Source organism: Macaca nemestrina, chromosome 19 (assembly GCF_043159975.1).
Source record: "Macaca nemestrina isolate mMacNem1 chromosome 19, mMacNem.hap1, whole genome shotgun sequence".
NCBI classification, from domain to species: domain Eukaryota; kingdom Metazoa; phylum Chordata; class Mammalia; order Primates; family Cercopithecidae; genus Macaca; species Macaca nemestrina.
Window position 1 is genome coordinate 6964020 of NC_092143.1, and position 288358 is coordinate 7252377.

At 35.8% G+C, this 288358-nt stretch overlaps 3 long non-coding RNA genes across 5 annotated transcripts; all 3 read left to right on the forward strand.

The window, feature by feature from the left end:
• The first annotated feature begins 43104 nt into the window (after window positions 1-43104).
• On the forward strand, window positions 43105-49753 carry LOC105489342 (uncharacterized). The gene is made up of 3 exons (XR_011617253.1): window positions 43105-43177; window positions 47226-47387; window positions 49130-49753. It is a non-coding gene; the product is annotated as an uncharacterized lncRNA (long non-coding RNA).
• Window positions 49754-56664: 6911 nt separating this feature from the next.
• Window positions 56665-220248, forward strand: LOC105489344 (uncharacterized). 3 transcript variants are annotated; one of them, XR_011617197.1, is made up of 5 exons: window positions 56665-56953; window positions 130057-130122; window positions 151532-151727; window positions 181463-181704; window positions 218608-220066. It is a non-coding gene; the product is annotated as an uncharacterized lncRNA (long non-coding RNA). The 3 variants fall into 3 exon arrangements; XR_011617196.1 differs by lacking the exon at window positions 181463-181704 and adding an exon at window positions 220090-220248 and having other exon boundaries at window positions 56669-56953; window positions 218608-219005; XR_011617195.1 differs by lacking the exon at window positions 181463-181704 and having other exon boundaries at window positions 56671-56953.
• A 25265-nt stretch (window positions 220249-245513) lies between these two features.
• Window positions 245514-255653, forward strand: LOC139360092 (uncharacterized). Its single transcript, XR_011617198.1, has 3 exons — window positions 245514-245800; window positions 247176-247382; window positions 254837-255653. It is a non-coding gene; the product is annotated as an uncharacterized lncRNA (long non-coding RNA).
• The last annotated feature ends 32705 nt before the right edge of the window (window positions 255654-288358 follow it).

Consider the following 288358-nt stretch of genomic DNA (forward strand, 5'->3'; position numbering starts at 1 on the left):
TATATAATTTCCAACTGAAGTCAATTATGCTTATGCTGATCTAAAAAAATTAACTAGATATCAGTAAAAATATGATAGCATTGAAAATACAATTACACGAACCAATTCTAAGTTCTTATGATCTACAGAGGCTTTCATATATTCATGCATACTGGGCAATGCTTTGATCTACAAAATATGTAAAACATTACACTGCACTATAGTACTTAACTTAACCATGGCGAATAATACCATGAAAACCATTTTTACCCTGTAGCATAGGGTTAACTTTATGTGGCTCTTTGCATTTGATCCCAGAGCACAGACTATAATAAAATAGTACTGAATAATGAAATCGTACTAAATAGTACCGAAATCACCCTGTAAGCTGCTAATGATACCCAGAGCTAACTATACATCTCTATAGTAATAAATGCTTGTGACGTTTAAAGAATCTTTGCTTTTAAATACCTTCAGTGATAAAAGTTAGAATTGTATTTGTCTGCATGTCACAGAAAACAAGCTCAGTTTTGCTGAAACTAATAGGGGTTTGTTTTTCTTATGTAAGTGAAGATTCAGATAGTCTGGAAATGGCGTGGAGCACCAACAATGCCATCAGGAATTAATGATTTTAGTGGAAAGGTATATTAGTCAATGTTCTCCAGAGAAACAGAACAAGTAGCAGATGATATATGAGTTAGTCCATTCCTGCATTGCTATAAAGAAATACCTGAGACTGGGTAATTTATAAAGGAAAGAGGTATAATTGGCTCACGGTTCTGCAGGCTGTACAGGAAGCATGGTGGTACCAGTTTCTGCGAAGGCCTCAGGGAACTTCGAATCATGCCAGAAAGCAATGCAGGAGCGGACCTTTCAGGTGGCTGGAGCAGGGAGAAGAGAGAGAGAGGAGAAGGTGTCATACACTTTTAAAAGACCAGATCTCATGAGAACTCTATCAAGAGAATGGCACCAAAGAGATGGTGCAAAACCATTCATGAAGGATCCACCTTCATAATCCAATCACTTCCTAACAGACACGTCTTCCAACACTGGGGGTTACAATTCGACATGAGATTAGGGTGGGAACACAAACCAAAACCATATCAATATATATGTCTTATGAAGAATTGGTTCACATTATTGTGGAGACTGGCAACTCTGGACGTTCACTGTGGGACAGCAGGCTGAAGACCCAGGATGGCCAAGAGTGCAGATGAAGTTTGAAATCAGACTGTTGTAGAATTATTTTATTACTCAGGGAAAAGTCAACCTTTTGTTGTTGTTGTTGTTGTTGTTTGTGGCATAAAATCTATTCACTTTTTATTTAAGTATAATATTTCTTATTACTGTGATATATTTTTTGCCAAAGATATAAGAATTTGTGTAGCATCCCAAGGAGAGACAATTCTTCATCCTTTCTCTTTAACATATGTAGTTTTTTTTTTTTAATACTTTCAGTTCTGGGCTACATGTACAGAACATGCAGGTTTGTTACATAGGTATACATTTGCCATGGTGGTTTACTGCACCCATCAATCCGCCATCTACATTAGGTATTTCTTCTAATGCTATCCCTTCCCTTGCCTCCCACCCCCTAACAGGCCGCAGTGTGAGATGTTCCCCTCCCTGTGTCCATATGCTCTCATTGTTCAGTTCCCACTTATGAGCAAGAACATGCAGTGTTTGGTTTTCTGTTCCTGTGCTAGTGTGCTGAGAATGATAGTTTCCAGTTTCATCCATGTCCCTGCAAAGGACATGAACTCATCTTTTTATGGCTGCATAGTATTCCATGGTTTATATGTGCCACATTTTCTTTATACAGTCTATTATTGATGGGCATTTGGGTTGGTTCCAAGTCTTTGCTCTTGTAAATATTGCTGCAGTAAACATACGTGTGCATGTCTCTTTATGGTAGAATGATTTATAATCCTTTGGGTATATACCCGGAAATGGGATTGTGGGGTCAAATGGTATTTCTTCTTGTCAATCCTGGAGGAATCGCCACACTGTCCTCCACAATGGTTGAACTAATTAGTGATTAGATGAGGCTCACCCACGTTATGGAGGCAATCTGTATTACTCTACTGATTAAAATGCTAATCTCATCCAACAACATCCTTGCAGAGAAAAACAAGAATAATGTTTGACCAGATGTCTGGACACCCTGTGGCCCAATTCATGTAAATCAATAATAACATTAAATATCACAGAAGGAAAAAAGGCAAAGTTGCATGCCTGCTGGTTTTCGAGTATTCATAGATATCTTGAGACAGAAGAGTATGCTCTGTATTTTTATTTTTGGAGACAAGGTCTCAGTCTGTCACTCAGGCTAGAGTGCAGTGGCATGATCTAGGCTCACTGCAACCTCTGCCTCCTGGTCTCGAGCAATCCTCCCACCTCAGCCTTGTAAGTAGCTGGGATTACAGGCACATGCCATCATGTCCTGCTAATCTTTATCTTTTTTATAAAGATAGGGTTTTGCCATATTGCCCAGGATGGTCTTGAACTCCTGGACTCAAGCTATCCGCCTGCCTCAGCCTCCCAAAGTGCTGGGATTACAGGCATGACCCACTGCACCCTGCCTGAAATACACTCTTTAAGTCTTATTAGCCAAAACTCTGTCACAAGGCTACACCTAACTGTATGGGAGCTAAGGAAATTGAGTATTTTAGCTGAACTTACTGCAATCTTGAATAAAATATTGGGTGGGTAAATTAGCAGGATCTGATCCACTAAATAATTTCCAGAGCGTCGTTAGTCCATAAAGTATACATCAATATATTCTATAAGTCAGATACATTGAAAAAAAATATTCCCCTGATTTTTCCAAGTAATGGCTCACAGAGTCGCGATTTAAGAGAATGTGATTAAAATTTTAACATAAGGAAGAGAAACGGTCAGATAGGATGCAAATGTATTGAGCCAGACAGACTTTTAATTCCATATAAATTTGTTTCATTGTAGGATAACCACCAGCTATTATGTAGGCAGGACAGGGGGCACCTGAAAGAGTAATTGCAATGTTGTAATTACCATTGTCTGACAAATGTATGATGTGTACAATTAATTCCATTTTGACTTGTCTTCCTTCACATCATCTAGAATGGGTTATACAATCATCTTTCCGATGTACATACAATTGAAAATTCATATATATATCATATCAATGTAGAAGTGTATCTTCTCATTTTAATTAAAGGTTAGCTACTAAGGATGACTTCCCAGTAGGTAAATTAAACTTCCATTGTCCATATAAAATATTCCACAATATCTCATACTGAATAATTATTTTCCAATTTCATCACTTCAATTCTAGTTATTAAAATTTATTTTTATTTTACACTAATAGAAGAATCCAAAGTTTTGAGGTCCTTGCTGAAATGTCACTAAATAATAACCAACATTTGTTATTGAAATATAGCAAATGGGGCAAGGAAGTTTGAAAGTGGAACTCTAAGTGTGAATTGACTGAAATTTACCAAAAGGATATTCAGGTGCTCTTATGACAAAGACAAATAGTACAGATTGTCTGTTAAACATAGACAGTTTATTGACTATCAAATCTATAAATATTTAAATATATGATATATTTTTACAAATATTAACTTGTTTAAATTTCTACTATGCACAAAAACACAGTCAAAAATATAGTTCCACATGTCACGGGTGCAACTGGCGGGGGCCAGTGTCTGCAGGTTGTAAAGGAATTTACCAAAATAAATGTGGGGAAATAAAGGCAGCTGTATTAGAGAAAGTACACAGATTCCTTGTAAGGGTGCAACGGGACGCACAAAAGAGAAGGGGCTTTCTGCAAAGAGGCAGCGGCGCGGGGAAATTTTATGGAGACAGACAGTAGAATGAAAGGGGATTTCCAGAGGCAGGAGAGAGGCGGTAGTAGGGAGGTGTTTAATGGGTATAGAGTCTGAGTTTTGCAAGATGCAGAAGAGTTCTTGAGATTGCTCACTTGACAATATGAATGCAGTCAACACTAGCAAACTAGATGTTTAAAAATAGTTAAGATGCTACATGTCAAGTTATGTGTACTTTAATCACATTAAAAGTTAAAAAAAGCCAATTGAAAGTATGAAATATTCAAACCATAAGAAAAAGTTTAGGAAATAATACCATTCTCTAAATTTTTAAAAGTTTGACAGATTTCCATATTTGCATATGTATTTTTGACATTTTAAAAATGAAATATAATAATAACTGAAGCCCATATGCACCATGGTCTAATCTAATTAATATCTTTAATATTCTAAGAAGTAACTGCTTTCATAAATTTGACATTTACGATTTTGGCACAAACTGTACCCATTTACTTTATAAATATGCATTCAGAAATGTAATAGTGTTTTTCTTATTGTTAAACCATATACAAATATTATTATTCTTTAAATAAATACATGTGACTTGATTTAGGATTTCAATGTTATATTTTTGAAGTTAATCTACATTGACATAAGTAGTTGAATATTATCCATTTTATGTATTTTGTGTGTTATCATGTATTTATTCAAATACCTTTATGGTAGACATTTAGATGGTTTCCAATATTTCATTATAAAAGTATGCCAAAAATTATATCCTTGTTATAACTTCTTATATACAGTACATGATTAAAATATAATTATGATATACATGTAGATTGCATTACAAGTCAATAGGTTGTTATATTCTTTACTTAATGTTGAAAATTTGTGTTATTAATTTGAAATCTCATTAAACATATGCTAATTTCCTGGGTTTTATTCTCAAGAACAGTGATAATGTAAGGTGTTATAATTTTGTCATTTTCAAGAGCCCAAAATGGTATTTCAATGCAATTTCAATTATCAATTAGAGAATGACACTTTGTATTTAATTAGCTTTTTGGTTTTTATCCTGCAAATGGTTTTTAAAAATGTTTTTTCTATTTGTGCTATTATGTTTTTTCTTGTGATGTTTAGGAATTCTTAGTGTAGTCTGACTACTAAGCCTCGCAATTTTCCATTTCATAACACTTTTTCTCCCAGGTCTTGGCTTTCTTTTTTCTTTTTCTTTTTTTTTTTTTTTTTTTGAGACGGAGTCTCGCTCTGTCGCCCAGACTGGAGTGCAGTGGCGCGATCCTGGCTCCCTGCAAGCTCCACAGCCTCCCGAGTTCAAGCCATTCTCCTGCCTCAGCCTCCCTAGAAGCTGGGACTACAGGCGCCACCACCGCGCCCGGCTAATTTTTTTGTATTTTTAGTAGAGACGGGGTTTCACCGTGTTTGCCAGGATGGTCTTGATCTCCTGACCTCGTGATCCACCCGCCTCGGCCTCCCAAAGTGCTGGGATTACAGGCGTGAGCCACCGCGCCCGGCCTCTTTTTTCATTTCTTATGTTGTCTTTGATGTTAAACAAAAACTGAAATATAATGTAGTTGAAATCATCAACGTTTCCTTTATAGTTTGTGGTTCTTGAAGCTTGTTTAGAATATAATTCCATAAGTTGAAGTTATTAAATTCACTCTTTAAAATAATCTTTAATAAAATAAAGATAATAAATAAAATAATCTTTAAACTCTCTGATATATCTTTTTTACATTTATGCTATATTGTTTGTATTTTTTCTGAATATAATGTGAGATAAATGTCCAATTTTGTTTTATCTTATTTTTATTATGGATAATTATCTGATTATTATTTATTGAACAATATATTATTTCTCAAGTGATATATAACAATGTGTTTTCATATATTAAATTTCTATTTAAGTATGAATTTGATTCTGGATTATTTTTGCTCTGTTACTTTATTTTTCTATCTCAGCACCACTGATGCAGAGATGGATTACTGGAGTAGTATTTTGCTGGTAATGTTTTATAGTAAGTTTTGACATTTGGCAGGGCAACCCCTCTCACACATACACATATACATTATGCTGTTTCTCAAAATAGTCCTGCCAATGCTTGGCCCTTTGCTCACCTATGTACATTTTATCATTCACTTTTTAAGCTCTATTAAAAACTCTGTTGGAAAATTTTGAGAATTGTATTAACTATAAATATTAAATTGGGTCAATATTTTAAATTTATGAACTAGTTATTCAGATGGTATATATTTGTATGCATATATTTATTTTGTGTATACCCATGATTTTTCCTAAAATCCTTTATCACATCTTCGTAGAGTCATGTCTAGTATTTTAAATATTTCACTGTTAACAATAAGGTATTTTATTACATTTAATTTTTTGTTTTATATAGTTTTGTATAATTGATACTGTATATTTATTTTCTATTCAGAAGACTTAACTATTTCCTTGTTTATTCTAATAATATGACCATAGTTTCTTAGGGAGATTCTTGGAAGAAATTTAATTAACTTCAAATTAATAATAGGATTATTATCAAATTAACATTAATAAATATTAATTCAATGTATAATTAAATTAATAGTTTAGTTAACATAAAAATACTTTTTACTTTTAAATCTCAATCCTTGAATATGATCCTTTCCATGTCTTACTACATTAGCTAGGACTTCTAGTTCAATTTCAGATGAAGGCAGTGGTCGTTTTTCCTGGAAGGAAATGATTCACAAATGGTGATAGTTTTTCCTAGAAAAGGATTCATAAAGGTCTATCCTTTTCTCTAGCTTCAGATATGCTGGATAATTTGACCACTTGACTTTGATTCAATTTTTCTTGCAACACTAACTCAAGAAATTTATAGGTCAGTAATTGAGCCAAGAGTAAAGATAATCTATTTAATATTACTATGTACCAACCACGTACATAACCTCATTTTTAAAGCTTTTGTTTATAGAGTAATAATCAGTAGCTGGTGTTGAAAAGATGCAGCTGAACCAGAGATTCAGTTACCTCCCAATGAATCTTCCCTATCTTGGATTATTCAATTAATAAATTAGGGTTAATAATTTAATGCAAAATATAATTCATTGGCAGGGATAAGTACCTGTCCTTACTTGCTGGAGGTAGTCAGCACCCAACTACCCAGAATTTACGGGTAATTGAGTTGCTATTTTCAGAAATTAGTGAAGGTACACTATGATCGCTTTAAGCTGAGAAAGACTATTGCTAACCCCATGCCTCTGGAAAAATGGAACACTCTTCTAAAGTGGTTGACTGTTTAGCCACCTCAAATAATATTCTTCAGACCAAAATGGTAGAAACTTTGAAATGGGAGGCTCTTGCGTGGGCCCATACTGGAAATCACCTGTTAGTATGACAAGAGACCATACACGGGACTGGACCAACTTGTTATGTAGCTATCAAGCATGGGCTTTAATGATGGGAAAAAAAATAATGTTGAAGACACTCAAAAGAAGGCGAATGTCTAACAGGAAAGAAAAGATAATAAGAGAAAAATATGCACAAACAGCTAAGCCAGAAGGAATTGTTCAGGTGGTTGAAAATGGAAGAAAAAAAAGAAAGAAAAATAGAAGCAATTAGCAACATTTCAGAAAATGATTTGGTGGCACACCATTGCTGATTGGAAGGAAATAAATATCCATTATTATTTGGGAAACCACCTCACTGAAGAAAATTCTATTTATCTCAGTTTTGATGAATGTAAACCCATCCTGCTGAAGGAAATTGAGGCAAACTGTTACAGTGGGGTGCTGAATTTTCTCATCTATTAAAGTGGTAGAAGAAAAGATGCAGATATGAGAGCTAGGATGCCATATTTGGCCTTCAGAAGGAATCCAAGTTCAACTGCTACAACTAAAGTTGAGTGAACTGAGGGTAGTGAAAAAACATTTGGGCAAATACTTGATTGTGGTTTCCAATGAACTGAAAGCAAGAGATTGGTATGTGTGCACCTATGTGCACGGTAGCATTATTCACAGTGACCAAATGGTGGAAACGAGTCAGATATCCACTGACAGATAAACGGATAAAATGTTGTGGCCAGGTGTCGTGGCTCATGACTGTAATCCTAGCCCTGCTTAAAAACAGGAGGGCAGTATCAGATGGCTGCAATATGAAAGGTGGAGTGAGTCTGTGGTAGACGTTATTAGGGTTTTGCTGAGACTAATTAGAAAGCGGGAAGGTTTTTTTTTTAAATGCTTTATAGTTTTATTAACTACAGCTGAAGGCATAATTGAAATTAATGGATGTGATAAACAGGCTCTAATGTCAGGCAAATTTATTCTCTACACAATTTCAATTGGTATTTAAATGGAAACCTTTAGAATTGTCGAAAATAATTCCAATAGTAAATATTAAGCAGTACCAAATTAATGGAGGTCAACAAGAAATTTTGGCTTTATTGAAAAAATAAACAATACAAGTACTCTTATGCACCAGTTTGCGGTGGATTCTGGAGACTAAATGTTGACTAATGGCTTGAACAAAGTACTTTCATTGATGACTCTACCAAGGTAGATGTGGCTTTCACTACTCAAGAAATTCAGTAGCTCAAAAATGACTTGGATACTTTGAGATACTTGGCCACTAAACCGCACCAACAAGAAATAAGCACAATGCCTTATGAAACTATTTGCATTTTGAGGGACATATATACTTCACCTGGGTATTTCCTTATCCATTATATAGCAATTGACCAAAAACAAATATAAATTTAAATAAGGTCCAAAATAAAAATTATTACAGAATGCTGGCTGCAGCTCAAGCACTGCTATTAAAAACATAAAATTTTCATAATGACAGACAATGTGAAACATGTTTTGCTATCCTTATTTGGCATTTGCATGTCTTTTGGCTCATTTATTAATTGGGTTGCTTGTTTTCTTATTGCTGAATTTTGAGATTTATTTATATATTCCTTATTTAACTCTTTTATCAGATAAATAGTTTACAAATATTTTCTTTCACCAATGGATTCCTATTTTCAAACTCCTACTAGTTTTTTGAAGACCAGAATGTTTTATTTTGATAAAGCCCAATTTATCAACTTGATTTTTATGGTTCATAATTTTGGTTTCATTTATAAAAATTAATTGCCAAGCCCAAGGACAGACAGATTTTTCTCACATACTTCCAAAAAGTTTTATATTTTTGCATCTTGCATTCAGGTATCTGATTAATTTTAATTTAATTTTCGAATTGGGTCTGAAATATGTATTTAGGTTATTAATTATAAACGGAAGTTCAATTTTTTTCAGTATCATTTGGTAAAAAGTCCTTTTTTTGGAATCAATTGCCTTTGCCAATTTGTCAATAACAGCTGAATATATTTTTGGAGGTCTATTTCTGGAATTTCGATTCTGTTCCATTTACCTATATGTGCCTATTATTTTGTCAATATCATTCTGTCTTGATTACTGTAGCTTGATATTAATTCTTGAAACTGAACATTGTGAGCCTGTCAATTGTTTAAAGATATATTTTGTCAATTCTATTTCATTTGCCTTTTGAACACGTTTTAGAATCAGCTCATCAACATGTACAAAAATACTTGAGATTTTTTACTGGGATGGTGATATCACTAGATCAAATTGGGTAGAGTAGACCTCTTAACAATATAGGGTCTTCCAATCCATGAAAGTGGTACACCTCTACATTTATTTAGGTATTCATTTATTTCTTTCACCAGTATTTTGTAGTTTTCAGTGTAGAGATCTGGACATATCTTTGTTAGACTTAAACTTCTCTTTCTCTCCCATGATGATGTGCACATATGTACATTTAAATTTCAAAATTTGACTGTTCATATTGGCATATAAAAGCATTATTGACTGTGTATATTGATATTTTATTGATGACCTTGTTAAATTCACTTATTCTAGAAGTTTTCACTGGATTTTTGAGTACTTTCTATATAAACATACCAAAGATTTCTGTGTTCTTTCTTGCAATCTGCATTCATTTTAGTTATTTTCTTGCCTTATTATCTTGTCTAGATATCTTGTCTATCTTTTCTTGCCCTGTTATCTTGTCTTTTCCATCAAGATACTGAAAAGAAATGGTGAAGTGGAGCATCTGATCTCCAATCATAGGAAGATAACATTTAGCCTATTACCAGTAGGTTAATATCATCTGTAGATTTTTTGTAGGCATAATATATTAAGTTAATACTTTTCTGCCTATTTTTTCTAAATTAATGAGAAGGCTGTATTGAAGCGTCTCTTTATAATTGTAAAGTTTTCTATTCCTCTTTTCAGATCTATCAGTTTCTTCTACTTGTATTTGAAGTTCTATTTTGTGTACATTTCCATTTAGTATTTTCTTTAAAAGTTGATTCTTTAACATTGTGTATTAACACTCTTTATTCATGAATATATTCCTTGTTAAAAAGTCTACTTTTTATGATATTAAGATAGCTACTGCAGCACTTGTGTGTGTATGCATAGGTATGCCTGTATGATAGATTTCTCTTCACTCTTATTTTTTTAATCTACCTAGGATTTTAGAGATGGCATCTTGTAGGTTTCTTCTGGATGATACAGTTGGCTTAAAAATCTACAATCTACTTAGTTGTTTTCTATTTGTTGCATTTGCCTTTTGTTTGCATTTTTCTTTTTCTTTGTGTTTATTGAACATTTTTAAGTTGTTAACATAATCTATTTCCTTTTTTTACCTTTTCAAAACATTTTTATTGTTTTCTGTAGACTTTACAATATGTATATTTCGTTTGTCAGAGTCTACAGTGAAATAATTTACCATTTTACATGTTGTCATGGAAAAGCTCCAAGTTGGTGCCTGTGATAACCAGTCTCCTGGTATGCACACAACTTCTACCAGTTATTCAAATACGAATCTAGGGGCTTGCTGTGAAGGGACTTTGCAGATATAATTAAAATTAAACTCCCAAATCAGTTGACCTTAAGAAAAGGAAATTGTCTTTACAGGTCCTAACAATCAAGTGAGACTTTAAAAAGACGGGGCTTTTATTTTTGAAAGAGATTCAAAGTGTGGAATGGATTTGATGCAAGGGAAATTTTCTGTTGCTCACTTGGAAGATAGAGGGGTCCATTTTGCAAGGAACATTAGTGGCATTTAGGAGCAGAAAACAGTGGCCAGTTGTCAGCAAGCTGGGAATGAGGATCTCAACCCTACAACCACAAAGACTTAAGTGTTTCCAACAACTTGAATGAGCCTAGAAAAGAACCCCAAGCTTGAGTTGAGATTTCAGCCTGACAGATATTTTAACCTTATCTTGTAAGCAGAGAATTCAGTAATGTCATGTGTAAACATCTGTCCTATAGAACTGTGAGACAATAAATGGGGGTTGTTATAAGCTGCTGAATTTGTAGTAATATTGTTATGCAGAAATAGAAAACTAATGAAAACAAAGAGTAAACATATTACAACTCTAGAGATAAGAAATAAAAACAACTCTGAGATTAGAAACGAGGTAAACCCTATACTTTTCCCCACTTTTCCCTGTACTCATAAGTTCTCCCACTCATCCTTCATGTTAATTTTGTCATGTTTTATCTTTACGAATGTATACACACAGAATGTATTTCTATTATTTTTCCTATAACAATACCAGTATTTATAAAACAATTAAAATCAGAAGAAATACATTTATTACTTTCATTTTTTTTCCATTTCCAGTGCTATTTATCTTTTGTGTAGATCCAAGTTTCTTTTTCTTCACCTTTATTGAGGTTAATTGGTATTCAAAAAAATAAAGATAATTAATGGATACAATTTTGTGAGTCTGAACATATGTACACACTCATGTTATCATTATCATCATCACAATTCGGGTAATAATCGTATTCATCGAGTTCAAAAATTTGGCAGTGTTTCTGACTGATATTCCTTCTACTAGAAGAATACTCTTCAACATGTTTTGTAGTCTTCTAGATATGATTTCCCAGTTTGTGTTGTTTGTTTCTTATCGAGAAAGTCATTCTTTTTTTCTAATGCTAGATCTTTGAATAGGCGATTATGTTAATCAACTTAGAAATCAGTCTGCATTGGAGAATTCTTATTGTAGTTACTTTCAATGTTTTGCATGTTTCAAGTTCATCCAGTGATGTGTTTAGCATATGGGCTGGGTTGGCTGAGGTCATTTTATCAGTGTATGCTCAGAGCTTGACTTTGGGTTTTCTCTTTGTGTTGTACCTTGAAAAGAATCTGTCTGTGATGATTCTCCCAGCTCCATGTACTCTATTCTTGTTAGCCTCGTGGAGGTGGAATAGAAGGAGAGAGGCATTCTCTGATATCCTGATTAATACTTAATCTTGGTTCAATACTGTGTCCCTGCATCTAACACATTTGGGCTTCACGGGCATTTACACCACTCTCTCACCATTCAGGTAGTGCTAATTAGAATGTACAGCCTTTTCTTCCTGCTTCCTTCGCAGAGTTGCAATGGGTTTCCATAAATGACTCAAGGTGACAGTTTTTTGTCACTATTTCCCTTCGAGATTAAGGCTTTCTCCATAGAAAAGACAAGGGAGATGGATCCAGGTTCAGTTTCAGGAGTGGCGTTGCTCTTCTGCTGGGAACCCCGTGAGGGGAACCTTTTCAATTTTCTGCCTATCTTTCATGTGAGTGCCTAGAGAGACTCAGGGAGAGAAATCTTTGGGAACCCATTTAGATATCTGTGACCTCCAGTGCCCTCACATTCTCATGCTAGGCGACCCTTGGCTTTTAGCACTTTTTTTAAAGTAAATGAATATTTTTAATGAGCTTTATGGCATTGGGCAGAATCTATCTCAGAAAACGCAATGCTCAGATCCTGTTTCTTTCAGTAGTATGGTTGCCACATAAACACAAGAATCCAAGTAAAATTTGAATTATATATATTTGGAAGATTCTTAGACTAAAAATCTGTTTTTTAACCTGAAATTCAAACTTAACTTGGTATCTTGCTCCCGTTTGCTAAATCTGGCAGCCTTAAACAGAAGCCTCCTGATTCCCTGCAGATTTCAGGATATAGGGTTGCCCTGCACTCTCAGTTTTATGATTAGTTTGATTTAAGGAATGTTGTAATTTTGCTAATTATTTAGCTTTTTTCTTGTAAATGTAGGAGGAATGCTCTTTCCATCGCTCTACATCAGGAAAGGAGGAGAAACTATAATTGTTATTCTTTTACTTTTAATTAACTTATCCCTTCATATACAGAGAGTATTTCTTATGGGCAAAGTATAGATTGGTCTTACTTTTTAATTCCTTCTTTGGTCTCTGCCTTTTAACTGGTTACATAAACCATTTAAAACTAATGTTTTATTGACAAGGTTAGGATTACATGTATCATCTTCACCATGTATTTTCCAATTTGTTTCCATTTTCCTTTTTCGCTGCTTCCTTTCTTATTTGGCACTCTGTTATTGTGAATTCTAGGTGCCCTGGGCTCTCCAGACATTTACTCAGAGAGTCCGCTGAGCAGTGACTAGAGCCCCCTCCCTGAATCATGGATGGTACTCTTTTAGGGTGGGAAAAGTATAGAGTTCACCTTGTTTTCCATCTTTCAGAGTTATTTTTTATTGTTTTTATATCTAGTCTCTTAAAAATTGTTTTTTCTTGTCATCTTTTTGTTGTTGAAATTCAATCCTTTTTATAACATCTTGGCTATATGCAGAACTATCTACCTTGGTTCTAAGAACTTAGTCACCTGTCAATTTTAGAATGACAAATGACAAAATCCTTTCTCCAGCAGTCAGACTCATGTCTACCTGCCTACTTAACACCTCCAGTTGAATGCCCAAAAGATTTTCAAACTCAACAGGTCTAAGTTTGATTCCCATTCTCCTTTCCTTTAGTTCAACCCTTCCACATCTTAGTCGATGACAGTTTCATTCTTATAGATGCTCCAGTCAAAACCTAAACATTATTCTTGACATCTTTCTTTCCCTTATATATCACCCCAGCTGTTAGAAAACCATGCTGCTTTGCCTTCAGAATATAACAAGAATGTAAGTACTTTCCTACTTCTCTTGTATTTGTGCCACTACCAACTCATCTGGATTACACTGAGGGTTTCTTACCTGGTCTCCCTGCTTAAGTTCTTGCACTCCAAAAATAGATTCTCAACACAACAGCCAAATAACCCTTTACACTAAACTCAGTAGAATAGTAAATTAATGACTCAGAATGATATCTCTTGAGAAATTATCCATGGTTCTAGAGTTGTGCATAAAATAATACGATCTAATATTCATGGATTTGAATTTCAGAGGAAGTGAACAGATAATATGGATGTTAGGCAATATTAAAATAATATTGGGGTATTTTCTACAATTGATAAAAGTCATATGATTAGCTGCATGAATAAAATCACTAGGTAAAAAAAAGTATTCTAAAAGCATTATATTTAAATAGTAGAAAGGCAATGACAGATGTAAAAATCTTAAAATAAATAAATTTAAAATCAATGGCCTCAAAGGAAATTGGTAGGTGAATTCTCTCTAGTTAATAGGAATCTGTAGAAACAGAATACTATTTTCAAAACGCCAAGAGAAAAATATATCACTCATTCATTTGCTTGAACACATATATAATAAGCACAATATATTCTTTGTAATTTTTTTCTTGCCAGTACTAGAAACATTTAATTTGGAAGAGCTAAGTATGAAAATCAGTGAAAGAGAGAGAGTGAGAAAGGGCCCGAGAACTGTGGACTTGCAGAGAATCTCTCTGTCTTCTGCATTTATGCGGGCTACCAACGGCAGAGGACCCAATGGCTTCATACCCGACCATCTACCATGTGGATATTGAACATGGAAAGACATTTTACTCTCTGTATGCGACTTATTAGTGCAGGCTGCCAAGTTTGTAGGAGTTTCCATTATTTCTACAGGTTATGTCCAAGTGCAGAGTATCAGAGCTTGTGATAATCACTGTTCCCTGTTGAGTTTCACCACAAACCTACAAAACCAGGGCTTCTATTCACCAGGTTCTAGGATTGCTACTGGTTGATAAATAGCTCATTGATGTACCATTTATTTTCACCACCACAATTTTTTTTTTTTTTTTTTTTTTTTTGGAGACAGAGTCTCGCTCTATCGCCCAGGCTGGATTGCAGTGGTGCGATCTTGGTTCGCTGCAAACTCCGCCTCCTGGGTTCGCGCCATTCTCCTGCCTCAGCCTCCTGAGCAGCTGGGATTACAGGCGCCGCCACCACGCCAGGCTAAATTTTTGTGTTTTCAGTAGAGACGGGGTTTCAACGTGTTAGCTAGGATGGTCTGGATCTCATGACCTCGTGATCCACCCGCCTCGGCCTCCCAAAGTGCTGGGATTACAGGTGTGAGCCACCGCGCCCAGCCCACCACCACCATTTTTATGGAAATTGCTGAAGCTTAGTATTTATGAGTGAGACATCTTTATAATTTATTCACTAAAAAATGAAAATCCTGCTTACATTGTTTGAGCCATTTTGGTGAAAAATTGAAAATGGAAAATCACACACATCCTGGCTTAGCTCAACAACATGCTGTTGGGATATTGTCATAGCTAATGCTAACAAGGTTCATAAGTTATTTTGTTCTGCATTAAATCCATGGATCTCTTTTGTTCGTCAAAGCTAAAGTGTAATTAATGTATTGCCCTTTCATAATTATATCTGATATCATATTTTGGCAAGTATTTTAAATTCATTATATAGTATATATAATTATAAATACATATAATTTTATAAATAAATAATGTATTATGCAATTATATACATAAATTATTAAAATAATTATATAATTTACCATTGTTGTCATGAGGCCAGGTGATATGCTCTGCCATTTCTATTTGAATTTTAGGACTGAAGTGGTAAGAGAGTTTATTTATTTGGGCTGGTGAGTGAGATAGTGGTGATGATTGATTTTCAAAAAATTCCTTCTGGCTATCTATCACATTTTTTACTGACAGACTGAACTAAGTCCCTGAGGGGTGAGGCTTCTTGGTAATTAAAACATTTTTTCAAGTCTGTTAAGGTCCTACTCTTTCCCCATCCCATTCCTGTATTCTTAACTATATACCATCCTGCCTCCAAAATGGTTTTAAACAATGAAGAATCTGAAAGTGTATAGGGAATTTCTTCTAATATGCATTTAAAAAGGAGCCTAAGGGTCTTGTGGCTTTCCCGAATAACCAATCACTCTCACAGCATAAATAAACATTATCCCTTCCTATTATTTTAAACACGCCACGGTTCTGATACACAAAACCTTCCATGCTTGTCTGAAAATTACCTATTGCAGTTGAGACCTGGGAGAGCCCATTCCCTTCTGATTCAATCCACTTAGGTAGTGCAATAAATGAGACTGGACAGTCCATATTTCAGCACTGATTGTTGTAGTGTATTTCCATGGATGAAATGGAATTGGTTTGTTCCCACTAGGGCTTTTTCATTCGACAACATAATAAAAAGTTACCTTAGCTGACAAGGTGGTATGGACTTTCAGAGTTTGATGGACCAATTATTTGTTGAGTTCAATCATGTTTGATTTCCAAGCAATTCTAAGACAATTCGATTACATTTTATTTTACTCTTTAAAGATATAGATATAAATGATATAATATAGATACAGATGTAGATATACATATACATATATAATATTATAAATTATATTATGTGCATACATGTAGACTTCTAAATATATTAAATAATAAGTCTATTTAAGGCCACATACTGGTAGTATGTTTGTCTCTTCTTGTTTTTTAAAATTATTTTTCCTAGAGGCTGTCTGATATAAACCCTAGAAAAATTCGAATTATTTCAAAAATGTAGGAAACATCTCTGTCTACCAAAATACACACATTCTGCAGAGTTTTGCACCAACTATTAAGTTCATCTTTTTCCCATAGAGTATCAATTCAACAGTATACAATAAGTGTACAGTGAACATTTTATATATAAAGACTTACATTGGATGCCTTAAGAAATTTTTTAAATGACTAAGCTATAATCACACCTTTTACAGAGTAGTTATGAAAGAGTTCATAGAGGAAGTGTAGTGTAGATGAACTTTTAGATGTGATCGATGCTGGCTATTATTATTACTTTTATTATTATTGCTATTACAAGAGAGACCCACAACAGTACAGGATTTGTCATGAGACTGGAGAACAGATTGAGCAGAAACATTTTAGGAGGGTCGAGGGAATTTATTGAGTCCCTAGGCCATTTGGACTGTATGTGACATATACATAAATATGTATGGGGAAAGAGGCAGAAGAAGCTGGAAGTATGGTATAGGAAATACTTAATATTTTATAGGTTTAAGCATTATGAACTCTTAAAGATGTATCAACAGAAGAGCTAAGGTATCAAAGTAGTGCATTAGGGAGTGTTAACAGTGATGTGTAAGGCAGACTCCAGTAGAAAAGTTAAAAATGGAGAGACCAGTAAAGAAGTCACTCTTAACAGTTCAAAGTCGATGATCTCCATAGTAAGAAGACACAAGCTGCCTCCTGCCCATTCTTCCAGCCTAATTTCTTTCTCCTGTCCCTCCATTCCCCATAATGAAGGCAAACCTTCATTCAGTCCTCATGCTGTTTGTGCTGTCTCACGTATCCAGGCATCTGCATGTTCACACCTGAGACCGGACACAGCTGAACTCACCTGTCTCTTTCCAGAAGACTCTGCTAATTCCTGGAAGCTCATCAAGAGCTGAGCCCGAAGCCAGGTGCAGTGGCTCACACCTGCACTGCCAGCACTTTTGGGTACTGAGGTGGGAGGATTGCTTGAGCCCAGGAGTTCGAGACCAGTCTGGACAACAAAGAGAAATCGCGTCTCTACAAAAAATTCAAAACTTAGCAGCATATGGTGGTTTGCATCTGTAGTTCAGGGACTTGAGAGGCTGAAGTGGGAGCATCACTAGAGCCCAGGAGGTCAAAGTTGCAACGAGGTGTGACTGTGCCACTGCATTTCAGCCTGGGAAACAAAGCGAGACTCTGTCTCAAAAATAAAAACAACAACAATAACAACAAAAATAAATACATAAAATAAAAAACGCTATTTATACTAACCTAGACTCAGCTGCATTAGCATTGAAGCAAGAGGGTAGTATTTTAATGGTATGTGGGTCCTCGAGAGCCTACCACTGATCACAAATTCAACATTTCAATTTAAATGAATGAAAGGCCTTGAATGAATGAGATTTGGGAGATATCCTGGTGTTGACATCTCAGGAGAACACAAGAGGAGACACCCGTTAAGCAGGTAGAAATGCAGCCCTCGATTTCAAATAAAACTGGAGATAAAATGAAGGCAATGGCTTCACAAAGAGTGATTCAAAGCTGTGTGAGGGGATGGGCTAGGCAAGAGAAATGGTGTACACACTGAGGAATTGTGCCATGCTTTAATGGTTTATTATCCTGAATTTTCAATCATCAAGTTTATATCTATAATTTATTCAAAATTTGTTTTTTAACTTCTTTTCATCCATCTTAAATTACACGTTTTCTCAAATGTGTGTGAAATGTACGTGTGAAGCAGATAATATGGTGCGAACACGTAAGAGCTCCTTCCCTGAGGAGAATGTCACCCTGTTGTTGCTCTGTCATTGAAAGCCTGTTTGATCAACTCCAAAACAGTCATACCTGTGGTTACTTGTGAAGTAAAAAAGTCAATGAATTTGGCACAGTTAATCCATCTTTTGCTTTCTTTTTCATTAGTCAGCATTAGAAAAATTAACTCTGGTTGCTAAAAACCCTCGTTCAGAATTGGTATCTTGATCAAATTCATCCCACCAGCAGCAGCATCAGAGCTATCAGTCATTGGTACTTCTGCAACAATGTGCCCGTTGGAAATATGTTACAAGCAGAATTTAAAAGATTATGCTCCAGAGTAGTACTGCTATGCCCTAGAGACAGAGAATAGCTGCCATTTTAAATTAAGAAAGATCATAGGAAATGAAAAATGAAAACGAAGACAGTGCAATTCCTATAAAAGGTTTGTTACAGACGGTTTGATCACTTAATCACATTTTTGTGTGAAACCTAAGTACCGTTTTTGTAAATCGTGTAAAGACAACCTTCAGGATTAACTTTAGTTTCCACAAGGAAATTTAATAAAGGTTTGCAGAAGCATCCACAACATGGGAATCACACTTAAATTTTTGAAAAGTTTCAGAAATTATATTTGAATGTTGGAAGATATTTTATAAAAATGCCTAAGAATTATCAAAGCATCAAAACCTCCATTTCAGAGATTTCAATGTAACTACACAATCTTCAGTACAATGTTTTCATCAAGTGGGCGTATATTTTGAAGCATCATGTTAAATCGACCTTATTGCCCTGCAATCTGTCAGCTCTCACTGGTGTAGCAAATTAAGATAATTTTCCAGTGCTTCAGTTTAACAGATTTCAGATTCCTGTAGTGCCTGTAAACAGGACAGTGACTCGGGGAGGCAGCTGGTACTAGGGAAGGAGATAGCTTTACCATTTGGTGAGAAACAAAGCCATGTGGCTTATAAATTCATTACAATCCGTTTAAAAAGTAACAATGGAAGGAAATTACCCTCCTGAGTGAAAAATAAGGTAGTATGTAATTATATGCACACAAAACATCTTGTGTTCTTTCATTCATTCTTTCTACAAGTATTGAGTGCCAGAATTCCAAGTTAGTACCAGTGTAAATAGACAAGAGAAACATTGAAAGCATTGAGAGGACAGTGATTAAAAAAGTAATAAAATTTAGAGTAAATAGCAAAATATTTTGTTCTGTTTTTGTAAATGGGGTGTTTGAGTATGGTTATGAAGAAAGAAAATGAAAATTGAATTAAAGGAAAAGGCATTTCATTTGGGAATAATTGCATATGCAAAATATTGAGAGTGGAAATGACCCAGTTTTGCATAAAATCAACATAAGTTTTTAGTATTTAGAAAAGCAGGTTTTATGTTATTCAAATGAGGTTATATTCTTAAATATTTCAGTGATTATTCTCATTGGATTTTTTCTTCTTGGCAAAGAACAATAAATTACATAAGGAGATATTGGTTTGTGCATTTCTGCATAAATCTCTATTGAAACATGAATGTCACATTGTGACTATTATAGGAAAATCTCAACTAGATGCTAATGATCTTCCACAAATATTCTGTGAAGCCCTAGGATGTAGATCACTTAGGAGGAATTTCTAATGGAAATTAAGAGTAAGAGCATGGTGAGAGAAGAGAAATTTAGAATGGGGAAAAAATAAACTGATGAAAAGAAAGTAAAAGGAAGCAGATGACTTTGTACTTGTACGTCACAGCTGACCCATGCAGCATAACTACAGATTAATTCTTGATTTCTTATGAATAGAAAATAAAATCCTCCCTACTTCATTCCCATGGTATCAATATGGACAGATGACTACCGACATAATAGTGGTCATTATTATTAACATTGATTTAGTGGTCTAATTATTATTAACATTGATTTAAACAACTTAGTTATTGACAATCTTTCAGTAATAAATGGTTCAGTAATAAGTGAAAACATTTAAATTAATTAAATTTTGTATTAAATCTTGTGTTTAAAAAAATTAAATACAAGATCAATTTTTAAAAATTAAATACAAGATACAAAATTAAATACAAATTAGCCAAATTATCTAAAATATGAAGTGCTATAAAATTAGTTATATTTAATTTAACCCCAGTGATCATCTCAAAGACAAAAATATAATATCACCTGCTTTCAAGTTTTCATAAATTTCACTGTGGTCAAACAATCTCTATTTAGGGATACAAACACACACATGCACGTATATATATATAGGGTTAGATATACATTGATTTTAAAGATTTATATTTATTATATTTAGTAGCTGCTAAGTCTGTAGCTATTTTGGTAAACATTTCTATAACAAGAGATAGCTGGTTTACAGTACATAGACTTTGGGGCTAACCTAAGCAAAAATTAGAAAAAAAAAATTTATCTGTAATGTAAGCTTGGCAAATAGTTCCATAAACACAAAATACAGCCTATACAGAGGTTAAAAGATATTGACTTCCAAAGCATACATTTTATTTTATTTGTCCTACAGCTGTGGCTGATGCTTTACTGGCCTGCACATTAGTTTTTGCTTTTTCATTTAAGTACCTTTCACATGGGGTACATAATTTCTAATTCCTAAGCCTGATCACTCCATGTTATTTTATATTTTTCATCACGCATAGAAATACGTTCCTGTCAGTCGAGTGCGGTGGCTCATGCCTGTAATCCCAACACTGTGGGAGGCTAAGGCGGGCGGATCCCCTCAGGTCAGGAGTTTGAGACCAGCCTGACCAACATGGTGAAACCCCGTCTCTACTAAAAATACAAAAGTTAGCTGAGGGTGGTGGTGTGTGCCTGTAATCCTCAGCTACTTGGGAGGCTGAGGCAGGAGAATCTCTTGAACCCAGGAGGCGGAGGTTGCAGTGAGTCAAGATCACACCACTGCACTCCAGCCTGGCCACAGAGTCAGATTCCGTATTAAAATAAATAAATAAATAAATAAAATTAAAAAAAAAATTCATTCCTGTCAGCTGTTGGCATTTTAGTTTAGACCCTTTTACCAACCTATCATTTTTTGATTAGGCAGCAAAGTTCCAGACATGTCATGACCTTGTGTGGTGAGAGCTGAGGGTGGAGCCAGGCCTGGGACCAGGCCCCTTCCCCCTGTGTCCCGAACCTCTCCCTTCTGTGTTGCACGGGCCCTTGCTTCATAGCTTTGTAAAGAAGGTCACATTTTTCTGTTTTCTTTTCCTAGATTATCTTGGTCTTGTTACTACTGCTCTAGGCATGAGGCTGCTTTGTTCACCATATGGTCCCTTGAGAAATAAAAATTGTCTACAGAGGGCCTGCCCTATCCCCCATCATTTTTCTTTTTTCTCCTTAAGAGGAAAACATCTCCTGGTTCTCAAAATAAAAGAAAAACAGAAGAGTGTTCCCACTAAATGTCCTAGAGCATCTTACTCCCCAAAATGGAAAGAAAAACAAACACGAAAAATCAAATCTGAGAAAATATTATCTCATTCTAGAAATGTAAGAGAAGTAGTCACCAGCTTCAGATTTAAAGTTGGGAAAATTGAAGCATCTGAAAAGAAATGATAGAATGCTTCCATTGCTTCAGCAATCAGGGCCACTGGATCATAAGCTCAGCTTACATAGGCCATTTGCTATGATAGTTGCAATGTCTATTTCTGAGAATTCCACATTGTGTATTACCTTGGGAACAAACTAGAAAAGATGACAGCCACCAAGTCACTTACATGTGTAGAGAGCTCACAGGAGTTACTCTTCTGTAAGTGGGTCTTCAAAATGATTGTATGATGGTAATGTGGGGAGGAAGAAGAGGAGGCAGGAGAAAAGAGAAGAAGAAAAGAAGGAGAGGTCATGCCTGTGTTCCCAGCATGTTGGGAGCCCAAGGAAGGAAGATCAGTTGAAGCCAGGAGTTCGATACCAGCCTGGGAAACACAGCAAGATCCTGTCTCTACAAAATATATATATATATATATATATGTGTGTGTGTGTATATATATATATATATGTGTGTGTGTGTGTGTATATATATATATATATATGTGTGTGTGTGTATATATATATATATATGTGTATATATATATATATAATATTAAATTAACCAGGCATGGTAGTGCATGACTGTAGTACCAGCTACTGGAGAGCCTGAGGTGGGAGAATTGCTTGTGCCAGGAGGTCAAGGCTTTGTGAGCTAGGATTGCACCACTGCACTCCAGCCTGGGTGACAGAGTGAGACCCTGTAAAAAAACAAAAAAAAAAAAAAAAAAAAAAAAAGAGAGAGAGAGAGAATGGAGGAGAGGGAGACAGAGTAGAACAAAGAAGAAGAGTGGCAGGATGAGGAGGAGGATGGGGAGGAGAAGAATGAGGAGGGAGTCAAAGGAAGAGGACTGGGCATAGGGAAAGGGGGAGGAAGGGAAAATGTATGTTAGTGCTGGCTCTGTGTCCAGCTTCAGCTACAGCAACTCCACTACTCCTGACTGCGATACTTGAAGTGAGAAGTCATTACTGCAAAAATCTTAGACATAAACTAGATGCATGCTGGGATTTCCAGTTCAATATGAATGCCAGACTGAATAATTCTACAAGATAGCCTCTGCCCATTTTACTTCATACTCAAATCTGCTAAATGTACAGAATCCAAAATAAATTGCTAGTTGCCTTGAGTTTCCTCCATGTCTGTAACTAATTTATTTAATAGTTTGACAAACATCCTGGCTGATCTTTATGTTGACGAATAATGATTCAAGGCATCATTAACATCTCTTGCAGATGCTTTGAAAATCCATGTTACCTTGAGAGTTTTCAAAATCATTTTACTATAGCTAATGGCAAGGTCAAACAAGAAATTAAGCATAATTCGTTAAAACAATCTCAGGATATAGTTAAGGTTTAATTCTTTTTTTTTAATCTATTCCAGCTGGATTTTTTTTCAGAATATTTTTAATTTGTATGTATCAAAAAACATCAGTTATCCCCTCAAAATTAGGATATTCTAAATCCTAAATATACTTTAGTCAAAATTGTCTTTGATGAGGCATCAGTGCTTTTCAATAACAACACATACTTGGTGATTAAAAAAGATGTTATAATTTATTCTAGCTTAATTTAGGCTGGAGATATGAAAAATAAGCCAATAGTTGTATTTCAATTGCCACCTTCTTTATGAAGTCTTGTCAGACTGCCTTATTTATTGATTTACAAAAGAAACACACTATTCAGCACTGATTGACATACAGAAAGCTGTACATATTTAATGTGTACAACTTAATGAGTTTGGAGGTAAGTATATAACCATAAAACAATCATCAAAATCAATGCCATAAATGTATCTCTTATCTCCAAAAGTTTCTTCCCTCCCTCTTTACTTACTATTTATTATTATTACTTTGTGATAAGAACAGTTAACACAAGATCTTCCCTTGTAGCGCTTTTGTTAACTGTACCAGTATTTATACTGGCATAAATATACAGTGAACTGTATAGTATTTCTAACTATAGGCACCATGCTCTACCATGGATCCCCAGGATTTATCCATCTTTATAACTTTGTAATCTTTGACAGATATTTATTTTCCCTTTCACCCAGCACCTGGCAACCACTGTTCCACTTCCACATTCTGAGTTTGACTATTTTAGATTCCTCATCTATGTAGTATCATTTAGTATTTACCTTGTGTCTCACTTATTTCATTTAATAAAACATCTTCCAGGTTTATCAATGTTGTTGCAAATAGCAAGATTTCTATCTTTTTAGAGCCCGAAGAATATTCCACTCTATGTATATACTACATTTTCTTTATCAGTTTTTTATTGATGGATATTTACATTGTTTCTATATCTTGCTCTTGTGAATAATGCTGCCATGAGCATTGAAGTGTACATCTCTTCGAAATCCTGGTTTCAATTCCTTTGGAAATATATCCAAGATTAAAATTGCTGCATCTTATGATAGTTCTATTTGTAATTTTTTGAGAAATATCCAGACTGTTTTCCATAGTGGCTGCATCATTTTACATCAACTGCGAACAAGGGTTGAAGATAAATACATAATTTTTTCTTTAGACAGTAATAACGTCAGTTACATAAAGAGATCTTCTGATGTTAAACTACCCTGAATTTTCATTTCATTCTAATGCATGTCTTTGGATAAATGATGGTTGAATTCAATTTAAATTATATTATATAATATTTTATTAATGCTTTTAAATACATCTTTGGTTGTATTCTGCCATCTGATTTTGAAAAGTATATATTATCTTCCTAAAATTCACTGGGCAACTATGTCTGATTTTTTTCTGGAACAACTTGTAAAAAATAGATATTGGCTGTCTCCTTGAAGTTTGATAGAACATACTTGTAAAATTATCCAGAGTTGGGTTATTTTGAGGAAAGTTCTTCTATTATCATTTTTTGATTGTTAATCTCTCCAAACTTATATTTATAAAAATATTTTATTATATAAATTTTGAATTCATTAATATTTATTGATGTATAAATTGCTTTAAAATATTCTCATGATTTTATTAGTTGCCATTGTGTCTGAATTCATTTTAATCTATTCTATATCATACTTACATGTGATTTGTCTTTTTCTAATTAGTCTTGGCACAGATCATTCTGTTTCATTATCTTTTTCATTTTGCCTTTGTTAATCTTCTCTCTGTTGTCTGTTGTTTGTCTCCCATTCACTGATTATGGTCTTTATCTGTATTATTTATCCTGGTCTCTCTCTCTCTCTTTTTTTTTTTCCTTGAGACAGAGTCTTACTCTGTCGCCCAGGCTGGAGTGCAGCGGCATGATCTCAGCTCAATACAACCTCCGCCTCCTGGGTTCAAGCAATTCTCTGGTCTCAGCCTCCTGAGTAGCTGGGACTACAGGCGCCCACCACCACGCCTGGCTATTTCTTTTTGTATTTTTAGTAGAGACGGGGTTTCACTCTATTAGACATGCTTGTCTCGAAATCCTGACCTCAGGTGATCTGTCCTCCTCGGCCTCCCCAAGTGCTAGGATTACAGATGTGAGCCACTGCGCCCAGCCTATCCTGGTCTCTTAAAGCAGTGTCCAGCACATGGTAGGTACTCAATGTACTTTAGCTAATATTGTTATTGATTAATACTCTTTTCTTCAGTCTCAGACTTTCAAATAATCAATGTTAACAGTGTAGCATGCATTGTCACATGATTTTACTTATGCTCATGCACAGAGTACAAATATATATGCACAGATAATGTTTTGTTTTCTGTAAGAATAGATTATATTCAATATTACTTTTTAGCATCTGGTTTGCTTTTTGGGGGGGCCTTGATCATATGCTATTAATGACCTCTTGGGATACACATTTATATCAAACCTGCTTTATTTTAATAGACCCATGGGTCTTTTTGAGTGGATATAATTTATTTAAACTTTACCTGTTCTAAACAGTCTGCCTATTTCTGAGGTGGGGTGTGTGTGTGTGTGTGTGTGTGTGTGTGTGTGTGTGTGTATTTTTATTTTTATTTTTATTTTTTTTTGCCACTCGTTCAAAAGATGTGCACTATAAATGTTAATATACACTGTTATATTCCTTTTTAAAAGTTGTAACAATTTATGCTTCTAAGAGCAACTAGTCAGAGGCAACTTTTCCTCCAAGTATAGTGTTGTGGTTAAAAATACACTAAAGTGGCCAGGCACGGTACCTCACGCCTGTAATCCCAGCACTTTGGGAGGCCGAGACAGGAAGGTCACCTGACGTCAGGAGTTTGAGACCAGCTTGGCCAACATGGTGAAATCTTGTCTCTACTAAAAGCACAAAAACCAGCCAGGTGTGGTGGTGGGCACCTGTAATCCCAGCTACTCAGGAGGCGAAAGCAGGAGAATCACTTGAACCTGGGAGGCAGAAGTTGCAGTGAGCTGAGATCCTGCCATTGCACTCCAGCCTGGGCAACAAGAGTGAAACTCCATCTCAAAAAAAAAAAAAAAAAAAATACACTAAAGCTAAACTACCTGGATTCTAATCTCAGCTCCATCATTCACTAGAGGTGTGTTCTGGTCAAGTTTTTCAAACTGTATCTAAATTGTCTCATCTGCAAAGTGGGAGTGTAAAATACCGCATCCTCAGAATGTTATGAGACTTAATGTAGTAATATTGGTGAAGTGTTTAAGTAATGTCTGGCATTTTTAAACACAGCCACAGCTGAGATTGTTGAATAAATTTAAAACCATAAATTCATAAATTTCATCATCTAATTGCTGTTTTACTATGTATTGCTTAATAACTAGGGGATTGAGCCATTTACTCTATTGATAGAGTGTCAGTATTGCTTCTTCTTTTTTTATCCTTAAACTCATTAACAGGTAGCAGCTGTTCTGACTCATTAACATCGTGTGATGGTTCCATTTCTAATCATCTAAGACTTGTATCATTACACTTGTTTTATCAGTTGCGGTTTATGCCTTTTAAGCTGTATTAATTCTTTGTTGTATATAATATCTGTGTAGTTAATAATCGTGAGTGTATGTTTATGATAAATCCAGTAAAGACACAATAATTTGACTTTAACAATTTGACTCTATATTCAAATAATCTGAGGACAGCCATAGTTCTTGCTAATTCATTATTGAGACAGGATCTTTGCCTGTTTTCTTCACTGAGATATTCTAAGAACCTGAAAGAGTGCTTACATATGTATATATTAAATGACTGTTTACTAAATGAACAAAAATTTGTACATTGGGATTTTCTCTCTTATTCCAAAGTAACTATTCCAATTAATTAAAAAAATGAGGAATTAAATGACAAGTTCTAAAACAAATCATGCTTCTAAATTCATTGGCTTAGACCATTTTTCTAATTGTTCATATTTTTGCATGCAGACCTGCTGGTCTTTGAGGTCTGAGTGCTGGTCCTGGCCCAGGCTACACTTGGCAAAGGATCCTCCCAACCCCTGCAGGTATCTTGGTCTCAGCTGCTGCTTCTGTTTGCTTCTTTCTGTTTGTTTTAATTACCTTGGCTTCTTCTGCATTTGCCAGTAAAAGAATATAAGAAAGACAACACATAGGATATTATGCAATGTGACGAGGTCAAATATGAGTTGGATATATGAAGATCACTGAACAAGGAAAATCAGTATGAAAAGCTGGTTTTGTGTTCTGACTCAAATCAGTTAAAACTCTTGAAAATTTTTAAACTGCATTATGCTTTTGATAAAATGTTTAAGTTTCAAAGTTAGAAAGCAGTAGATACTATCACAAGACAAAAACGAAGAAGAATATACAGAGGACAATATGTTTTGTAAAGTGACTAATGCCTTTATTTTTATCAAAATATATTATGCACATGAAGAAAACTTTTGTACATTATGGAATATTTTGATGTAAATGATACGTTTTTGTAAAAAGCAATGGTCTCCTGCTCACTTGTGCCCACTCCATTTTCATTCACATAGGCTACACTTTTCCACTTTCCTCTTTCTTACTTCTCATGGTTGCTGCTTCAGTAACTGTAAATAATACAAGCATGCATCAATTTTTCAATGTAATAATTCTTAACAGTACCTGTCCCTTTCCAGTTTTGAAATATAATTCTTTTCTTTTTACATAGTCCCCCTCGACTTTATCTCTTCCTTCTCATTTTGGCCAGTTATATTATTTTTAGTTCTACGGCTTACCTTTTAGCTTTAAGCTTTTACTTAACCCTCTATTTGTTGGCAAATTAATAGTAGAAAGTATCTCTTGGTTTTCCTTTGCACAAAATAAAGGTGTTTATGCCTCACTTGTAACAACTATCGATCCTTTCTGACTGTCCAACCCTAGCCAACTGTGGATTTGTTTTGACATTTTCAAGACTGAGAATATTTCAATCGTGATCGAAAGCTCAAAATGTGGCATCTTCATTTTGTGCCTGTGTTCATCCTGAATGCTTTGGGATGATGCGCAGTGGGTAAAGATGGTTTTTGTGGATAGACCTTCACTTAGTGCCCCTGTTTCAGCCATGCTTCACTCTTCCTCTCTCGCTGGAGCCTTAGAAATTCGAAGTGTTGTCCTGCGGTCCCACCATGAAGCTTGGCAGACATCACCATTGCTGATGGATTCTCCAGTGTTGTCTTCACTATAAACCATTAATTCCAAATTTCCATGGAATTTTGTGTTCCATAAATGCTTTGATATCTCTCTCCTCCGTGTGGCTCATTTCTAATTTTTTTTTGCTATCATAGATGTATTTCCCATTTTAGTTCCTTGCCATAATTTTCCCAGAGTTTTCAGAAGACAATATTTTGAATCAAAAGTCCTACTACCAAATAAACACGTTAATACTTTAAAGGTTCACTCAGGTAGAAAAAGAGAATAGAATATATGACCTAAATACTGAGACTAAAGTGATGTCCTGACTCTGCATATTAGCCGATGGATTTTGGATAGAAAAAATTATAAGATAAAATCTTAGAAAGTCGGTTTCCTCACTTATAAACTGGTTGTAACACTACGTTTCTCAAAAGCTTATTTTAAGCATTAACTAAGAAAATGTGAACATGCTTTATAAAAACTTAAACTCTGTGTAATGTTTAATATTGTAGCTTATAAAAACCAACACATTTATTTTATTTAAAAATTCTCAAAACAAAAATTAGTTTTTAACTGCTTGTGTCTTTTACTCCAAAACAGATGTGAAAATACTTACTAGCGTTTTAATCAGCTCCAAAATTACTTTGTAAAGACATAAGGAATTCTGAGACCTGGGCCATAATCACAAGGGGTCAAAATGCTTAAAAGTAATCGCAATACAAAGTCCATGACACTGGTATAGAGGCAATTATTTAACACAAATTGATTAATTATTTTTACTTCCAATGATTGAAATGACTTTAATCACTTGATATTTAACCAATTATTTTTTCACCGCTTTTGTCTGAATTAACCAGTGCTTTGGCATTTTGCACACACTCCAACCAGATTAAGACACAATTCCGGGATATATTCATCCAAGTTTCTCAGGGCAGAATGACAGCTGGAGAGCAGGTGACATCCTCCCTTTCCCCCACATTTCCCAACCATCTCTTCTTCCTTCTGAATCCTAAACATTCTTGACGAAAACCCTACGCATCCCCTTCGCATGACAGAAATCTGAATTCTCTTCCTCCCTCTTTCCTATAATCTCATACTGGCCCCAAGACCTAACAAATTGACATCTCCAATCCCCAACATCTGTTTACACTTTCACTTCCATTTCCCCTGTCACTACTTGAATATCTTACACTTGGATTTTTCACAATTTGTCATTTTTCTGTCTTTATTGTTGCCCTCTCTGATCCATTCTGATGCACAGTATGTTGTTCTTCCTAAAATCCAAATGTGGCGTCCTTTCTCTTTTGCTTGAACCTGACACCCCTGAAGTGACATTGGCATTTCCCTGGCCCATTAGTGGCCAGGTCCCTGCCTGTGTCCAGTCCAGCCCCTCCTAACCCCACTCAGAAGGCATTCCTCTCCTTTGACTGGCTTGCAGTCAGTGGAGCTGCTGTTTTCACTTGAACCTGCCAAATCCATCCTTACTTTTAAGCCTTCACACACATTCTGTCACTGGGCTGAAATGCCCCTCTGCCAGCTTGACTCCCATTTTTATCATTTGGCTAAAAATGGTCTAATTGTTTTGCAGGAAGCTGGATGAGTTCACTCCTCTTTTCTGACAAAGCTTCCCTGACTCTTTTATTAATGTTAAATAAACTAACTTTTATTTATTATGTTTCCTCTTCCCTCTGTGTTTAGTTCCGTTATAACAATTGGCATCATAGTTGCCCATCAACATACTTTTAAAGTTTTATTTATTTATTTAACTTTTGTGGGTACATAGTAGGTGTCTATATTTATGGGGTGCAGGAGATGTTTTGATACAGGCCTGTGTTGTGAAACAAACACATGATGGGGAATGGATGTTCATCCCCTCAAGCATTTATTCTTTCAGTTACTAACAATCCAATTACACCGTTTAATTATTTTCAAATGTACAAGTAAGTTGTTATTGATTATAGTCACCCTCTTGTGCTATCAAATAGTAGGTCTGATTCATTCTGTTTTTTTATACCTATTAACCATCCTCACCTCCCTCCAAGCCCCCAACTACCCTTCCCAGCCTCTGGTAATCATCTTTCTACTCTCTATACCCCGAGTTCAATTGTTTCGATTTTTAGATCTCACAAATAAGTGAGACCATACCATGTTTGTCTTTCTGTGCTTGGCTTTGAAGATCAGGATAAAGTACTGTTTAAAAGTGGAGATTCTGTGATCCCATCATCAGGATGGAAAGCCAGGCTTCGCTGCCTACGACCAGCATCATCTAAGGCATGTTACATGCGCTGTGCCTCAATTTTCTTACTTGTAAAATAAGAATAACAATAATATTCATCTCATTTTGTTATTGAGGGGTTTAAAAAATAATGCACGTACAATATCAAAAGGCTGTGTGTATGGTAAGCACTAAAGAATTGTTAGCAATTTTTTCTAGTTTTTATTTTATTTTATTTTTTGTCTAGCCCAGTGATTAGCACAAAGTGGGTGTTCATGACGGTAAGTCATGAATGATGATAAGCAAATGAATGTGAGGGTTAGGTACTTTTTAAAGCTCTCCTGACCACTTTCACATTAATTTTATTATTGCATGCATTTATTCGCTAAGCTGCTTGTTGGAAATTAACTGGATTTACAGCTAGGTGCTTTGCTTTCAATATTGCACATTTTGAAATAGTTGAATTATGCATGAATCTAGGCAAACGTAAAATACTCTAGGAATTTAATTTTCTGGTGGCTTCTGGAATCATAGATGATTTCTGACTTGCGGAGCTCAGTTACTGAAAATACCCTAAGAAGTCAAAGTGCTTGTATTAATGATGATAAACAGTTTTATCCTCTATATCATTAGGCATTGATTAATAAATCTCATTTCCACATACGATTTTCACTTTATGGTTTATTTATTTACTGCTTCAGTTTTCAGTAATATCCATATGTTCTGAGTCTTTTAACATATGTGCCTCCACTGGCTGGCTCCCAGGTTGGCTTCTGTCCTTACAGAGCAACTCTGGGGCATACATCATGATCACGTGAATCTTCAAAGGAGGTATGAAATACGATTTTTCATCTTGCACCTCTGTTCCTAAAAAAAAAATACATGAATGAAAGTCTTTGCATTATCTTCTATGCATACGTGTTTAAATCTCAGATGTCTTTGTCAATTTCATACATCACTGTATTATAGCCTGTTCTTATAGTGCATGAATGACAGATGTCTGATTATAAAGACTTTGCTTTAAATTGTATGACAAGGATGAAAACCATTTTTATACTCAATCATGATGCATGCCCTGTTTAAATGATATCTAATGTTCATATCACACTCAATAATTAGACTTGTTAAGCTATAAGCCATATAGCCTTGTGGGCCTCTTTCATTATCTCTATTGAGATTAACTAAAAGGGAGTCATTCATTCACTTCTTTAACAACTAAGTATCCGCTGAGGGCTGTCAGGTAGTCTCTGGAAATAAAGATAATTAAAAAAAAATCGCTAAGCTAAAGGAAGTTGGAATGTATAAAGGAAAGAAAAAATATAATTTAAGATTTGATATTACAAAACAATGGAGAGATTATTGTTAGATAAAAAGATAATGAACATATCAGTTTTCCATCATCAATTCAATGTTGCTACCTTACCTTATGAAAACTATGAGGTTGGTGCAATTACTTTTGCACCAAACTAATAGTTTAAAGTTAATAAACTATTAAAGTTTAATAGCTTAAGTAATTACTTTTGTATTTTGTAATTTTTAATGGCAGAAATGCTCTTCATTTTTATTATAATTTTAAACTTTACTTTCTTGATCATGTAGTACATTAATACACTTACCCTATTTACTGTTGTAGAGGTAAAATATTACAATTTGTTATCATTTCTTTAACCATATTATATATCCCTGCTTTCTGAATTTTGCAATTTTTGAAAAAGTGCCCTGTCAGAAATATAGACATGTGTACTCCTCCATGACCATACGTTCCTTTCATGCTCAGATAATGTTCACTCTTCCACTGGTCCTTCAGATTCCCTTGTTAAGGTCTCTTCATATTGGCTTCTTTCTTGATACATTTAGGTTAAGTCTGATGACTCTGAGGTAAAATTGTACTTTGTCCTTTACTGCTAGGCTATGGTACTTCATACTCTGAATTATAATTTCTGATTTGGTTGTCTGTCCTTCCGATCTTACTGTGAGCTTTGTGACAACATCAGGGTTTTGTATCTTATGCAGCATTGTATTCTCATGCCCTACAAAGTGCTTGGAACATAACAGGTCTATATAAATAATAAAATCAGATGCACAGTGGGTTAGTGTGTAAGCAACAGTTTAATATCAAGTGAGTGTCTACTGTGTACAAAATGTAGTGCTGAGTGACATATAAGCGTTAGTGTTATTTAATATTTCAAAACTGCCATCATCATTCTCCGTCTAAGGATTGTGCTATCATCCTTTTATAGGTATGGCAACTTGCTCAAGGTCACAAAGCCCAAAAGTAGCACAGCCAGAAGTGAAACCCTGTGTGCTGACAACAAATTTAACACACTTCTGTGTAATGAATGTGTTAAGCTCCGATGTTCAAGAGAATAATTAGGACTAAGTTCAAATATGCATGTTATTTAATGTTCGAATGATGAACATATTCAAATCACTCCATCTCTGTCCTGATCTTGTGTTGCTGTTGAGCCTGCAAAAGACGCATGCAGCACAATTCACAACTGCAAAGATGTGGAACCAACCTACATGCCCATTGGCCAGTGAGTGCATAAAGACACCACGGTATATATACACCGTGGAATACTGCTCAGACATACAAAGGAACAAAATCATGTCTTTTGCAGCAACTTGGATGGCTGGAGGCCATTGTTCTAAGTGAAGTAACCAAATACTGTGTGTTCTTGTAAGTGAGAGCTAAGCTATGAGGATGCAAAGCCGTAAGAGTTGCGTAGTGGACTTTAGGCACTCAGCAGGGGGAGGTTGGGAATGAGGTGAGGTGAGGTGAGGGAAAAAGACTATGTATTGGGTAAAGTGTACACTGCTGGGTGACTGGTGCACTAAAATATCGGAAATCACCATTAAATAACTTACCATGTAACCAAAAACCACCTGTACCCCCATAACTACTGAAATTAAAAAGATAAAAAAAATTTAAAAGCCACACCCCAAGTAACTGATAAAGAGGCTTGAGCCAGAGGTTTAACTAACACAAAAAGAGTTTAAAATATATATATTAGCAAAAGCCCAGGACAGGAGTTTTTGTTGTTGTTGTTGTTGTTGTCGAAATATGTATCATTAATTTGTGGGGTTTTTCGGGGGCGTGCTGGGAGTGTGCAGTAGAGATATTCACTGCACACCCAAAATGTTTATCTGTCAAAATATTTGTCACCAATTTGTGGGTTTTTTTGTGGGGGGATGCTGGGAGTGTGCAGTGGAGATATACTTGTAAGTTTCAAAAGCTGATAGTAGCAAAAAGAAAAAACCTGCAAATAAAGCTGATATTTATTCAGCTAAAAGAAGGAACTTTCAGATATTCCAGCACTGAACACCTTAATAAAGTTTTGCCTAAGAATGAGAACATTTTCTTAAGTAACAATACCTTTATAATATCCAAGATACAAAATATTAATTTAATTATATTATCTAATATGTTGTCCTTATTTAAATTTATTTTTCCTCAAAAATAACTGTATCTGCTAATTTTCAAAGCAAATCAAATCAATGTTCAAAAATAGCATTTGATCATCATCCTTTCAGTTTTTCTTAATCTGGAAGCATCCTGCAATGTTTTTTGGTCTTTCATGACTGACTTTTAAAAATATTCCAAGGCAGTATTTTCAGAATGTTTTTCTTAGTGTTTCCACATGATTATTAGATTTAGTTAAACTTTTTTGTTGTTGCTTTTGGCAAGGATACTTCACAGGTAATAGTAATTACTCTCATTATAAAGCACTTTTTTTTTTTTTTTTTTTTGAGATGTAGTCTTCCTCTGTCACCCAGGCTGGAGTGCAGTGGTGCAATCTCAGCTCACTGCAACCTCCACCTCACGAGTTCAAGCAATTCTCCTGCCTCAGCTTCTCGAGTAGCTGTGACTACAGCCATCAAGCCCAGCTAAGTTTTGTATTTTTAGTAGAGATGGAGTTTCACCATGTTGGCCAGGCTGGTCTTGAACTCCTGATCTCAGGTGACCCACCCACCTCAGCCTCCCAAAATGCTGGGATAACAGGCATGAGTCACTGCACCTGACCTACAAAGTAAATAATATCAGGTTGTCTTGCTATTGCTAAGCTCGATCACTTGCTTAATCACCAGATATATTTTAAAGGTAAATTTATTATTTCATAATTATAAGTGATACTGTGCGTGATACTTTGAGATGATACAAATACATTGTATGGATGGGTCTGGCATTCGGTGATGATTCTGAATGGATTCAGTTATTAATCTGGGGGTGCCATGGTCTGAATGTTTGTGCCCTCCCACCCAAATTGATGTGTTAAAATCCTGTTCCCCATGGTGACAGTATGAGGAGTAAGGCCTTGGGGAGGTGATTAGTTCTTGAGGGTGGAGCCCTTATAAATGGGATTAGTGACCTCATAAAATAAGCCCAAGGGATCCCATTTATTTCTTGCACTACATGAGGACACAGAGAGAGTCAGAAAATGGGGCCTCACCAGACTCCAAATCTACTGACACTTTGATCTCAAATGTCCCAGCCTCCAGAACAGTAAGGAACAAATTTCTATCATTTATAAGCCACTGAGTTTATGGTGTTTTGTTACAGCAGATCTAATGAACTCAGTAAGACAGGGGATTGGCACTGTGGCTTTCCAGGTGAATAAATATTTCCATATTATTAACTGGCATTCTCCTATAAAGAAGAGTTGTTCACTCTTTCTTTTGCTTTTATTTCATTGACCTCTTACTTTCTAGCTCTATCATATTCTTGTGGACTCATAGAACCTTATATTTCATCTTTTTTTTTTTCCAGTTCATAGAATAGTAAACTAACACCCACAAGCCAAAGAAGCCCACCAACTGTTTCAATGCGGGCCGAGAGCTAAAAATGTTACTTATATATTTAATGGTTGAAAAATACACAGAAAACTAATACTTTATGACACATAAAATCATATGAAATACAAAGAGTCAAAGCAGGGAAGTTGTGGAATCTAAATGCAGTGCTGGAATAGAGGAGAAGAGGAGTCCCTGGAGGAAGACACAGCTCCTGACTCAGCAGCATGACAGGACTGAGAGAGAGCCATGGAGAAAGACCTCATCCTCTGTCTTCTCGTGCCACCCCGTCCAACCAGGAGCCAGCTGTGGAGGGGGACAGCCTCCAGGGCCCAGAGCGACACTGTGCAGGTGAAACGAGGACTGTGTATTTGTACAAATGGAGAAATATCTGCCTTCTAAAATACAGTGATTTCAATAGAAAAAAAAAGTGGCATAAATGATGGTCTTGATCAAGTGTAGTTTTCATACTGAAAGCTGTGTTACCTGATAGTATATTTATAGTTTCCAACTTCTAATATGAAATGAAACAATTAAAATGGCAACAAAAAGTATTTAGTACATTATTCACTTATATATTATTTCAAGAAGTATTAATAAGCTTGAGAAATATCACAGTGTTATCAAGCGTTTGGAGACATTAATACATCAAAAGCTGGAAAAACTGAAAAATTTCTATCCTAAATAGTGAAATATTAATGAATGAACATCCATAATGTGTCCCCAGTGATTTATAGGCATTGTCCGTACCACTGAGAGATCCAATCTGGATAATGGATAATCCAAATTATCCATTTTGTGGCAGAAGAAGCTGAGAGGGACGATAAGTCCAAGATGTCATGTCTCATCAATGCCAGAGTTTCTATGAAAACAAGTTTGCTAATTTCCAACAATAACACTTTGGAGTCCCTTTCTTTTTAAACTGTGATTTTGAGTGATTGAAGCTTATGTAATGATGAATGCCTAGGTGGTTGGGAAATGTGGTATAGCAAAATGATTCCCTGGATTTCAGCTTCAACCACATCTGTGGCGGCACCCGCATGAACATGGATTTAATTTCTTTTTCTTACTTAAAGAGATTGTTAAAAGTCATGTTCCACTGCAAAAATATATCTCCCAGGGATTTCACAAATGAACCTAGCTAGCTAATTTTACACTCTTCAAAAATGTGAAAGGATTCGTAAGAGAAATAAATAATAGAGGGGAGTGCATGTGGGAGACAGAGTCAATCCACTTTGGTCGGCTACCTCATTACAAGAAAAATGTTCAGTAATTATAAAACTTGAATCTACAATGACTGGGTGTCACAGGCCTTGCGGCTGTTCACAGGCCCTTTTCAGAGGTAAATACAGTGCCATGTATCTCCACACACAAAGAGGCTTGTCACCTGCCATTGGAAATGACGAACATAATACACCCTGCCGTGTATTGAGGAACAAAGGACCTGCTACTCCTTTCAGTATGGTATCAGGAAATGTCTCAGTGGAAGTTGCATAACATGACTCCTCTAAAATCTCTCTTAGGTTTGGTTTCTACTCCCGTGCTCTTGAAATGTCAGCCAACACTGCAAAAGGCAGTCACCTATTCTGGTCACCACCTGTTGCTTCGGTGCAAAGATGGCTTGCTTGACTAAAGAATCAATTCTTAGGCTTGGACTAAGTAATGTAAGTGGCCAGGGATCATTTTAAAGGAAAGTGGCTACTTCTGCATAAATAATAAAGATGTGCTAGTGGAAGGAGTTCTGACCACTGGAGATTTATTTCTCTATTTCAGTGCATGATGCCATTAGCTTTGAATTTCCTTTCTGAATTTCTTCCATGGCTAGATTCTGTAGCCAGCAAAGAAGACAAAAAGGAAAAATATATGTCAGATGTGTTTAATCCAGCTGCCAAATGCAGGTGTCAAATTCTATTGAAGCATAGATTATTTTTGCTTGTTGAAGCAGAATTATTAATCTTGCTTTTTTTTTTTTTTTTTTTTTTTTTGCCAAAATGAACTGGCATCGTTGCTTGTATTTTTCAGGAAACCTCTGTGGTAGCTTGTCTTCAGAGTGTGCTTATATTATTCCCACAATGATAGGTGAAGCCTGTTCCTCCAGACCCTGAATCTAAGCTGGCTTGTTGACCAAGAGAGTGGGACATTTTGTTGTGCTATCAATATAAGAATGTAGTGCAAATTGTGTCATTATTCACGTTAAAAACACCCTGGGAGATGACTTTGCTTTTTAATAAAGAGGGAGTTCCGTTGGTGGTCAGCAGACTTACCAAACTGAAACTCTGTTGGGACTCACCACTGAAGTATATGCTTGATGCAAAAAATAATTTTCATAAAGCATTGTAAAAATATTCTTTTTTCTTTTTTTTATTGGAGTCAGAGTCTCACTCTGTCATCCAGGCTGGAGTGCAGTGGCACTCCACAGTGCAGTGGCATTCATGACTCACTGCAGCTTTGACCTCTTGGGCTCAAATAATCCCACCACTTAGGCCGCCTGAATAATTGGGACTACAGGCATGCACCACCATGCCCAGCTAATTTTTTTTTAATTTTACTTTTTGTAGAGACGGGCTCTCACTAGGTTGCCCTGGCTGCTCTGGAACTCCTGGCCTCAAGGAATCCTTCCACCTCTGCCTCCCAAAGTGCTGGGATTACAGACATGAGCCACTGCACTCAACCAAAATACCTGTGTTTTCCATCAGAGTCAGGTATTTCCAAATTATTTCCAAATTTCTTTAAACATTTGTAAAATTTATATAAAAGATTTACAAAGTAAATTAATACTCAGGAATAAACAAAATTTATTTTATTACCTATTATTTTAACATTTATTTATACTATTTCCTACTTCTAGTTATGCTATTTCTCAACACATTTTTATTGCACTATTAGTTACAATGCCATTAAAACAAAGGATGTTGATTAAACATTAAAATGAAAAATGAATAAAACATGTCCTACATAAACCTTGTTCCTGAAGTAGTATATATCAATTTCAACTACTGTGTAGCATTAATAGCAGTGCACATTATGATCATGCCCCCAAATTTGAAGAGTTGAATAAATCAATTCTGAAAAGCTAGTATTTACAAATTGCAATCAATTGTTTCTGATTCCCAATTGTATTATTAACTTAAAATTTTTATAATTTTGTCCTATATAACTTCATTAAGCAACCAATTTTCCATTTTATGCCTGTAAGAAAATTTCCACATGAATGTATTTGACAACTCAGAATTAGGTGCACATTTGAGATACTGCCATGAACACACCTCAGCTGGGTGCTCTTCAGTGACCCCCCCCCCCCTTAGCCCTCCCAAGCAACAAGGGAAATGCAGGACTTGTTTGACAACTTACTATGTGCCAGGGGAAATTATGCATGGTTTTTCTTTTTTTTTTTTTTTTTGAGACGGAGTCTCGTTCTGTCGCCCAGGCTGGAGTGCAGTGGCCGGATCTCAGCTCACTGCAAGCTCCGCCTCCCGGGTTCACACCATTCTCCTGCCTCAGCCTCCCGAGTAGCTGGGACTACAGGCGCCCGCCACCTCGCCCGGCTAGTTTTTTTGTATTTTGTAGTAGAGACGGGGTTTCACCGTGTTAGCCAGGATGGTCTCGATCTCCTGACCTCGTGATCCGCCCGTCTCGGCCTCCCAAAGTGCTGGGATTACAGGCTTGAGCCACCGCGCCCGGCCTATGCATGGTTTTTCTTCCTTCAGTTTTTAAAAGATTGGTGCAAGATCATTTATTTTGTTTTAAGTGAGAAACCCTATTACATATATTGATTTTGAAGAAAAAAGAATTCCCACTTGACTACTTTAATTTTTTTAACTTCAAGACAAAATACACTCTTGGTTTCTAATTAATAGTGTTGCGTTCTGTAATCGAAAATGAGTTAATGAATGAACCCATGAACTTCTTGATAGCTTGGTGTCTCAGCAATACATATTATCTTCCCTAGGGCGGATGGAGCATGTATGATAAGGCCATGATTGCCTGAGCACAATTCAACCAGTAAATTGTTTACTAATGGCAGATAGCAGCAGGAGCTAACTTTCTCTATTAATCATAAGGTTTTCTTTCTACCACAGTACTGTTGCAACATCAGAGTCACTGTATAGTTCAGTATAAATGCAGTTTCCAAAACCAAGTTTGCTTACCTTAGATGACTGACCTTTTTGTTAGACCCATGGATATGTAGACAAAGCCTCAGCTTTAGAATAATTCAAATAAAAAATTTAATGGTTTAAGCAGAAATCACCGTAATTTAGGGGAGAATTAGACTGCATGTTAAAAACCTAGAACAACGAGTAATCACTTTTTACTGCATAAAACATGCCACTGCAAGGTGAGTGGGAACAACCACATTTCACCTTCTGCTGTTAATTTCTATATTCAGATTTCCCCTTTGCAAAGAATGAGAAAACAGAGTAGTTAAAATCTTCTACTTAAAACTGATATTTCCTCATGGAGTCTGTATCAATTTTAGAGTGAGAAATGGAAATATTCTTCCCTAAAACGCAGCCATATAACTACATCTACATTTCCTAGAATTCAACGAAAGTCATATCTGATGTAAAAATCCTTCCTTCATCCTTGTCTACATCCATGCTGGAATTATAAGAATTTCTCAAGACAGATTAAATTTAAAAAATGCTATTTTGGAAAGTCAGGCTGAAAGTATGACACTTTCGTTTGTTTAATTTCTTCAAATTTCTCCATTGAGGTTTTGGATCATTTTAATTTCCTTCTCCACATTTTTTATTGTCTCTTGTATGTTTCCTTTTTTTCCCTTAAAAGGATAATTGTTTTATTTTCATGTCTTTCTATACAACATCTGCCAGTAGTTCTCTTATCAAACTTCATTAGACTAACTATAAGGTATTTTAATGTTGCATAATCTCTCCTTTGCTTTGCAATAATATAAATATTCCATAATTTCTGTTTGCATTACAGTCAGCTCTTCTTAGGCTCTCATTATGTGTGGTCACTAGCAAACATTGCATGACATCTAGACTGCTGAATGGGTGCCGCTTAAAGCCATGGTGTACTAGATTCAGATCCTGAGCCACCTTACGGCTGTGACTGTGTCCATGTCCAACTTTCCCATCACCCAAACTTTGGCAGTTTGCTCTGTTTGCAGCAGGAAAGACTCCAGCAGTCATGCACACTGCTACCACAGCTATAGAGCCAGGTGACTGCTCATGCCAATCAGAGACAGAGGAACTGCAAGCGCAGCATGCCGGACGGGAACCAGCCGCCTCACCTGTACTCTGTCCAGACAGCTCGGCCAAGAGACAAGCCTCTGTGGTCCCACCTTGCCAGAAGCTGCTGGGAGGTGCCAGAAAATACAGTCTGGGTGCCTACACGAGTGAAATTCCTGGGATCAGATTCTGTCCAATGGAAGTCAGGAAACTAAACGAGCCAGGTGGGTGAATTCTCCTTCTTTCAGTCCCCCTAGGAATTGTTCTGAGATGTAGTCACTTATATTTCACAGAACAATTTTTTTTTTTTTTTGAGACAAGGTCTCACTCTGTACCCCAGGCTGGAGTGCAGTGGTGTGATTACAGCTCACTGAAGCCTCGACCTTCTGGACTCAAGAGATCCTCCCACCTCAGCCTTCCCTGTAGCCAGGACCACAAGTGTGCACTACCACACTAGGCTAATTTTTATATTTTCTGTACAGACTGGGTCCGGCTATGTTGCCCAGGCTTGTCTTGAACTCCTGAACTCAAGTGATCCACCCACCATGGCCTCCCTAACTGCTGGGATTTACAAATGTGAGCCACCATGCCCAGCCAGAGCAAATAATTCTTGAACAAGCCAGGGCACTTTGTCAGAATTGGCAGGAACACCGTTAACAATTACACTGTGACAGTGATATAAGTGAACTATCCCAGGCAAGCAAAAATACATGCTAAGCCTATTCTTAACTTTCTCTGAGGAACTTCTATGAGACCACAGTGCCCTGTGTTTGCTCTGCCTTCCTCTTTGACTTCGCCCTCACCCCTCCTTCCCTGGCATTGCACTTCTCCATGTGGGTGAGGATGGATTTTCCTCAGACTCTTGGGCTCAGGCAGTTGGTACCAGGAGAGTGGATGGTCCTTCAGATTTGGTTTGGAGTTGATTATTGCTCATCAGTCTAAAGACAATAAAACCCCCATAGCTGGTAGAAAGTGGGGTGATGGTATCCCTGGAATGTGAAACAAGCACTTGCTTCCAGAAGTTGGGAGAAGACCTCATGGAGACCCCGAGCCTGCCCCCTAGCAGTTCCTTTTTGAGTTCAGTTGTCCAATGCACGTAGGACACACCTGGTAAGGCACTTGGCTTCTTGCTGCTCTTCACACCTCCTGCCAGTGAGGAAGACTGGCAGTGTTTGGTCACCTGTTGGAATCTCCCAGTCATATCTCAAACTTGGGAATCCGATTCTGCTCTGAGATGGTTGTCATCATTGAGTGGGGCCTCCCATGGGATTCAGAGTGTCACGAGTTATCCCTAAATTCAAGCCATTTGCCCTAACTGATCTTATGGCACTATAAATATTAGCACTATAGATGTTCATGTGAAGATGGACTCCATATGAGGCTTCTGATGGGTCCCAGTAGGTGACCCCACAAAGCAGATTCTCACTGCAAAATATTTTTCACCATTTAAAAAATCATTCCTGCCTCTCCTAGAGGCTGAGTGCCAGACCATGATTCCAAGTGACTGTGTGACTGGAGATACTGATTGTGAGGTGAGTTTTATCAGATTCTCCTGTTGATTCCTTTGAACAGTAGCAGCTGTCCAAACAAGAATAAAACATGTAAGATTAGACCTGAAAAGGTCCAGAAATTAAATTAAATGGACAAATGACCCAGGCTGCATGGCCTCTCCCTCTGCTCTCTGAATGCCTCGCTCTATTCTGGACCACAAGGGGTTCTTCATGAGCAATTTACACCAGGTTCAAAGCCAATGACACAATGGTTTGAGCCAATTTCACGTATTTGTTGGTGTGATACCTTGACACTATCTAGAAATGAACTACTGTATATTATAACCCCACTGAAAGATTATCTCAAAGAACAGTCTTGAAAAATAAATTCTATTATTCGGTAGAATTCTAAGCAGTACTCTTCCTTTGTTCAAAGGGGGTGAGTAAGCACCCTTAGATAAGGACCCATATGGGATCTGGGAAGTGGCAAATGGCTCGGCTGTCTGTCCAGCAGCCTCTAGGGAACAGAACTGGAATACAAGCGATAAAGAACCTTAGAAAATACATATGTGGGTGGATTTGTGGGAGTAGGAACAAATCTTAGAGCTTCTGTGTCTCATGTTATAATCCATCAGAGAACACCCATCACGGAGATGCTGAACAAACATGTATAAGGAGGACTTTTGCAGTTGAGGTCAGCCAGATCCTGTCTGACTCTGAATGCTATGAATCCACAACAGAGTGGCACTGGAGGCAGAAATGAAGGTTGTAGACCTGTGCAACAGCATGGGGCCCTCTCACCTAGGCTCATATACTCAACTAACCACAGCAGAGTGCTCAGTAGGCCAGTGGCATTGACTGACACTTAGCTGTTGATGTGACGATATATTTTGGAGAGATCTGTCAATAACCTGGTGGCAAGTTGATTATACCTCAGAAGAAATTGTTGTTTATCCTTATTGAAATCAGTTCATACCCTGGATATAAGCTTGCCTTTTCTACCACAGTGCCTTTGCAATTCCTGATCTGTTTGGCATGATATTTGATACATTTGCCTCAGAACCAGAAACCTATTTTGTGGCAAAGGGAGGAGAGAGAAAAATAAAGAGAAAAACAGGTAATTAATGCAAATTTACTGGTATTTACTTACTGATACTTATCAATAATGTCTTAGAAAGACACGATTGAAACTGTATCAATATCTTATATAGGATATTCAATATTCAAAACATCAATAATTGCACAGGATATTCAATCCATATTTGTTGAATCTGTAGCAGAAACCTACAAAAAGTTTACAGAGTAAAATAACAAGAGTTCTTAAAAATCACAATTTGATAGCAAGAATGCAAAGCTCCAGGGAAGGACTGAAAACTAAATTTGCAAAACTCCTGAAGAATGAAATCAAAGCACAGAGATGTCAAATAAAGGTGGACTTTTTCAGGTCAGTGCAGGAGGTTTAGCATATGACTAATAGAATTTCCAAAAAAAGGAAAAAGAGAGAGAGAATAAAAAAATAACCCAAAGGGAAAAAATATATTTAAAAAACAAAATTTTGAGTACTAAAAGGCATATATATTAAGAAATTGCCTGTCGATATATCTTACTAGATATATCTACAAAACTAGATCCATAGCAAGTTAATTGTAAAGTCTCAAAACCTTGGTGTGGGCAAGCAACTCCTACAAGCTTCCAGAAAGAGGATTGCTCAAAGATTCAACTGTGAAGAGATTTTACATATTGATCATAATATTGAATATTGAATACTGAATATTGATCCAATCAAAATCATACTGTAGCATGATTGGAAAATTGAAGATGCCAGAAGTGTGTGTATGTGTGTGCGTGAGGCAATGGGGGTTGGAGAGAGAGAGACCTAAACTCAAAATATCCTTAATGTGAAGTCAATAAAGAGTAGTAGTTTTTCTTTATAGTTTTTGAGATTATTATCCAGTAACACTTTCCTGAGGAATTTTTATCTTTCTATTACTTTTCCTCAATGGTGTGGTGTCTTTGTTTATCTCTTGACCTCATTCTTCCACTTCTGTCTCATGTATCCTTCATATACTACCTGGAAGACAACTTTAAAAGATAACACATAATAGTGAAAGTTGGACATTTGTAATTAAAAAGATCAAAAACGTGTCTTGGTGCTGTCACTCACTCCTGTAATCCCAGCGTTTTGCGAGGCCAAGATAGGTGGATTGCTTGAGGCCAGCAGCTCAAGACCAGCCTGGGAAAGATCCAGTCTCTCTAAAACAGCAACAGCAACAGCAACAGCAACAAACAAACAAAAAGAAAAAACAATATATTCTGAGCAAAGATAAATAACCTTAGAAATAAGGTGGAATCTTTAACAGTGCACTCAAAAATTAAATAATTAAATCCTTAAATATGATAAAATGGAATTGGCATCATAGCTTATTTCCATAAATATTATTGGAAGTAATATTTTTAAGTTTGTAACAAGATTTATAGTTATTGAAGATGAATGTATTAGGACCTTTGACATGTGAATAGCATATGAAATTTGCAGGTACTGATATTACAGATAAAATGAGTTTAAAACCAAGTAAAATCCTAAGCAAAAAAAAAAAAAGAAAAAGTCAGTGAATTTATCATAGGCGATAGGAAAACTCACTGAAAAGATAATTGTATTAGTCTGTTTTGTGTTGCTATAACAGAATATCCAAGAATACTCAGACTGGGTAATTTACAAGGAAAAGGGGTCTGTTTAACTTAAGGTTTTGCAGGCTGGGACTTTCGAGGGCATGTCCTGGTTTCTAACAAGGGCTTTTGCGCTGCCTCAAAACATGGCAGAGAAGGTCAAAAGGGAAGTGGACACATACGTGGAAGCAAGATCTGGAGTGTCCCAGCTGTACAATAATCCACTTGCTTGGGAAATATCCATTCCCACAAGAACTAATGCTGTTTCACCACAGTGAGACTGGCACCAAGTCACCCATTCATGAGGTCAGAGCCCTCATGACTCAAAATCCTCTCATTGGACCTGGCACAGTGGCTCACGCCTGTAACCCCAGCACTTTGGGAGGCCGAGGTGGGGAGAGCACGAGGTCAGGAGTTCGAGACCAGCCTAAACATGGTGAAAGTTCGTCTCTACTAAAAATACAAAAAATAGCTGGGCATGGTGCTGCACACCTGTAATCCTAGCTACTCAGGAGGCTGAGTCAGGAGAATTGCTTGAACCTGGGAGGTGGATGTTGCAGTGAGCGGAGATCACGCCACTGCACCCCAGCCTGGGCGACAGAGTGAAGCTCCGTTAAAAAAAAAAAAAAAAAGAATCCTCTCATTGGGCTGCATTTCCCAGCATTCCCCATATCAAATTTCAAAATGAGTTGAGGTAGGGACACACAAATCATATCTAAACTGTGATGATAGTTAACGGTGATTCTCAGATGACATAAACAACGTTTGGGCTGACCACAATCTTGAGAAGGTTGCTTAAAATTCTCTGGCAGTACTAATTTTAGGTATGCTTTGTGGGTAGAGTATGTGATGATAAATTAGACACACTACCTTGTTACTTTAATCCTTATGTCTCAACAAGAAAATGCTAAGAGTTTACTCTGGCCAATTCATGAGTATCAGTCTACATGAATGCCTGTTCCTGGATGTGGGCGATGTGGCTGTGCCTACCATGTGTTCATAGTTCACTTTATGAGCCGCTAAACACATTCTATTAATTTCATTAAAGCAGTTAACGTTTTTGTATTGTAGTTTCACGGCTCTTGTGAACATTTCATTTTCTCTTTTGATGTAACAAAATGAAAATTAGAAACATCTTAGAAATGATACAGAACCTCAATTGATTTTGAATTTTTAACTCCATTTTAATTCTCATGTACTTTAAATATCTGTTAAAGTTCACAATTTAAAAATCAGTTAATGATTCATTATTTTTGCCTCGTATTATAATCCATTGTATCTGCATTCACATTTTTGTAGACTACTCTCATATTTTGACAGTGACATTTACTTTTCTCAATTTCCTTTAATTTGCATTTTTAATTTTTTCTTTCACTGAGTCATTCTAGGTTTTTTTTCTCAATTTTTAATGGCTTCAATTCTCTTCTAATATTAAAAGTATTATTGTCTCAATAATATGATCATCTAAATGTAAATAATGAAGATATTTCTCCTTTAAATCTGTGTGATTTTTTTAAAGCTATCCTACTACTGCAGTTCTTTAGCTTGTCAGAAATTAGAATCAATTTGAGGCCTCTTAAAAAATACCAGTTGCTGAGCCTGACACCCAAAGATTGATTTAATTGATTAGAGGTAGGGCCAGACCTCCTTGGGAGAGTCTAAGGTGCATTCAAGGCTGAGCACCACTAAATATCCTTGTCTTTGCACATTATTTTCTACAATTGTGTAATGAATCACTCACAGACTTGTACAGGGTGGAGCTGATTTGTACGGGAAACCCCCCATCTGGCGTGTTGCCTGCTATTGTCTGGGGTATTGGCATGCCTTCTTTCCTCTTTTCTTTCTGCCTTTCTTCCTTTCACTCTCTTTTTCTCTGCTTTCTTCCTCCCTTTCTTCCCTTTCTCTTTATTTTTCCTTCGTGCTTATTGAGGACTTTGATATTCAGCAGTTAGTTCATTTGTCCACCAATTCTACACTCTGAAACTTTCATTTTATTTAAGAAATATCTGCAGGCCAAACATAGTGGCTGACATCTGTAATCCCAACAACTTTGGGAGTCCAAGGCAAGAGGATCATTTAAGGGTAAGAGTTCAAGACCTCGCTGAACAATATAGCGAGACTCCCATCTCCACAAAAAAGTTAAAAATTAATCAGATGCTGTGGCACACACCTGTAGTCCCAGCTGCTCAGGAAGCAAAGCTAGGAGGATTGTTTGAACCCAGGAGTTTGAAGTTGCAGTGAGCTATGATCGCACCGCTGCATTCCAGCCTGGGTGACAGAATGAGACCTTGTCGTTAAGAAAAAGAAAGAAGAAAGAAAGCACAAAATGAACAAACAAATAAGCATATATAGTAATCACACATCATTCATAGACAAGTGCTGTCTGTAATTCAAGTAAAGAAAACAGACATAAGAAGTAAAGTAATACCTCCTTGAGACTGCTAGGCTTTATTTCTAACTTCCTTTACAAATCGTAGTCTCCACTTTTCACTTAGCAGGTTGCCACACTACTGTATGACTGATGTTAAAGAATAATACAATGATGCAACTCTGATGTAAAAGAGGGATGTGCCATTCCTACTCTCTCTGCTTTGACATCCATGGGTCATTATATACCTATGTGCTGGTAACGGACCTCAGATTCAATTGATTTTATTTGGGTAAGAGTTTCCTACATTCTTCCTCTTTTTATTATTTTTAAAGGTAATCTGAAATCTCAATAAGATAGGCAAATAAAATATTTGAAAAGCATATGCATATCTTTATCAAGTTCAATGAATAAGTAAAACTTTATTTTTAACATATAAAGATGCACAGATTTTGCTCCCACACATTTCTTGATATTAAATAAAGAACAGAGGAGACAAGGGATTCAAGAAAAACTGACCCATCTAAGTGGAATTAGGAATAAGTAAAAGAAAAAACAAAAAAGGAACACTAATACCCCTAACTTATAAAGGGGTCATAAAGAAGCAGCACTTACAGCTGATGAATGCTGTATCATTTAGCTTAAAATGAAACTGATGGAGAGAATAAATCTGGTGATGACAATGACAAGTAGAGTGGTGGAGGTGAAGGGACAGTGAGTCGAATCTGTCAACAGATCATGGGCTGGTGGTGATGAAAAACACGGAGAAAAAAACTCAGGAAATAGAGTTGGAGACATTTATAACATGTTCAAAACAAAAATAGTTAGAAAAATAATGTGCAACTGGTACGAGCAGAGCAAGTGTTAAATATTAGGACTGGAGATCTTTGCTTTTTATCAAAAATAATCTTTATTATTTTACTTTTAAAACCATGTGTGTATCAGTACATCTACTGATACATATGCTTTAAGTATATGGGACAATTTTATTACTTTTTCTTTCTCTTACTGGTATAATTCTCAATGTTTCTGTGTGCATATTGGAATCAAGTTCTAATATTTTGTTGTTTTTGTTTTGGGTTTGGTTTCATGCCATGGAATTTTGAATGTTAGGTGGCAAGTTGCATACTTACTAGTTTATATGAAATATAGCATTAATGAAATTAAACTTCCCACATAAAATGCTTTTCTAAATAAAGTTTCTCTCCCTGACTTTTAAAAGTATTTTTTACTGTGAAATATATTATATTTTTAGAAGAATGTGTAGAATATGTATTGGTGCTTATTTATCAATATTTTAAAAATAAAGTGGTGGTGTAACCAGCAACCAAATTAAGCAGTAAAGCATAACGAGGGATTTGAATAAGCAATTCTATTTTATGGGCGTGTATTTGATTAGTAACAAGGTTGAGCACATTGTTCTATTACATAATTATTGACCATTTGGACCTCCTCGTCTGTGAAAGGTCTGATAAAGTCCTTGCACTTTATTCTACTCACGTGAATGCCTTTTTCTTATAAATCCTTGATTTATGTGTACATTCTATAATAGTTGATCAGTTATTTAAGTATAGATAAATAATAATTTCTTTTCTTTTCTTTTTCTTTCTTCTCTTTTTTTTTTGAGGCAGAGTCTCTCTCTGTCGCCCAGGCTGGAGTGCAGTGGCACGATCTCAGCTCGCTGCAAGCTCCGCCTCCCGGGTTCAAGCGATTCTCCTGCCTCAACCTCCCAGGTAGCTGGGACTACAGGCGCCCGCCACCATGCCCGGTTGATTTTTTAATTTTAGTAGAGACGGGGTTTCATCATGTTGGCCAAGATGTTCTCGATCTCCTGACCTTGTGATCCGCCCGCCTTGGCTTCCCAAAATGCTGGGATTACAGGCGTGAGCCACTTTGCCCGGGCAATAATAAATACTGTAAAGCATATATGTGTTTGATTCTTTAACACTGAAATAACAGGCAGCCCTTCTATATAACTCATGCCAGTAGCAAACTGATGGAGCACAGGTATTTTTTCCCTCCGGCACATTGCAGCGTAAGAACTCTGGACAACACTTCAGCACTGTGCTTGGGAGTCCTGCTAAACTGTGAAATCACCAACCAAAAGTACCAAGTTGTGGAGATCCCGGGACTAAATATGCTGTGAAGAGGATATCTGTTGGGCAGCAGGCTGAGAGCTCAAACAGGAAGGCAGAGGATTCTCCAACTCAACCTCCGCTCGGGTCGTGGCATCAGACCCTCAAATCCTCCACCGTCCTGCACATGTCCGGAATGACTGTGGAAGTGACACGGCTATTGTTTGGACTACAGATAAATTTTTGTAAGTAGGTTAAATTCACAGACACTGAGTCCACAAATGCTGAGGATCACCTGCACTTTCATAAATGTAAAAGCGCAAATTTGCCCTTCTGTGTGAGATCTGCAACTGAGTAGGAACCGTCTTCTGACTGCTGACATACATAGGTGAGAGAAAGTGAAAAATGTTATGTAGTAAATACAGTGATATTAATAGGAGACTGTTGTAATGAATGCAGGAGAAGAGAAGAACACATTCTAAAATACGTTGTTGTTGTTGTTTAATGGGATGAAATTATTATTATTAGTCTTAAATTTCAGAGCATGTTATTCTTATTTCCAGACTCAGGTGCACTTATTGTGTGAGGGGTTTTTTTTTTTCCCCCAAATATTCTTTAGTCAAAGAACAGATCTACTTTGATTTTCATTTTACTTTACGTTAATCTTCCATATGAATCTCTGTTGTTAAATTACAGTCACCAATGTCCTACTTAAAAATAAAAGAAACCTACTGAATAAAAGTATGCAAACCCACATCATTAGGACTTGTCCCTAACTTCTTCCTGAGAGAAGTGATCAAGGCACAGAATTGCTTTATATCACAGTAGAAATGGGAGAACTAGACAATTATTTTGGTTACCACACAGTCCAAAGTTGAGTCTGCACCTTTCCTTCAAGATTTAGGAGCAAAGATGAGCCAAAGGGAAGCACAATGTGGAAACATGGGACTTCCCCACAACAATATATTTAAATAAATGGTAATTAGGGAAGTCATCTTTTTATTTCCATTAGCATAAATAATGAGTTAAAATTGGACAGAAAAGTTAATCTCAGAATATGTGTATATGTCTTTTTGTTTTTATTATAAAATTAAGATTGGCAATCAAGGGTGAGAAAATTGTCCCCTAGTCTAGACTGTTGTTTGCTAGAGGATTTCTTTGTTTTCACTATTGATTTATGGATTCAACAAGGACGTATTAAGTCCCAACCACTTGGTGGTGTGTGTATGCATAAAACAGAAAAATATCAGTGCCATTATATAGTTCATATTCTGTGTTGTGGAAGATAACTTGCTGATTGGCTGTAGGGTGAACCTGTGTTTGTTTTTACTGTTTAATTACTCTCCCCAGTCTCTTAAGTCACCAATCCACACGCAAGGCTGTGATGCTCACTCTGTGATGTTGACAAGTTTTTTTCAAGTAATGGCAGTTACAGATATGACAAGGTATGCGTTATTTCCTGTGATGTTTTTAAAATTAACTGTGCTTGCAGATTATGTACAGAGTAAAATTCAGTATTATACATTGTTTCAGAGATGGTGTTTAGTAATTTAAAAAATAGTGTTTGCTTATTGTCAAGCTATCAGGAACATGACATATATTGAGAAATATAAAGCCTTGTAGCCCTGTCGTAAGACCAGCTGGCAACATTGCTGCCACAGAAATGAGCGCTGAGATATCGCAGCTTTACTATCAAATGGTAGGGTAGACCTCGGGGAGAAAAGAGTTTTTGTTTGTACAAGAAAATTGCTTGGTAGTGACAGAGATTCATTTCAAACCTTTCAGGAAGCTTTGCATGATTTCCCAAGAGATCTCTCCAGGGGTCACAAAAGAATGGGGAAAACAAACCTGGCCCTTCTATTCTTGCTGGAAGGGAGGAAAATTAATATTGGGGAGTTTGAGCTCTATCCATTTCACTTGTAAAAAAGCTCTTGTATTAGGAGGCGTTCATTTTGAGACTCTTTCGTCTCCACCCTCTTCTATTGCACAGTTTCACTGTTGTCATCGGACAATGAATAATAACTGGGGTCAATCACAATACAAACACATCCCTTTCTATTAGTCTTCATATAACAGCAATATAACAGCAATGTTTGGTTAACCAAGGGAATCAGTACTGTTTGCAGTACCTACCAGAGTGCCTAGCACCAAATAAATAGTCAAATAACTTCTGGTATGATTTTAATAACCTTTGACGAAAGCTAATTAATATGAATGTAGTAATTTTAACAGTTGTTTGAAGAAAAAACATAATATATAAAAAACTGTTGGCAAGGAGATTTACATTCTTCTGGTGAGAAGATACTATAATAACGCTTCTATGGAAAGGCAATGTGGAAAGTTTTGCTACCGTTAAAAATGCAAATGCTAAGAATTTGTTCTCAGGGTATTTCTTGCAGCTCTTTTTAAAGTATTAAAAGGTTAGGAATTACATAAATATTTAAATACTTAGTAAAAAGCATTGGGCAAATTAACTGTAATACTTCCATAAAATGGAATACCATGCAGCTGTGAAAAATTATAAGGTAGCTCTGTGCATATAGTCCCATAGAAATTCCAAGACATACTGACAATTGAACAAGTAAGAAAACAAATAATTACAGTTGGCTTTGCTATAATTTGTGGAAAAAATGATAAGTGTGGGTGTGTACATATTCACACAAATATGTTTAGATTTGTGTACACATAGAATACGAAGAAACCCAAGAGGGGTTGCCACTGAAAAGATAATTGGTCAAAAGCCACAGAAGAATGTGAGATTTTTGTATAAATTTTGTACCATTGGACTGCATTATTTGTTCAAAAATCATTAAACTTTAATTTAAACATTACTGCAAGAACAAAGATGTAAATTGACAGTTCTAATTAATGACATTTGTTTGTGTTTTGTTGTATACATTTTGTTGTTAAATACATATGAATCACTTTAGTGTCCACAATTTACATTCTATTTGATACATTTCAGAAGCATTCAGAACTTATGTATCATTAATTTGGAAAACTCAAATTTAGAAATTGTATTGCCGAAAATAATGGAAACAATCCAGTGGGTGAGATGTTCCCATAAAGACAGTTAAACAGGATGAGCTATTAAATTAACATTTTGAACTGTTGCAGTATTTTTGTTTCTATTTTAACAGTTCATGATTCACAACCATTTTAAAAGATTCATTTCTCTGGGTTTGTTTAAAAATTTCCCTTAAATTACTATATACAACCAGTAATTTGTAGTCTTTTTATTTACTCCTTTGAGTCATACTGCCAAGTGCCACATAGTCCCTTCCCTGAGGTCATTTCAAGTGTTGGAAAATCTTGCTCTTCATTGTGGAACAATAAAAAGTGCTAAAGTTACTTTTTATTTATTTTTATAGGAGATGCATGCTAAAGTTCATATAGGTTAACTATGATTAGGTCTGCAACTTACTTTCAAACACTTATACCCTGTATTGAGTTATGTACATCCATACCCACACATATGCACACACACAGGTACATACATACTCTTCTGCTGATTATTTATGTTTATGGTTATAAACCCACATAATAAATTTGAGCATTAGCATACATTCATCTATCTATATACCACTACCCCCTCTCTATACATATATATATATATAAACTTCAGATAATAGACTAACCAGTTGATCAATTGATCAAAATATAGATAGATGTACATATCTGTAACTTTTGGATCCCAAGACTGATTTTTTCCTACTGCATTTCTGTGTGTACAAACTCTATGATTGATTACTTTATGGGTTGAAAAATCATCCAACATTTATGGAAAAAGTGGAGAAAAGATGGCCAATATGATGGCTGTTGTCCATTTCATCTTACCCTAGCCTAGATGTATTATCTAAATTTTTCTGCCTCGATTTATGCTTCAGGATGCTTACCTCTAGAGACTGTATCATTGAAATCCCTTGCCTGAAAACTTTTAAAAGCTGATCTTTAGTATAACATGTAGCATAATTACCTCGCCTTTTCTGAACGTCAGAGTCTTGATTATAATTATAATTGTGTCGGCATTATTATAGAATCTGTGCAGAACAGTGAGTGGGTCATGCGTTTTGCTCATATTCAGCTCATGTGCTTCCCTAGTAGCAGGTGTGGATCTATAACAAACACTAGATGTGTTCTGTAGTCGTAAGTTTTCTAGAGACCACTGAAGGGTCTGTTAAGAATGAATAAATCTCCACAATAAAATAAAAAGCATATCCAGGCAGGACATGGTGACTCACCTCTGTAATCCCAGCACTTTGAAAGGCCAATGCAAGAGGATCCCTTGTGCCCAGGAGCTCAAGTCCAGCATAGACAACATGGAGAAACCCCATCTCTATATAAAAAAAAAAACAACCCACAAACATTAGCCTGGTGCAGTGATGCATGTCTGTATCCCTAGTTACCCAGGAGCCTGAGGTGGGAGGATCCTCTGAGCCCAGGAAGTTGGAGGCTACAGTGAGCCGAGATCATGCTGCTGCATTCCATTCTGGGCCACAAAGCGAGACCCTGCCCCCAAAAGAAGACAAAAAAAAAGGCATTTGCATTTTGCTTTACATTAACTGTGACATAAATATATGTCTGTTATAAAAGATGTAGATTAAGATTCTGAAGTAGTGCTAGCTCTCTCTTAAGAGGGGTCTAGTCAGAACTGTGATCCTATATGACCAAGTCTCTGCATTCATTAGCTTCAGATTCCTCTTCTCTCTGCTATGCCTGTGCACATTCTGTAACCACACTCCCATGCTGTTGCCCAATTCCATCTCTGCTTGGATTGACTCTGTTCTTCAATGTACAGTCCTAAAGCTAACTTTATGCTTAGGCTTGCTCAAGGCTCTCTACAAATTCTCATCATGATTGGATTCTGTGAAGCTTTGCTTCTTTGAAAACATTCTTTATCATGTTGGCTGTCTGTTTGGCATAATTCAGGGATGATCAACAAAGTGGATGTTGATAAGAAAATAATATAGTGCAGCTCTGAATAATATATTGTTGGCCCTGATTGGAATTCCATAGGCTTTTGATGTGGGTGAGATATTCACATACTGTGTGAATATCTACTTTCTTCTTCTATAAAGTGGGGAAAAATAATACTTACCTGATAGTCTTATTGAGAAGATTAAATGAAAAGAAGGTAGAATAGTAAATGGTACATAGGAATCACTTAATCAATGTTACCATTATTATTACTAATAGTATATTATGTTTATTATCATTATTAGACAAGTTGATTTCTGAATAATTTTCAAGATAAAAAAATCAATTTTATTGTAGAAGAAATTTATCGGGACAATGACATTGCCACTTCATTAAAACTCCTTCATCTACACCTAACTAAAACTATTTAGGATGCTTCCCTACTTAAACATTTCTTGCTTAATGTTGCAATGCCTATATTAATTGCCACAGAGTGAATGTTGCCTCACTAAAAGCTGAAGCCTTCTTCTGTAAATATTCAATTATTTAATCATTCAGTCCCGTAAAACTGACATGACTCTACTAAATACATTAAAAGGTTGTTCATTGGTATTGAGGTAATTTTAAGATAAAAATATTTTAATGACTGCTTCATTAGACATCCTGATACTTGTATTTGAAGGAATCTAGTGGAATAGTAATTGCCATGCAAATACATTTTGAAAATGATTCTCAAATGTTTGTTTTAAACAATTAATATATTATAAGCAATCTACTGTATTATTGTACAAAATAACATACACCCTTGAGTTCATTAGCTACAAGAAGTGAAACCATTTAAGCTACTAATTAACAAACAGGTAAATGCACAAAGAATAAATCAATTTCCATCACTGAAAGATGTTTCTCAGTCCATCTGTTGATATTAAAACCTTTTGGGCTTTCGAAACATTCAAGCTGTTTCTTTCTAATCCAAGTGAAAAATTTTATTAATTTCTAGAATGTGATACTTAAAGGTTACATCGGAATATCAAATAACTTTCTAATTCCTAACAACTAAAAGTTGTAAGGCCAATCATGCTTGGCAAAAATAAAATCACTAGATGATAGTATGTCTGATTTTGAATCACGACAATAGCAAACTTAGTCTTCTTAGTATCTGAAGCAGATTATTTGACTATCTTTTGCCCTATATGATAAAAGTGTTTCAGTAATAATTATAAAATGTGTAACATATTTCAAAAGACAGGCATTGCTTTAATTTTCTCCACTTTTGCCTTATTTATTACTTAATCTATTTATTGGTTGAGCTTCACAAGGTCAGTGCTTTGTCACATTGGCAAGGGCAACTCCTTTAAAATTATTATAGAATTCAGAATAACTAAATGCTAGTGGCTGGTTTTGTAAATATATTTAAATTATTAGAAATTCCTCCAAATTCCTGCAGGATACAAAAAAATGTAAATGTTTATGCAATAGTTTCTACATCTACCAAAAAATTTGAACATTCATCACTGTAACCAAAGGCTATATTAGTTTACATAAATAATTATCAAGAAAGTAATAATTTTATTTAATGAATTTAATGAAACCAAAATCTCTGCTCAAGTGATAACTTGGAACTTGCACCAGATTGGCCATACTGGGAATTTAATTTTTATGCTCTTGAATCATTCTTTTGTTTTAAAACTAGCAACTCAGAATTAAAAAACAAATGTCAAAATTGAAAACATTAATTAAGTCAAATTTTCATATGAATTGTACCAATTACAAATTATCATACTTCATATACAGTTTGAAATTTTAAACACAAAAAGAGGGCACACACATTTTGAACTCTACAATGCACCCTTTTTTGATCTTTACCTGGTGTCAGTTCCACTCACTGCCACACATTTGGCCTGAAAAGGAAACAGATACTTATGATCTTGTGGTTTTGGAGAAGAAGGGAAACATTTTGAATTAGTTACTTTTATTTCAGTATGGAGCTGGCTTAGGGCAGCCTCTTCCAATTTGTTCCTGTACTACATACAAACATATTTTAAAAAGACATTATATTATAATGTCAAACATTATTCCAATAATCAGATGTTAGAATTTCTAAGGAATTCATCCTAATTTAAGGTGAATGAACTAACATGAGAATATCTACAGTTTTCATCACCCAGTATATTAAGATGTCTTCATAAAATAGTAACTGAAAATCAGAGGAATGAGGTTTTCTACCTCTTTCTCCCACGTATTCCCTCACCTGAAACATAACAATTGTCCCCTGAGCGCTTCCTTTACTAGCCTTCCCTACAGCGCCCCAGAAAGCCTGTCCATCAAGCAGACGAGTTAATTGGCCTTTCTGCAGGAACTGAGACCACCACCTGTGAGGCTCATGGTTTTAGGGTTTGGGGGTACGGATTCAAATAATTGACAGTGGGTCTTTCAAATGAGGGGCATGAGCTTGAAAACATGTTCCAGAATAGTATAGGATTTGTGGACACAGCAATACGAAGTTCTTTTTTTGTTTTTTGAGACGGAGTCTCCCTCCACCACCCTGACTGGAGTGAGTGGCGCCATCTTGGCTCACTGTAAGCTCCGCCTCCCGGGTTCCCGCCATTCTCTTGCCTCAGCCTCCCGAGTAGCTGGGACTACAGGGGCCGCCGCCACGCCCGGCTAATTTTTTGTACTTTTAGTAGAGACGGGGTTTCACCGTGTTAGCCAGGTTGGTCTCGATTTCCCGACCTCGTGATCCACCCGCCTCGGCCTCCCAAAGTGCTGGGATGACAGGCGTGAGCCACCGCGCCCGGCAGCGATACGAAGTTCTTAAAGCAAGTCTTCATCAGGAAGGGTCCTTGATCAGCAACTGCTTGCGCAGGTGAGTGAGCTTTTTTCAGGAAAGCCGTTTTCTCAAAGACTGTTTGGTGGAGACTTCCTGGAGTAAAAGGCAAAGTTAATCATTGGTTTATAGGATTTCTTTCTTGACAAGTGCTGCTTAGAACAAAAACTGTGGACACAGTGGTCTCACTTCTGGGATCTGTGGGTTCTGCTGTGTTCTGCTGTGTGGACATGGGCCCACTCAGGTCTCACTGAGCTGCCTGTGGAAAAGGCCCTCCACTGGGCTGCCCGTTTGGCTCCCTCACCTCCATTCCACGCATCAATAGTCATGCATTTAAGCTGAAATTCTCAACCCTCGTAAATGACAGGAGTAGAAGTTGGTAATGCCTTCTTCTCTCCTGATGAAACATTATAGGTGGGGCGAATGAGGGTAAAGAGTAGATGCAGGTTGAGTTATTTTAGAACTAAATTATCAGTATCACGAAATCAGGCAGTGAGATTTAAGAAAACGTGTTTCTTCGAAAGAAGAAATGGATTGCTACGGAGGAAACAGTGACAGTTACGGAATAGTGGGAACATTAATGGGATCTGCTTAAAGGGATTTGCCTGCAGTTGTACCTCAGAGGGCTGCGTTATACCACAACCCACTGTGCAGGATTCAGGGAAACTTTCCCGCTCACACTGAAGATTAACATCTAGTTTGGTCTATTCAATTGATTATGGATGACTTAGAGGAAATGTAATAGAACAAATTGAGACTTGTGTCTTTAATATTGCAGAGTAAGAGGGAAATAAGGGAAAAGGATATTGATATAAATTAGAACACATTTCCAGCCATTAGTCTATCGATAAGTAGGAAAAAATGATTTAGAAATGTGAAACTCTACAATTCATAGGGTTTATTTAATGTATGCATACATATGAAACTTTTCCCATATATATGGAATATGAAATTCAAAGTAAAAGGCAATGCTTTGAGTAAGCATTTTTGAATAATGAACATGAGTCATAGATTTATTATGAGAGAAAAAAGTAGAATAAAACTTTATTCAATTTCTAGAAGATGAAAGTATACACTTATGGCTACTGGAAAATAAGAAACGTGCATATAAATGCATTTATATACATCAAACTCTTGAATATTAAAAAAACATTCCTCCAAGAATCTCTTACTTAGAAAATAATGACAATGCAAAAACTATTGAAATAAGTGGGATTGAAAAAAAGAAACAGTGGATAAATGATGCTTTATATTTCAATTGAACAAAACATTACAAATATATTCCACTTTAGTTAAAAGAAGGAATTTGGAGGCACTGCTGCCCCCAGGCAAAAAACCAATACAATGTTTGACATTTTGGGGATAGTGAACAAAGGCGGCGATAAATGTAGTGAAAGCAATACATATTTTTTCTGCCATAAACATTAATATCTATGCCTAATTTGTGAAGCTGCAACAATAATAATACAAAATGCATTTGGAGAAATTATAATAAGGTAATTTTAATACTCTTGTATTATATTAAAAGGGAGTATTAATAATGATTAATTTTAGCCTTCAATAATTTAATTATGCATAGTAAAATTTCAAAGGTAACCACTTTAAGAATCAAGGTAGAGTTTATAAGTAACAACATGAAAATAAAATGAAAGAGCGGAAAATATGACATTTTAAACTTAATTGAAAAAGGCCAGATAGAAAACAAAAAACAAGAAAATTGTATAGATGTTAGAAATATATCAGTAATGAAAATACCTTGATTTATGAATTCTACAAAAGGAGATTGACAAATTTTTCATTAAAGCTTTTTAAAGTTGAGAACACATATCTAAGTTCAAAAGTGATTTAAACAACACACAAATATTGAATTGAACAAACATAAATAGAAATACATACTGCCAAACTCAAGAAGTTGAATTTCTATGAAACATTACAAAAATTCATATACGATAGGCCCCAAGTAATGTCTTATAAATTTCAAAAAATGAGTGCCATACAAATAAGTTCTTTGATCAGAATGCAAAGAGCCAGAAATCAATAAACAAAAGATAAAGTTACAATTGAACACTGAAAGAAAACCCTAATTTAAAGTATTCCATGGATCCAATAAAAAATAAAATAGAAATTACAGGATATTGCATAAAGTCTGCCCAAACTCAGACACCAGGCTTGAGAGACCTACCTTAAACTCATCCAGTCTGAATTCTAAATCCTTATAAATTTTCTTTTCTTTCTTTTTTTTTTTTTTTTTAATTTCCCCAATTTGAAACACTATTAAGATTCTGTCAAGGTAGTGTTCTCTCTTACTGCACTAAATCTAATAACCTTAGTTTTGTTTGATTAATGTGTTTTTCTGAAACCTTCTGGGGACTCAGCATTTGACAGAAGGCATTTAATGTGAAATTACATTAAGGCATCTTAATAGATAAGCATTACCTGAACCCTGGCTTTCTGTGTTTTCAGTGAATCGGGATGAATGATTGTTGCATGGTTAATATTTTTTACTGATGTGCAAGACAAAGAGCTAAAGTCTTTCTTCCAGGAAACAGAACCAAAAAGCAGTAACAATGTTACATGACAAAACTTCAGTGATGCAGTAAAATATCATATTATGGAAATTTAAAACTTCAAGTGCATACATTTAAATAATAATTCAGGGTGTCGAAAGAAAAACTTAGGCAAATTACAATTAACAGAGTTTAAGCAAGCAAAGAAGAATTTGTGAATTGGGCAGGTCACAGGACCAGAACAGGTGCAGTGTGACTTGGGCTGCCACGTGGTCAGTAACATGTATCAACAGAAAAAGGATAGTGAAGTTTGGAAAATGGAAATGAGGGACAGAAACAGCTAGGCTGGTTACAGCTTGGCTTTTGCCTTATTTGAACAAGGTATGAACAGTTGGTCACCTGTGATTGGTCAAAGCTCAGCTGCTGTGATTGGCTGAGACTTCACTACTTCTTAAAAGTTAAAATGTGTTCACACATCTAGTGGATTAAAGTTCACTATGTATGGAGACACCTTTAGGTGGAACTTAAAATATGTAAGGAGGCAGCTTTTTGGCCAGACTTAATTTGACAAGACTTAAAGGTGATTACACAAACATCCACATAAAGAAATAAGAAACAGATGTAAAAAATAAAAAATAAACAATACAACCAGTAGAAAAAGAAAAAAAAAGAAATAATAAATGAATAAGATATCAAAAGCTAAGTTCGAGGGCATCAGAAATGATCTTTTGTAACCACATTTTAAAATGTGCTTACAGAAAATGTTTGTTTTTTTTCCAAAACTGATAAGCAAGTTATAAATTAAAACTATGATGAGTAAAAAGGAGTTAACGCCAGTAAGCCTGAATTTGGAGTCTTTCAGATAGCTTTATTCATCCTTTGGTGGAGGGCTTTGTAAGACATTTTTAAAGTCACAATTGAACTTCTTTTCTTAGAGAATAGCATCAGTCTCTACTGGTAGAAATTAGAGGACAGAAAAGAATATTTCTCTTCCTTTTACAGTTTTTCTTATTTTATACTAACATGTAACGCCACATTAATAATGGCAAAGATTCTATAATGCCTTGTTTATTATGACGTATTTTTCTGATTTCGTTAAAACTTTTCCTGGTTTCAGCTATTAATTCTCTCTTACTAACATGAAAAACGGAAACAAGCTGGCTATTTGCCACAATGATCGTAGATTCCAGGTTTAATTTTTTCGCCGTCGGGATGTGTGTGTGTAAAGTGCATGTCCACCTCTCTCTCATTATCTATCGATTTTTGCTGTTAAGCCCAAGGGTGTAAATATCATAGAGATGAATAACAAAACACACTTTAGTAGGAGATATTCTGAGTATCAATAAAGCAAATGCTTTTAACCCCGACTGACAAGGAATCTGCTCTTACCGTTAATCTACATTCGCTATTGAAATCAGAGCATTTTATTCTCTTCAGCAAAGTCCACTTTATTCTTGTATTTTTCACTTATTACCACAGGGAGCAGAACCTTGTTCTGGCCTCTAGAGTCCTGCTGTTTGGAATAGGCTTAATTTTTTATCAGTCTGAACATTTTCAATCCAGGTACAGAAATGTGATCTTCAGATTATGCATACTATAAATATTAATCATCTCCTCTTTTTCAAGTATTTAAATAAGCATTACATTTGTATATCAATGCTGCAGGAAAAGTCAGTCTTACATTGTTGTGGCATAAAATTTCATCTAGGCAAAAGGACATAAAAGAAAAGTATTTGTTTCATAGATATATGTACAAAAAATATACAATCACCTTAAAATCATTTCTGATCTTTAAGCAATATGAGAATACATACAAAAACATCTTCCTAGCCCAATATATTCTTTGATTTTGAGATGCACTTCTTAAGTTATAAATGGTTTTAAGCACTTTCCTTATACTTTCTGAGAGTTTCTATTTTATTTCTATTTTCTGTAATCATTAATTTCCTTTACTAATGTCTGTATTGAATATATTTTCTTTTTAAAAAATATTTTCTCTGAACTTTTTCCAAATTAAAGTTATAAATCCCATTACCTTATATTTTTCAAACTTTTCAGTGTCTTATTTCATTTCATATCAGTTTTAATTTTCTTTTCATGAGATTTAATTTCTATGGAGAATTTTATTCGTTCCTTTATAAATTCCATGTCTTCCTGAGAAAGCCTTTAACAGTTCAGAATTAGAAATAAATTTATCCAAGTTACTTCTTGTGTTTTGAAGGTTTTATTTCATTTAATTCATTTAATATTTGATTGGTATTAGCATTATTCCACTGTAAAATGAACTTGTCTAATTTATGATTATTTATATAAAAAAAGCTTTAATAGTTTTTCTGTTGTTATATAAAAGTATTATTTTTTCTGTTGTTATATTTAAAAAATCAAGCTAAAGCAGCCATTCCTACCATCATAAACACACATACACACACAGACACACACACATACAAATGAGCATGATTCTATACACACATACACACACACAAATTAGGACCTTTTTCTCCTTAAATCCCAGCAATCATTGTCACTACAGATATCATAAACAGCAGGAACATATGCTCAAATAGTGCCCTTAAGGTGGCCTTGCATGCTGTGAAAGGCATAGCCTTATGGTAGATCTAATTCCAATGCTTTTTAAAAGTGACAATTAAAAAAAAAAATTGGTTATTTTTACCAAGGTAGCATAATTGATAAGGAAAACACAAAATACTTTATTATTTTATATGTCTCAATTTTAAAACCAGAAACCCAAAGAACATCCGTTATTAAATACCCACTTTTCTGCGCTAATGTGAAATGCCACCTGTAGTCTGGAACACATTTCTGTTCTCAATTATCTTTTCCAATGGCGACCACACCGATGTCCTCCCTACTCACTGCCCTTCTTTCTTCCGCAACTTTGACACTGCCCCAGTGAAAGACAGGTCTGTTCCCTTCCCTTGAACTGGAGCAGACCTTTGTATCCAGCTGGACTGACAGACTATAATGAGAGTGATGCTATGTGACTTCCAAGGCTGGTCTGTAAGAGTCTTCTCCCTTGTCACCGTCTTTCTTGGGAAATGCACATTGGGAGTCCTGAACCTGTAAATTAAGTCCAGTTATCCCAAAACCGCCAATGAGAAAAGAGATCATAAATAAACTGAAAGAGATACCTGATGGGAGCCAGGAGTCTTAGGCCTCAGCAGTTTGAGTCTTCCCAATCTGGGGTTCAGATAGGCAATGGTGCCTTCAGACGCCTCCAGGGCCCTAGTTGTTGGAGCTGACACCAAAGAGGATCCCGGACAAGCTGCCTCTTTGGAGCGCTGCCCAAACTGCAGATTTGTTATCTGAAATTTGAAAGTGGTGTGTCCTATAACAATTAATAATGGAAACTATTTCCATATATCTTTCATTACTTTACTATAACACATTGTTCTACATTTGTATTCCCCTGTAGATACCCCTGTAGATACCAGCTTTTAAAATTTTCTCTACCTTTAAAAGATCAAATGTAGCCAGGAAAACAAAAAAGTATTCCTATTACTCAAAATGTTGTATTTTTTGGTCGTTTCTTTTTTGTTTTTTTTCCCCAGAAAACCAAATTAATTTAATATCTCCTAGCAAAACAAATCAAACAAACACTATTTAGTTAAATTGTTATCCCACTGAATGTTAAGAAGAATTAAGAAATAATTGTTAGGATCATTCCATAAGCTCGAAGAGCAAGTTATGCTTTAAAATTTTACGACATATATTTTGATTTAAAGACGTTTTGTTTTACAGTTGTATTTGTATAAGTTAATGTAACACAGACTATTTCCTTGCAATAAGAATGCTCAATAAATTTAGCTATTATTATAGGCTTGTGAGCTTTTAAAAATTTTTGTCCTTTGATAATTTAATTCCATGATATTTTAAATGGTTATTTTATTTTTACTATTGATTTTGTCTATTAATTTTATAACTAGTCACCTTTTAACCTTCTTTTTCCATTTATAAAGTTTTAGATGATTTTATTTGGGTTTCTAGTTATAAAATCGAGACATAAAATAATAAAGTATTTTGCGTTTTCCCTATCAATTTTGCTAGCTTGGTAAAAACAACTAATTTTTTGTTTTAATTCCTAACTTTTAAAAAGCATTGGAATTAGATCTACCATAAGACTATGCCTTTCAGAGCATGCAAGGTCGCCTTAAGGGCACTATTTGAGCATATGTTCTTGCTGTTTATGGTATCTGTAGTGACAATCATTGCTGGGATTTAAGGAGAAAAAGGTCCTAATTTGTGTGTGTGTGTGTGTGTGTGTATAGAATCATGCTTGTTTGTGTGTGTGTGTGTGTGTGTGTGTGTGTGTGTGTGAGAGAGAGAGAGAGAGAGAGAGAGAGAGAGAGAGAGAGAGAGATGGTAGGAGTGGCTACTTTAGTTTGATTTTTACATCTCAATTTCCTGCACTCTAGCTATGGAATTTGCTTGTCTGATGAATATATTGAGAGGAGATAAGATTTTTAGCACAGCGCCTGACAAGTAATAAGCACTTATTATATGTTCTCTCTAATATAATTATCACTAAGTGTGTACATTTTAGCTGTATGTTTTTGGAAAAGGATTGATATCTACCTAAATATTGAGCTCTTTTTTGTATTTGTTTTGTTTTCTGATTGATCTTGTAACCATGATGGAGTAAATTCAAATAGGATTATTTAGATAATGAAAATATTTTTGTTTTAAGTGCTCTTACATTCAAAAATTATTTTTTAGGGATTTATAAGACCCTAGATGGTTTCACACTTCAAAATATTGAGAAAAATTCCTCCTTAATAAAGTAGAAGAACGCTTCTCTTGTATCATTTGTAAAAGGATGTTACTTTAAATTTGTGTTACTTCTGTAACATGATTTGTAGATCTTTATTTTTCTTTCATTTTTTGAGATGGGATCTCGCTCTGTTGTACAGGTTGGAGTGCAGTGGCATGATCACAGCTTACAGCAGCTTGGCCCTCCAGGGCTCCAGTGGTCATTCCACCTCTGCTTCCTGCGGGAGCTGGGACTACAGGCACAACCCCACTGTGCCTAGCTAATTTGATTTGTGGATCTGATCTTTTCATATCAGGATATAAAGTATGTTGTATATTCTGCAGAGTCCTGATATATATCTTACAATTTTGATCAATAAATACTTGCTTGATAGAATAATTCAACTTAACTGTATTGTGCATGTTTTCATTTTTGTGAAATAAACGCCAAGGAGGACAATTTCCAGGTTGTATTGTAGTTTATTTTAGAATAATGATGGTTGCATGCTTGTTTATTTTAGAAACTGCCAAAATGTTTTCCATAGTAGCTGTAGCATTTAACACTCCCATCAGCAGTGTTATGAGTCGTTCAGTTCCCCCATATCATCACCAGCATTTGGTGCTTCACTGTATTTTATTTTGGCCATTCTGATAGGTGTGTAGCGATAACTCATTGCAGTTTGTGTGTGTGTGTGTGTGTGTGTGTGTGTGAGAGAGAGAGAGAGAGAGATTGAGAGAGAGAGAGAGAGATGGTAGGGATGGCTACTTTAGTTTGATTTTTAAATCTCAATCTCCTGCACTCTAGCTATGGAATTAGCTTCTCTAATGAATATATTGTGTTGTGTGATCTCTGCACATGCAAACTCCCATTTACCTTCTGTCATGAGTGGAAGCAGCCTAAAGTCCTCACCAGAAGCAGATGCTACACCCATGCTTCTTATACAGCCTGTAGAATTGTGAGCCAAATAAACTTCCTTTCTTATAAATTATCCAGCCTCAGGTATTCCTTTATAGCAACACCAAATGGACTAAGACATGTGAATAATTTTTGCATGCTGATCTTGCTTATCCTACTCATTTTTGGGCTTTTTAAAAAGATTCCTTGAAATTTTCTACATAGACAAACATGTCATCTGCAATTAGGGACATTTTATTTCTTACTTTTTCCTCAGTATTTTTTAAACTTTCTTTTCAGGTATTTTTTTTTTTTTTCTGGCTGTAACCTCCAGTATTAAGTTGAATTAGAGTATTAAATAAAAGCAGTAAGAAAAGACATTCATTTTTACTTTTTTCTGCTCTTAACAGAAAACATTTAGTCTTTCCTGATGAAGTGTGAAGTTAGCTGCAAGTTTGTTTTTTTTTTTTTTTTTTTTGCGGATATCCTTTACAATTAAAACTTTACTATTTGTAGATGACATTTATCAATATTCCTTAATTCCTAGAATTGCCAAGAGTTTTTGTCTTCAATGAATGTTGAATTTTGTCAACTAATTTTTCTGCATCAATTGATATGATCTTGTAATTTTTCTTTTCTCAACTGTTAAAGGTAAATCACATTGACTTTCAATTTTTGAGCCAGCCTTGCAATGCTGAAATAAACTACAGTGGCTGATGTGTAAAATTATTTTATGTATATATTGATAGGTGCTATTTGTTAATATTTTATAGTAATTTTTACTTTTCTGTTCACAAGGGATATTGTTTTGTGGTTTCTTTTTTTTTCATTTTATGTACTTTCTTTGGTTTTGGTATCAGGGTAATACTGACTTAAATTCAGTCATGATAAAATGAAATAGGAAGTATTCCCTCCTCTGATATTTTTTTTAGAGGAAATTGTGTAGAAGTGATGTTAATTTTTGTTTAAATGTTTGGTAAAATTTTCCAGTAAAATTATCATCATCTGTATATTTTATTTTCAGAAAATTTTAAGATCATGAATTATACTTCCTGAATAGTTAGAGGATATATTTCATATTGAGTGAGATGTGGTAGAGGGTGTTTTTTGAGAAATTTTTCAATTTTAAAGAACTTTTTCAATTTTTATCTATTTGTCAAATGTATGTGTGTAGACTTTTTCATAGATTTTCCTTATAATCATCTTGATATCTGCAAGGTCTGTAATGATTCCCCTGTTCCATTCTTATTATTGGTGACGTCTCTTCCTTTTGTTTTCTTTTTTGTTAATCCTGATGTAAGTTTGTCAATTTTATTGATATTTTCGGGGAAATTGTTCTTTGGACCATTGATTTTATCTTTTGTTTTTCTGTCTTCATTTTAATTGATTTCTGATGTTTTATGATTTTCTTTTTTCTCTGCTTTAGGTTTATATTGCTCTTTCTTTTCTAGGTTTCTGAAACAGGATTTTAGATTATTAATTTATGTCTACATATTTTAAACTTTTTAATGAATTGTTTTAAAATATTTTAATAATCATGACAACTTCCAGAGATTAGGAAAGTATCCCTATGAATGTGTTTTAGAAGGTTCCGAGTTGGGGTCTCTCTTATGTTATTCTCATGATTAAACTGTATTAATGTGTTTTTGAGAGGAAGACAGAAGTGAATGCCATTCTGTTCACATCATATGAAGGGTGTTTGTTATAAAATGACTTAACCCTGTCAACACTAAACTTATTTACTTGGCCTGAGGTAGTGTTTCTCAGGTTTCTGCACAGTAAAGTTTCTCTTCTCTTCTCCCTTTTTACAGTGCACTCGTTGGAAGGAAGTCACTGTAGATATCCCACGTATATGGAGAGGGGAGCTATGATCCACCTCATTAAGGGCGAAATAGCTGTATGAATTTGGATTTATTTTGCACAGAAGATTTGCCTATTCTTCCATATCTATTTACTTTATTCGATTATTTTTATATCTTCATGGATTCATGTTAATTCACTTTATACTTTTGGTTATAATCCAAAGCTATTTTATTTATTTTGTTGCTCAGATTGTTCTACCTTTGGCTATAGGATGCTTTCTTAGTTAACTCTTGTATTCCTTGACATAATTCCCATAGTGTGTGTGTGTGTGTGTGTGTGTGTGTGTGTGTGTGTATGTGTGTTGAGCACTTTCTTACTTTCTATTATAGCAAAATGGGCCAGGTTCCTCTTGTATATTTTCTTAACAAGTTTTAAAATCATTCACTTCTCCAACATGCTATGGCTCTTTTTATTGGTAAAGATCTGAGTTTTACGTTTATTTCCTGCTGCTAGGATGTCATTCACTGCTATTCCCAGGGCTTCTCAGTTTAAAGATCAAGGGGATATATATGTGTACACTAACTCATGTTAATATCTACACATGTCTGTAAATATTTCTGTCAGCATCTGTATCTCTATTAAGCTAAATATGTGTTTATTATGATGTATACAATTTTAGTCCATTTCTATTTGCTCTGTGTCCTTGCCAGTAATTGGTAATGGCAGTTATTAGATTTTAGCCATCCTAGTAGGTGCAGATGGGTACCTCATGGCTTTATTTTGCAATTCCATAGTGAAAAGGACAGGGAATCTCTTTTCATATGCTCATTTTCTCTCTGTATATCTTATTTGGTGAAAAGTCTGTGCATAGAGTTGGCCAGTTTTATAATTGGCTTGTTTGATGTCTTATTGTTGAGACAGCAATGAGATGTCTTGTTTGATGTCTTTAGATACAAGTTTTTTACATATATGTGTTGTGAAAACATTTTCTCTAAGCTTGTAGTTTATCTTTAAATTCAGTTAACAGTATCTTTTTCAAAGCAGAAATTATATCATAATTAGCTCAAAATTATAACAAAGTTATAATTTAGTTTATAAGATTAGCTTATTCTTTCTTTCTTGGCTTGAGCTATTGTTTTCGTATTTAAAAATCATTACTGAACCCAAGATATGGTATATTTGTCCTGTTTTCTTTAAGAAAGTTTGCACTTTTGTACTTTACATTTAGACCTATATTTTATTTTTTATCCATTCTGACAATCTCTGTCTTTTCACTTTTAAAGTAATTATGAATATATTTGGGCTACTATTACCCATATTTGTTTCTGCTTTCTACCTTTAACAGAGGCTTATTATCTGCCTCCTCGGGATTTGACAGAATATTTTATTATTTCCTCTGGTCTTCCATCTTCACACATCAATTATACTTCTTTTGCACATTTTTGTAGTCATTTCCCTATAGTCCATATTCTACATTTTGACCAGATCTATGTCCACCTTTAAATAGACGATTCCTCTTTATATGCAGTGCAGTGCCTTTTTTTTTTTTTTTTTTTTTTTTTTTTTTTTTGAGACGGAGTCTGCTCTGTCGCCCAGGCTGGAGTGCTGTGGCCGGATCTCAGCTCACTGCAAGCAAGCTCCGCCTCCCAGGTTCCCGCCATTCTCCTGCCTCAGCCTCCCGAGTAGCTGGGGACTACAGGCGCCGCCACCTCACCCGGCTAGTTTTTTGTATTTTTAGTAGAGACAGGGTTTCACGGGGTTAGCCAGGATGGTCTCGATCTCCTGAACTTGTGATCCGCCCGTCTCGGCCTCCCAAAGTGCTGGGATTACAGGCTTGAGCCACCGCGCCCGGCCCGGGCAGTGCCTTCTAAGAGAGTATTCCCTATTTCTCCTTCCCACAACCCCAGTGGCATTACTGTCATTCATTTCACTTAACCATACACTATATAGATTCATTTAGTGGATTTGTGTTATTATCACTTTAAACAGTTTTTTTTTAGACCAGTTAAGAATAACAAAAATAAAAAATTACCTTTTTTATTCATTCTCCAACATCCTTCCTTTAGGTAAATTCCCACTTCTGACCTACATCATTTTTCTTTCCTCAAAAAATATAATTTATCATTTTTTGAAGGACAGGTCTGCTGGTATTGCATTCCTATGTTTTGTCTATTCAAGCAAGCTTTTGGTTTTGTTTTTTACTTTTGAATGATAATTTCATTGGATATAGAGTTTTGATTGGTGCTTTTCTTCTTTTAACATTTTAAACATTTCATTCCATTATCCTCTTGTGTTCCTTGTTTCTATGAGAACTCCACTGTCATTCTTATTCTTGTTCCTCTAAATGTAAGGTGTTTTTTTTAGCCTTGGGCTTCTTTCAAGATTTTTCTCGTTGACTCTGGTTCGTTTATGACATACCTAGGTGTAGTCCGTTTTGAGTATTATACGCCAGATCTTATTTCCACCTTCTGTTTTGTCTGGATTTCCTCTGAAACTGCTCTGGCAGCAAAGGAGGAGGAGTTACTCCCAGTTAGGGTTGTAATTCCAGGTCCCTCCTGGCCACTGGGGAAGAGGCTCTGCGTTACTGCATGACAGAGATGCAGGTTCTGGATCACCTCTAGGCTTCCACTGAGACCACTCCATCTGGGATGACTGGGAATTTTTGGGTTCTGCTCACCACCTGGCCTCCCTGGACACGCCCAGCGGGGAGGCCGCGTGGGCTCCTCATTACTCCTAAGTGGGGGTAGAAGTTGAGGCTTTCGCCCTGTGGCAGTGGAAACGTGTCTCCTTACATGGCCCTCTCTAACACCAACCCATGGGGGTGAGACATGCCCTGTAAGGGGCTCTGGTGGCTGTGGAGGCGAGGAACAGTCTCTCTCACCATATTTGGCTGGAGTAGCATGGTTATTGCCCAAAGTCTTCTGTCTGCCGAGGCTGTACCCTTGGCCCTTTGGAAAGAGAGAGCAGTCTTTGGTTAGGATTTCCAGGTTGCTGGTTTCTTTATCTCCGTTTCTGGGATATATGAGCCAAATAAAACAAAATGAAACAAAAACAGGGAACACACAGTCATATAGTTCTTTTTTTTATTTTTATTTATTTTTATTTTTTATTTTTATTTTTGAGATGGAATCTCACTCTGTCGCCTAGGCTGGAGTGCAGTGGTGCAATCTTGGCTCACTGCAAGCTCCCCCTCCCGGGTTCACGCCATTCTCCTGCCTCAGCCTCCAGAGTAGCTGGGATTACAGGCGCCCGCCACCTCGCCCGGCTAATTTTGTTTTGTATTTTTTAGTAGAGACGGGGTTTCACCGTGTTGGCCAGGATGGTCTCGATCTCCTGACCTCGTGATCCACCCGCCTCGGCCTCCCAAAGTGCTGGGATTACAGGCGTGAGCCACCGCGCCCGGCCATATAGTTCTTTTAAAGCACTACATGGCCAAGGTTTTCAGCCAGTGTGCTTTCTTCTTTTCATATTTTCGAGTCTCCTTATGTTTGTTTTGTATACAATATCCTAGGTTTTACTAAATGGGAAGAATAAGGAGAAGTGTATCTGTTATCTTTCTATTTTAGCAATATTTTGTTATTATATAATAAAGTCCATTTTAATATTATTGAGAGGTATTTATTTAGAAAATACTTTTAATGATTTTAGGTCATGTTCACCTATTTCTATGTCTTTTTATTCTTCTGCATGCTAACATTTCTCGTTTACGTGTGTTCTATCCATTTCCATGTGCTAGGGTATTTCCTAAACTGGCATTTTGTTATTAGAGCTAACATAATCAATTTAGAGTCGTGAGAGAAAAGATCTTTCTTTCTCTCTCAGTAGATCTTTTTATGGTCTGATAGGAGGATCAGGAGTTCAGAGGGCCTTCATTCAATTATGAATCCTGCTGTTTATTCTCTAATCTTATTCAACGATTTTTAAAACGGCAGAGTGGAATGTTTATTCTGATAACGTCTGTTTTACGAGCCACACTGTAGCTTGGAAGCGTCTGTATCCCCTATATTCTGTGACATGTTACATGGGTATCACACGAGCAATCCAAGTATTAAGAGCAACCCAACCAAGATATTCCTGTTGATGGCATGCCACTGAATTTGAATGCAAACAATAAAAACACAGGTGATGGGCTGTCCAAAGTTATGCATTTTTGATCGATTACTGCATTAAAACACTATTGTATCCGACATAGCTCCGGACAGATAATCGCCTTGTGAGATTAATCTAGATTCACAGGTGAGTACTACTTTTTAAAAGTCGGCATTTTTACGTGCCAGAGTTGTCAGTCTTACAGTTTATTCAAGGATTTTTGGCTACTCCACAGTCTGTTGCGTGTATCCTGAAAAGCATATTGACATCCACTTATGACTCCCTCTCATGTTAAAATGGAGTAGCTGCACTTTTGAAAATGGTGCATTGATTACCTAATTTTCCTCTTCCCCCTAAAGCATCCAACATTTGTGTTTCGTTTGTAGTGCTACTTTCCTTGCTCAGAAGTATGGACTTAATTTCATCCATTTCCTAAAGCCAGTTGATGGGCTGAGTGATTGGCAGTGGATCCGATTGCCAGGTTTCATTCACCCATGAGCTGCACAGACCTGTTTCTCTGCCGGTTCAATAATATTCTCAACACATACAATGCGACCCTGATGACAAAAGCTCCATAGCTTCATTCAATTCCTTGGTGCCTCTTTTCTATGCTATTTTCTGAGATTTCCACTCTTATTAACATCCCCCTTCAGTTGTATACTTCTTGAAGTATACAATTCTTCAAGAATTTCTTCCCTACATTTCTTCTTTAATGATTATTTATTTGTACATGTTTAGAAAATTTGCATTGTAAGACTAATATTTTACTATTTCCTTACATTTTGAATTCCCAACAAAACTCACTCAGTTGTCCCCCTGACATGTAATTCTTAGCAGACCAAAAATGCAAATAATTTTCATTCTAATGGCATATCTCATACGCTTTGTAAGGAATCTCTCTGTTTCTTTCAACCAGTCATTCTCAACACTTCACATTGTACAGTGCTCTCTGTTTAATGATTCAAAGCACTGAAAATGTTTTAATGATTTGTTTTCATATTTTCCACATTATCTTTAATTCCATAAATACCAAACTTGCCTGGGCCTTTGACAAACAAGCTAGGAATTTTAAAACTCTAGATACACAATTTTACCTTGGGTTTAGTTACATCGTGATTTAAAAGTTCAAAATCTCAGTGGTTAAAACAGTAAGGCCTATTTCTTGCTCAAGCTGCAAGTTCATAGTAGGTTGGCTGAAGTTCTCCATCTTTTTCATTCTGGGGCCTTCATTGTCTACTTGTTTGTTCACTGATAAACTTTTATTTTTCTCTCTTCTCTATAGAAAAATACTCTCTCACTTTTTCTTCCCAAACCATGTAGCCATTTTTAGCTATTCCATCGATTAGTTTCTAGCTAATATTCTCTGACCAAATCTAGTGACTTCCTTCCTCTTATTGTTTTAGCTACTTTTTATGTACAATCCTCCCTGATAAAGTTCACATTATATTCTCTAGTTGTAATGGGTTTAAAAGCGTGTGTGTGTGTGTGCATATATGTGCATATTCTCTAGATGCTAACAGAGGAGGAATTAATACAGAAACTTGGTTTGCTTTCTCTCAGAATCAAATACGGACTTTTGAATGAATTATCTACATATGTCCTTTTGGAATCATTGATAGGAAAGCATTTGATCTCTTAGAGAAAGTGAATAAGATGCAGTACTATATAGTTACCATTGTCAATGAGGTTCAGAAAAGTAAAATAAAATAAATACAGATGCTTTGAAATAATATAGGTACTACAGTACAACATGTTTACAAATTACTGACTACAACTATTGAAAGTGTTTTAAGAGTATTTTTGTTCTTAATGTCTTGGTTGTGGCATCGAATATTTGTATTTTGAAAGTTTTATGTTCACAAAGAGCATGTTGCTCTGTTTCATTGTTGAGCTGGGTCATAATTATGTTACCTCTTACGTTTACCCATTGGTTTTTAGCACTTCCTAACTTCAGGGATTAAATTCTCCTATCCTAAACATTGTTATAGTTTTTCATTTATATGAGTGATTATTTTATCATAGTTATCCCTTCTACTAAACTATGGCGGCTGTAAGGGTAAAAGGCATATGAATATGTCATTGTATTCCCAGAGCCTAGCATACAGTACCTTGTTGAAAAATATTTTTGATTTAATGAACCAATACAAAATATTTTTGTAGGTACTATTTTGTAGCTATCTATTTTGTAAGGAGCAGATGATATATCTGTATGATCTAGATATATTTACCCTCTAAGTGAAAGAACATTTCAAACAATTTGAACATTTAATGATATTTTATTTAAACTTTTCTCATTGTGTTCTTCTTGTGAGATTAAATTTGACTCCAATTAGTTTTGACATTAATAAAAGGACTGGCACATATGTTTATACATATAGTCACTGTGATAAAAGCTAAGACCTTTGAATTGCAAATGGTAACAAATCAAGTTCAAACAGAACAGAATTTACTGACGCATGACACCAGGAAGTACAGGGATAAGGTTGACTTAGTTAACAAATACACATAAAGGTACAAACAATGTGAATGTGAATATGATTAGAAATTTAATCTCTCTCTCTAATCTCTATCATTTATTCACTGTCTCTGTCTGTCCTAGAACTGGCTTCATTTTCAGATGGTGTCCTTTTAAAAGATGGCCCGGGCAACTGCCATCTTAAATCTTTCTTATCCAGCAATGAAAGGTCACTAAAGCATCTTGTTCTAAATAGCAGCTGCAAAAATCTCTGGTAAAATTCTCTTTGATCCGTGATGTTGTGCCACATCCAGATCCCTGATTCCATCGCTGAAGTGACTGGGCTCAGCCTTGCGACCACAGGGTGAGCACAGCCCCATGTGAACAAGGACTCAGATGGGAGAAAAGTGATTTCTGAAATGGTTGCTAAGGAAGCAAAACTGTGATTGCTGCAGTAGATAACATAAGCGGGGGAGGGGTCATTCCTGACCCCCAAGTGGGACATAACAACTTGTCTTTCATACCCTTAGTGAGAGAACCATGCGCCTTGACTCATTTTACTTTCCTCAGAAGGTTTTTATTTCAAAGTATCTTTGTTTCTCTCTCAGCAGCAGAACTAAGATTCAGCTACAACTTTTACTTAAAATTCTCTGAATCCAAATACAAAGATGTGGAGAGTAGTTTTCTGTTAGGCACACAACTGATTTACAGCTTTTCTCTCTGGTTTTCTATGTACATATCCCTGAAGTATTTACTATGTGTACATCCTTTTCTTACCTGGAGTTTAAATTGATATCATCTTAAACTATTGACTGGCTTTTATATCAAAAACCCATGTTATACTCCCTCCTTTGTATAAAAACTACAGCATAACTTGAAACAAATTATAATGTGTTTAAAGCTATTGCACTCATTACTCATTGATTTACCTTTGTTAATCAAGTTATATATGTATTTTAAAAATCAAACTTATTATGACAACAAGTGTTGTGTTCTGGGGAAATACAAAGACATATATAAAGTCATCTTTATCTTTCTAGGAACAGGTGGTTTACTTGAGAGCATAGTCATTGGAGCATTTTCAATACATAGTACTGCAAGTCTAAGCCAGCATGTGATGAGAAACACACAGATCACAAATCCCACAGGAGTTTTCAGAATTATGAAGGAGGACTTTCTGGGATGTTTAGATGAGGTATAATTCTTAAATGAATTATATTTTAGAAGGTAGTGGGAAGCAGGAGAGTTGTAAAACTTCTTCCTATGATGATGGTAACGATGTTCATTTTTAAAAAATCTGCATTAGTGAAGCGGCATTGTTGTCTGCGGTAAATACTTGAGATTTGTTGTCCCAAGGCCGTGAAAAACTAGGATGCGGACACACAGGGTGAGGTTCAGAGCGAAAGTTTAATAGGTGAAAGAAAGGAAAGAGGTCTCTGCTGCCGGGGGAAGGGTCCCTGAGAAATGGGCTGCCACTTTCTGGGTGAAATGCAGTGGGTTTTATAGATGAGCTTGAGGAGATGGTGTCTGATTTACACAGGGCATGAAAGATTGGTTGGACTAGGTGTGCCATTTGCATAGGGTGTGAAAAACTGGTTAGAGCTAGGTGTGCCATTTACACAGGATTTGAAAACCTGGCTGCCCCAAGCTAAACTTTTATTTCTTTATTTTTATTTTTATTTTATTTTTTTGGGATGGAGTTTTGCTCTTGTTGCCCAGACTGGAGTGCAATGGCACAATCTCAGCTCACTGCAACCTCCACCTCCTGGGTTCAAGCAATTCTCCTGCCTCCGCCTCCTGAGTAGCTGGGATTATAGGCATGTACCACCACGCCAGGCTAATTTTTTGTATTTTCAATAGAGACAGGGTTTCTCCATGTTGGTCAGGCTGGTCTTGAACTCCCAACCTGAGGTGATCTGCCTGCCTCGTCTTCCCAAAGTGCTGGGTTTACAGGCCTAATCTTTTATTATGCAGATGGGTCGTCTGCCTGGCTGGCGCCATGTTGCTTGGTTCTTTATTGCACACGTGGTAACAAAGAAAATGGGAGATGGAGTCTCCATGTTGAACATGCCTGTTTTACAGGTAGCCCTTTTCTGTTGGCACAGCTGTCAGCATTCCCCTGGGCAAGCTTTCCACTTCCTTATCTATATCTGAAGCTCAATTTTTCAGGCTGCTCTTTGTTAGAAAAGAAATTATTTGGGAGCCACTTTTTATTAAAAAGGAAATTCTTCCAAGGACTGTTTTACCCTTCAACTCTGTGCCTAAGTAATTTCTTTCTCTCTCCTGTATCAGTAGTATGTGTAGTAATGATGTTTACTTTCACATACTTGTTTGACAGAGATTGTGGTTGGACTACAAACGATTTTCATAAAGACTTGTGTTTTCAGGTAATGAAAACAAGTCATAACTTATTTATATGTCCATAGTTAGTGCTTTGATGTGTAAACTAACTAATGATACCATATTAACTTTGAAAACCAGGATTTTCTTTCAAAATTTACTGTAGAAATATTGGATAAACCTCATACCATATAGGATGTTAGAACCAGTGAGTCATAGCTAAAATTAAAATAATATATCTTATCCATTTAAGTGATTTGTATTTTATTTATTTATTGGATAATACATATTTTTTTCCTACAAATTGTTTTTAAAGACATTTGTAAAGTACTACCTCATAAATTTTATGTAACTTAACCCATTAATACTAAGGAATAAAATATTTAACTACATTGTTTTGGGACACAATTACTGAATTTTCCTTTAAGAAGGTAAATTCAGGAAACATGACTATAAATTAAGACAAAATATAAAAACTGTCATCAATGCTGACAAATTATTCTCTTAAAATGCTGAAATATTTCCAGAGCTATCTGTAGCACGGACAGAACTTGAGAAGTAGGTTAGTGTGATCCTCACTTTTCCCTATAATAAGGGTATTTTTATTCTCCCCATTAACTTCCCATCTTGCCATAAAAGTCACCATCTTTAGATACCATGAGGACCTTAACATTCTGCTTGACTTGACTTCTTAGACATACTTTTTCTTAACTCTATAGCTCTGACATCCTTTTACTTAGAGGATTTATTTTAGAATATTTGTAAGTTTAAAGTATTTTTCTGCCCCTTTGAAATGTAAGCATTTTTTAAAACCTCCTCCCAGTTTTCAGAGCCAGGCAATGTCTTTCTCAGTGACCTTTGAGGTGTCTCTTAGAAATGCAATCATTGGCCAGGTGCAGTGGCTCACGCCTGTAATCCCAGCACTTTGGGAAGCTGAGGCAGGCAGATCACTTCAGGTTGGGAGTTCAAGACCAGCCTGGCCAACATGGAGAAATCCTGTCTCTACTGAAACACAAAAAATTAGCCTGGTGGGGTGGTACATGCCTGTAATCCCAGCTACTCAGGAGGCTGAGGCAGGAGAATTGCTTGAACCCAGGAGGTGGAGGTTGCGGTGAGCCAAGATCGTGCCACTGCACTCTAGCCTGGGCAACATAGTGAGACTCCATCTCAAAAACAAACACACAAAAAAGAAATGCAATCATCAGGGAAGATGGTGCCTGTGTCTTCCAGCCCCTATGGGAGGGTAGGTGCCTGACTTCTGTGGGCATCTTTCTTCAAGTTCAAAAATTTCCTCCTATGATGGAGGTAAGGAAAATGTTACTTTTACTTTGGTGAGAGGCCAATTAGGAAACACAGATGACCTAAGATTTTCCCCACACCAGCTCTTAAAACTTATCCCTCTTTTTCAAGAAGCTGAGCTCAGACTCAGTTCTGATTCCTCTTTCTTAGTGCAAGAGTCTAGAGTAAAGTTTTCCTTGCCTGTTTAAATTTTCCTGGTGCAACTTCTACATTGATAGTATTCACTCATTATATAGCTCTTTTCTGTCTCTTACCTCCTGCTTCTCGGTAGCCATCAACACATCTATTTGCATTGATACCTACCTTTGGGCATATAGAATGGCAGTAATGAAAATAGTTGCCGTCTATTAAAATATTTGGTCAATTGGGTCATGTTAAAAGTCAGAGTGTGGCCTATAATTTACATGTCCAAAGGGAATTTTTTTTTTCTTGTTAGTGTTATCAAATAGTCTTTTTACAGATGACAAAATAATCAGATTCTTCTTTAAAAGCTAATTTTAAGAGTATAAACTTTATTTTACATGCAGTCAATGCATACATCATTAGGTATCCATGTGGGTCCTAAGACTGCTTTATTTACCTCCACATATGCCATGTTGATGTGATATTGTGAAAGGAGAATACATCTCAGGACCTCAAACTCACTAAGCCAAAGGGAAAAGTCAAGCTGGGAACTGGGCCCCACAAACGTGCCTTCCATTTGATTCCTAAATCAGATAGGTACAAAGATAAAAAGCTACATACCTCCTTCACAATTTTCCCTCACACACACACACAAATTCCTCATGGGACCCAAGGGCTCTCCCCTAAAACAGTTCTGTTGAATCTCACCCTGGCAATGTAAATTAATAGCCTGTCTTTTTGAGTACAGGACAAAGGAGAAAACTCAAAGTCATCCCTCTGCTCCCCTGAGACAAATGCATATCTGTTAGCTTCCTGTGCCCTATTGTCTGTGTTATCTTATGTAAAAATGCAGATCCACTGAGCCTGAGGAAGGTATAAGTAACTATTCCTCTTATCCCCCTCACATGTAAATTGTATATTCAGTGAAAGGCTGATCAAATACTCAAAAGAATGCAACCATTTTGTTTTTCTATTTACTAACACATTTTATGAATATTTCTCATATTCCAATGTCTGCCCTTTCTCATTTAAATATCGAAGCCCTCAACGTCATCTTTGGAGAAAGGCATAGACCTGTCTCTTGAGTGCACGTTCTTAGCTTTGACAAATAAACCTCATGAAATGATTGAGACTTTCCTCAATCATTATTTTTAATTTAAAATATAAACTGAACATTCATATAATTAAAATGTTTTCTTTATTAACTTTTAGCTCAAATTTTAGAAATAATTTTAAACCAACAGTGAAGTACAATAGTAGTACAGGAAACAACACCTGTATATCTTTTATCCAGATTCACATTTCATTACCATTTTGTTCCATCCTTTTATCATATACTCTTTTTATACATATCGTTTCTTCCAGTTTGTCATTTGTCTTTCAACTTTGTTTTTGTATTTTTATTTATTAGCCAGGCTATTACCTTTAATGTAAAAATATATTAGTCTGTTTTATATTATATTTTGGTTTTGTATCATGTTTAGAATACTTTTCCACTTTAACCTCTCTATAGAAAAATTTACTTACGCTTTCTCTTAATGCTTGTGTCATGTTTTACATTTATCTTGTTGGTGAATTTCAAGTTCATCTGTGAGTATAGTGTAAAGAATGAATCTTATTACATCTTTTCCCAGGTGACTATCTGGTTGTCCCAGGACATTTGATAAAAAGTTCATCTTTGCCCCAGTATTTTGAGATACAACATTTATTATTTACTATGTTACTGTGTCTATTTCTGGAATTTTTAATCTCTTTGACTGGTCTGGTTTCTGCATACCTGTGCCAAGCTCCTTTTTTTAAAGAGGCTTTCAAGTACACTTTAATATCTGATAGGGTTCATCGCTTCACAACCTCTTCCTTTTGCGATTTTCCCTGTTTTTTCTCTGTATTTCTTTTTCCATTTGAATTTTTGTACACTTTAGACTTGTACTGCCTCTCAAATTGTTGGTCTATTTACACCAAGACAGGATGGGTCTAAATCCTATCTCATTGAATTTATACATTAACTTAGTGTGATACGACGTATCAAGCTTAAGACACATTTTTATTTTTTGAAGGGTAAATTTCATATTAGTTTAAAAATAAAGAAAAAGATTCTGAGCACGGGTTCCAGGATGACAGACAGAAATGAAGATGAAATCAACTTGTGGAATAGACCCCTAACAACACATGCTCTTTGTTAATTGTGAAATGGTTGTTAAGGGAAGCACTTGAGTAGCTTTTCTTAATATAGCATGAAAGGGAGTAGCTTCTATTGTTGTATAACCTGATTATGAAGGAAAATTAACTACAAATACTTTCATCTTTTAGTATGTCTCTATCTTGGAAAAAGGAAACCTAGACCATATATTCATTTACGGGTACGCGTGTGTGTGTGTGTGTGTGTGTGTGTGTGTGTGTGTGTGTGTGCCTAGTCAGTGCATTAATCACTATGCATAGAGGATAAATGATGTATAAAATCAGAAAAGGTATCTGGGCGTGGTGGCTCACTCCAGTAATCCCAGCACTTTGGGAGGCCGAGGCGGGCAGATCACAAGGTCAGGAGTTCGAGACAAGCCTTACCGACATGGTGAAACCCCATCTCTACTAAAAAATACAAAAATTAGCCAGGTGTGGTGATGCATGCCTGTAATTCCAGGTACTCAGGAGGCTGAGGCAGGAGAATGGGTTGAACCCGGGAGGCGGAGGTTGCGGTGAGCAGAAATCGTACCACTGCACTCCAGCCTAGGCAACAGAGGGAGACTCTGTCTCAAAAAAAAGAAAAAAAAACAGAAAAGGTAACTCCGTTCAGAAGACCCTGTTCTAGAAGGTGAGGTAGTATGTATTTGCCAAATAGGTGTAAACTTGTGACTTTCTTGAGGAAGTGACTTTTGAGCTAATATTTGAAAGTAGAGAAGGAGATGAAGTGGTAGGCAAAAGCTAGGAAGAGAGTTGTGGCCAGTGTGGCGATCTGGAAACAGGAAGAATGGGGTCAATGAGGAAAAAACGGAAGGCCAGGGTGTTTGGAGTGCAGAGCCCTACCAAGATCATAGTTTGAGGTGTGGTGAAAACATTCACAGTAGCCAGACCCTACAGATGTGTGCATGGCTTGTTGAAGTCCTTTCTGAAAACCATGAAGCCACTGATTGGACTTGGTTCATGTGAGGAGAGGAAAACAAAACCCGGGCTTGAATATTAAAATAATCACTTTGGCTTGTTTTTAAAGAACTGGTTTTAAGACAGTTTTTAAAAGAAGAGGGCAAGTTTGTATATGGAAGGTGTCCCCGGGGAGCTGCTGCAGATGTCCTGAGGGAGGTGATAACTTTACATGGAATTATGGGTAAGGAAATGGTGTGTATTTAAAATGGAAATAGCTACGGTGATTTAGAAATGCTAACGGCTGGGCCTAAGTTTAATCATAGGAAATGAAAGGATTGTCTTACCCATTACTGACACAGAGAACTCTGGGGGAGAGCCTGCTTTGGGGTTGAGGAAGAAAAGGTCAAAGTTGGCAACATTGAAGAGAGAGAGATTTCAAGTAGGAAGTTGCATATGTAAGTCTGGAACTCAGAGGTGATGTCTAAGTTGTTTTGTAAATAGACATATCTCACAATCATGCAATTTGTAAGCCTTTTATTTTAATGATTAATGGAGTTTCTGAAGGAACAGTGATTCTATCCACATGACTTGATCCTAAATGATCTGTAAGTTGTGTTTTAGGTCAACTGTGCAAATATGGGAAAAGCACATGGCAATTCACAGGAGGATGATTTTCAGTTAGATTCATCCTATGGCCTGAAGGTTTGAGAAGAGCAGAATTAGAAGCACAAGATGAGTCTGTTTAGAAATAAAACAAAACAACAACAAAATTTTGTTTTAGAAAAAAAAAAAAAAGTGGTATCTGACTGGTTCAGGAGGATTAGGTGGTTCTCAAATGTCAGGAAGAACTAGATTCTAGACCTTTGACAAACCAATTCACCTTATGGAAACAGAGGGCTATTAAATAGAATTTGGGAGATAAGGGTTTGATGAGATAGTGTTTGAGACTTGTTCACATTTTAATATGCCACAAATACATTATTTCTGGTTTTCTTTAAATGTCCCCCCCCCACCCTGACACACACACACACACACACACACACACACACGCACATGCGCACCCTTATGCCCCTACTTTTCAACTTAGTTTATGGCAGAGTTTGCCATAGCGATTTATAGAGCAATCTTCCTTACAAGATTCTGTTATCAATTCACATAAGATGAAAATTATTGCGATTGCTTCAGAGTACCAGTTTCGTTTATTTTTTTTTTCTCCAAGGGTCTATGAGAAAGTCTAACGTTCTCAAAGGTAAAAATTTCTTCAAGAGGACACTGTCTCATTACCATTCCTTAAAAGCTGTTGGGGTTTCTTGGACCTTGAAATGTGGTTTAAAAAAAAAAAGAGAAGGCATCCTTGTTTTTCTTTGTAGGTGATCATTAGCTTTATGTCACATACACTTACTACTCATATTATTTATTGTCATTCACACTGGGTAACCTAAGTAAATTAATAAAACATTTAATAAATTTAGATATGATATTTTATATGTGTATAAGATTGGGAGCAAAACTCATATAACTATGATGCAAAACCATTACAAAGCAATATCTCAAACAAATATATGTATGAAAAATCTGATTTGAATAAATTTTTATCAATTAGAAATCAATTTAGTGTTTCCTAAGTATTTTGTAGATTATTTTGTTTGTAGTAAAGTATTAAATTATGTCTTGCATCAAGTCTCATGAATGTTTTGCTACTATCCTTAAATAAATTTGTAAGTAGCATTTGCGTTAATGTGTCAGAAATAAAACACCATAGTATTTAGTTTATACACCATGTTTAGTATGTACTATAAGATATCAAGGACTGCCATTATTTCTATTCATCTATCATGTTTTCCAGATTGTCAACTCATTACTAAATGTGTTTTGGTTAACTCTGTATCGCAGCATGTCTAGTATAAGTAATAGTGGCACTGGGCGTGGTAGCTTACAGCTGCAATCCCAGTACTTTGGATGACCTGAGGTCAGGAGTTCAAGACCAGCCTAGCCAACATGGTGAAATCCCATCTCTACTAAAAATACAAAAATTAACTAGGCCTGGTGGCACGTGCCTATAGTCACAGCTACTCAGAAGGCTGAGGTAGGAGAATCGCTTGAACCTGTGAGTTGGAGGTTGCAGTGAGCCGAGGTCGTGTCACTGCACTCCCCCCTGGGCCACAGAATGAGACTCCATCTCAAATAAATAAATAAATAAGTAAATAAAAATACAAATAAGTAGTAGTGGCACAATGGACACTTATTGATACAATAAACAATCTAGGGACCAGTTACATTTTCCAGTCCCTCTTAAACACTCCTAGGCCAGGGTAAAACACTTAGCTGCCTGCTTAAGAAATACTTTCTCCTGAAAGTTACGGATGTGAGAATGTGAATGAATTGACACAGTTTGCTCTCAAGACCTTATGCAAAAAATTTGCCTTCCTGTGCCTACCAATCCAAAGCTATTATATCATAAGTTGTTCCTACCCAAAACTGCTTTAAAATCATCTGGATGAGAAATGAAACCTTATAAATACCCTCCCTGAATGTTTTCTCTTTTGAGATACTATGTTCTAGCAAAGTGGTATTCTTCTTCCCTACAGTAAATCTGGTAAAATTTACTCATCGTGAGGTTTTTCTGTTGATCTGGAAAATGGTATCCAATGTACAACTATGACAATCTGGATGTTCCAACAAGATCAGATAGAAATAGCCTCAGCATCACATCTCAGGCCCTTTTATCAGAAACAGCTCACTTCCCTGAGGCCCGCAAAGCCTGTGACTACAATGGTAATAAGTACGCCCTGTGTTTTGACTAAACTGAAATGTCCTTTCTTGAAACTCTCAATCACGAATTTCTTTTTTATGAATCTTGTGATTATCTGAATGGGGGGGAAAACTCTTACCCATGGGGAACCGTTGGTTGGTAACCAACCTCGCCACACAATCAGTCCCATTTTTTTTTTGTTTGTTTGTTTTCTGTGCATTATTTGTGAACCTATGAAAGGAATTTCAAAGGGAAAAGGGTGTTTATCGATCCTGCAAGTTCCCTCTTCAGACTGTCTAAATTGCTGGTCACTTCAGAGGGCTGCATTCAATCAGCCTCTTGATAGAACACACTTAGCTTGAGTTACCTTTTCCACGTAGCAAAAGGGCTTTCATCAGACTTAATGTTACTGAGAACAGCTTTGTTTTGTTTTGACTGTCTAGAGAACGTGTCATAGCTCCAGCTGGCAGTGACTGGTCTTTGGTCATGTTCTGGAGCTACGTGGTTTGCACACGTGTCGTTTTCACCAGCAAATGCTATTTTTGTGGCTGTTCACCGTTTGGCTCTACCATTCAAACCCTTGCCTGCTTCGTCTTTTAACATACGTGCATAACGCCCCAGTGGGATTCAGGCCTGTAAGGACAATAAGAATTGCACTGGCCATGTAAGGAAGCTCAACATGAATTACGTAGTTCATTTAAAAAGCACATCAAAGAGAGATCACTTTGTTTAACGTAAGTGAACTTTCCTTCCAGTTAGCTACAACAGTTACTGAACCAGTAATATGTATACAAGAAAATTAATGTGGTTGGATTCTTAAGGAAAGTATTACAGTGTATTAAAGGTATAAATTCAAAGAGATTCATAGTTACTGAATACACTAAAATAGTTAATATGTTAGGCTAAAATTTAAACTTATCATCTAATTTAATAATTATGTTATACTAAAGGTACACACAAAAGTATGTTAAGATTAAATTAAAAGAATTTGCTGCTTGCCTCAACAAATATTTGCTTCTGGAAGCTAATACTATGAACTAACTATTTACTTATATAAATCAAGTGCATTCTTCAATATTTCTTTCAAGACATTGTTCTGTGCCTCCCAATCCAAGCTAGGATGAGATAAACTAAACTCCACCCATAGATAAACTTCACCCTACAATTTTCACCCCAGAACCACTCAGCCGAGCCTGCCAACCCTCATAAATACCTTTCTCAAATGTCCTCATATTGAGAAACTACTAAGACTCTATGAAGGTAGCATTCTCCTACATTTTAGTAATTCTAATAAATTTAATTTCTTTTGCTCGACAATTTTGAATGGTAGTCTTTTATGGATTCAAAAGGTAGCAGCATTGATAACAATGAAAACAAAAGTATATGACACAAATGGATGATTTTTATGGATATTATGTTAATTAGACTTCCTTAAAAGATAATAGTATTTTCATCTTTTAATCTTTATCAGCTTTAATTTAAGCTTTATCAGATTTTTAACATCAATATATAATATATGTAATATATTATTATAGTAATTTTTAACTTCATAATATACTTAAAGTGTTTTTAGTTTACCATAGGATTAAGCAATGAATTTACTTCAAAATAATACTTCAATGAAATGAGAACACACAAGTTAGAGTTCCTCCTGAAAATATAACTTTAAAATATAATTTGACTTCTCTGTTATTGAGAGATAGATTAGCTGTGAATGTAAGAATTTCTACTTTTTCTTCTTAAAAACACTGAACTGAAAGTTAGGTCCTTCAGCAGTGCGTCTGCCATATGTCGAGGGTGTGACAGAATGGGAACACTTATAGCCCAAATTAAAATGTCTCATGGTAGTCTCCCAAGTGATTCTGAAATAGAAAAAAAATATAAGCCAAGGTCAGAAAAATGTCACCATGTGAACAAGCTGTCAAGTAGCCGCCAAGGAAACATGTCCGGTTGACTTCTCTATAAGTAAAATAAGTCATGTAAGTGAAAGAGTGCAATTTAAATACACCTTCATTAAGCTTATTAGGGATTAAAGGAAAGACAGCAATTTTTACTTCCTCTCAAAAGAAAGAATATACTTTATTTTTTCTCTAATTCTTGCTGCCTCCCCAAAATTCTGAGATGGGGCTCAGTAAATTGCCTAAATATTATGATTTCCAAAGGAATTCATAATTTGGCCTGAGGTGTTAGGGAAAGAGGGTTATCATAACGATCATAACCTGGTGGTGAACATAATGGGTCCTCTCCAGAGGTAACTGTGAAATCAACAAGTCCGGAGAGTTCTCATCAAAACCGGGTTCCCTTTCCGATAGACTTGATCATCCCACCTGTTTCTCATATGTATGTTTCATAGGTCTAACCGTCTATGTAGATTTGTTATATTAACATGTTAATCTGTTAAACTGTGAATCACCCAAAATTGCAAGAATTGTGGTCATGCATTTTAAATATTTGTTTCAAATTTGGGATTCAATCATCTTGAAGAGTTGAAAGTTTACAAGTGAATGAAGAAAATAAAGTATTTACAGTAATGGAGGGAATGGGTAATGTAAATGAATTATTTGCTTATAGCTGATGCACAAATAATGTATGCCACATTTCCTGCTCCAGTCACTGACACAGAAACTGATAAGGAAGTGAACTGCTGTAGTTAGTAACAGACACAGAGAGACACAGACAGACCTTAGAGCATATTCACTCCCGAGCTATAGAGACACTGAGATTTATTCCTACAGGCGGTTAAACCTCATGCACAGGCTCGACTGGCTTAGTGCCTCCATAGAAGTGCCTTAATTGAATTGCCATGTAAGGCTGTGCCATTGTCTTTTATCAAAGGTTATTCTAAGAAACAGCCACATGAAGAAAATTTCTCTATCTTTAGCGAAATTTCAGATAAAAACACTGCCTATTATGCTAGTTAATGTCCCTTTTAAGATTTTACACAATACACTTTTTAACATCTAATGCCATATATATCTATGTATTGACCTATTGAAGGTATAGTTTAATGTCATATATATATTTATTTTATACACAAACTCACACACACACACGCTCCCAGACACACACACACACACAGTCTGCTTTCCTTTTTTTCTCTTTCTTTTTGAGTGAAAACCACATAAGCCATTATATCTTGGTTTTTCCTTGTTTTGATATGCAAAATTAAACTGAATTTGTTCTCTGTGGCTCCTGATGCTATTATCTTCTTCATATATATATATATATATATATATATATATATATAAAACGTCACAGATTTACTTGTAGATGAAGAAACTGAGCATCAAAGATGTTAATTAACTTGTCCCTATTCCAGTCTCACAGGCGATAGATGGCACAGGGAAGCTTTTGCCATTTTTCAATCTGAGCAGAGTTGTCATTCTTTATTTTATGCCACACCTATGGAAGTGCACAAACCAGGCACCCTGCCTAAATTACATCCCTGCTGCCTGTCATGGAGCCTAAAACTCAACTTTGTTTCATTATATTCATTAAGTTTTAGAGGCTTTCTCTATCTTAAATGTAAAATCCACAATGCACGGATCACATTCAACTTTGTATATCAAGGAGGTGAGGTAATAGAAGCTTCTGCTTTCAGAGAGGCACACAAGGAGGAAACAAGTTATTAAAAGATACACAAATACAAGGCTGGGCGTGGTGGTGTGCGCTTGTAATCCTAACACTTTGGGAGGCCGAGGTGGGTGGATTTTCTGAGGTCAGGAGTTCGAGACTAGCCTGGCCAACATGGTGAAACACCATATCTACTAATACAAAAATTAGCTGGGCATGGTGGCACACACCTGTAGTACCAGCTACTCAGGTGGCTGAGGCAGGAGAATTGGTTGAACTTGGGAGGCAGAGGTTGCACTGAGCTGAGGTCATGCCACTGTACTCCAGCCTGGGCAACAGAGCAAGATTCCATCTTAAACAAAAAATATATACAAATATAAAAAGGCAAATCCACTAAAAAGACAGTTTTTCTAGTATTTGTCACTCCATGTTTTTCAGGCCACAAAAGATTAAGATATTCTGAAAATTATTTTTGATGTCTACTTTACTATTACCATCTAATGATTTATTTTAAAACAACACGCCTTCAAAATGAGAATAAAATAGAAACAGTCCAAGCAGAGTAATCAATCTAAAAGAAGATCAAATGCAAATGAACAAGAAACATTTAAAGACTAAAATGCTAATGATGATGAAGTAATTCTGAGGTAACATCTAGTAATGAGATTCACGAGATTCGCCCCACATTGAGTGCTGTTCTGCAGGTTTAGAGAAATTTGAAAGATTCCACTCTGGTCTAATCTACACAAAACAAAATTGTTTAAAAAGATGCACTCCCTTACAGGGGAGACATAAAGAAAAATTAAAAAGAGACCACTGCCTTTTGGTTGTAGGATTTCATGAAATTCTGCAATATTTGCACCATTAGCAAGGAAAATAATACATGACAGGATTCCTGATGGAGGATTGTTGAGCTAACTGCCTAGAAAGTGGGAGACAACTGACATATATTATCACCAAAAAGAGTAAAGTTTCCATTATGATGGCAGTCACCAAAACGATGACAGTATTTACAAATGCATAAAATTTGAGAAGGTAAAAAATATGAACAGTATGGGCAATGGAGGTGTAACAGCGTAAGTACCGAAAGAAGTAGTGTTCAGATCATCCAAGCGGAAATGAAAACATGTTACCCAGTTTAATTATCAATGAACTGAGAGTTATCTGCTATTATATCAAGTAAAGATTATTTTCTGCCTGATGCACAGAACGCACTACTAGATTTAGAGTTGTGCATGCAGAAGGGATGATGCTGCAAAATTTAAGGGCATCTGCTCTTAGGGAGAAATAAGCATGGCTGTTGAAAAAAGCCCAAATTTGAATAGTATATTTTTGATGTAGAAGATACCTTCTACATATACAGATATTAAAAACACATTTACATAGGTGGAACTATTTATGAGAATCTATTGCTTCTTGTACTGTCATATTACTAAAATACACTATGTGAGAAAATCAGTGAATTAAAATGGAAAGCACGTTGTAATTTCAAGGTGGGAAAATGGAGTTTAAAAAGTCAGTTTTCAATAACAATTTGCATATGACTGTGTGTATTAGTTTTCTATTGCTGCACAACAGATTAAAACAAATTTAGTCACTTAACACAAAATCTCACAGTTTATGTGGATTAATAATCTGGGAGTTGCTCTGCTGGGTCTACATCTCAGGATCTCACAAGGATGCAGGGCAGGAAGAAGCTGGGGTATGCTCTCATCTGGAAGCTCTTCTGGGGAAGAGTATTTCTCCCCCATTCTTTCAGATTGTTCACAGAATCCATTTCCTTGCAGCTGAATGCTAAGGACACTAGCTTCTTACTGACTCTTGGCTATGGGGTTTTCTCAGGTCTGAGAGACTACCCATACCCCTTTGCTATGTGGTCTTCTACTGGGCAGTTCACAATATGGCTCTTTGTTGTTTTCAAAGTAAGCAGACAACTCTCTCACCTCAGTGTGCTAAACAGAGTCTAACATAACATAACCATGGGCAAGTCATCACCTTTGCCATTGTCTGTTGATTAGAAGGAAGTCACAAGTCCCACCCATATTAGAGGACCTAGACTCACTGGGACTCACCTTAAGGTATGTCTGCCATAGTGAGTGATTGCATACGAGCACAAACAGAGAGGGAATATGACAAATTAAATATCCTCTCAATAAGACATGAATATATGATTTTTTCTTTTGAGTTAAAATTATTAAATTGTAGAAGGAAAGTAAATGAATACAGGCCAGGGATTTTTATATCCCTGCCACCTTAGAAAACCTGGTTGTGTATGGGCTACAGTATACCTCTTGCAGAAGCACCTGGAAAGCACTGACAACCCCAAAATGTATCAATTTTTGTGCTATACTTTTTGTTATTGGAAATTATCATATAATTGTCTTGAAGTAACTTCTGTGTGAAAATGTTTCAGAAATTGAATCTCTCATAAAGTGATGGGAACAAAAAATGATACAAAAGGACCTGCATTCAGAGGCACATTAAATGTTTTGCAGACACCACAAGGTAAACAAAAGGTCAAAGACATATTTGTGTTCTGTGCTCTGTTAAAAATCAGACACACACACAGACGCACACTCAGATCATACAAAAGCTACTAATTAATGAACATCTATTACATATCATGTAATACTACAAGAACTCAGAGAATTATGTGTTAATAGCTGCTTCTATGGATTGTGAGGCTAACTTTTAGAGAGGATAATTTGACTAACAACAAGTTACATTGTAGCATATTATTCAAAGAGCTTTCCATTTATTCATTCATATAGTCTTTACAACAGCTTTATAAATTAAGTGCTAGTGTTTGCTCCAGTTTACAGATTATAAAAATGAGGCACAGATAGAATAAGTGTCTTCTCCAAGGCCATCTGGTTATCATGTCACAATGCTAGGAACCAGGCACAGGACACAGAGTTCCAGAGTCCCTGTCTTTACTCACTGTGGCATGCTGATTCCCAGGGCAGAGCGAGGACTTAGCACTTATTTCCCCACCTCCTAAATGTGAGGTGCCAATTGTTCTTAACAGACTAATACTATCAAACTAAAATTAGATACCTTTACTTCACTCAAAATCCTGAGATGGCATCCCACCTCAGGGTATCACGATTTAACAGATCTAACCCTCGCTCCTCTTGTCACTAACTTATTCTTGCCCTCTTAGGAAAGGCTGCAGAATTTTGAATTTTCATAAAATTTTATGTTAGAATTATCTTAAATTAAAAGAGAAAATAGTTATGGCTTTCAAAGCCTAAGTTTAAAATTTAGGTTTTAGATATTCCTTCTGGAACTAAAGACAGAGATAATTTGGGTGCCCAATATTAAAATAACTCATTCATCTGCACATTATTTTGTCAAGTTCTAGGGATTTTTTTTTTTTTTGAGAAGGAGTCTCGCTCTGTTGCCCAGGCTAGAGTGCAGTGGCATGATCTTGGTTCACTGCAAGCTCTGCCTCCTGGGTTCACGCCATTCTCCTGCCTCAGCCTCCCGAGTAGCTGGGACTACAGGCACCCGCCACCACGCCCAGCTAATTTTTTTTTGTATTTTTTAGTATAGACGGGGTTTCACCGTGTGGGCCAGGATGGTCTCGATCTCCTGACCTCGTGATCTGCCTGTCTCAGCCTCCCAAAGTGCTGGGATTACAGGCGTGAGCCACCGCACTGGGCCAAGTTCTAAGGATTTTTATAGTGACCTAGATGCTGGTTCTTAGCTCATGGCTTTGAGCTGTCTTAGTTTATTTAGGAGCTGCACCCTGCCATGTGTTTCTGATAATTGTGGGTTCACTCACTGAAGGGAGTTAAAGGCAAATCCTTGACTTTCATCATCTCTTCAGAAGGATGTTTCTGGATTGAATCACAAGGAACAGATATTATTTCTGAAATGTAAAAGCAAAAGCCCAAATCCACCTTGTTTGTAACATTTTTATGAATTAGGTGCATTGTTTTCCTAGAGAAAAGAAAGTGTCAGAATGAAGTGTCATGGCATCGAGTTTTAGTATACATGTGTGAGCCTTAGTTCCTGCTCTACATCGGCATGTCTCAGCCACTTATGAAAATGTACATATTGCTTGGCCCCACACAAAAGTCCTAAATGAGGATGTCTGAGAAACAGTCATAGAATTTATATTTTTACAAAGCTGTCTGTATGCAATTCCAGTGAGCAGCTAGGTTTGTGAACCACTAGCAGAGAATAAGTAATAATAATCCAAACGATAAGTCATCTGCCAGTTGCTGTGTAGCAGAAAGTAACATATCTCAAGTGAGGAGAAATGGAAACAGATTATGTTTGCACAGAGGTTTACTCAAGTACATTCATAGATACTGATAAAAATATATTAATTCCAAGACAGTGAAAACATAAAAGACCATAATAGCATTTTATTGAGCACCTCCCTCAATAAAAAGTATGATACTTTGCAATGTGTTTGTGTTTGTTTAGTGGACATATATATATTTTACCTTTTCATTATTCAATTTAGAGTAAAAGATACTCTTTAAAATTAGTACTTGAACATATAGTGCAATGCTGAATAACATGGTAATTGTATCAAAACGAATAAAGAGAAATTAAATTGTAGCCTTAAGGCTCCTCTCTCTTCTTTCATTTGTTTATTTGCTTTTGATTTAGTCAGTTTCCATATTATTTTGTTCCTATTTTCACCAAATAAACATATCAAAAGCTTTATTCTGTGACAGAGTATTACTGGCAATATAGATCCAATGGTGAACAAGGCAGTAACAGTCCTGGCATCAGAAAACTTACATTCTACAAAAATGATAACCAAGAAAAACCTTAATAAAATGTTTATTAATAAGATGTCAAGAAGAATAAAATGACAAGAAGGAGGTGACTTGGTAAATACTAATAGCAAACATGTATCAAGCACAGGGAAGAGCTAATATATAAAGTGTTAGAAAGAAGCAACCTGGGTGGTGCAGGAGCAGAAAGCTTGTGTGGCTGGAGTCTGTAGGACAGTGGTGAGAACAGCACAACAGAAAGAAAAACTTGGGCTGCACAGGGAAGCCAAAAGATGGAGTCAGTACTGAACTCGTGGTTAAGCAGAAGCTACTGGAGTATTTTAAGAAAGGCAATTGTTTGATCTGGTTTACAGCCTAAAAATGATCACTCTGACTGCTTTATGAGCAATATAAGGGTCAAAATGGACAGAAAAATCACCCTTATATGACTATTGCACTTGCCTGGTATAGATGAGGGCTTCTCTAGGAAGGTAGCAGTGAGAAGGGAGGGCAGAGGGCTGAGTTATGACATGTTTTGGAGGTCAGATGACAGAACTGGATGATGGTGTAGATGAGAGTGGTCAATGTGTGTGTGTGTGTGTGTGTGTGTATAAAACCATCCTCAGAATATGTTGATAGTTTCTCAAGATGGTTACAGTGTTTGTATCTCATGTACATGGTGTAGTTTTAAAGTAAATATCTACTTTGTATATTGAAAGTAGTAATATGCATGTTAGAATTTTGTTAAGAAGGTGTAGGCTCCCCTTTTGTTTTCAGCAATTCACCTTCAAGTAGTCCTAATGTAAGACTATTAGCAGAAGTTACGCTTCTTAAATACATATCAAAGACAGTTATTATGTAAACATGTGTCTTTCCATATCTTTCTATCCTTCCATTGTTTGACCAAATATATTGTTGAGGGATGATAATGTATGTATGAATGTCTCACAGTTAAGACTATAATTTAGCTTTGGTTCTTCTAAAGTGAAAAATACCATTATCTTAAAAATATATTTGCAAGTGGATACATATGTGTGCATTTTCAAATGACAGGTACTTGGGGGAAAATGAAGGGACCAACCAGTAATTTAATCTGTAGGGATCAATTATCAATGTGAGCAGCGAGGCATGTGGTCCAGGGTGTGGGTGGGAATTTTCCACACCAAACAATTCTAATGATAGACCGTCAGGTGGGGCAACAAGGACAGTTCTGTGGCATTACAGAGCCTAAGCCACAGTGGCACTTTGATAAAGGGTTAAAGAAGCATATGTAGTGAGAGAGATGAAGCAGCCTTATATTAACCGAAAGACTGTGTTAACATAAGCATGGAGCATTCCTAATGGATATTTTAAGTGATTAATTTGCACAGCTGCTTTTGACTAAACCAGTTCTACTTCACTTAGAAGGTGAAGAGACTGTTGCTGTAGCAGCATTTCTTCTCCTTGACATTATTTTTCAGCATATAGAACAAGATATTTCAGAAATAGTCATACAAACTGGGGCAGCTGGAGACATGCCTATGCTTCCATCCTGTAAGTAAAAATATTTCTATCATGCTTGTCACAAAAACTCAATATCGTGGTATTGATGAGTATTATGCAAACATGGAAATACCTGTAAAATAATTGTAACATATTTTTAGTTAATTCTTTTAAATTCTTTCAAATTTCGCCTAATGAGAATCTAAAATTCAAGTGCACCTGTATGTCACAAATGGAAAAGATAAATCACCTTAAGATCCAGGAGAAAGTACACGCAGATCCCATGGGCATTGGAGATGGAGGAATGGCATCTTTCTGTGGTATAGAGTGTGCAAAATTTAAAGACTAACAAAATAAGGGTTTGAGTTCTTGCTCTTAGTATTTCTTATATACAGTAGGTATAAAAAGACATAGAAAGTTATTGATGAAGTTTATTGAAGATCTCATAGAGACTGAGGTAACTGGAAGGGAAAATGCTATTCTGAGGAAAAAGAGAAAGGCTGCTTCTAAAAGAAAAATATATTTATTATTTCTTGTTTGACACATAAAACAATACGTGTACCTATTTATGGGGTACAATGTGCTGCTGTGGTATGTATACACCAGCGAATGAATAAATCAAACTAGGTAACATGACTGTCACCTCACATACTCGTGTGTGTGTGTGTGTGCGCGCGCGTGTGCACGAGAAGATTTAAAAATCCACTCTCTTGGCAATTTTCGAATATGCAATACATCATTATTATTTAAAATCATGATGATGTACAATAGATCTCCAGAATATAATCTTTCTGTCTAACTGAACCTTCACACCCTTTGACCTATATTTCCCCACTCCCCGCTTTCCCAAGTCCCTGGTAACCAGCATTCTACTCTCTGTTTTTCTGAGTTTGACTTTTTTCGATTACACATAAGTTAAGATCACGCAGAGTTTCTCTTTCTGTGCTGGTTTATTTCATTTAGCATAATGTCCTCCGGTTCATCCATGTTGTTGCTCATAACAGATTTGTCTTCTGATCTAGAATTGTACATTAAAACCACAGTGAAATATCACCTCACACCTGGGACAATTTCTTTTATCAAAAAGATCACAAGTGTCATTAGGGATGTGGAGAAAAGGGAGCCCAGATACACCACTGGTGGGAATGTAAACTAGTACAGCTGTTAGGAAGAAATGTAGTGAAGTTCCTAAAAAATTAAATACACAACTGCTATCTGATCCAGCAATTTGACTACTCAGTATATATCCAAAGGAAATGAAATTAGTATGTCAAAGACACATTCATTATATAGCTGGATAATTTACCTACAGAAAATGCCTTACTAAGTCTTCGTTTGAGACAGTGAAGGCTTTGTAGCCGTGGTTAGATGCCTGTTTATTTCTTTTTATTTTCCTTTAATGGCGTAATTTACTGTTATGCAACATAAGACTGTAAGTACATGTCTGGATTTTAAGGTATTCTAGAAGGGGGAACTGAAAAAACATTTTAAAAAGAGGATTTGATATAAAAGAGAGATCTTGTCAGGACTGTGGTAAGTGGGTGTCCTGAAGGTGACCTAAGCAATTGAATTTCATATACCAGGAATGACCAAGCAACTTTAGCAAATCTGAAATGTAGCAATTTTTTAATAGACCATTTTTTAGAGCAGTTTGAGGTTGACACCAAAAGCAGGAAGTACAGAGATTTCCCACACGCTCCCTACCTGCACACACACAGCTTCCCCCACTATGAACATGATGCCCCAGAGTGAATGAAGCATTTGTTACGAGGAATGAATCAACATCAAGACCTCGTTTTCACCCAAAGTTTGTATTAGAGCTCACTCTTGGTATTGTGCATTCTCAGGTTTCTGCCAAATGTATAATTATATATATATAAAAAAATATATAAAATATATATATAAAATATATATAATACGTATTATGTATTATATATAAATATATATAATATATACACATAATTGTAGTATCATACGAAGTAGTTTCGTTGCACTAAAAATCCACTGTGATCCATGTATTCATCCCTCCCTTTCCCTGTCCCCCAGCAACCACTGATCTTTTTACTTCTGCACAGTTTTGCCTTTCCCAGAATACCATGTCGTTTGAATCATACAGTAAGTAGTCTTTTTACATTGACTTCTTTCACTGAGTAATATGCATTCAAGCTATCCACATATCTTCATAGCTTGATAGGTTGTTTCTCTTTAGCACTAAGTAATATTTTATTGTTTAGATATACCACATTTTATTCATACATTTAACTATTGAAGGACATCATTACTTCTGAGGTTTGGCAGTTACAAAGAAAGCTGCTGTAAACATCCACATGTGGGTTTTTACATGAATATGTTTTCAGTTCATCTGGGTAAATATCAAAGAGCATGATTGCTCTACTCTATGGTAATGGTAAGAGTAAAGAGTATGTGGAATTTTGTCAGTAACTGCCAAACTGTCCTCCACAGTGGCTGAACTATTTTGCATTCCCACCAGCAATGTAGCATGTAATTTTAACTTTCTTCCTCTGCTGACTTCTACCGTAAAACAGCTCTTCCTAATTTAATCCTAAGAAGTGTTTGCTCCTGCTGTGGCCTTATGTTAGCATTGGTGTTGGGGAGTGCAGGAAGGTGAGGATTTTCATGGATCCATTGGTATCAGGAACAGATGGGATCCAGAGGAGACAAATGTAAGAGGGAAGGAGTGGCTGACTTGAAGCAAGAAAAAAGAGCCAATGAGAACCGAGAGAAACATAAGCTTTTAGGGAATCCTCTGTGATGCTGCAGATGAAGATGATCTCTTTTTTGGTTCCATATGAACTTTAAAGTAGTTTTTTTTTTTCCAAATTCTGTGAAGAAAGTGATTGGTAGCCTGATGGGAATGCATTGGTTCTATGAATTACCTTGGGCAGTATGGCCATTTTCACGATATTAATTATTCCTATCCATGAGCATGGAATGTTCTTCCATTTGTTTGTGTCCCCTTTCATTTTGTTGAGTGGTGGTTTGTAGTTCTCCTTGAAGAGGTCCTTCACATCCCTTGTAAATTGGATTCCTAGGTATTTTATTCTCTTTGAAGCAATTGTGAATGGGAGTTCACTCATGATTTGGCTCTTTGTTATTGGTGTATAAGAATGCTTGTGATTTTTGCCCAAGAGAGATATCACTTGCCTTGTAAGAGTCTTGAGATTTTCTGAGATCCCCAGATGATTTGAAGTTAGATTACTTTCTTTGTGAGGATTTGTCTGCCTTTTTACCCAAAAGAATTTGTAATGGAAATAATATAATCTCTACATAACCAAACCGTAATCATGGCATTATATATCTAAACCAATGTGCTCTATCAGAAAGGGTACTGAAAGTAATATTTGTAACTGTACTGTTTATACCAGGAAATAAAAAGTTGAAAGTACTCAGAGATACATTTTTAAAGATAAGATATGAATAAAGGAAATTTCACAGTATAAGATTTTCAAAAAATATCTCTCTCAGTATGTATTTTCTTTTGCGCAAAAAAGAGAGACGATGTACAGGAAGCTGTCCTACATTTTTTAGAGTCACGAGTCTTTCTTCAGTGTGAGTTTTTCTATGTTTCCCATGGTATAAGGGACAGCTGAAGGCTTTCCTATATTTTTCACATTTAGAGTCTCTCCATAGTGTGAGATGCCACATGTTGCCTAAAATGGAAAAAAACAAAACAAAACAAAACAAAACAAAAAGACACACAGACACGTAGACCTTCGTGCATTTCTTATATTTCTCAGTTGCATCTCCAGTGTGTTTTCTCAGTGCAGGTTAGGTGTAAGTTATTAGCAAGGCTTTTCCACATGACACATCTTTATATGTTCTCTCTAGTGTGAGTTTTCACGTATCTTTAAAATTACATGGTGAAGCAAAGATTTTCTCACATTTCTTATATTTCTATAGTGTCTCACTCCTTGTGGGTTCTCCCATCTGAAGCAAGGTAGGAAAATTCACTGAGAGCTTTCCCCCAGTTTCTACATTCATACAGCTTCTCCCTAGTGCATGGTAGATGCCCTAAGTTGGTAGGAATAACTACAAGCCTTCCCACATTTTATACCTTCATAAGGTTTCTCTCCACTGTCAGTTCTCAAAGATTTAATGACAAATGAGAAACACAAGTTTCTTCACATTCTTTCCATATGTATTAAATCTTTCCAGTGTGACCCCTGATATATGATGGACAGCAGCCTTGCAATCCTCACATTTATAGTGTTCTTCTTCATTGAGAGTCCTCACGAGAGTCCTCAAATTCGACAGACAATTTCAGGCTTGTCCTCATTCCTTAGATTAACTGGGGTTGTGTCCAGGAGAGTTTTGATATGATTCTAAAGGGATGATGGGTGCACGGAGGCATTGCACACTGAATCCATAGGGTTTCATCCCAGGAGCACTTCTTTTCAGCACACTAAGATTTGGAATCCAGCAGAAGGTTGTCCTACATTGATTATCTTCCCTACGTCCTGGAGGCCATGAGCACATGAGTTCTCAGATGACCCTTCTCGTTCTTGTGATGAACTTCAATACCAGCATTCACAAGTTTTTCTTCAATGAAGGCCCACAAGTGATTCCTGGTGATCTTGGTCTATTTTCTGTTTATTAACTTTTCCTCCATAAATATGATACTGAACAACTTACTGGTTTTAGGTTGAAGCCCATAATCTATTCATGTCACATTTCTGAAATTTTTGAGCATCATGTCTCCATAGGGAGTTCTTGGTTAGGATGAAGAAAAACCCACTCCTTCTGGAGAACATTCACCCACATACACTAAGATCACAACATCCATAAACAAGGCAGGTGTGAGCCATTCTAGGCTATTCACAAGTAGTACAGAGGCTCAATACCAGGAAATAAAGAGTGTGGATGGTGAGGAGACATCCACCTATATCACTGCCAAAAGGGAAACTCAACTCAAAGATGTACTGCTAGGTTGGCTGTCCCTAGGGAGAGGATATTTCCTGGTTCTGATACCTGGAGGTCTCTGCGGGCATCTCCCATTCATTCCAAGAGGTAACTTAAAAACTATGGGCTAAAAGAGCTGGAACAGGGGACACCCCAGGCCATTTGAGACTGACAGGGAAGGTGATGTCTACTTTTGATTCCTACCTACCTTTAAGGGAGTGTGGACATGGCACAATAGGACTCAGCCTATACCTTTTAACTTAGCCTTGAAAAATGCTAAAAAGCACTCTAGAACTTCTCCATATTGGAGAATACCCCCAGGATAAAAGTGGCCCCTAAAGTGGGGCTCATCTCTCTAGAGTTCTTACCCCTTCTGAAACTTGTCTAATAATCTTTTGATGTTATTAGCACTCTGGTGCCATCAAGCATTGTATTTTTAACATTGTAGACTATTTTTTTTTATTTGTGCTCAGCTTAGGGTTAGTTGTAAATGACTAATGTGCTTTGACTAATTTGGGGTTGAATAATGAAGGAACAAATTAATAACCACTTGCTTACTGGACAGTAGTTTTATTGATTTACTATAATAATAATAATAAACATTATTGTGGACTCAGGCTTAGAGGAATATTTACTTATCTTTTTATTATATAATGCATATTAAGCTTTTTGTCATATCTTAAGCATAAATATCAGTCTTTCTCACTACTCTAGTTATTTAGTAGCACACTTAATGTGTTCCCCTAGGGTAACAGGTATCTTCATAGATTTTTCTGTTCACATTTCTAGTTTAGTCTTCTTTTGATAATATCTACTTAACTACCTTGTGAAGATTTGCCTTATTTCAATTATTTCTGACCTTCCTATGTCTCAAAATATTTTGCTTTTTCCAAGTGATAGCTGATGTCTCTTTAGATAGTTTGTATAGCTACTTTCTGGGTGTAGGTCAAAGCAGGATAATAAGCAAATGAAAATGGACTTGGAATTATATTATTTCACACATTTCTGAATAGTAGACCAGAGAATGTGAAAGAACCACAAACAGGCAATTTGAATATATACATTTTAAAGGACAGTTTTGAAATCTCTTAATATAAATAAATGTTTAAATCTTACCTTATGTCTCCCAGAGCAGAGTAATTGCTGCTGCTGAAAGAAACTGACACTTACTTGGATCACATCTCTGCAGGAACAACACATTTCCAGAGCATTTGTCATCATTTTCTATTGCTCAGTTCCACGGTGACAGCTTTAAGAAAAACTGTTTCTGATGTTGCAGGATTCTCTTAAATCTCTGCAAAGAATCTTCTTTAGAAAGGCTTTTCTGTGACTCTGTTTTCATCTAACACATAGTCTAGTAAGAATTAGAAATTAGAAATAGCTGAGCTTTAATCACAGGATAATGTTTTCCAGCCTTGAAAGAGTTTGTTTCTTTGTAAAATATTTGTGATTTAATCTTGCCCCCACTATTATCTACCTTAATGAACTCTGAAGACTTCTCTCTCATGCAGTGCATTCCTCCCTCTATCTCCCCTGCAAGTTCTGTGTTAATAGTAAAACTTCATTTTCCCGGTTTCAGAGATGGTTTAGATAAATATTGTTTTAAGTCTAGACAGTATTTTGGTCACTATTATATTCCTTTGGTTTTGCACGATGTTTAATTGGTAGCAGTATATTGATAAAAGTTTTCTTAGTGAATAGCCTAATTAGTTGTGATAGTTTGTGTATATGTGTAGTTGCGATTATGCAAATAAGCCATATATATTCATGTGCACACTTGCAATATGTATAGCGTTGGTCTACACAACTCCAGCAATGTGGATTAAAATATATACATGTCAGAAACTAATAGCATTTCAAGTAGGTATCAGTTGTGATCTTAATATACAGTGAAAGGAAAATATGAATTTATGAATTCTATTGTTTTGTTATACTAGTTTCAGATAGTAAAGAAGCATCTAATGAATGTTAAAAATATTTTTCACTTGAAACCTAGCACTCAGGTTAATATCTTAAATAAGAACTCCTAATTTTATCTGCATTTACATATCTGTATCTATATATAATTTATTTAGTGTAAGAAGCTAACAGGAAGTAAGAATTGTTGGAGATAGGAGATAGCCTAAAAACCTTTAAGAGACAACCTGAAGAATAAACAATTTTGATAAAGCAATGTGTCACAATAGAAAATCTGTTTTGATTACTGCTTTCAGCTGTTATATAAACTGTGAGCTATAAAGTATAATAAAGTGAAAATACATTTTCATTAGCATAACTTATTTTCATCTATGAGCAGAGAAAGCAAAATGAGGTAAAAATAGAGGTCAGAAGAGTACTTGGGGAAGTGGCATGTGTCCTGCTCCTTTTTACCTACGTACCTAAATATGCCAAGGATTTAGAGAATGAGTTAAATGACACATAATTACTAGACAATCAAAATACTATATTTTTATTTTAAGAATATTAAAAGAAAACTCTGGAAATGTCATCTGTTGTACATTCCAGTATTGTGGAAAATAAAATAAATTACTATGTAGGTATCTATGAGTATTTCACATTTTATGAACTGTATTGAGATAAAGAGCTATGTTCTGCAGTCCAAAAGAAACAATTATGCATTTAAGGGAAATAAAGTGATGAATATAATAATAATCAGCAGAATAGAATAAAAATCCCTAAAAGAAATGAAGAGCAATCATATTTTATTCCAATTTAAATTAAAGTTTTAGACCCTTTTTTGTTGTTGTTGCTGTTAAAAGTCATAAGTGAATTTGCTGGGATGAGTAGTTCTGTGTTTAGATACATATGTGTTCCCTAAAAATGAGAAAGTGAATTTATTTTGCTTACAGGATTACAAAGTGGCAATAATATCTTTGAGTATGATTAACATCAGGAGTAATTCTGTATATAAAATGACTTCCAAAAGGTTTGTATTATTTTAAATGTTATATTTTTAACATATTGTTTCATCTGTATTAAATTTCTAATAATGCAATCTTACTTAATGGGCTCTTAACAAAGGCATATTTAAAATGTTTAAAATAATTAAAATAAGTTTTAATAAATATTTTAAATATTTAAAATAATTACACAAAGAAAGGAGAGAGTAATTGAAAGCAAAGTATTCTAAGGTCCTAGCACCATTGAAAATGATTTAAAAAGAACTTACATTACACTTGATTAATTCATAGATATCATTTGTGATAAATCAAGAATGCAGAAATGCTGGTTGAAAGCAGGACACAATGTATAAGTTAATTTAATGAATGACAAAAGAAGGTATTCATATATATGTTTATATTTCTATACAATATATAATTATACATATTACCATTATTTATAATGCATTATGCATGTATAATATAATATATACTGCAACACAAGAGAACATGAATGAATTGGTAAAATATATAATTGGTGCATGCATATTAAATGTGCAAGTAGATAACATCTAGAGTGTTTCTATACAACATCAGAGATCTTACAATGTAATAAACTTTGGAAAACATTAAAATTTCAGTGGATATTCAGTAACATTTTAATATGTGTTTAAGATATTATAATGAATTTGATGTTTTGCCATACAAGGCCATGTTACAAATGCCGTAATACCCTGAAGCAAATTAAAAATAGAAAAGATCTCCATAGAGGAGCATGCTTACTTCTTTCCAGAACTTACTCTGTGAGGGATAAAGTCATGTAAATAAAATTATGTATGTTATAGCATCAGTTTGTGTGCTGAAACAGGGCCTGGTATGTGAGATATTATGAGATTATGAACAAGAAAGAAGGAAGAAAGTAAGAATGTGGAATTTGAGTAGGTAATTGATAGATGAATAGAGCTTTTCCAGGTAGACAGAGGGATTTTTGAGGCCAAGAGAGGACCAAGAAATCAGGATGTTTAAGATAAGAAAATAGTATTTTGCATTTGGGGAACTTCAGAGTTTGGCATGGCTGTAGTATCAAGAGTGTTCAACAATTAATAATAATGGTCAACATTGATCAATGCTTTAGTATGTGCCAGGGTTCTTTACCTGTGTATACCACATGTAATGTTTAATTTATTCTTCATAATAACCCTTTATGATATATTATCCTCCTTTTGCCAATAAAAAGTAAATGAGGTCAAGCTAATAATATGGTATCCTTTTAAATAAATATATTGTATTTGTTCAATATTCATTTAATTTTATCAGAGAAAACTGTATTATTAATGATAAAGTTTATACATTTATTTCTCCGTGTTTGAAATAAGGGCTTATTAGGTGTAATTCCCCCACCTCCCAAAACATACCTCTTAGATCAGCATCTTTATACTTTTCCCTTTGCTTATATTCAGTAGCGTATTTCCCTTTACTTATGTTTGCTTTCTGGTAAATATTTAATAGCTGGCTCTGGGGGGGGAAAAAAAAAGAAAGGAAAGAAAAAAAAAAATCCCTGATACCTGATGTTTGCTGATTTCTGTTGTGCAAATACTCCTACCGGGGTAAATTTAAACTACCAAAACATGACGTCACTGAACACAAGGCTGGGAAGACGAACGTACACACTATGTCACTACCCAGCTCAACAACGCATTGGCCCATGTCTCTTCCTTCTTGTCATTCTTAAGACTTCACTATTCCTAATACAGAAGTGTACTCTTCTGACCCAAATTTCTTCATATCCTGTGTCTTTGGAATAGTATTTTCCACACTCTGTACTGATTCTTTTTGATTACGTGCTTTGATTTTCTGTTTTTTTCTTTCCCCACAAGAATGTGAACTACTAAAGAGGAGGAGCTTTATCTACTATTTCATCACTGTACCACACATGTATCTTAGTATCTGGCATATAAACTCAATGTGTATATGTTGAATTGAAGAATAAGTCTTTGGTCAAGGCAAATATGAGAGGCGTTTCCTTTGATCATTCATGTTACTAAATTGGTCGGTTCTAATATTAACAAAAATAAGTTAAATTGGTGATATGGTTAAATGATAATTTAATAATGATATGATACAGTTTGTGGACCTACATCTTTATAAAGATGAAATTGTAAGGCAAATATGCAATGTTCAGCTGTTTCCAATAGAGATGTCAGATGGACAGCATGAGGTCATTTTCTGCTAAACCATGATTTTGTGTTTTGTATTTTATTGTAGCTCTGTGGAATGGAGTGGAAGAGGTAGAGCAGTGGTTAGAAATAGGAAGGCAAATATTGGAGCCTATAATTTATGCTAATGTCATTGATCACAAGGAGTCTGCATAATGATTGATATTGTGTCAATGTTTATTGAATTGAAATTGAGAAGGAGACATTTAAAGGTGCAGGGTTATGTGATCAAGATAAAATGATTTTCTGGATCTTCGAGTTAATATTGATAATGCAGCTATATCATTTTGTTTACACCTCAATCCTCACAAATTTTTAGATATAAGTATATTCAAATATTGTTACATTCTCAGAGTGAAATACAAATTACTTGGTAATTATGGTTTTACGGGATGAACTTCTACAGTTTAGGTAGTTTGGGAAAACCAGTCCAGAATTTTTTGGAGCATGGCATTGGGTGTGTGCTGACTGATTCATGTACTCATATTCTGTGATACAGTTTGATTACTTTAGAGACACATATAACCAACTCTAATATCTTTTCTCTTTGCTTTTAATTGAAAAATTCATCTTAGTATACTTGTGGGTTAATGCCAAGATAATTAATTGTAGTCTGCCCATAAAGACGAAAGTGAGAAACATTCTCAAGCAATCAAAGAAAACTGCAGAGAGGAGTAGAAAAAATGAATTCATAAATTTCTGTGTCATCGAAGTAATATAGAAATTCATATTATGAAAACATTTACTTTTTAAAAAATTGTTAATCAAAAGTCATGCTTATGTGTTCTAACTATTTTTAAATATCATTCTGCCTGTTGGAATGTGTTTTTAGCAGTAGGATGCACATATCACACAAACACAATTCAGCAATGAATGGGAACATTGTATTGATCTCTTAAATTACTACATTTTCAGGGACTTATTTTTACAAAGGAAAACACAAGAAAGAACAGTTAGACTTATATCATATAAAAGCAGTGTGTTATCTTTCTGAGATCCGTTTATCCCAGTAAACTCCCTTTTTACCTTGAAATTATTCTTCCTTCCTTGTTCCTATGTTCTAGGTGCCCCCATTGCAAATATGAAAATTTTGCTCAATACCGCCTGTTCTGATTATTCCAGACACAGACTGAACATTTTCCCTTGATGTTGCTCTAGTTTTCTTAACAGCATCATGCTTTCCATTGGACAGCAACTAAACCCCATTTTTTCCCCTCTGTGGGACCATATTTGCCTCATGGCTCTTTGTCCTTTTTTTTTATTTTATTTTTTATTTTTGAGATGAAGTCTCACTCTGTGGCCCAGGCTGGACTGCAGTGACCCGATCTCGGCTCACTGCAACCTCCTCTTCCTGGGTTCAAGTGATTCTCCTGCCTCAGCCTCCTGGGGTTACAGGTATGAGGCAACATGGCTGGCTAATTTTTGTATTTTTAGTAGAGACGGGGTTTCAGCATGTTGGCCAGGCTGGTCTCAAACTCCTGACTTCAAGTGATCCTCCTACCTTGGCCTCCCAAAGTGCTGGGATTACAGTCATTAGTAGCCATCCTCTTTGTCTTGACATGCCTTTATTTATTTTTTAATTTTTGCCTCCTTATCCCCACAGTTTCCACAAATCCCCAGGCTTATTTGTAACTGGGAATCTAAGGTTTATTCACATCATTGTTCAGTCTATATTCATTATTTTCATTTTGCCAAGTGTCTCAGACCCCATTCTCTGGGTGAGCCTTGGTGCCCCAGAAAACGAGGACAGAATTTATATTTCTCTACGCACAAGATAAGAAGTTTCTGTGGATGTGATATCTGTCTGACTTCGTGTTTTGACCATCTATACATGCCTCATTCCTCAATTACATCATTCTCTCTCTCTGCCTCTCTCTGTCTCTGTGCTTTCTAAAGGATTCTATTTAGCTTCTGCTTTTGTGAGCAGCTGAAAACAGAATGGAATTCAATTCACTATACAGAGCATTTTGAATTGTCTCTCTTTGGCTAGACTTTAAAAATGTAATAAAGGGTGTCATGGAAGGAACTTATTTTGGAAATCCAGAGCTCATTTGCATCTATATTGTATTTTGTGTCAAGGATTTAGGAAGGTCAAACACTCTCATTGAGATCATATAAGGGACAGAGGTCACTTTTATCTGCAGACAAAAATCCTTCATGATATTTATTCATGAACTAGGACAATCGCAACAGTAAAATAATTCATTGCCCAAAATATCTTTGCTCAAAAATTCAAATAGCCAGATGGTGGTTGTGCATTCTTACATCCTTTAAAATATGCTGCAGTCAACAGATTATAAGTCAGTGAGAGAAAGGAGAGTTGATATTCAGTGTAAATATAATATGGTCATAACCATCTATCTGTTATATGCAGTCACAAGAGAATAATATGATGAAAAAAGCAGTATTTTCCTTAATACAGGTGGTGGTATTTTGTGCTAAAAATTGGTGTAACATACGTTTTGTATATAAACATATTAGTCTTATATTTACCATATATGAAGATGGTCCTACATCATAAAATTCAAGAATTTAATTCATGATTCTTATGTAATACTAAATGCAAGCTTATCAAGTAGTATGTCTTATATGATTGGCCCCCAAATAGCAGCCAATTAGGCCTAATATAAAAATGTCTGTATCTACCTGATATATTACTTTCCCTAGTGTCATGTCTTCAGTTGATATGGTACAAAGTTGGGGCTTAGGAATATTCAGACTTTAAAATTGGGATGTATAATTTTCCCAGTTGTAATTATTTTATAAACAATTTTATATAGTAGCCTACATTCCTTTTTACGTTTTTTAAAATAGAGGACAGAGAACGTTCACATGTTTGAGAAATACGGTAAATGGAAATCATAATTCCATCCAAAGTCTTGGTTAAACAAAACTTTAAAGAAGCAGTCCTATAAACCTATCATTTTAGAGCAAATATATTTTATCTATCTATCTATCTATCTATCTATCTATCTATCTATCATCTATCTGTGTATTTATCTATCTATCTAAAGGAAATTGTTCATCAAGGTGGAATAATTCAGGAAAAAGATATTCATGTCTGTAAGAGATTTACAGATACTTTTCACTCCCTAGAATGCAGTCTTCCCTTACCCCAGCCTCTTGCTTTCCATTCCTACATCTGCTAATTTCACCTCACCTTTTGCCTACCAACTCTATTGTCAGTTTCTGTGGGAAGCTTCTTTACCCTCAGCACCCACCCACACCAGTTTATATTCCTGATTTTCACATGACTCTTTCTTATTTAACTCTTACAACAAATAGAATTTTAATTATTGATATAATTATTTGGTTGATTAGACTATGCCATCCATAAGAGCAGGGACTGCGTCTATTTTTGATTACTAGAATCTTTCCTAGTCTGATATAAAAATATTTGTCAAAAGAATAAACTTGGCTTAAATAAGACATACCATATAAGTGGTCATTTTAGTTATTAAATACAAATGAATTCCTAAATAGTAAATACATAAGGAAGTTTAAGGGGACCTCTCTGTGTAGTGTCACAAATATTGCCCTTTGTAACCTGTTGTATTGCAAAGACTGTGCTAAGTGAAAACGTTGTCAAACTTGAAACACTTAGAACATGAAAACTTCCTGGTAAAAAATGTTTGAGATCTGTCTCTGCTGTCTAAGGAAGCCTAATGGTACAGAGTGCCAATAAATGGATGCTTAACACAGATAAAAGGGGGCTAGGTCAGCTGAAGACCAAGAGCTGGAGCAATGGTCCTCCCCTCTACCTGAATCTACATTCCCTTGTTATTATGCATGGAACTGTCCCAATATGGAATTCATGGCAAGTGTGACTAGCCTATACACATCTATTCAAGAAAATAAAAACAATAATAAATTATCATAAAATAGTCTACATTTAAACATTAAAAAGTGTGAACTACAGTTAAGGACAAAGACATACTTTGCACTCCCACCAACAGTGTGAAAGCATTCCTATTTCTCCACATCCTCTCCAGCATCTGCTGTGTCCTGACTTTTTAATAATTGCCATTCTAACTGGCATGGTATGATATCTCATTGTGATTTTGATTTGCATTTCTCTAATGACCAGTGATGATGAGCTTTTTAAAAATATGTTTGTTGGCCACATAAATGTCTTCTTTAGAGAAGTGTCTGTTCATATCCTTCACCCACTTTTTGATGGGGTTGTTTTTTTTCTTGTAAATTTGTTTAAGTTCCTTGTAGATTATGGATATTAGCCCTTTGTCAAATGGGTAGATTGCAAAAATTTTCTCCCATTCAGTAGTTTGCCTATTCACTCTGATGATAGTTTCTTTAGCTGGGCAGAAGCTCTTTAGTTTAACTAGATCTCATTTGCCTATTTTGGCTTTTGTTGCTATTGCTTTTCATGTTTTAGTCGTGAAGTCTTTGCCCATGCCAATATCCTGAATGGTACCACTTAGGTTTTCTTCCAGGGTCTTTTTATGGTTTTAGGTATTATATTTATGTCTTTAATCCATCTTGAGTTAATTTTTGTGTAAGGTGAAAGGAAGGGGTCCAGTTTCAGTGTTCTGCATATGGCTAGCCAGTTTTCCCAGCACCATTTATTAAATAGGGAACTCTTTCCCCATGCTTTTGTCAGATTTGTTGAAGATCAGATGGTTGTAGATGTTTGGCCTTATTTCTGAGGCCTCTGTTCTGTTCCATTGGTCTATACATCTGTTTGGGTACCAGTATCATGCTGTATTGGTTACTGTAGCTTTGTAGTATAGTTTGAAGTCAGATAGCATGATGCCTCCAGCTTCTTCTTTTTGCTTAGGATTGTCATGGCTATATGGGCCCTTTTTATGACTCTATATGAAATTTAAAGCAGTTTTTTCTAATTCTGTCAAGAAAGTTAATGGTAGCTACATGTAGACAGCATTGAATCTATAAATTACTTTGGGAAGTATGGGCATTTTCACAATATTGGTTCTTCCTATCCTTGAGTATGGAATGTTTTTCCATTTGTATGTATCCTGTCTTATTTCTTTGAGCAGTGTTTTTTTGTTCTCCTTGAAGAGGTCCTTCACAGCCTTTTTAAGTTGTATTCATAAGTATTTTATTCTCTTTGTAACAATTGTGAATGGGAGTTCACTCGTGGTTAGTTCAACCATTGTGGAAGACAATGTTGCAACTCCTCAAGGATCTAGAACCCAGCAACTCCATTACTGAGCATATACCCAAAGGATTATAAATCATTCTACTATGATTTATGTGTGTTTATTGCAGCACTATTCACAATAGCAAAGACTTGGAATTAACCCAAATGCCCATCAATGATAGAATGGATAAAGAAAATGTGGCACATGCACACCATGGAATACTATCCAGCTTTAAAAACGAATGAGTTCATATCCTTTGCAGGCACATGGATGAAGCTGGAAATCATCATTCTCTGCAAACTAACACAAGGACAGTAAACAAAATACCACATGTTCTCACTCATATGTGGGAGTTGAACAATGAGAACACGTGGACATAGGAAGGGGAACATCACACCCTGGGGCCTCTCTGGGGATGGGGGATAGGGGAGGGATAGCATTAGGAGAAATACCTAATATAGATGACAGGTTGATGGGTGCAGCAAAATGCCATGGCACATGTATACCTGTGTAGCAAACCTGCACGTTCTACGCGTGTATTCTAGAACTTTAACTGTAATGAAAAATAAAGGCATACTTTGTATTTAAAGTCACCATTGGTGATTCTATGGGAGTATGGGAGCAGCTTCTGAAGTTCTAGTAATATCCTTGATATATATGGGTTTCCATAACCACATATATTGTTAGAATGCCTCATGTAAACCCATTGATATTTTCTCATAGTCCTAAGATTGACTTGAACATCTTCAACATCTTTGCTAAGCCCCATGTGAGTTAGCGGCATCTGTGTCTTCTGGTCAAGAACCCATATCTTCACTGAAGAGTAAATATGACTGCCTTTTGCTCCAAAGAGAGACACTGCCTCAACCTTCCAAGACTCTTTGCTATGCAAGCATCTTTTTTTTTTTTTTTTTTTCTGAGACAGGGTCTCACTCTATTGCCCAGCCTGGAGGAGTGCAGTGGCATGATCTCGGCTCACTACAACCTCCACCTACCACGTTCAAGCAACTGTGCTGCCTCAGCTTCCAGAGTAGCTAGGACTACAGGTGTGCACCACCATGCCTGGATAATTTTTTGTATTTTTAGTAGAGAAAGGGGTTCACCATGCTGACCAGGCTGGTCTTGAGCTCCTGAACTCATGATTGGCACATCTCAGCCTCCCAAAGTGCTGGGATTACCGCTGTGAGCCACTGTGCCTGACCAGCATCCTTTTAAAGATAGTGTGGAAAAAATGGGAAAAACTTTCCTTTTGAATTGGTTTCAGCTCATCACAGACTTGTGGCAATTTTTCACCTTCTCTGTGCATTCACAGTCTAAAACGTATGTGTTTGAATGTTCATAGCCATATTGTTTTAAAGTGAAAACACCAAAAGCAATCTAGGTGACATTTTCTAAAATAGTGCAGATCAATAATGTTGCATATAAGCACAATGAAACATTATGTAATATAAATTTGTATTTATTAAAATGAAAAAAACATATAGGATATACTGTCTAATACAAAACAGAATATAAAATAGTTATTCAAAATACAGAAATAAAATAAGAAGAGCGCACTGTAGCTGTTATTGCTTTTTGTTTGTTTATGGTTCATAGCCATAGGAATCGTATCAAAAAAATCTTTAAAACTGTTGCAAATCTCTCTCTCTATATATATATGCTTTATATATATATATATGACTTATGTATACTTAGTAGGATATACACTTAGCAGGATACACACAAATGTTAGAAGCTATTAACACCACAAAGCATAATTTTGGTGACTTTATTTTATCGAGTATACTTTTCTACCATTCTTGAATGCTTTATATTAGGAATAAGTTATTTTCCAAAGCATTTGGTACTGAAAACCCATGGAGTTTTATAAACTATCTGTATTTTTGTTTATAATTCTTAGGTGCAGTAAGAAATGTATATCTAAGTGTCCAGCCTATGGAAGAGTTACACAGAGAGGTGCATATCCTAGAATAGGTTCTCTGTGATCATTATTTCCCACTGACATGTTCTTGGTTCCATATTTCTTTGTTTTTGTTTAAAATGTACAGTTTAATGGTGCCATTTTCTTTGCTGCAAGGTAATTTAAATAATTTAAGATAAAACAGGAGATACAAATGTGCTGTATTATCATTAATCTCTTTAGTCTCCATAATATCAACACTTTTTGCAAAGCTACGTAACTGAGTCACTCACTCAATAAGCATCTACTTAACACTCATTGTATGTCAGACGAAATGGTAGAGCCTACGTATGAAAGAAGAAAATTCCTGTCTGAAAAAGGTCAGCACGAGATGTGGGAAAGACGAACAAATTGACTACAACACAATTTTATAGACACTATGACAGATCATCGGTATGGGTGAAATATGCCCGCGAAAGGTGTGTGTGTGTGTGTGTGTGTGTGTGTGTGTGTGTGCGCGCGCGCATCCATGTGTCTGTACTGGGGAGCTGTGTTTGTGAAGGGGTTGTTATGATTTTATCAGAGTACATAGCATTAGAAGAGGACTCCAAAAGGAAGTCATACCTGATTACTGAAGAACAAACTCGAAATAAATATTGAAATAAATATTAAAATAAATATTTGAAAAAAACGAGAAATATATTCAAGACGGTAGAGCAAATGGATGGACACTGTAACAAACAAAGAGATAGTCATGTTCTGAGAACTGAGAATTGAGAAACTTGGTATTGTGTTGTATTCTCATAGGACAGTGGCAAGAAATTGGCCTGGACATGTGAGCAGGCTGTATCAGTAAAGGGCCTTGTACAACCAGCTATGAGTTTGCAGTAAAGTCAGACTCGGGGTACATTTGAAAGACCTTAAACAAAGGAGGAAACTTATCTATTGTGTTTGTAAGAAAGAAAATTCTAAAAGCTGTATAGGAAAAGGATTGGCCATGAAGCACGAAATATAAATATAGACAATTGTTTTTTGAGGCATTTCAAGATCAAAAGCTGTTTTCTAAGTTTATATTTTCATCTTCTCATGTTCGTCCATTTCCTTCTCCTCCAATTTCAAGGATTTTGGTGAAAGGAACTCCTCTTCCCAAAGAGGAAAGGAGATCTTTGCAAGAAACTTTCATGATTTTCAATTTAGGCTATTTAAGCCACATACACTGGGCAGCTCAGAGACAGTACATATAGTTGATCTTACATTGAATAAATCAATAGGATATTTATTTATTTATTTCAGGCGGAGTCTCGCTCTGTCAACCAGACTGGAGTGCAGTGGTGAGATCTCGGCTCACTGCAACCACTGCCTTCCATGTTCAAGCGATTTTCCCGCCTTAGCCTCCCAAGTAGCTGGGACTACAGGCACCTGACGCCACACCTGACTAATTTCTGTATTTTTAGTAGAGACAGGGTTTTGCCATGTTGGCCAGGCTAGTCTCAAACTCCTGATCTCAGGTGATATGCCCACCTCGGCCTCCCAAATTGCTGGGATTACAGGCATGAGCCACTGCACCCGGGCAATAAGACATTTATTTTAAATGTATTTTGAACTAAACTCAGCCTTGAGTACTCTGTTGGGCATTTAATTTGTTCATGAATATATGCCTTTATCACAGGAGATTGTCATATGACAAACTAAGGAGGAGTCAGAATCACTTTTAAGTATTTTTTAGGTCAGTAAGAAGTTATAATGCTGCCTTAAATATATTTATTTGACCATAAGTACAGGACTTGATATTCACACTTATAAAGGATCCCACACAACCTTCTTTTAAACATTCATGAAATAATAATCACTGTAAAACACATACTCCCTTAAATTATTTTTAATTGCTTTTCTTTGTAAAGAACAATGAGCTTGTCAAAAGTCTTTACTGCCTCCACCTCCATTGTGGCTAAGACAAGACAAGAAAAGTATAGAAAGTTATCTCTATCTCTGGCAGCTTGTTATGTGCTTAGTGAGACAGAATTAATGTCCATAAAATATTTTAAAAATAGTAGATTATGGAGGATAATGAAGTGTTAAAATTTCTGTGAATTATACCAATGCTGCAGAAGTTTTGAGGAAGGAGAGAAAACCTTATAAACTAAAGGAATCAGAAAGAATTGATTAGGAAAATGGGAAATTTCCGGACTTTGAAATGGGAGAAATTTTTAAAAATATTAACAATGGAAATGTATGGGACAGTTATTACATATTTGGTGCTGTGCTAAGTATATCATGCACATTCCACAATCGGTTCCTTACAAATATTTAATATGAGAAGCTTCATTGCTCCCATGTAACAAATGAAGGAAATGAAGCACAAAAAAGCAAGGGGGTACCACACCTCACACAGCTGGTAGGTTCAAGTTTGTTCTTGAACCTAGAGCTCCCAACCTGTGCTATTAAGTTCTCAACAAAGAGAAACATGAGCTAAAAGATGTGGATAATGTATGCATTAGCTCGCTGCTGAAAGGCTATTGGCTTTTTCCTTGAACAGTTTTTTAGAAGTACTGATTATTGGGCTGAACTGCCCACATTGTCTGAAAATACATCTTAAAACAATTCTTTGGTGCTGGCAAATTTCAGTCCAGAAATGGAATTATCATTAGTCCAAACTCAACTTACAGTTTAGAAAGTAAAATGAAACTGATTAATGAACTAAACTATTAAACATAAATACGATGTCAATATTTGAAAATTTTGGATCTAAAAAACCAACTTTCCTAAAATAATATAGTTTTATTAGAATAAGTTTTATAAGCAAATAACTCTTACTCTTAATTTCAAAATATACTGTAACAGAATATATCATAAGTAGAATTATCAACATTATCATCTATTAGATCCTATGCAAAAAAAAAATCACTAATATTACTAAAGGTAACTACTTAATCTTTGTGGCATAAGGTTTTTGTAAAAAAAATTTATTTAGACAAGTGGACCATATAAGCTATTATTTCACTATATGAGGTGTCAAATAAATTTGTTTACCTAAAAATCTCTCTACTCATTAATATAAATACAACCGCAGTGTGAGGAAGTGAGGCCAGGTAATACATCCTTTTTACAATTTTAATTACTTTAGCTTGTTTCTAATACAAGATAATTTTTGCTGTGTGTAATATTCTCAAATTATTCTCTGAGTATCTTTACAACCATAGGATAACTTTGGGAAAGATATTTGCAATGTTAAAATTACATAAGAAAACATTGTCCAGAATAAACACATTTTAGAAAACATTAAAATAACAAGAGAAATCTCTACAAGAAAGAAGGCAAAAGATGTAAATAGGCAGTTAGTATAAATGGAACCTTAAGAATGGCAAGCACATACCAAACTACTCAGACTCACTATCTAGAATCATGTAAATTAAAAGAATAATGTCAACCCACTTCACACTTATTACACTAGCAAATACGTTATAAAACTAGAGGATGTGGGGAATGGAGAAACCCTCTTGCTGATGGAAAAGTACCTGCTGCAGCCATTGAAGAGCATCTCGGATTGCTTAGTTAAATACCTGCATTTCACATGGCCCAGCAATCCTGCTCCTGAGTACGCAACCCCTAGAAACTCTAACAGAGGTGCCTCATGGCACATACAGGAGGTATTTGTTTTGGTCTTGCTTGGAGGGAAATACGAGGCCATTTGGAAGTCTCTCACTGAGGTACAGTGAAATGTGGAAGATGCCCACTGCGGGCACTACACAGGGCTGAAGAGCGATGCGCACGCTCTGCACCTAGTAACGTGGATCAATTTTAAGAGTGTCCAACATCTCTTCTTCCCAACCCACCCCAAATACCACCCTCTGGTAACCGCCACTCTACTCTCCACGTCCCTGAGTTCTGCTTTTGTAGACTCCACAGATACGCAAGAAATGATGTGATACTTGTCTTTCTGTACAAAGTTTCAGTTAAACAGGCCCTCCTGTTTAATACTGCACAGAACGGTGACTGTAATAAATAACAGTGCCCTCTATATTCCAAAACTGCTAAAAGAATATGTATATTTTAAATATTTCCCTACAGAAAAACGATAATGATGTGACACGATGAAGTGATTAATTAGCTTGTTTCACCATTTCACAATCTAAACATATATTAAAACATCACATTTTACCCTATAAATATATACAATTACTATAGTCAATTAAAAATAAAATGAAGAAAGTGCTAAGTGAAAATAAATAAGAAACAAAATTCAGTATGTATAATGCACTGAAGGAAATTAGTCTTCAAATATATGCATTTAGAAGGAAATAAATTATATATATATTATATATATATACACATTCAATTCATTAGAATGGCTGCCTCTGGGGAGCAAGGGGGGTAGGTGTGGTCGAAAAAAAATTTAAGGAGCTTAATTGACTTAACTAATACTATCCACTGTAAAAGACAAATCCTGAATATCCATGACTTCATGCATTAAAGTTTTAGTTTTGACTCACATTATACTGCCATGAGCAAATTTATGGGCAGGCAGCTAAATGATATACTTTGGGAATTCCAACCACCTTATAATAATTCACAAATAACCTTGTGAATCATTTCCATCCCAACTAAAAAGGAAGAGGAGTGGGAGTTTTAATGGGCCACGCATGGAAGGTGCACGTCTCACCGTTGCTCCCCATCATTAGTTAGGCTTTGTCATGGACAGTCAGCAATGAAAGCTGGAGAAGGTAGCCTGGGTGCAGGCTCACACCTGTAATCCCAATACTTTGGGAGGCCGAGGTGGGCAGATCACAAGGTCAAGAGATCGAGACCATTCTGGCCAACATGGTGAAACCCCATCTCTACTAAAAATACACAAAGTAGCTGGGTGTGGTGGCATATGCCTGTAGTTCCAGCTACTTGGGAGACTGAAGCAGGAGAATCACTTGAACCAGGAGGCAGAGGTCGCTGTGAGCCAAGATTGCACCACTGCACTCCATCCTGGTGACAGAGGGAGACTCCATCTTGAAAGAGAAAGAAAGAAAGAGAGAAAGAGAAAGAGAAAGAAGGAAGGAAGGAAGGAAGGAAGGAGAGAAAGAGAGGCAGAGAGAAAGAAAGAAAGGAAGCTGGGAAAGGTAAAGTCAAGTTGTGTGCTGTGCAAAAACAGAAATGAGTTCTATGGAGAGTTAGCCAGTACTGCCTGTACATGTAGAATGATAATGTGACTTAAATTGAGGTGTTCAGTCAATGCAACCATCTGCATTGAGGTGCACCTGTCCCTAACTAAACATGAATTACACTGAGCTTTATATCAATCAGTCTGGAATGATGAAGCAAAATTATGAATACACATAATATTAGTCCAGGTATTGCTGTGCAAGCATTATGGTGATTGGGAATAACTGTAATCAGCAGAGAACTATGTTTCTAAAATGGAGAAATAATTGCAGTCAGGAATTATGCTACATATACACATAAAACCCTCTATCATAAAACTTAAAGTATGTAGTAGAGTATTTGAATAATTATTAAATTGATATAATTGAATTTTAGAATGTATCACATCACTACAATTTTTCCTTATGATGATAATTTGGGGAAAATACAACTGGAAAAGATATACTAGAGAAAATCACTGTGACTTGATTGAAGCATTGTGTTTGATAATTATGTGATATTAAGATACCCCAAAATATCAGCCAAAATAGGTTGGACCCAGTTTCCCTTCTGTCTTTTCCTCCTATTGGAGTCAAGACTCCTTTCCCTACAATCATTTAATGAGCTTCTATCACCTATGTCCATCAACCCGACAGGAAATTATAGGACACACCTGTGTTTGTTCTGGGGACTATGTGTATCATTCATTGCATCTTGACTGTTAACATAGTCTTATAATTTTCAATGAATTTTGGTAACAAGCATATTTCCTTTCCTTCTGCCTGTTACTGTGTAATAGACAGGAATGGAAATTCTTATCATTTTTTCAATTTTTGCCATTTTTTCTCTCTACTCTAGTTACGCCTCTATTTTCCTCTGTTGCATGACCCCAGGAGAGATTTTAATTAGCTTTCTAACCTTGGTCCAGATTGCATATGCAAAGGGTAGAGGATGCAACACCCCCGGTCGTGGAGCTGCCGCTTGTGTCTGGCATGGTGAGTTCACCATTTGCTGCAAGTCCCATCGATTCTGACTGTTTCATTCAAGGGCCACGTGTTCAAAATCGAAACTAATAATTAAGCATCATTTGAATAAAATACACTGCCAGCTGAATATTCATTCAGATATGTACGATAATAAAAACTGTTCCATTGCTGGTGTAGCTAGAGAGTTCCTGAATAATCCCAAAGATTGTTACAATTAGCAAGTTTAATTACTTGAAAAAATCTTGTGCAAATTAAGATGATCATATACATTTCAGGAAAAAACACGTGATCTTTTACATAATGAATGATATTTTGCTGAGATTCTTGGATTTGTAAGGCATTGTTGGCCAAGCGTGGAATGTTTTCCTATGGTATGGTATGTGAAGTGAGTTACACGATACACAGAAAAACATTTATGTTTCAATATTTACCTTAAGATATGTGACTTTTTAGTACTTTATCAAGCAGTAATTTTGCAGATATTATTATTAAGAATCACATAAGCAGGACTAGTAATGTTTATTTTCAGACAACATGAACAGTAGGTGTGGTACTTGAAACCTTAGAAACAATTTCCATCATATCTGATAAAAATGTAGATAGTGCATAACAGCATAACATATAAATTACTCATGTAGATTTGTGTATTGCTGACTTCAGGAAAAATATCCCATGCCTGAAATGTTTCTTGGGAGATGCTTCAATTATGCTAAAGTCATGGTTCTCACAAAAAGAGAAATTGTTTCATCTTTGTAAAGATACTCTTTGATGGGCACATAGGAAAGCAGAAACCAATTGAGATAGGTGTTATCATTTAGGAAAATACAGATATACCATTTAAAATAGTAAACCATATTAAAAGCAAGCCAAGAAATTATCAAAATATATATTCTCTGATTTTAAAGAGATTGGAAATGGCTACAAAGTTACCATGTACTTGGCTGTCATGTGGAAAAGTGCGTATTTTTTAAAAAGAACCTCATGTGCCTCTAGGCTTAACATTGTATCTGTGACATCCAATTCATGATTGAGACAGGCTGTGCAAATGTTCGTATTTTGCAGTTATATTTATTCATTTCAACAGCTGAGGTCTATTCTTAAAAAGAAACCTTACATCATCCTTCTCTCTGTAAGACAAAGTGTATAAGATGATTGCAAACCTGTAGTCATGAGAACACCTTAATAAGGGTGAGTTGTATTATTTTGTTAATCTGAACAATCGGTTTTAAATCCATGTGAAGAACACACTGAAAATGATTTTAATATTAATAGGAAAGACTTGAAAAAAAGGCCTTCTTGTGTATTTTCCTGAGCAGGCTCATAGTTGCAATTGTGCAATAAATTATTTTTTTCATCATTCTTCAGACATTACTAAATCCTTTTACATACTCAAATAACAGAAGTTAGACATCACTTCATGTGGCTTCTGCAAAGGGAAAAATGGGAATAAAATGCACTTACATCATTTTGTTTGGGAATTAATTATCAACATCTAAACATGTGTAGTAAGGTGTTTAAATACATTTTTTTCTTTTTCTATATAGGCATTTGTAAATAAAGAATCCTAGTGCTGAATAACATTAAAATGAAAGTAATAATCCTTTATACACAGGTCTGTTTCACCAACAATAAAGTGATGTAGAATAAATTCTCCTTTATATTTGCTTTACCTTCTGCTTGTTTCTCTTTTATCTATGCCTGTCTGTGCTGTGTATATGGGACACATGACATTGCAAATATCTTACCATGTCCACACAATCATTAAATTCATTTTTTAAGAACAGCAAAGCAAAATGATAGAAGGGGCCGAGACCATAAGGACATTGAGGAGGAGACACCTTATTGTTCCCTGAAAAAACATATCTTTAGTCTGATTATGTGAGAAAATCAATGTTTAGTTAAGCTTCAAGAGTCAAGTTTTTGTTGCACGCAGTTAAATGCACTCATAAATGTTTCAGAGAGTAAGCAGGTATGATGGAAACTCATAACTAGTGTGTTCAAATCCAGGACATCGGGATAGATCTGCTACTTCTTGACACTATTTCCATAATAATGCCTCCAGCCATCGAGTGGAAAATCTAACAAACAGGCAAGATAGGAAAAGAATCGTAGCCCCTTTTTTAAGAGTGAAAAACTGAGATTGTACAAAGATCATGATCCAATCATGACTTCATTTAGATAATTTTGATTATTTCAATATTTTATGGAATATACTAATATGTAAAATATATATCTTAAAGAAACTACAAAGAACAGGTCAAAACTGAAGAAGGAGAAGTAACTGGCAAGCCACAATGCCATGGCAGCTAATGAACTTATTTCCATCACTTTTATTTTAAATATCTATCCAGGATACACTCTTATTATCCAAATATTACATGAATTAGAAATAGAACAGAAACACAAGTAATTTTCCTCGATACAATACAGAGATAAAGCAAAGAAACTTTGAATGACACATTAAGAGATAAATATAAAAAAGCAGAAAGTCTAAATATCGATTTAACCTGTGTTTCATACTGATACAATTAAGAAAACGGGGACGAGGAAATACTTGCTGCTATAATGGTTAAAAATCTGGAATCGTTCAAAGACACAAAAGCTCAAATTGTATTAACACCAAAGAGCCCCAAGAGATTAAATGTAAAGAAATCCACATTTGTACAAATCACAGTGAAACTGTTAAACATCTAAGACAAACAGAAATGTCTAAAGCCACTGAAGAGTACACAGCCCAGTACCTATATTGAAATAAAAAATGCAGTTAGTCTTACAGGCTGATTTTCAATAGCAACAGTGGAAGCCAAGACAGTGCAATATGATCCTCAGTGTACTGAGAATAAATGTACAGAGTGAAACTATATTCTATCAAAAAAGACAAAAATGTTTTTATGTAAAAAAAAAAAAAATCTTGCCGGGCGCGGTGGCTCACACCTGTAATCCCAGCACTTTGGGAGGCCGAGGCAGAGAGATCAGTAAAGCTCAGGAGTTTGAGGTGAACCTAGGCAATATAGCAACACCTCGTCTCCACTAAAAATACAAAAATTAGCCAGGCATGGCAGTGGATGCCAGTAATCTCAGCTACTCAGGAGGCTGCGGCATGAGAATTGCTTGAGAACAGGATGTGGGGGTTGCAGTGAGCCAAGATCCTGCCACTACACTCCAGCCTGGGCGACAGAGTGAGATCCAAGAACAAAACAAAACAAATCTGATGGAGTTTATCATCATAGACTTATGATAAATAAATATAAAAGAATTTTTTCAGATGAGCAAACATGTTCTTGATAAAAGACTGACATGCAAATAGGAAGAATAAGCAAAGATGCTAAGTGTAAGTAGATTTTAAAAATAAAAAAAGAAGTAAATAAAGTATAAAATAGTAAGAGGATCTAATAGTTGTTATTTTATTTATATATTTATTTTTATTTATTTTATTTTATTTATTTATTTATTTTTTTGAGAGGGAGTTTCACTCTTTTTGCCCAGACTGGAGTGCAGTGGTGCGATCTCAGCTCACAGCAAACTCCACCTCCTAGGTTCAAGTGATTCTCCTGCCTCAGCCTCCTGAGTAGCTGGGATTACAGTCATGTGCCATCACACCTGGCTAATTTTGTATTTTTAGTAGAGACAGGGTTTCTTCATGTTGGTCAGGCAGGTCTCGAACTCCCGACCTCAGGTGATCCACCCACCTTGGCCTCCCAAAGTGCTAGGATTACAGGCCCGAGCCACAGCACCCAGCCAGTTGTTATTTTAAAAATACATGTTTGAAATAAGTTTGTTGAATATTGTGATTTTCTACCTTAAAACGTACTGTTTAGTATAATAAGTCAGATTCCACATTGCTGTCATTTCAAGAAATTAATTTGCTAAATTAGTCTATGGAAGCACACATTGATTGCCAATCAGATCCTATCTTTGCAGCCAAAATCGGCTATGTTGGATGTGGTCAGTTCTAGCCTTTTTCTGATAGGATTTCGGTGTCATACCTTGAGAGCATACGTCTCATTAATACTCAAATAAAATCAAAGCATCTCACAGACATTTTGCCTCTTTTTTGAACCATTTCAAGGACTGCTCTCAATGATGTGTCACTGTACTTTTTAAACTGCCTATGTGTATTGGCTTCCTGGGCATAATTTCATGTTTCACCTTATTAGAAAAGCTACTTAAATTTTTTTGAAATGCTATATAAATTTAAGTCTCTCAGAAAAGTAATTTATGAGGAGATTTCTTATGTAGCTTAGGTTTGATTTTTACCACAGTCTACAACCAGATCACTTGTTACCTTACTGATAAATACATTAGAAAAAATGTAAGATAGCTTATAATTATAATGTCCTTAATTGTTGTTTCAGTGGATCAAATTTGACATTAAACTTAATGTGACATATAGACTACGTTACTCATGCTATTAATATAATCTATTAATAATGTATTAATACCTTAAATGTTAAGTTTTGTAGCAAGAAATTCTGAACAGACAATAAAATTCAAACCGGTTAAATCAAAAATACCACTCATCCTCTCTCTTTAAATTGTAATTAATTTCCTTCCTGCCAAAATTACTACTGCTACCACCATTACCACCACCACCAACAGCAGTGCTATAGAACAAAAAAGTCAAACATTTTTCTAGATATGGTTAAGTGGCTTATGGACACCTGTCATTATTTCTCATTTCTTGCCAAATAAACTGACTTGATATTAACTTTTACAAATAAAAATCAATTTTTTATTCACTAACCCAGAAGCAAATGATCTACAGTTAACAACTTGGAAAGTAAGTCAACTTATTTAAAAACTAAGGAGTAGGACTGTTAAAAATTTTTTTAAAAAGGAAATATATGGCATTTTATTGGATTTATTAAGAAATTACATCATTTAAGGACATTTCTTCTACTCGTATTTAATTAAGCTTTTAAAAAATAACTGTGATGGTTATTTGTTAATTGATATTTTGATATTTTTGGCCCTTAATTGCCCCATTAGTTCTATACTTATGCAAACTCAGAATGCTTTGAACTGATTTTAACTTCACATTTTAAAATGTATGTCAACAATTTTGCTCCTTCACTATTGAAATATGTGTCCTTTTACATGAAGAATCAGAAGTTTATCTTATCAAGGAGGAACTTGATAAATACAATAAATTCAAGCTCCTTTGTCTCTAATTCTCATCATTCTGGCCACTTATATATGATACTACCCAGTGTACTACGTTGTTATTCACTGTAACTTAATTGTCCTTCCCTGTTAGAATACGTGCAATAGAAAGCCAAGAGGGCATTTAATTTTAGCTTTGTATTATCAGCTTCTGTCAAAGTAATCGCACATAGTTGGTGTTCAGTATCCGATAAACGAACGAATGAATAAACTGATCGATTAGGATGCTTTTTGTTTGGAGCAAGAGTATATGTAATTACTCAGCCAGACGCACCTGTTTGAAGGAATCAGCAAGATTGGACTGCAAAGACCAAATAACGGTAACAAAGCGGCCGGGCGCGGTGGCTCAAGCCTGTAATCCCAGCACTTTGGGAGGCTGAGACGGGTGGATCACGAGCTCAGGAGATCGAGACCATCCTGGCTAACACGGTGAAACCCCGTCTCTACTAAACATACAAAAAACTAGCCGGGCGAGGTGGCGGCACCTGTAGTCCCAGCTACTCGGGAGGCTGAGGCAGGAGAATGGCGTGAACCCGGGAGGCAGAGCTTGCAGTGAGCCGAGATCGCACCACCGCACTCCAGCCTGGGCGACAGAGCGAGACTCTGTCTTAAAATAAACAAATTAATTAATTAAATAAAACAGAAAATAACAAAGCAGATGAAACCCTGATGTTCTAGGTAATTTAAAAATAGAAGTAAATTAAGCTGAAAATAAATGAAATAAATCCTGACACGTTCTCTCCCTGTCTCTCACTTTGTCTTTTTGGCAATTTTCATTCAGGTGAATATTGTATAGCAATTGTCAATATAATTATTGTTCATAAGAAAAATTAAATATATATTACCAAATCACTGAAATGTCAATTTTGTTATAGAAGACTTGCCAAATCAGTAAAATTGCTCCAAATTTTGCAATATGAATCTTTAATTGAAAATGTATCAATAAACTGTCAATATACCTCATAATTGTTATCACAAACAATGTTTTAATTTTAATGACCATTTTGCAATTTACCCCTAAGCATTTTTTAAATCTCTCTACTGGTTCGTGAGATATATTTTATTTGGTGGAGTTTGATTAACCTGCTTCATTAGACCACACGTGAAATTAAAATGCTTACTGGCTCCACTGTTTTCAACTCTGTCTCACCATAACAAACACCAAGTGGATACACATGCAATTCACTGAGCCCAACACATATTCTGGAAGCACATCACTGCTCTGTTGATTTTGCTAATGGAGTAAATAAACCTATTTTCTTCATGAGAGGGAAGTGGAAACTATACAAGTAGGTGTGTAGCTTACTCAATGAGTTTACATAAGATTCAAGCAAATATTTGTGAAAAAGATGTATTTTTTTTAGTGAGCAACAACAGATTGTGGAGACATTGCATGAGGGGATGATACGAGAAAGCCATAAAGCTCTTAAGGGATCTCAAAATAATGAAGTTCAGCCCTTACTGAAATTGCATTCTGTGGCTTGAGTAAAAGTGTTTGTTTAAAAAGCATAGAGAATTTTGTGTCAACTTTAGAGACAGAAGCTATTTATAAAACCCCTAGTAACCTCGAGGTCTTAAGAAACCAATATTACCCAACTGATTTCATTTCTAGAATCTGATCATATAATAACACACTTTTCTACACATACTGTCTATGTAAGATTTTGCCTTTATTTTATTTACCCAACTCAATTGCCCCACTCATACCTGAGCACTTACCCTGACATTCTAGGTAATCTAAAAATAGAAATAAGTTAAGCTTAAATTTAATTAAATAAATCCTGTCACATTCTCATTCTCTCTCTCTCTCTCTCTCTCTCTCTCTTTCTCTCTCTCATTCTTATCTTTTTATGACTTTCCTATATCAAAGGTTCTGGGGTATGATATAGGTAAATTTAATATCCTTTTAACTTCTAGTTAACTTGGTAGATATGGCTTGTAAATTTAGTTTTTGACAGCAGCAAAGAATTTTGCTGAACCTTTTCAAGTATGCTGCTATTTTCAGGCATACGGGGCAAAATTTACTTCGAAAAGATAAGTTTATTTTCTTAACACGTGATACAGAAGGTAATGTGAGGTGTTGTCTATGTTCAGAAAAAAGGAGAGTTTTCATACCGAATATGAACAGAACCACTATAAATATTTATATTTTGATATGCTCAATATAAAAACTATCCATTAGAATTTATCCTGAAAGGATTTCTTTGGTGCTTCATTTATTGTGACTGGTTTTCTAGTTCTAGCATACATTTTTACTCAAGGCTGCTTTGACAAATTTAATCTGCTTGTTTTATTCATCTTTTTAATAGTTGTTTCAAATCTGCTTCTGCTTGTATCATATTTTTGTTAGTAGATGTACATAAAGATTAATACAAATTAATTATCACATTTGATATTTAAATCATTGGTAGATTTTGTGACCATTCTAAATTTAAGCATGCAGGCATTAAACAACTATTGAATTATCCCAAACAAAAATGGCTTATATAAAATAAATGTGTGCCACAAATAAATTTTCATGTCAGAGACTGAAAATACAAATGCCTTCAGCAGGAGGAAATTAACACAGGTATCTGTACTCAGTGAATAGATAATAGCAGGAGCAAATAAACTTGTTTGGTAAGGAAGTATATCCCCCCATCCCCCGCTTACATTATCTATGCTGTTGTCTATACATGGTGTTAAAGCAGAACTATCAAACTGAACAGATGACAGTCATATACAATACATACATATTGTATATCGTCACAATTCTGAAATGTTTTTCTATGCTAAATAAAAGGGAGATGTTACAATTGGAGAGATCTTGAAATGTGACAAAAGGTTTTTAAACTGCAGTAGGATGTGTACCATTAGCACATCAGCAATAGCAAAAGAAAAAATAGACTTTATTTTGTAGGCAATAAGGATTCCTTGTGAGTATTGAGCAGGGAGTGTTAACATTATGAGAAAAGCGCTACTGGGAGAGGCATATGGCAGCTCTGTGTAGAATAAAATGATGTAAGTAAAAAATAATAAGGTATAAGAATTAGAATTAGAATAGTGACACTAGAATAAAGTGTCACTTTTTTTTTTTTTTTTGTCAGCAGTATCTGGCAATTGGTTGAAGGCATGGGGCAAAAAACCATACAATTAAATTATTCCCAGCCTTTGAACTTACATGTGCCTAATATCTTGATGCATTTCTTTAAGAACTAAAGCCAAAGGAATGGACTTTGTAACAGGTATTAGTGTTATATTTGAAATTCTAAATAGATATTCAAGTAGAGATTATGGTAAACATTTATTTGCAAAGTTAGGGTCAACCTTAAGAAAAAAACGAATTCCAGGACTACCATTTATTGGGCACATTTGTCTAATATTACACACATCACCATTAGTTCTCATGTCAGTTCTACGTGGTATTTATTATTACTGTATTTTCAAGTAAGTAACTTAGTCAAGGCTAGTCACTGTTAAGTGTGGAGCCTGTGTGCTTCCAAATTCACAAAGATTTAGAATACAATGACATAAATTCCTTACTGAAGGATGTTTCCAAATAAAGCAGTGGAGAAGAGTAGAGATAGCAGAGAAGACAAGAAGCACGAGAGGAGAATGAATTTATTTATTCTCTTGGTAAGAGGAGAACTAGGTAAGCACAAAATGAATGAAAACAGGAAGAGAAAATTAAAGAAGGAAAATGAAGCAGAAACATCAAGGAAGAATGAAGTCTTTTACTTCCCCACCACACCCAGTTTGAATGGTTTAGCTATGTACAGGGTATCAGTATTTCTACCCTGCATCCAAAAAAAAAAGAAAACATGTACTTTTCTTTGGATTTATGCAAGAATAATCTATTTCTAAAAGCATCATGAAGAAATGTAATCTTTAATGAAGATTTCATAGAGGAGGTAGTAGTGGTAGAAAAAGCAGTGAATATTTATTGAGGATTTTACTATTTATATAGCACTGCTCTAAGGAAGATAACATTTGTTAATATCTAACACTCACAATACCATTATAAAGTGCATACATTTTACAAATGAGAAAACTGATGTCCAGAAAGTTGAAATAGCTTTTCCTAAGGCAACAAATACGTTTAAGGAAATCACATGAACACACAAGTCCCACTGGTAATTCTTTTTTAAAAATGGTCACTTTTACATGGAAATTCCCACTCTTTTTCATTTATTTTTTCTTTTTGTTGCATTGAAGGCTTCTGTCAGCATACTAGTAAACTGAGGTATATTTGTGAGCCCTGTATTATGTACTCCTATCAGCATGTGAGTAAACTGAGGTAGAGTTGTGAGCCCTGTATTATGTAGTCCTAGAATTATTTTAAATTATTCCATATATTTCAGTTTAACTTGTAGAGGATTTGTAAAATATTTGACAATGGCTCTCAGCTTAGAATGGAACCAGAGCTTACGACTAATCTTGAGGATCTTGCTTTGTTCTTAAAGGGATTTAAGTTTATGAAGAAATTGAGATTTAGAGGATTTTTAGCTTTGAAGACCAGTGAAGGTTGGGAATTTAATTTTCTTTCTGTGCTAAGTATCTTCTCAAATGAACATTTGTTGTTATCAAAAGTTACCCAATGTGGCAGATTGTCATCTGGAATTACAGTATAAATACGTATACTATATCAAGAGCAAGGGTCTAGGATAGAAGACGCATGAACTTTGGTGTCCACTGATAAAAACTCATGAGTCTAGCAATGGCCATTGGAAAGCTTTGCTTTTGGTCTTGTGCTTTGGGCCCCCGTCTGTCTATGACTCCTGGCAAAAGAGAAGTTTAGGAAGGAGACGTCTTGCAGTGCCAGACTCTCATCAACAAAATAAAACAATGCTGAAAAAGCTCTCTTGACATTTTAATAATTGGCCTGAAATAGAATTTATCAGAAGGATGCCAGTGTAAGGAGAAATTTCTGAACTCCTCCACCCCTGGGGTCAAATCAAGAAACAGATTTATCAATCGCTATGTTCTCGCTTCTTCCTAATGAAAACACTTTCATAGGTTTCCAAAAATAATGATGAGGATCAATATATAGCAGACAGATTTCCACTGAGAATGACAAATTTCAAATCTGATCAGTTAATCAAGGGATTCCTAGGAGACAAAGTAAAGTTAGCTTTCGAGAACTCAAGAAAAACTTAAAACCAGTACCTGACTTACCCCATCATCACAGCCAGAGACCTTAGGCAGAAGCTCAAAGGGCCTCAGTGGAACCTACTGTTTACAAGTTTCAGATCTTAGACCAGGGAAGCAAGACGGTCTTGAGTGGATATTGGAGAAACCACTAGATTGCTGAACTCTCCTAAAGTATCACTACAAAAACTGTTACTAAAGCTCAACTTTAGAACTTACTGCTTTTAGAGACAAGAACACCTTGACAGTTTTTACAGTGTTAAAGACTGGAGAAAACATCAGTAGTTTAAGGCATCTCTATCAAGGCAAGGAACTAAGGAACTAATTAGAATTTGGCAAATGTGTGTACAGTTCTGGATTGGTGAAAACTGCCAAGGGAGGGTCCTGAACCAAGTCTTGATCAGAGAATGGTTTGGCTAAGTTGGAAAACTATTGTCTCTGACAAATGGATCAGCAAACATTTCCTGAAACAAACAATAAAGTTATTTGTTCATTTCCAGTCTTATCTTTTCCAGGTAAACTTTGCCTGGAACAAGGAAGTAAGTCACGTTGACACTGGTGGTTATGTCATGTTGATGTGAGTCTTGTTGACATATATATCGTCTGGTGTCAACATGAAAAAAAAAAATCCTTCCCCAGTCTTTGTGTTTCCTGTTCTGATATTCTGAATTCTCAAACCTTATTCTTCTCCATACTTTCATCTCCCTCTTTTGTCCTCCTACCTGATTGGCTCTTTCTTGCTTATACATTTATTTCACCACTTCACCTAGCAGGACCCTGGAAGTCTTCAGTCTTTTAAAATACCTCACCATCCTGGCTATACTTTCTCTTCATTTACTAATTCATTAATTTTCAGATAATAACAATCCAAATTCAATCTCTTCTTTGTTAAACTATTCCCTGCTCATCAGATACGTGCCAAGTTTTTTAATTCATTGGCAAATTCAGAGACCAATGGCAAGTATAAGTAAAAATATTAATTTCAGCTACATGTAATTTAAGAAATAATCACCTTCAACAAGCAGTATAAAGGTAAAAGTTAAAATAATTAGAAGTTTTAAATATATGTTCAGATGCCAAATTACATGGATTACATTATAATATTTCAAAAACAAATTGTAGTGTGGAAATTTTATATACCATCATTCTACCAGACACATCAGTTAGAAAGTTAACTTGGAAGTGGGTCCTTCAGCCAAGTACTAGAGTCAGAGATGTTAGAGGTTTGCCATTAAATAATGGTAAAATCAAATACTGAAGTACCCTTCGGGGATCATATTGCTACCTCTTTGGGGATGTGGCTTTTTACTGTGGTCTAGCAACACTGGTTTTCTGAAGGATACTGTGTCAGAGCTGATGATTAAATCAATGAGAAGAGTTAGTTGAGGAATGAGTTTGGTCAGTCAGAAATTGGGATTTAAGGAAAAATCCAGCCAGGTGCGGAGGCTCATGCCTGTAATCCAGCACTTTGGGAAGCTGAGACGGTGGATCACCTGAGGTCAGGAATTTGAGACCAGCCTGGACAACATGGTGAAAACCTATCTCTACTTAAAATACAAAAATTAGCCAGGTGTGGTGGTATGCGCTTGTAGTCCCAGCTACTGGAGAGGCTGCAGCAGGAGAATCGCTTGAACCTGGGAGGTGGAGGTTGCAGTGAGCTGAGATGGCTCCACTACACTCCAGCCTGGGGTACAAAGTGAAACTTCATTTCAAAAAAAAAAAAACACACAGAAGGAAAATGAAAATCATGAAGAAGGGGGGCAGGGTAAAGTAAGTGTGGAGGAAAGAAAGAACTTTCAAAATTAGTGTCATTGCAGCTTTAAATTTCTAGCAGAGTGTTTCTAGAAATGAAATCAAGAGAAAATCTTGCACCAGATATGGGTCATGTGGTGTATTAGTCTGTTCTCACACTGACATACAGAAATACCTGAGACTGGGTAATTTATAAAGGAAAGAAGTTTCACTGATTCACAGCTCCCCATGGTTGGGGAGGCCTCAGGTTTCAATCATGGTGGAAGGCACCTCTTCACAGGGAGGCAGGAGTGAGAATGAGTGCTGAGGGAAGCGGGCAGAGACCCTTATAAAACCATCAGATCTCATGAGAACTCACTTATTATCACAGGAAAAGCATGGGGGAAACTGCCCACATGATTCAATTATCTCCACCTGGTCCCGCCTTTGACATGTGGAGATTATTACAATTCAAGATGAGATTTGGGTGGGGACACAGAGCCAAACCATACTATATGGTATGTTCAACTTTCTACTGCAGGCTCTGATCAACCATTGATGACTTATCAGCAAGAGAATGACATTTAAGAGTAATGTGTCCAACTGCAATGAGAGTGTGCAAAGGCAGGGTTTCAGGACCAACACAGGGGGCCAATTTAAGAAACTCCTAGAATAATGTAAGAAAAGGTGATAGCACATCCTGAACCAGAGAGATAAATGGAGAGGAGCATTGAAAAGGAAAGGAGAAATAGGATAATGTTTGTAAAAGTAAATTCAGCAGGACTTGATGAATTGTTTGACCTGGATCTTGCAGAAAATAGGGAACTAAGAATATGTTCTCATCTACTAGATTTTGATGATCCCAATTGTAGTTACCAATCAGAGGTGAGTTTGATGTTTTGAGGATGATCATCACGGAACCCTTTAACCTTAGGGATTTAAATGCATTTAAGGGAAAGTCCTAAGCAAGAGACCAAAAAAAAAAAAAAAAAAAAAAAAGTGTACAAGAGAAAGAGGGGGCAGAGGACTGCAGATGAATGGAGATCACATTAAGTAGAGAGATAAAGGAAGTAGGAAGCAGAGATGCACTATGCAATTACTTAGAAGTGGAAGGATGTTTAGGAGTTGGGGATGTTGAGCTTGTGTTTACCGATACATTTACTGATAATTTCTGCATAAAACTATTATTTTTCTCATGATGGAAAGAACTGTTACAAATGAGAATATCACAGAAGGACTAAGATGACCAAATAGTTGGGTAACTGCTGTAATATGGACTTGGGAACAGAGACAGACTATGAACCAGGCTGGATAGAAACTGTGCTGCATGCATTGGTGTCTTCCCATTGGCTTGAGCTTGTCCATTGTGCAGCAACAGATGGTTCTTACCTCTGAATAGTAACCTTGACATGTTGAATATTAAATGATAATAAATATCTTAGTAACTCCCTTACAAATAATAATGCAGGATAGGTGCACCCTAATTGTTCATTGATTATATATATAATGTAAAGATTAAATGAAGCATTTTGGGGGAATGTTATGATAATAATAGCTAATACATTTCTATTTGGAAGGTTAAAAAAACCTTGATAATCCATGAAGACAAAAAGCAAGAGCTGAAGAGAACAAAGTATCAAAACAGTGAAAATTTTAAAGATTTGGATGTATAGAAGCAGACAGACACATAAGGAAATATTCTGTAGCAACTCATAGTCTTCCCTGGAAATTTTGAACTGGTAGAGGATACAGAATCAGATTTTTGCCAAATGTATTCAGTTATGTGAGGAATAGAGAGTTGATATCTGCATTACGTAAATAATTTTCCTGTAACAGTCTCACTTGGGAATGGAGTATACCAATGATGTTATTGTAGACTTTGAAGTGTCAACAGATTAAATTGATCATTTTAAATAATTAATGTAATGTGAATACTATAAAACATACAGACATTCGATTGTCAGTATGTGAATTAAAATGTTAACAGTGCATTTATGTGGAAATCTTGTTCTTGAATAATCTGCAGATTTGAAAATCGAGGGGGTCATTCCAGCAATTTTTTTTGTTGCAGGGCTCATTGCTGCTGCTTCTGAGTTTGGCTTTACTGACGACAGTTTCTTTAATGTTGGATGCTAAGGTAAATCATTTTAATGTATACATAATCAGTAGTACTGTGAGAGAGTTAATATATCTGCCATAAGTAAACCAATTCTTTTCTGATTTGTAATTTAAGAAGCAGATTTAAATTGGCTTTCCAAAATGAGTCAAGAAAATGAACCTGAATCTCAAAGAAGTGAGTGCCCGGAGGAATAAACTTAATTGACGTGTTGAAATGTTCCTGAAAGTTTTCAGAGTAATAGAGGCTATTTTAGGGCCAAAACACCTATAAAGAGATCTTTAATATCCTAAGTTGTTTTCATGAAAGAGTGAATGAATCTCCAAAACAGTAAACAGTTCACAACGTTTTGGGGGATAGGTTTTCTGCCTTTTAAGCATAATATAAATGGAAACTGTTGTTTATTTTCTATAGTCAAGCAAAGTATTACATGCCACTGCTAATGGGAAAACCACTTACACACTTGCCTAAACAGCAATTCCATTCTTTAGAAGCAATGATAAATGTTCTTTCTTTTGAATGTGAACAAGGAATTACTTGACTACAAACCATTCATTCTAGTATTATTAATTATGTAGAGAATTTCGTGATTTAATGGAATTTAGATAGCCTTGCAGGAAGCATTGCGATTTAGTAATGTACTGACAATTAGCTAAGAAAGGTATCATGTATATTTGATCCCTATTTCTAGACATCAACCTCTGATACATTAGAAGCATGAGGAATAAAAAATACATTATTAGTCATTTTGGGGCACTAAAAATGTCTTCTTTAAAGAAGAGAAAACATTTTTGTGAAAAAAGAGGAATTGTGTAATACAATTGATTTCATAGCAAGACTGAAGTATCTAAAGGGCTTTGTGTGTGAGAAGTAAATTGAGCTACTTCAAATAAAAAAATAGAAAATGTTAAGAGTTAATAGTTGTTCCTTAGAACTGTATCTTTTTCACTTTAGGATTCCCATAGCACTTTGGGCTTTTCTTGTATTACATATTAATTTATCTATTGCTTGACACTTATTTATTCTTGTCTTGCCGCTTTAAAGAACATTTGCATCTTTTATACGTGATGGCATATAACATTGGCTTTAAAGAGGCCTAAGTTAAAATTCTTGGCTGATGTAATGACAATCTTTGTCCTCAATGTTCATGTTTAAAAACGTGGGAAACTATGGAAAAAATAAAATCTTGGAGAGGTTTTCTTGTCATGAAGTTAATTAAGGTAAGCACTGTAGGAAGAGTCCAATGAAAACTGCAGGCTATCTTGGTCGTTCTTTATATAAATCTATTATCAATACGTCAAGAATGCCTCTTACATTGCATTAATCATTGCCCAGAGGATACTAGAAATAAATTCATGATAATGTAATTTGAGAGTTAATGTATGTCATTAGGTTTAATGGATTAGAGCATCACTTAATGAAATGAACAGATATAGGATAGGCTTTATCTTTAAGAAATGATGATAAAATAATGTATTAATAGGTTTAGACTTAGCTTTAAATAATAGAAAACCAAACTAAAACAGAAGTGACTTAAACAAGTTAGAAGTTTATTATTATCTCCCAAAGAAATTCAGAATTAGGTAATTCAGGGCTGGCATGGTATTACACGATATCAGAGACTCAAATTCTCAATCTTGTTAACCTTCATTCAGGCCTCCATGACCCATGTCACCTCGTGGACCAAAATTGCTGCTCTAGATCCAGCCATTATATCTGCACTTTAACCAACAGAAAGTAAGAAAAGAAAAAGAAAAGCATGTGCCCTCAGTTATAGGGCAATACTCTTAGAAACCTGTTGACCAGAATTTAGTTCCTTAACTAAAAGGAAAGCTGGAAAATATTGTCTTCCTTTTGGATACTATATGCAAAGATCAAAATCAGAGTTCTACTACCAAGCAGGCTGAAAAAATAAATATTGGAAGACTTTGGGCTGTCACTGTAATGTATATATTATTGTATCCATCATCTACATAAAAATATTTAAAAATAAATTTTATTGAGTATATTTGAGATTTATAATGCGATGTAATTGAGAAACATAAATAGTAAAATATTTACTATAGTGAAGCTGATTAAGACAGCTATCATATCACAGTTGCTATTTTTGTGACAAAAGCAGCTAAAATCTCTTTATTCAACAAAAATCCCTATTACAGTAACATTTTATTAACTTTAGTCCTCATATTTTATATTAGACCTCCAAACTTGTTTATTCTATGTATCTGCTATTTTGCATCCTTTGACCCAAAGCTCCCCATTTCCTCTCTCATTCCTCTCACTATATATATATATATATATATATATGAGCTCAAATATATGTCATTCATGTAAGTGAGACCATGCAAGATTGTTCTTTCTTATCTGGATTATTCACTTAACACTGTGTCCTTAGAGCCATCTCTGCTGTGACAAATGTCAGGGACTTCTTGTTTTTTAAGACTGAATAATGCTTCATTGTGTATATATAAAAATTTTCTTTATTCGTTAGCTCATCGATGGACATTTAGGGTGTTCCCATACCTTGGCTATTGTGGCTAACGCTGTAGTGATATATTGTTATATTCTATCTTTTTGATAATAGCCATTCTTACAGATGTGTGATGATATCTCAATTATTTTAATTAGCATTTCCTTGATGATTAGTGATGTTGAACACCTTTCATAAATCTGGTGGCCAATTTTATGTCTTTTTGGAGAAATATATCTTTGGGCTCTTTGCTCATATTTTAATGGGGTTGTTTGTTTTTCTCCTATTGAGTTGTAAGTGTTCTTTATAAGTGTTGGATACTATCCTCTTATCAGATATATGATTTGCAAATATTTTTCCTGGTTGTAAGTTGCCTTTTCATATTTTAAGTTGCTTCTTTTGCTATACAAAGGCTTTTTAGTTTAAAGTAGTTCCATTTATTTATTTTTGCTTTTGTAGCCTGAGCTTTGGGTTTCACCTTAAATAAAATTATGATAAAGGCCAAAGTCAAGAATACTTTCCTTTATGTTCTCTTCTAGGTGTTTTACGATTTTGGGTCTTACATTTAGGTCTTTTGTCTATTACAAGTTGATTTTTGTGTATAGTCTAAGCTAACAGTCCTCCTTCATTTCTTTGCATGTGTAAATCCAGTTTTCCCAACACGATTTATAACTTCCATTAGGTTATTGTGATGTGCTTGTCAAAAATTGCTTAAACATATGCGTTTGGATTGCTTGTTGGGCTTTCTATTCTGTTCCATTACTCTATGTTTCTGTTTTTATGACAGTACCATAATGTTTTGATTACTGTAGCTTTGTAATATAAACTTAAATTAGGAATAAAGCATTCAACTTTATTATTTTCTTTTCAGTATTACTTTGTATATTCAGAGCTTTTGTGGTTCTACACACATTTTAGGATTGTTTTCTTCTATTTCTATGAAAAATGCTATTGAAGTTTTGATACGGATAACCTTAAATATGTATACTGCTTTGGGTAGTATAAATATTTTAACAATACTATTTCTTCTCACCCATGGGTGAGAACATGGGGTATATTCTCATTTATTTGTGTCTTATTTAGTTGCTTTAATCAATGTTTTATAGTTTTTAATGTTCATATCTTTAACTTTTTTGAGTAAATTGATTTGTAGTCATTTTTCATGCTTTCATAAGTGGGATTTTTAAAGAATTTATTTTCAGAAAGATCATTACTTTGGTATAGAAATAGTACTGATTTTTGTATGTTAATTTTGTGTCCTGCAACTTTATTGAATTGATTTGTTAGTTCTAGCAGTTCTGAGGTAATCATGGCATCTGCAAATAGAAGTCATGTTACTTCTTCCTTTCTGATTTGGATGCCTTTTATTTATCTTGTCTATTGCTCTTGCTAGGACTTCTAATACATTGTGAACGAGAGTGATGGGCGTGGACATCTCTACCTTGTACTGGATCATAGTGGAAAGTTTTCAGTTGTTCCCCATTGATTATGATGTTAGCTGTTTTCTGTGGTATGTGTGCGTGGATTTTTGTTTGTTTGTTAGTAAATAAAGGGCCTTTATAACATTGAGGAGCTTTTCTTTTATACCTAAACTGTTCAGAGCTGCCATAATTCACACTGAACAGAATGCAGGAGCCTAGGTTAAAACAAGACTGAGTTTGTGCCTCATTTACACCTTTCATTTGCTCTTTGAAATTGAAAACTTGCTTAAACGCTATTTCTGTTTCTTCAATTATAAAATAAGGTATTACCTACACCATATCTTCTGAGTGAAGAGTAAATGATTTTATCGTTATAAACGTGTTAACACAATGGATTACACATATTGCTCACTCCAAATGCTTGTTCTGTTATCATCATTACCACATTTAAATACATTCCGACGTTTATATCTTCTGCCTATACACGTACACCACATACTTATTCTCACATAAAAAAATTTCTAAAATTCTTCCATCTATTTATAAGAAGAACTATTAATATGTTCACCTTACAGAATGGTAAAGACTTTCTGAGAATAGAAAACAAACACACAAAAGAAAAACTAGAACCTGGGTTAAGGGAAAGCCTTGTGATTTAAAGGGTATGAGACCTGGAGTCATCTGCTAAAGAATCAAATGTTTAACTTGAAGGAGAATGGGCAAGGGCATTTTTTTTTTTTTTGAGAAAATGCTTTTACATTACAGTGAGGAATAATATTCCCAGCCAAGGAGCCAGGGTTTATATCCCAAGGGAAGTGTCAGTGATGACTAGGTTTCTCTCTCTGTCTTAGAAGGGGAGAGTTGGCAACTCTGTAAACTGTCCTATAGGGTCGTAGTCATCATTATGGCTGGCTTCCTTTCCCATTACTCTGTACATGTAGGGTGACATCTGGCTTTCATCACGTTGCCCCTGGGGGACTGGGACAAGGGTGACTGATGCAACTATTACGGTGAGGCTCTTCAAACTACTTGGTGTCAGCTGTTTCACTGGAATTCGGGATCTGAAAAACAATTGACCAATTCTTAAACGAAAGCCTTATGATTCTCATGTCAGAGGTCCTATCCATGGAAACAATGGGGATGCAGATGATCAGCATCCAGTGCTGTGTGACTTACGGTTACAAGAAAGTGAGTCAAAGTGCAGTCTAATAAATGCTTAATTATAATTATAATTCTGTCCAGAATTCTTGTTAACCTTGTGAGGATGGATTCATTGCTTTGAATCGTATTTTTATTTGAAATCTGCCTGCCACTGCAGTTTCTATTTAGAACACAAAGGCATCCTGGTTCCAACCATCCTCCTGGACCCCATACGGATGCACTCCATATTAGCCTTAGAGTAGGGAGATAAAACAGAGTTTTTAATGTGTTGACCCCAGACCCCAGGATACAACCAAGGAGAAGGGTCTTTCTAAGTAAGATCTGGGTTATAAATGGTTAGAGAGAGCTCTGTGGTTAATAACTCCAACAGAGGTACAGGGAATAGGAACAGGGCAATTTCTCAAAGGAAAGGGAGACAGGCTGGGACCAGCAGAGAGTGCAGAGACAGTGTAATGGATGGAAATAAAATTGTGCGACTCCAGGTACCACATCCATTACAGTGGCAAATGGACTTTAATATACTTTTTACAATGAAAAGGTAGTTGCTCCAGAGAATTACATCAGGCTATTATTAAATTAAATTTTAAACTCTGAAAACATCTTCTTAAAATTATCCGTCCACAGAAACTATCTTATAATTCTAATTTGACTACAGAGTAAACTTTCCTAGAGAGCTAGAAAGTTTTAATCTTTTGAACATTTAGTTTTAAGCTGATAATAGTTATTTCTCATTATTAATTATCAAACTAGCATTATAATTTCATTTATCAGTTGTGTAAGTTGGGTTAAAGTGACTCCACAGTTACTGTGATGCAATGTAGGCTATTTGACATAATCATTTTTTCTGAGCTACAGTTTGTGTTCCAAACACTTGGTGTTCATGAGTTTTGTTAAATTCACCTAAATTAAAAAAAATTCTCTGATTCTATTTGGGGGAGAGCTCTCAGACCTTGTTTATATTTGATAGCATGTCATCTTTGCCATGTGCCTCAGAGAGTATATTTGCAATTGCTACAACAGACACTAACTCAACGATTATATAATAAACTGTGAGCTTTGAAATAGAAATCCTCTAGCTACAACAACACCTAGAACAATGTAGGCTGAAAAGTGAATGCAACACGAATCCATGGAATAGCCTCTTGAGTCCACATTTGCAAATAAAAGTATTTCTTTCTTTTCCTAGTGCATCTAGAAAACCATTTTTTTTTCCTCTAGAATTTGGGAATGTAATCCTACACTATATCTTGAAACTAACTTAATACCATGCACGTGACAAAGATTTAATGGGGTGTGTGTGTGTGTGTGTGTGTGTGTGCGCGCGCGCGCGCACATATCTGACATCTCCACTATGTCTACACTTGTTTTACATCCAACTGTCAATTTGACACCTATACTTAAGATGATTGACGGGCACCTCACTATTAACTTGGCCAACACAGAAGTTTCTAATTTCCCACATTACCAACTTAATTTTCACAATGTTTCTATGGATCAGTAAAGGAAACCTGCCTTCCTCCAAGTTGCTTAATAGTGAAAAATAAAATTTAGGAGAAAATTCTTCACCCACAGCATGTTATCCTGGCTCTATCTGCAACCTGTATCTGAGATCTATTCACCATGCTCGCCATTCTCCATTCTTTCTGAAAATTTCTAAGTCTAAACCACCATAGTCTCATTAGACTCTCAAGAGTTTCCAGTGGTGTCTGCCTGTTTCCTCTTAGGTCTCCTTTAAAGCCATTATTGAACAACAGATAATCTAAAAGTATAGATCATGTCATGATCTACTCCTGTTTAAAACTCTGTGGTGACTGCCTATTACTGTCAGAATAAGGTTCAGACTTCTTAAAATGGTCCACAAATGTCTCCCTGACCTGTCCTTTGCCTTGCTGCAGACAACTGTGGCCCCTCTCCCACCTCCTTCACCGCCCCACAGCTCTGCTGGCCTTCTTCTTTTCTATCTTGAACATGCCAAGCTCTGTTACCATCTACCATTTTTTTCATATTCTACAACATCTACCATCTTCACATTTGCCTTATCTCTGTCTAGGATACCCCTTTTAGATGTTCATGGCTCACTCCCTGCCTTGTTGTCAGGTGTTAGAGCTGTCTGTTTTCACTCACTGTAGATGAGCGGAAGAGGAAGTGAGGGCCTTCCCAGAACAACTCCCCCAGGTAACTATATGACTCTGCATTAATCTATTTGTAACACGTATCACCTCCTGAAATGTTTTTATTTTTAATTTGTTTAGTCTTTTATTTCACAGTTCTTCCCTCTAAGATATAAAATTCATGAGGACAGATAAATTTGTCTCTCATGTTTATCCCTGTATGTTCCACAAGATAGTCTGAAACATAATGGCTCCTACATGTTTATTCAATGAATTATGTTTCATTCTTTTAACATGGCTTTTTTCCCCAACCTGTAAGTGTTGTAATGGTATAAGCTCTGCTTACTCACCAGTTCTCCCACTTCATTGTTAAAAGAGGGCCAGGTACTCAGAAATGGGCGGAGAGGAGGGAGCAGGTAGACCTGCAGACCATTTGTGTAAGGAGGACTTGCTAAAGAAGAGTTTGTTTAGGAATGTAACAGTTAAATGTCTTCGGATCTCTTAAACAGAGTTCTCCAAAAGCCCCATGTGGCCAAACATTCAGGCTAAAATTGCTGTATAGAGGCAATATATTAAATAAAAATATGTAAACACATAATATTCCCATATTTGGTAAAGTACAATACACGTTAGCTCTTAGTACTACTACTTGAAATGGTTGTCAATTTATTTCCCTGTTTTGATGTGAATGATTACATATTTTAATGCAACTATTTTACAGGATGTGTACATGTATACATCTATAGATAGAATTATGTAGTTTTGAGTACATAGCATATATATATATGTGTGTGTGTGTGTGTATATATATATATATATATATATATTTTTTTTTTTTTTTTCTGTGGTGGATTCTTGCTCTGACATCCAGACTGGAGTGCAGTGGTATGACCTTGGTTCACTGCAACCTCCACCTCCTGGGTTCAAGTGATTCTCCTGTCTCAGCCTTCCTAGTAACTGGGATTACAGGTGCCCATAATCACGCCCTGCTAATTTTTTCTATTTTTAGTAGAGACGGACTTTCGCCATGTTGGCCAGGCTACTCTGAAACTTCTGACCTCAGTTGATCCACCCACCTCGGCCTCTCAAAGTGCTGGGATTACAGGCATGAGCCACCACACCTGACCCACATTTTTTTTTTTTACTCATATTTTTCTCTTTCATAAAGCATTTTGTAGTGCATAGATGTACAATGCTTCATTAAGTCCTGAGTAATTTAAAAAATTAACATTCTGCTATAAATTCTGTTTTTTCAGCTAAATATTCAGCAAATTCTGTTAACAAAATATGTGAACAAAATAATACTTAAAAATATGTATGGGCCAGGCACAGTGGCTCACACCTGAAATCCCAGCACTTTGGGAGGCCAAGGTGGGCAGATCATTTGAGGTCAGGAGTTTGAGACCCCTATGGTCAATGTGGTGAAACCCCATCTCTACCAAAAATACAAAGATTATCTGGGCGTGGTGGCAGGCGCCTGTAATCCCAGCTACTCCAGAGGCTGAGGCAAGAGAATTGCTTGAACCTGGGAGGTGGAGGTTGCGGTGAGCGGAGGTCGCACCACCGCACTCCAGCCTAGGCAACAGAGTGAGACCACATCTCAAAAAATGTATCTATGCATTTAGCTTTGCGCTTATTGGTGCTTGGCAGAAAAAGCTGGATGCACCCATGCAGCTTGGCTTGGTTACCTTGGGCTCCTTGAGCCAAACCAACCTGGAACCTCCTAAAGTGGGTGGCTTAGCAGACCACCCTTGGATGACTTCCAGCTGGTTCCCTCTCACCGAAATATATGAAAATTGTGTATATTCCTTCCATGTGGCTGGCTATATCCTAAGAAAAGCATTTTAAATTATTTTATTATATTTTCCCTCCATTTAAAGCATTTCAGTTTTTCCTCCATTGAAACTTATTTTCTGAAGTATTAGGGACACTCAGATTCATATCTAAAGGTTATGAAGCTACTTGTTGAAGATGTGAAAGCAAAGTCAAAATCAAAGATAATGAACTGTAAACACTATAATGGTAACCTATTGTTCAGGGATTTGTTCAACTAAGATGAGGAGTGTTTTAGTATCATAACAATACACAATTTCTATTCCTTGAACAATACTGAGTTAAAACTGGATGACTTGTCATCTTCGCACTTTTAGTGCAAATAATCACAATTAATTTGTCATAAACTTATCAGGATATTTTATTTAATTCCTTTATTTTTCATGATGCCAATGAACCACAGTGCAATACATTACAAAACAAAACAAAAATACCAAGAGATTGTATTATAAATATCCCTTTAAGTATTAAATACTAGTAAAATCAACATTATCAGCTTTTGTACTTCTACTTTCTTCATCAGCTTTTTCTGCAATGTAATCATACCTGATCATCAGATCATATGAAAAGTTTAAAGTCATTATTTTATTCATATACTTCCAAATACTTAATTCCACTTAATAAAGAAAATTATTAATGAACTATATTTTAGTACCATTCTCTTTACCTTTGGTTTGCCTCTACTAAGATAATATTAGATTTTTAGAAAGTGTAAACCTGTAGTTCTAAACTGTCTAACATCTCTGGGTTTGTATTTTTCATCTATTCCCAGATGAAGAGAGCCAGGCTGCCTGGATTCAATGTTATCTTCATTTCTTAACTGTATCATCACAAGTAGTTTAATTCCTCAGTACTTAATTTTCTTGACCTGCAAAAATATGGATCATAATGATCATTAACTAATAAGTTTGCCATGAGGATTAACTGTGTATGAAGGGCTGATAAAATTATGCGTTACAAAGTAAGTGCTCAATGAATATTACTCATAGCATTATGTAATTACATTTTTCTGTTAACGTCAGGAGAAAATTGTTGGGAGAACATGAAAAAATGGATTTAAAAGTTAAGTCATTTAGGTTACAATATTGAAGTAATTGTGTGTATATAGCATATGCATTGTATAAGCAAGGGTTATTTTTTTGCATTGGTACATTTATTTTAATAATCCAACAGTATTAATATAACACTGATTACCATTAAAATACAAATGTATATTTTGCTTTGGAAATACAGCCAATGCAATTATTCCAATAATATGCTTCAATTATTAGGCACTTAAAAGATAAAATATTAATGGTGAGGAGGGTAAAGCAAAATCAGTATAATAAAATTGATTCCCAGTAACAGATCCCTTCCTTTTCACTCTGTAACCAGCCCAGTCTCTCTGGTTCCATAATGTTCTGTTTTGTTTTGCTTTGTTTGTTCAGTGCTGTTTATTCTTAGATTTTTCACAAAATCTATTTTTAAACAAACATGCAGTCCTATAATCCTTTTAGTTTTTAGTGTTTGTGCTTTGCTACTTTACTCACAACTAATTCTCTCTGAAAAAAAGCAAAAGAAAATCACAGCTTCATTTACAAAGACATTTATATTTTTTTAATTTAAGCAATCTAGAACCAACCATATTTTTAAACGTGTCTGATACTGACACTAAAATAAGATATTCATTTCAAATTTAAAGATATAGCCTGAATTATTCAGAAATAATTTGGAATTGCGAAGCAATGCGCAATGATATTCAAACTGCAATTCAACAATAACTACATTGCTTCTTAAAATTGTAATTTAAATAACTATCTTTCATTTTAATCGGTGATTTAGACATTATTTTAAAAATATGACAGTTTATCTGGAATATGATGTAGCTTAACTGCACAATATTCTAAACTAATTATCTCAACAAATAATTTGAAAATAAGTTAAAGAGATCTTATATGACCTGAACCCCATTCCAGGAGATTTTCTTACAAAATACTTGGATCTTTCTGTCGCAGTACCCTATTATCTTACATTTCCAAGCACAGTATTATTTATATGTATTTAAGTTTTAAAATCCATTTTGGGATCTAGGCTCATAAAAATGTAACAGTAGCTAAACTGATTGATTCTCACAAAATATCTTTATGCATACCGCAAGCACTCTGAGTGAGAGTATCCAAATAAACAAGATAACAATATGTAATTTAAGACGTGAACATTTAAAGTCTGAGCCAAAACCATATGGTTTTAAATTTCCTTCCATGTACACCATTATACTTTGTGTTGTATTTTTCTTTTTTTTTTTTTTTTTTTGAGACGGAGTCTTGCTCTGTCGCCCAGGCTGGAATGCAGTGGCCAGATCTCAGCTCACTGCAAGCTCCGCCTCCTGGGTTCACACCATTCTCCTGCCTCAGCCTCCCGAGTAGCTGGGACTACAGGTGCCCGCCACCTCGTCCGGCTAGTTTTTTTGTATTTTTTAGTAGAGACGGGGTTTCACCGTGTTAGCCAGGATGGTCTCGATCTCCTGACCTCGTGATCCGCCCATCTCGGCCTCCCAAAGTGCTGGGATTGTATTTTTCTGCAGGCCCTATAAATATACCACACCCCAAAGTACTTCCTTATACCTATGTCTTTATCTTTTTTTTTTTCTTTTTTTGAGGCAGAGTCTCGCTCTGCTACCCATTCTGGAGTGCAGTGGCACGACCTCTGCTCACTGCAAACTCCGCCTTCTGGGTTGAAGCAATCCTCCTGCCTCAGCCTCTTGAGTAGGATTACAGGTGCATGCCACCACGCTCACTAATTTTGTATTTTTAGTACTGCAAACTCCACCTCCCAGGTTTAAGTGATTCTACTACCTCAGCCTCTCTAGTAGCTAGGATTACAGGTGCACACCACCATTCCCGTATTGTTGTATTTTTAGAAGAGGCAGGATTTCACCATGTTAGCCAGTCTGGTCTGGAACTCCTGACCTCATGTTGACAAGGCTGGTCTTGAACTCCTGACCTCAAGGGATCTGCCGGCCTCAGCCTCCCAGAGTGCTAGGATTACAGGCATAAGCCACCGTGCCTGGCCCTATGTCTTCATCTTAATAAAACCCTCATATCGGTATTTTTCTAATTTTCTTTAACTTTTCCTGATGTGTCCATATTTAAAAGATTCGGTGAAAGAAATATGATATATTAATGTGTCTATTTAAAAATTAGGCTTTGGTGGTAATCACAAGTCAGCCATCCATACCCTAAATTTTGCCTAGGACTGAAGCACTCTGGGTTGTCGAAAGAACACTGGGCAGCCTCCTGTCCTGGCTTTGGACTCTCGCTTTTGTTGGCTGTGGGACTTTAAGCAAATTTCTCATGCTTTCTGGGCCCTAGTATGTTAATTTGTAAGAGGTTTTGGATCAGTTTCCCTTAACTTTTTATTCTTTTCATATAAAGGGGTAGCTCTTATTTTTATATTTTTGTGAGATATTTATTTTTATATTTATCTTTATTATCTTATTTATTTTTGTGAGATAAACTTTGATCCTTTTGTTCTTATATTTAAAAAATTATTGTGCAGTGAAATTGACATTTTCTGAAGTGCCACTCTATGAAATGAAACATGTATAGGTTAATATAACCATTACCAAACCAAACTCTACCAACCACAGGTACATTCTCCACAATTATAGTTTTGTCCTTTGGAGACTGTCATACAAATGGAATTATGCAGTAAACATTTGGAACTGACTTCTTTCAGTTTCAATTGTTCATTCTTTTTTATGTACCAATTGTTCATTCTTTTTTATGCCTGATCGGTAGTCCACTGTTTGGATGTACCACAATGTTTGTATCAATTCACCCACTGAGAGGCGTTCAAGTTGTTTCCAGTTTTGGCCAATTAACAGAGCTCTATAAAGATAAGTATTTATACAAATATAAGCATTTATTTATTAGAGTAAGTACACAGAAGTGGGCTTACCGGTTAATACAGCAAGTATTTTTAACTTTATGAGAGAATATCAAATTTTTTCCAAGGTTGTAAAAATTTGCATTCCCGTCAACAATGTATGAGAATTCTAGTTGTCTTATCACAAGCACTTGATATATATATGTGTGTGTGTGTGTTTGTGTATTCATATACATGTATATACAATACATATACATAAATGTACACATATATGCATATGTGTGAATAATACATGTGCATATATGTATATACATACATATATTATCCATTTTAATAGTGTAGTTTTATAATGTCATGGTTTCAATTTGCATATCCATGCTGAATAATGATATTGAACATGCTTTTAAATGTGCATTTGCCATTCGTATATCTTTGGTGAAGTATTTGAATTTGTTTTCAATTTTGAATTGGTCTGTTTTTCTGTTGGATATTGAAACTTACATGATTTCCAAATTTTTTTATCACTTTATAAGGATGCATTTTATTCTCTTAGCAGTTTTCTTTATACAGGAAAGTAGTTTTAAAATTTTGATTAAGTCCAATGTATTACTTTCCTTTTATGAAGTGCACTGTTGGTGTCTGGTCTAAGTACACTTTCCTAAGCCCCAGTACATAAAAAACTTCACCTATACTTTTTTTAAAAAAATTATAATTTCACATTTTACATTCAGCTATTATGCATTTAGATTTAATTTTTGTACAATGATGTGAGGATTAAATCAAGTCCTCCCTCACTTTTTTGCATGTAGATGTTCAATTGTTCCAATACAGTCTGTTGAAAAACGAAATGCTTTCTCCACTTAATTACTTACATCTTTGTCAAAAATCAATCATCAACCCTCTTTGTGTGGCTCTATTTCTGCATTTTCTATTCTGCATTGATCTGTATGTTGCTCCCTTTACTAACAGCAGGCTGTCCTTGATAACTGTAGCTTTATAGTAAGAGTTACAAACACATACTGCTTCCTCCAACTTTCTTCTTTCTTCTTTTTCAAAGTTGTTATAACTATCCAAATCCCTTTGCCCTTCCATGTAAATTTGAAAATCAAAGTTTGTCTTTCTGCCATTGGAAGAAAAAATACGCAATTATGCTTCGCATTCCTGGGACAGACCTTATTTTGTCACGGTGTATTATTTCTGTTATACATGGCTATTAATATTTTGTTGAATATTTTATCTAGGTTTCTGAGCCATATATACACATATATATATACACACACACACATATATGTATATATGTGTGTATGCTGTTTTATAAAATGTTTTGGAATTTTTTTGTTTGTTTTGTTTTGTTTTCTCGAAGAGATAGTTTACTATTACTGTTAGTACTTACTTATATGTTTCATAAAATTCACATTGTGAGTGGTTTATAATTTGTAGGTTTTAAGTAATAAGTCCATTTTATTTAATAATATTTCTTCATACTATTTTCTTATATTCTTGCAGTGTCTGTCAGATCTGTAGTGATATCCCACTTTTCACTTCAGATAATTGCTAAGCTTTGTCTTTTCTCTTATTGTATTTTAATCATACTAAAGAATTTTGAGTTATATAGAGCTTTTCAAAGAATCAACTTTTTGTGTCATTGCATTTTGCACTGTTTTTGTTTTCAATTCTTTTGATTTCTATTTGTATTTTTATTTCCGCCTTTCTGCTTGCTTTAGCTTTGTTTTGCTTTAGGATTACACTCCACATTCCAGCCCACCTTTTATGGGTGATGGCCCCAGTGTCAGTTGGGTTTTCAAAGTCTTTGCTGTGCTTTTAGAATCTGGTGAATGTACGCAAACCATTGGACAGGCTAGGACCTGGGCCATAATTAGTTGGTTTCAAAAGTCTTTGGCAGTAGACTATTAGTGTGTAAGGTTTTTGATATTGTGAACAAGTCCAGATTCATTCATGCCTACACACATTTTGGAGATGAAGTGAGTAGTTTATAAACAACTCCACGATGTTATGTTCTGGAGTTTCTCCCTCTTTGCGATCTCCCCAGTACATTCTGGTTCCTGAGGCTTCTCTTTTGGTGCTCTGGGTAGACAGCTAGAGGGATGGTTACCTTACTCTATGATGCTCTCCAAAACTGGGTCCTTGTTATGGAGCCACGTGTGGTAGGACAAAGGGAGGAAAAAAGCAAATGAAGTTGTTTCTAACTTCTTGGAAGACGTGGAAGGAAAGAAAGACTCCCACTTTTGCCACTATTGTGGTATTCTTCTCGGTGTGCTCACGTTTAGATTTCCTGTGTGTTCAGTTCAGGCCAAAGAATACCAGAGTGAAAAATGACCATCTTACCACCTATTTGGTAATGATTCAACCAGTGGTTCTGGTCTCTTCCAATCTTCGTGCTTTTATCAGGTTGGTGCAAAAGTTATTGCGGTTTCTGCCATTAAAAGTAATTAAAAGTAATGGCAGAAACCGCAATAACTTTTGCACCAACCTAATATTTGCTGTTTGTAATTCTCAAATAAATGTTCCACCCATTCTTTTCATGATTTATAGCTATATTCATTGGAAAAGACAGGGTGAAGTGACCTAATTCCATTTTACCCAAAACTAGAATCACAGGTTAGCTAAATTTAACCTCTAATAAAATTGTTTTTGCACTTGAATTTTTCATAGTTGAGTATTTTAAGCAACTGCAATGATACCATATTTAACTGATGCTTTAAGTCACAAGTTAAAAGGAAAAGAAAGCTAAGAACAACAAAAGCACACACAATAATAAGACATACCATCATGTCATATACAATAATAACAAATTTGGAGATGGGACATTTCTGAGTGGGAGAATAATGCTCTCAGAGGCTCAAGTTGGGTCTGTCTTTATATTCTGTCATTCTCTCTTGTGAGCTACTTCCGTCCAGCATGCAGGATGGCCGCCACGTGTCCAGGGACTTTGTTCTCCCTAAACACTTGAAAATGCCAGCTGAGATGAAGAAACAGCCCCCTTCTCGGTTGGGCGCGGTGGCTCACCCCCGTAATCCCAGCACTTTGGGAGGCGGCGGCGGGCGGATCACGAGGTCAGGAGATCGAGACCATCCTGGCTAACACGGTGAAACCCCCTCTCTACTAAAAATACAAAAAATTAGCCGAGGCTGAGGCCGGAGAATGGCGGGAACCCGGGAGGCGGAGCTTGCAGTGAGCCGAGATCGCGCCCCTGCACTCCAGCCTGGGCGACAACGCGAGACTCCGTCTCAAAAAAAAAAAAAGAAAAAGAAAAGAAAGAAACGGTCCCCTTCTCGCGGTCCTCGGTCAGAGCAAGAGCAATGTTTCTGAAATTTTCTCTCACAACTCACTGGACACAACTATTACTAAAGCAGCCATGGGTTACTTTCATTGGGTTAGACAGACCAGGATAAACCTCAGGTCCATGATTTTTCCCTAACTCCAGGAATATGCACACACACACAAAAAAAATGATGATATTTCTCAAGAAGAATGGGGGAGCAGTTACGACTTTTGATTGGGCACCCAGACTATTCGTCTCAATATTTTTGTGAGCAGATGCCCCTATATATCCCCAAAGTAGGAGGACCCAACACCAGCCTGGAGAAAATGGTATATTATTCTATGTTAACATGCTTAGAAAGAGAATGAGGAATTGACTTCACTGTTTGGGGATTAACATGGATCTAGACAGAATTTTAGTAAGTATTCACAGACAATTACTGTAGATTTCCTACAGTAATCACTGTAAAAATAAGATCTAATCACTGTCTTTCCATGAAATTCCAACGACCACCTAACAGCAGTCCCAGAAATGTGCTCCCCAGTATTTCAAATCTATATATCATTTATCGAGAAGATAAATATTTTCCCCATTACATGATACATGTAGTACTTAATTCTCAAAATTTTCTTAGATGGTAGTAAAGAATGTATTTCAACTTACAAATTTTAGGTTATTTTCATGTTTAAATGTAATAAAATGAGATCGATATTGGCATTTCCTAAATATTTCCTATATCATAATCCAAAAGTTATGTATATGATAAAAATGAAAATAACAACTCTGATGAATTTTCAAAATCAAGGGTGTCATAAATGACCCCACATAAATATTATGCCAAAAAAGTATAAATGCTAGTGAATGTGTCTGCATTTAAATTTTGCGCAGAATGAGGATTACAGAATAGACTCTGTTGTTTCAGGTATTAAAAAGAGTTAGTGTCCAAGAGACAAAAACAGTTAGAAGAAAGCCTAAGTCTTAGTACCATGTGGGAAACAGTTCACAAGGTTACACTGATATTAACTTGTACTATTAAACTGTGTTTTAATTAGTCTTTCACAATCAGTGGTGTGAATTTTAAACATGTCACTTAATAGTGCTACAGCCCTGTTCTGTCATGTATAAATGATGATAAGCATTCTTTTGTCTTTTGTTTTTTTTTTTGTTTTTTTTTGTTTTTTTTGAGACGGAGTCTTGTTCTGTCACCCAGGCTGGAGTGCAGTGGCCGGATCTCAGCTCACTGCAGCCTCCGCCTCCCGGGTTCACGCCATTCTCCTGCCTCAGCCTCCCGAGTAGCTGGGACTACAGGCGCCCGCCACCTCGCCCGGCTAGTTTTTTGTATTTTTTAGTAGAGACGGGGTTTCACCGTGTTAGCCAGGATGGTCTCAATCTCCTGACCTTGTGATCCGCCCGCCTCGGCCTCCCAAAGTGCTGGGATTACAGGCTTGAGCCACCGTGCCCGGCCCTCTTTTGTCTTTTGATAAAGAAGACTCTAGATGTAATTATATATATAGCATGCATAGAATTGTATCCTTATATATTGATATGTATGTATATTAATATGTATGTACATTTATATATACATAAGAGGGATTTAATAAATATTAGTCTTCTTTATAGAGAAGATTTTGTGTGTGTATGTGTGTGTATATATATATATATATATATATATATATATATATATATATGGAGGAACACCAACTCAATCTCTCACTTTGAACAAAAACGAAACAATGCTAATGCTTGGATCTGCAGTTGACAGTAATGCCAACTTATTCCATGCTTTTGCTACAGAAGGCTTACACCAGCCCCAGTTTCTAGCAGCCTGGCTTACCTGCCTGTCTTAGCTACAGTTTTTTAGTAACTCCCAGATTTGCTTAATTCCTAAGCATGTGCTTTGGTGTGTCTGTACAAGATTTTCCACACTGTCTCTCACTCTGGGCTTTCCCAGAGTATTTTAGACTTGTACAGTTAAGAGGATGCTGACCACAGCATGAGCATGTTTTCCTTGGATTATGCCTGTTTTTAAGCCCTCCATTCAGTCTACAGGCACTGTACATCCACCTGTACAAGTACAGGTGCAAAGGGCATTGGCACAGATCAATTCCAGGTCCCTTCATAGGACGCTGCAACATTGACCAGGAGAGATCCTTTCAAGATGAGAAATTATATGGCCTAGCACAACTACCTTAATGGCCTTAAGCCTCGGTTGCCTTTTCCTGTAAAATGTTCTATACAGTATAATGTTATTATGAAAACGAAAAATATAATAACTATCATCAGTAATCATTTGATGCTGGTGATGGTACTATTACTATTATTACTATTACTCTTCCTATTACTATTAGTGCTTATTACAATCAGCTACACTGAAAGGGCTTCCTAGGTTTCAGGCACATGAGACTATAAGACTAAAAGAAAATACACAAAATAGATTATTAGAAGCATGAACAATTTGGGTTATTTTTGCAGATAACTAAGCCCTAAAATTATTCTAATGCAAGGACAAAAACAGACGAGTCCATGATCTTTTGCATTAACGAGGGATGGGTGCAATTTTGCCTATGAGAGTAGGCACTTGTGGTACTTGTGCCTCTTAATCAATCATCAGCCTCCCCCATTTCAAGGAAGCTAGGACCTGCCTTTAGCAGAATGGAATAAATCTCGATTAAGCTAACCGTGGCAACTGAATTCACCTTGCCAGTAATAGTGTTCAAAACAGCCTTGTGACATATTCTTGACCAACAATCCACCAAGGAAAATACATATGACCCTGGCAGTTTGGGGGTTTACACTGGAGCATTTTCCTCACTTAAATACAATGAATACAAAGAGTCAATATTTTCTTTTTTGACTTTGGGAAGTTGTATGAAAGTATAGTGTTCAGAGCTGTTGCAGCCATTTTGTGACTAAGAAGGCTTAGTATCCTATCCATGGGCAGCATACTGAGAAGGATGGAGTAGAAGGAGGAAAAGATCACTTTATTAACAATGTCACTAGGCAGCTGAGTTGCTGACCTTGGAACTGCTCCACCACCACTTTTCTTCTGTGTGCTGAGTCTTCATTATTTAAGCATCCTTACAGGGAAATCAGCCTATGGCACAGAATCAAGGTTGAATGAGAATCCCTTGATTAAACAGGCCATTAGAAAGGAAGAGACTCTGATCCTGAAAATAATAAAGCATAGCCAACTGTCTTTATTATCACAGTTTTCTAAGTTGGTTTACCTCCTTGCCTTCCTAGAATTTTGCATTATTTTAAAAATTCATTTTATCCCTCAATAAATATAAGTCATTTTGGATATTGATAAATGATTAGGGGTAGTTGAGAAGAGACTGTAGTCACAAAAAGAGTGAGAAGTAGCCACAGTTCTAAAATTTGTGAAATTACTCCCCCCTAACAATTATATTCAATAACATATTTCTTAGAGGTTTTCATCCACTGATTCTCAAATATTTTGGATCATTGCCTTAGGAAGGGGAAAATATCTAATCAGGACCTTAACATTTTACACTTTTCTCCTTAACATTTTACACTTTTCCTTTTTAAATTGTTTTGTTGCCTGAGGCTTTGTAAGACCAATCTTAACTCTTTTTGATGATTATCTAGATAAAGATGATTTATGCACAGTTATTCTTGTTAGGTGGACTAAACCTTCCTCCTGCAAGTCACGGAACTGGTAACTTGTTCAATAACTTGTCCCCCTACTGGAAAAAACACTAAGAGCATATCATGGGCAAACTAACTGAATGGCTAGGTATTTTCATTTTGGAGTCAGACTGACCAGGGTTGAAATCCCAGTTCAGTTACTATCTTAGCTCATTTGTGCTGCAGTCACAAAGCATCATAAACTGAGCGGCTTATAAGCAACATAAACTTATTTGTCACAGTTGTAGGGGCTGGGAAGTCCAAGAACAAGCAAGATCAAGACACTTGTAAATTCAGGGTCTGGAGAGGGTCTGCTTCCTGGTTCATAGATGGTCTCCTCTCCCTGTATGCTCACAGAATGGAAGGGGTGAAGGAAGTCTGTGGGACTTCTTTTATAAGGGTGCAAATCCCACTCATGAGAGCTCCACCCTCATGATCTAATCACCTCAAAAGGCCACCTCCTAATACCATCAATTAATTGTTAGGTTTCAACATATAAATTTGGGGGAACACAAAAATGCAAGCTGTAACAGTGATGTACTTTTGGAATGAGCATGGAAAAGTTATTTAGCTATTTTAAACTTACTCTCATGTGAAATAGTTAGATAATGATAACATTCAAAATCTACCTTACAGAGTATTTTTAAGAATAAGTAGGTAATATTTACAGTATTTAGCCCAGAACCTAGCACATAATTTATGTTTAAAAGAAAACTTAGATATTATTATTTTTTAAAATAAAGTAGAATAAAATACAGTCTGCTTTGTCTTTCTTTCTTCTCTTTCTTTCCTTCCTTCCTTCCTTCCTTCCTTCCTTCCTTCCTTCCTTCCGTCTTTCTTTTCTTTCTCGCTTTCCTTCTTTCTTTCTTCTTTGTTTTTTTGTTTGTTTGTTTGTTTGTTTTTACAAGATCTCATTCTGCCACCCAGGCTGAAGTACAGTAACACGATCAAGGCTCACTGCAGCCTCAACCTCTTGGGCTCAAGTGATCTTGCCACTTCAGCCTCCTGAGTAGCTGAGACCACAGGCACATGCTGCCAGGCCCAGCTAATTTTTGTATTTTTTGTAGAGATGAGGTTTTGCCATGTTGCCCAGACTGGTCTCAAACTACTGAGCTCAAGCTATCACCCACCTCAGCCTCCCAAAATACTGGGATCACAGGCATGAGCCACCATGCCCAGCCATAAAGTACTTTCTTAAACATTCATGCAGTCACAGAAATGCAAAGTTCTACCATCTAAATAACTGGAAATATCTGCTGCATTAATTCAGTCAATATGCAGACACGTAGGCAGATTCTATATCCCTTTTGCCATAAAATGAGTTATTCAGATCTCCATGTAAGAAGCAAGAGTATTCAATCTTTCTAAAAGAAGAGCAGGCCCTTAGACCAAGCCCACAGGAGTTTTAACTCTCAAACTAGTCTACAATTTGCCAAAATTACCATTTAAGTCATTTTACTTTTTTTTTTTTAAAGAGACAGGTCATCGCTCTGTTGCCCAAGCTGGAGTGCAGTGGTGATCACAGCTCACTGCAGCCTCAAACTCCTAGGCTCAAGAGATCCTCCCATCTTCCTTGAGTACCTGGGACTACAGGTGAGCGTCACCATGCCTGACTAATTTTTTTCATTTTTTGTAGAGATGGGATCTCACTACATTGCCCAGGCCAGTCTTGAACTCCAGGGGTCAAGCGATCTTCGCACCTCAACCTCCCAAAGTGCTTGGATTACAGGCCTGAGCCACCAGGCCAGTGCTTGGATTACAGGCCTGAGCCACCAGGCCAGCCCCATTGAAGTGTTCGAAGCAGTTACTGGCTTTAGCAGCTTCTCTTCCAGGTAAGCTGACCTGCATTTTCTGTTTCTTTCTGTTGGTTTTCAGGATGATGGTTTGTCCTGTGACCTCAATTCTCTGAGGGATCTAAGAAAAGTCATTGGTTATCAGTTCAGTTTGTTCAATTCCGTTTTTTTGGTTTTAAGGGCAAGAATGACAACTTCCAAACTTCCAAGATCTTTACATATTACAGTAGAAGCCACTCAGTGTGTTCCTTAGAAATCTGAGTTTTAAGTTTAAAAAGACTGTATCATCTGCAAATAATATTCTTCAAAACTTGTGTCGATTAATTATATTCTCCCTTTTCATTCACTTAAGGCTCCAAAACCATTTCATAAAATAAACTAAAAGTAAAACCCTAAGTCCCCTAACTGACTTAACAGACTCCATTTTGGTCAAAGGGACCCCCGGGAAACCATAAAAGCTGAGTTCCTGGCCATGATGTGCCAGGAGGCCCGACCTGCCTCATTATACCCACTCCCTTTTGTGGTTTAGACACAACAACAAACCAGCCTTAATGTTAAAATAGAGATTAATGTTAAAATAGAGATTGTAAGACTCACAGAATGGATTCTTTATGGCAATAAGATAGCAAATAATAAGTAAGAGCTAAGTCAGAGCTAAGTCCATGCCAGGCAAGGGTTAAGTCACGCACCCCCTACACTTACAAATATGTTCCCACTGCCACAAAGCTTTTCTTCAGCAGCTAAACAACCACTGGCCTCCAGGTAAGCAAGATTAAAACAATTATGGCTCCTCCACTACCAGATGATGGCCCCCACCCCGGTTCCACAAGCCATAAATAGAGCTTTGATTGAACTAAATAGCTGATTTCAATAACTGTCTCCTGATAAGAAACTATCAGCCTGGCACGGGCGGGTTTACAGAGGTTGCACACTGGGTGACTTTGTGTCCCTGCTTCACCCTTTGATGTGCACGGCCTAATTGTAATGCATTTAAATGTTAACTCTCCACCCCAAAGTGAACATGAGACACATGCAACATGCATGTTCACTAAGTACACATGTGTTAGTACTCCCTCATACATATTCATAAGATCCTTCTGTAACCTGTTGAATATGTATATTTGGCCAACTTGTTCAGCATAAATTCCTGCTTTACCCTCCCTCCCTCCAAATGCCTGTTTCCAGCTTCTGTGGAAGCCTTTGCTTCCCAGACTGTCAGAATGGCTGTCTTGCAGGCTATAACCCGAGATAAGAAATAAAGTCTCCTTTTCTAGCACAGTAGGGTGACTATAGTAAAAAATAATGTAATTGTACATTTTAAAATGACTAAAAGAAAGCTGGGCACAGTGGCTCAGGTCTGTAACCCCAGCACTTTGAAAAGTCAATGGAGGAGGATCACTTGAGGTCAGGAGTTCAAGACCAGCCTGGTCAACATGGTGAAACCCACGAAAAATACAAAACTACAGGTGTGGTGGCACACACCTGTAATCCCAGTTACTCAAGAGATAGAGGCAGGAGAATGACTTGATCCATTGAGGAGGAGGTTGCAGTGAGCTAAGAACGTTCCACTGCACTCCAGCCTGGGCGACAGAGCAAGACTCCATCTCCAATTTAATAAATAAATAAATAAAATGGCTAAAAGGGGATAATTGAATTGTTTGAAAACAAAGGATAATTGCTTGAGGTGATGGATAATCCATTTTACCCTGATGTGATTATTATGCATTGCATGCCTGTATCCAAATATCTCATGTAACCCATAAATATATATACACCATGTATATACAAAAATTATAAATTAAAAAGTCTCCTTTCTAAATTTATAAAGTATGTGATTTATAATAAATACTAATTTGTAATAATAAATTAATATTTTATTTTTACCTTATTTATAATAATAAATTACTATTTTATTGTTAATTTATTACCAATATAATATTACTTTTAGACAATTTTTTTTATTTTAAGCAACAGAAATTCTCTGATTAAATGGAGGAGTGTTTAGAAGCTCACATAAGAATCAAGTTCAATAGCGAATATTCAGTAAAAACTCAAAGTGCTTATGGATACCAGACCTTCACAAAATCACACTATAGGAAGTGTGTCGTCAGGGCATTGTTGTTCATTACACTATCACCATTGTCTCCGTATAGCATGGTCAATCTTGGAGGATGCTATATTGACCATGAGACAATAGTTCCAGCAACAGGTTCTAAATGTTCCATTTTCTTTGAATCAGTGACTTGATACTTATAAATCTACATGGAGTTGTAAATTAGGAGTGCATTAGGTAAACAGCTGATTTCGGCTTGGCGTAAACTCTAGGTGAGAAATACAGTGCCATTGATGAGTCTGTAACTTTCTCTAATCAATACAGCACAACGAGCTCTTGAAATCACTTCTTTCCTGAAAGGCTTTGCACAAAATTGATGAAGGGAGATATTTGCTGATTGACATGTTTACTCCTGGAGGCTAAGCTGAGGAAATACTTTTATAGGCAAGGAAGCTTTGATTTGCAACTTAGGGATGCCAATATGAGAATGGTTAGTATGGAAATACCTGGATAGTGATAATGTGATCACTTTTAGGAGAATAAGCACATATAATATTAAAATGCAAATAGAGGAACAGGAGAGAAAGGTTGATAGTGTCAGTTGTGCTAACACATAATAAATGTTAGCAATTTGGTTCTCACATTATTTCTATAAAAGCATTGAACCAGGTCCATGGTTAAGAGGCAAAGTACAATTACTGTCTAAAATGATAGTTATTTTCAGAAAAGAGAGAAATGATTTATCTCCTTTTGTATCAAAATTCTCACTTATGTTCAACCTCTTCACAAATTTAACATAGGTTAATATCTTCCTTTCATGTTCTTTATTTTTGCTTCGGTATATTTCATTTATACATTGTTGGCTGCCCAATATAGTTTTTTTTTTTCTATTAGGTCCACACAGATAAACATTCTCCTTTTCTGGTATAGTGTCTTCTAATTAGTCAATTTAAAATGTTATAACAATTTAAAATGTTATAATACAATAGAGAATCATGAAAAACAAAGAATTAATGCAGAAAATTAAACCAGTCAAACTTCCAGGAATGTCAAAGAGTAATATAAATATTCAATATAAATATTGTCTCAAGCTTTCTGTCGCACTTGCAGAAGAGTATATTCTAATTATAAAGTCTCTTTAATAAGTTCAATTGACCAAGTAACAGCTTTTGATGATCATTATTTAAAATGGAGGAATAAATTACTGAAAATTACATTCATACTTCAAACATTTGTCATTCTGCTCATTCACTTGCATTGTTTGAATGATTTGTTTTTTTTTTTATTCGAAAATTCACAAGAAGAGAGGAAATACTGAGGAGAAAATGGCAGGTTGTATTTGCTGACTTTGATTGACAAAGAAGGCACCAGTAAAATCACAGTGAACCATTTGGAAAGCAAATTGCCAAAAAATAATCGTTAGTCATGCTTTGAGGCTGGTAATTGAAATTTTTGTTCAAATTGTACTTAATATTCCATCATTGTTGAACCATACCACTGCTTATCTTGGGAGTGTTGATACCATGGAGAAAATAGGATAAGGTGGCTGCTGAAAAGTCAGATTTAGACCCGACTTTGATTACAATCATTTTTTTTTTTAATATCCCATGAAGGTATTATATGTTAGTGGTTGTTCTATTCTTAATATTTTAATATTTATACAGCAACAAAGAGTAAATAAACTGTAATTTATACATGTTATGTTGTTGACCTATGCTAAAAGTTAGTTAACACAATGAAATGGTTTGGCTGTGTCCCCACCCAGATCTCATCTTGAACTGTAATCCCATAGTCTCCATGTGTCCTGGTGGTGGACCCAGTGGGAGGAAATTGAATCATGGGGCAATGTCTCCCACGCTGTTCTTGTGATAGTGAGTTCTCATGAGATCTGATGGTTTTATAAGTGTCTGGCATTTCCCCTGCTTGTACTCATTCTCTCACCTGCCACCCTGTGAAAAGGTGCCTTCTGACATGATTGTAAGTTTCCTGAGACCTCCCCAACCATGTGAAACTGTGAAGTCAATTAAACCTCTTTTCTTTATAACTTACCCACTCTGAAGTATTTCTTCATATTAGCATGATAACTGAATAATACACATAACAATTACATGAACAAATTATAACAAGTTTGAGGTACATCAGTTTTAAATTAAGGAAAAATGTTTAAAGAATTTTCCTCCTTAATGTTTCCTAGGGTTGAAGAGGTGTTTATGTTTGTTTATGAATAGGTCCTGTTTGCAACAGGCCCTCGAAGGTCAAACATAGACTTTAACATTCTAAGGCCAAGGATGGAGCTGCGTCTGATTTATAATGTTTCAGACACAGTGGACCAATTGACATGAGAAACTAGTCTTCCTCTGAGGCTGGTGAAGCTGCAGATGAGCACACACTCAGACTTGGTACAGAGAAACAGACTGATCTAGAAAACGTTCTCCCATTAGCCTTTGATATCCTTCAATCAACTGGGGCAGAGTGATTTCTGTGATTTCTAAACCTTCTGTCCTACTCATCTCACAAGCCATGTCCATTCTCAACTCATGCTTTCCTTTATTGTAACCTCTGTTCTACTACTTCTCTAAGACATTTTTATTAGGAGCTTCATTGAGATGTAATTTATATCCCATAACATTTACATTTCAAATGTAACATCCAGTGTTTTTTAATGTAGTCACAGACTTATGCAACATCACATCTAATTTTAGAACATTTTCACCGCCCTCTGAAAAAAACTAAATAACAATTAGCAGTCTCTCCCCATTTCTTTTCTCTGCCAAACCTCTAGCAACCATTAATCTGTTTTCTGTCTTTAGCCATTTGCCTTTCTGAACATTTCATACAAATACGATCATTTAATATGTGGTCATTGGTTAGTTTGTTTCTTTTAAAATATGGTCTTTTGACTGGCTTCTTTCACTTTGCATAATGTTTTCAGTGTTCATCCAGATTTTAGCAGGTACACATACTTCATTCCTTTTTTATGCCTGAATGGTATTTAGTGGTATTTTTTTGCTGTTATGAATAATTCACTGTTTGGCTGCCGTAAATTTGCATGTATAAGTCTTTTCTAGGAACATGTTTTTATTTTGGAGGATATACACATAGATGTTGAAATATTGGTTCATATAATAAATCTGTTTAAATATTTGAGGAACACTTCCTGATGATATTGTTTGTGACACAAATCTATTATGCATAGATGTATGTATTTACATTGATTATGCTTTTGGTGTCATATCTGTCAAAGGTTATGAAGATTTACTGTTATATTTTCTTCTAAGAATTTACAATTTTACCTCTTACATTTGTCTCTGTGATCCAGTTTTCAGTTAATTCTTGTGTATGGTGTGAGGTAGGAGGACAACTTTATTCTTTTCTGTGTGACAATTTAGTTTTCCAAGACTATTTATTGACAAGCCAATAAAGTGAATTGTAGCATAGAAAATATTACATTAATTATCTGGCACCTGTATCAAAAGTCAGTTGATCATAAATGTAGAATTATTTCTGGAATCTTACTAATATTCCATTAGTTGATATATCTCTCCTTGTATTAGTACCGTAATGTCTTAACTGCTATAGCTTTGTATTAAGTTTTGAAACAGTGTAGTATACGTCCTTCACCTTTGTTCTGTCTTGCCAGGTTGTTTTGACTGTTGTGGGTTTCTTGCATTCCCACATGATTGTAAAGAGCTATTTCTCAATTTCTGCAACAAATGCCCGCTGAATTTTTGGTACCAGTTTCATTAAATATGTAGAACAATTTGGTAAGCATTGTCATCTTTACCCCATGAATACCGTATTTTGTAGTCTCTAATATCTCTTAAAACAAACAGCCCCCAAACCATGCACCCAAAATTGTCAAATATAGTCCAGCATCTTCGTTTATACAAAAGAAAAGAAATCCTTCTGCATTATGCTAAGAACTGGACCCAGGTCTGAATCAAACTGTGATACGCAATATAGCTCTGAATAAGATACTCAGCTGCTTAGGTCAGACCATCCCCAGTGAGGTCCACAGTGACTTCACAATTTTCCCGATTTCACAAGCAAAGTGGTTGTGTATGTGATTTCCATTAATTTAGTTCAAGAGTGCATTCAACTCGTTTTCCTGGGAAAAAAACAAAACATTTTTTCGCCAAAATAATATAGAATCATCTACTTCTAGTAAGACACCATGCGTGATAATTTTTCCAATTTCTACACTTTCAAGATTCAGTATTTTGGTTTTATTTTAACATATATAAAAATCATAAATGTTCTTAAAATACAGAAAATGTCTTTGCTGTGTAAGGACCAATACTTGCTACATGCCAATATAGTACCACAACCATTAAATATATATGAGAAAATTCATGATATAATCATTTCACCCTCCTTTCTTCTATGTACCACTGTAAGTACCACCATAGGTAGAAGTATATTTCTTTCAACTAGCTTGGTAGTTTTATCTAAAGTAAACCATGAAGGAAATTGAAACCAAGAGTAGATAATGGTGATGCATCAGTTTTATTTTGTTTTTAGATTTTTTTCCTCATGGATGACACAAGGCAGAAAAACTCACACCAAATAGCATAAATTTTGCTTGAGGACAAAATGGGAATTTTGCTGGGAAATAAATGTGAGCGTCTTCTAATATGACAACAGCTGCTTCGTGAATGCATAAACTTTTCTAACATAGAGGAACGCCAAATAGCCTTGAGCCTGGGGAATTATAGCAGATGTAAAATTCTTAAACAATGTTCTCATGAAGCATCTAAATGTAGATCCACATGGTTTTTCTGGTGACCCTGCCAGGGTGCATTAGGAACAAAGTGAATCCTACAGATCCTAAACAAATTATCATGCCGTATGGAATTATTTGATGGAAACCAATTAAATTCTGTAAATTTTCTGCCAAATATAATAGTTTTAGTTTTAAAATAATTCATATGAAGCCATTTTTGACACAATAATTAAATACCAAGCCTAGTTGTCTATAAAGGTCGTATTTTTCTTGTGATAATAAAAGCAAATTATCAGCGTTTAGATCTGTCAGGGGATTCTTCTGAATTTTCTAGTGTTATTCAAAGGCAATTTTAATGAATTCCTTAAGGACAAATAGTTGCTTCATAGCAAACCCTGAATGAATATATGGTGAATGAATCATGAGCAGACAAATAAATGCACATCAGTAGAGTGAAATATTTATTGAGGTTCACATATCACCTCTCGCACCCACAAAGTCAGCTGTCAATCAGTGAAAGATTTGTGGTCTTCAATATTTTTGCCATCTAGTCCTGGTTTATATAAACTATAACGTTCTTCTCTTTTAAGCTTCCCTCTGTTTTGCATTTAAGAAATGATCTTAAAAAGAAAGAAAGAATAATTTTCCATAGATTTTTGGAAATAGAGATTAGGGGGCTGGGTCTCGGGAGTTATGCAGATGGGCTTTGATTCCTGATCATAACCGCGTAACAGCTGTCGGTCTTCAGGCAAGTTAATCAACTTCACCAAGCCTTAGGGTTCTCATCTTTAAAACGAAAATTGCATTACTACTCAAAGTTGTTCCTAAAATTAAATGAGATAATGCAGGTAAATCATTTAGCATTGTGGCTGGCGCAAATTAAATAATCAGTCAAATGTAGATATTAATTTTAGAATTCTTCTTCGTTTTTCTTAAAGTGGTTTACCTTGGTAAAAGTTTTCACTTCATGACAAATGGATTTTTCACACAGGAGAAATTTAAATTTTACTAATTGTGTTCCCTGGTTTAACATACCATGGAAACATAACTTTTTAGGTTATCATTATCATATCTTGAAAATGTATTCTTCAGCCAGGCGCAGAGGCTCTTGCCTGTAATCCCAGCACTTTGGGAGGCCAAGGTGGGTGGATTACTTGAGGTTGGGAGTTCGAGACTAGATTGGCCAACATGGTGAAACACCATCTCTACCAAACATACAAAAATTAGCCAGGCGTGGTGGCACATGCCTGTAATTCCAGCTACTCGGGAGGCTTGAAGCACAGAGATCACTTCAACCCGTGAAGCAGAGGTTGCAGTGAGCCGAAATCGCAGCTCTGCGCTCCAGCCTAGGCAACAGAGTGGAGACTCCGTCTCAAAAAAGTAAAAAAAAATTGTATTTTTCTTTCCTCTTGCTTCACACTATTTTCAAATTATTGCAAATTTAATTTGTTACTGCCTATTTATCCATCTGGCATCTTATTTCACTCATTCTCACTGAGTTGAAATGAATGGTCATATTAAGCTAAGCTCTCAGGATTACACATGTGAATGTCTGACTTGCATTAGTAAAACTAAGGATTCTAATTCCGTATTGCTTTGATTATAAACTAAACAAAAACCCTGACATTATTACATTAGGAAAGCTGTTTTGCTAAAAACAAGAGCAATATTATATCAGAATTGAATTAATAAGTACAAATGTTTTAATGGCCATTACAACAACACAAAGAAAAACAAATGTAAATATTTTAGTAATACAAACTATAATTAACGCTGTGTATTTTAACTCTTTACATCTGATAGAGTAACAAACTCTTGAGTGTGTTGGCCTATGTGCAAAGACCCATTGATCTGGTTTTCCCCCACGTATTTGAAAAATGATGCATTTTGCTAAAGTATAAAATTATAAGATATAGAACTAAATTTTGGTTACCCAAAGGCTAGAGATTTGATATGCTATGAATAATCATGTTGCTGTTCACTATTATAAGGATTTATATCTTGGAAAGTATCTTATCAAGTACATCATTTCTTCTTTACAAGTTTTTAGGTGTGCAGGAATGCTCATCCTATCATTTTTTTATAATGAGGAAAACAAGTTCCTTAGGCCCTGAACTAATAGAAATCACAAGCTACAGTGAAAGGAACATGACTGGAACCCACCTGCATGACTCTTTTCATTATATCACACTCACTCTTTGATTAAAAAGAATGTACAACTAAATGTATTTGTTGAAAACAATTTTTATTGAAGAACATGCAAAGAATGTTACCCATTCCTGCCAGGTACACCAGCATATTTAGCCTGTGTTTAATGTATAGATCATGTGATTAGAACATTGGAACAACAGTAAGACTGAAAAGGAACTCTGTGATGTTTACCTGCTGAGAACAAAAGGAATGAGAATCACTGCTCAACTGATAACATCAAAACTTTACAGATTCACCCATCTTTGCATTACAGTGGTCTAATTTCCGACTTTATACTAAGTGTCAAGCCTCTGTCTCTAGTCCTAATAATTCCTCCTAAGTCCACATCTGTATATACAGGTTCAAATCAAATTTCTTTCTGTGTGTGTCACAGGAACCCAGTCTCAACATTTCCATACCTCAGGTCATTTTTATACCTTCTCTTTCAGAGTCTGACTGAGTTCTGTGGAGCCCATACTACCTGTGATTCAAGCCAGGAACCTTGAAATTTCCCTGAACAACTTCTACAGTGTCCAATCATACTTGCAATTACTCCCCACACTCAGCAGGTTCTACCCCCAAATCATTTCTTTTCTCTGTCCTCCCTCTCCTGGCTTTATAATATGACTTAGTTCAAACCCTAATCACTGATTTATTCGAAGTCCCTTAACGAGTTAATTCCTACTGTGATCAACAACTTTAAAGAAAGGCAATAGGGCCGGGCGTGGTGGCTCATGGCTGTAATCCCGGCAGTTTGAGAGACCCGGGCGGGTGGATCACGAGGTCAGGAGATCGAGACCAGCACAGCTAACATGGTGAAACCCCGACTTCCACTAAAAATACAAAAAATTAGCCAGGCGTGGTGGTGGCACCTGTAGTCCCAGCTACTCAGGAGGCTGAGGCAGGAGAATGACCTGAACCCAGGAGGCAGAGCTTGCAGTGAGCCAAGATCATACCACTGCACTCCAGCCTGGGCAAGACTCTGTCTCAAAAAAAATAAAAAAATAAATAAATAAATAAAAAAGAAAGGCAATGGCGATCCCAAATTGCTGAAGCCTTTGCTAAACGCACGGACGGAAAACAACATTATGGGGATGTTTGTGTTAAACAAATGTTATGGATTCTGGGTCACAGGTCAGATGGCAGATAATCAAACTCAAAGGTTGATGCCGGGGTGGCTGTGGCATCACTAAGGCCAAATCACAACTTTGGGCTCATGGGAACACAGATCTTGGGTTTGGAAAGCACACAGACCTGGGCATGGGAATGGACATTGGGTCATTTTAAGATGACTAGAGGTTCCTCAAACCCTAAAGCACCACTGGACCTTGTTTAAAGCTAAAATGACTCCTAAACGATAGAGAAGTTTCTCAGTTATCTCCATCAACTCCTGATCCTATCAGCCTGTTGAGGGCCTCACAGGCCTCTGGGTTTGTACGTGATGTCCCTACAGTGGCGATGGGGACTGATGAGAGTCACAGTTCCCATTGGAGGAGGGCAAGCTGCCACTGGGTGTCAGTTGCTGGAGTAAATATCCAATCACATGTGTACCTGTATCCTATGGATATTGGCTTCCACTCATACAACTTGCTGCTCTTTTGTTTTCCATTCCTGACTACATTTGAATCTTTCTTGGATTTCCAGGAAACATCTGACTGCTTTCCTGTGCCACTTCATACCCAAGAGAAGCTCAGGGAGATCCTTTAAGGTCCTAACATGAATGGGTAAATGTACCACTGCTTCCTGTACTTCTTGGATAATGCACAAAGAGTAAGACAGTCTCACAGCCAGCAGCCTAGACAACCCAAATATGTGAAACCAAAACAGCTTGGCCTCCCGGACCTGTTCTGACTTCTTGAGTCTTACATCTCCAAGCCTCTCTGAATGTTTCACCCACAGCCTTTCCTTTGGGATCTGGCATGGGACAGGAAGGGCAGAGAAGGGCCCGAGGCTTTTGCTCAGGGATCCACCACAGTCTAGGCTGGTGGGTGGCAAATTTTTTCTGCAAAGGGTCAGCTGGTAAATAGTTTCAACTTTGTAGTCTCGTCACAACTACTCTACTCGACTCTGCCACTGGAGTGTGAATGCAGTCATGAATAAAAGAATGAAAGTTTTCCAGTGAAACTTGAGTCACAGAAACAGTCTGCAAGCTGTGTCTGGCCCGTGGGCTTTGGTTTGCTGGCCTGCGGGCTCCTAGAAGGCTGGGACTTTATCCCTCTATGAGGGAAAGCAGGTTTTGGGGTATTCTCCCAAATCTTTATACCTTATGTCTGTGTCACTTTTTAAATTAAAAGTAAAATTTAGGCCAGATTCCATGATTCACACCTGTAATCCCAACATTTTGGGAGGCTGAGGAGGGAGGGTCGCTTGGTTCCAGGAGTTTACAACCAGACTGGGCAACATAGCAAGACCTAGTCTCTACAAAAAGGAAAAATAAAAAAAATTAGCAGAGCATGGTGGTGTGCATCTGTAGTCCCAGCTACTAGGGAGGCTGAGGTGGGAGGATTGCTTAAGCCCAGGAAGTCGAGGCTGCAGTGAATCATTATTACACCATTGTACTCCAGACAGGGGGACAGAGTGAGATCCTGTCACACAAAAAGGTAAAAATAAAATAACTAAAAATGTGCATCTTGTTTCTCTCTGTATTGTCATAACAATCTTCTCTGAGGCTACAAGATATGTTGCCAACTGAGGGACGAGGGCAAAGACCACAGGAAAATCCATAGACCCAAATATCAAATATTTCCCTAATGCGTTATTTTCATCTTAACATTCTTTCTTTCTCACTATTACTTTTCTTGAACATTTCTTTACATGATAAACTCTGCTTTGAATTTAGGACTGAGTATTTCTGGCTGCTCCCCAAGCCCTTGAGGAAAACACTTGGAGTCAATCTCATCCCTTTGATGCAGTGCTGAGTAACGAAGTATTTCCGTGTCTAAATAAGATCCGAACTGTATAATTAAATTCTTTCCAGATTGTATTAAATATCTTGATATAGAATAATAGTGAAAACTTTGTTTATGTAGTTTTTCTCATTGTTGTTTTAGAAAATTTTTTTATAACATGTCTCATTCATCCTAAAAAAAATAGCCTTATACTAAGTTCAAACATTTTTGTTCTCGTGCTGTTTTAAAAATTAAAATGTTCTTGAACCCAGGTGTTCAAGGCTGCAGTGAGCTATGATCATGCCATTGCACTCCAGCCTGAGTGACAGAGCAAGACCCTGTATCAAAAATAAAATGAAATATTTATCTCATCATCAGTTACTCAGTCTGTGAAACAAATAAAAGGCCATGTTTATTTAGATTATATGCTAATGGTTTTAGGGATAATTACAGATGATACACACATAATATATATCAATTATACTTTATCAAAAATCAGTGATTCCTCAAATTATGCCTAACTCATGGAATATTAAATATTCATTTGTTATCTGATGATTTTACCAATTATTCAAAACATATTGAAGATTTATCTCACTGTGGTTTTAAACCAAGAACAATAAAGGGAGTTAATAGCTTTTTGATTGTTCCCCAAAACATTTACTCATTTTCAACTGAAGAACTAACTACTTAAAATATAAAATATGTATATCTCCAACTACACTTTGAGCTTTTTGATATCACATCATTGTTTTTACTTACTCCTGATTTTTTCAATAACTAGAAGAGCTCCTATAACATAGAGGATAATAAAAATAAATAAATAAATAAAATTCTTAAGTAATTTTCAAAGAAGGTGGGATATAGCAAATTAAAATTTTGGAGGTTTTGCAGTTATTAGTAAAGACAAGTTCTAGGTTGCCTTTTGTTTTTGATTTTGTTTTTACATAAAGTATATCATTAGTAATTTCCAATTTCAGTTTATTTAAAGAGAAGTGACAAGGGCTTTGTGAAACAATCTAAATACATCTTTTAGTTCTTTACATTTAACAACAAAATTACCAACCTAATTTAGTTAAGTTTTTCTAGGTCAGTCAGCTTACTTTTCATAGAATTATGTTTTACACTTACATTGCACTACCACATATAATAATCAAAATTAAAATAATAGGTATAACTGGTAGAAAGTGGTAGGAGAATACAATGGCTATTAAGAAGCTGATAATTCAGCTTTTGCGAGCAAAGATGTACAAAGTTCTAGAAATAAACTTGCGAGTCTTGATAATTCTGCATATGAAAATGGAAAGCCCCAGTTTACTCAAAATATCAGTTTAAAGGAGACTGGCTAAGCAGAATTTTACTATTCATAAGACTGGGAGTTTACAACAGGCCTCATGATTAAATCATACTAAATGATGTTTTGGTTTAATGAATAAGAACTGATATGGTCTATGTATGTTTGAAATTGGACATTTTCAAAATGTTCAAGATGTGGTATTTTAAATTATACTCAAAATCTTGTCAGTCAAGAAGATCGTATTTATAGACATGCAAATATTCTGAAAAGTAATTCAATTGTAATTCAATATTAACTTATTAATTCCCATTCTAGAGATTTTAGAAGGTGGAAAAAAGAAAAATGCATTGGACTGTGAAACATTCTATATGAAAATGGAATGTGTGGTTAGTGTGGCATTAGAATAACTCAGGCGTTGGGCTTCGGGGCATAAAATCCATTTCCTCTCACACCAGTCTCTGAAACTTAAATGATTCATTATTTCCAGTTGCAAATGCCATCAGAAAAACATTGTTTTTCTTTCTAACACCACCAATAATGTAGTTTACCATTGTGAATAAACTGCCTTAAGCTTTCCCCAAATAAAATAAATACAAATGCTCCTCAACTTACGATAATGTTATGTTCCAGTAAAACCACCAAAAGTTGAAAATACCATCGGTCAAAATACATTTAATACACCCAACCCACCAAACATCACAGCTTATCTCAGCCCGACCTTAAACATGCTCAGAACACTTACATTAGCTTACAGTTGGGCAAAATCATCTACCACAAAACCTATTTCATAACAATGTGTTGACTATGTCATGTAATTTATTGAAAACTCTACTGAAAGTGAAAAACTGAAAAGTTGTATGGGTATTTGAAGTATGATTTCTACTGAATGTGTATCACTTTCACATTATCGTAAAGTTGAAAAATTGTAAGTCAGATCATTATAAATCAGCGACTGTCTGTACTGACAATTTAGATTAGTTTTGCTGTTTTACTATCTCGAGTAGTATGTTGCCTTCCAAATCTCAATAATCATTCCTAGAATACCCTTGGCTTACAGGACTGTAATTGTTCCCCAAAGGAAAACCACTAGTTGTTATGAAACCACGAGAATTTTTTAGATTATTATTTTAAATCATTTTCTCAGATGCCTTATTTTCTCCTCTCAATATTAACCTGAAATAAAAAGAAATGCCACCATGTTAAATCCCTTCTTCTGCCTGGATTTTAATTTTATTTTATTTACTGGGCAGATTCATTTTATAAAGCTGCATTCAAACAAAATAATTTGTAAGTAATCAAGTTTGATTAAAATCTGTATTGTGATTATGCTGAAACAACCAAAAACCAATACAAATTATAAGACCTTAACTGTTATTAGTCTGCTTTAGATTGTTTTGAATCTCTTCAGATGTCACTTTATTGTCATTCTTCCCCATGTGGGGAAGCTCATTGATTGCTTCCCCATGTGGGGAAGCTCATTGATTCTAGCTCATTGATTGCTTTTGGTCAATTGACGTAAGTGTTTCAGTTTTGTTAATTGGCTGACCTTGTTTTGAACATTTGTTAGTAATATCTTAAAAGTATCAAAATGTATTGGCCTGGTTACCACAATTCAGGAAACGCTATTTTATATCTTCACTTTAACACATAACACACAAAATGTTTTTCTCCATTCAAGAGTTTTATTGTACTTAACTCAGGTATCATCCTAATTTTTAAAAATTATGTTGATTGAGATTGGAATTTGAATAACCTTGGAAGTAACTGAGCAGTCAGTACATTGCACTTATTGCAAAATGTAAAATAGCTGGTGACATAGTGAGAATTCAAACAATATCCCATTTCATTTTCATACCATCTCTCTTAAAAATGTATTTTCTTCCTATATTGTTTTGAGATTTCTTCAACTCAGGAGTTGCTTTATAACTAAACATATTTAAAATATTATAGCTTTAAATGAAGTCCAAAATATCTTCAAGCTAGGTTGTGAATTCTCAAATAGAAAGTCCTAATATCCTCCCACTGAAATGCGTTTAAGTATGTTAATGTTTGCGAAATATTGATCAGTCTCTTGTGTTCTTTTTCCCTGTCTGGGCCTGGGTTTCAAATTGCCAGTGAACCACATTCAGGGACAAACTTTGTTAAACTCATTGTCATAGAATAAACCACTCATGTATCAGCACTACTACAGATACTCCCAGTAACTGAAATTATTGAATAAGTGAAGCTGAGTAACTTGCAAGAATTGAGAAGAGAAACAGAAAAATCCTCTGTTAAAGGATTTATGGGATGCTATTAAGTGAATACATGTTTGCATTATAGTAATTCCAGAGGAAATACAGAGGGATAAGAGCACAGAAAATATATTTCATAAAATAATAGCTGAAAATTTCACAAGTCTTGGGACAGATGTGAACATCCAGATTCAGAAAGCCTGAAAGAACTTCAATTAGATTCAACCCAAAAAGAAACTCTTCAAGGCACATTTTAATCAAACTGTCAAAGACAGAGAATTCTAAAAGCTGCAAGGGAAAAAGTCAAGTCACAGAAAAGGGAATCCCCATCAAATGATTAGAAGATTTCTTAGCAGAAACCTGGCAAGCCTGAAGAGAATGGTATGATACATTCACCGTATTCAAAGAACTGCCCCAAAACAAAAAACTATCACCAATACTAGATCTAGCAAAGTTATCCTTTAGAAATGAAGGAGAAATAAAGAACTACCTGGACAAGCAGAATCTGAGGGAATTCATCATCACTAGACCGGTCATACAGAAAGTGCTTAAGAGAATGCTACAACTAAAAAAATAAATAAACAAATAAATAAATACTAAAATAAAAACATGTGCAAGTATAAAACTCACCAGTAGAGCTGACTTTATAAATCAAACTTGGAATACTCCAGTGATGTTTGGTGCTATGTAAATCTTAAATTTCTGCAGTATGAAGGTTGAAAGTCGATATGGTCAAAAATAACAACAGCTAATTTTAGCAGCTAATGAAAACAAAATAGAGATACGTGCAAACTAAGGCAACAAAAATATAAATTATGAGGGTAGAGAAAAAGTCTAGAATATTCTTATTGAGTAATGTTATTATCAGTTTAAAAAACAAGTCTATTATATATCCAAGATTCTTTATATTAGCCTCATGGTAACCACAAAGAAACAAATTACTGCAGACGTACAAACAAAAAAGAAAAATGAAACAAAACTTAGCATCACAGAGAACCACCATTCCATAGCGGCAAACAGGAAGAGTGGAAGAGAGGGACAAAGATCTACAAAACGCACACACCAACTGGGTAGGCTCAAATCTAAAACAACAATATGAAATGGTGGTAGAAATGTGGAGATTTAGAAATTCATCCATTGCTTGAGTGAAAGTGCAATGCTACAGTCACCCTGAAAGAGTGCAGCAGTTTCTTATAACGGTGAAGAGAGTCTTACCATACTATTTAGCAGTTGTACTTCGGGGTATATACCCAATTGATTGAAATCTTTTTTCACACAAAAACTTGCAGGTGAAATATTTTAGCAGCTTTATTCTTAATCACCAAAGACTGAAAGCAATCAACATGTTCTTTTAGGTAAATGGATTTTTTAAAAACCTGGTACGTTCATACAATGAAATATTATTTCAGCAATAAAAAGAAATTAGCCATTAAGTCATAAAAAGACATGGAGGAAGCTTAAGTGCTCATTGCTCAGTTAAATAAATCAATCTGAAAAGTTTACATAATGTAGGTTCCAAATATGTCTCATTCTAGAAAAGACAAAACTATAGACACTATAGAAAGATGGTTTCTAAGAGGGAGGGGATGAAGGATAACTATGTGAAGCAGAGGGAATTTTCAGAGCAGGATAATTATTCTCTATGATACCGTAATTGTAGATATATAATATTTTGCATTGTCAAAACTTGTAGACTTTCACAGCACAAAGAATGAACCATCATGTATTCAATTAAAAAGAAAAACCATTTAGGAGGTCAGAGGCTTTCAGGAAGGAATGTAGATTCTAACAGGGTGATCAAACTGTTACAAATTTATGAAATGATATCCCCAAAGAAGGTGGAGGGAAATATGCTGACCTAAGTCATTTTAGAAATGCATGTATAAAAATGAAGGAACTGTTCAAAAGCACTGTATTCTCCTTTCAAAAGTAATATCCACCAAGGATCTGGGTTAATAATTCTGATACTGCTATACATGTATCTAAAATTAAGCAATTAATTAAATAGGTAGTGAGTGGCGGGAGCTGGATTTCTCACAGTTGGAGTGAGAATTTACTGATTAGCAATATGAGGAGACTAGAATGATCCAGGTGGTAAGGTATTATGGTTGAAGACATTGCTGTGAACTCAAGTTAGGCCTAACATAGCTTCAGATGGTTAAATAGAAAAACTTATAAATACGTGTAATTTCTGGGTTATCGTAATTGCATGTTCCCTTATTATGTCAGTTAAGAGGGCCTAGAAACTATAAATTCCTAAGAATAACAAGTACTCCCAGCAGATCTTAGTTTCCTTCCCTTTTTTAATATAAGGAACCAGAGCTCATGAAATAAATGACTGATTCTAGAGCTTGGGTAGGAAATATAAAAGATGAGCCTGGAGCACCTTTTAGTGCCAGAAAGTAACAAACTGAAACAAACAAACAATAAAACTCCAAACTCCCACAAAACTGAAACAATTTGAGAAACACAAAAAACAACACTATACTGTTATCTGTACCCAAAGCATAAAATAACTATCCGTGAGCTATAGTGAAATAAATAAATAAATTGTAAATTAATGCCAGGAGAAAAGATGAGCCTCCCTTAGAATTAATTCATGTATACATTCCATCTTCAAGGAGTAGAAACTTGTAAAGAGCAACAAAAAAGTGCAACTGGACAATAGTGTTTGTCAGGTTTCTCCCTAAAATCCATAACCTCAGCCTAATTGTATGAAAAAAAAAAATTAAACAAACTCCATTTGTCAAATATTCTGAAAACACTGACCAGTCCTCCACAAAACTGCCAAGGACATTGAAAACAAGGACAATCTGTGAAATTGTCACAGCCAAGAGGAGCTTAAGGAGACAAAATGACCATAAGTATATGGGAAACTAGATGAGATAATGAAACAGCAAAAGAACATTAGATAAAAACCAAGGACATGTGACTATGCTATAGACTTTTGTTAGAAACTAATACATTGATTGTGAGTCAACAGATATTACCAATATACCACATGAATGTAAGCTGTTAATAATAGGAAAATTGAATGTGGGATATATGAGAAATCTCTGTTGTATCTCAAGTTTTCAGTAAATCAAAAATATTTTTAAAATAAAATAGGCTTTAAAAATAAAGTCTATTTAAACAAAAATAAAAAATAAAATACAATGGCACCCTTTAAATCAGAATAGAACATGATGAAATAATACATTTTAAGCTAAATTATTGGCACTATTCTAAGAAGCTAGGTAACAGCAGTGAATAAAATGAGCAAAAATCCACCTCCCAATGACCTTAAATTTTTAGGGGGGCGGTTGAAAATAAACAAAACATTTAAAACATATAGGACATTTAAAGGTTATACTTTTTAAATAAAGTAAAATAAAGGACAAAAGAGGATAAGTTGTTCTAGGGAATGGGGTTGGGGTTGAATGTTTGAATAGGCAAGTAAAACAACTTTATTCTTTAGACATCATGATCATTAGTTGCACTTAGTGAGCTTGGGTATACGGAAATATTTATCTGTAATGTCTAGGACAAAACTGAGAAGCATTCTAGAAATGGAGGTAAATAAGATAGATAAAAGGATGAGAGCACGGTAGAAGCTGATGTCACAGCATGTCCAGGGCAACACAAATAGGTATTGGTAATGCAGAAAACAGAACAAGTTGAGGTGGGGAGTTAACAGTTAAAATGTTAGAGAAAACGTTTCATTTTCTAACTATACACTTTGAATATGAAACTTGAAGGGGCTAAAATAAACTCAGTGATAAATTTATTAAAACTTATATAAGATTAAATAAAATTGATAACATCTCTGACCTTACACCATGAAAAAGAAAGTTTCAAGCCTCAAAAATGGAATACAAAGGTTAAATTCAATCTCAGAATAACAAAAATCTGAACAATCTCAGATTTCTCGATCTCAAAATATAAAGATTCTAAAAATGAAGTTTCTATTTCAAGAATAATGAATCTAGCTAAAGTCAAATTATTGAAAATAATTTTCACATATGAAAATATTTAAGCTTTGTAACCAACTAGAAGATTATTACTCAAATTCAGATCAGTAAATGATAAATCAAATTTAATAAATAAAGAATGAGATGTTAAAGCAAGAAAAATATTGATAATAACAATTAAAGTTAAGTAAATATCAGATAAGTATACAGTGGAAAGGTGACAACAAATTAAATGTAAATAACTAAAACCTTTGTAAGAATATACATAGGTAAAACATATAATAAAGCTATGGTGTTTATTATTAAATTCCACAGTAGTAGAAACTAAAAATACTGAATTGAAAACATAGAAAGATCTCTATATAATTTAGAGGGTTCTCATTTCATTTATTCATCTACAAAGTTTATGTTACAGAATAATAAACCTATACACTAATGACTAACTTAAATAGAAATTAACAAAGCCACTCCTACAACAGCATCAAAAAGAATAAGATAATGAAGAACAAATTTATTTTATTTTATTTTATTTTATTTTATTTTATTTTATTTTATTTTATTTTTTTGAGACGGAGTCTCGCTCTATCGCCCAGGCTGGAGTGCAGTGGTGCGATCTCGGCTCACTGCAAGCTCTGCCTCCCGGGTTCACGCCATTCTCCTGCTTCAGCCTCCCGAGTAGCTGGGACTACAGGCGCCGCCACCTCGCCCGGCTAATTTTTTTTTTGTATTTTTAGTAGAGACGGGGTTTCATTGTGTTAGCCAGGATGGTCTTGATCTCCTGACCTTGTGATCCGCCCGTCTCGGCCTCCCAAAGTGCTGGGATTACAGGCTTGAGCCACCGCGCCCGGCCATTGAAGAATAAATTTAATCAAGGAAGCAAAAGATCTGTATACTGAAAATGATAAAACATTGATGAAACTAATTGAAGACAAATAATGGAAAGACATCTCACATTTAATCACATGGATTAAAATAACCACTATTGTTAAAATGTCCATACTATTCAGAGCAATCTACAGATTCAATGCTGTCTCTATCCAATTACAATGGCATTTTTTGCATAAATATAATAGAAAAAAATCTTAAGATTTGTATAGAACCACCAAAGTCCCTGAATAACCAAAGCAATGCTGAAAAAAACCAAAGCTGGAGCATCACACATCCTGATTATAAATTACATCACAAAGCTGTAGTAATCAAAACAATGTGTTACTGCCATAAAAACTGACACATAGACACATAGAATGAAATAGAGCCCAGAAATCAACTTACACATTTAGCATCAATTGATCTCTCATGAATGCACCAGGAGTGCATAATTGGGAAAGGATAGTGTCGTCCATAAATGATGTGAAAACCAGAATACATGTGCAAACTAATGAAATTGGACCCTTTCATCATATGCAAAAATCCTGAAAATGGTTAAAAACTTGAAAGATAAGACTGGAAACTGTAAAAATTCTAGAATAAAATATAAGAGGAAAGCTCCTTGATACTAGTCTTGGTAATAAATTTTTGCATATGACACTAAAAGCACAGGCAACAAAAACAAAAATAACCAAGTGGAACTGTAACAGTCTAAAAAAGTTTTCCACATAGCAAAGGAAGCAATCAACAAAATGAAAACATAACACTGTGGAATGGGAGAAACTACTTGATATTTGTAAACTATGTATCTGATGGGGGCTAACTTCCAAAATATATAAGAAACTCCTGCAACTTAATAGCAAAACAAACAACAACAACAAAAACTAAAACTAAAAATTGAACAAAGGACCCGAATAGGCATATTTCCAAAGAAGATGTGCAGATAACCAACAAGTATATGAAAAGATGATGCAATGCAAATGAAAACCATAATGAGGCATCACTTCAAACCTGTAAGGATGGCTATTATAAAAAAGCCAAACTATAACACGCACTGAATGATCTAGCTGTCTGTATATACATCCAGAGGAAATAAAATCAGTATGTCAAAGAAATAGCTGCAGTCATGTATATTACAGGGTTATTCACACAAACCAAGATATAGAATCAACCTGTGTCTGTTGACAGACGAATGGATAAAGTAAATGTGACACACACACACACACACACACACACAAACTACATATACATAGATTGTATATATGCATGTGTGTGCATATATACAAACAAGGAAACATTCAGGATTAAAATGAAAAATTATGTCCTTTGTGACCACATGGGTAAGTCTGAAAGACTTATTCTAAATGAAATAAATGAGAAACAGAAAGACAAATATTGCATGACTGCACTTATATTTAGAGTATTGAAAAGTCAAACTGAGAAACAGAATAGAAATGGTGATTGCCAGGAATGGGGGGTGGGGACAGGGATGGGGAGATGTTGGTCAAACGGCATAAACTTGCAGTAATAAGATGAAAAAGTTCTAAAGACTTAATGTACAGCATGGTGACAGAGCTTATTTTCACTCAACATTTAAATTATCCATTTTCTCATGTTCTACATTTTTGTTTATTAAGCCCATAATAATATTTTTTCTTTCTCTTTTGTTGTTAAAGAGAAGTGGTGGCAGGAATTCGTATTATAAAGTATATAATTGACCTATTTGGTCTCCTGGGGCTGGTGTTATAAGGATGATAACAAACGGAGAGGCCCCTTGTAAGTGGCACTCCCATGATGGGAGTTTGTCTCTTGAAAAATGGCAAGTCTACCACTAGGTAGACCCTTCTCCTGTTCCTACAAATAAACAAAGTTGGCCGTAAAACACTACCTCCAGCCCTGATACCTCTCCTAAGTCCAATTCAGCTTCATATTTAAATATCTACCATGCTGGTCACATTGGCTCAGGCTGCAATCTCAGTCACTCTGGAGACAGAGGTAGGAGAATTGCTCAAACCCCGGAAATTAGAGACCACCACCCTGGGAAACATAAGGAAACCCCATATCTAAAATATAATGAATACATAAATAGAAAAGTAAATTTTCTACTAGGCTATTCCATGCCAAACGTGTTCCAACACAAGTTTATAACGTTCACCAATTTCGTGATATCCCCTTCTTTATTCCTGTATTTCTGTTTAGAGGCGCCACTCTTACTGGGGATTCTGGTTCAAAGTGGATGATTGTTGATACATTCTTTGGCCTTACACAAACACTTCATTATCATTTTTCTTTATTTTCTGATCACAATGATTTTTGCATTTCTCATTGCATTTCTTAAGAATGTAGTTCAAACAACTAATTCCTGAGAGAAGTAGTGGTTAATGTCAATCTCCATTAGTGGTTAATGTCATAAACTTTTTCACTCCCTCATAACTTTTTAACCTGGCTTTCCCCTCAATCCCAAGCTTTATATTGCTATGTGACTGTATAAATGTCTTATCAACCAAGAATCATATCTTTTTATATGAAAAAGATGCCTTGCAGGGTAGAAAAGATGGAAGAAGAACAGAAAGACAGTGTATTGAAATAATTAAATTGAAGTTTATTATTTTTAGTTATATTAAGTTGAAGTTTATTATTGTTACAATTATTATGAAAAGCTATGGGCATCACAGATACTGAAATTAATGTCATGTATTCCCATCAGCTTCTCAGAATTCTCTCATCACAAGGTAGAATGACAGGATGCAACATTTATTTGGCTAAATTAATTTTCTAGATATTTTAAAATCAAAGCTGAATGTTGTCACTTCTCAAATTGATAACTTCAATGTAAAATTGGAGTTTACAGATACAAATACAAGTAAGTTGCCCCAAACCATAAAACAAACCTCAAACATTTAACTCTTCAAATATTTATCCCGATTTCAGTGTTTAATGACACTCCTGCAATGTATCAGCTACTGCAAATCAACACTCTGTCACACAATGTATACAGTTTTAAGACAAATAGCTAAAAATGATGCATGGATAAATACAAAACTACCATAAATAGCTCATTGTTATAGCAAACTCTTAATGAAAGAGAAAAGTAGAATGATGGTTACCGAAGTCTGGGAAGGGCAGTAGTGATGAGAGTGGAGGAGGGGTTGTTTAATGGGTTCAAAAATACAGTTAGATAGAAGCAGTAAGATCTGGTGTTCAGTAACAGAAGAGAGTGACTATTCTTAATCATAATTTGCTACATATTTCAAAGTAACTAAAAGAGTGGAATTGGAATGTTCCTAATAGAAAGAAATGATAAATGCTTGGAGGTGATGAATGTCTCCATTATCCTGATTTGATCACTACACATTGTATGCTTGGATCAAAATATCACATGTACCCCATAGATATGTACACCTGTTATGTATTCACACTAATTAAAAATTTTAAAAATCAGTAAAAGAAGAACCTCGGGAAAAAAGACAGAAGAGTACAATATTCAATTTTAAAAGCACAATAATTAAACTTCGTAAATGAAGTAATTCCATGGAAAACAACAAGTTAATATCTCAGTTTTGAACTCTTCCTATTCTATTCGATTTGAATGCATTACATCTGAGGTCAATAACAGGAGGAATTATACTCAAATACCTACAAAATAGAGGAACTTGACAAATACTGGCCTATAATTTCTAAACTGTCACTTAGAACAACGCTGAAGAAACTCTGAAGAAAATAAAATATGATCTGCATGTGTATTTTGAATTTTTAAAATTTCTTTATAACTAGTAAAAATCTTGGATTCAATTTAAAATATATATTTAATTCAATATATAAATTATCACTCAAAAGGTAATTAATGTGATATATTAATAAAGAAATCTTTTATATTATGTTTTCACATTGTTTTAAAAATTTGTCAGCCTGAGAAACATAGTGAGAACTCATCTCTACACAAACATTTTAAAAATCAGCTGGACATGGTTGTGCTTACCTGTAATACCAGCTACTCAGGAGGCTGAGGTAAGGGAATCTATTGAGCCCAGGAGTTTAATGTGACTGTGAGCTATGATCACACCATTGCAGCCTGGGAGACAGAGTGAGATTCTGTTGCTAATAAAAATTTGAAAATAAAAGTAAAATACTCATTGAACACTTTAATATTTATCATTCACTTAAAATACTTGACCTGTATGTAAATTTTATAAATTCATAGCCAAAATGTGTTTATTCATATACCCATTTTGCTGCAAACATAATTAAAATTTCCCAATGACTCAAAGTGACAGTTTTTTCTTTAAATTTAAATTTAAGTAAAATAAAATGAAAATATAAGGTCTTCAGTTTCCCTAGCCACAGTTCAAGTGGTCCATGGTCACTACTATTGGACGGCATAAGTTTAGGCTATTAAAAAGGTTCATGATACATTCTGATACAAACACTCAAATAATGTTATCTGCAACAAATATTTATTTTAAAATAATGTGGTAGGTTGTTAAGAAATGACATTAGTCACAGATTTTGATTGTTACTTAATCTGCTTTGATATATTTGATTGTGAATACTTAAAGATTTTTAAATGCTGATATTTAGTTCTCTTCAGAAGCTACTTAGTATTAAACAATTTGCAAAATCTAAATTCCCAACATTGAATTTCCTAATATAGGACTGTATATTCTTAAAATTTTATTCACATTTTAAGTGAATATACTGTATACACATGTTACTATTGGGTAAAAGTTCATTTAAGTGACATTTTATTCAACAGGAATCCTACGAAGCAAAGAATCTTTACTGAGTTTATACAAAACAATAAAAATTATAGATTATGTGAACAGCTCTGTTTTGAGACACAGAGGCAATGTATTGGCATTAAAGTAGAAGTTCTATCTTATTAATTGAGGATAACTTTGTATCATAGCTGTCTTTTATTCTTAATTTCATATTATTCTTAGTTTCATGTTAATTTTGAAAAATATAGCTTCAAAGATACATTTGGACCTAGCACTTTGAGAGGCTGAGGTGATTGGATTGCTTGAGGCCAGGAGTTCGAGATAAGTCTGGGCAGCATAGCAAAACCCCATCTCTACTAAAAACACAAAAATTAGCCAGACATGGTGGCATGCTCCTGTAATCCCAGCTACTCGGGAAGCTGAGGTGGGAGGATTGATTGAGCATAGGGAGGTGGAGGTTGCAGTGAGCTGAGATCACACCACAGCTTCAGCCTGGGAGACTGAATGACACCCGGTCTCAAAAAAGAAGATAGAAAAAAGACGAAAGACAGAAAGAAGACATTTGGAAATTTTGTAAAGAGTAGAAGTGTATCCTAAAATATTGTTTCTAGAAATATTAGACTGTTACATTAGAGCAAAACAAAGCAAAACTACTTGCTTAAAAATTATAAGAAATGCTGGATAAATACTTTAATTTTTAATTGTGTGAATATATGACTAAGCTCATTTTAAAAAGGGTAACTATTTAGGGACCAAAACAAAGATGAAGCTGAAAGTCCTTTAAGTGCTTGATACGGTTTGGATTTGTGTCCCCACCCAAACCTCATGTTGCATTTTAATCCCTAGCGTTGGAGGAAGGGTCTGGTGGGAGGCGATTGGATTATGGGGGCTGACTTCCCACTTGCTGTTCTTAAGATAGTGAATGAGAGCTCAAGAGATCCAGTTGTTTAAAAGTGTGTGGCACCTTCCCTGTCGCCCTCATTCCCCCATCTCCAGCCATGTAAGACGTGCCTCCCTCCACTTCACCTTGTAAGTTTCCTTAGGTCTCTCCAGCTATGCTGCTTGTATAGCCTGCAGAACTGTGACTCAATTTAACCTCTTATCTTTATAAATTACCCAGTCTCAGGTAATTCTTTTTTATTTATTTATTTATTTATTTTTTTGTTATACTTTAAGTTCTAGGTAATTCCTTATAGTAATGTGAGAATGGACTAACACAGTACTGTACTGAAAACTGTGGCTGCTGTGTAGGTCTTTAGCAGGCTTGGTTACAGTCTTGGTGTTTTGCAACTGGGCCACACATTCGTTGAAATTCCCTTCAAAATGTGAGGCCTCCCTTTCCATGAGATAGCTTATTACCCTGTTTAACTTCTTATCACTCACCATAATCTCAAATCATCTATATTATCTGTTTATTTGAGGCAGAAATTTTGTCCTATTTATTACTATATCCCATTACAGAGAAATGCATTCTGAAATGAATTAATGTAGCCATGTGCTTATAAACACGTATTTTATGCCTATGCATATATAACAAAATATTGATGTTTAATCTTACAGTTAAATACATACCTTTAAATAAACTATGTACTTTAATGTGTTATATATAACATATATAAACTGTAGATGTTATATATAATATATAATATACATTATATATCATGTATATACTATATACTGTAGTACATATTACAGATGTTATATATAATATATAATGTATATATACTATATACATAATATATTATATATACTATACATATTATATATTATATATACATATATGTTTATATAATATATAATATATTTGTATGTACTATATATTATGTATATTTAACATAAAATATATATTTATATATTATATTTAATATATAATATTATATATTTGTATATTATATATAATATATAATACATATTATATATTATACATGTATGTTATACATATATGTTATACATATATTATATATATAAACTGTCAATCATATTACAGATAATGCTGCATCTTGATACTACTGGTGTTAATTTAAAGAAAGAATGCAAAATACTATTACTATAAAGATTAGAGTTCATTAAGAAAATTAAAAATAAATATGAATAGCATGAAACATGCCTTTCCCTGTGTTTATATATTATTTGGCCTACCAAATCGCATATGATTAAAATAATACAACGATTTAAATAATACCTTGACATATTTTATCAAGGCAGTTAAGCATCTGGGAAATACAACTAAATAGATTTGACTCGATGCATTGTCTGTAGACGCTATAGGACAAGGCAATAATTATACCTTATAATTTCACTTTTCTTTCAAATTCATACTGTTATTATGCCAAGTCCTTTTATACTTTCTATATAATGAGTTTGCTGTGACAAGCCTCCTCCTGAAACTTAGGCTGTAATGCATTTACTGGCTGCAACATGAAACTTATTTCACTTTCGCAGCACTTTTTCTTATTAAAGTGCACATTTGTCTGTGGATCCCGCCGGGTGCCACGATTTATGAATATGATTCTGACAGATGACTGTATTGTATTTATATTTGAAAGTGAATTAGCAGTTAGAATAATTATAATGTTAGCATAACTGCAGCTTAGGTCTAGTTAATAAAATTTCACTTTGAAAATAACTGTTTGAGCTTCACCTCAAAGTGTCTATCTCGGCAAGGAGTCTTTAGCAAATCATAGCATACATTACTTCGTTAATTTGTTGTCACTCTCAGAATGCTTTCCAAACCTGCCAAATTTTTCCCGGTACAAGATTTTACTAAAGGACTTGTCGCTACCGTGCTGGTCGCTACAGGCAAGGCAAAGACATCCCCACAGTATGGAATGTGGGACCTCCATGTTGCACACCTCTATGGCATCATTTTGAAAGCATGCTCTTCCCCTTCAATAAAGAAAAGCATAGAGATACCTTTAGGAATGGCAACGCAGGAGCTCTGGAGTAGAATCTTTCTAGAACTACAAAATGATGACGTGATGACTGTAACATAAAGACTATTTATATTGCAGATAAAGCCTCCAAAGTTAAAAGAAAAAAGTGCTTGGGCAATTCTCCTCTATTTATTATAAGATAATGCTAGGTTAGTGAGAGACAACAGAGAAGTCAGCATATGTTAACAAAGAAAATTGGAAGCAAGCAAAGAACGTCACTTTTAAAATAACTCCACATTTTATGAAAAAAGACTGTATTTAAAACAATTTTTTAATCAATGATATACTAGAAATTGAATTATTAGTAAAACTCAGTTTTTTTCTTTCTTCCTAATACTTAAAAACCTACTTATTCACCTAATTTAGTACCCTTAATATTTTTCCAGTAATATTATTGGAAAGAAAACACTAGATAATATGGCTTCATGAGAGATAATAGTTTTAAAAATTCTCATCAAAAGAATTACAAAGCCAGGTGGACAGTAAGTAGCAACAGTTTTAAACTGCTCTGTAGAATATATCCGTAAAAACAAACTGGTCCTTTGAATGTAAAAGCTTGTGGTATAAGGGATAATAAATACAATATAAATTAAAATGAATAAATTTAAATACACAAGCTTAAATCAGAAGTATAACTAACTAATTAACCCTCAAATTCATTTTCTGAATATATGTATGCCTGATATTTGGAGAACTTTTTTCCAATATGATAAAGCTGTCATAAAATCCCTACTTTAAAAAATTGTATATAAATTATCGTGGAACGAGTGCAATTTTGTTACATATGTGGTGGTCACCTCAGGAGTTTAGGGTATTCCTCACCTGACTAACGTACATTGTATTCAGTAAGTAATTTCTCAGCATCTACCTCCTCTCACTTCTGCCCTTCCAAGTCTCCAGGGTCCATCATCACACTCTCTACATCCAGGTGTACACCGTTTTTAACACCCTCTTATGAGTGAGAACATGTGATATTTGTATTTCTGTAACTTTCATGGTTACTTTTCAGTCTCTTCTTCTATTGTCTCCTTCTAAGAAGTATATGCTCTGCCACTAGATGGTGATATGAAGTTAAAGCAGCTTTATTGTCCCTGTAAAGACAAAAACTCTAAAAAAGTATATAGCCAACAAAGCTAGTTTTAAATGAAAAACTGCATTAATTTAACTTGCATTAATCTCTCCAAATCTTAACTAATAATTAAGACAAATTCAAATTGTATGTTCATTGTGTGTTTATTTGTGACTTAGAATGGATTTCTTATATAAATTATATTTTGGAACATTAATTAGTTTGCATGTCTATAAAAAGTATATATATAGTATAGTTTAATTATCCATATCAACATACTGATATTAAGTGTACATATTGCTACAAAAGATGGTTCTTCAACAGGAACCCGTTGTAATTACAAAAAGAAATAGATCAAGTTTCAACTAGAACAGCAGAGCTGCCCCACAGACAGGTTCTGATCAAAATCACTTCTTGACAGCCTCTACTCTTTTCTAAGCACAAATGCAGTCCAGGAGCGATGTTAACAATGTCCTTAGTTCTCTTCATGTCCACCCTAGGGGACTAGAACACAGTGTCAGGAAATAAAAATGAGTCGTAGAAAATATATAGCTATATAATTAAAGTGTTTAAATTAAAAATATTCCATTTGTGCTAATATTATTTAAGACACCTGCTAGACTATAAACATGTTTTTCAGAAAAGAAAAAAAAATTAATATTATTAACTTATAAATAATTCCCACAAATAGACAAAGAAAAAGAAAACCAAGTAAAGTAAAAACTGAATAAAGTAAATGAAGAGGCAATTTACTAAATCCACAGTTGTCTATTAAACACGTAAAATTATGTTAGTACTCACTAGTCAGTAGAAACATGGAAAAACTAAAAATTATCTTGTTTTTCCCAACAGATTGATAATATACAATGTTGACAAAAATATTGAGAACAAATATTGCAAAAGCTTTTTGGGAGAGCAATTTGATTGTATTTATTAAAATTTGCTTGGCAATTACACATCTGCATGAGAGATCCTACAGAAATATTAACTTCAGTGCACACACAGATACACAAGAGGATATTATGCAGCATTTTGCTAATGGTGCAACATAAACAGCAAGAATATTCATCCGTAGAAGGATAGCTCAAATGTGGGTAAGAAACTTTGCTGAAATTAAATAGAGTTGATTAATAAAATAACACCAAATGAAAATCTCCAAAATGCATCAAATGTAGAATTATAGTAAGTTTTATAAACATATCTATGATATTATCATATTTATTTAAACAGAAAATATACATCTCATTCGTATTTTTGAATTTACTAATTCTAAGCATAAATGGTCAGTAAAAGGTCTGGAGGGATGCACGCTGTTTCCAATAGAAGAAAAAGAAGGAAGTGGGACAATGACACTGAAGAGGGGCTTTCATTATTTACTCTTAAGAACTTTGTATGGTGGAAATCGTTATATTGTAGAATTTTTTTCTTCATTTTTAAATGTTTTTTTTTGAGATGGAGTCTCGCTCTGTTGCCCAGGCTGGAGTGCAGTGGCGCGATCCGGGCTCACTGCAAACTCCGCCTCCCGGGTTCCCACCATTCTCCTGCCTCAGCCTCCCGAGTAGCTGGGACCACAGGCGCCGCCACCACGCCCGGCTGATTTTTTGTGTTTTTAGTAGAGACAGGGTTTCACCGTGTTAGCCAGGATGGTCTCGATCCCCTGACCTCAGGTGATCCGCCCGCTTCGGCCTCCCAGAGTGCTGGGATTACAGATGTGCTCCAACATGGCTGGCTAATGTTTTTATTTTTTTGTAAAGATGGGGTTGGGCCATATCACCCAGGCTGGTCTTGAAAGTGATCTGCCTGCTTCAACCTCCCAAAGTGCTGGGATTACAGCCGTGAGCCACCGCTTCCGGTCTTAAATGTTTATTTTTTGATTACCAAAAAGATAACTTTAACTTGTTATAAAACACGACAAACAGATTCACATTCAACAATATGTAATTCCTCAAAAACTGGGATATAATACTTGTATTTTCATACATTTATAACTGAATAGTCTATATGTTATAGAACATTAGTAAAATGTCTTAAAGGTTACACAATAACAATTGACAAAAATCCTGGTCTGCCCAGTTGACTAAGATGTCATCTTGATGCTTTATAAACTAGTATAATCAGAACCATTTCATGATGATGATATTCTGAAATATGGTCATTTTAGTACTAAGGTATATTTATTTTTTAATTTTTTTAAAATGTTGACTAGGAATAAGTTTCTATGATGAAGTAAATTGTCCAAAGATTAACATTGCAAGAATCTGATAACAATTTTAGTAATATAGACGTCATTGCCATTAGCTTTGAAGCCCTTTGTCTCTTCTGCCTTAGGAGGATTCCTTTACAATTGTGCAGATCATTGAAATGTAACGTCAGAACTTTTTCTGTTTTTGTTCTTTTCATTTGTTCAGATAATTAAATTTATTCAAAAATATTATTTTTCTGGGCACCTGCTAGATGCTTGTCAGGTAATCAGGACAATGAGGCAAAATTCCTCTTCATATGGATCATCTTTTTGCCTGTGGTCCACACGTATGCTCCCTCTAACATGCTAAAAGCATGAACAACAGTAAAACAGATAACTTTCTTGACTTTATTATAATAATAACAATAACATAATTGCATGTGAGAAGTAGATTATTTTCAATAAAATAAACATCTTTATTCCTTAGAAAAAGAAGTGTTGTTTACATTGCGCTAATTATTTTATTTGTATTTACTTTATATTTTGTATTTCTAAATATAGTTTTCTTTTGCTTGTTTGTAACTTAAAATAATTTGATTCATATTAAAATTATTTTTCAGTGACTTTATTTGTTCAAACAAAATTTTACTGGGAAAATGTCGATCCATGTAGACCTAGGTCATTCATTTTCACTGCGGTATCACAGTTTTACGAACATATATTAATTATATTCATTCTATTATTACTAGTTTTATTATTACTTGTTTTGTCAGATTTTTGACACATGGTGTGTTTAGGAACACTCACCTACCTGTTTCCTGGGGCATGTTTACAACTATTCATGAAATAATGGAATGGTTGGCTTACAGGATTGGTTCCTCTTCAGCTTTGCTAGATAATGCAGATTGTTTTCAGGTCGTGTGTCTGATGTAGATTCAGAGCAGCGATATGTAAACAGCTGTGATTGCTGCAAATCCCCTCATGCACTTGATAATTCAGAAACTCTGGTAATTGTCAATCTGGTGAGGATAAACTATTGTCTCATGTGGTTTTAATTTGCATTTCCCTGGTTAATAATGAAGCAGTGCAACTTTTCATATGTTTATTGACCACTTTTGTTTCCTTTCCTCTAAAATTCAAGTGTTTTGTGTGATTGTTTGCGTGTGTATGTGTGTGTGTGTGTGTGTGTGTGTGTGTGGGGTGAAAGACTCACTGGCATATTTATCTATCCAAAAGAAGAGTAAATGTCAGTTTTATGGGATGAAAATATCTTTTGTAAATGTGTGACTTTTATTTCCATTTAATTTATGGTCTACATTAAGGAGCAGAATTTCTTAACATTAATATTCTCAAACATTTCCTTCTTTTCTTTTGTGGTTTATGCTTCTTGAGCTGTCATGTATTAGAAATGCTTTCCTATCCAAAGGAATAAGGATATGCTTCCATATTATTTTTAAAATATTTTATTATGTGTTTGACATTTACAATTAGATCTTTAATAAAGCTGAAGATGAATTTGTTTGTGATTTAAGATAGAAGTTCTGTTGTTTCTCCAAATGGATAGTGTATTAATGTGAACCGTTGTATTAAACGTCCAGCCTTTCACGCCTTGCTAGGCAACATCATATCTTTTCAATGGCATTTTCAAATGGGAGTGGTATTTTGGTGAGTCCATTTTTCCCTTCCATTACTGAATCTTCCCTTTCTGCACCAAATACCCCCTGTCCTAATCACCACAGCTTTATATAAGTAATCATAAATAATGAATAAAGTAGTTTTATGTAGCTGTATTTGTTTCCTGGGACTGCTATAAAAGTGTACCGCCCTCTGGGTGGCTTAAACACCAGCAATTTATTTCCTCACAGTCTGAAGGCTAGAAATGCAAGGCCAAGGTGTCCACATGGCTGCTTTCTTCTGAAGCCTCTCATTGGCTTATCGATGTCCATCTTCTCCCTGTGTCTTCAGCTGGTCTTTCTTCTGTACATTTCTGTATCCTAATCTCTTGTTACAAGGGCAACAGTCATATTGGATTAGGCCCACCTTGCGACTTCACTGTACCTTCATTACTTCTTTAAGGGCACGATCTCCAAATACAGTCACATTCTGAGGTTCTGGATTTAGGACGTCAACCTATGAATATTAGGAGGACACAATTCATCTCCTGACAGTAGCCCTATGAAAATGAAACCTTTTAATCTTTCCAATTCTTATGTATTTTTTTCCCTCTCTCAATTCCACCCCCATTCCATGGTCACCCCTATTCTGACTTCTAAAACTATTTTGTTTTCATGTTCTTTTGCCTGTAATATTTTGTAGCTACTTTTGCTCATCACAATATATTTGAGAGTGAGAGTCAGTCATGTTATTCCATGGGCCAATAACTTATTCATTTTATTGCTGTATGGTATTCCATTGTCTGAGTATACTAATGATCATATGGACTGCTAGTCAATTCTTCTGATGAATATGTGGGTTATTTCTAGTTTTAAGGTAGATGAAGTTGCTATGAACATTTTAATACTGGTTTTTGCTAAGAACTGAATTGCATCCCCATAAAGCTTATAGGTTTAATCCCTCAATTTGAGTATTTGAAGGTAGTGTTTATCCAGAGGTAATCAAGGTTAAATCAGGTCATAAGGGTGGGGCCCTGGCCTGATAGATTAGTGTCTTAGTGCATTTTGTGTTGCTATAAAAGAATTCCTGAGACTAAGTAATTTATAAAGAACAGAAATATATTTATCATAGCCCTGAAGACTAGGACATTTAATATCAAGATCCCAGCATCTGGTGCAGGTTTTCTTGCTGGTTTCTTACCTGGTAGCAGGTGGAAGCAGCAAAAGGGGATGAACATAGGGTCCCCACGTGGCAGAAGAACATAAGAGGGGCAACTCATAGCCGGGCGTGGTGGCTCATGCCTGTAATCCCAGCACTTTGGGAGGCTGAGGTGGGTGGATCGTGAGGTCAAGAGTTTGAGACCAGCCTGGCCAATGTGGTGAAACCCATCTCTACTAAAAATTATAAAAAGTAGCTGGGCGTGGTGGCCCGCACCTGTAGTCCCAGCTACTCAAGGCAGGAGAGCTGCTTGAACCAGGGATGCAGAGATTGCAGTGAGCCGAGATCATGCCGCTGTACTCCAGCCTGGGCAACAGAGTGAGATTCCTTCTCAAAAAATAAATAAATAAATATAAAAATAAAATGAGGGAACTCACCTCCACAAGCCATTTTATAAAGGCATTAATCTGTTCATGAGGACAAAGACTTTATGATTTAATCCCACCACCCAACGCTATTGCATCGTGGATTAAGTTTCCAGCACATGAAATTGGGGGTCACATTAATACCATAGCAACTAGTGAAACACGAGAGTGGTTGTGCTCGCTGTTTCACCCTTTGTGTATGTGCGTGTGTGTGTGTGTGTCCTCTCTCTCTCTCTTGCTGCCATGCAGATACAGTAAGAAAGCAGCTATCTATAAGCTAGGAAGAGGGCCCTCACCAAAATTTCAATTAGCTGACACATTGATTTTGAACATCCCAACATCCAGAAAGGTGAGTAATAAATTTCTATTGTTTAAGCAACTCATCTGTGTGATTTTATTAATATTGTGCCAGCCAGCCAGACGGACTATACAGTCCTTGTGGCTATACAGAATAATTTATTTTTTGTATAGACCTACAAGTAGATTTGTTGTATCATAGAGTCGTTTTGTATTTAGCTTTATTTAATGGCTTCTTTTTTAAGATGCCAAGCAAATTTCCAACATTACTGCATTCCACACATCCACCAGCAATATATGAGAGTTCAAGTTGTTCCATACTATTCAAAATTTGCTGTCTTAAATTTAAGAAAAACGTATTTAGTCGTTCTGATGAATAAATAGTGATACTGCACATTTTTATTGATGATTAATGATTTTAATACTATTTGATATGCTTACTGGTCAAATGTATATCTTCTTTCATGATTTAGTTGTTAAGGACTTTTACGTATTTGGGAAAGAGAAGAGGTTTCATCTTCTTTTAATTATTGTTACTTAGGAGTATGTTTTTATATTCTGCACATAGGCCCCAAGTCAGATATATGTATTCCAAATATTTTTCTCCCTGTCTATAATTTGTCTTTTCACTATCGAAACATTATCTTTTAGGGGGTGAAATTCCCATAATATAAAATTAACCATTTCAGGTGTACGACACAATGGCATCTAACTTTTGCAAATTTGTGCAACCGTCAGCTCTATTTAGTTTCAAAACGAACAGAGATCTAGGGCTCATTCAGTAGCCGTTCCTTATCCCTCTCGCCTCAGTCTGTGGCAAGCACTCATCTGCTTTCTCTCTATTGATTTGTCTCTTCTGGGTATTTCATATCAATGGAATCATACTACATGTTAACTGTTATGGCTTTTTACGCTTACATGATGTTTCTGAGAAACATCCCTGGTGTATCATTTATTACTACTTCATTCATTTTAATAACCGATATTCCATTGTATGGATATAACATATTTATTCATTTATCTCTTGTTGGACATTGAGGTTGTTTTCATCTTTTGTCTACTGCGAATAGTGCTGCTGTGAACATTCGTGTACAAGTATATTTTTGAATATCCATTTTCAGTTCTTAATAGGTATATACCCAGGAGTGGAATTGCCAGGACATATGGCAATTCTATGTTTAACTTTTGGAAGATGCCAAAATATTTTCCACAGCAGCTACCCCACTTTACATTCCCATAAGCAATGAATAAGGATTCCAAATTCTCCACATCCTCACGAAACATTGTCTTTGGATGAACGTGCATTTTCAATTTTGATGAAGTATAATTTTTAAAAGATCTGCACCTTTTTGTGCCTTGTTATTAAAACTTTTGCCTATTCTAAGATCAAAAAACGATCTTACGTTGTCGTCTAAATACATATAGATTTGTCATGTTTAAGTGTAAGGCACATCATAAATTAATTTGGGTGTTTTGTGTGATATATAGGTCGGAATTAACTTTTTTCCATATATATTGAAACACATACAAACAAAATATTCAGTCGTGGCAATACCTTATTTTCTCTTTTTATTAGTATTCTCCAAAGAGACAAAACCAATTGGATATACACAGATTGATAATAAACAGATAGGTAGAGAGAGAGAGAAAGAGAGTGAGGGAGAGAGAGGAGAGGGGATTTATTAGGGAAATTAGCTAATGTGATTATGGATATTGGGAGGTTCCATTATAGATCATCTCCAAGTTGGAAACCCAGGGAAGTCAGTTGCATGGCTAAGTTCAAGTCCAAAAGCCTCAGATACAGGGAAGCCAGTAGTGGTCTCTCAGTCCAGAGCAGCAGGCCTGAGGATACGGGAGTTCGCTGGTGCGAGTGTCAGAGTTCAAAGGCTGGAGAACCTAGAGCTCTGATGTTCAAGGTCAGGAAAAAGAGGGTGTTGCAGGTTCCGGAGAGAGAACACATTTGCCACACATAATTTTTGTGTGTTGTATTTTCATTATAATATGTGCTACGTGTTTTTATCATCATCACAATTTCATTTTTGACCAATTAATTATTTAGAAGTGTACTGTTTAATACTCTAATATGTATGAATTTTCTAGTTTTATTTTTGGCATTGATTTATGGCTTAAATGTACTATGAGCAGGGATCATAGTCTGCATGACTGTAATCCTTTGAAATTTATGGAGAACTATTTTATGGAGCAGCATACGGTTTATTTTTGTGTATGTGTTATGAGCTCTTGCAAAAAAGAAATGAATACTGTGTTTCAGATACAAAAAAGCAATTGCAGTAATTTTTATTTCTCCTTCAAATATCTGTGCCTTTTCTCCCCCTATTTTCTAATGGAATTAAGAAAATAGTTATTAAGAAAATAAGAAAATAATTATTAATTGTTGTAATATCTTAATAATTAACATACATTTACTTGACCCCAAATTCTCCTCTATATTTTTTCATCTTTGTTTAGTATGAGGTTATTTTCTAAGATAATAATATGTAACTTTTGATAGAATTTCTATACTCAAATTTGGAAAACAATTAGATTTAACTAAACACATTTAATTTAGATTTCAGTGTTTAGTTTACTTGCTCTCTTAAATTGGATTAAGTTTTTCTGAAATATGTATGTGCATATATATACACATATATGTTTTAAGGGAGAGGATCTATATCCTAACTTTTGTAAACTCTTACAGTTTTTGAGAATGTTCTTTACTGTTGTACATCTGAAGGTCAGTTATTGTGTATAGTATTCTTCATTCATGATTTCTTAAATTAAGCTCCCAGCTATAAATATTGCTTAAATTGCATTTCATATTTTGTTCATTAATAATTGTCTCTATCTGTTTACCTCATGGTTACAGAATAGATTGCATATTAATCGATGAAAAATATATTTAGATTATAAAGTGATTGTATTGCAAAGACTAAGTTTAAAAAAGCAATGATTGAAGGATTGAGTACTATACATAATTATCTATAAATCTAATGTGTTTTTCGTATTTTAAAGTTCACTGGAGTAACCATAAATACACACAATTAAATATATATATCATTAAGCACACTTCTATTCATGGAACTTTATAAAATTTTATATAGAAGTTCTTCTATTTATAGTTTCAGAATATTGTCTAGATCCTCCCTTTTTTAAATTTAGGCATTTCCATAGCCCCTTAAGTATAATGATTCATTACAACCCTCTCTTTTAACCACATTCTTTGACCAGTATCTGTTTAAATGTATATTTTCCGTTATCCTATCTATTTCAATCACCATATGTGTAAAATAAAATTGAAAAGCAAAATCAAACAGTAAATAAAATTAAGGGATATGAGTAACTCACATGATTTTCAGATAAACTTTGGTAGCTATATGGATTGACTTATTTTTAATTCTTTATTTCCCAGATGACATCTAATATAATGATACGAATCTTCTAGCCCCATGGACCCCAGATATGCTTATCTAATTAACACCGTTTAGATCTCATTTCGGTGGGGACTTGCACAATAAAAACAGCAGCAGCAGACCACTCAAAGCAGACTCCTACCCTCTCTTCCAGTCTATTCCAATGATCCTTCTGAAATTATAAATCTGTGAATGATTAGCTTCAACTTAGGTATTCTGGATTCACACACTCCAAAAGAATTACTGTTGTTATTATTTACAGGAAAAAGAAGTCAAAATTCGGGTTAATTTTTCTTTTACAAAGCAATTGATGATAGATGAGTAGGTCAGAAAAAAGCAACAGAAAGCTGGGAAACGTGAATTTTTTTTGGAAGAGTAGAATCCCTTATCCAAGGAAAAAAACATACTTTGAAATTTTTTAGAAAGAATTTAATAAAGAACACTCAATTATGACTTAATCATATAGGTATTTTACCTTGTACTAGATGATCGTAAGTTCAATTGATTTCAGTGAGTGCTGGGACAAAACTTCATACCTGTATTCATGTTGCACTATATTCAGGGCATTTAAATCAAAGGCCAGTGTCATTTAAAATAAAGCAAAATAAATTCTTCCCCAAAGAAGAGCAACATAAGTCAACTTAGAAGTACAAAAAAAATGGCATTTTATATGTAGATGTTGGAAGAACTTACTGTGCCTTTGACAAATATTGAAGTAAACTGCCAATTAAGATAATTGCTAACAACAGCTCATAGTATTCTATTATGAACAAGATTGATGAATACATAATATAGAATAAATAACAAAAACATAATGCTTGATGTATCAAGAAATACTAAATATTTCAGATTTCTAAAATGCTTTTATTCTTTGCGAAATAAATCATGCAAAATTCAAATATGTCAGTAAGAGAAACTGAAGAATCTTTTTAGAAATGGTGGCAATATTTTTTATCCATTTAGAATCACAAAATTAACTATTAAGATTGAACTGATCTGTGAATGTTTGGACTACTTGAAATATTAAACCTAAATTATTTGACTTAATTTAAGTTATCAATCATAGTTTAGCATAGTGCAGATACAGTCTTGGTCTAAAATATTATTAGGAAAGATGTGTTTTTAATTTAGAGTTATTAAGAATTATGTGTCATTTGATACTCAATAAAATTGCTATAATCCATTATCAACTACTCCTTAAATGTAATTTTATTTTTCTCTCTCATGAGCATGAGAAGATATCAATATCCTTCTCATGTTAATTCATCATAATATTATAACTCTTAATTGTATTAGAATGATTTTGAGATTCATGATGGAATTTTGTGCTGGATTCAATATAAAAGAAAAAAAGCATGAGTTTAAAATTATCTTTGTAGCTTTTGTCCAAAATTGCAGTACACGTTGTATTGTTTTGAAGTCCAATACAAGAAATATGTAAGAATAAGTACACTATGTACAAAGAAAGATGTATTAAGTGATTCCATAGAGGACTACTATACACAATTAAAATCTTGGAAAGTTTTTATGATTTAAATATATGATCAAATTTATAAAGGTTGCAATTTAATGGTTTTTCCTGTTAGAGGTATTTTTATTCCATGCATAACTGTATCCATCTGCTAACTGTTCTTTAACCAATGTTTCTCCATGGCACTTAATTTTTCAGCTTCTTCCTGAAGCCTTCACAATCTACTATCTGCCCTCCTTAGCAATTGTGCTTCACCTCTCTGCCAAGGGTGAGAAATTCACAAAATTATTTACACATTCTTCTTAGGTTTTTCCAAAAAAAAAAAAAATCTATTGTTTTGCCCTCATTGCCTTCATCCTTTGTGCACAAATGCTTGATGCTCAATAGGACAGGGCAACTTACAGCTGCCATTAAAATTATCCTCTCCTTCTTTCTATTTCACTCTCTTTTGTTGTTTTCATTTATGATTTGTTTGTTTATTAGCCTAGTTGATAGTATTCAATTCCAGTAAAGTAAATGTTACGTGATGGACCTTCATTCTAAGAGAGATGTGATTAGAATTTGCTAATAGTACATAAAGAATTTTCTTAGGCCAATTAACTCACAAAAGGATTGGCACATTGGCTTTCATTGTAGCATTAAGAAATGAGGATTGTGTGGGACATTTTTGATATGTGTATATATACATAAATATATACATGTATATGTATGAATATAAAAATACATATATACACGTATGTGTAGATATACACATACATATATACATGTATATATACATATACATATATACATGTACATGTGTATATGCACATGTACATATATACATGTGTGTGCATATATGCACGTACACATATACATGTGTGTGTGCATATATGCACGTACACATATACATATGTGCGTGTACATACATGCACGTACACATATACACATGTGCGTGTGCATACATGCACGTACACAGTGCATACATGCACGTACACATACACGTGCGTGTGCATATATGCACGTACACATATACACATGTGCGTGTGCATATATGCATGTACACATATATGTGTGTGTACACATATATACATGTACATATATACATATGTGTACACATATACATGTACATATATACGTGTGTACACATATATACGTACATATATACATATGTGTGTATATACATATACATATATACTTATATCTGTGTGTATATGTGTACACATACATGTATCTATGTGTATATGTGTATATACACACATATATGTATATGTGTATATGTATATATACATGTATATGTACATGTATATGTGTGTGTATATACATATATACATATTTTGATATATGTCTATATATGTGTATATATACACACATATATATACACACATATATACAAGGGGATGTGTGTGTGTGTGTGTAAGGGGTGGGGAAAGAGAGAGCATAATAGTGACATAATATAGTAAAGGAGCAAAGAGCCGTCTACAAATTTTGAAGGTATCCTGGAGAAGAAACAGCTGACGAGGTCAGGCTGACAGAGATAGCTCCCACTAGAAGCCCCTTTCTAGAAGAGGTCAGAGTCATCACATACAAAGTGCAGGAATTTGAAGGAATCATGAGGATAATTAGATTAACAGTTATTTGAGGTCCATTCAGGACCACTCAGAGTTCTTCCCCTTTGACTCTCTGCCTTCTTACCATAAATATCATTCCTTGAACCATGTACCAGGAGAAGGCTCCTGGTGCTCATCAACAGGTCCAGTGACAGCTGAAACGAATGTATGGAGTTAACAACTCCTGAGTCATTTTATACATGAGAGAAAAGAAAAGCAAAGGCTGCTGTGTCCATGAGTTTGCTGTGATGTTCTTAACCAGCTGAATGAAGCCTTCTACTTGGTAACTGCTATTTTATTACAGTAGGTTTCAATATAGAATTTGTAAAGTATAACTGGTCAATACATTAAAATAGCATAAATAATCTTTAGTATGTTATGTGTAGCTTGATTTCTCTGGTGTGTATGCATGTTACTCAAATTAACAAAGGCAAAAGAAGAGATGACAGTTGAGGTCTTGATAAGTTTGGAGTAAAAGGAATTGGCATTTCAATTTCTTACTTTTCTCAGAATTTGTGTTCGATTTTGCATGATTCGCCAGGTGCCAGTGCTCCTCCCCAGTTGTGCTCACAAGTGGCCTCATGGCTATTTGATTTTCATTAGTAGCAATACAGCTATAAGGATGGCACCTTCTTATTAGCACAAGAAACACTTTATTCTTAGAGTTTTCACAATTTAATCAATATATATCCTCTGGTTCACTTATCTCTTTAACAAACAGAATATTCTACAACTTTCCTGTTGGAAATGCAAGGAATTTAAGAAATAACTACTAAAAGTAGATTTCCTAACAAGCCATGTTCCATAATAGATTTTCTTTTCTGTGATGGATAATTTTATTTGCCAACTTGGCTAGGCTATATATATAGCCCAGATGTTTGGTCAAACATCAATCTAGATGTTGCTGTGAAGGTCTTTTTGTTTGCTTTTGTTGTTCTTGTTGTTGTTGTTTGTTTTCAGATGGAGTCTCACTCTGTCATCCCAGCTGCAGTGCAGTTGCGTGATCTCGGCTAACTCCTGGGTTCAAGCAATTCTCCTGCCTCAGCCTCCCAAGTAGCTAGGATTACAGGCACCCACCACTATGACCAGCTAATTTTTGGTATTTTTAGTAGATACGGGATTTCACCATGTTGGCCAGGCTGGTCTTGAACTCCTGTGCTCATGATTCACTTGCCTCGGCCTCCCAAATTGCTGGGATTACAGGCCACCGTGCCCAGCCCAGATTTCAGACTTAAACCTCACAATAGCATGAACCAATTATCTAATAGGATGTGTGTATTTGAACTAATACACATATGTCTTATTAGTTCTGTTTCTCTGAAGAACTCCACACACCTATTTAATACATGATTTCTTAGCATACTATTTATGATTTGTATTTCATATTAATTTGTAAATGTAGTTAAATATATTGACAAAGGCATTAAAATTATAAAAAAAATATGCTCCCACCTCAGCCTCCCAAGTAGCTGGGACTACAAGCACATGCAATCATGCTGATTTTATTTTTATTTATTTTTATTTTTTATTTTTGGTAGAGAGGGGATTTTACCATGTTTCTCGGGCAAGTATTGAACTCCTAGGCTCAAGTGATCTTCTCACCTCAGCCTCACAGTGTGCTGGGACTACAGGCATGAGCCACCATGCCTAGCCCTCCCTTTCATAATATTACATCTTTTATATATATTTATATATGCAGTTTTCCTATTCTTTTAATGTGGCCCATATATACCATTGAACACTACTTAACAATAAAAGTGAATATACTTAATAAACTATTGATACACAACAACTTGGGTAGACCTCTAAGGCAATATACTGAATGAAAAATGTCAATCTCAAAAGTCATATTCTGTATGACTCCATTTATATAACATTCTCAAAATAACCTAAGTATAAACTAGTGTCAGTATCGTGCAAAGGAGGAGGGTGTGATGTGAAGTGTGGCAGCAGGAGGATCTTGAGGGTGATGATAGAGCTCTTCATCTTGGCTGTGTGGTAGCAACACAAATTAACACTTGATAAGTGGTATACAACTATTCTCACATATTGTAACTATGTAAAGTTTCTGGTTTGATACCACAATTATGTCAGATGTAATCATTTGGGGCAAACTTTGTCAAGGGTATACAGGACCTCTCTTTACTACCTTTGAAACTTCCTGTAAATCTAGAATCATTTCAAAATAAAAAGTTGATATCATAATTTTGGATGAAAAGTATACATTATGTGGTTTATTGTCATTTCAGATAAGACACTAGGGACAGTGAAAAATAATAAAAGATTTGATCAATATGACTCAGGAGAAAACCATGTGTTATTATTTCACAAATTCATACTATTATTTTTAAGCAATTATAATACATAAACATAATTTGTTTAATCTGATGTTATTTTAAATGCTGTGTATGTCTTCTGTAGCTGTAGAACCAGGCTTCCATTATATAACATTTATGCATACTGTTGCAATTTAAAATCCTTTCAAGCTTGTTTATATGCAAATCTCTACAGCTTTAAATAATTAAATCCATCTAAATTAAATTCTCAAACAAAATGTTTTCATTACATTAATGGTATTCAATTAAGGAAAATGAAATTGTATTTATTATCTAAATATTATATCTCAAAACATAAAAAGGTTTAGAAAATTCAAAAAATGTTTGTAATTGGCAGTCCCCAAATGTTTAAAGATATTTTCTACATAATGCTGAAAATATAATGAAATGAAAATAATGAATAATAACTTGGATAATAACCATAGGAATGCATGTTATCCTCTTTCTGTTTTAGTATGCTTATTTTTTAAATCTGTAGCAATATCTTAAAGAAAAATAAATGCACATTGAATAAATTATATCTAAATCTAAAGCAATGTGGATTTAAAGAAAATATCAGAAAGCAAAATTAAACATGATTTCATAGAAAATTTACTGTTGCCCTTTTTAAAACAACTGTAGAATTTAGCTCTCTGCTTTGCACATATTTGGTGCCTGAAATATTTCAGTTCTATTGAATTTGATCACTATATTGATTGGTCATTGTTTGGCTGGAAAAAAATGATATACTCAAAGGGTATGTCCATTTTTAAAATTAAATTTAAAACAAAATATTAAATTTAAAAAAACAATATTTTTTAAAAGAGACTATTATGTGTTGAATAAACCAACACCAGATAGTGAAGTACTAAGAAACCAGCAAAAGTAGTAAGCTGTTATTCCTACCCTATGCCATCTGGGAACTCGCTCCTTGTGTACTGGGAACTTCAGACAGACTGACATCATTACGTACAAGTAATCCTCAATAAGATTAACAGCTGATTTTTCAACAGACATCATGGAAGTCATAAATTAATAGGATGACTTACATAAGGTGCAAAAATTTTTTTAAAAGTCCTCAAAAATTTACATGTGGTGAAACAATTATTCAAAAAAATGAAGGAGAAAGTAAGATATTCTCAGAAAAACAAAACTTGAGATGGTTCATGGTTAGTAGATTTGCACTACAAGAAATACTAGAGTCTCTCAGGCTGAAATGAAAGTACACTTGAGAGTAACTCAAATTCACATGAAGAAATAGAAATCTAACCAGTAAATGTAACTATATTACTAAATATAAGAGTACAAATGTATTTTTCATAACTCTCTTTTATTTTGGTCTGTATCATTTAAAATACAATTGTATAATGTAATGATAATAAATCTATATTGATGAACAAATCATCTATTAAAATGTACTCTGTGACAATAAATAAATAATCCAGGAATACCTTGGCAATTTTAAAAAAGTGAAATAAAAGAAGAGGAGTGGGGAATAGAACTATAAGGAAACAAAATTTGTGTACATTATTGAAAGAAAAGTGTTAATCTTAATAAGATCATTATAAATTTAGATGTTAATTATAATACCTAGGGCCACTAATAAAAATAACATTTAAAATATGCTGTAAAAGAATGAATAAGAGAACTACAATGGTACAATAAAATTTTTATTTAACACAAAAGAATACTATAATGGAGGACTGAGGAAAAAAGTAAGACATATAGAAAACATAGCAAAATTGTAGGCATAAATCCCACCTTATTAATTATTACATTAAGTGTAAATGAATTAAACTCTCTGATTAAAAGGCAGAGTTTGGTAAAAATAGATTTAATAAACATCCCAACTATATGCCATCTACAAAATAATTATTTATAATGCAAATATATGAATGAGTTGAATATTAACTGATAAAAACGTTCATCCCATAAGACAAAGTGATAAAAAGAGAGCTGGTATGGCTATATTAACAGCAGAAAAAGAGCATTTTATAATGATGAAAGTGACAGTTCACCAAAAAAACGTAATTTTAAATATATATACTACTCACAACAGACTGAAAAATATATGAAGAGAAACCTGGCAGACATGAAAAGAGAAATAAACAATTTAGGAAAAATAGTTGGGTATATCAATACCCACACTTAAAACAATGAGTAGACCAACTAGACAAAATATTAGTGAAATCTGAAGAACTGAACAACACTGTGATAGTTAATACTGAGTGTCAACTCGAGTGGATTGAAGGGTACAAAGATGTATTGAACCTGGGTGTGTCTGTGAGGGTGCTGCCAAAGTAGATTAACATTTGAGTCAGTGGGCTGGGGAAGGCAGACCCACCCTTAATCTGGATGGGCACAATCTACTCAGCTGCCAGAGCAGCTCAAATATAAGTAGGCAGAAACACATGAAAAGAGAGACTGGCCTAGCCTCCCAGCCTACATCTTTCTCCCATGCTCGATGCTTCCTGCCCTCGAATCTCGGACTCCAAAAAAATTGAAAACTGAAGAAGTTCTTCAGTTTTGGAACTCGGACTGGCCCTCCTTGCTCCTCAGCCTGTAGATGGCCTATTGTGTGACCTTGTGATCATGTGAGTTAATACTTAATAAACTCCCCTTTATTTATATATATAATAAATATAATATTTTTATATTATATTATATAATAAATTTTAATATCTATATAATATTTTATATAATTTAATATATTTTCTATAATTTAAGTTATATAATTTAACATATTATAATATAATAAATATATTTTTATATTATGTAATAAATAATTTAATATATAATTATATATATATTTCATTAGTACTGTCCCTCTAGAGAACCATCATTAATACAAACACTAGATACCAAATATAACTAACAGAATCTAGAAAAACACTCCAATCATAACAGAAGAATATACTTTTTTCTAAAGTACACATAGAACATTATGCAGAATAGGTTATATATTTGCCCATTAAACAAGTTTAAATAAATTTAATAGAATTGGAATCACATAAACTATGTTTATTAGCCACAATGTAATGAAGTTGTAAGTCAACAACAATATGATTTCGAAAAATCAAAAACATGTAGAACCTTAAAAACTTCCTAAATAACTGATGGATAAAGCAAATCATAATAAAAGTTACAAAACACTTTGTCATAAAAACAAAACATGATCTACCAAAACTAATGGGATACAGCAGAAAGAGTTATCAGAAGAAAATTTATAGCCATAAGCAGCTACATTAACACAGAAGAAATATTTTCAAACAAAAACCTACATATAAACTTTAAGAAACTAGAAAAAGAAGAGAAAACAAAATCCAAAGCAAGAAGGGAGGAAATAATAGGTTTAGAGAGGAATTAAGTAACATAGAGACTTGAAAACAATAGATAAAATCAACAAAACCAAAAGTTGCTTATTTGAAAAGACCAGTACAATTTACAAGCCTTTAACTACAATGATGAAGAAAAATAGAGAGAAGGGAAGAAGACTAAAATTACTGAAATCCAGAATGAAATACAGGACATAACTATAAGAATAAAAACCTTATGAGGAAATATTGTACACAATTGCATGACAAAAATTTAAATAACTTGGGTGAAATGGATACATTTTTAGAGAGACATAAAATTACCTTAAGAAGAAAGAGAATTTTCAGTTGTGCAGGAAGGGGCTCTCAACAGGACCTAAGACCATACAGGAAAGAAGCTATCCTCAAACAAGACTGAGGCAGGAAAGAAAATAAACTCATGAAAGAAAATAAACACCCCAAACTTCCTCTCCTTCTTCACTCTAAGTCTTTCCAGAGTATCCCATTAGCCATTATGAACCATAAATCAGGGATGATAGAGGTCTGTCTCCTGGGGCACAAAAAAAGAGCAGCAAAAGTCACACAATGAATGAGGAAGATGGCACATAACATAAAGTTGCACCCTTTCATATCTCAAAATTTATTTTGTCCTCCACCTACACTGTAGTAATAATCTCAATGCAGACAATGTCCAAAGTCCATTAGTCATTACATCATCATGTGTTGGTTCAGTTATATTCCTTCCATGAACATAGATTGTAACTTTATTCACCTCTAGTCTTTTTTATGTAAGGAGGCAAGGGTGAACAATTAGTTCATACTAAATATAGTTTTTACAAACTTCACAATTTAGCTGATCAGCGAAGTCTAAGTTGACAGTCAATCTAACTGTATTCTTCCACCATCGAATTTCTTTTTTATTCTTTTATTTAATGAAACAAAACAAATCGTCCCATAGGCAGTTTTGTTTTGCTTTGTTTTGTTTGTTTGTTTTTGGATAAGCATAGAAATTGACCCTTCTAGTCTCAAGGCTTGAATCTTACATTTGTTTTCTTTGAGTTGCTTCCTCCATAAATGACCCTTAGACCTTTCAAAAATTATCAAAGAAATGAAACTCACCGGATCACTGCATCCAAACAATGAGATGCCAGACCCTTCATTCCTCATGATTTCTTCCTTTCCCCTCCCATAATCTTGTTTTTCTAACCAGCCACCTGCTTCTTGTTGAGCAACTTCTCTAGCTTACCCCTTCCTATTACCTGTTTTCCCACACATAGTTACATTTCTTTCTTCCTATATAGGTCAACAAGATGGATTTGAGACTTATATCCCATCTCCTTGGCTGAAACACCCAATTAAAGCCTCTTCCCTTTCAATACTCATTGTCTCAATGACTGGCTTTCTGTTCAGTGAGCAGCAGCACCTAGACTGAACCCCTGGCTCTTGGAAAACAATTAGTTTGTTTCATTGTTTGTTTTACAATAGGGTAGTTATCCAAACTTTCCTTTCCTTTGGTGATCATCTTTTACTTTTGTTTGCTGGCTTCTTATAAACCATAATTATTGGACATGAGAGTATTAAGAGGAGATCCAGTAAATGTCCTTGGTTCCAGGGAGTCCTTCTTGGTTCTGTAGCATACCAGTATCAAATATCCCCTTTGTTGTTTTTTGTTGTTGTGTTGTTGTTTTGTTTTTTCATTTTAGTTTAGTTTTGTTTTGTTTTCTTGAGACAGAATCTTGCTGTTGCCCACGCTAGAGTGCAGTGACATGATCTCAGCTCACCGCAACCTCCATCTCCCGGGTTCAAGCAATCTTCCCACCTTAGCATCCCGAGTAGCTGGAATTACAGGCAGGCACCACCATGCCTGGCTTTATTTATTTATTTATTTATTTTGTATTTTCAGTAGAGATGGGGTTTCACCATGTTGGCCAGGCTGGTCTCAAACACCTGGCCTCAAGTGATCTGCCTGCCTCAGCCTCCCAAACTGCTTGGATTACAGGCATGAGCCACCATAGCTGGACCAAATATCCCCTTTGTAAGATAATCAATAACCCTGGCCAGTACAGTAACCCATTTCTTTTTATGTTGGTTCATCAACATGAGAGGAAAATACATTAATGTGTCATTGAGGCTTCCAATTTAATGAACTCTTATGGAAGCTGAGATTGCCTCATGATTATGTATCCCTTGGTAAATGGATCTCCCAACCCACTGAACACAAAGGTATAGCAGGAAGAAGGAAAATTCCTGAAGAGGTTATTAAGTGGGCTGGGCATGGTGGCTCACGCCTATAATCTCAGCACTTTGGGAGGCCAAGGTGGGCAGATCCCCTGAGGTCAGGAGTTCGAGACCAGACTGGCCAACATGGTGAAACCCCGTTTCTACTAAAAATACAAAAATTAGCCAGGTGTGGTAGCATGTGCCTGTAATCCCAGCTACCCAGGAGGCTGAGGCAGGAGAATTGCTGGAACCCGGGAAGCAGAGGCTGCAGTAAGCCAAGATAGAGCTGCTGCACTCCAGCCTGGGCAACAGAGCAAGACTCCACCAAAAAAATAAAAAGAGGTTATTAAGTGTACAAAGAAAAAGAGCTCTCCCATCTTTCCTCTTTTGTTCCAGATCAATGAATTCTGGCCTTGTGAGAAAAGGTACTGTGTGTTTTTTGCCAAGCTAAACCATAAAGTATACCCTAGAGGCATTACTCCAACATGTGGTGCTTCGGCCAGCACTGTGAGTTTTTGGTGAGCCAAGTCAGCTTTCTACCAAGGTTTTGGATCATGGAGCATATGGCAAAAACAGTAAATTCTATTTATGTGAGCCCATTATGTTACTTTCTACTTCATAAAATGTTCTTCCATTACAGGCAACGTGTGTGCATGTATATAGGATGCTTTTCAATAACCGTCATATATTGAACATTTATGAAGCAGTAAATGAGAATTTTGACTTTTGTTTGGAGGAAGAGTTGGGAAGAAAAGAGAAGGGCAGGAATTTTCTAATTTTATTGCAAAACCATTAAGTAATAGTATTACATTTTCATTAAAACAAAGGAAATGGTGATGGGAAATGGAAATTCATTATCATGACAATTTTAAGTAGTTGATTTATTTAACTTTTTGTCAAAACACTTTAAATCTGTCTTCCTTGTCATTGTGTAGATAACTTTTCTTAAGAGTGACCTGTGATATGCTAACTATCTTTGGGAATGTAACTCGCTAGTATCTTTCAAAGAAAACAGCTCATTTCTATAAGTTTCTTATCTCCATTAAAACATATATTGAAAGCATAGAGCCTGCAGCATTTGGAATATTGATTCTAACTATTGTAAAACCTGTTGCATGGGCAAGCCTCATTAGGCATCTTAAATCACAATGACAACTTCTAGAGATGGCTATGAAATAATATTTAGGGAATTTCATAGCAAATAAAGTCTTAAGAAGAAATCAATCAAAATTGAGAGAAATGTATTTTTAGTGTTTTTTTTTTTTTTTTTTTTTTTTTTTGCTTAATTTTAGCAGCTCAAGTTAGCTTTCTATAAATTCTGGGGTTAATTAAAATGTAGCTCCTGGGGAACTCTTGGACAATTTAAATTTGTAAGTCAAAACCATTTATTTAATATTTGCCATGTGGCAATCATTTCTTTATTTGGTAAAAAGATGATTTGGTAAATATTTGTGAGAAATTATTACGTGTGGTCCACTTTTCTCCAAGGAAAAACATATTCATTTAAAAATCCTCAGTAATTGTGCAAAGACATTTATGGCATATTTTATGCCTAGAGAATTTTTTCATACTAATTCTTATCTTCATTATATCTGTGTATAAAGAAAGAGATTCTATACCCTTCAGCCTCCAAAACAGACTGGAATTAATTGGAATTAGAAAACACATTTCCAGTACAAAATGTTTTAAAAAGGAGACTGGTTATGTTGCCTCTAAGGAGAATGCTGACTCTTGGATACGTAGAGTTTAACTGTAGATGGGGTTGTGCTTTTTCAAAATATGTCAGGTTGTTGCAAACGTAATTGCTATTTTTGTCATTACTTTTAATGGCAAAACCACAATTACTTTTGCACCAACCTAATACTTCTTAAGATAAGGATGGGAGAAGATTTTGGGGAGTTTCTGTTTGTTTCGCTTTTGAAATATTTCAGAGAACTTCAGAGGGCTGAAGAAATTATGTACTTAATGGTTTATTATTCCTTAATATTACTTCAATAGAAAAACAAAATGGTAAGGCTGGGCGCGGTGGCTCACACCTGTAATCCCAGCACGTTGGGAGGCCGAGGCAGGCGGATTGTCTAAATTTAGGAGTTCAGGACCAGCCTGGGCAACACAGTGAAACCCTGTCTCTACTAAAATACGAAAAATCAGCCAGACATGGCGGCATGTGCCTGAAGTCCCAGCTACTCAGGAGGTTGAGGCAGGAGAATTGATCGAACCCGGGAGGCAGAGGTTGCAGTGATCCGAGATCATGCCACTGCACTCCAGCCTGGGCAGCTCTGTCTCAAAAAAAAAAAAAACAAATTGGATTTAATGTAAACCTTTTTTGACAGTTGTCTATCTCATGGTGTTCAGAACTCACTGTCTGATAAACAGCCTCAATTAATTAGGAAGCAGAATTTTCTTCTAATCTCATACCAAAAGTTCCCCTAGAATAGCCACAAAAGCCATATTCCACATTAAAATTATATTTCTATTCAACAGACTGGAACCAGCTTAAATTTGTGAATATATTCTCACTATCAGGCAAACATAAGAGGATGGTAATTGTTGAGTTACACTGAAGTGGGCTGCAGGCTTGAAGATAAGTGTATTTGGAGAAAATACTAATACAAATGTTCACTTCAAGTAAGAAAACTTACTTGCGAGATATTTTTGGTAAATGCAGGCAAAAGCCAAAAATTAAGGCCTGGCAATATTGAATTCAGCCTTAAAATATTTCTCTCTGTTTTTTGTAAAAAGGCATAAAACAGGATAGAATATGTCTCTAGAAAACCTGAATCTTCCATATTGTTAGAGTACTGTCAACATAATAGCTGTTTTCCCCCATGCTAGTATACTGTCACTATAGAACTCTATCGTGCTGAGGGCTTTTCAGCTTCTGTTGAAATTGCATCCCTCCAAGTCTTTATTTAGGTTTTGTAGATCTGAGGACTCTTTAAGCAGACTGCAGATTATTTTGACATTTTACAGGATTTAGTAATCTCTGACAAAAGATTCTAGGAGGTGATGATTTTTACTTTATGATTTTTTCATAATTCAGTAAACTTGTCATTTTAAGAAAGCTTTGTATAGTCCATTCTCACACTGCTAGAAAGAACTACCTGAGACTGGGTAATTTATGAAGAAAAGAGTTTTACTTGACTCCCAGTTCCACAGGTTGTACAGGAAACATGGTTGGAGAGGCCTCAGGAAACGTCCAATTATGGCAGAGGGCAAAGAGGACGCAAGCACTTTCTTCACACAGTGGAGCAGGAGGAAGTGAGGGAGTGAAGGGGAAGGTGCCACACACTTTCAAACAACCAGATCTCGCGAGAACTCTATCACGAGCCAGCACTAGGGTGCTAAAGCTTTACAAACCACCCCCCATGATCAAATCACCTCCCACCAGGCACTACCTCCAACACTTCAACGTGAGATTTGGGTGGGGACATAGAGCCAAACCATATCAACCTCTGACTTTCTAGGAGTAATCTCAGTCCCTGGAATAAGCCACTCATAGTACTGACCCCTGTAAACATAATGGAGTCTCATTAAATACACACATGCACACACAGTGAACTCGAGGTGAACAATGTACCAACGTCATATTTATATCTCAGAAATAGTGCCCCAAATCCTGATACACATTTTAGTACTGAAAAAGAATGGTGACATTATAATAAGAGTTCACGGCCAGGCGCGGTGGCTCACGCCTGTAATCCCAGCACTCTGGGAGGCCGAGGCGGGCAGAACACGAGGTCAGGAAATCGAGACCTTCCTGGCTAACAAGGTGAAACCCCGTCTCTTCTTAAAAAAAATACACAAAATTAGCCGGGCGTGGTGACGGGCACCTGTAGTCCCAGCTACTCGGGAGGCTGAGGCAGGAGAATGGCTGGAACCCGGGAGGCGGAGCTTGCAGTGAGCCGAGACCGTGCCACTGTACTCCAGCCTGGGTGACAGAGCGAGACTCCATCTCAAAAAAAAAAAAAAAAAAAAAAAAAAAACACTCTATTCACGAAATAAACTGCATTACTTTAACTTTTAAGATGAAACACGTATTGAAATTAAACAAAAAATATGCAAATATACCTTATTCTGAGATTTGGTGTAAGAAAAGTGTTGTTTGAACTAATCTGTGTCACAGTATTTCGTTTTAAACATATATTATGTCCTAGAGATTACATTATTTCTTATATTTCAATGTAAGTACTGAGATAAAAATCACTGTTCTGATTTCTGTGCAATCTTCCTGACCTTAAATATTTAGATGTTTTGATGAAAAATTTTTTTATCTCTGTGAAAATTGAAGTAGGTTAAACAATGGTCAAAGGCAAAAGGACGGATGAGTACTTGACAATTTATACCAATATAGTTCATTAGATCACATCCTCCAGAGATCTGTGAATCTCCAAAACAGCAGCCAATTAGTCACCTCAGGCTTTCTAATACCATGAAAATAAGCTGGCAATTATGGCAGACATTAGGGCAACATTACTTCTTGTATTTAGGGCTTGTGATGATAAAGAATAGGAATCCGTTGAAAAAGGTTTTTTTAAAAAAATTTATTGTAGTATTAGAAAACACAAATTTTAGAGCAGGACTGGAGCTCTGGGAAAAAAAAAACATTGATTCTAAAACACTGCAGAAAGTGTAGTGTTTAATAAACATCTTAGTGACTTACAAAATCAGTGTGGTAAGTTTTGCTACAGTGTGTCATGCAACGGCTATTGTGTGCTCTAAAGACTTCGGAGGACATTGGAGACATGGATTACAGCACCTTCTTATGCATCTCCAGAATTTGTTTTAAAGATGCACATATGCTCTTGGATTGCAGTTATGGATGAATTTTAAATGTCTCACCCTATAAATTATGGTGCTCTCACCTTGAGTTGTATAGATCCCCAGTTAAATGTTACTGCCACAGCCATAACCTTGAACCAACATGGAAACTTCTTGATCTACCAACATGGCTCCACCAATACACTGATCCAGCAACTCAGTGAAATCAATGCCTTGATGATCAGCAGTAGTATAATTTCTGCCAACTACTGATGATTTATTTATAATCACTGATACTAGGAATAACCACGGATTCTTCCTGTTCCCCACCTCATCACATTCCACACTTAAGAAAGCAGCAAATACACAGTCCAGTCAAGTAAAACGTTCAGAGGTTAGAGTTCACAGCTCACATGGAGTCGTACCTCTGCTCATCAGTAGTTGGCAGAAATTATACTATTGCTGACCAAGGGGAAGGACTAAAACATGCCATTGTGTTTCCCAAAATCCAAACTTTGTCTCAGAAAGGACAGTATTTCTAGAAGAAATTCTCAAAGCTCCTAACTAGTTATGATACTGAGTAGTTGGCGTGAGCTGGCTTCTCTTCTAAATAGAAATCATGACCTGGCTCTGCAATCATGACCTGGCTCTGCAATTAGTGAGTCTCTTTCTAAGTTCCAGTAATAGGGTGGAACTTGAGTTGGAGAGATAAAAATGTCAGTCAAGTGACTGGCTTTTCACTTTTGAATATGTCATGTCGGATTGGATTATGAAGAAGATAAAAAGTGGCCACTTCAAGCACGTGCTTTTCCAAATTCCAAATCTAGAAAAGATTAATTGCCAAAACTCTTTTTATCTACGGAAATAAGGATAGACCTACATACTTGTTGTGGGGATAATTTAATAAGATATTTTAAAGTAATGAGCAAAACGTATTTTTTAAACTTTTGTAACCTAAGTAATGTCATTAGGAATCTGAGAGGGAAATTAGAAAATATATTTACATTCTTCTTTGAGTGTAAAAAGCTAAGTTTGATCATGTGTATATAGTTTTGTAAGGAGAATAGAAGGGGGTTCAACATTTTCCCTAATTATTTCATAATTATTCTACATTCATAGTCTCTGGAAAATTGATGAGAGACAGTCTGTTGGCAGTGTTACTAATATGCCAATAATACATTAAATTTTAAATTATACTGGGATTGTTATTAAACTAGGCTTTCCACTATTTAGTAAGGTGAAATTGATTTATACAGATTTTCTTTTTTCTGTTTTTCTTTTTCTTGTAACATTAGATTATTCAGTATTATCACAGGAGTAATTCTGTTCTTCTCTGCTTTTTTTTTTTTTTTTTTTTTTTTTGCAATTATTCAAGGACAAGTCATTTCAGGGGACTTTTTGAATCCATCTCCCAGGTGATAATTGAGTAGAAATGTATTTTCCTGGAATTTACAGATGTAGGAAGGGTTCATTAGGTATTAGGAGGAACAGTGTCAAGGCAGAGTGTCTCATCAAGAGTTAAAAAATAAAAATATAAACACTGGTTTATCCGGATATCTTCCAGTGTTGTTGAAGATAAAGCCAACATGGCTCCAGAATTCACCACTCTATAAATCTGGTTTTGGTATATCTCACTTTTATTTAACATGACACTCATTTCACAATCTGGGATACAAAAGACCTAGTGGGGCTGGCTGGCCTCATGGGCTATCTGCACAATTTCATGGGCCCCTGCCCTTAGAACCCCTGCCCTAAAATTAGTTTAATGCTCTGCTGCTGCCCTGAAGTTCTTAAAAATCTTCAAATTTGAATTTAAAATTGAATTTGAACATAGATGGAACTAATTTGTATAAAGAATTAGAATCTTTTAAGAAAAATTCTTCCGTGAAAATTATCGGCTCTGGATGTGATAAATTTTTATCTAAAATTAATTTATAAAAATGTATCCCAATTTTATTACAGCCTACAAAATACACCTCACAGCTTCAACAACAGTTGCATCAAAGACAAAAATGTCTTTTTCAGAAGTAAAAATTACCCAGAATATTTAAGATCTAGTAAGATCTCATTCTTACTACCTAAGAATGGTCATATCTACCATTCTACTCTCTACTCCATAATTCAATGCCACACTGAATTATATCTGTTGAAAATGCATTGGTTAAATGTGTAGATTTTGATGACAAAATCAATTAATTTATAGAAAAGCTAATCAGAAACTTCTCATGCCCAGTTGAGATACTGCATTAATACTATACACTATTACTATGTATTATATTACATTAAAACTCCAAAGTTAGGTTTGCAATTTGTAAATTTATGCTATTACTCATTTGTCATGATTATTTTATTACATTCTTTAAGTAATACAATATATTTAAAGTAAAAATGTTTGATATGTAATGCCTTTCACAGCACTATTTTCCTACTGTTTTGTTTTTTCTTTCTTTCTTTTTTTTTTTTTTTTTTTGGTAATGGTAATGGTTTCTGCATTTCATCTTGCATTGGGCCTAACCAATTATGTTTCTGGCACTGGGAACAACCCAATGTTTGCGGTTATTCACAGGAGACTTGTGTCTCTCACGGCTGCATCGATGAAGCAGTCTCCTGCTGTACTGCAGCCTGTCCCAAGCCATGCAGTCATATTGTGTGCCCTCTTCTCTTGCCACCCTCTCTTCCCAGTCTAGACAACACTCTGCTTCCTTTCCTTTCCATAAAGATCACGGACACACAACCGTCATTAGGAGGAACTGAAGACTGTCCCACAGCAATTGCAGCTCTATATAGGAAACATTACTTAATATACTGCTTATCTTCATGGTCCTAAAAATGCACCAGCCCTTCTCCATCAGAAGGCATTCTTGTTCCCAGCTTTTCATCATATTTCTCATTCTTTATTCCAACCATACCACCTTCTTTTTCTGTGTGTTGGAGTTGAGGGAGAAAGATGTAACCATTCCATTTTGAAACATTACAGAGATCTGAAGTCATTTCCTACAAAATAAATCTAGACTAAGCACAGTGGCTCGTGTCTATAATCCCAACACTTTGGAAGGCTGAGTTGGGAGGATCCCTTAAGCCCAGAAGTTCAAGACCAGCCTGGGCAACATAGGGAGATCCTATTGCTATTAAAATAAAAAATTAGCCAGGGGTGGTGGTGCATGTCTGTAACCCCAGCTACTCAGGAGGCTGAAGTGGGAGGATTGCTTGATCCCTAGAGGTCAAGACTAGTGAACTATGATAATCCCTACACGCCAGCCTGAGATACAGAACAAGACTCTTTCTCAAAACAAAGCAAAACTGGATTGAGACCCTTCCCTCTATCAACTTTGTATCTAACTAGACAAGTAGCAGCGTGACTTACTGGAATAGATACAAGAAAATATTCTTCCACTTTCAATTAATGCTATTCTGAGAACCGTGACCAGAGTTCTAATCATTTCTTCAAACTGAGCGCACATCTCAACCAATAAACATGATTATATTTCTTATATTATTCTTCCTATTGGTTTTAACATTTATGACATGGTAACCTAAAGACTAATTTTTTTTACTTTTTTATATATCATTTAGTAATTAAAATAAGGCATCTGACTCTCAGTTGGCCTGAGTTTAAATTCTGGCAATAGCATTTAGTAGCTGAGGGGACTTGGACACATCATGTTATCTGTGTTAGCCTCAATTACTTCATACTTTGTATGTAGGTATAAGCTTAATTAGACTACCAATTTCTCTCAAGGTCATAAGAAAAATTAAATAATATTATGGGCTCTAAATTATTTGAGAGGATGAACCATGTTGATTTCTTCTCACCACTGGATAATCAATGTCTGCACTAGTGCTGGGCATATAGCAAAGACCAGATAATTGTCAATTGAATAAAGGAACAGATACAAGTAAAGTTTTTAATTCAGTTACCTAGTATTAAAATTTTATTAATTATTGTCACAATTATTATTAGTTTGTATCACTTTTCTTTTTTATGGATACTCTTAATATTTCATGACATGCATATAATGTGTAATGATCAAGTCAGGCTATTTGAGATATACGTGGCCTTGAGTATTTAAATCATCTCTATGTTTTGAGAATACTTCAAGCCCTCTCTTCTAGTTTTTTTGAAATATGCAATACATTGTTATTAACAACAGATAGCTTACTCTGTTATTGATCGTTAGAATGGATGAGTTCTATCTAATTGCATATTTCTACCCATTAAGCAACCTCTCTTGGTCCCCACCCTGCAGCACATGCCCACCCGCACTCTTCCCAGCCCTTTAGTATCTACCATTGTACTCTCTACTCCATGAGATCAACTTGCTTTTGAGCTCCTGCATATGAGTAAGATCATGCAATATTTGTCTTTCTGAGTTTTTAATCACCTTTCTTTAGATTTAACTTCATTTTATGGATGTGGAAGATACTTGAGATACGTAAGGTCATTTTCTTAATCTCTTCCATACTCTGCATCTCTGCATCAACCACCTAGCCAAATGCACTGGAGGTTTCCACATCTGCATCAGGAATCCCACACTTTTTGGAAGGTTCACTGCTTCTGATTATACATGAATGCTCTAAGAATTATCTGATCTCTCATAAGTTTATTGACCAGACCACTCACTCAACTCCACTGTGATAATGGGGTAGGTAACATGTGCAGCCAGTACTCACTTAGCTAAGCTCACAAAGCCTTCCCTGCTGTATCCCATTTCATAGTGAAGAATCCTACTGCTGGACCTGGGAGGAAACTCTTGTTATGCAAATTTTAGTCCTAAGTAACTTGTTATAGTCAGCTGCAGTTGCTGTAACAGAACACCACAGACTGTGTGGCTTAAATAAAAAACATGTATGTATCATGGTTCTGGAGGCTGCAAAGTCCAAGAGGAAATTGCCCTCTGGTTCACTGTCTGGTGAGGACTTTCTTCTTCGTTTGCAGATGATGTCTTTCCTCAGGTTTTTGCTTGGTGTTTCCTTGGCATGACATGGAGACAGAGAGAAAGATCTCGCATCTTTTCTTCCTTTTTCAAGGACATTAATCCCATTATAAAAGTGCTTCTCTCAAGACCCAATCAAATCCTAATTACCCTCCAGAGGCACCAAGTCCAAATGCCATCATATAGGGATTGGGGTTTCAACACAGGAATTTGGGGAGGACACAAGCATTCAGTCTATAGTGGTATAAAATCTTGGAATGGTAAATTTATGACCTATAGACTCCACCCTTTCCTTCTTCCACCACAGCTGATGGTACTAATTGATCATGGCAACTTTTCCTTTCTGAACTGAATGGTGATCATACAAATCTTTGCGAGCCAGCGTTTTGAGCAAGCACTAATGAGAGCTCAGTGCTGACAGGAAGCTCTGCCCTCTCCTGTCTGCTCTATGATGACAATGCCTGGATCAGTCAATTAACCGATGACAGAATGTGATACATTTGGTAGTAATCTTGGAGGAGCTGAGAGAAAAGAAAAATGTTTTGCAAAAGGTCTTTATTCTAAAAATAGGGAAATGGTAAGAATGACTTAAAAGCAGCAATTAAATTAACACACATAATAATTCTATTTGCAGTAGGGGTAAAAAAAGTAACAACTTGATGTGTTCAGAGAACACAGCCTTGATGACTTTATTAAGTGTTCTAAATTCTATGATTCTTTTGTTATCTGAATAATTATAGAAACCTTTAAAACTCAATGATGTCTTTATTTCTATAAAAACAGTATTCAGAGATGAGAAGAATTTTGGTGAGAAAAATTCTTACATTTTACGGTGTAGTTTAATGTGTTGTTAAGCCTGGAGCTAATATAATTTTTAATATATAAATTTATAGTATAGAGGCATCTATATTTCTTTATAATATAGAGACATCTTTCATATATCCAACCTAAAATGTATTACTGTCTCTGACAACTGGCATTGTTAACTACTTACTCTCTCTACATTGAATCTCGCTCTGTCGCCCAGGCTGGAGTGCAGTGGTGCGATCTCAACTCACTGCAAGCTCCGCCTCCCGGGTTCCCGCGATTCTCCCGCCTCAGCCTCCCAAGTAGCTGGGACTACAGGTGCCGCCACCTCGCCCAGCTAATTTTTTTTTTCTTTTTTGTATTTTTAGTAGAGACGGGGTTTCACCATGTTAGCCAGGATGGTCTCGATCACCTGATCTCGTGATCCACCCACTTCGGCCTCCCAAAGTGCTGGGATTACAGGCGTGAGCCACCGCGCCCGGCCATCTCATTAATCTTTAATTATTTTTTTCTTTTCTTTTGGTGACCTCCTGTTCCTTTTCTCTGTCCACAATAGGTTGTCCTGATTATTCTGGATTTTATTTCAATATCTGTCTCCCTAAATAACATATTGTTTTGTGTGTTTAACCTTATTTTCTTGAGAAAGCATGAAGAAATGAAGAAAACAAAGAATTTACATCTAAAAAGACTGGCTTTCAATTCTCACATTTTAGCGCATTATATGGTTTGGCTGTGTCTCCACCCAAATCTCATCTTGAAATGTAGCTCCCATAACTCCCTCGTGTTGTGGGAGAAACCTAGTGGGAAATGATTGAATCATAGGGGTGGTTCCCCCATATTTTTCTCATGGTAGTGAATAAGTCTCACAATATCTGATGGTTTTTATAATGGGAAACCCCTTTTGCTTGGCTCTCTGATTCTGTCTTGTCTGCTGCTGTGTGAGGTGTGCCTTTTGCTTTCTGCCATGATTGTAAGGCCTCCCAGCCATCTGGAACTATGAATCCATTAAATCTCTTTCCTTTGTAAATTGGAATATATGTGTATATTTTCAATTGGGAAACCATTAAACATTACTTTAATTTCCTTATAATAATAAAAGCTTCTTAAAGGTCAGAAACTCAGATACACATAAGGAAAGGAAGGGCATTGAAGAAGGAATAAGTGAAGATGAAATAAAAACTTAATTTTGTTAATTTTCTAAGAGAAAATAGTTCATTCAAAACAATAACAACAATGTGTTCAATTATGTGTGCTTATGTATATGTCATATAAATATACTTCTGTATACATATGTATAAGTGAAATGAATGACAGTAATGATATAAGTTATGGAAAGAAGGAATTAGGATTATTTTGTTATTATAAAGAACTCACACTATCAATGAAGTGGGTGTTGTTTTATTTGAAAATGAAATTGGATTAAATTAGTTGTAAATCTATATTGAAAATTCTAGGGCCACCACTAAAAATGCCTTTTTTTTTTTTTAAGAAGTAACTGATATGATAAATAAGGAGAAGAATAAAAATACACAATGAAGGCCATAAATGTAGAAAAATAGCAGAAGACAAAAAATAGGAACAAAAACAAGGGTAACAAATAGAGTAACAGATACAGTAAATATTAATTCAACTATATCAATAGTCACTTTGAGTATCAATAGTATAAATACATCAATTAAAAATCAGAGATAGAGTGTATTAGAAGACCAACTATATGTTGGTCAAAAAAGAAAACCTTTAAATATAAAGATGCATATACATTAAATGTAAATTGAAGGAGAAATCATACCATGCTAACACTAGTCAAAAGAAAACAGAAGCAGCTATATTAATTTCAGACAGAGCTGAATTTAAAGCAAGGAAAGGTTATTAGGGATCGAGAAGGGCATTGCATAATGATAAAAAGTCAGTTATCCAGGAGACTTGACAATTCTTAATGTGTACACACTTAATGACAGAGCATCAAACTACATGAGAAAAAAACTGACAGAACTGAAAAAAACAGCGGAATCAAATATCATAATTGTAGACTGCAACACTCCTTTTTCAGAAGTAAACAGATTGGGCTGGCAGAAAATCAGTAAGTATATAGGTGAACTCAACAACATCATAATTTAACTGAATAAAATCAACATTTACTAATTATTTCATTCAAAAACAGTATATTACACATGCTTACCAAGTGCACACGGAATGTTCACCAAGATATACCACACTCTGTGCCATGAAACACCCTGACTAAATTTGAAAAAAAAATTAAAAATACAATTTCTGCTCTCAGACTATATTGGAATTAAACTATAAATCAATAACAGAAAAGTAACTTGAAAATACCAAGGTACATGGAGATTAAACAATGCACACTTCTAAAGAACACGTGGGTCAAAAAGAAATCTCAATAAAAATTTTAAAATATTTTGAACTAAATGAAAATAAAATCATGAACTATCACAACTCATGGGACGCAGTGAAAGCAATGCTTTGTGGGAAATGTGTACATTGAATGGATACATGAGAAAATAAGAGAGGTCTAAAATCAATAATCTAGGTTTATACAGAAAAAGAACATTTCAAATACAAAGTAACAGAAGAAAATAATAAAAATTATAGCAGAAATTAATGAAATTGAAAGCAAAAAGTAAACAGGGAAAATTGAAGAAACCAAAGCTGGTTCTTTGAGAAGACCAATGCAATCAATAAATCTCTAGCCAGCTAAGAAAAAAAGAATACACAAATTCTTAGAAATGAAAGAGGAGATATCACTACCGATTCTATGGGCATTAAAACAATAATAAAGGAATATTATGAACAACTGTATGCCCACAAACTTAATAACCTAGACCCAAATGGACCAAGTTTTTGAAAGATACAATGGGCCAAACCTCACACACAACAAGACGTAGACAATCCAAATAGGCCTATGTTTTTAAAGAAATTAAATAATAATTAATTGTCTTCCAAAAAAGGCCCAGAGACATTCACTGGTTAATTCTACAAAACATTTAAGGAAAAATTAACTTTTCCTATCCTTAAACATTTAAGGATAGGAAAAGATGTACCAAATCTTATGTCATTAAGGGAATGCAAATTAAAATACCTTTCAGGGAATATAAGCAGAGAAAATACTTCTATGAGATCACCATTACTCTAACACCAAAACCAGACAAAGACATTACAAGAAAAGAAAACTACAGACCAATATCTCTCATAAAGATAGATGCAAAAATTCTCAACAAAATATTCAAAAATCAAACCCAGCAGTTTATAAAAAGAATTATACACCATGACCAAGTGGAACTTATGCTGGGTAGGCAAGGCCAGTTTAACATCTGAAAATCAATTAACATAATCAATCACATGCACAGGCTGATGAAACATAACACAATTATATTACTAGATGGAGAAAAGGCATTTGACAGTATGCAACACTCATTTTTAATAAAAAATTTCAGAATAAAGAAAAATTTCAAAATTACAAAAAAACTTTAGCTAACATCCTTAATGGTGAGAAATAAGAAGCTTTTCCACCAATATCAGGAACAAGGCAAGAATATTCTCTCTCATTACTCCTTTTCAACATCATGCAGAAGTTCTACCTAATGCAAAAAGACAGGGAAAAATGTACACAAAATGAAACAATAAGCAAAATTGTCTTTGTTTACAGATGACATGATTATATAGAAAATCTGAAAGAATCAACAAAACAACGTCTGGAACTGATAAGTGACTATAGTAGAGTTACAGAATATCAGGTTATATACAGAAGTCAATTACCTTTTTACATACCAGCAATGAACAGAAGTAATTTGCAATTTAAAACCACAATATTATTTACATTAGTATCACCCAAAATGAAATATTTATGTAATGATCTAAGAAATCACATAGTTGCTATATATGAGGAAAACTGCAATGCTCCAAGAAACAAATCAAAGAACTGAAAAAAAGAAATATCCCACATTCATGGATATGGAGACACAATAATGTCAAGATGTCAGCTCTTCCCATATTGATCTACAGATAAAATGCAATCCCAATCAAAACCCCAGAAATTTATCATGTAGAAATTGACAAACTGATTCTGAAGTTTGTATAAAGAGACAAAAGATATGAAATAGTCAACTCAAAACAGGAGAACAAAGTTAGATGCTGATAGTACTCATCTTCAATATCTACTATAAAACTGAACTAATCAAGATTGTATGCTATTGGTGAAAGAATAGGCAAGGAAGTCAATGGAACAGAATAGAGAGCCCAGAAATAGATCCACATGAATATAGTCCACTCATCTTTGACAAGAAAGCAAAGGCAATTTAATGGAGCAAAGACAATCTTTTCAACAACTGATGCTGGAACAACTAAATACCCACAAAGAAATAAAATAAATCTAGACAGAGACCATTCACAAAATTAACTCAAAATGGATCTTAGTCCTACTTGTAAAACACAAAACTATGTAACTTCCAAAAGATAACAACAGAAAAAATTCTAACTGACTTTGGGTATAGTGATGTCATTTCATATATGATACAAAATATAATATATTTTAGATATAATACCAAAAGGTATTGGTTATCAAGGTAACATGATAAGCTAGACTTCAAAATTAAAAATGTCTGCTTTGTGAAAGACAATGTCAACAGAAATTTTAAAAAACCTACCTACTTGGAGAAAATATTTTCATAAGATCATTTGATGAAGTATTGCTATCCGTGTCTCCAAAAGCTTTTAAAACTTGTTTATAATAAAATTGAACAACATGATTTAAAAATGGGCCAAACTCTTCAACAGATACCTCACCAAAGAAAATATACACATGGAAAATAAGGACAGGAAAAGATGTACCACATCTTATGTCATTAGGGGAATGCAAATTAAAACAACATTGCGATACTGTTACACATCTATCAGAATTGCCAAAATTCAGAACATCGAAAACACCAAATGCTGCTGGGAGTGTGTAACGGCATAAACTAGCGTTTATTGTTGGCGGAGACACATAGTGGTACAGTCCCTTTGGTACTATTTGGCAGTTTCTTAAAAAAACTAAGCATGCTTCGACCATACAGTTCAGAAATCTCGGTTCTTGATATTTACTCAGTTGATTTAAAAGCTTATGTCCAAACAAAAGTGTATACATGGATGTTTATGGCAGATCTATTCATAATTTCCAAAACTGGGAAGCAACCGATATGTCCTTGATGGTTAAATGGATAATCTGTGGTACATTCAGGAAATGAAATATTATTCAGCACTAAAAAGAAATGAACTATCAAGCAATAAAAAGATATGGAGGGACTTTACATGCACATTACTAAGTGAAAGAAGCCATTCTGAGAAGACTACATAATATATAATTCCAACTATATGGCATTCTGGAAAAGACAGAGGAACAGATACAGAAAAAATAACTGTCGTTGCTAGGGAGTCCCGGAGACAGGACTGAATAAACAGAGGACAGAGGATGTTTAGGACGGTAAAAATGCGGCATTTAACACAATGATGGGTCATTATACATGTGTTTAAACCCATGGATGTACACAGATTGAATCCTTATGTAATCTAGAGACTATGGCGGATTATGATGTGTCAATGTAGGTTCATCAATTGTAACAAATGCACCACTGTGGTGGGGAATGTGGATAGTGGAGGAATCTCCACATGTGTTGGGGCAAAGGCTATGTGGGAAAAGTTTGTACCATTCTCTTAATTTTGCTATGAACTTAAAACTGCTCAAAAAACAAAGAATTTTTAAAATATTTAATTTTCATTTTTAAAGGTAGTTAAACCCATTGAAGCTTTATAACTGGATTTGAGTCTTGTGACTTTCAGTAATAGGGTTATCTTGGGCAAGAACTAAAATTTCTGTGCCTCAGTTTCCTCATCTGTAAAATGGGCAAACAATTGAATCAATTTCTGAAGACTCTTTGGGTTATTAAATAAATTAATATAAATGCTAAGAATATTATACATGTAATTAATGCTGCTTCTATTATCACTATCATTATTATTATTTTTGAAAATGGGGTAGTACTAACCATCCCTAGGGTCATTGTGTAAATACTTGGATAAAACAAACTGGAGTAATTAGTACGAAATTAGTAATTAGTATTGACTCATTCAATAAAAATTTTTTTTCCTCTTTGTGTAGTTCACTCGAATGTTTTTAATCCTTCTCATCTTTCCATTTAATGTTACTTTGTGACTTCAGATTTCAAGTATTTCTACATGTATAAAATCAAATGCATCACTTGTCAAACCAATCCTTCCTCTAAGTTTTTGTGTTTGTCAATGGCACCTCATGTCTATTTATTTTGAAATATCAAATTCATATTTACTTTTATATGTTCTCTCTCAATGTTATCTACTCTGTCCCTGAGTCCTACAATTTGTAATTATTTTCTCTATTTTTTGAAACATTTTGAGATGTATCTTTTCTCCTCTGTTCTACTGAGAATAACAGTAATAGCTAACATAAACACTGTTTTATTAAGACATTTTTGTTGAATATCAATAAAGTTAATATTTTCATATAAAGATTAAAATGGATATAAGCTTTTGGAATGAAAGATTCTAAAATATTGGATTAATGTCAGTGACAAATGGTTTTTAAATAGTACCATCTAATTCTTTGAATGAATCAGACAATATGTAATATCTGGGTAGTCTTTAAGAGCTGCTTTTGAGAGGCAATGCAATATTGGAGACTGAAAAGCATATAATTTTATATCTGAGAATTTGATTTTGCATTCAAGGTTTGAAATTTTTATGTTTTTTGGAGGCATGGTCTTGGGGCTGTAAAATAACCTACCTCAGATACAGTTTTCCCAAGGGAAAAGTAAATATATTTGTAAAACCTCCAGAATAAAATGTGCAATGCAGATTTTTGACTTGTTGCGAGGACCAGATATGTAATTAGAACACTTGACATGTTGTATGTAATTATTCAGAAGCACTGCAAATTACCCTTGCAAAGAAGGGTTTTTTAAAAACAGTGTTACTTTAAAAGTCTCATGATTCATAATTCTACATGAATATGAGATTTGTTACTTTCCCGTCCATGACTCAAGAAAATGGCTCTTCACATTCACTTTACTGAGAAAAATAACCTGACTTGTCTTTTGTGCTCCTTGCTTCAGTAAACTGCACTACCCATTTGCTCAAACATATCCCTTTCTCCATCATTATCCCTCACATGAATTACTGCAATCGTTTCCTGTCTGGAAATTATACTTGAGTCTCTTTCCAATCTTTTTTCCACCCAGCAGTTTTTGTTCACTTTACTTTGTTAGCCAAAATTGAAAGTGTTGATCCACTTTTTAAAACATTTCAAATTTCCCCATTTCTCACGGAATAACATATAAAGTTTTATGTATGGCTTTAAAAGATACTTCATGACGTGACAACTCCATAACTCTTTTAGACTCATCTATTGCTACATTCTTTCTTAAACTTTGTAATTCAGACATGCCTAAAATGGATGATTATTTTTCCTTCCAGATTTTTCATATGCTATCCATGGTGCCTAGAGATCCATGCTTTTGTGAACAGGGGCTGACTTGTGAATATGAACAAGCACGGTGGAAAGCTAGGAGTTAAGGGTGGGGCACCTCTGAATTCGGCACCAGAATACGCCCAATCAAAAGCATAGCGGCAGAGTGCAAAATTGTCTATCTCACTATGGAAGACTGCTTGTCAACAGCAAAATGGCGGGGCAGAATAGAGCAAAGGCAGCCTCAACTGATCAAACTTTTAATTTTTCTCTAAAAGCATCCTTTGGAAATAGGTCTATTACCCCTTTAACAGAATGAACTGCAGAAATTGTTGGACAATGGGTGCATTTGGAAGAGTCAAACGGGAGCACTGAGAAGTGAAATGATCCAGCTCCAAAAATAAAGGTGATACATGTTAATGTAATAAATTGGAAAAAATAAAATAGATGCAACTCTTAGTCCACATATCTGGAAAAGCTGGTCACATTAAAAAGACCTTACTGAGAATATTTATGTATATGTATTATGCATAATAAAGCATTTTGTAACTTACAAACATCTTAACAATATTGTTATGGTTAATTTTTATGAGACAAAACTCTATACTTATTGCTATCTGCAAGGGTATATAACACAATCCAAAATTCAAATGAACTTATTGAATAATATTAAGATACATTTTAAGAAATAGTTGCCTTGTATATCTTTCCAATGAAATTTTGCATCCTGTGGAATTAGAAACATATGTTCAATAACGACAATGCTGAAGTAAAGTGGTTTGAAATTATCTCTTCATGTTAACATCCAAATCAACAGTCAACTCCCTTCCCTCCTCAATGCAGCATTTCACTTGATAATTAGCAGCTGTATGCTAATTACATTGGGAGCTCTTGATTTCCTGAGTATGCTAATTTAAAGTTCTTTTGAGTGGTGACTTTGTTTCATGGAAGCCCAAAATATAAGCCATATAGAATACGCTATACAGCATATCCTGCCCTCAGTTCCTGGGGAAGAGTCAATTGAGTGCTTCTGTTAATGGTACCTCGCACTAAAGAGGAAAATTGTTAGGATTTGGAGTCACTTTAGCAGTGATTGCAAGATGAGAAATTGAACTAATAAGATTGGGATCCCCACAATGAGCCATGAGCAACCTGAATGCAAAAGGAAAGATGAGAGCCAATCAACTGTTATGAGAATCAAATTAACATTTGGCTCAGCTATTTGAAGGGTTAAATGTATGAACTGAGCATTTTGAAAATGCATCATTTAACTAATGTAAATACGACGAGAGTTAGATGTTGAGGGACTTTCCAGTTGAAAAGGAAAAGTGTGAGGGAGTCTGTCAAAACAAGTGGGAGATGGCTATGGAAGAGCTGATGTCAGGAGTACTAATGGAGTGGATGGCGACGTCCTTCTTATTGGGTCTCCTACGACATTATTTGATTTGAGTTTCTCTTTACCATTCTCACCTGACTTTTCTTCTGTGCAGGTTATACATTCTGCTTAAACAAAAGGGAGGGGTGCCAGCTTGGAATAATAGTCACTGGCTGATTTTTCCACGAAAAGTTCCGTAGTGGAATACAACTTTGAAACTGAGAAAGGCTAAAGGAAATGACAAGGAAATGGAGTCACTGTGTCAATACCAAAACAAAACTAGTGGAGAAACTAAAATAAATAATTATTTTGTTTTTCTCTCATGTCTTCTTCTTCCTTTATTTTTTTAATTCTTATATTGCCTTCTCATAATGTCTATAATGTCTTACAATGTCTACGTAGACATTATAAATTTTAATGATAATAACTAATATTTCTGACACTTATTATGTTCTAATGTACTGTGGTTCTAGGCTACACATGTATGTAAGTATGCACACATATAGATGCTTAAGAAAAATACTCTTTTTATTTCTCATTTTAGAAAAGAAAACATAAAGTCATAAAAAACAAGTTAAAGTAATTTTCATGAGGTCAACCAGGAGGTACATGGTATGACTCAGTTTTGGGCACAAGCACTCTGACTCTAAGATCTGTGTACTTAGGTAAGTGGTATGACTCAGTGTGGGGCACGAGCACTCTGACTCTTAAGATCTGTGTACTTAAGCACGTAGTATGACTCAGTTTTGGGCACAAGCACTCTGACTCTACGATCTGAGTACTTAGACACTATTATGTTTATACAAACACACACATGCACAGACATACACACTCATCACTAGGGCTGATTGACACTTTCTAACCAAGTTCAATGTCATTATGTGACACAGCAGTACTTAAAAGAAAATTTAAAAAAGAAAAAAGGATCTACGGAGAAGATGTTCTAGGATGGTAAAAGTTCCATTTCCTTTATAACAAGTAGCTCCTTACCTGTGTATGTAAGAATTAAAATCCAAATCAGAACATGTGTCTTCTGAGATAAAGTTTTAATGGATTCATGAAAGTCTTGCCAATTTAACATCAAAAGGCATGTTTCATTGCCTGGAAAGAGTGCTGCATCCAATTTCTAAAACTTGATTTAAATCAGGCTTAGTAGAAATTGCATCTACAGTTCTACTCCTCATGACACAAGTTATAAAAGCTAAGGGAATGCTTTTATAATGTCTTTTTTTTTTTTTTTTTTTTTGAGACGGAGTCTCGCTGTGTCTCCCAGGCTGGAGTGCAGTGGCGTGATCTCGGCTCACTGCAAGCTCCGCCTCCCGGGTTCACGCCATTCTCCCGCCTCAGCCTCCCAAGTAGCTGAGACTACAGGCGCCCGCCACCACGCCCGGCTAGTTTTTTGTATTTTTAGTAGAGACAGGGTTTCACCATGTTAGCCAGGATAGTCTCGATCTCCTGACCTCGTGATCCACCCGCCTCAGCCTCCCAAAGTGCTGGGATTACAGGCTTGAGCCACCGCGCCCGGCCAATCCTTATAATGTCTTAAAAGAGAAGCATTGGTCTTCTGCTATGTAACATAGGAAGTGGAAAAAAAATAGAAACAAAAACAAATTCATAGGGTTTCTTCCCCCTCATTTAATATTGTGTAGTTCCTGAACCTAATTCTCAGAGATTGACAGTTCTGATTTGATTTAAATGGACTTAAATAAAAAGATAAAAAATGGGGACATAGTGCTTCAGGAAAATAAAGGGATTTCCCTTAATAATTAAGAAAACTGGCTTATGCTTGAAATCCCAGCACTTTGGGAGGCTGAGGCGGGCGGATTGTTTGAGGTCGGGAGTTAGAGAACAGCCTGGCCAACATGGTGGAACCCTATCTCTACTAAAAATACAAACAGTAGTCAGGTGTGGTGGCAGGCACCTGTGGTCCCAGCTACCCAGGAAGCTGAGGCAGGAAAATCACTTGAACCCGGGAAGCATGGGCTGCAGTGAGCTAACATCTCACCACTGCACTCCAGCCTGGGTGGCAGAGCAAGACCCTGTCTCAAAAAACAATAGTAATAATAATAAAGAAAATTCATGTTACATTAATGATTATATATAAATAACAATATATTCAGAGCTAAATATATGTTGGTTCTGTACTCAAAGAGCGTCAGAATTGAGATTAAATGTCACCAATATGTGTTTCAATGAAAGCCATTCATTTTACTATGTTATACTGACGATTTATATAGTTTTTTGTGTGTTATATAATCACTGTGCTTATGTTTAATATTACCTTAAAGAAGGCTACACCAAGAGTCTTCTGTCCTGTTGGGAAATTTAAAATTCATCAAAAATTAAGTGATATGTGCCCTTTCAGTCAGCAAACTTTTATGCAACACTTACTATAACCACAGGGCTTAAGGCACAAGGGTACAAAGATTAGCCAAATTTATTTGGGCCTTCAAAGAAATTAAGGTTAAGAACGTAGGCAAGTGACAAAACAGACATAAATGTTGTGGTAAGTGGTTTAAGAGTGTTTAACAGATGCTCATTAGAGGTAGACCTAACTAGCCTGAAGGTTTAGAAAAGATTCTAATTTCCCCAGGTGCACTGAAGCAGAAAACATGAGTGGGAATCAGCTCAGTACAAAGGCAGAGAAGGAGTTGGAATTGGGGTGAAATTCTAAGCAGAAATTATTCCATATTCAATCCATTTAGGGAGACAGTTTGAAATCTTCAACTCTGCTTCCTCCTGTAGTTTTGAAGATGATGCTTGACTGAGTTGTTATGAAATACATTTAAGATACACTATAAAAAGTATTATGTAAGAATCTAAGCTCAATAAATATTAGATATTACTATTAGTTTCACTCGTTCACAGAATTTCTATCAGGTGTATATTGCATGTTTGTTGCATTATGACTAGAGAAGAAGACAGGTAGGCATGGACCAGATCATAGATAATATCATAAATACTGTGTCTCATGATGAAGCATTGACAGCTTTGTCCCAAGGTGTCTTTCCAAGGATGTTTCTATAGCAAATAGCATTGGAAGAGAGAGTCTCCCTTCAGTGCAGAAAGCAGATTTGTTTTTTCACCAGGAAAGATAACGTCTCCCTCCAGGACAAAGGTTAGGCAGGTATGCCAGCAGCCAATTTGTAAGATAGGGAAAATCATAAACTTGGGGCTCATTAGCTGTGCTGCAGACCAACTGTGTATATGGTAGCCAATTTTACATTATTTCCATGGGACTTGGGAGGAGGCAGACCTCGTGCAAACATCAGGGTCATGCTGTCTGCTTGCTGTGAAGAATAAAATCCTTTGCCTGACCCCCGAGTGCCAGGTCTTCTGCCAGCATCCATGAAACAGTAAAAGCGAACTTGGTTTAAAGTAGAGTGAAACACACTTTTCCCAGACTTGAAAGTTTTTAAATCCTTATGGTATTAAAGATCCATCACATGCATTTAATATTGTGTGGTAACAGTTTTATTTTAAAATAATAAATGTATATACCATGCCCTAGTCATAATGATCATTGCAGTGATTTAAACTTAAGACAAAAAAGTTAGATGGCAACGTTGCTAAAATTGACAGATAAAATTATATGAATTTATCAGATAAAGCGTGATGTTTTGAAGTATATATATATTATGGAATGACTAAATCTAACTAACATATGCATTACCTCACATAGCTATCATTTTTCTGGTGATAACACTAACATCTACTCTCCTAGCATTTTTCAAGAATACAAGGTGGTGTTATTAACCGCAATTACCAGGAGCTGGAGCAGTTGTGGAGGGAAGCTGGGGAGATTTTGGTCCAAAGACCCAACATGTCAGTTACATGGATGGCACCTTAAACAAACGTGAAGGGATACATATTTTTCAAAATTATTTTAGGGTGTACATAAATAAGAGAGTTAGAATATTTTATCTAAATGATTAAGGTATTATTTAACTATCCATGTTTCACTAATTTCATCTATCAGAATTTTGTTTGCACAATTTAAACTTTGGTTGCACTAAACTGAACACACAGAGCTTTCTCCACCTATATGTTTTACAGTGTCCTTATCTTGCCCTCACTCTTGAATTACAATTTGTCTGGATATTGATTTCTAGATGGACAGTTATGTTTCTTCAGCATTTTAAATATGCATTTCATCCTCTTATTGCCTGGGTCATTGCTGATGAAATGTCCACCAAGCTAAGTATTGTTCCCTTGTAGGTCAGTTGCTTTTTCTCTCAGGGTGCCTTTCAGACGTTGTATTTGTTTTGTATGTTCTGAATGTTTAGTTCTGTTCTTTCTGCTGTAAATTTAATGGGCTTTTCAATCTGAGAACTTACACTTTCTACATTATATTAAATTATTGCCATTAATTTTTAAATAATTCCCACTCACAACAGTTTCTACACTTCTCTCTGGAATGTCTATTATTAAATAATGGTACTAGTAGGTTGCAAAAGTCGTGTATATATAATCCAATACTTAGAACAACTACAAATTAACAGTAAAGAGAGACACTCAAAAACACTATTAATAAATTAAAACAAAATTCTAAAAATGGCTCAAGTAACCCACAGGACTGCAGGAAAAAGAAATCAGCAAATGAAATACAGAGGAAAAAAAGAAATAAAAGGGTCAGGTTTAAGCATTAACATACCAATAATTATATTAAATAAAAGTGATCTAAAAGCACTGATTAAATGATTAAATGACAGAGATTGGTAGAGTAGAATTTTAAAAATCATGAGCCAACTATACACTGTCAACAATAAGTCACTTTAAATATAATGATATAAGGAGGCTGAAAATACAAAGATGGAAAAATACATCGTGCAAATGTTAATTAGAAAAAATAAATAACCATATTGATATAAGACACATTAGATTTCAGAGCAAACTGAATTAAAAGAGAAAAACATTTTATGATCATAACAAATCAATCCCCCAAGAAAACATGATAATTATAAACATAAGCACCAAACAACAGGTCCATAAAATACATGAACCAAAATTGATAGAACAAAAGGGAAAAATACACAAATGAAACTATAGTTAGAAATTTGAACAACCATCTCTCTCTCAACAACTGATAAAATAACTAGACTTAAATACCTAGACTTAAAAAAACAGCAAGGATATGGAAGAACTCAACGCTACCATCAATCAAGAGTATTGAATCAGCATTCATAGAATACTCCATCAAAAAGCAGCGCATTGGTTTTAAGTCCTCATAAAATACATACTAAGATATACCATACCCAGGGACATAAACAAATATTAACACATTTAAATAATTGAAGGGAGATGGATTAATGAAGTACACTCTGTGAGAACTCATGCCAATGTTTTGATGAGTTAAATGTAAAGGGACTGGGTTTGGTATGATAAAAATAAAATAGAATATTTTTGCTTGTAAATATTTTGGAAAGTAATTTGTTTTAATGCTAAAAAAAGAGTAATCATGTTTAATCTTTTAAATAGTTTCAATCATTCTATAATGTAACATTTTTCATCTCTGCAGCAATGTTGATTGATTTCCAAGTTCCAAAAAATAATTTCTGGAAAAAAATCCGATTATCTCCCTCTTTATTTAATTTTTTTTTGAGCACGATCACATCTTGACATCTTATTATGCTCGAATTTCTCTAATAGCCTCCTGGCTCAATGAAGGCAGGAGGTGTGTCCTAGTTGTCTTTGCATCCCCAGATACAGAACGGCTTCTGGAACATCGTAGATGCTCAGTAAATTTCTGTTGAGTACGTGAAGGGAACACAACTACAAAGATGCCTAGAAAGCTGGTACAACATGATTACAAGTGTTTTGGAGTCTATCATTTATTGGCTGGTATTTTACCAAGTTATTTAATTTTCTTCCATAGTACATATTTATATAGTATGTAATTTAAAATTCATGTAGCTCTACACTGATCTTTCAGGAGGTTCAGAGTGGTGGAAATAAGAAAATTAACAGAATGCATAAATTGATAAACAAGATGCATGTTTTACTTTAATACTGTCTTCTATTTTTGACATATCTAATATATGCCTTTAAATTCTCTCTTATAAAACAACAGAAAAGAGTATGAAGATTGTTCCACCATCTTGTTGTAATGTATTAATACAACCTCTGTTCCAATATTGAAGTGTAAAATTTAACACTAGAACTATAAACTGAACAAAAACATTTAGATGGCATCTTATATAAATTAAAACAATTTAAATACTAATAGCGATAATAAAACCAAAATCCTAACTAGATATTATGCAAATAAGGAGTTGGTCCAAAAATTTTTGATTAGTAATTTTAAAAGCACAAATTTATGGCAAAAACATAAACAAAAATTACAACTTCCAAGGAAGGTAGATCAACTTGTAAATTATATAACATTGTTAAGCCTTCAAAATCTGGGGGATGATATTATGATTAGTACAATTTTCCCATATAAATGAGACCATTAATATCACCCTATTTCAAAATAGCATTATGGATTTCTCTATCAAGACAGGATTGGGTAGTTTATGACAGACCAGTGTTCTTGGTGACAAAAACTTGAAAACTTTGATAAATAAAATGCAAAAATGATTTCATTAGAGGCATCAGAGAGTGGTCAAATAATGAACAAGAGTAGCTAAAAATTCAGAGAAGAGAAAACCCAATGGATTAAGCAAACATTTTGCAGTTGATTTGTTCTTGTGAGTATTTGACAGTTCTGGGCATGGGTAAGAGACTGTCATTACAGTCATCTTTTAGGAAGAAAATTGCTGTTGGAGGAAAGAGAAACCCATAGGGCATTTGCAAGAACGGCCTCAAAACATGGTCAATTTTCCTTTCTAGACATTTACTGAATTCTGAGGCTATCTGGAGTGACAATGTAAAGAGCTTTGCTGAAAACTCTTGAAATATAAAGAGAACTACTCATCGGTCTCATTGTGGGAAGGAGGAAAACACGAGAGTGCAAGACTCTGCTAGGGTGGGGACAATATTGATCACAACAGGCTCTGACTTGAAAACTTTGTTGGCGTACACCTTTGATAGAGAGGTAATTTCAAGTTAAGATAAAATTACCCAAACTGTCACTCAGCCTTGAATCAGGTCAATTATGCAGTGTTACTCTGGGAAGAAAAACCATACCAAACACAAACATTCCTCTGCAAGACAAGAATCAATAAATTGGACTGAGTGATGACTCAGGTGTTGGAAACAGACAGAAATTTAAAATAAATATGAAAGTATGTTAAAAACTTTAGTGGAGAATTGGACAACATGCATTAACAGATTTCAGCAGTAGCACTGAAATTATGAAACGAGTGACACTGGGCCGGGCACGGTGGCTCACGCCTGTAATCCCAGCACTTTGGGAGGCGGAGGCGGGTGGATCACGAGGTCAGGAGATCCAGACCACGGTGAAACCCCGTCTCTACTGAAAATACAAAAAATTAGCTGGGCTCAGTGGCGGCGCCTGTAGTCCCAGCTACTCCGGAGGCTGAGGCAGGAGAATGGCGGGAACCCGGAAGACGGAGCTTGCAGTGAGCTGAGCTTGTGCCACTGCACTCCAGCCTGGGCGACAGAGCAAGACTCCGTCTCAAAATAAATAAATAAGGAATGAGTGACACTGATAATCAAGAAGTGAAAAAAGCCATGTGGTAAAAGAGATAAGGAGAGTTTTTGGAACATTTACCAGACACAACTAATAATATTTCTAATAACATCAGACTTGACACAGCTAAGGAAAGGATTAGTAAACTTGAAGATAAACCTTAAAGAAATTGCCCAAGCCAGAAAATGGAGAATAAAGGAGGAAAAAGGCAGAGTATTCACAAATTGTAAAATAATATTAAATAATCAAACAGAGGTATAAACTGAAACTCTAGAAGGAGATGAAAAAGAAGATGGATAAGGAAATAGGTGAAGATATAATGTATGATAATTTTTAAGCATAACAAAAAGTAGAAAACCACAGACAAGTTCAGAGAAACCCGGGTAGTGTTAAGGTGCATTATATTTAAAATTTTGAAAACTAATGGTAAAGAGAAAATTATAAAGGCAACAAAGGAGAAAGAAAAAAAATTATGGATTTCTTAAGGAACCCGAGCCGACATCTAATTAATTACCAATGCATAATTTGATTGCCTCACGTGGACGCATAACCATTAGTTCTTGGAGTTCACTTGGATAGATTTATTGGGCCTACGCTGCCATTTGTTTCTCATAGAACACTTTTTTTTTTTAATTTCAATTTTTATTTTAGGTATGGGGGTACATATGCAGTTTTGTTACATGGCAATATTCCGGGATGCTCTGGTTTTGGGTACAAATTCCATCACCCAGATAGTGAACATAGTACCTGATTGGGAGTTTTTCACCCAACCCTGTTTTCTCCCTCCACCCTCTAGTAGTCCACAGTGTCTACTGTTCCCATATTTATGTTCATGTGTGCTCAATGTTCAGCCCCCACTTATAAGTGAGAACACGTCTTGTGTCTTTTCAGTTTATACACGCCAACAGACACAAGAGTTTCAGGAAGAAAACAAGAGCATGTGAGATGAGATGATATAAACAGACAAACTTACATTGAGAACCAAGAGAGCAGCAGAAGGCTAAATAGGTTAATAATCATCTTTACCAGACAGTGCACATTTGGACCAAAAAGTATAATCAACATATTCTTAGACAGCAAAATAAGTTCAACGACTAGGACTCAATGAAATTAGACAGAGGTCAGATTGTTCTTAAGAGACATTCCTGGCAATAGATTGACAGAGCTTTAGAATTTGGGAACAAAGGATCTGATGAATGTCCCTGTTTATCTGTGGGTCCCACCAGATGCTGCCAAATCAGAGTCTCCAGGACAATCTTAATGGAACCCTCACTTTTTAAAGAATCCATCTGTCAACATCTGAATCAAAAAGCTGAATATATTACTTTCCTTTTTAAATTTTTGAAACTGTTCTTTATTCATAAACTTGAGGTTTGTTTACAAAATTTATTGTAATTGAGAAATAAATCTGCAATGAAAAATAAAATTCAAAAAGCAAAGCATGCCGAATATGCAACTGTCAATCTGCTAGCCTTTAGGACATTAACAAATTCAATAATATATAATTCAATATGTATATTATTATAATTCAAATTATGCGTAATTCAATAATGTATTCAAAATTTAAAACTTTAAATAAATAATTCTGCCTTGTCACTTGTTGTATGAGCAATTGGCAGTGAGAATTTTATACAAATGTAACTGAGTGAACAAGAATACCAGAGAACATTTATCCACGGCCCTCTTAACCAAAAGAGAATTAAAAAGCTGAACATATTACTTCCTGACACAAAGGAGTACTGTGCTTGTTCAAGACACAGTATTTGAAAACAAAATGGAACACAGTCAGCATTTGGGAAGAATGCAAAGCATTTGGAAGACCTGTACACTGATGATGGGATTGCAAGTTTATACAGTCACTTTGGAACCAGCTGTCTAAGTCATCTGAATTGAATATAGATATAGACATAGGTATAGATACAGTCCTGTAACTCTACTAAATTGTTTACTACTGTAAACTCTACTAAATTGAAGATATATACACTCGCACATATATATATATGCCTTTCCAAATGCTTATATCTGTGCACTAAAAAACATGTACAGAACCCTTCACAGCAGCATTATTCATAATAGCCAACAACTAAATGGTTCATAACTATCATAACTGTTAGAAGGAATTAATAAATTATAGTAAATATATACAATGCAATATTCTAAGATAGTAAGAAACAGTGAACTACCACTACCCATAAAACTACAGGTGCATTCTATCAGCTTAGTTCAGCAACTGTGTAATGCATGAATATCTAAGAGCGCATACCATAATATCATTATCAATGTGTTATAACTCAATGAAAAGTTTTTCTAAAACATAAAATTTGCATGAAATATGACTTCATTGTAATAACTACCTCTTAACGCATGGCAAGAATTAGGTAAAATAATCCATGAAACACTAACTTCCGTGTTTTGTACATTATAAGTGCTCATTAAGATGCAATAAACTTGATTTTATCTTTTTTGTCTTAAATTACAAGCTTTATGATATACTCTTCATGAAAATAAAACATAAGAACTTTAAATGTTTCACTGCTCTCATGAAATATTATACTGCTCACATAAAGAACAGTCTTGCTTACCGGAATTTTATGAGTCACCTACTTAGTACATTTGCAGTTCACTGGGTCCCTGTTTGTTTGTTTGTTTGTTTGTTTTTTGATTCTTGTCACCCAGGCTGGAGTGACATGGTGTGATCTAGGCTCACTGCAACGTCTGCCTCCCGGGTTCAAGCGATTCTCCTGCCTCAGCTTCTGGATTAGCTGGGATTATAGGCGCACACCACCACACGCGGGTATTTTTTGTATTTTTAGTAGAGACGGGGTTTTGCCATGTTGTCCAGGCTGGTCTCGAACTCCTGACCTCAGGTGATCCACTCACCTTTGCCTCCCAAAGTGCTGGGATTACAGGCATGAGCCACTGCGCCAGGCCTGGGTCCTATTAGTTCTAAAGTTAGTATGTATTCTTGAAATTGTTCATGATGCCTTATTTTTCAAGCCTGTGATTCATCTCTCTGCCATAAATTTTCTGTTTAATAAAATTGCCTTCCTATAGTGAATAGTATAGTACAGTGGTTAGCACAGAAACTGCGAACAAATTCCCTTGGTTCAAATCCCAGCTCTGTCAGATACTAGCTTTGAGACCTTCTAATAATAATACTAGCATCCTTCTTGTAGATAGGGAGTTTTTGGCATTCATTCTCTTGCTGAGAACAGTATTAGGCATTTAGGAAACGTCAGATACCATTACTGATTACAATGGACTTCAATAATTCACAGAAACAGCAATCATTACTGTGACCAATTCATTACTGTGACTATCTTGAAACGTTCAGACATAAATAATTTTTCTTTAGAAGTTGTGGGTGTATTTTCTGTAAGAAAGAATGGTTTTTTGTTTTTTGGGTTTTTTTTTGTTTTTTTGTTTTTTGTTTTTGCTTAATTCATCAACCATAAGGTGCTCACAGATGCCTAATTAGTGGCGTGCATCATGAAGGACATGCTTGGTGAGATTTCTGTGAAAATACCACATTCTGCTTGGCAACCCAAACTTTTAAATTCAGTCACCTTCTGGACGATTGGCATTTATTTTGTTGGTATCTCATCTGAAAGATCACTCACTTTGGTTTTTGAAAGTTGAATTTTCAGTGACTATCTGGATCACTCAAATAAATAGAAATCCCCTCTTTTCTTGAAATACTGGTAGCAACACCAGAAACTGTCCTTTGTTTAAATGTCATACTAACTGCCAGGTATTTTTAAGAAACCTTCATCTATACAATTTGTATTTCACAGAATCGTATTTCATATAATATCATACATATACACACATATATGTGTGTGTATGTATGTATATATATACACATATGTATCTATTTATATATATATACATACACATATGTATGTATTTATCAAAAAATAAGGAGGCCTAGTATATTCAAAGCACTATCCAACATTCGGGGAATATAAGTAAACTTAAGAGAGTATACCTAACCTTCAAATTTCACAGTGTATGTAGTATTATGATGCATATGCACTAAAATAAGAAAACTTAGAATTAAGTATCAAATGAATAAAAGACAATTCAAGAACCGGAGAATGAGGCTAGTTTGAATATGACAGTGGTAAAACTGAGACTTGGATTATGTGTAGAACAAGATGAAAAGAAAGGAAAGATTGAATATACCAAATCAAGATAACAATTTAAGCAAAGGAAAAGAAGCGTGGTATACATATAGATATAGTTGAGAAACAAAAATTAAATTGTTTTTGCTGAATACAATGACAGATGGAGATGACATAAAGGCAGGTCAGGACCATATTTGAAATGGTCAAACATTAGACTAAGGATTTGGAAATGTATTCTGCAGGTAACATAAGGCAATTGAAGATAGAGTGTGTGGGCAGCTCATGGAGTGGGAAGACTGGTTCAGTGGCATACTTTGGAGTTCATGAGAAGGTAAGTGAAATATACAACTTAAGTCAAATGAAATACTGACCTATACAAATGACTGAATGTAATCATTCATTTTTATTTTCATAAATAAATGTGTTGATGGAAGGGTGATATTACCCAGAGGATGCCAGCAAGGTCAGAACCCTGTCCTGAGTCCCCTACCTACCTCTGAAAGTTCCTAAAGTGTACAATATAAGATAAGAAGATTCAGCTATACATAATATTCTTTGCTATTATAATCCGGCCTTCTAATAAAAACTCAGTGATCTAGGCTGGACTCTACCAAGTTCTTTAGTTCGAGCCAGTGGTGGTTTTAGGTCTGAAGGAAAGTCTTATTCATTGCACACAGCCATGGGGTGAGCATAAGCATCATTGGAGAAAATGTCCTCTGCTCATCATCGGCCCAGACTTCCCAGCCAGAGGCAAAGTTCTCATCAGCATCTGCATGCAAGGAAGCTGATTCTAAGAAAGTGAAAAAAGAGCAGGGAGCTGGAGGTAACTCTTCTTTTTCCCAAGTAGGGAGTCTTCTCATTATGACCTAAAAGGTACTGTCAAATTTGCCAATCCAGAAATTTCCATTTTTCTTGGAAAAGCATTGAGAATTAATGAATATACACATTAGAGACAGGAAGAACTTCAGAGGGTGTGGTGTGGTACTGTCTGTCTTACAGCTCATGGCATGCTTCGCATTTGAAGACTGATTCCATTCACTTTGATTTGGTTTCTATGGCTCTCATGAGATACGCACAGTTTATGAGGAAAATTACTGACAGCGTTTTCCTGCTGGTAGTCCTCCTTAGGATTAAAGTGAAGAACTCGTAGAGTGATGGTCTTTTCGTGGAAAACACGGCCCTGCAGCTGTTTCTTTTTGTCTTTAACGTGTTTCCCAGCCTGTCTCTTGGGAAAGCTGGACCTTCTTTTTATTGGGTTTTCTTTTCCTCCCGTGGGAGTAAATAAAATCAGTATTAAATAAGACAAATCCCTGCTTTCATGGGCTGTTTTGTAAAGTTTGGACATGTTGTTTTTCCCTGCTTGAAGAATCCAGTACAAATGTATCAAGAATGGAGGAACTGTAATAAAGGGCATAAAGACGAAAATGGACCCTGAAACTAAACAGCCTGAGGTTTGAATCACTTCTGCCACTTACTGGGTAACTTTGAGAAAATTAATTAGCCTTTTTAAGTCTGTTTCCTCATCTGTAAAATGTGGCCACTACATAATAACTCCCTAATGGGCCTGTGGGAAACTCCACAGGGCAGCCATTTTTGCCTCCTTTTTTAAGTCATGAGTCCCTAGTGGCTACAATGATGCAGGCTCAAACACACACACACACACACACACACACAAGAAATGCTGAACATAAAGCCTGTGAAATGAAAATTACATGATAATTATTATATCTATTACTAATTTATTATTTATGAACAAAAGCAGCAAAAATAACTCATTAAAATGTGACTAGAATTCTGCTAGCTTTTTACTAAGAATAATACTGTCAGCTTGTTTCAGATTAATCAAAGGTCTATGACTTAATATACATATTACATTTCAATAAATTAAAATAGAGATTTTTTTTCTCTAAAGAAGTTCTTTTTTTAAATTTTCGATAAAGATTTCTTAAAAATTCTATTATCGGCCGGGTGCAGTGGTTCACTCCTGTAATCCCAGTACTGTGGGAGGCCAAGGAAGGCAGATCACAAGGTCAGGAGATGGAGACCATCCTAGCTAATGCAGTGAAACCCCGTCTCTACTAAAAATACAAAAAATTAGTTGGGCGTAGTGGTATGCACCTGTAGTCCCAGCTAATCGGGAGGCTGAGGCAGGAGAATCTCTTGGACCTGGCAGGCGGAGGTTGCAGTGAGCCAAGATCGCACCACTGCACTCTAGCCTGGATGATAGAGCGAGACTCCATCCCAAAAAAAAAAAAAAAAAAAATTCTATTATCATTACATTCTTCTAATAATTCGTATGTCTTTAAGGTATCTTCTAACATACAAATTTAATAAATCTTATGGTATTATCTTTTCCTTAAAAGTTGAAAAGTATTGGCCGGGTACAGTGGCTCACACCTGTAATCCCAGCAGTTTGGGAGGACAAGGCAGGCAAATCACCTGAGGTCAGGAGTTTGAGACCAGCCTGGCCAACATGGAGAAACCTCATCTCTATTAAAAATACAAAAATTAGCCGGATACGGTGGCAGGTGCCTGTAATCCCAGCTACTCTGGACTCTGGAGGCTGAGGAAGGAGAATCACTTGAACGCTTGAATCCAGGAAGCGGAAGTTGCAGTGAGTCAAGATTGTGCCACTGTACTCCAGCCTGGGTGACAGAGCGAGACTTTGTTTAAAAAAAAATAAATTTAAAAAAAAAAGTTGAAAAACATTTCTCTATAGAGTTATCTTTTATCTTATCACTGTCTTTTTTCTTTATTGGCAGTCATCATTTGATAGTGCTTTCAATTTATTCTAAAGTCATTTGTCTATTTGGATTTTCTAACTCTTCTTATTTGAACGTTGAAAGTTTATAGTTCCTAGAGAAAGCAAAAATGAGCAAAATAGTATTATATCCAAAAATGAGTCAAAATTATATTCATAATTTGTTATTATTTCAATACTCTTTTAAATTATGGGTTTTAAAATGGATTATTTTGGTGGAAAACCATTGACAATTAATTAATGTAAGCATTAGATATAGGAAGGACTTTGGCGAATGTAATGTGGGACAGTCTGTACTACAGCTTATGGGATGCTTTGAATTTGAACATTAATTCCATTCACTTTGGTTTGGTTTCTAAAGAAGCAAACACACTTTATGTGGTATATTGCTGATCGTTTTATACCTTATGAATATTTTTAATATTTACAGATCTAGTGAAAATAGTTTCTTTCTCAAAATTTACTCTGCACCAAAACAAAGCGTATTTTGTAGCCTATTTTTGACATATATATTTTGAGTGAAGTATTTATGTCAACAAATACTGATTAATTACTAGGCAAAAGAAAAAAATAAATCAGAAAACCAAAAAGTAAAATAACTCTGTTATAAATTTGACATTTTATTCAATAATATAACTACACAGAGACCATACTGCAAGGTAGAAAGTGACATATGTTACAAAACAAATTTTAACAAAATTAATTTGCAATATTTACCAAATTATTGAAAAGGTAGAGAAAACAGAAGAGAAAATGTTGAGGAAATCATGGGAACATGAAAGTTGAGTTCCAGTAGGACAGCATGAGAAGATTGTTTACAATCAGTTTTTTATTTAGAGGGACAGGTGTGAGGAAAGCAGTATTGTGGTATATGATCACCAAGAGAATTGTGGCATATAGGATTTTAGGATACTGTTGAGAATGAGAAAAGCATTAAGTGGAATTTAGACTGTAGAGGGAATCTGAGATTTCTCCATGTACAGATAATGTGGTTTAATGTATAATTGGTTCTATGGAGGATTAATTAAGTTGGAATGCAGGCAAAGATATTAACAGCTTCCTCGCTTTAGAATTCAGGCAAAACAACACCAAGAGGAGATCCTCTGCTTAAATGATTCAGAACTAAAATGAGTTCAGAAATATTGACTGAATCGATTGATTAATACAATTTAACCATTGAATGAAGCATGGTAGGGCGAGATTAACTTTTTCAATTAATAGTGGTTGACAATTAGAAATGGGACTGTTAACTACAACTTATAACAATCAAAAAAAAATGTCCCCACCTCTAAGTAGTATTGTATGAAAAATATCTTTACTCTGAATTGTTAGGCATTTTAAGATAAAGAAACATATACATAAAAAGTTAAACGAATATCTTATATATTATTTAAACAGAAAGTAAGCAAAATCATAAGAGAATACATCATACTTAGAATACAATATAGGTTTACAAATGGGGTGCCTTATGTTCTCTCTGAAGAGCAGGGAAGAAAAAGAACCTGAGGCTTGTACCAGGAATTGACCTTTAATAAGCGTTTATTTTGTTCTCACATGTAGAACCTAATGAACTACTGCACAAGCATTATGAGACAAAATTCTGACACCCACCTTCCTTCTGCTCCATGGCCAAAGAAATATCTAAGTGTTTTTGTTTAATTGGTTAATTAAGTATTAAGGAATTCTGAAAGCATTTGGAAACTTTCTTACTTTGGTATTTTGCTGTCTGGTGAAAAAAATTCTGTCTTCCAAAAATATTACTAAACTTTTAAATTAGTTTTTTTTTTTTTAAATCAGACGGGCCACATTAAATCTTTATAAAAATTTAAATACATACATATATATAAAAGTCACTGGAAATTTGATAAATGTAGCCAATCAGTTGTTGGGTTTGTCTAGATAATACGTTAGGAATGTTTTATGAGACAATTTTACTTCGGAGTGAATTGTTTAAATTGATTATCAATGTTAGCATTTTTAGCAGCTGTTATCAGAGTGGGTTGTGGGGATTTCTTAGAGGGTCGCTGACATACTTTCAGGGAGTTCATGAGCTCAGAGTCATTTTTATAATGACTGCTTAGTGGCCTTTTCTCACATTTATTTACTGGCATTTTCAAGAGACCAATGATATGTCATCTCCAAGCAGAGCAGGAATAGGAGCTGATATGATTCCAGCTCTCCTTTGTCAAGGAAGTCTGACATTAAGCATACTTGCAAAACATATAAAACAATGTCAGTTTTCTTGCACATTTATTTGTTTGGGGCAGTGTAGCTATTTTATTATAAAATAGGTTATTTATATTCACATGCAATTTTAATACTATTTTTAAAGAAATTAATAACAACGTATTCAAAATTGCAGAGCTAGTCGGGATATGAATCCTAGCTAGGGCAGGGTCAGGATATGAATCCAGCCTGTGTCCACTTTTTAAGCACCAGTCTCTGCTGGTCTTTAAAGAAAAAGTAAAAAAAAGATGGTGTAAAGGCTTATAAATTACTCCACTTTATTTTTTCATAAGATGCTAGTTACAAATCAGTCCGCACTTCAGTTTGCTCATCTTGAAAACAATGACATTAACACAACTTAAATATTATCATTACTATAAAATGACTTAACTGATATAAGATCTTAGGATAGTGCTTGGCACAAATTTTCATATTGACGTTTGCTCTTACTAGTATTTTTGTGGTTGTAATTACTTTTGTCTCTCAAATAATCAACTTATTTATCTATTTACTTATTGCTAATATGCTTCCTTTTGATGGCAAGTGATTATTACAATGTAACTGAACTCAATCATCTCATATCTTAATAAACATTAGAAAGATTAAATTATCTAGCCATGCTATTCATGTAATAAGAAATGATGTCAGCTAGAATAATATAAATATCGGTTGCCTCTAATGGGCAAAATAACATGCGAGTCTCTAGAAGGTGATAAAAAAATTATATCATCATTTAGTAGGTGTCCAGTCCATGTTTGTTTATGAAATAAACAAAATATAATCACACATAATAAATATTAATATTTTCACATTTTCCATATTTGCTTTAAACATTATTTTCAATGAATTGAACTATTAGCTGTGAAATGAATTTTTCAATGAATTATAAACAGATACAGACATAATTAAAGCTCCATCTCCCTAAATATTTTTTTCCTCCATCTTCCAGAGTGGTTAACCACTTGTAAAGCTGCTACTTGTCATCCCAGCCTATATATTGTAATATTACTATATATTAATGCATCCATAAAAATGTGGCATTTTAAATAAATTACATGGATTATACATTTGCTTACTTACTCATTCATTTACTCAACATACGTGTACTCTGCACTTCCTCTATACAGGCATTATTCTAAGCAACCGGTATAAATCAATAAACAAACAAGAAAAATTTCTACTTTTACAAAACTTGGCTTTCAAAGCAATATAACGTATTATAATGTAGATTTCCTGATAGTCACATAACTTGGAACCTTATACAGTGAAATGCGCCAACTGTTTTATGCCCCGCACTGAAGCAGGCTGTGAAGTGGCAGCCATAGCAGGAGATGAAAGTTTGCCTGCTGGCAACGCTGAGATTAAGGGTGTTGCCTATTCATCTAAACCCATTGTTTCAATCACCCACTAGGATCTAGCCTGAATTTGAAAGAGGGTGATACTACAGAGCACAGAGCTAAATGAAAGACAACTATGCAATTAGATCTATATGTGATCTTTTGTTATGATGATCTGAATAATATTTGATATTTGAAACAAACTGAAACCAATCAGATCCACAGCTTGCTAGATTCTCATAGGGTTAAGTACTACCAAAGCACCCCTAAACCTGGTTTGCAACTGTCCATGACTCTTAATCCTCTAAAATAATTCCCATGTCCCTAAACTCTCACCAAGAGGACGGGTTCAAAGGCGATATCCTCTGAAGTTCCCTTGTGTGCTGTGGCCAAGGAAAGTGATAGGCAAGGAAGGATCCCCTGAAATGGACAACCAGAGCCACAGGCAGAAACCACAAGCGAGTTTTGCTAAACGGCACAGTTAGGACAAAGCACAGAGACTCCCTGCAATGCTAGCAAGGAATCTTCCCTGTATCAGTCCAGTAAGATGCCAGCAGCCGTGGAGAAGGGAGTGACGTGTGTTTTCCGTGTTCCACCTTCTAGCAGTTCATCGTATTTGCTTATCCCAGATTTTCTGCCATTGTCGGTTCAGAGGTGAGAATTATTTTTAGATTATAGCTTGCCAGACAAAGAGAAAACGCATTTTTACTTGAGGAAGAAGATTACACATCATCCAGGGCTAAAATTTGAACTGAGATATAAGATATTTAGAAGAGTAGTTCATGAGAAGATTTCAGGAAAAGGAAGGCCAAGAACAGTAACTGCAAAATCTTAGAAGAAGAAATATGTTTTTGTGTGTTAATTTTAGAGGAATAAATATGCTTTTTGTATGTTCCTTTTCTTTTTTCTTCTATTTTTAAGAAAAAAAATTTAAATTAAAAAAAAATTCTGTGGTATACAAGAAGGAAAAAAAAAGAATATGCAGAATATAAACCTAGGGAAAACCTCTTAGAAAAGTTGGAGAATGAGGACCTTTTGTGTTTTGTCTGGAAAACTTAAATACTAAGGAAAAAAAAAATCCATGAATCCTTGATTACAGTCCATATTTTTGCAATCCAAATCCTATTTTTCATCTGAAATACCAGGAAAGGGGATCTCACTTTCATAATGAGAAAGAAAATAAAGGTACATTTAGAACAATAAGAGAGCACATAGAAAAAGAAACAGGCCTGAGAAGCATTTGCAAGTTTAAGGTAATAGGGCTGCATAAAAACGAAACTGCAAGAGAAGGGAAAAAGTCCCTGTCCATGTTGCCTGTTGCAAGAAACTTAGTGCCTTGAGGTTACATAACATAATAATGGCCAAATAAAACGTTAAACCATGAACGTACATGTAAAATTACACTCAGGAATATAATTGAGGTTTCATGGTATGAAAATTAAATGACTTATGAACTTAAAAAAAAAGAAAAATTATCCAGAGCACATACAACAAAGAGGGGAGCATGAAGTTTTGACACCACAGTAGGGATTTGCATGCTCTGAGAAGCTTGGGTTCCATTTGTGTAAAGGAAAGCACAAACACAGAAAAACCGCAATAGAAAGTGTATTTGGTGCCATACAAGGAATGGTTTTTAATGGGCAGGAAGGAAAGCAAAGAGAGACCCTTGCAAAGGTGAGGTATGGGTCAGTGAGAAAGATTACGGTAGTTTCATCTACAGTTGGTGGTATTGAAGATGGAGAGACAGGGAATAAAATTTGTTACTCAGTTGGGTATGAGAGATGTAGGGAAGAATCTAGATTCATAGGTTTAGGAGTTGAGCAAAATGAGGCCACCGCTTATTCAAATGGGGGTGCCAAGAAAAGTCAGGTGTGTAGGGATTAGGAGGGGTGGAACTGAGATAATTTTATGTTTTGGATACATTAAATGTAAGATTCCTTTTAAACACTGCACTGGAAATGCCAAGTAGGTATTTTGGGAATGTTTAGCACATTGTCGCATAGTCTTTAAAGTCACGCATGGCAATACTATTGCTTAAATAAAAATGTGTGTAGAAAAGAGGAGAAATCTCAGAATAAAATTTGGGAGACTCTAATATTTAGAGTTTGGTAAGATTGGTTTGATAAAAGTCTTCTAAGAGACTAAAAGGAGTATATAGGAGGAAATTAAAAAGGAAAGGAAATACAGCAAAATGTAATCTTCAGAAGGCAAGATCTTTTCAAGTAGAGACGGTACTGAGAGTCTGAGAAACAAGACAACTAACAAAAGGCAGTGAGATGAGTAGCAGGGAGATAATGGAACTTGATGACAGGGTTTTGTAAAATGCAAAGTTCAGCAACTGGATCAGAGATGAATGAAGAGATAACTAAAAAAAAAAAAAAAGAAATGGACATCATCTGTGTGTGGACAAATTGTTCTGTAAGGGGAAAAGGGAAATAGGTTGATTGTGAAAAGAGATGTAGGGTTAAGGGTACTTTAATGCAGCAGCAGGTGGAGCATGTTTTACATACTGATAGCAGTGCTCCAGGAGAAGAAAAATAATGGAGGAAGCAAAATGAGGGCTGGTAGATGGGCACCTTCCTATCCTTGGAACACACAGATTCTAGATGACTTTCAAGTCATCTTTTCATCCAGTTTTAACCTTTTCTTGGTAATAAAAGTGTATGTGTGTTCACATGCACACACACGCACACTCACACACATATATTAATATTAATTGCCACAAAGCTTTTGATTGATCTCCTCCTTGTTTTATAATTGGCTTGGCCACAATTGATTGACTATTTTTATTACAAAGGTTTGTACAAATCTCTCCAGGGGAAGCATATCAGAAAGTCAGGAAAGTGAAAAACATCTGGACATGCTCTGGGTAATAGACTATGCAGTATACACAGAGGACATTTAAAAGAAAGCTCTTTATATCATCTAAAATATATTGTAACATTTTAACTAATTATTTTTTTAAGATTTACATATTTTAATTGAACTAACAGTCCTTTTGGTGCAGGTGAATCAATGTTTTACATTTTACTCATGCAATATTATGTAGTTTTTAGATGACGGCTGATAAGCAAGAGCTTGAGCATGAAAACCCGTCTGTTGTGATCAGTTGATGATGAGATGATTAGGGAAGGCCTCCTGTTTAAGACTCTACACAAATGGACCAAAGAACAGCCGTTAGACTTAACTGTCCTGGTTTGCAGATTCCAAAGCCCCCGTGTGAAGAAAAAACTCCATTTACTTTTCCAGTTTGGGTTTGTGTGAGTTTTTTCACAGCTGCTTAAATCTCTGGAAGCCTCACTGGCAAATGCGCACTTAATCATTGAGTCAAATAATTAGTCTGAGCGTTAAAATAAATGATTCGGTTCTTTTAAAAAAAATTGAAAACATAAATAAATAAACCCAAATAATCAGGCTCTATTCTTCCTGAATGCCTGGTGTGCTGAATGATCCATTCTCTACTGTATAATAAGATGTGTGGGAGAGAGAAAAACAGCAAGCATGAACAATGCAAACCTTAAAACAAAAAAAAATCCAGTGCCTGATGGTAATAGAAATAACAATCATCTAACAACATTAAACTGCTTACCACACCCTTTTAGTAGTAGTTTCAAGAACCAAAACAAGTTATAAAATGTAGACTGAATAGAAGCAAATCCAAGACATGGTATTATGAATTATGTAGGTGCATCTGGGGTGCTGTGCCCACCTGTCAGCTGTTGTTTCTGTACGTTTTATGTATGCATTTCTTAAAAGATTTGCAGAAAGAGTGCAGTACGATTTTATCTGCGTATGTTCTCATTAAGGACAGACATTTGAAATTTTAGTTAGCCTAAATCATATTTGCAAATCTGAATAATCAAATAAATGTATGGCCTTGTGAAAAGTTTACAATATTAGGGTGATTTAGGACTTAAAGACTTAATGGGTTCGACAGTAGAATACGTTCTTCATGTAGAAACATTAAGTGCTTATATAGTGATATTATAAAACTAGCCTCAACATGGAGGAAAGTTGTAAAGAATATCAAATTCTCTATATGCACTTATGTATTTAACCACTGACGCAAGTTCTATCCAGCTGTTTGCTGGCACTCCAAATATGTCCACATCCCAATCTCTGGAATCTGGAATACATTAGCTTATATGGCAACAAGGACATTCCAGAAGTGATGAATTATCTTGAGATGAGGGGTTATCCTGGATTGTAGGTGTGAACCTGGTATAATCATAAGGGTCTTTATGAACGGGAGGCAGTGAGGTTAAGAGTCAGCAATGGATATGTAATGATGTGGTGCTGACTTTGAAAATGGAGGACGGCACCATGAGGTGAGGAAGGCAGGTGGCCTCTAGAAGCCGGCAAAGTGAAGGAATCAGATGCTTCCCTAGAGCCTCCAGAATGACCCAGCCAGATTGACACCTTGGCTTTAGCCCAGTGAGGTTGATTTGGGACTTCTGATCTCCAGAAATCTAAATTAAGCTGTTTTACACCTCTAAATTTTGGTAGTTGGTTGCAGCAGCAGTAGGAAATTAATAAAGTTACCATGATCGAGTCCCCACCACAACTATCATGACCCAGCTTCTCATACTTGGCCCCAAAAGGATGCTGATTATGTTGCTCTGTGATTTTATATCAAGGAAGATACAACTGGACTCATTATGAACTTTTGCATTCAGGGATTATTAGCAAAGGCTGTCAAACACTATAGCAGATATTGTCTTTGCAAAAAAACAAAGATGAATTTTCAGTTTCCATAATGAGACTATTATATTGCTTATATTTATAAAACAATACTACTTTTTTTTTTTTTTTTTTTTTTTTTTTTGTGAGACGGAGTCTCGCTCTGTTACCCAGGCTGAAATGCAGTGGCTCGATCTCCCCTCACTACAAGCTCCGCCTCCCAGGTTCACGCCATTCTCCTGCCTCAGCATCCCGAGAAGCTGGGACTACAGGGACCCGCCACTAAGCATGGCTAATTTTTTTCTATTTTTAGTAGAGACGGGGTTTCACCATGTTAGCCAGGATGGTCTCCATCTCCTGACCTTGTGATCCGTCCACCTCAGCCTCCAAAAGTGCTGGGATTACTGGCGCGAGCCACCGCGCCTGGCCAAAACAATACCATTTTTGAACCTAAAATTCTTTGCTCTCTTTGATTATCACGGTGGGACTCTTAAGGGTGCTGTGTGCTACCCCCAAATCCAGGCCATCTCTGGAAAAGGGGGAGGATAAGGGACCAAAGTATTCCAAGATATTGTGGACATTTGAGTGTACAAAGAACAACTGTTTCTCCTTTGTTGTACCTTAAGATCAAGAAGCAACCAACAACTCATTCATTCATGGAAATGAGCGACAAAGCATGTCATATCACAAACCTTTATGTGATAATTAATGTTACTATGAGTGTCCATGTTCTTCAGTGCTGACAAGTATACCAACATTTTAAAATAAACTAATAACAGTTATGATAAAAAGTTATTTAAGACATTTCAGAGACTAGTAAACGTGATTCTAAGTAATACTCAAATCATATTTTTGATGACAAGAACTATCAAATTATTATGTGATATTATGAAAATGCCAGGGAGAGAAATGTTGTTTTATACATCTCTTGTCTTTCCAGATTTAAAAAGGTACAAAAGATAATGACATCTGCAATAGACTCTGCATTCCTTCCCCCTTCTAAGATAAAATGTTCTTTCTGTTTTAAACACACTTCCTGTGTGAAAGATTGGTTCGTGTGCATGATAGCAGAGTTTTTTCACCGTTCACGCATGAGAAGAATGTACAAAGAAAGACAAAGCGTCAAAATGTTCTTCCTAAAAATAGTGCCAGAAAGGGAACTGATTCTTTCTTAGATTATATCAGTGATGCGTTTCTCCAGAATAAAAATATCAAACATATAACTCTATACATTCCAAATTACATGTATATAAATGGGGTAACAAGTCAAAGGTCTCATAGGCAGAGTTTCTAACAAGCTTGGAAAATTAACCCGAGATAAATTCCATGTTTGCTCAATTTAGTATAATAAACTGTTAGTGGTTATGTGAGTTTTTGAGGATGACTTTGAATATCAAAAAATACAGATACATGGCCGGGCATGGTGGTGCACACCTGTAATCGTAGCACTTTGGGAGGCCAAGGCAGGCGGATTATCTGAGGTCAGGCGTTCGAGACCAGCCTGGCCAATATGGTGAAACCCCGTCTCTACTAAAAATACAAAAATTAGTCGGGCTTGGTGGCACACGCCTATAATCCCAGCTACTTGGGAGACTGAGGCAGGAGAATTGCTTGAGCCCAGGAGGCGGAGGTTGCAGTGACCGGAGATTGTACCACTGCACTCCAGCCTGGATGACAGAGCGAGACTCTGTCTCAAAATAAATAATAAATAAAAAAATAAATATATGTATAAAGTTACACATATTTTTAAATATTAATATATAATATTCGAATGGGGAATGGCAGGGATTCAGATACATTTATGAAGTGCGGCATGGGGTATTTTGAAATTCCACAAACCATCCCTTTCCACAATGTGCTTTGCTGCTCTATTTCACCCAGAATGTGGCTGACCACACCTGCAATATCTTTTGCCTTAGAGAAGGTAGGATGCGGGACAAATTCTTGGTCTTTAAAGGTATTACGGCAAAAACATTTTTGCTGGGAGTAATATAGATTTGAAAGAAAGTTATTAATCCAATGTCAAAGCCATGTTTTCTTCAGACCGGGAAAGCTACTGAAAGTGCAGGGCAGGAGGAGGGCATAGAACACAGTGGCACCCTTAAGGGTGATGTATGCTACTGGTGAATCCAGGCCATTTCTGGAAAAGGGGAAGGATAAGGGACCACAGAATTCCCAGATATTGTGGAGATCTGAGTCTATAAAGGATAACTGTTCTCCTGTGTTAGGTACAGCCTGGGAAATTTCAATGGTTTTGTTTGCCATTGAGGCAGAAGAAAAGGGCGTTTGGACAAACAGAAGTATCATAACCAGCAGCAGTCCAGCCACTCAGACAGACCCAACCCGGGAGTGTCAGGGCCATCTTTTCTCGCGAGTGGGCTGTGGCGTGGAGGCAGCACAGTGGGCCTAGAGGGGATCTCACAGCTGAGAAGAAGAGGGGGTGGATCTGCAGGCAAGGATGTGACGTGCTTATGCCTCCACGCAGCTGCAACAACAAACACACCTATGGTTTTAGTCTAGGAGAGAGGTGAAAAAGCAACTTTTCATCAAAGAACAGCCTGGCTAGTTTGACTTCATAATGTTTTTGTTTTTGAGACGGAGTCTGGCTCTGTCGCCCGGGCTGGAGTGAGCGGCGCCATCTCGGTTCACTGCAAGCTCCGCCTCCCGGGTTCCCGCCATTCTCCTGCCTCAGCCTCCCGAGTAGCTGGGACTACAGGCGCCCGCCATTAAGCGTGGCTAATTTTTTTGTATTTTTAATAGAGATTGGGTTTCACCGTGTTAGCTAGGATGGTCTCGATCTCCTGACATTGTGATCCGCCCGCCTCGGCCTCCCAGAGTGCTGGGGTTACAGGCGTAAGCCACAGTGCCCGGCCCGTGATTTTTTTTTGTTTTTGTTTTTTTTTAATTGTAAAACTCTTAAAATACGGCTAATCGTGCATATTTTTAAAAGGACATCTTCAACTATTTTAAAATTACAGAATTCCTTGTGAATTACAATGGGCAGAACGTTATGTCGTAAAGAAATAGAATTTCCTCAGGCTCCACAGACATCAGTGCCACGATGGGAAGCTTTATAGACAAAGATGGACTAAGGAAGTTGGGTAAGTTCCTAGAATAAACTAAAGAAAGACTTCTCATCTCAAAATCAAACTTATGAAGGCAAAGAAAATATAGAGCTGTTTAGCCCAGATAAGAAATAGAAGTACACTTTTAACAGTTATTAGTAAATACCATTTCTTATTTGCACATAATGGTTTTAATACTATTGAGAGTATTTGAGAAAATTTAAAAAACTAGTTTAAGACAGAGGCTAAAGACTTTACAGAAAATGCATTTTATTAAACATTAGAGAAGAATTTAAAAGTGCTTTTTGGTGGGGTGCTGCTGCTCACACCTGTAATCCCAGCACTTTGGGAGGCCGAGGTGGGTGCATCACCTGAGGTCAGGAGTTCGAGACCAGCCTGGTCAACATGGTGAAACCCCGTCTCTACTAAAAATACAAAAATTTCCCGGGTGTGAGGGTGCACACCCGTAATTCCAACTACTCGGGAGACTGAGGCAGGAAAATCATTTGAACACAGGAGGCTGAGGTTGCAGTGAGCCGAGATTGTACCACTGCACTCCAGCCTGGGTGACAAAGCAAGACTCTGTCTTAAAAAAAAAATATATATATATATATATTTAAAATATATATGTGTAAATATATATTTAAAATATATATGTATAAATATATACATATATATACACATAATATATATATACATATATACATATATACATATATACATATATATTTTGGGGGACATCTTTAGAAACATTAAATTTATACATGGGATGATTAAAAGCATTTTATGTATTACTGGATCAGCTAGAAAGATAATACTTTTCTTATTTTTACCAAAGCATTTTCACACAAACGAAAATTTCCAGTCGCTCATCAGTTATAGAAATAAAAAATTATATATATGCATATATATGTTTGTACAAATATACAACATATATATACACATAGTAATATGTATCTATGTATATTTTTATATGTGTGTTTGTGTGTATGTGCATGTATAAAATACCACATTATAACTGTTTTCAGACACTTAGAAATTGTTTTTATAAAGAAATGAACCCACACAGGTATTGAAAATTTATCCAATCTCCGTCAACATAATTATCTTATTTTAATTAAAACCTAAGGCTGAGTTTACTCAAGGAAATGATCCATTTCTGTGATTCTCCCTCAGACCCAGCAGCCAGAACACCAAACTTGACACTTATAGAAAAATGAAAATGTTTGCTCTAATTTTTTTTTTTGAGACAGTGTCTCATTCTGTTGCCCAAGCTGAGTGCAGTGGTGCAATCACAGCTCACTACAGCCTCAACCTCCCAGGCTCAAGTAATTCTCCTTCCTCAGCCTCCTGAGTAGCCTGGACTACAGATGCGCACCACTACACTCAGCTAATTTTTTATTTTTTGTAGAGACAGGGATCTCGCTCTGTTGCCCAGTCTGGTGCTGAACTCCTGGACTCAATCAATCTTCCCGCCTCAGCCTCCCAAAATCCTGGGATTACAGGTGCGGACCGCCATGTCCAGCCCTAGCTCGAACTTTCAGTGTTTACATTTCCAGAGAGGCGTCATAATGGAGAAAGGATTTTGTTTCTCGGAAAGTCTTTCACAGTTGCCCAAGTAAGTAAAACAATGGCTTCTGAGAGAGAGAAAATGCATAAATAAATAAATATATAAATAAATAAATAAACCTGAAGGCTACACATTGGAAAGTTGTAGAAAAAGAGCATGGACTCAATTTAGGGCATGGGGTGGGTCTATTCAGTAGATTAACCATGTCTTTCCTGAGATGAGTGAAGCTACCCTGTCCTTAAATGTCGTCAATATTCTAACGACTTTGAAATGTGTCATTCAGCAACAATTGCTTCATGGAAATCTGGATGAGTGCATCCACCTGAAAACTCAAATTCTTCACCTGGATGTCAAACAGTCATTTTAAAAATTGACATGTCAGAAACTCACTCTTCTCCTGCCATGCCTATGACCACTCTGTGTTTTGCAGTATCCCTCCTATCCCCAATTTGTTGCTGTTTTTGAAATGCCATCAATTATTTCTTTAAAATGTACGTGGAAGTTTGCAACTTCTCACTGCCTGTACAACTATTACCTTCTTTTAGGTCAGTGGTTCTCAGATTTTTGGCCCTGTGACCCCCTTCCCTTTATAGGGTTAAACATCGTAGTATCAGCAGGCCTGCAGAGCTTTACATCTATTGATATTTACCAGTTCTGGAATTAAAACCGAAAAACTTAAAAAATATGTAGATAAAATATGTATTTTAAATTCATTTACATAGCAATAAATTCTATGCATGTTAATATACACTGTTTCATAAACAACTGTAAGTTATCCTTTTTTAAAGTAACATTGTTTTACATTTTTGAAATTTTCTTTAATGACTAGCTTATAAAAGACACTGGATTCCCGCATTTGCTTCTGCATTGAACATTTTTGCAGTTGATTATTTTGGTTGAAATATGCAGAGAAAATCTGGCCTTACACAGAAAGGTAGTTGAAAAAGGAAAGAGTATTTAATGAGCTTTTTCAGATAAATCTGGATTATTTTTATTTGCTACTATACTAAAACTGTCAAGTGGCAGTTTCTTAAAAGAGTATTTGCAATGTGAAATGCATAATTATGTCAAAGAACTTGTTTATCTGTTACGCTAAAATCCATTGATACATCTGAAATTTTGAAAATCTTTTACCCACACAAAGCATTATACCCATACAAATGGGTCATTTGGGAAAATGTTGGTCTACTGAATCATGCAGATCTTTCAAGAGTTGCCAACTCTAATCACATAATATAAAATACATGTGCTTATTAATATTGTCACAAATCTTACGTGAAAGTTCTTTTAAGTAATGGAAGCTATTTATTTCACTATGGCAAAAATAAGTTTTTCAAAATTGTATTTCTTTAAAGTCATATATATAGATATATATGTATATATGTCATATGCATGCATTATGCATGCATTACAAATATTTTAGAGACTTTTTCATTTTTTCAGATATATCTGACAAACACGTAAGTCTGAATAACTGTTGTTTTTCTATCAATGCTTTTCTGATTGAAAATAGTATCGAGTGAAAAAAGCAACTATTTAGACTTGAAACTCAGCCACAGATGTACTTTTTCTGAGGACAACCACTGGGTTTCAGTTTGTAGCAGAGGGATTTATATACTCCCAGATTCATTACACAGAATATTAAATAGATGTGTACTCAGGAGTCAGGATTAATAACATTAAATATGTCTTACTGCTTAGTAAAGTTCATTACTAAGTAAAACTGACATTACTTTTAACTGGGAACTTGTGGCAGTGAAGAGTTTCATGACTACTTGTGCAATTTGTTTCTACTGCCTTGATTCATGCGAAAACCCCAGGAATATCACCCACCATCGGTTTTGCACCATTAGTGCAAATGTCAACAACGTCGTTTCAAAATAAAAAAGGAAAAACCAAAAGGAACTAGGTGGGCTATAGAGGAATGGAAAATTACAGAAGAGGGATGAGTGGAGAATCACTGAAAATGGTTTGACAATGTAGGCTGGGACAATGTATATTTTTGCCGTTTGGCAATGTTGCATTTTCTTAAGACTTAGTACAAGGGCTCAGGGACTGGGGGTCAGCTTTGGGACATGCGCCAGTGCAGGTGGAGGTCAGGCTAAAGTTTGATCACAGTGTTTTTGCAAGTCTTTTGTGTCTTGTGGCAGTTTAGCATTCAAAGTTGCTCCAAGATCAACCATGCAACTCAAAAAAAGTTTGTTTTTTATCATTTTCAATATTTCTGCACTAATTATGATTGTCGCCGGGAATTCATGACTGTTTTTGACGATTTGTTGGGGGTGATACCAGATGAATACGAGCAAAAGAAAGTTCTATCCATATCTGTAGATCCATCCATTTGAATGTTAAATGTGTTATTCTGCAAACAAAATATTAATTTATCTTGCATGCTTCCAGCTAAACCTATCATTTGGTGAGTTGCTGTATCAGTGAAAATGTCACTGCCTTGATTTATTTTACTGACATTTCTTTCAACAAGGATTCAGGAATGTCAATTGTACAAGATTTTGATGCTCGTCAAGCTGTACTTTCACAACCAATGGAATATGACAGTGTTCCCAGCAAGAGGCATCAGTGTTCTTTTCATCTGTGCATTGGAAAAATGTACCAGATAATCTTTGGCTTTTAAAGAGCTGATCACATCTATGATAATTATTCAATCCATTTTTACCATTCTAAATTATTGGTTTCAAAATGATCCTGCCATAACAAGCACCATGGTGTTATTTTTCCTGTTGCTAAAATGATAAGTTGTTAATATATATAAAGTCAATGGAGTTATGACATTTTGCATTATTTAATTCTTATTTGTAGTTTTACCCAGTTGCTTTGGAGGAGATTTCCTATTCTATGGGTGAGATAATTTTCTGATATGTTAGGTTCATTTGTGTTTTCACCATCTTAAGAAATAGATAGTGAGCTAGGATTGAATAAATCAGTTTCCTGTTTTCCATTTTTAAAATTTAAAAATAGATACATTCCTTTAGTTTAAAAGTATTAAATTTTAAAATAAAGTGTTAGGTAAAATTCAAAAATTTTGAAAAGTTATAAAATGTTTAAATAAAATAGTAGAGTGTAATTCTTGATTTCTTGTATGGCAGCAAATAAATTTTGGGGATTTCTAACTAATGATTTATTGAATAATAATGTCATCACAAAGATTATTACAGGTGTAACCAAAGATAGCTGAAAACAACACAGTTGAAATGCTCAAAAATAGGATGAATAATCTCTTAAAACACACATATGATAACCTACATCTATTTAGAAAATTCTAGAAAACATCAGAATAGATGAGCAAACATTGCATTAGCCATCAGATCAGTTAAACTATCAGGTCACGTTGAATTTAGAAAATTCCATGGTACATTTATGTATAAGAGTTAGAAAGTGAAAAGCTTAGAAATGAAAAGTGTTCTGATCTCACAGACTCCTGAGTGGACCCCAGAGACCCTGAGTGTCTCCCTAGGAGCACACATGGAGAACTGCAACTTTGGATTAATGCCATTTGCCAGTGAGACCACCATAACAGTTTCTTAATAATTCCCGTGGTTCCACCCTTGAGACTCTAAGGTTGATCATCCACACAGAAGATTCTTCAGTGTTCCATTAGATGGGGCGAGTCAAAAAGAAAAAACATGAGATGTGAAGCGGTTGAAACCTGTCTTCCCTCACAAGTGGGAATGAGGTACACAGCAGCAGCCTCTCACACACCTGGCGGGTGGGAGAAAGCACTCCCCGGATCTCCAATGACAGGAAGCAGAGGTGACCAAGCGTCCCAATTGTTGTACTTGGATTTACACCATGAATTTCGTAGTGAGCCTGTGGTCCTCATACACTGCCCCCAGATGGTGATGGAGTGTGACCATGTTACCAGAGAGACCCTCAACGGCAGCCTGGGGCGTCAGTCATCCATTCGCTGACTTTGGCTCCAGGACGCCCCACAGCTTCTCTGACTGCACCGGATTGGACTCCACAAGATCTCACCCACCTCCTCCACATTGCTGCAGACTTACTGCAGTCAGAAACCTCCCACAGCCTTCTCTTTTTTGCTTCTCTCCCTATTTTCTCACAGTTATTCTCCCAAGTACTAATGTTTCCCATTTAATACCATGTGGGCATTTTTTTTCTTAGAGAACCAGAGTCACATCGTGTGGCCCAGCAATCCCACTTTTAGGTATGTACTCCGGAGAAAACCAAAAACCAAAACACAAACACAATCACACATCCACACAGAAACTCCTACACGAATGTTCGTAAAACCATGTTTCATAATAGAAACAGAAAACAGAAAACAATTAAGTGACCATCAACTGGTGAATTATAAACAGATTACTGTTTCCATCATATAGAATACTAATTAGTAATGAGTTGGAAAAATTAATATATGCAAACACAAGTAAATGAAGTCAAAAACAAAGGACTCTATGCTATATGATTCTATTTTCATGAAATTCTGAAAGAAAAAAAAAAAAACCTGTATACAATATTGACTGAGAGACCAGGGATGGTCTAGGGCCAGAGGTCAGAGGAGGGAATTAAGTATTGCAAAGAGGAATTAGGAGACTTTTTTTCTTTTTGACATCTAAACCTTGCTTTTATTTTAGATTAACTGAAACCCCATGTACCTTTTTAGTGTCATAGAACTGTTGATTGGTGATGAGTTTATGACTATCTACAATTATCTGAATTTATCAAACTACATTAAAAATGCAAAAATTGTATGTAAATTATAATGCAGGGCAATCTAAAAGAAAATAATGTATATAAATATAAACATGATATAACAATATAAATATAATATAAAATTTACATTTATGTTATATATTTTTATTTTAAGATAATGTATATAAATATAAACATATAAAACTATAATTAAAACATTTCATAAAAGCACAGGCTGGCCGAGTAAGGTGGCTGATGCCTGTAATCTAGTGCCCTGGGAGTCTGAGGCGGAAGGATCCCTTGAGGCCAGGAGTTCGAGACCAGCGTGGTCAACATAGTAAGATCCTGTTTCTACAAAAACATTTTTTCAAAAGAGCTGTGCATAGTGCCAAGTGCCTGTGATCTTAGTAATTTGGGAGGCTGAGACAGAAGGATTGCTTTTAGCCCAGGAATTTGAGGCTACAGTAAACCATGCTAGCACCACTGCACTAAAGACTAGGTGACAGAGAAAGACTGTCTCAAACAAACAAACAAAAGGAAGTATAGGCAGCTGTGTTTTACTTTTTATTGAAAAGCTGATGCTTTGCACAAAGGTGCTAAATCAATGGTACTAAACTGGTATGAACAGATCAAATTGTATTTTCATCTTACATGAATTAAGGCTAATATATATAATACCGTTTATACAGGATTGAAATAAGCTTGTATTACATGCATGTGTAAATGGGTGTCTCGAACTTCTTTGACTTCTAAATTAGCTTTATTTTTACTGTTCTTGTTATCAGAGATATTAAAATGTTCTATACTCCATTTCACCTACGACATGTGGCATAACGGAAAGATGAAGTAATTTAATAAAATGAAACTATTGATTATGGCACAAAGGGACCCCAGAGTGGTTATTAGAGGGAGATACTCACAGCCTATTCAGACAAGGAAGAACAGGAAGCCTGAATATCAATGAGCTGGGGACTAATTGATGATGTGAACAGTCTGACTAATTTATAATGAGTTTTCAGTGTTCACACCTGTCAGAACCGGTTCTTGTGTTAACAATGCTACTATGTTTGGAAACCCTGGATTATCTTTCTTATACTGACTTTCACCCACTGTCAGCTCTTTCTGGGGATACCAAGAGTCAAATCACGGTTCTCAAAGTGAAAAAGTTTTACTTATTCTTCCGTTCTCTCTATTTTTTGCCCATGAACTATTTATGTGATACAACAATGAGTGAATGATTTGTGCTTCCATCATTGGACTTCAGGTTATTTGAATTTTGAAGCTTAAAGGCCACTCTCATTTTTTTTTTAACATTTCTCTGAAATCTGAAAGTACACATTGAAACATTCCCTTAATCATTTAAAAAAATACAAGATGCAATTAATTTCTTTATATAGGGCTAAGAGCTTCCCAGAAAGGAACAGAAAATGTAACAACAGGAGAAATGTTATCCAGAACATGTAATTACTTTCTTTAAAGTATTTGTAAATAGTCTGTTATATTTTAAGTAGGCAGTTAGCGAAGAATCAAGATATTTTTGGTGGCTGATAATTTTTAGGTTGATTTTCTTATTGCATGCCCCAGTTCAGGATCTCCATATAAATACTTACTGAAAAGTGATTCAGTTTTTTCAATATTATTATAGTATACTAATATAGCTATGTATAAGTACAGAATTGTATAAAGATTTACTTTTCCTCATTTATGTACTGATTTCATCTCATTCAAGGTATTGCTTCTTTAAAAAGACTGCCAAACATTGGTGAAATGGAAAATCATTGTGATTTTATCACTCAATAGTTGAAAATGTTTTTAAAATGAGGTATATTGTTTTTGCATCAGAGATTATTGAGATTTTTTTTCCCAACCCCTTAAAAAATTTTTAAAACCATAACAAATCCTGTCTGTTAAACTAAATCTGTTAGTGATTAATTTCTTGGAACCATGTTATCCAGCTTACTTTGCCCATTTCTTCTTTCTATTTTTTTTTTGTTTGTTTGTTTGTTTTGCTTTTTGAGATGGAGTCTCTCTCCGTCACCCAGGTTGGAATGCCGTGGCGCGATCTTGGCTCACTGCACCCTCCGCCTCTCCGGTTCAAGCAACTCTCCTACCTCAACCTCCCAAGTAGCTAGGACTAGAGGCACCCCCAACTACCCCTGGCTAATTTTTTGTATTTTAGTAGAGACAGCGATTCACCGTGTTGCCCAGGCTGGTCTCAAACTCATGAGCTCAGGCAGTCCACCCACTTCTGCCTCCCAAAGTGCTAGGATTACAGGCATGAGTCACTGCGCCAGGCCTATTTTGCCCATTTCTTAGCATTTAGTTTTAGAGGACATAATTCAGCAAAAGTAGCATGAATGAATATAGACAAAAATATAATAATGTTTTGGTATTGTGTGTGCCCATGTTTATATTCATGATACTATGTCATGATTCCTGGAACAACTTGAGTCCCCTATAAAAATTTTATAAGTGAATGAATATATGCTAGCCCCAGGAACTTATTTGGAATCTGAACAATTAACATTCGTTGTCTTCACAAAACTCAGAAATTCTCTAACCTCTACTACCACCCTGCCCTAAGTTGACAGACTGAATTCAATGTTTTCAAAACTTAACATTATATTATGTTAAGCTCTTAACATCGCTGTTGACATTATTCACCCTCTGTATTTCACATAAGCAGATAATTTTATAAAATTAGATTTTAGTACTATAAGATTAGTTGTACAATTTAGCAGTTCTAATAAACTACATATAAATGTATAATAATTATATATATATATTTAAGAGGACAAATTTAAACAAGACTTAAACAAGACTTTGCTTTCCAGAAATATGTGATCTGTAAAAAGCCCCAGGATGACTGTTGCCAGAAAGGACTCTGCAAAGAAGAGATGACTTCTATAAACGAGAATGTAAAGAAAAACAACTTATTCTGGTTCTTAGGGAACCTTGTAAATAGGATAAGATAGAAAGTGTACATTTGCCTGAGTTATACTGAAATAATGTTTTTAAATTGTTTCATTTTAATCATGTGATTTTTAATTTACTAATAGTACAGTCATTTATCGATATAATATACTATATATTATATAATACTATATATTATATATATAATATATTATATATATAGAGAGAGTGAGTTCTGGAGTCTCTCTGAAAACTCAATATAATACCAAAAAATACATAATTGACTAATACATGGAGAAAGTATATCAATATTTTTACTACAAGTTAATATTGCAAATAGGCATGTAACAATTGATGACCAAACTCATGTTTGCTATAATAACCCTTAAGTTGACAGAATATTTTCTGTAGTTAATTCTTGAAGTGTCCCCTTACCCCTGTTTAAATGCACGAAGTATCAGAAATTTTGCTTTGACTTTTGTTAGTTGCCTCAAGTGGAAATGATTAGGGCATTACTTGCACAGTTTTTCTTTTAAATAATTAACTTCAGTTCCAATGTCCTGCATGAATAATGTCGGACGTCACATCTCATTCTCAGGATTCCTAATGAATCACACTGTTTGCACTGAACATAATAAATTATAGGGTATGGCTTCTGGCCAACAAAAATTGCCTTTACTTATTTTAAGACACCATCATTAGTACATCCTTCTTGATGGTATTTATCCACCACCCACTACTGAGTCCTTAATAACAGCACTTTTCTTTTTCTGTTTTTGGAATGAGACAAAAAAAAAAATATGTGGTTTCAAAGAATGTTCTTCGGTCATGAGGCATTTACCTCTTCTTTCTCTTGTGCGTATTTTGTTATCTCTGCACAACACACATTGTTTTCATTTCTTTCTCAGTTATTATTTGTGAGGTTCCATTGTATAGCTGGCTGCTCAAAACGTAAGAAAGATGGTATTTTGCCTAAGAATTTGAGTCCGAGTGTGAGGAAAGTATTTTTCATATCACTGCCAGCTTTCATGTGGGAACAGGTCAAAATAACTGTGTGTCCTGTTTTCTTGGAGAGATCAAGGGCAGTGTACCCCTCTCCCCACCCCTGCACAGACATCTAGGCTCATCCACAGTAGATTATGTCAATGTTTTTTCTTCTTCCCCCAAAGGCCCAATGAAGGCTAGCTTGTAACACCCAAAGCTAAATTAAACAACACAATAAAGACTCTGATTATATATCCCCTTACATAAACTCTCACACTTGACACTTGCACAAACAAGTGTACTGTAGCCCTTCATATTTTTCCCTTGATAAAAGAACTTCATAATTTCTAATAGGATACAGCAGATATCCACAAAAATATGTTACTTGGATGATGGAAATTTGGAGCCCTTGGCACTTCTGCACATGTCCACAATTTCTTGATATAGATGGCTTTAACCTGAGCGACATTAACTTGTTTTCCCAACTGCCTTCATCACTTGTCCCCTTCCCCACCCCTCCACTCCCTTTCTCTCTTCTGTGGTTGACTTGTGTCTGTTTGGGTATTTGACATTTTGGCCTTTCCATTAGTCCTTTATGCATGAATTCCTGCCTATTGAAGTGTTATTTATCTTGCCTTGTGGCATTATTCTGACTTCTGTGGTTAGCTTTATAGATATTGTAAAAAAAAATATTTTATATTTCTGTAGCTATGTTCGGTGCTTTCTCATTCTTTTAGTATGTATTATACCATTAAATATTGAGTTTTCTGTTTCATAGTGGTTTGGATACAAGTTTAAAAAACTGAAGGTAGATTTGGAGGGCAGACTATAGTTTGGAGGGCAGACTATAATACTCACTGTGCTACTCACAAACATAGCACTTGGCTCTTTAACAGCTTTTCTTTCAAAACCTACCAAGGAGCTGTTTTCATAAACTGTCTGATTGATGTGAGTTGAGCTCGATTGGGTTTGTGCCTATAAAATAATATTGCTACGTTCACAGTTGCAGGTTTATAAATAATGTTGCCTTTGTTTGTAGCCTGGCTTCTAAATAATTAGGAGTGAATATAAGAATTTGATTCCTCAATCCAATTTTATTCATAGGGTTTTGTTGTGAGAATAATAGTTCTAATCTTTCATTTTAACACGAGATTTATTACTCTTAATCAATGACATAATTATCAAGGCAGTGACGCTGAAAGTCTCAGCAGGGATGAAACCCAGTCCTTGGTGTCTTCAGTCTGGAAGTGTTCTTGGCTAACACCCCTCCCACACTCATCTGCAATCTGTTGTGCAGCTGTTGAAAAGAAGCTCAAAAGATGGTGATGTGATGCTTGGCTGACACATAGATCTGTAGTTCTTGATCCTGATAATTGCAGCATCATCTTTCAGTCAGTTTTACTCTTTATGTCCAACTGTCACTCGAAATAATGCCTGATCTTGTCCCTCGTCACCTTGGTCAGAACAAAGGTGGGGTTTGTCTTATTTTTAAATTACCATTGTAGTCACAGCGATGCCCTCCTCTACTCAAACTGCAGCACAGTTACGTCCCACCATTTTCTGTGCGTTGGTCCATGGAGTCTAATCTGCCCCCTGGAGGCCCCAAGCCACTCCAGTACCCCTCTCAGGACATCAGGACCTCTTGGATTCTCTCTAGTACAGGCAGTGATGCCTCTTGACTTTCACTGCTGCTGCACGATGCTGGTGTGATATGAACAGCAGTCAGCTACTCCCTCTCCAAAATCTCACCAGAGAAAAACGGGAAGTTGTCAGTGGCCTTCAATTACTAATTTTGTCTAGTAGGGTTACTATTTCTTATTGGCCCATTTTGGCCCAAGACGCCTAGGACGTAAATCCCACTTCAGAGGGTCAGATCACTTGGCTTCATCTGTGACTGTTCATCCTTTCTCTCCCTCAACAGAGAGATGTGTGATCTCTTATCCCAGTTGGTTAGTAAGAGGCACAGGGGAGCAGCAGGGCCATGGCTTCCCTCCCCTGAGCCAGAGGATTCCAATGTCCACATGGAAAGGGAAAAGTTTGGAGAGTAAAGCAGATGGATTGAAAAAATGATGACATCCTCATGCACTCTTCCTCCCACCTCCGAGCTCCACTGGCACGTGCTGCATTAACAGGCAAGGGAAGAATGTGGAGTCACTTAGTGTCTGGACTTCAGCACAAGGGGAATATCTACAATCGCTTCTTGCCATTGTGAAGACTCATTGGTATGACAGGGAGCCAAGGACTTAAGAGAACACAAGTTACACTGTTTCAAGCAGTCAGCACATCCCTCTTCTTTTAATCTTATGGTGAAACATTTCCTCAATTTATTTATGAAAAATAACCAGGCAAATTTTACTAATTACAAAAGCAGAATAGATGCATCAAACACACACACACACACACACACACACACACACAGACACACACCTCTCCTACTAACCTATTTTAAATGAATAAAGCATATATTCCTTAACACGGGGAAAGTTTTTCATAAACTTAGGTATCTAAATTCTAAGGATGTAAACGAAATATGTAAATGTCTAATTTTAAGATTCATTCACTTTGTTACAGATATTTAATTAACATATTACATAAATGGCATATTAATTTAGATATATAGCATATGTCCACTCTTATATAAAATAACTTTATTCAGCTATTCACACGTATCTATGGCATCAGAGTGAGTAATCTAACACATTTATTCCAAGAGTACATTTTCTTCTATTTCATCTAACTTGCTTCACTTGCAGTACTTTTCAATTTGTGACTGATGTTGTCACTGGATATTTTAACATCCGGACACAATACCCATTAGGAGAGTAGGTGTGTACACAATGTAACCACTTACCGTTCTGTCTTCTTAAACAATCTTTAACATTTTTCACGAGCTATGTCATATCAGGAATAAAAATAAATAAATCTAGATTAAGTGTCTTTGTTTCCTTTTTAACCCGCTGTGTTAGGAGTTCTACATGAACATCTAAAATGACCATCCACTGATGTCATTACAAACTGTATCTTTTCCAAAATAAATGAGATATATCACATATATTCGAAACTGAGAAAACTTGAAAACATTCTATGGACTTTTGGACCTGAGGGATAATTTGAGAAATGATAGCCAACATTCTGTTCGTTTCCCAGAGAGGAGCCATGACAAAGTACAAGAGACAGAGAGACTTAACCACTATCTTGGAGCCGAGAAGTACAAGACCAAGGTATCTTCAGGACTGGTTTCTTCTGAGGCTTCTTTGCTGGCAGAGGGCCATCTTCTCTCCATGTGCTCGCCTGGTGTTCCCTCTGTGTGTGTCTGTGGCCTAATCTCCACACCCTATAGGGACACCAGTCACTTTGGATTACGGCCCACCCATATGACCTCATTTCACATTGATCACTTGTTTGAAGACCCTATTGCCAAATACGATCACATTCTGAGTTATTGGGTTTAGGGCTTCAACATGGGACTTTGGAGGACACTACTCGGTCCATAACGTGGAGTAATTACTATAAACTATCAAATACTAATATTATATGAAAGAAAGAGCTTAAATGTATATATGAATGCAAACTAATGAATAATATTACAATAAACGTAGTGCCAATTTAAGTTTGCAGAAGAGTGAAAACCTTAAAATGTGTTGCTTTAAGATGTATCTTTTTTTTAATAATCACACTATATCTCAATTTGGAAAAAATTGGAGTTTTACATCCTAGAGCTTCTAATCAGAAAAATTTGAGTACCTACCTTTCAAGAGAAAAAAGGGAAAAGAGAAAATAATTTATCCCAAATTTAAGAAAATTTTTTTGTTTTAAGCATATGTCAACCGTATTGCCAGAAATGTTTAAGTCCCTACTTTGATTACTAAGTTATGTAAATATTTTAGTAAGCCATATTTAAATAAATTCCTTTACTAAAGATCATTGTAGAATGTATTATTTAGTTCACATGAAAAGTATGAGCAAAAATGTCATAGTAAAACAAAAAATGAGATTAGAAGTTAATATAGAGGCAAAGCTGATATATGTGACTATTATTTATCTAGGAAAAAAATTCTTTAAAATACTTTAATTAACAGAATCTTTCTGGAACTCATCAATAATCCATGAAAAACAGATTCACGGGCAACAAAAAATAAATTGTAAGCAAGTTTAATTTGAATATATTAATAGAAATTAAGCCAAATATAAAAGTATAACTTCATAGTATTTTTCTATACATTCTCCATGATGTGTCAATACTTCTTCCACAATACAATTTGAGCAGTAGGAAAAAATCATAAGAGCAAATACCATTATTCTGAATATGATGCTTGCAATTCCTATTTTTTCCATTATCTTACTGCAAAAAATTTCTAACATACATAAACATTAAAACAATTTTATCATGGATAACACTTGCTATAGTTCAAATATTTGACTCTGTAAACCTCGCCTTGAAATTTGATTCCGGATGTTGGCAGTGGGACCTAATGGATGGTGTTTGGGTCGTGGAGCAGATTCCCCATGAATGGTGGGTGCCATCCTCATTGTGGTGACTGAGTGCTCACTCTAGTCATTCTCACCAGAGCTGGTTGTTAAAAAGAGCCTGGCACCTCCTCCCTGGCACCCCATCCTCCCTGCTTTCTGTCTCACCATGTAATCTCTGTACACATCAGCTTCTCTTCACCCTCCACCATCAGTGGAAGCAGCCTGAAGCCCTCAGCAGAAGCAAATGCTGATTCCACGCTACTTGTGCAGCCTGTAGAACTGTGACCAAAATAATAAACTTTCTTTCTTTCTTTTTCTTTCTTTTCCTTCTTTCCTTCCTTCCTTCCTTCCTTCCTTCCTTCCTTCCTTCCTTCCTTCCTTCCTTCCTTCTCTCCCTCCCTCCCTCCTTTCCTTCCTTCCTTCCTTCCTTCCTTCCTTTCTTCTTTCTTTCCTTCCTTCCTTCCTTTCTTTTTTTTTGACAGGGTCTCACTCTGTTGTCCAGACTGGCGTGTATCCATTTTCTTTCTAAATTGCCCAACCTCAGGTATTCCTTTATAGCAACGTGAACATATTAAGGCATCCAAATACTAACCATTTAGATTTTACAATTAGTATTGCCAAATACTAACCATAACCATTTACATTTTACAACTAGTATTTCTTTAAAATTGTATCCACTATCCATCCCTCCATTCATGTGTTAACCAATTTTACTTTCTGATGTTTTAAAAGTAAGTTGCTGATGTCAGTACACCCCTAAATGCTTCAGCAAGCATGTAATTTAGAGTATAATAGGTATTATACTTTTTTCTTTTAAAGGTAAAATTCACATACAATAAGATGCACAAGGTGTAAGTTTATCTTTTGATGAGTTTTGACATGTACATACCTCTGTAATTCAAGAGTCTAAAAAGATAGAGAATATTTTTATCCCTCCAGAAAACTCTTGATGCTACTTTCTAGTCAATCCTCACCCGACCCACCCTAATGCAATTACTACTATGATCTTTTTCTGCCATAAGTTATACTTGCTCCATAACTTTATAGAAACAAAAACATTTGGCATATATACCATACTTTTTTTAATGAAGCTTCTATTACCAAAATATTTTGATATTCATTCATGTTGTAGTTCATTTTCTTTTTTCTCTTTCTTTCTTTCTTTCTTTCTTTCTCTCTCGCTCTCTCTTTCTTCTTTCTTTCTTTTTTTAAATTTTTTAAATTTTCTTTTGAGACAGAGTTTTCACTCCTGTTACCCAGGCTAAAGTGCAATGGTGTGATCTCGGCTTACTGCAACTTCCGCCTCCTGGGTTGAAGCAATTCTGCTCCCTCAGCCTCCCAAGTAGATGGGATTATAGGCAAGCGCCACAACGCCCAGCTAGTTTTGTATTTTTAGTAGAGATGAGGTTTCTCCATGTTGGTCAAGCTGGTCTCGAACTCCCAACCTCAGGTCATCCACCTGCCTCAGCCTCCCAAAGTGCTGGGATTACAGGCCTGAGCGACCATGCCTGGCTGTAGTTCATTTTCTTTTAACATCCAGTACCATTTAATCATATGAGTAAGTCATATTTTGTTTATTCATTCTGCTAATGATGGACTCTTGAGTTGTTTCTAGTTTGGGATTATTATGCATAAATATGCCATAAATATTATCCTACAAGTCTTTTGTGTATATTTGTTTTTAACTTTTAAAACGTACCTAGGAATAAATTGCCATTTTCTACATTAAAAATAGTTGTAATATGTTTAAATATTTTTAAAACTTTTTAAAACTTTAAGTAATTAGTGACACATTATAAATATCATTTTGATAATTAATTTCATGTGCTTACCAGAATGGCCTGTGGGCTGAAATCTAGCACCTGTCCTGCATTGCAGAACAGTCATGCTCACTCATTTCCATGTTGTCTGCAGTTGCTTGGGTGCTACAGTGGCAGAGCTGAGTAGTTGCAACAGAACCTTTATGACTGACGATTTCAAAAATATTTACAATGTTCCCATTATAGAAAAAAAAATGTTGTTTGCTATATATTTGTTTGCATGACTATAGCAAATAGTCGTTACAGATATATCTCTACTAGAAGGACTTTCATACAATCTGAAGTTTTATTCAACCTTACGATGTTTCAAAGATCTTCTCCATCTCAAAACTGGCCTTTCATTCTATTCCCAATGGCCTCTCAGGGACCTGGAAATAAAAGTACTGGAAAATCATAGACAAGGCAGTCTGGACTGAAGGTTTGCTGCTGGACATATGGGAGTGGTCACGAAGCTTGAGGACTATCATAGCACATGTTTAATGCTCACTAGCGGGCGTCCACTCCTCCACTCAGGGGCAGTTACTGAATAACTAAGCACTAGATAGAACTCAGCCATTTGGCATTATCCATCCTTCCTCATCAGTGACTCCAGAACTTACCAATGGAAGAGAGTGGCCCCAGTGGCAGACATAGAGGGTGTGTAGTGACCAAGCTAACCACTGCAGCCCCTGAGTGCCCACCACCATTAACAGAGAATGCCCGTAGGCAATATTCCTCACAGAGACCAACGAGGTTCTTGATGGAAAGTTGATTGGTTGGCCTTATTCCACCCTGGAAGAATTAGTATCTCATCCTTGTGTTACTGAAACGCCAAGAGTTTGGTCTAGGTCCTGTTGTTCACCACTGAGAAAGCCAATGACTGAAACAATGATTATTGACAAGGAAGAAGGCTTTGATCAGGTGCTGCAGGCAAGGAGATGGGAGCTCAGTTTCAAATTCAACTCCATGACTGGCTACAACTGTGGATTTATATAGCCAGGAAGAAATGCAACAATGTGTAAGAAAACAGGAACTAGGGAGGGGCAAGGAAGCAATCATGATGCATGAGGGGCCAGCATCCCATTGCCTGGATGTGTTGATCTGGTGAGTTTACTTCTTTGATATTATTTTTGAGAGGACTGAAGGTTGCTTCCTGAGAAAATAACTTGGATAAAAGAAATAAAAGTTTCAAGCTTTAAGACCAGAAGGGTCAGCTTTTATGTTTATCAAAAGAACTATCATTTGGGTTGGTTTCATTTGGAAGCATAATTATCTATCCTGCAAAAGGTTTGTCTTTCCCACCTGCAGAGCTTAGCTGGTACCACTAACTGGAGGCTGCCAGTGTCTGGCAGAAAGTCCCTTCAATTCGTACGTCATTAAGGATCCACTTCACAGTGAGGGATGTGAGGTAATGGACTTGCGACCATGGGCTTTACTGATCATATCACACACCATGCCATCTGGATGTAACCTCACTGAAAAGCACTGGAACACAGGTGGAAGGCACACCTGACATGCCAGCTGGGATCTGGGACCATCATCCCCCATGAGGCATATGCATTGACACAGGCCTCTGTACGGAAAAGTGCTGGAAGAATACCTGAGTCCCAGAGCCAAGTGATGGAAGCAGGAGTGGCCTAATTTATCACCAAATTCCATTTCTTATTAGAGGCCTTTGATCTTTTTGTTTCCACAGTTCTGGCTTGTGCAGAGTAACAGGACATGGTCCCCAAACAGGAACTCTTACCAGGAGACACAGAAAAGCTCCCCTTGGTCTACTAGCTATAGCTGATACCTGAGCACTCTGTACTCTTTGTTTCCAAGGACAACTGGACAAGAAAAGGAGTTATCTTCTTAGGTTACCATTCCTGATTAGTGAGAGGAGGTCACATCTACACAATGCAGAGAGGAATACCTGTGAAGCCCAGGGGATCCACTGGGATGCCACTGGCTACTCCTTTCCCAAGGGAGTGACTGTGGATGGGCAAGTACAACAGCCTCAGTCTGAGAAGGGTTTGAACATCAGGGCCTAGACCTCTCAGGAGTGAGCATTTGGGTCATCCCTCCAGATCAGCTATCAACTACACAGGCAACGAGGGGAATTTGGAATGTGCCTAGAAGAGAGAGGAGGCACTCAAACTGCAGCCCCTACTAGCTGCATTGATGACTGGTGTACTTTGTTCCACTCACCCCAGTCTTAGTTTCCTTCCGGAACAGAGGCCAACAGGTCACAGAGAAATAGAGAAGTGGATCTTTTTTTTTTTTTTTTTTTGAGACGGAGTCTCGCTCTGCCGCCCAGGCTGGAGTGCAGTGGCCGGATCTCAGCTCACTGCAAGCTCCGCCTCCCGGGTTCACGCCGTTCTCCTGCCTCAGCCTCCCGAGTAGCTGGGACTACAGGCGCCCGCCACCGCGCCCGGCTAGTTTTTTGTATTTTTTTAGTAGAGACGGGGTTTCACCGTGTTAGCCAGGATGGTCTCGATCTCCTGACCTCGTGATCCGCCCGTCTCGGCCTCCCAAAGTGCTGGGATTACAGGCTTGAGCCACCGCGCCCGGCCGAGAAGTGGATCTTTGAGGGATGGACTGTTGCAACCAGGACAACGTCGCTCAGAGCATGTCCACCACGGATTCCTGCTGAGCCTATGCTCTTGCCACCTGGCTCCCAGATGTCCAATAATCTTTTTCACTCACTTGGGGAGCTTTTTATCTCAGACTAAATTTTTCCATGCATAGATATTCTACTTTGTCCTTTTGAGCCTAATGGTTCTATTTGTTATACAGGTCTTTTATGTTTTTTGTTTTAATCACTTGGATGATACCTTCTGGATCTAAAAACTCCTATCATTTGAAGTTCTTTGAGTTTAATTCCACCTTTTATTATGTTTGCAACTTTTACCTAGTTGGCATTTTATTTGAATGTGAGTCGTAATTAAAGTTTTAACTTTATCAGGGTTTTATTCATAAAATTCTTGGCAATCCAGATAGAGGGCAAGCACCTCTAAGTTGGTTTTGTCAAGTTGCTTCAGGAATATTATCAGTGTGAGCCTTATTTTTTATGTTAAGTATTCAAATTAAGGTTTTTTGACCACACTTGTAGTGAAGTTTTACGCAGCAAACTTAAAAAAACATTGAGACTCATTGGGCTAGTAAATTTATAGTACTTAATAGGTTTAATAATTCAGAGGGTTAGAACATTTGTTATATTCAGTAGCTTTAATAGTTCAAATCTCAAATATGCATGTGCTTCTTGTCTGTGGTAAAACTTTGCCAGGGAATACTTCTGTTCCCTTCCCAAGTCCAAGTTACACTCTCATAGCATTTGTTTTCTACTACACACTTTTACTGAAGACAGAAGTCTTTATAGTTTTATTGCAGCTCCCAACCTCATGTGGGGAAACAGTTGGTATCATAAAGTTACCAACTTTACAATAGGGAAAGTAACCTAGGGTAAGCTCAATTGAGTCACTTGAATCTTTAATGGCAAATAACTAGGATCAGAGAGATGCAGTAAAAAGGGAAGTCAAGAATATTCCAAGCATGAGAAAGATTTAATCTACTTTTGCTATCTCTGATATGTGGGGATCCATGTGCAGAAAACAGCAAGAGGACTCTAGAAACTAAGGACAGTCAGCAACTCAGAAACTAAGGACCGTCGTTGACAGCAAGCAAGGAAATCTGGACCTCAGTCCTACAGCCACAAGGAACTTGATTCTGCCATCAACCTGATGAACTTGCTGGCTGCTTCTCACCAGGTCCCTAGCAGGAATGCCTTCCTGCCACACCTTGGTTACCTCCTGAGCCTTCCAGCAGAGGACCTAGCTAAGTCATGTGGTGCTGGGACTTCTGTAACCAATAGAACTGCAAAACCATCACGCCTGTAATCTCAGCACTTTGGGAGGCTGTAGCAAGTGGATCACTTGAGCTTAGGAGTTCAAGACCAGCCTGGCCAACATGGTGAAAACCTATCTCTACTAAAAATACAAAATTTAGCTGGGCATGGGAGTACACACCTGTAGTCCCAGCTATTCAGGAGACTGAGGCATGAGAATTGCTTGAACCTGGGGGGCAGAAGTTTCAGTGAGTTGTGATCGCACCACTCCACTCCAGCCTGAGCATCAGTGTGAGACTCTCTCTCTCAAAAAAATTAAATTAAATTAAAAATAAATAAATAGACCTATGAGATCAGGTTGTGATAGACCATTGGTGGAGTAAAAGGAGACCATTCAGGTTGCATCATGTAGATCCTTTTACAGAATATGTATTTATTGGAGAAGACATGGTTATTATTTGAAATTTTTCTGCAAAGCTGAGAATGACAATGAGATTTGTACTTGGAAAATTCCTTATGGCTGCAGAAGGATTTACTGGAGATTATGGAGGTGGAGGTTTTTTTGCAGTAGGATGTGTGAAATGGAACCTAGGTGCTGATGAGGGTTGAATGAGGGATGGAGGGGATTCTTATACTGAAAGTGACAACTTGGCAAATAATTGGTGCATCTAGTCATTGTCCATGGAAGAAAATGGAAGCCACTGTAGGCATTTGAAACACAGGTTTAGTATTAAGAATGATTTAAAACATTAAAAGCATTGATGGAGCAGTCCAGAGAAGGATAGGTGCCTGGCATGCTGTGCCATTGGATGGAACCCATGTGCCACCACTCACCATGAGTACCTGCTGCTCCTGCTGGGATCTGCCCAGCCACTAGGCCAGCACCCAGGTACCAGGACAGCTGCCCATGCTGCTGAAATCAACACCAAAGTCCCCTTAGTCTGCAGCCACTCCCACTCTGAGGGTGATCAGAGCCGAAACACACATGGTTTCCTCATTCCTCCCACCTCCCAGCACCTGCAGGAACCTCCCATAGCAGAGCCTATCAGGTCATCTAATATTACATCCAGAGAACACAGTTTGTAGGCTTCCCAATCTCTTGGTGTGCAAAGGAGTATGGAAAAACTGGAGAGGAGCTGAAAACCCTCAGAAACATAACTAATGTAGGAAACTATGTGTTTTAAGATGATAATTTTTAAAAAGCCAAGTCCCAACATTAAATCATACAACAAAATTTCCAAATGGTTGAAGTCCTAAATGAAATATAATTTGAGAAAAATATTTTCTTAAATGAAAGAATATATATTTGTATAATCTTGAAATGGGAAACAGGACTTCTAAACACAACTTAAAACATAAAAGTCATAAATGAACATACAGAGTTTTGAGCCAATATTTAAATTTAAAAACAAAACAGAAAAGTCGGATTGGACACACACAGTTAGAATACACATAGAATTCTATGTATAATAAGTAAACACATGAAAACATGTGAATGAATGACCAGGGCATTCAGAAGTGAACAAATACAAAGGGCATGCCAATGTGACTGAAACTTGAAAATATAGTTCATGAAAATTTGATATATTTGTGTTGATTAGTAATAATCAAAACTGTTTCCCCAGAAGGAGTGGGAAGTTAGGTAGCAGTGAAAATCATCAACTTGGCACTACTTATCATCATAATAAATATATATCTAAATAATTAACAAAACCACATGCTTATAAAATAAAATAATAAATAATATTAATATAGTAAAATAATAATGAAGAGAGGAGCAACACATGGTCTGTCTTACCCACCCTAAAGCATACGTTTTGGAGGTATCTAACCTGAGCCTGTGTGTTTGAAGGCATCTGGGTCAAGATACTATCTCGCTGCCATTTCTTTCAGCTCATGCAAAGAAACCACATGGTTTTAAAGCCATATTGTCATTATTGTCACTGGAATTGGCACAGCTTCCTGAAAGGAAATCCTAGAGGGAACATCGCATTGGATTGGCTTCCTGAGTATTGGATCCTTGTGTACCTTAAATGGTCCACCCTCTCCATTGTCCCAGAGTAGTAATTAACAGAACTCCTTTTCTCAAAATTGCCTCTGTTTCAATGACTAACTACATGTTTATCTACACCATTGAAGTATTCATTATAAAACTGCATGTATTTGTTACAGAGCCATGTAGAATGTTATTTTTAGGTATTTACAAATTTTTATATTCTTTTATTCTGACTCCCCCTCCCCCCCCACTCACAATGGTATAATTGCCACTTAAAATGAAATTTGATGTCCTTTCACTGGGCAACAATCCATAGATGATCTGATTACCAGCTGCTGCTAAGCTGCATCTCTCTTTTTGTCACCTCTCACAGAATGCCAGGCACACTAACTCGATGGTGCCTAAAAGACTCCCTGCAAGCCAAACATGCTTTCCCCCTTATTTCCTCTACCTAAAGAGTGATTTCCCTAGATATCTGCGTGATATTCCCCCTCACTGCATTCTGGTGTCTATTGCAATATCACCTCAAACAGCATTTCCTTATCTAAAATAACTTGGGCCATCACTCACTATTTAGTAGACATTTTTATAGCACTCATATAATTTAATACCTTAGGTATATACTATGTAGGTATGCATTAATTGTTTCTTATTTATAATCATCTTTGAAGGCGGAATATTTACTTACTTTAATTACATAGAACATCATATAGAACAAGACACATATAAGTCCATAATAAATACATATTAAATCAATGAATGTAGACATCAGCATAAAACAAATTACAAGGATACTATATACCTATGTATTTGGGATGATGGGCATTGGGTGATCTTATTTTCTTTTTGTTTACTTGTATTTTACGTTTGTTTTTGCAATAATTGTTAGTCATAAAAAGAGGAAAGAAAGGGGAAGAAAAAAGCATCATTGTAAAACCAAGCTGTTAGAAATAACTACTGTTTGTAGAGTACTAGAATTTGCTAGGCACAGTTCTAACTGCTAAATATTTAGTAACTCATGTCACCTCCACAACCTTGTGAGACACAAATTGTTACTATGCCCATTTCATAAATGAGGAAACTGATTCACAGAAAGAATAAGTTGTTTGTTCAGTTACTAAGGGGGTAATCAGGCTTTGACCTCAACAGGCTGTATTTAGAGCCTGCTATTACCCCTATGCCAGGCTCACAACCCAGCTGAGTTTGAAAGACAGGCCCCTGCCTCATGTGTGTGCACATTATCATGGAGTATTAAAACCAAGCCAGCTTCTGGTCAGACTTTCTCATTATACATGGACCTGGAGCCCGGACATTCTCTAAATTTAACAGGAGAGTTTCCGCTCGTTGCCGCCAGCAGCGTGTGAATACTGTCGTCTTTTGATGGGTTCAGAACTTGTCCCAGGTGGGACTTTCGGCAGTTTCAATGGTAATTACATGAAATATGTTATCTTCAGCTGCTTTTATATTCATGGGCATGGAGTGTCTTTCTAAGCATAAGGGATAAGGCCAAAGAGAATGGTTCACAGGGGTGACAATGAACTTGATTACTCATCTTCTGCTGATTGTGAAAATGCCTGGTTAATTTCCACTGTTTATTAAGAAAATGTCTCGTTGTGGGGACTAAAAAGGAACAGCATTACTTTGTTCAGAGCAATGAGTTTGGCTTGACCCATCCTGTTACCTGACACCTTGTTCTTATCACAACCAGGCAGGATTAGACTATCTTTAGCCTCAACACCTCACAGTAATTCTTTCTTTACCACCGGTATAATTTGTGTTCCTGGGCCCCAGTCAAGTAGTTTTTAATGGATTTGCTTCTTTTAGAAATGAAAAGAAATAAACTCAGTGTACTCTTCCAGATTGTCTGTGCCCCCCGACTGGCTAAAATTAATGTGGCGCAGTAGCACGTCCATCTTCATTTGCAGTAAAGGGAATTGAATGTGCTTTTTTGGAGGGTTCTGTGCACAGCCAGAGGACGAGGTTAAAGACACGCGGTAGCATTGGTAACAAAGAGGGCTCTAATAATTTTTTTAAAGACTTGTCTAATGTCAGCTTTGAATGAAGATGTGAGACCTCTCTGTTCAGCCCTTTTAATGAACAGCATGGATCTTTAGATCATCTCAGGAGAAAGGACTCCTTTTTTTCCATTATAAAGAAGTACTTTAGTAGAATGTTTGATAATGAGATGCAAAAGCCCGTCTACAGAGTCTCTTTTATTACAGTCCTCAAATAAAAGTGGCTGCTGGCTATATTACCCTCATTTTTTCCCATTAGAAAATAAACAATTGTTTGACCGTGGATCACAAATAGATTTAGGGAAATTCTGTCTACTGCATAAAATTGGCGCTGGAATCACACAGACTCGTACGCAGTTGAAAAGCAACCACTTGTCTAAATACATAGATTGGGAGGAAGGTGGAAGTTGCTACTCCAAGAAAGTTTTGGAAAGAAGTAGGAAGAAAAAGAGAGAAACTATGGATTACTTCTTGCTTTCCTAGCAAGTGTCTCTCAAATGCAGCTTCGGTCTTTTTTTAATATTAAAATAGCAATTACATTATATCTTCCTCTAAAGCTGTAAAGGTACTTATCCTTGTTTAAAATGGGGCTTGGAAAACTAATTCAAGACAAAACTGCCTGCCAGGTGTGCTGCAGTGATTTGTCATTCATAAAAGAGTTCCAAAAGATAGAAATGCAATTTTTAACTTCGTGTGCGTGCGTGTGTGTGTGTGTGTGTGTGTGTATGTTTAGTATTATTCATAGCGTTGGCTGATCCCTTTAACACATTAAAAATATGAGACATACATGGGAGGACTTGCTTGGGTGTGGGGACATCAATTTAGAGAAATAAATTAGTTTATTTCCTGCCCTGTAGTTCAACTCATTCTGATTAAGATGTTTCAGTTCTAAAAGTATGAAGTTATCATCTATCAGTGTCATTCTCATTCTGACACATGATTCACACTGACTTTGTATGTACTTAAAAGTCTGAGAAAACTAAAGGTCTTTGCTGTGGTCTTCATGCAAATGAAATATAAGCTCTCAAATTTAAGAAACATTATCCCTAGTCTTCTGAAAATGACCTTATGAATTGGAAATTCATGAAAGCAAAAACGTTACTTTGGGCCAAGCAGGGATAAAAATTCTGCATGTCAGTCTTCTTACACTGGTCAAGGGTCTTTTTTGTCAAAGGTAAATTACGCTAGATAAGTTAACCAGGCAAGATAGACTTTATTCAAAGCTATTGCAGGAGGGGAAAGAGATCAAGCTCAACTTACCTGAAATGAAAGCCATGAGAGTAAAAGTGCTGGAGTGAGTGAAGGGATGGGTATGTCCTGAAAGACATGAGAGTGGAAGTTGGCCAATGGGATCAGGCGATTTCTGTTTGCTAGTTGATGTGTTTTAGAGTTAGACTCTGACCCTCAGGCAGAGAATGGAAGGCAGGCTATCTTCCTTGATGACTACATTTTACAAGAATGGCTACCAGGTCCTTGAAAAAGATTCCTGGAGGATTGTAAAACTGGAAAGACGCTGGGTGAAGATTTACATTTTAAACGGGCAAAAAAAGATTTGATAATTTCAAGCTTCCTTAATGCTCTAAGAAAAGAGATCAGGGGCTAGAATGAGGAAGAAACATGTCTAAAGTTTACTCAAGCAAGGGTAACAGCAAGACTGTCATGACCACCTTTACATGCAGTTATCATCCCCTCAGCTTCTGAGTTGTATTTTTTTAAGTGTGAAGTATTTGAAATCTTTATTGACTAAATCGCAAATATTTAACAGTAACATACATATATTTTTCATTGTATTCTTATTCACTCCAAATAGATAAATCAATTAAAATAGTGGAAAAGCAACATCTAACTGGTAACATCTTCAACAGAGTAAGAGATAAATAATCTCACAAGCATCGAAGTATGGGTGTCACCAAAACACAGACAGCAACAGGACCTGTGAGTGATAAGCAGATATGTAACCCCAGTTGCAAAGAAAACGAGGAGAGAGGAAACCAGATTGCAAAATGAAATTCATCCCCAAAAGAAGAACATCTCAGGCTGAGTAAAGTCTAGGTTAGCAAATCTCAAATAATCAGCAAGACTAGGAGAACGTTTTATGGGCTCCAGGCTTTCAGTAAGCAAAGTGGGACCATAAGGAGCCAAGGATTGGAACATATAATAAAATTGAAATAGTCCAAAGTTTCTTGAGCCCTCAAACATTTCAGAAATACTCAACAAGTCCTTTTAGAAGGACAGAAATCCACCAGGAAGTAATTTTTAAAAATTGCTGGAAATGGAATCTAAATTGAGTAAGGCAGAAATGTTGAAGAATTTCAGGCAGAAGAAACGTCAGATGCCAAGCAGAGAGGAGGCACAGACGCAACAGAACTAAAATATGCTGAAACAGAAAAGTACAATATTTCAAGGTGAAAGCTCTGCCTTAAAAAGACAATGTTGGTAGAGTTCTGGAGTTACAGAGCTAGAGACCGGAAGGGTATCTGAATCAGGCTTGATCATGCAAATAAGAAAAACAAGCACGCCAAAAGGCCATGGGGTTTAATATGTTACATCGGCAAAGAAGAGAAACTTTCCAGTTTGTAGCTGGGAAGGCTGTGCTTGCTCACCCCACCATTTACACTAGGACACTTTCTAATCTCCCTCGCATGCCCCTCTTATTCACAGATGAACAACAAGCAGTAAAATGATTAAAACCACGTAAATATATACAAGAAAACAGAAAACCAAACACCGCCTGTTCTCACTTATAAGTGGAAGCTGAACAGTGAGAATACATGGACACAGGGAGGGGAACAACACACACTGGGCTTGTAGGGGAAGAGGAATGGGGGAGGGAGAGCATCAGGACAAATAGGTAATGCATGTGGGGCTTAATGCTTAGGTGATGGGACCACCATAGCACACATTTACCGATGTAACAAACCTGCACATCCTGCACATGTATCCCAGCACTTAAATTAAATTACATTAAAAAAAAAAAAACAAGTAATAATCCAACAGGTCATACAAAGACTGAATAAAAGGTGGCTGCAAACGAGAAAAAACATGTACACTAATGTATCAAAATATGCCAAAGGAAAAATCAGAAAACACAACAAAACTAAAAGGTATGAAAAATCATCGTAAGACAGAATGAAAACAACTGAAAAAGAAGAAATGAAACAAAAAGTGGCTAAGAGAAAAGCAGTGACAATATGGAAATAAATAAGATGAGAGAAAAATTTTATAAAACAAGAGTATAGTGGTTGGAGACAAGAGCAAATAGATGCAAACAAGAATAGGAAAATAGAGAAGAAAAAAAAGAAGAGTCAAATAATAAATCTAGACATAGAGAAGGATGTGAAAGACAGCTATGGACATAAAGGAAAGGCAAAGGAGTTATAACATACATAGATTTAAAGTCACTGGGAAGAGTCCCAAAATATAAACCAACAAATTCTTAAAACTTTAAGCAAGAAAGTTTTCTAAAACATAAAAGGATATGTACATAGGTCTAAATGTTGAATGAAAAAATTGTTTACCTATGATGTTTAACTCAGCCTGGTCCATTTTGAGATATATCTTAGAAAAGTCATTCGTTTTTAAGATAAAATATATTTGGGCATTTAAACAAAAAAGCTGAGTCACTTAGAATGAAAATCAAATTGGAATAGTTTTTTCACAGCAATGCTTTATAGCAGAAGATGACATAGTACAATTTTAAGAGATTCTAGGAAAGAATCGCGAGCCAAGAATGTTTTACGCAACCAAACTGACCATCAATTATAATGACTCAGACAAATATGTATGAACATGCAAGGTTCATAGATTATGTTTTCATCAGCATTTTTGGGAAACCTATTAAAGACCAAACCACAAACTACCAAAAAATAACTAAACACTAATAATAATAATGACAACAATTTATTGAAACATGTTTTGTGCATAGCATAAGATTTTCAAAGAAAATAAAGGGCTGGGCATGGTGGCTCACTCCTGTAATCTCAGCACTTTGGGAGACCAAGGCAGGTTAAGGAAAACAACAGTTTGAAGTCAAGAGTTCGAGACCAGCCTGGCCAAAATAGTGAAACCCCATTTCTTCTAAAACACAAAAATTAGCTGGGCGCGTTGGCGCACACCTGTAATCCCAGCTATTCAGGAGGCTGACGTGGGAGAATCACTTGAACCTGAAAGGTGGAGATTGCAGTGAGCCAAGATCACACCATTGCACTCCAGCCTGGGTGACCGAGTAAGACTTTGTCTCAGAATAATAATAATAATAATAAAAAGAAGTAAAAAGAGAAAGAGGAAAGGAATAAATAAAACATATGTCATCAAATGCCTTACCAATTGCATAAAATGAGTTATTTATTCTGAAAGTTAATAATTAATGGGAAATAATTAAGCATTTAACTTGTTTTTAATGATACAGGAGAAAATAATTTTTAAAGTGGGTGGGACAAATGAAATATGGCAAAATATTGGTAGATTGTGAAGCTAAGTGATGGTTCAGGAGAGTTTGTTTCTCTCTCTACTTTTTGGAATACAACTAAAGGGAAACTATCGACAATAGCAAAAATACTCAGGGAACATTTCCCACCGTGCATGCCTTTTCCTATGTTAGCAGAGGATTAATACAATCATATCATGTTTCCAGAAGGGCATGTGTAACATAGAAACTTGTTAATATCTCTTCTCTGAAACAACCTAACCCGTTACCAAAAAGGTAATTCTGTTTGGTGATTAGTATTTTGCACTTCTTGGTCAACTTTTCATAGTTTCATATATTAAAACATCAACTAGAGGAATAAATGGACTAAAGTAAGGAAATAATATTATTAAATCATAAAATGTTTAAACTAGGGGGAAGGATGTAGATATATTTTAGAAAATTCCTTATTTCTGAATGAAGAGAGGAGGCCTGGAATGAAAGAAGTATAAATAAGGTGATACCCCTACATATCTGGTAAAGAAAAGACCAGAAGAAGACACCTTGCTATTTTACATATTACATAAATGCCATTACCTGTGACACACTTAAGAAAATGCATTTGTACTTAATGCAAATTGTAGTGTTCCCTTCAGAGAGAATTCTGATGAGAGATTTGTTCTAGTTTTGTATGTCAGGTTTGATGTTCCTAGTCTTTTATAATTACTTCTGTTCAGTGAAAGCATCAGAAAGTATTACATAAAAATAAAAGATAATTATGTTCAGTTGATAGTATCTGCTATTAAATAAAATTTTCATTTTAGAATATGAGTAGTTTCATATTTACAGAAAAAAATTGAGAAGGTAGCACAGAGGATTTCCATATGCCCCGCATCCAATTTCCCCTGTTATTAACATCTTCTATTAGTGTGGTACACAGGGCATAATTACTGAGCTGATCATGATACACCATTATTAGTGAAAGTCCTCACTGCTTTGGTTTTCTTAGTCTTTGTTCAGTGTCCTCTTTCTATTCCAGGCTCCCATTCTAGACATCACAGTACATTCAGTTGTCATGTTTCCTCACACTTGACAGTTTATCAGACTTGCCTTATTTTTGATGACCTTGAGGGTTTGAGTAGTATGAGTCAGGTATTTTGCAGAGTATCCATTAATTATGATTTGTCTTGTATTTTTCACATAAAGAGACTGAGGTTATGAGTTTTGGGGAGAAAGACCACAGTGGAAACGTGCCATTTTTATCACATCATATCCAGGTTACACTGTCAACATGACTTTCCACTGTTAATGTTATCCTTCATCACACGACTGGGATAATATTTATCTTTTTTTCTGAAATTATTTATTATTATAATAATAGTTATTATTTTGAGATGGAGTTTCACTATTGTCACACAGGCTGGAGTGCAATGGTGCGATCTCAGCTCACTGCAACCTCTGCCTCCTAGGTTCAAGCGACTCTCCTTCCTCAGCCTCCTGAGTAGCTGGGATTACAGGCACCTGCCACCATGCCAGGTTAATTTTTGTATTTTTAGTAGAGATGGGGTTTCGCCACATTGGTCAGGCTGGTCTTGAACTCCTGACGTCGGGTGACCCTCCCACCTCAGCCTCCCAAAGTCCTGGAATTACAGGCATGAGCCACCGTGCCCAGCCCTGACATTATTTTTAATGTGGATGGTTAGTCAGTCTTACTATACAAGTACAGTCAGGTGCCACATAACAACATTTTGGTCAACAATGGATTGCACGTATGATGGTAGTCCCATAAGAGTATAATGGACCTGAAAACTTCCTATCAATCATCTAATGATGTCATAGCCCTCATAATGTCATAGTGTAATGCACTACTTACATGTTTATGTTGATTCTGGTGTAAACAAACCTATAGCACTTGCAGTCAAGTAAAAGTATATCTCATATTATTAAGTATAGTACATAATACTTGTTAATAATAATAACTATGTTGCTGGTTTATGTATTTACTATACTTTTCATAGTTATTTAGAGTGTACTACTTCTATTATATAAAAAAAGGTAACTGTCAACCAGCCTCAGGCAGGTCAGTCAGGAGGTACCTGAGAAGACAGTATTGGTGTCGTAGGAGACAGCTTCATGCATGTTATTGCTCTTGAAGACCTTCCAGAGGGACAAGATGTGGAGGTGAAAGAGAATGATATTAATGATCCTGACCCTGTGGAAGCATAGGTCAATATGTGTGTTTGTGTCTTAGTTTTTAACAAAAAGTGTTAAAAGTAAATGAATAATTTTAGAAATGAAAATAAAAGCTTTGAGAATAAGAATATAAAGAAATATATTTTTGTATGGCTGTATAATGTGTTTATGTTGTAAGGTAAATGTTACTACCAAAGGGTCGAAAAGTTTCTAAGAAGTTTTTAAGTAGAGGCCGGGAGAAATAGTTCATTCCTGTAATCCCAGAACTTTGCAAGGCTGATACAGGAGGATTAGTTGAAGCCAGGAGCTCAGGAACAGTCTAGGCAACAAAGCAAGATCCTGTCTCTACAAAAGGTTTAAAAATTGGTGCGACACGGTGTTATGTGCCTGTAGTCCCAGATTCTCAGGAAGCTGAAGTAGGAGGATCACTTGAGCCCAGAAGTTCAAGGTTGCAGTGAGCTATATTCACACCTGGGCAACAGCATGAGATCCTGTCTCTAAAATTAATTAATTAGTTTAACAAAAAAGTTTATAAAATATAAAAGTTACAGTAAGCTAAGGACATCTTGGTTGCTTCCAAGTTTGGGCACAATTATGAATAAAACTGCTATAAACATCTTTTTGCAGGTTCCTGTGAGGACATAAATTTTCAAGGCATTTGAGTAAATACCAAGGGGCACAGTTGCTGGATCGTATGACAAAAGCATGTCTAGTTTTATAAGAAATTGCCAAGCTGTCTTCCAAAGCAGCTGTACCATTTTGCACTGCCACCAGCAATGAATAAAATTCCCTGTTGCTTCACATCCTTGTGATCATTTGGTGTTGTCAGTGTTTTGAATTTTGGCTCTTCTAGCAGCGCACTATATAGTGATATCTCATGGTTCAGACTTGACATTCCCTAGTGACATATGATACAGAACAATTTTTAAATTCTTACTTGCCTTCTGTATGTCTTCGTCTATGAGTTATGTATTTGGGTTTTTTGCTTCTTTTTAAATTGTGTTGTTCATTTTCTTATTGTGGAGCTTTATGGGTTCTTTGTACAGTTTGGATAACAATCCTTTATCCGGTGTTTTTCTCCCGGTGTGTCGCTTACCGTCTCATTCTCTTGACATTGTCTTTCACAAAGCACAACTTTTTTTTCTTTTTAATGAAATCCAGTGTGTCATTTGTTTCTTTCATAAATCGTGCCTTCAGTGTTGTATTTAAAAGTCATCACCATACCCAGGTTCATCTAAGTTTTCTTCTAATTATGTTCTAGGAGTTTTATGATTTGCATTTTACATTAAAGTATATGATTCGTGTTGAGTTTACTTTGGGAAGGGTAACAGGTCTATATTTAGATTCACATTTTTACATGTGATGCAAAATGTGGATGTCCAGTCGTTATCATTTGTGTGAAAGACTTCGCTCCATTGCACCATTTTTGATCCTCTGTCAAAGACCGTTGAGTATGTATGTGGGTCTATTTATATGCTCTGTATTCTGTTCCTTTGATCTATAAGCCTTTTCTTTCTCCAATGACACACTGTCTTCATTACTGTAGCTTGATATTGAGTTGACTATTTGGGGTCTTTTTTCTGTCCATATAAACTTAAGAATCAGTTTGCAAATGTCCATAAAATAGCTTACTAAGATTTTTATTGGGATGGCATTGAATCCATAGATTAAGTTGAGAAGAACTGACATCTTGACTATATTGGGTCTTCTCACAGTAAACATAAACTATGTCTCTATTTATTTAGTTCTTCCTTTATGTCTTTTATCAACATTTTGTAGATTTCCTCATATAAATTGCGTGCTTTATGCTAGATTGATGCCTATTTTATTTTTGGACACTAATACAAATGGTAATATGTTTTTTATTTCTAATTCTACTTGTTTATTGCTGGTATTTAGGAAATAAACTTTTCCAGATTAAACTTGTATCCTACAAATCTACTCTAACTGATCATTGTTTACAAGATTTTTTTTTCTGGCAATTTTTTCCACATTCTACATAGACAATTGTCATCTAGGAACAACAGGTTTTATTTCTTCATTACTGTACTATATATATATTTTTTTTATTTTGTGTCTTATTGCCATAGCTGGGACTTCCAGTATGATGTTGAAAAACAGTGTTGAGAAGAAACACCTTTGTCTTGTCTGACCTTAGCAGGAAAGCTTCAAGTTTTTAACCATTAAGTATAGGTTTTTTGTAGATGTTCTTTATAAAATATGTGAAATTCCCCTCTGTTTTCAATTTGCTGAGAGTTTTTATCATGAATGGGTATTGGAGTATTTTCAAATGCTTTTTCTGTATCTATTGATATCATGTGATTTTTCTTCTGTAGCTTGTTGATGTGATGGATTACATTAATTGATATTTGAATGTTGAACCAGGCTTTCATACCTGGGATAAATCCCACTTAATAATGGTAATAATTATTTTTATATACTGTTGGATTTGATTTGCTAATATTTTGTGAGGGTTTTTGCATTTGTCTATTTTGTTCACCAGCAATATGGGTCTATAGATTTCTTTTCTTGCAATACCTTTATCTGGTCTTGTTAGGGTAATACTGGTATCACAAAATAAGTTGGGCACATTCCTTCTGCTTCTATTTTTTGGTAGAGATTGTAGAAAATACATATAATTTCTTCCTTAAATATTTGGTAAAGTTTACCAGTGGCCCATCTGGGGCTGGTGCTTTCTGTTTTAAAGGTTTTTAATTATTAATTTGATTTGTTTAATAGGCAGACTCAGAGTATTTATCTGGTCTTGTGGGAAAACTGGCAAATTGTATTTTTCAAGACATTGTCCCATTTCACCAAAGTTACCAAATTTGTGGGCATAAAGTTGTTCACAATATTCCTTTATTATCTTTTTAACATCCATAGGATCTGTGGCAATCTCCCTCTTTTATTCTGATATTAGTAATTTGGGTTTTCTTTTTTTCTAAGTCTAAGAAAGCCTTCTTTGAGCGAGGCTTTTATGCCCCCATAAACCTGACAAGAGGTTTGTTGATTTTAATGATCTTTTCAAAGAACCAGATTTTAATTTTGTTGATTTATAAAAAATTTACATTCTGTTTTTTTTTTAATTTTATTGATTTCTGCTCTAATTTGTGTTATTTCTTTTCTTCAGCTTACTTTGCATTTTGCTTGGTCTTCTTTCTCTGGTTTCCTAAGGTGAAAACTTTGATTATGATTTTAGATCTTTCTTGTTTTCTAATATTTGATTTCAAAGCTTAGAGATTTTTTTCTTTAAACATTGCTTTCACTATATCCCACAATTTTTGATAAGTTCTATTTTCATTTAGCTCTGAATTTTAATTTTCTTCAGATTTCTTGTTTGACCTATGGGTTACTTAGAAATCTGCTGTTTAATCCCCAAGTAAGTTGAGATTTTCTAGTTTTCTTTTTGTTATTCATTTCTAGTTTAATTTCACTGTGGTTTGTGAGGAGACATTGTATGATTTTTATTTTTTAAAAATTTTAAGATGTGTTTTAAGGAGCAGAACAAGCTCTATCTTGCTGAATGTTCCATATAAAATTAATAAAAACATGTATTCTTTTGTTCTTGGATAAAGTAACCTATATGTGTTTGTTATATCCAGTTGATTAATAGTATATTGAGACATTGTATGATTTTTATTTTTTAAAAATTTTAAGATGTGTTTTAAGGAGCAGAACAAGCTCTATCTTGCTGAATGTTCCATATAAAATTAATAAAACATGTATTCTTCTGTTCTTGGATAAAGTAACCTATATGTGTTTGTTATATCCAGTTGATTAATAGTATATTGAGTTCATCTATTTATCCTTACTAGTTATCTGCTCACTAGATCTGCTTGTTTCTGATTAAGGGGTGATAAAATATCCAACTATATCAGTGGGTTCATTTATTTCTTCTTGAAGTTCTATCAGCTTTTTACCCCACACATTCTGACAATCTGTTGGTAGATGAATACACATTAAATAATGTTATATCTTCTTGGAGTATTAAGTTTCTTTTTCTTTCTTTCTTTTTTTTTTTTTTTTTTTTTTTGAGACGGATTCTCACTGTGTCACCCAAGCTGGAGTACAGCGGCAGGAACTCGGCTCATTGCAACCTCCGCCTCCTGGGTTCAAGCTACTCTCTTGCCTCAGTCTCCCAAGTAGGTGGGACTACAGGTGCGTGCCACCACACCTGACTAATTGTTGTGGTTTTACCGGAGATGGGGTTTCACTATGTTGGCCAGGCTGGTCTCTAACTCCTGACCTCATGTGATCCACCCACCTCGGCCTACCAAAGTGCTGGGATTGCAAGCCTGAGCCACCATACCTGGCCTTGGAGTATTAATTTGTAAAAGGAAAATTAAATCCCCAGACCCCAAACTCCCTATGCCAAGGGAAATGTTAAGCTTGGAAGCTGAGTCATGCAAAACTGCTTCCCATTTTGTTATTAAACAAATAGCTGTAAAGATAGAAGGCCACGTACTTCCCCAGGTGGCCTTCCTCACAGTTTGCTAACAAGAAAATTCCCTGTGGGTCCCAAGATCTTTATTCCAATATCAGACCCTGTGTCTGATATTTGCCCAGACAAAGATCTGTTGATTTTCACACTCTCAATGTAAATTAACAGCTTATTTTTTTAAAGGTATGGGACAAAGACAGAAACAGAAGTCAGGTCTCACCCTGTGAGGCAAATGGATATTTGCGTTGTGTGTTTTTCTTATGTAAAAATGAAGATTCATTGAGCAAAAGACAAATGCTTGCAACCCCTCCCTTCACTGATCCCAACTGCAAAAGAATGCAAAACTTTGCCACTTTTATCTGCCCTCCCACTGCCCACTTTTCCCCTTTAAATACTGATGGTCTCAAAGTCCTCTTTGGAAAAAGTACAGACCACAGGCCCTACTGTGGCTGGTGTCTCTTTTTCTTGGGCACATCCACAACCCTGACAAAATAAACCTCCCAATTGAGACCTATCTCAGACACCTTTTGTTTTACAAGCCCCTTCATTATTATGCCATGCCCCTTTGATCTCTTATATTTTCTTTGGTCTGAGGTCTGCTCAGTTTGAAATTAATATCGCAACTCTTGTTTTGTGTTATCAGTTAGCATGGTATACCTTTTCCCCATCCATTTATTTTTAATCTACTTGTGCTTATGTATTTAAAATGGTTTTCTATAGACAACATATAACTGGATTTGGTTTTTTTGGGGGTTTTTTTTTGTTTTTTTTTGATCCACTCTGATAACCTCTTTTTTTTTTTGAGACAGAGTTTTGCTTTTGTTGCCCAGGCTGGAGTGCAATGGTGCAATATCAGCTCACTGCAACCTCCACTTCCCAGGTTCAAGCGATTCTCCTGCCTCAGCCTCCCAAGTAGCTGGGATTACAGGCATGCACCACCGTGCCTGGCTAATTTTATGTGTGTGTATTTGTGTATTTTTAGTAGAGATGAGATTTCTCCTTGTTGGTCAGGCCAGTCTTGAACTCCTGACCTCAGGTGATCTGCCTGCCTCTGCCTCCCAGAGTGCTAAGACTACAGGTATGAGCCACCACGCCTGGCCGATATTCTGTCTTTTTTTTTTTTTTTTTTTTTTTTTTTTGAGACGGAGTTTCACTCTGTCGCCCAGGCTGGAGTGCAGTGGCCAGATCTCAGCTCACTGCAAGCTCCGCCTTCCGGGTTTACACCATTGTCCTGCCTCAGCCTCCCGAGTAGCTGGGACTACAGGCGCGGTGGCTCAAGCCTGTAATCCCAGCACTTTGGGAGGCCAAGACGGGCGGATCACAAGGTCAGGAGATCGAGACCATCCAGGCTAACACGGTGAAACCCCGTCTCTACTGAAAAAAATACTCTCTGTCTTTTAATTGGTATATTTAGACCATTGACATTCAGAGTGATTATTGATACATTTGGATTAATATCTACCACATTTGTTACTGTTTATTATTTGTTGCTCTTGTTCTTTGTACATACCTTCATCTTCCACATTCTGGCTCTTGTGTCTCTAATGAACATTTTATGTTTCAATGGTTTTCCCTTTCTCAGCATACAACTACCCTTTTTTCAGTAGTTGTCCTAGAATTTGTAATATACATGTAAATCTATCACAAGTCATCTTTTGAATAACAATATACCACTTCACAGGAATGCAAGTATCTTGTGATTTAAAATATTCCTAATATCTTCTTCCCATTTCTTCTAGTAGTGCTGTCGATTATTTTATGTATACACACACTTACATAAACATGTATTTATATTCAAATACCATATATTTATAAGCATACAGAAGTGAATACATTTTTGCTATCATTTTGAACAAACTGTTACAGGTTAGATCAATTAAGTATAAGAAAATGCAAATTTTTATTTACCTTCACTTATTCTTTTGTCAGTGTTTTTCTTTCTGTAGATCTGTGTTTATAACCTATATAATTTTTCTTCTGTCTTGAGAACTTTTTTTTTTTTTTACATTCTTTGCAAAGTAGGCCTACTGACAAGAAATTTTGTCAATTGTTGTTTTTCTGGGAATGTTTATTTCTCCTTCACTCTTGAAGGATAATTTCACAATGTACAAAGTATGTTTTGTTTGTTTGTTTGTTTGTTCGTTCGTTTTGTCTCTCAATACTCTAAGACGTTCACTCTACTCTCTTCTTTTTGCGTAGTGGCTGATTAGTTGGATGAAATTTTATCTTTGCTCCTTTAAAGACAGTGTTTTCTCCATCACGTGTCTTTTTCCAATTTTGTAATCGTTGATTTTTTTGTAGAGTAAAAATGATATAACTAGATAGGTTTTTGTTTTTGTTTTGTTATTGTATTTAGTGTCTAACCTTAATTTAGAGAAATTCTCAATCATTATTTTTTCAAATATGTCTTCTGTTCGTTTTTTTCCCCTCCTACTATGCCCGTTATACATGCATTGTACCACTTGTAGTTGTTCCACAGTTCTTAGGTATTCTGTCCTCTTTTTATCCAGTCTTTCTTTTTTGCTTTACTTTTTTGGAAATTTCTATTGTCATATCTTCATGCTGAAAGATTTTTTTCCTCAGCTGTGAGTAGTCAACTAATGAGGCAATGAAACACATTTTTCATTTATGTCATTCTGCTTTTGCTCTCTAACATTTTTAAGCTTTTATTTTAGAATATTTATCTTTCTGCTTACAATATCCATCTTCTTTTTCATGCTGCCTACTTTTTCCATTAAAGCCCATGGCATATTAACCACATTTTAAAAAATTTCTGTTCTGATTAGACCAACTTTCCTGCCATATCTGACATTAGTTCTGGTGCTTTTTCAGACTCTTCAAATTTTGTTTGTTTCCTTTTAGTTTGGATTGTAATGTTGTTGTTGTTGTTGTTGTTGTTGTTGAAAGGTGGACATAATGTACTGTTTAAAAGGGTTTGAGGTAAAAGGGTCTTTTAGTGATGTGCTCATAAGGGGTGTAGATGGGAAGTTTTGTATTAGTCCATTTTTACACTGCTATAAAGAACTACCTGAGACTGGGTTATTTATAAAGAAAAGAGGTTTATTTGGCTCACATTTCCTCATGGTTGGGAAGGCCTCAGTAACTTACAATCGTGGCAGTAGGCAAAGGGGAAGCAAGGCACATCTTACATGGCAGCAGGAGATGGGGTGGTAAGTGCCACACTTTTAAACTGTCAAATCTTATGAGAACTTACTCACTATCATGAGAGCAGCATGGGACAATCCACTCCATAATCCAATCACCTCCCACCAGGTCCCTCCCCTGACACAGAGGGATTACAATTTGACATGAGATTTGAGTGCGTACACAGAGCCAAACCTTATCATTCTGCCCCTGGTCCCTTCCAAATCTCATGTCCTTCTTACACTGCAAAATACCCCTTCTCAACAGTACCCCAAAATTTTAATTCTTTCCAGCATTAGACCAAAATTCCAGTCCAAAGTCTCATCTGAGACAAGTCAAGTCCCTTCTGCTTAGTAGCCTGTAAAATCAAAAACAAGTTAGTTATTTCCAAGATACAGTGGAGGTACAGGCATTTGATAAATGTACCCATTTTATATTAGTCCATTCACACACTGCTATGAAAATAACCTGAAACTGGGTAATTTATAAATAAAAGAGGTTTAAATGACTCACAGTTCCACACTGCTGAGGAGGCCTCAGGAAACTTACAATCATGGTGGAAGGCAAAGGCAAAGAAGAAGCAGACACCTTCTTCACAGGGCAGCAGGTTGGAGTCAGTGCAAGCAGGGGAAATGCCAGATGCTTATAAAACCATTAGAACTCATGAGAATTCACTAACAGGAGAATAGCATGGGAGATCCACTCCCATGACCTGATCACTACCAGCTGGTCCTTCCCTTGACACGTGGGGATTATGGGGATTACACTTCAAGGTGAGACTTGGGTGGGGACACAAAGTCAAACCATATCATTCTGTGCCTGGCCCCTCCCCTCTCATGTCTTCACATTTCCTAACACAATCATGCCCTTCCAAAGTCCCCTGAAGTCCTTTTTTTGAGATGGAGTTTCACTGTTGTTACTGAGGCTAGAGTGCAGTGATGCGATCTTGGCTCACTGCAAACTCCGCCTTCGAGTTTCAAGTGATTTTCCTGCTTCAGCCTCATGAGTAGCTGGGATTACAGGTGCCCACCACTACACCCGACTAATTTTTGTATTTTTAGTAGAGATGGAGTTTCACGGTGTTGGCCAGGCTGGTCTCAAACTCCTGACCTTGTGATCCACCTGCCTCAGCCTCCCAAAGTGCTGGGATTACAGGTATGAGCCACTGTGCCTGGCCTAAAGTCTTAACTCATTACAGCCTTAACCCAAAAGTTCAAATCCAAAGTCTCATCTGAGACAAAGCAAGTCCCTTTTGCCTATGAGCCTGTAAAATCAAAAGCAAAAGTTACTTCCTGGATACAATAGAGGTACAGTCATTGGGTAAATACACCTATTGCAAATGGGAAAAATTGGCCAAAACAAAGGGGCTACAGTCCCCATGCAAGTCTGAAATCCAATGGGGTAGTTATTAAACCTTAAAGTTCCAAAAAGATCTCCTTTGACTCCATGTCTTACATTCAGGTCACACTGATGCAAGAGGTGGGCTCCCACAGTCCCGGGTAGCGTACCCCCATCATCTTGCAGAGTACAGCCCCACTCTTGGCTGCTTTCTCGGGCTGGTATTGAGTGTCTGTGGTTTTTCCAGGTCCACAGTGCAAGCTATCAGTGGATCTACCATTCTGGGGTCTGGAGGACAGTGGCCCTCTTCTCACAGCTCCACTAGGCAGTGCCCCAACTAGGAAGTCTGTGTGGGGGCTATGACCCCACATTTTCCTCCCACATTGCCCTAGCAGAGGTTCTCCATGAGGGCTCTGCCCCTGCCTGGGTATCCAGGTGTTTCCATACACCCTCTGAAGTCTAGGGGGAGGTTCCCAAACATCAAGTCTTACCTTCTCTGCACCCACAGGGCCAATACCACCACCAGTGAGCCACCAAGGTTTGGGTCTTGCACCCTCTGAAGCAATGGCCTGAGCTCTACATTGGCCCCTTTTAGCCATGGCTGAAGCTGAATTACCTGGGATGCAGGGCACCATGTCCTGAGGCTGCACAGAGCAGAGTGACCCTGGGCCCAGCCCACAAAACCGTTTTCCCCTCCCAGGCCTCTGGGCCTGTGATGGGAGAAGCTGCTGTGAAGGACTCTGATGTGTGCTGCATACGTTTTCCCCATTGTCTTGGTGATTAGCATTTGGCTCCTCATTACTTATGTAAATTTCTGCAGTGGGCTTGAATTTCTCCTCAGAAAATGAGTTTTTCTTTTCTGTCCATTGTCAGGCTGCATATTTTCCAAACTTTTGTGCTCTCTTTCCTCTTGAGCACCTTACCACTTAGACGTTTCTTCTGCCAGATACCCTAAATCATCTCTCTCAAGTTCAAAGTTCCACAGATCTCTAGGGCAAGGACAAAATGCCACCAGTCTCTTTGCTAAGGTATAGCAAGAGTGACCTGACTCCAGTTCCCAACAAGTTCTTCAGCCTATACTTTACTGTTCATATCACTATCAGCATTTTGGTCAAAACCATTCAACAAGTCTCTAGGAAGCTCCAAACATTCCCACATCTTCATGAGTTATTGTGAGCCCTCCAAACTGTTCCGGCCTTTGCCTGTTACCCAGTTCCAAAGTACTTCCGCATTTTCATGTATCTTTATAACCATACCCCACTCTCCTGGCACCAATTTTCTGTATTAGTCTGTTTTCACACTGCTATAAAGAACTACCTGAGACTGAGTAATTTAAAAACCAAAAACAAAAGGGCAGGGGAATTTAATTGAATCACAGTTCTGCATGGCTGGAAGGGCCTCAGGAAACTTACAATCATGGCATCAGGTGAAGGGGAAGCAAGGCACATCTTACATGGTGGCAGGAGAGAGAGAGAGAGAGAGGGAGAGAGAAAGTGTCACATCTTTAAACCATCAGCTCTTGTGAGAATTCACTCACTATCATGAGAAAAGCATGAAGAAATCTGCCCCCATGATCCAATTACCTCCCACTAGGTCTCACCCCTGACATATGGGGATGACAATTTGACATGAGATGTGGGTGTGGACACAGAGCTAAACCACATCAGAAGTGTTCTGTGGTGGTGTGATTAGGTGTCAGCTTTTTGGTGAGCTTGTGCCCCTGGACTGTGTGATTCACCAGTGCTTGTCAGTCCTCACCTTCTTAGGAAGGACAGGGTGAACTAAGGGAGTTGGCCTGGGTATTTCTTTTCCCCCAGGTCAGGTAGCCTCTGATGAAAAACCCCAGCAGGATAGGTTCAGGTTACCTAGTTTTTCCTGAGGCAGACCTTGTAAAGAAGAGCGGAATGCTCTGCTGTATTTCAGAATGGTTCCTTTTTCCCTTCTGCTTCAGGATTCATGAGGGCATTTTCCTCCCATAATTGCTCTGTCTTCCTGAGAGAGCTCCTAGAGGTAAAGCTCACAAAAGTGTCAGGACTCCCTTATGCTCGAGTCTCCCTGGAGATGTTCACTCTCAGCCTTGTCCGTTCTGAGCCTCTAATAATTTGTCAACTGCAGGTTAGGTTTCCCTGTTCTGGCACTGGTTCCCGTGGAGGTTCCTGCTTATAGGTTTTCTGCTCTGGTAGGTTGTGATTCTCTGTATGCACCTAGCTATCTCTCCAAGTTTTGGGACCGTGGCTTTTCCTGTGAGCTCACCTCTCTGATGGATTTAAGAAGAGTTAATGATTTTTCTGTTTGTTTAGCTTTTTAGTTGTTAGGTTACGGTGGTGTGAACCCTGATAATCTGAGACTGGTCTCAGTTAATTTTGAAAGTTTGTTTTGCCAAGGTTGAAGACGGGTGCCTGTGCTACAGCCCCAGGGGGTCCTGACAATATGTGCCCAAGGGAGTCAGAGCACAGTTTGTTTTCACACATTCTAGGGAGATATGAGACATCACTCAACATATGCATGATGAACATTGGTTCAGTCTGGAAAGGTGGGACAACCGGAAGCAAGAGAGGAAAGACTCAAAGCAGAGAGGTGGCTTCCAGGTCACAGGTAGATAAGAGGCAAATGGTTATATTCTTTTGAGTTTCTGGTTGGCCTCTTCAAATAAGGCAATCAGACATGCATTTATCTCATTGAGTAGAGGGGTGACTTTGACTACAGTGGGAGGCAGATTGGCCCTAAGCACTTCCCAGCTCAACTTTTCCCTTTAGCTCAGTGATTTGAGGGTCCCAAGATATATTTTCCTTTCACACTGGCAATTGCAAAGCTCTGCGTGAGAAGCCTATT